Raw genomic sequence first — 288358 nt, forward strand, 5'->3', positions numbered from 1 at the left:
ATTCTGATCAAGTCCACAATTTAGATGATGACTGAAGAGCCACTCCCCACTGGTGGTATTTTTATTGGAAGGTACAAAATATATAAATGGAAAAATATATTTCCTAATTTGACCTGGAAAGTGAAAAGAAAGAATATTGTGAAAAATTTCCCTGGGCCTCACGTGTTGCCAGAGATGTCACAAGTGAGACAGAGTCTTTATTGACAATACTTAGCTTGGAAATGATTGATGAAATTGTAAAATACATGAACATACACTTTCAATCTAAGAAAGAATGTGTACAATATTCCAGAGAAAGGAACACTAAGGAAACTACAAACTACAAACTACAGGGTGTGAAATAATGGCATTGTTGGGACTGCTGTATCTGATTGGGACTAAGAAAGCAAACCACACAAATGTCATTGAACTGTGGACAGCAGATGGTACTGGTATGGAGATTACGAGAGCTGTGATGAGCTACCGAAGATCTCTGTTCCTTTTCAATGTATCAGTTATGATGACAAGAATACAAGGCAAGAAAGAAGAGTAACTGATAAACTTGCTGCAATAAGGCAAATATTGCACACCTTTGTGGTGAGCTGCAAGAACGCTTTTAGTGTAGGACAATTTGTGACAGTAGACAAAACGCTGCAAGCTTTCCGGGGTCGCTGTTCTTTTGTTCAATATATCCCAAACAAACCAGCGAAGTACGGGATAAACATTTTTGGTATAGCAGATGCTAAAACATTCTTCACTATTAATATTGGAGTATATTGTGGAAAATAACCTAAAGGACCATACGATGTTTCTAATTCTCCCTGTGATATTATAGGAATGCTAGTTACTCACACTGAAGGCTCAGGAAGAAACATTACAATGGATAATTGGTACACCAGCTATTCCTTAGCCAACTCTCTTTTGAAAAAGTGACTAACGTGCATCAGCACATTGAGAAAAAACAAATGTGAGATCCCACAAGAATTTTTACCTGAGAAATGTAGGGCTATCCACTCCTCTTTATTTGGTTTTCAGAATGATATGACACTAGTTTCGTATGTGCCAAAACTATACAAGGCAGTTACATTACTTTCAACTAAGCACGATTTTGGAACCATTAATGAAATTACAGGTAAAACAGAGATAGTTTTAGATTATAATGTATAACAAAGGGAGGAGTCGACACAGTTGATCAACTGGGAGGTAGTACGTATTCCGTCTCTCGGGTGACAAGAAAATGGCCATCGGTTGTATTCTGTGCTCTAATGGATATAGCTGGAATCAATGGTCACATAATTTTTCATGCAAATGTGACAAATCCAAAAAAGAAGAGAAGAATTTTCCTGAAAGATTTAGCACCGTCTCTTATGAAGCCTCAACACTTCCTGCTGACATTACAACTTTCCTTGTGAAATACAAAGATCGACGTGTTGAAAGAACTGAGGAGCCTGCTGTAAGGTGTAACTCATGCAATAGCTTTGTTTACAAAGGACATGTAAAAGAAGTGCACATGTGTGAGAAGTGTAAAGCATTTCCCGAAAATTTGCAGTACAGTTAACTGTGTAGATGGAAGGAACTTCGTGAAGACTGATACATCTTCAATATATAAAGCATTTGTCATTTTATATTGCAATGAATGGGTGTTTTTGTTCAGTATGTGCTTAAAAAAGTGTTGGATTAGATTGATATGTCAGCTGTGGCAATAGAAATATATGAAAGTTTCTTATTTGTTTAATCAAATAGTAAATTAGCAGTGTAATATAAGTTTCTTGTATTGTTGTTTAAATAAACTAAAATTAAACTGTGATTTAGCTCATACACCTTTCCCTTGGTTGCATAATGAGAGTTTTTAACTACATATGTACTAAGTGTGCCGCGTGCCTGCTCGTGTTACGAAAATTGGCGCGCCTGCTCGAGGGATAATCTCTGCAACAACTGCGTGTTCGTGGCAATATAAATGAAAAATTTAAGGATTTATAATTCGTCTTGTCCACATGTTGAAGAGAGGGCTTCTTCACTGAGTAAGTGTCACCACTGACGTTGTTTTGCCCCAATAAAAAGAATTGTGTATAAGGACGAAGACCGCATTGCTTCTGCAGTTAGACAAACTATTCAGAAAGTATGACTGAAATGTGAAATTAATATATAGTAGAATATTTTCTACCAGGTGCATAACATATCCGTGGAATGGTGAAACTCTCATGAATAACAACACTGCTTGGTGCGCCCCCGATTATCATCCCACTCATTGTCAGCTGATGTGTGAGAGTGCAGTGCTGACTGCACTGAAAGGGCAAACTGGCGATGTCACAAACATTGCCCCTCTCTCTCTGCGCAGAATGCATTGCTCAGCCACTGTCTGAAAACCCGCGCCCCACTTGTAGTGCAAGAGAAACTATGAACTAGCCACTACAGCACTATATTTCTCTCATTAAAATTTGACAGTTTTGTGAAACACAGCAGACACTAGCATTAAATTCTATCTCGTTACAAACTATTGTTGTATTTGAAAACATTTGGGTTACACATTCTCAAACAAATATGGAGCGAATACAAACATCAATGCCACTGTTTAAGTAAATGTAACATTAAAAAACAAAAATGTTTTCCTTCAAAAAATATTGATCTAGAACCCAGACCAATATTTTATTTGGGTATGAGAGACACTAATGATTTACTAAGTGGAATGCCAATGAGAAATTCGGTTCCTTTTCCTTGTGTTAGAATACCGGGAAAAACATTACCAGCTTTTAATTGGCTTTAGAACATGGTGAGATTCTGTTGAACGAAGAGTGAAAATTAATCTGGAATGAAACATCTAACAAAGGAAATAATCATTTTAAATTGACTGTAATTGTTATCAACTGACAGCAGTTGTTATCATGAGAATAATTATAGCAACAAGCTCATCATGGAGATAGTACTAGCAGATGTCACTAGATCGCAGGACAAACAAAACTTTGAGAATAGGACTGAATTGTAATTGTGATTATTTATTTATGTATTAGTTGGTGTTGTTACAGAAGAAACAATAAGATCAAAACAGGAAATTCAGTTCAATCATACTATCTCTTCCACTTATCCAAAAAGTAATAAATTAAATTGTATCTTAGTATTTCTTTATTAACTGAAAAATAATTTAATCTTAATCTTCCTTGAACCAGTAAAACTCTTTTGGTGAAGACTTTACCAAAACACAAGTCACAGAATACCAAGGAATATCTGAAGGCTTGTATTCATGTGATGTTCACATTCAGTTGCAAACAGTCTTAACACAGTCCATGAAACAAAGTTGTTACAAATCACATAGTGGCGATGTCACAAACATTTCCCCTCTCTCTCTGTGCAGAACACATTGCTCAGCCACTGTCTGAAAACCCGAGACCCACTTATAGTGCATCTGTCAAATAAATACCTCCAGCAACTATTCACACTTAGAAAATTGTAATATGGAAGTACCCTCATCCTCACACCACTCTCGCATACAGCAGTAAGCATTAAAGGGGCGGTGTGGTACTTTCAGGCAGAGAATATCTGGTACCTAATTTTGACGTTTGACTCCCATAACACTATTACAGCTTCTGTATCCAAAGTGTAGAGGCATTTACAGTCATCCCCCAAATTAAGGGTGCAGACACAATAGAGTATCTTATTTCTCACTGCATCAAACACTCCACATCAACCACATCACTTTAACAATAGCAATTATCCGTCCTCACACTCAGCTTTGCTCCCAGCATACACCCAGTATGGCAAAAAGACTCCATCAACCATACCACTGCCTATACTGTTAGTTTAGCAGTATTCCTCTTCTCCACACCAACAGCATTTCTCCATGTTCCATGCACTGCCAGGACAGGTTGACTGCCCACGATCCTGTTTCTCTCTGCTCTCTACATGGCTCTTGTGAGCCGTTCCCCTCTGGTCACTGTGGCGGTTCAGTCTGGAACCGTGCGGTTGCTACGGTTGCAGGTTCGAATCCTGCCTCAGGCATGGATGAGTGTGATGCCCTTAGGTTAGTTAGGTTTAAGTAGGTCTCAGTTCTAGGGGACTGATGACCTCAGATATTAAGTTCCATAGTGCTCAGAGCCATTTGAGCTGGTGCCCAGAGGCTGGCCATTCCTGCCAGACGGTACAGAATTGGGTTTCCAATGGCTGTTTGGCTGGTGAACAGATGCTGACCACTAGCCACTGCATCCTGATAGCAACACTAGAGGATTTATATGTGTGTAGCTTTCATTTGATTCCTGAAAACAGGCGTGCCTCTTCTGCTAGTTCTGCTATACTAGTGATCTTCATCTCTGCCTTTATTGTCATTGGCATTTACACGGTAACCATGGGTGTGGACACTCACAAGTCTCTTCAGAAACAAAATGATTTTTAAAACAGAAATTTACATGCTCAGTCAATAGAGTGGTCCCAGATTAGTCTAGTGTAATATTCATTTTATTGACGTGTATTAACAGGAATAGTAAAACAGGATAAAGTAACCAGTATTTCAGTACTGGCTGAATAGTGTTGCTACACATGATGGTAGCAGACAGTACAGGGACACTTTACCCAATCACTATTGGAGTACAAGCTATTCTTCATATCTTACTCTGCCTATTAACAATATTATGAAAAGGAAAGTTGCTCACCATACAGCAGAGACGCAGAGTTGCAGACAGATACAACAAAAAGCTGTAACAAATAAGCTTTCAGCAAACAAGGCCTTTGTCAAAAACAGATGACAGAAAACACACACACACAGACGTACAAACACAACTGACACACACATGACTGCAGTCTCTGGGAGCGGAAGCCACACTGCAGTCATGTGTGTGTGAGCTGCATTTGTGTGAGTGCATGTGTGTGTTCTATCGTCTATTTTTGACAAAGGCCTTGTTGGCTGAAAATTTATTTGTGACAGTCTTTTTGCCGTGCCTCTCTGCGACTCAGCATCTTTACTACATTGGGAGTAGCAACTTTGCTTTTCATAAGATTGTTACATTCCACCCTGGATTTTCCATAGTTTGATTTCTCCCTCTTAACAGATGTCGATAAAACAAATGTCACACTAGACTAATCTCAGACCGTTTTATAGAATATGCTGGTAAAATTACATTTAAAAATAATTTTGTTTGTATTGGGGAACATGACACTGGACATGCGCACACAAACACACACACACACACACACACAGACAGATATATATATATATATATATATATATATATATATATATATATATATATATATATATATATATATATATATATATAATAGAGGGAAACATTCCACGTGGGAAAAATATATCTAAAAACAAAGATGATGTGACTTACCAAACGAAAGCGCTGGCACGTTGATAGACACACAAACAAACACAAATATACACACAAAATTCTAGCTTTCGCAACCAATGGTTGCTTCATCAGGAAAGAGGGAAGGAGAGGGAAAGACAAAAGGATGTGGGTTTTAAAGGAGAGGGTAAGGAGTCATTCCAATCCCGGGAGCGGAAAGACTTACCTTAGGGGGAAAAAAGGACAGGTATACACTCGCACACACACACATATCCATCCACACATATACAGACACAAGCAGACATATTAAAAGGCAAAGAGTTTGGGCAGAGATGTCAGTCAAGGCGGAAGTGCAGAGGCAAAGATGTTGTTGAATGACAGGTGAGGTATGAGTGGCAGCAACTTGAAATTAGCGGAGATTGAGGCCTGGTGGATAACGGGAAGAGAGGATATATTGAAGAGCAAGTTGCCATCTCCGGAGTTCAGAAGGGTTGGTGTTAGTGGTAAGTATCCAGATAACCCGGACGGTGTAACACTGTCCCAAGATGTGATGGCCGTGCACCAAGGCATGTTTAGCCACAGGGTGATCCTCATTACCAACAAACACTGTCTGCCTGTGTCCATTCATGCGAATGGACAGTTTGTTGCTGGTCACTCCCACATAGAATGCGTCACAGTGTAGGCAGGTCAGTTGGTAAATCACGTGGGTGCTTTCACACATGGCTCTGCCTTTGATCGTGTACACCTTCCAGGTTACAGGACTGGAGTAGGTGGTGGTGGGAGGGTGCATGGGACAGGTTTTACACCGGGGGCAGTTACAAGGGTAGGAGCCAGAGGGTAGGGAAGAAGGTTTGGGGATTTCATAGGGATGAACTAAGAGGTTACGAACGTTAGGTGGACGGTGGAAAGACACTCTTGGTGGAGTGGGGAGGAATTCATGAAGGATGGATCTCATTTCAGGGCAGGATTTGAGGAAGTCGTATCCCTGCTGGAGAGCCACATTCAGAGTCTGATCCAGTCCCAGAAAGTATCCTGTCACAAGTGGGGCACTTTTGTGGTTCTTCTGTGGGAGTTTCTGGGTTTGAGAGGATGAGGAAGTGGCTCTGGTTATTTGCTTCTGTACCAGGTCGGGAGGGTAGTTGCGGGATGCGAAAGCTGTTGTCAGGTTGTTGGTGTAATGGTTCAGGGATTCCGGACTGGAGCATGAATGGACATAGGCAGACAGTGTTTGTTGGTAATGAGGATCACCCTGTGGCTAAACATGCCTTGGTGCACGGCCAGCACATCTTGGGACAGTGTTACACCGTCCGGGTTATCTGGATACTTACCACTAACACCAACCCTTCTGAACTCCGGAGATGGCAACTTGCTCTTCAATATATCCTCTCTTCCCGTTATCCACCAGGCCTCAATCTCCGCTAATTTCAAGTTGCCGCCACTCATACCTCACCTGTCATTCAACAACATCTTTGCCTCTGCACTTCCGCCTTGACTGACATCTCTGCCCAAACTCTTTGCCTTTTAATATGTCTGCTTGTGTCTGTATATGTGTGGATGGATATGTGTGTGTGTGCGAGTGTATACCTGTCCTTTTTTCCCCCTAAGGTAAGTCTTTCCGCTCCCGGGATTGGAATGACTCCTTACCCTCTCCTTTAAAACCCACATCCTTTTGTCTTTCCCTCTCCTTCCCTCTTTCCTGATGAAGCAACCGTTGGTTGCGAAAGCTAGAATTTTGTGTGTATATTTGTGTTTGTTTGTGTGTCTATCGACGTGCCAGCGCTTTCGTTTGGTAAGTCACATCATCTTTGTTTTTAGATATATTTTTCCCACGTCGAATATTTCCCTCTATTATATTCATATCATTCATTTGAACCCAACAATTACGTTTGTTATTGTCACTGTTGGATTTCGAAATCTTTTCTGACGTCTTATTTTCCCTTTCTGTTTTTGCCAGTGTTTCACTTTGTATTCACCTTCTCCTTTTTACCGTAATCTACAATACAATTTTATCCCGCCTATATATACTCAATAATACGTCACCCACTTCCAAACCATAGCCAAAAAAAATTTTTTTTCCGCTTTCAACACTACCACTGCTATAATATCCACCGTTTCTGGTTTCACCTATTTAACAACCATTTCGGCTAGTTCTGATATCTTTCGCTTTATTTCCATTTCCGTTTTTCCCACATCACTGATAATTTTTAACCGCTTCCCACGGGTTTTAACGTCATTATTTCTGCGCCAGACAATTGTTAGCCTCATTTTCATAATCTGCCACCACAAAACCACTCCTTTTAATACATTTACACGCAGTTTTTTCGCAGTTTTTCCGAATTTCTCCATCCTTTAACGTGTTTTGGCGGCAACACAACCACCTAACCTTTGTGCACATCGTTGTCTACCAACCCAAGTTCACCACAGGATCAACATAGCCCAGATTTAACCAACACTTTTTCGCCTTTTCTCACAACAGATCTCCAGTTACTTTCTAGTTCACCTTTATCTCTCCCCATATATTTTATTTTCATTTTCATTTCAGCCTCATGTTACACTTTCCACCTTCTAATACCATGTCACCCTCACAACACCCCCACAATGACCCCATTAAGTTTTATTTACATTCCCTCCGCAAACATGCCTTCACCCTAGCCAGATTACGCTTGCATATTTTATTTTCTCAGGCTTGTCTGACATTTGGCATTACCCCCAAAGGCCTCACACTTAAAGTTCCCATCTCTGGCAGCAACCCTTCTTTCCATCAGTCCCTATACTAGTTCCAAACTGAACAATCCATTGCCCTCACCCACCTAATCCTTCTCCTACACATCAACTCGGCCAATGAACACACCCGTCAACTCCCATCCTTAATAAAAGTCCTCAATCTTTCCTCTCCCACATCCAAACTGGCTGTTCAGAGCATCCACCTACAGGCCAACCGCAAATTAGAACAGCATGCCACCCTTCACCTCAAAAAACTATCCAATCTCCTGGTTTCCCACCTCTGGAAAGGCAACTCACTCACCCTTCACAACCTTTCCAGCAAACCTCAACCTCCTCTCATTGTACACAAACCCAGTCTCTCCCATCTACTCAGTCTCCCACTTCCAGCTCCACTCCCTCCAAAACCTCAAAATTCCAATCAACACAATCTGAAACCACAGCACCCTAATTCAGTAGTTAACCTTTCCTCCAAACCTCTCTCCCAATCCGAAACCTCTGTCCTATCCAAAGGCCTTACCTTCAGCCCCACTCCCAGATTCAACCAAACAGCCCTCGTCAAAGATTTACTGTCCTACACTCGTACTCTCTGCTGGAAATATCACTTTGCCACGAAGAAAAATGATCCTAATCCTACCCCTAATGATCCAACTCCCCAAGACACTATCCAAATTGAACCCTGCCTGGAACAGTTCCGTCCTCCGTCACAGCGGGACCCACCTCCTCTTCCTCAAAATCACCCTCTCCAAACCTTCCAGGAATTTCTGACTTCCAGCCTTGCCTCTCAATCCTTCTTAAAAAACCTTAATCCTACTCCCAACGTCACCACTGCTGAAGCCCAGGCTATCGGTGATCTGAAGGCTGAATGATCCATTGTCATTCTTCCGGTGGACAAGGGTTCCACGACCGTGGTACTTGATCGTCGGGAGTATGTGGCTGAGGGACTGCGTCAGCTTTCAGACAACACCACATACAAAGTTTGCCAAGGTAATCCCATTCCTGATGTCCAGGCGAAGCTTCAAGGAATCCTCAGAACCTTAGGCCCCCTACAAAACCTTTCACCTGACTCCATCAACCTCCTGACCCCACCGGCATCCCGCACCCCTACCTTCTACCTTCTTCCTAAAATTCACAAACCCAATCATCCCGGCTGCCCCATTGTAGCTGGTTACCAAGCCCCCACAGAACGTATCTCTGCCTATGTAGATCAAAACCTTCAACCCATTACGTGCAGTCTCCCATCCTTCATCAAAGACACCAACCATTTTCTCGAACGCCTGGAATCCTTACCCAATCTGTTACCCCCAGAAACCATCCTTGTAACCATTGATGCCACTTCCTTATACACAAATATCCTGCACGTCCAGGGCCTTGCTGCGATGGAGCACTTCCTTTCACGCCGATCACCTGCCACCCTACCTAAAACCTCTTTCCTCATTACCTTAGCCAGTTTCATCCTGATCCACAACTTCTTTACTTTTGAAGGCCAGACATACCAACAATTAAAGGGAACAGCCATGGGTACCAGGATGGCCCCCTCGTACGCCAACCTACTCATGGGTCGCTTAGAGGAAGCCTTCTTGGTTACCCAGGCCTGCCAACCTAAAGTTTGGCACAGATTTATTGATGACATCTTCATGATCTGGACTCACAGTGAAGAAGAACTCCAGAATTTCCTCTCCAACCTCAACTCCTTTGGTTCCATCAGATTCACCTGGTCCTACTCCAAATCCCATGCCACTTTCCTTGACATTGACCTCCACTTGTCCAATGGCCAGCTTCACACATCCGTCCACATCAAACCCACCAACAAGCAACAGTACCTCCATTATGACAGCTGCCACCCATTCCACATCAAACCGTCCCTTCCCTACAGCCTAGGTCTTCGTGGCAAATGAATCTGCTCCAGCCCGGAATGCCTGAACCATTACACCAACAACCTGACAACAGCTTTCGCATCCCGCAACTACCCTCCCGACCCGGTACAGAAGCAAATAACCAGAGCCACTTCCTCATCCTCTCAAACCCAGAAACTCCCACAGAAGAACCACAAAAGTGCCCCACTTGTGACATGTTACTATCCGGGACTGGATCAGACTCTGAATGTGGCTCTCTAGCAGGGATACGACTTCCTCAAATCCTGCCCTGAAATGAGATCCATCCTTCATGAATTCCTTCCCACTCCACCAAGAGTGTCTTTCCGCCATCCACCTAACCTTTGTAACCTCTTAGTACATCCCTATGAATTCCCCAAACCACCTTCCCTACCCTCTGGCTCCTACCCTTGTAACTGCCCCCGGTGTAAAACCTGTCCCATGCACCCTCCCACCACCACCTACTCCAGTCCTGCAACTCGGAAGGTGTACATGATCAAAGGCAGAGCCACGTGTGAGAGCACCCATGTGATCTACCAACTGACCTGCCTACACTGTGACACATTCTATGTGGGAATGACCAGCAACAAACTGTCCATTTGCATGAATTGACTCAGGCAGACAGTGTTTGTTGGTAATGAGGATCACCCTGTGGTTAACATGCCTTGGTGCACGGCCATCCGCACCTTATTTCCACTTCCGTTTTTCGCACATCACTGATCATTTTTAGCCGCTCCCCACGGGTTTTAACGTCATTACTTCTTCGTCACACAATTGTTAGCCCCATTTTCGTAATCTTTCACCACAATACCACTCCTTTTAATACATTTACACGTTTTTCAAAATTTTCCTGAATTTATCCGTCCTTTAATGTGTTTTAGCGGCAACAGAACCACCTAACCTTCATGCACATCGCTGTCTACCAACCCAAGTTCACCACAGGATCAACTTAACCGACACTTTTTCGCCTTTTTTCATACCAGATCTCCAGTTACTTTCCAGTTCACCCTTATCTCCCCCCATATATTTTTTTTTATCTTTCATTTTCATTTCAACCTCATGTTACACTTTCCACCTTCTAATACCATGTCACCCTCACAACACCCCCACAACGACCCCATTAAGTTTTATTTACATTCCCTCCACAAACATGCCTTCATCCTAGCCAGATTACGCTCGCATATTTTATTTTCTCAGGCTTGTCTGACATTTGGCATAACCCCCAAAGGCCTCACACTTAAAGTTCCCATCTCTGGCTGCAACCCTTCTTTCCATCAGTCCTTATACCAGTTCCAAACTGAACAATCCATTGCCCTCACCCACCTAATCCTTCACCTACACATCAACTCAGGCAATGAACACACCCGTCAACTCCCATCCTTAATAAAAGTCCTCAATCTTTCCTCTCCCACATCCACACCGGCTATTCAGAGCATCCTCCTACAGGCCAACCGCAAATTAGAACAGCATGCCACCCTTCACCTCAAAAAACTATCCAATCTCCTGGTTTCCCACCTCTGGAAAGGCAACTCCCTCACCCTTCACAACCTTTCCAGCAAACCTCAACCTCCTCTCATTGCACACAAACCCAGTCTCTCCCATCTACTCAGTCTCCCACTTCCAGCTCCACTCCCTCCAAAACCTCAAAATTCCAATCAACACAATCTGGAACCACAACACCCTAACTCAGTAGTTAACCTTTCCTCCAAACCTCTCTCCCAATCCGAAACCTCTGTCCTATCCAAAGGCCTTACCTTCAGCCCCACTCCCAGATCCAACCAAACAGCCCTCGTCAAAGATTTACTGTCCTACACTCGTACTCTCTGCTGGAAGTATCACTTTGCCACGAAGAAAAATGATCCTAATCCTACCCCTAATGATCCAACTCCCCAAGACACTATCCAAATTGAACCCTGCCTGGAACAGTTCTGTCCTCCGTCACAGCGGGACCCACCTCCTCTTCCTCAAAATCACCCTCTCCAAACCTTCCAGGAATTTCTGACTTCCAGCCTTGCCTCTCAATCCTTCTTAAAAAACCTTAATCCTACTCCCAACGTCACCACTGCTGAAGCCCAGGCTATCCGTGATCTGAAGGCTGACCAGTCCATCGTCATTCTTCCGGTGGACAAGGGTTCCACGATCGTGGTACTTGATCGTTGGGAGTATGTGGCTGAGTGACTGCGTCAGCTTTCAGACAACACCACATACAGAGTTTGCCAAGGTAATCCCATTCCTGATGTCCAGGCGAAGCTTCAAGGAATCCTCAGAACCTTAGGCCCCCTACAAAACCTTTCAGCTGACTCCATCAACCTCCTGACCCCATTGGCACCCCGCACCCCTACCTTCTACCTTCTTTCTAAAATTCACAAACCCAATCATCCCGGCCGCCCCATTGTAGCTGGTTACCAAGCCCCCACAGAACGTATCTCTGCCTACGTAGATCAACACCTTCAACCCATTACGTGCAGTCTCCCATCCTTCATCAAAGACACCAACCACTTTCTCGAACGCCTGGAATCCTTACCCAATCTGTTACCCCCAGAAACCATCCTTGTAACCATTGATGACACTTCCTTATACACAAATATCCCGCACGTCCAGGGCCTTGCTGCGATGGAGTACTTCCTTTCACGCCGATCACCTGCCACCCTACCTAAAACCTCTTTCCTCATTACCTTAGCCAGCTTCATCCTGACCCACAACTTCTTTACTTTTGAAGGCCAGACATACCAACAATTAAAGGGAACAGCCATGGGTACCAGGATGGCCCCCTCGTACGCCAACCTACTCATGGGTCGCTTAGAGGAAGCCTTCTTGGTTACCCAGGCCTGCCAACCCAAAGTTTGGTACAGATTTATTGATGACATCTTCATGATCTGGACTCACAGTGAAGAAGAACTCCAGAATTTCTTCTCCAACCTCAACTCCTTTGGTTCCATCAGATTCACCTGGTCCTACTCCAAATCCCATGCCACTTCCCTTGATGTTGACCTCCACCTGTCCAATGGCCAGCTTCACACGTCCGTCCACATCAAACCCACCAACAAGCAACAGTACCTCCATTACGACAGCTGCCACCCATTCCACATCAAACCGTCCCTTCCCTATAGCCTAGGTCTTCGTGGGAAACGAATCTGTTCCAGTCCGGAATCCCTGAAGCATTACACCAACAACCTGACAACAGCTTTCACATCCCGCAACTACCCTCCCGACCCGGTACAGAAGCAAATAACCAGAGCCACTTCCTCATCCTCTCAAACCCAGAACCTCCCACAGAAGAACCACAAAAGTGCCCCACTTGTGACAGGATACTTTCCGGGACTGGATCAGACTCTGAATGTGGCTCTCCAGCAGGGATACGACTTCCTCAAATCCTGCCCTGAAATGAGATCCATCCTTCATGAAATCCTCCCCACTCCACCAAGAATGTCTTTCCGTCGTCAACCTAACCTTCGTAACCTCTTAGTTCATCCCTATCAAATCCCCAAACCACCTTCCCTACCCTCTGGCTCCTACCCTTGTAACCGCCCCCCGGTGTAAAACCTGTCCCATGCACCCTCCCACCACCACCTACTCCAGTCCTGTAACCTGGAAGGTGTACACGATCAAAGGCAGAGCCATGTGTGAAATCACCCACGTGATCTACCAACTGACCTGCCTACACTGTGACGCATTCTATGTGGGAATGACCAGCAACAAACTGTCCATTCGCATGAATGGACACAGGCAGCAGTGTTTGTTGGTAATGAGGATCACCCTGTGGCTAAACATGCCTTGGTGCACGGCCAGCACATCTTGGCACAGTGTTACACCGTCCGGGTTATCTGGATACTTCCCACTAACACCAACCTATCCGAACTCCGGAGATGGGAATTTGCTCTTCAATATATCCTCTCTTCCCATTATCCACCAGGCCTCAATCTCTGCTAATTTCAAGTTGCCGCCACTCATACCTCACCTGTCATTCAACAACATCTTTGCCTCTGCACTTCTGCCTCGACTGACATCTCTGCCCAAACTCTTTGTCTTTAAATATGTCTGCTTGTGTCTGTATATGTGTGGATGGATATGTGTGTGTGTGCGAGTGTATACTTGTCCTTTTTTCCCCCTAAGGTAAGTCTTTCCGCTCCCGGGATTGGAATGACTCATTACCCTCTCCCTTAAAACCCACATCCTTTCGTCTTTCCCTCTCCTTCCCTCTTTCCTGATGAGGCAACAGTTTGTTGCGAAAGCTTGAATTTTGTGTGTATGTTTGTGTTTGTTTGTGTGTCTGTCGACCTGCCAGCACTTTCATTTGGTAATCACATCATCTTTGTTTTTAGATATATATATATAGATATATATATATATATATTTTTAGATATATATATATATATATATATATATATATATATATAAAATAGAGGGAAACATTCCACATAGGAAAAATATATCTAAAAACAAAGATGATGTGACTTACCAAATGAAAGTGCTGGCAGGTCGACAGACACACAAACAAACACAAACATACACACAAAATTCAAGCTTTCGCAACAAACTGTTGCCTCATCAGGAAAGAGGGAAGGAGAGGGAAAGACGAAAGGATGTGGGTTTTAAGGGAGAGGGTAAGGAGTCATTCCAATCCCGGGAGCGGAAAGACTTACCTTAGGGGGAAAAATGGACGGGTATACACTCGCGCACACACACACACATATCCATCCACACATATACAGACACAAGCAGACATATTTAAAGACCCAGGTCTTATATGTGTGTGTGTGTGTGTGTTTGTGTGTGTGTGTGTGTGTGTGTGTGTGTGTAATAATAAGTGAGATGTATGTTTTGTTTACTTGCTACATTTTGAAAATTACACCATAATTTTCCATGTAATAATAATCAACAGTGATTTTAAATTATTGTGTAAGTTCTATAACATTACTTAAGGTACTCTACTATAGAGCAGTTCATAACAAATATGTGCATGAATAAACATTATTTTTACAGATGTGATATCAATATTAGCTATAGTTCGTGCTGGCTTCCCCAGGATGGGACTTGCTGCTTGTTTTGGTGGACCTGTGTTCAGTATCCTTTCAGTCAATTTGTTATGAGTAATATAGTTTTTTGTTGTACAGCATTTGTTTATCTGATGAGTTATAAATTGTGCACATGAACAGTATGAAATGGGACATATCAGAATTATGATATTATAGAACATGTGAGATAGTGTGATCAGGAATGTAGTATGAAAATGTGGTATACTAAGGACACGATACAATAAGTAAATTAAACTACATGTAGGTAATCCAATAAATGTGAATTTTCAGTGCTTTTGCAAGTGTCAGAGATTTTTACAAATATTCTACCTTCAAATTTACTTGATCTACACATCAAAAATTGTTACTTTTACTTGTTTTAGGTTTAAAAAGAATCTGTCTACTTCACTCCAAAGACTGTAGAGCAGAAGTGCTGCCAACTTTTGTCTGCCACTTAATTAAATACAAACACATATAACTGTAACAAAAACAACAATTTTATTTATTTTTGCTCTTTCTTAATTTACCAAATGGTATGGGACATACCAAATACACTACAGAAATATTTTGTGTTTGTTGCAAGTATTTATGTAACATCTCCACCCTCCTCCCAATTACAAACTGTTATGTACACACACTCATAAACAACTGAAATACTGTAAATGTAGTTGTTGTGCTGAAGAGAGCAGAGTCCTGGTGCCATAACAAATAGAATATTTTGATGTTGTATCCATGAATGTAGAGACAATAAACAATAGAAGTCATGAATGAGCAACACAGTTTACTTCTTCACAAGGGAAGATAGTAGAAGAAATTTTCGTAACTTTGGTGGCTGGGCTGAGTGCTGCAATTGGGATGGCGAGTAGCAAAGCCCATGGATGAATCTGGAGGGTGGGTTGTTGTATAGTAGAAATCCCAAGAAATTTTAGGCAACAGGAGTAGCATAATCCAGCCCAAGACTGCCAGTGTGTGGTGCCACATGCACTAACGGAGTCCCAGCAGCATATGAATAGGCCCACTGACAGTGGGTCTGCTTTACTTGGCACAGCTTGAATGGAATAAAGTGAGCATGTAGCTATTACATGAGGGTACACTGCTGTTGTTGCTATGATACTTCAGAGGCAACTAAGGTGCAGGGCCCATGCCTGTAGTGTCCAGGTGGGTGGCACTGTGCATGAGCCAGAGACTCCTGGCCATAGCCTGTGATGTATGGTGGCAGGCACTGTGGTGCAGACACTGATGCTACTACATTTGGCATGTCATATGGCTGGTGAGTCATTGGAACTCCATCACTTTTTGGTGACAATTGTGGAGTCACAGATAAGGATGGCTCCACCAACACTTCTGTTGTCTTGTGGAACTCATGCCACAACTGGAGGCTGACATTAGTCGGTAGATGTCACTAAATAAATTGATCATGACTCTATTTACACTGTCTCTGTTTAAACTACGACACTACAAAATTTCTTCTGTTTCTTTGAGGCATCCACTTCTCTGAGTTGGGGGGTGCACAAATGAATATGGAAAAATAACTGAAAGACAACTCCAGAAAAATTCATATGTAGAAACACAATAAGACCTACTATCTGTTTATTAGACTCAAGAAAAGCCGTAAGGAATTAGTAACATTACATGGTATCAAATTCACTTGAAGTGGAAGAACATTTGTCATTGTTTTAACATTATTTTAGGTATCATTGCTTCCTTCAGATTCTTAGTCCAAGTTAATACCAGAGTCTTTAATGTGGCCTAATTTTACTCGGTCTCCAGGGTGAGACCTACAGGTACAAGAATTTACAAAACTCTGGTTGACTTGGTTCAAATCTCTGTCCTTTTAGGGCTATCTATGGAAGCAGTCATGTGATCTACAAACCAGGCTGCAACCACTGCACTGATTTATATGTGGGTATGACAACTAACAAGCTGTCTGTCCACATGAAAGACCACTGACAAAGAGGGGTCAAGAGTTAGTTGGATCACCCTGTTGCTGATATGCTGCCCAACACAATGTGTTTCACTTCAATGGATGCTTCACAGCATTTGGATCATTTCTCCCACCACCAGCTTTTGTGAAACATAGACTTGGGGCTCTCCCTGAAATATATCCTACATTCCCCCTAACCCCCCTGGTCTGAGCCTCCATTAGTCCCTGCCCTTCACCTACTTATCCCCTTCCCTGCTCCCACTCCAGTGTTACACAACCTCCTATTCTGCCAGTGCACCCATTAGTCTTTTTCTTCTTTGCAACTTCTCTCTTTTTTCTGTTATCCCCCCCCCCCCCCATACCTCCTCAAACCTCCTGACTGGAGCAAGTAGTCCTACACCTCTCCCAACATGTCAATGCATTCTCCCACAAGCAGCAGTGCACCCTCCTCCACGACCACCCTGCTATCCTTCCCCTCCCCTTTCCAGCCTCCTCCTTACCCTCACCATCTAAGTCAGATTGTTCCTCCAATCAAGCTCAGTTGCAGTCCACTGTCGAACCTCAGTAGCCAGAGACAGTAGTTATGTATTTGTGGGTTGTGCTTGTGTGAATGTGTGTGTGTTTTCTACTTAGGAGAAGATCTTTTGGACAAAATTTAAATGTGCCGCAGTCTTCTTATTGTGCGTGTCTGTGACTCAATGTCTCCTCTATATGGTGAGCAGCAGTCTATTCTTTTATAGTATTGTTGTTATTCCATTCTGGTCTTTCTATTGATTAATTTATAAATGTCTTGTGAATATTGTTTATAAACTGCTTTGTTTCAGGCTGTGTGATATGTTTCAAATAGTTCTCTACAGCTTATAGAAATCTTTTTAACAACACTTACTACTATCCTAAAATGCTACCTCATAATCTAGAACCCATTCATCATAAGAATAAACCTGATGTAAGCATTGCACTACATACTCTTCTGCGCTTGCTCGAACCTCATTGGATTTATGTTTCACATGGGACTGCAGCCAAGCAGTCTTAAGTACTGTCAAGTACGATAATAAGGGTACGTTTTGTGTTGTGCTTTAAGTGCACATCGACTTACCGATAATAAGGGACAACAGCTTTACTGGCGCAATTAACTTGGACACCACTGGCCACTCAGCTGGTACAGCTAGCCTGCAGTGACTTAGCCATCCGCAGTTCACACGTAAAAAGAGACAAGCAGAGGAGCACTACAGCTTCAAATATCATTTAAATTTTAAGCAGAATGAAATAATGCACTGCAGATCTCCCACAATATACTCCTTAGACAACTAGACGAAAACCACAACACATTATCATTTTTAGCTAATATCATAATTAGCTAACATTGTAATTCAAAAAAAGAATGATGAAAATTCGTGATTTAACCACAGGATAAATTTTCTGCATGAACTGTGTGTAACATAAGAGAGTATTGAAGTATTTCACAGTATAGTTAAATTTTGAGGCCACTGAAGGTATTACTTTGTCGGTCGTCTGGTAATCTCTTAGCTGCTTGCTTATCTGAATCCGAGAAATACATTTCAGTTCTGGAAGTGTCACCTGCTACATTGATAATGAGCCTATCAACAACAGAATCCATTAAGCCAACCAGTACACAGAATTTTCTCTTCTTCTTTTTTAACGAGCCGTTCTATAGCCCACCAACATTCGGCAGTGACGTGTAAAAAAGCTGCGTGCGTTATTATCTTTATTACCAACTCTATGTCATTCACTAGCCACAGCTGGACAGACAGCATCAAGATACAACATTATCAAAATACATAAATACAACTCTACTAAGATAGTAATTTAATACCGCAAGAGATATTTAAGTTATAAATTAGATTACAATAATATCACAACAATAAAATAGATACAAGTATAATAATGAAATTAAATATAATGGTTGCTGTTGGAGTCATGGAATTGAGCTGCAGCTCAAGTAAACACTATGCTATTACTAGAGAAGAATTCTTCAATATTGTAGAAGGGTTGCTCTTTTAGCTTACACAAAATAGTAGTTTTAAACTGCTCCCATGGTAAAGACTGAATGTCATCAGGTAGAGCATTAAACAATTTTAGGCCACCATTGGGAAGCTTTGTGTCTTTGCTAATCGACATCTTGGCTTGTCGATACTGTCTTTGTTGTGAGTGCTGTATTTGTGAACTTTACTTCTCTTTCTGTAGATATCATGGTTTCTCTTTATGTGGAAGAGGCAGTACCCAGCGAGGGGCAGGGGGGAGGCAGATCCGAGAGTAATTTTTTCGTCTTCGGCACGTTACTGTTGGCAAATCCTAGAAGTTTATTACCGAATTAAAAAGTTGTATTTTTAATCAAGTGAATTCTTATATTTAAAATGTTTATTAAAAGCAGTTTTTCACTAGTTTACAGTTTTATGTTGTCTAAAGTCCTTGTTTCCTGAGACTAATATGACCTGCCCCCACCCCCCCCCCCCCCCTCCAGTTCAGATCCTGGGTACACCCTTGGGCAGTTCAATATATACTGGCTGTAAACTGTCAGAACTCCTAACCTGGTGAAAACTGATTTACAGTGGTCTGTTTTTCTGCTTGAAGTAATGGTCCTCGTTGCTTTCTTTTGCAGTAAAAGCACTTTCTTGCAGCCTGCAGAATGGCCTCGTTGCTTTCTTTTGCAGTAAAAGCACTTTCTTGCAGCCTGCAGAATGGCCCCAAACCAACAGCCCATAACTGATGTGGCTGTGGAACATTGCATAGTACACAGTTAGAAGGTACTGTTCTGGTACTGTACTTTTCAGTTTCCTCAAGAGGTACAGGACCTGTGAAAGTCTGGAACATACATGTTTGGTGTGCTGTTGCCAGGTTAATTTGGTATCAATGAGAAAGCCCGGAAGTTTAACATCTGCTGCATTATCCAGTGCTCCAGTATTCCTGAGGCTGCATATCATCCTCCGAGTTTTTTCTTCATTAATTTTCATTTTGTTCATGATAAACCAGGCCTTAGCTTCACTGAACGAGACTTCTGCTTGTTGGACTGCCTGTTCAACATTCTCTCCTTTTGAGAACAAGACTGTATCATCTGCAAACTGCAAGGTGTGCCCATTGGAGCCTATGTTATTTACGAAGATGATGAACAGCAGGGGCCCTGTTACTGATCCCTGTGGCACACCACGCTGTAGCTTCTTTTCACCTGCAACAGCTCCTTGCATGGAGACAATCTGTCATCTGTTTCTCAGGTAGAATTCAAGAGTTTGCAGGATGTATCCCCCTATACTATATGTTTTTAGCTTTCTGAGCAGGGCCTTATGGGGATGCAGTCAAATGCCTTACTAAGGTCATGGAGTACTAGTGCTATAGACTCTTTGTTTTCAAAACCCTGACTTATGTTTGTAACTAAGTCAAGTACAGTTGTTGTTGACCTACCCTTCCGAAAGCCATGTTGTGCATCATAAAAGAGACTATTTCCTTCAAAGTAACTTAATAGTTGTTCTTTCATTATCGATTCCATCACCTTTGCTAATACTGGTATTATAGATATGGGCCTGTAGCTTGACATTTCATGTGGACTGCCTTTTATGTAAACAGGCACTGTGTGTGCTACTTTCAGGAAGTCTTGAAATTCCCCTGCACAGAGGCTTTTATTACTACTGTTAATGGCCGTGCAATTTCACTGATTATAGTTTTTAACATAGTACAAGACATGCCATAAATATCAGGGCTCCCTGACGATTTGTAGCTTTTTACAATTTTTATTATTTCTTTCGGATATACTCTCTTCCACATTGCCATGCTGCATTTATTCTCAAATTTCACAGCAGCTGCAGGATCTATTCCAAAGTCAGAAATTTCATCTACTGTGTTTCCCACAGTTTTTATAAAATAGTCATTAAACTCATCTGGACTGCAAGAATTAGAGCAAGTGGTGGTTTTTTTCCTGTGCTCATTAACCAGGTTCCATGCTGTTTTACAAGGATTGTGAGCTTCTTCAATAAATCTGGCATTGCTTTTGTTCTTTGTTTTTTCTACTTCCTTTCTGTAGATCCTTTTGGTCTGTAAATAACTAGAGTACAGTCTATCCTCGATATCTATATCTTTAGCAGCTTTGACCTTGTAATTTAGTATTTCAACAATACATTTTATTGTGGCTAGTCTAGGAGCATACCACCTCTTTACTTCATTAGTTTTTTGTCTACGTTTTGATTTAGCATTTGAATATCTCTTGGGTTTTAATGGGAAATGTTCATCAAATTTCACTTTAAGTGTCTGGAACATGTGATTGAAGGCAGAATTTTGTGGCAATTCATCAATTATTTGGTGCCAATCTATAAAAGACACTGTAGTTTTGAAATCATCTAAGCTTTTCTTTGTAATAACTCTATTTTTGAATACATAATTTGAATGCCAGCTGGAAATTTGTTGTGTACTTACTGAGTTTGTCCATAACTTACTTTGTTGTCCCAACTATTTAGGTTTGTCACAATTGTGTCAAGACAAATAGCTCCTCTTGTTGGTAGAGAGTTTCTTATGAATAGCCCATAGCTGCTTACTAAGTTCACGAAAGCTCTTTCTTTATCATTACCTTCTCCAATATGAATGTTGAAGTCTCCAAATAAAGCAGTTTTTGTCCCTAAGTGCACTAGGTGACACAGACAGCATTCCAACTGGTTGAGTAGACAGAAACAACAATTAAGTTGGCATCTGACAGTCCCAAAGCAGCTAATTCTAGGTCTAGGTCTACACAAAATTTACTTATGTCAATTTTATTGGCACTGAGTTTACTATTTACATACACAGCCACACCACCATGGATAGTAGTTTCTCTACACCATGCATACACCATTTCTAAATATTCAATGTTTCTGTAGTATTCTGTTTGTGGTTGGGCTAGCCAGTGTTCACATATACATAATACATCAGGTCTCACTTCGTCAACAAACAGTGAAAATGTATCAAGTTTTGTTCTGAAGCACTGCACATTTACACTTGCTATAACTTAGTTCCAGTACATCTCTCACCTTAACAGTCTTGTTACTTCTCGAGCCAAATCCCATAGCTTGGCTCCAGATCAATTCTGTTAGGTTTGTATTGTAATGCTACAGTAGCAAATGTAAAAATGCAGCATTTGTATGTTGTGTGATTCTACGATACTTATCTACCTCTGTAATATAAAACGATGGACATAGTCCCAATAAAGAGGATTTGGTTTTTCATTTTTGCCTTAAAAATTAAATTGTTAGGTTTTCTTAATTTAAACAACTTTTATGAACAGTCTTTCATAAAACATAGTCAATTAAGAATTTGTATTTGAAATGGAAACAGAAATTTCGCATCCAGTATGTAATTAGAAACAAGAAGACTTGCATTATTCATAAAAAATGATGATGAGTTTTATAATTTCAAGATATACGTATTTCAAATTGAATGAGGGGGGGGGGGGGGGGGAAATGATATTGGCGAGATTTGAATGAACGCACGCACAGTTGCATTTGGTTCACATTCCATTGCCCTACTGACTACGTTACTCAGTAGATGAGTGTTTAATGTCAACTGCAGTGTATACACAATGGGAAAACTTCAAAGCCAATTATCTCCGTAAACTTGTGAGAAACGTTAAGAATAGCCTCTTTCTTGGCACTTTTTAACTGTGTTACACGCGCGTGTTTCACTATGAAATAGAAAACAGCCTCAGCTGTGCATTAATAGCTCGACAACCAGAGCATAATGCTGCAGAGGCTGTGACTGTACACGATTTTTGAAATAAGACAATGTCAATAAAGTGTGATTAAGAAAATAAAACATTTGAATATCTTAAAGTTTCATTTAACATAACTTAGTAATAAGCTATCTAATACATAAGGAGGACCTACCTCCAAGAATGTAACAACACCAGTATAAGTATGCTACGATTTCTGACCAATCATTGTATTTGTGTTTGTTTCCATCAGGTTTATTCTTATGGTGAATGGATTATACAAGTGACTGCAATATGCAAAGTATGCTATTTTGACATTTTCTGTGTTGCAGACTTGTAACACAATTCTCCAAGCCAAACACTCTGAAATGAATCTCTGTGAAACTTTCATTACTTGCTCTTTCCAGTTAAACTCTTGGTAAATCAGCTTTTCTAACAATTTTGCAGTCTGTACTATTTCTCTGTTATCACCAGCCAACTTCAGATTTAGATCCTCCTTTCAGTTCATTTTTCCAAACTGCACATAATTTGTTTCATTCACATGATGTATTAATCACTGTAAACTGATCATCATAAAAAGATCTGCACGTAGATGGACCTGACTGATCCACAGCAAACTGGATGAGTACGTTGCACATCATCAGCTATGTCAATGATTAAGTTTGCACAGTTCACCCCATTCTCAGAGAGCATGATGTCATGCCCATTGGTTTATATAAGAGGGCTCCAAATGGCCATGGCAGCTAATATGATAGTGGTTGGCATCCCTGGATCATCACTAGAATGTGCCCTATGCCCATGTGATAGGTTCCTCAACAGACTGCCCAGTTAGATAAGTTTGAAGGAAGCTGCATCATGGGGCTGCTGGAGGCTGGGTGGCCCTGTCATCATAATGCTCTTTGTAGTGGTTGTACGTATACTGTTATTGCCCATTGTTGGTGACAATAGATACTGAAAGGCAAATATGCATGTCACGTAGGATCTTGAAGTTCAACATGCACCACAAGGAGGGAGGGCCAATGGATTATCCACCATGCACATACAGATGCAATGGTAATGATAGGGACTATGTGGCAGGGTGCCCTGCCATCTAGGCAACATCTGTTAAGTGCTAGTACCATTGGCGTGTGACTGTATGACACAGGATTTGCCGCACACCAACCATTATGACTCCTGCTATCCACACGTGCATAGTGTCACCTGGTGCCAGAAGCGATGCACATGGAGCCCTCCAGACTGGTAGTGGGTCTTCTTTAGTGATGAGTCCCATATTATTCTTGGGAGCAACAACCATCAGTTCTGTGTCTAGAGGCACATTGGGGGGAACCACAAGGAACTCTCATTCTAAATCCTGCCAGCCTAGTGTGATGGTACGGGGAGTAGTATCCTATGATGCTCATTCACAGTTAATGTTCCTAATGGGCTCTGGGGCAGGCACATGGTATATGGAAGAGTCTTGTAACTGTTAGTTCTCCCAGTCATGAATGCTCATGCCCTATTTCAATAGGACAATACTCATCCTCATGTTGATTCCACCTTCTGAGAGTGCCTTGCAACTGTGGATACTCTCCCAAGGATGGATGCATTGCCTTACCTCTCCCTGGCAAAGGGTGTGCGAGATGCCATGGAGTGCAGCATCAGTCTCCACCTCAACCCGCCATTGTGCAGGAAGTGTACATTGAGGTGCAAGCAGCATGGGGTGGAGTATCACAGGCCTACATCTGAGACCTGTATAACTCCATGTGCCAGGATGATTGTATTCACAACCATGGGGGGTCTGACACCTTACTGACATACATGTTTTGTGACCATGAAGCGCAATAAATTCTGGTCCTTCAAAGTTGAAAGTATATTCATTTTTCATGCCTGGTACTATCTACCTGTCTGCCAACAATGATCACAATGTGCCTTGTCCTTCTGCATGCAGCTATTTTTATGATGATCATTGTATAAAAGAAGTTAATAAATAACAATAGCAAAAATTCCAGTTCTAAACTGATTTGTGTTACACTTTTGTTAATTTCAACATTAAATAGTTTTTCAGAGTAATCTATTATTGCTGTTGTTGTGCTTGATCTCATTTGGAAACCATGCTGTTAGCTATTCAATGACTTCTGATCAATTAATTGTTAATGAAAAACAGAGTGCAACTTCAAACAGCCAAGATTGCTATTGAACAGCATTTATGTGATGACCAGCTTCAGCAAACTATGTTGCCATCATTAGATCTGTAACATATAAATCAACGTATTCAAGCATGCTGGGATCAAATGTAAAGGGGCATAATACAATTTTACATTAACATGGACTATACTACAGAATATAACACACCTTCTGCAATAAATCTCACTGAATATTGATCATATGCATATTATACCACATCATATCACAGAACGACACTTCATGAACATGAGAACAATAAAGTATCAGCAAGTCAAGCGTAGCATAACTGTTACATAAAACAACATATATATTGCACTGATTATACAAGTCATGTTTGTATATTAGCAGAATGAAGACCGAGATTGTCAAATAAACATCATTCATGTTACAACCAGCCACCAGATGACATTGTGCTAGTAGTTACAAACAAAAATGTGTCGTGTCATATAAAGTATAAAAGCAAACCAATGATTCAAGAATGTTGTACTGCAGGCATACAAGAAATAATCCAAATCACAGTACATTACACTTATTTTCTCAAAATAATTTCAAATTAATTTATATAAAATTTAAAACCTCCTTTTAAAAACATAACAGGAAGCACTGTACCTTCAATATATTGTTTAATACATATGTAGTGAAGCCAGCCATATGACATGTTCATATTACAAAAACAAATACAATAAAAATGTACATGTCATAATATACAATCACTATAAAGCCTTGACAGCCATACACTGTTGTTCAGTACCTCAGTGTAGTTAAACAAACATGAAGGAACAACAAAGGGAACATCTGGTGTCCAGCTTGTAATGGTCGCCTAGTCGTAGATATTGCTAATTGCTATAATTGCACTATTTCACTCCCATTTACGGAGCTTGTTAGCACTTGATGTTAGGTTGGCACCATTAAAATGCATTGAGTTGTGGTAATTGCTGCTACTTGCTAGATCGCTGCTGTGTCTCGATGCTGATGCTGGCTCTAAATCTGCTTGCCTAGGGTTAAAAACATGAGGTCCCGTGTTTTTTATGTGCTTTTGATGATAAAGAATGAACGAAACCAACAAATATGTAAACTTCAAATATTTATTACTCTGGTAGCCATCTTAATTCCACTGTCCACCAAAGACCATGACACAACACAAAGTAGTACTTCCTTTACATGTTCTTTGCCTTGTTTATCCACCTCAAACAATAACACACAAACACACTTTACCAAAGTGACATTCCGACTGCGCGCCCGACCCTTCTTGCTGCTCGTATTTATAACCTTGTCAAAGAACTACTAAAAAGAGATATAGTTTAAAAGTCACATGTACATCTGTTATCATAATTTGTGCAGAAAAGTTATTAATTTGCATCGAGTGACATAATTTAGCATGTTATTAAAATGACAGACAGATTTGTTGACTTGACAGAATAATTCTTTGTTACAAAAAGGCCGTTTTTTAGAAGTTTGTCAATTGACTTCTCTAATTTGCATAAATAAGTAAATAACATGAATTATTAATAATTACATTGGTTTTCGTCTAAAATAGGATTGATTACGTGAATACTGAGTGAAAACGCTCCTAGTGAACAAATAGGTTTCACTGGGTGATTTTTATTTAAGGAGATCCAAAATACCTAAGTTGGCCACTATTTTTTGTACTTCATATTAATGATTTAAGATGAACTTAGTGTTTTTACATGATGACATTTGCTGTATCAGTGATCAAGTGATATTAACTTTTGTGTGGGTCAGTTATTCAGTATAATTTAATGGGTTGACTGTTTATGGAGACATGTTATGCAATCATTGTTAACATACACAGTAACTTTTCTATAATCATAAATACTCGTTAAACTGGTTGAATATGGAGGGTATCGCATACTTCGGTAAAGTAAAGCCTTTAATATGTTTCGTTACAAGCTCACAACTACTGCAACCATCTTTTTAATTGTGCCTGTCTGTGACTCAATGCCTCCTCTATGTGGTGAGTAGCAGTCTCATCATTTTCATATTGTAGTTTGTTCCCATTCCATTCAAGTATAGGAATAATTATTGATAATATGTCTGCGGATGCTGTTTTTAATGTAATTTTGCTCCTACTCTGTATGTTGTGATACATAGTTGGCCCAACTATCTAGAATCTGCCACAAACGTGAGTAGTAATGAATTGTAGTTTTGTGAATAATTTTAGCTGCCTTTTTTGTATATGGGTATGAACGATACTCTTTTCCAGTTGCTGAGAACAGATCAGAGTTATTTCAATTGCAAAATTCATTTGGCACAAGGCACTTTTTACCTTACAATATATTACAGTTCCTTCCCATTGCAGTCACAGATGAAGTGTAGGAAGAATGATTGATTTTATATATTTGTGGATGCTGTTATTAGGCTATTTTTTTCACAATTTCACAGTGTGTGAGATACATAGTTCACCCAAGAATATCTACAATCCATCACGGATGCATGTGGGTACATTTACATCTACATGTCTAATAAATCTACATTGTAGTAATGAACTGTAGTTTTCTGGATCAGTTCTGCAGTTTTTCTTGCACATTAAGTAGATGGTAAGACCTTGTGGTCTTGTTGAGTTTTAGCACTCACAGCTGTGTTTCAATCTCACTAGGAGTTTTTACAGCACAGGACAACACGCATATGAAAAAAGGTCTTACTTATACTAGCTTTCAGATCGAGTGGCTCCTTCTTCTGGCAGAAGAGCTGAAGGGGAAGGAAGACGGGTGAAAGGAAAGGAACTGGAGAGATTTAGGGAAAAAGGTAGAGTTTGGAAAGGTCACCCAAAACCCCAGGTCAGGGTAACTCTACTCCCTGTATCTCTGCAAATGCTATAAACATAAGTTTGCCTTTCCTCAAGCTAAATTCTAAGATTAGTTGGAGGGCCAGTTTTGCCTTGTGTGTTCCTACATTTCTCCAGAATCCAAACTTATCTTCCCGAGATAGCTTTACCAGTTTTTCCATTCTTCTGCGAAGAATTCACATTAGTATTTTGCAACCATGGCTTATTAAACTGATAGTTAAATAATATTCACACATGTGAGCACCTGCTTCCTTTGGAATTGCAGTTATGACATTCTTCTTGAAGTCTGAGGGTGTTCGCCTGTTTCATACATTTTGCACACCAGATAGAAGAGTTTCATCAGGGCAAGGTCTCCCAAGGCTATGAGTAGTGTGATGGGATGTTGTCTGGTCCTGACACCTTGTTTCAACTTAGATCTTACAGTGCTCTGTCAAATGGTTCTTATAGTATCAAATCTTCACTCTCATCTTCATCTATGTCCTCTTCCATTTGTATAACATGGCCTTCAACCACATCTTCCTAGTATAAACACTCTATATACTTCTTCCAACTTTTAGCTTTCCCTTCTTTGCTTAGGACTGGTTTTCCATGCGAGCTCTTGATATTCGTGCAGTTGCTTCTCTTTTTCTAAAAGCCTCTTTAATTTTCCTATGGGTGGCATCTATCTTACCCCTAGAGACATATGCTTCTAAATCCATGCATCTGCTCTCTAGATCTCCCTGCGTAGCCATTTCCTGTCAGTTTCATTTTTTACACTTTTGTTTTCCCTGTTGCCTGCTTCACTGAGGTACATAAGCCTTCCCAACAATGGCAAGGCCTAAGATTCATGGGTGGGAGTGCTATAAACATAGGTTTGCCTTTATTTAGTTTATCTTCTAAGATAAGTAATAAGGTCAGTATCGTCTTGAGTTTTCCTACATTTTTCTTCAACAAAGCTTCCACAAGATCAGCTTCTACCAGTTCTTCCATTGTTATGTGAATAATTCATGTCAGTATTTTGCAACTTTGACTTGCCAACTACATGGTTTGGAAATATTAATGCCCGTCAGCACCTTCCTTCATTGTAATATCTTACATACCTGGTGGCAAAAATTCTGTCATGGTATATTCTCACAATGATCTCAATAATTTTGAGGAAATGTTGTCTGCTCCAAGTGCCCTGTTTTGCTTTAGGTGTTCCAATGCTGTGTAAAATTCTTCATGCAATATTGTATCCCTCATTCTCATCTCCTTCCTCATCCTATTTTATAACACTGATTTTAAATTCATTTCCCTTCTATAAAATTTCTCTGTTTTTTCTACTCATCAGTCTTCTTTTCCAGATGATTTTATTACATGTCTTACAGACAGCAAATATGTTACAGAGGCTGAATGGGGAATTCAACATTCTTTGCAGGTGATTTGTTCAGTGAACTATTCTTTGCTGTTTCTCAGGTCATTCTATACCTTTCATTCAAAATTTTGCAAAGAAATTCCTGTAAAAGATGTTAGTATGCTTTTTCAGCAATTTTATTGTGCTGCAGTGGACAGAAAAGGTAACATTTAATGTTTATTGAATTAACGTGCATTATTACTTTTTTTCCTGGTTCATCCAATTCAGTGTCGCATATGAAAAAGTTTACACTGATAGTGTATCTCATTTTTCACATTTTGGACCAGAAATACTTATCTTTATGTCTTGCTTAGCATATACACTGACCAGCCGAAACATTATGGCCATCAGATTAATAGCTTGTTTTTTCATCTTTGGAATGAAATACATAATTGATTCTGCGTGTCAGGGGCCCAATAGTTTGTTGGTAGGTTTGTGAAAGTATGTGGCATTAGATGTCTATGCACAGGTCATGTAATTCAAGTAAATAATGGGCTACTGATTTGTGTACACGGTGATTGTGCCCGACTGCAAGCCAAATGGGTTCCATAGGATTTACACTCCTGGAAATTGAAATAAGAACACCGTGAATTCATTGTCCCAGGAAGGGGAAACTTTATTGACACATTCCTGGGGTCAGATACATCACATGATCACACTGACAGAACCACAGGCACATAGACACAGGCAACAGAGCATGCACAATGTCGGTACTAGTACAGTGTATATCCACCTTTCGCAGCAATGCAGAATCCTATTCTCCCATGGAGACGATCGTAGAGATGCTGGATGTAGTACTGTGGAACGGCTTGCCATGCCATTTCCACCTGGCGCCTCAGTTGGACCAGCCTTCGTGCTGGACGTGCAGACCGCGTGAGACGACGCTTCATCCAGTCCCAAACATGCTCAATGGGGGACAGATCCGAAGATCTTGCTGGCCAGGGTAGTTGACTTACACCTTCTAGAGCACGTTGGGTGGCACGGGATACATGCGGACGTGCATTGTCCTGTTGGAACAGCAAGTTCCCTTGCCGGTCTAGGAATGGTAGAACGATGGGTTCGATGACGGTTTGGATGTACCGTGCACTATTCAGTGTCCCCTCGACGATCACCAGTGGTGTACGGCCAGTGTAGGAGATCGCTCCCCACACCATGATGCAGGGTGTTGGCCCTGTGTGCCTCGGTCGTATGCAGTCCTGATTGTGGCGCTCACCTGCACGGCGCCAAACACGCATACGACCATCATTGGCACCAAGGCCGAAGCGACTCTCATCGCTGAAGACGACACGTCTCCATTCGTCCCTCCATTCACGCCTGTCGCGACACCACTGGAGGCGGGCTGCACGATGTTGGGGCGTGAGCGGAAGACGGCCTAACGGTGTGCGGGACCGTAGCCCAGCTTCATGGAGACGGTTGCAAATGGTCCTCCCCGATACCCCAGGAGCAACAGTGTCCCTAATTTGCTGGGAAGTGGCGGTGCGGTCCCCTACGGCACTGCGTAGGATCCTACGGTCTTGGCGTGCATCCATGCGTCGCTGCGGTCCGGTCCCAGGTTGACGGGCACGTGCACCTTCCGCCGACCACTGGTGACAACATCGATGTACTGTGGAGACCTCACGCCCCACGTGTTGAGCAATTCGGCGGGACGTCCACCCGGCCTCCCGCATGCCCACTATACGCCCTCGCTGAAAGTCCGTCAACTGCACATACGGTTCACGTCCACACTGTCGCGGCATGCTACCAGTGTTAAAGACTGCGATGGAGCTCCGTAAGCCACGGCAAACTGGCTGACACTGACGGCGGCGGTGCACAAATGCTGCGCAGCTAGCGCCATTCGACGGCCAACACCGCGGTTCCTGGTGTGTCCGCTGTGCCGTGCGTGTGATCATTGCTTGTACAGCCCTCTCGCAGTGTCCGGAGCAAGTATGGTGGGTCTGACGCACCAGTGTCAATGTGTTCTTTTTTCCATTTCCAGGAGTGTACATCAGGCAAATTTGGTCACTGAGACATCAACATGAGTTCACTTTAATGCTTCTCAAACCACTGTAGCACAGTTCTCAATCCGGGACATGGGCAATTACATTGCTGAAAGATAATATTGCCATCATGGAAGACATTAAGCATAAAGGAATGCAAGTGATTTGCAGCTGTCAGTGTGTCTTTGATTGCTACCACAGGTCCCATGCAAATCCAAGAGAATGTCTCTCATAGCATAATACTGCTCCCACCAGCATGCATCCATTGTGAGCTGTATGTTTCAAGCCACCATTCAACTCAATGATGGCCTTTGTGGAGACGACCATCAACAAGTGTGATTTGCTTGAAGAGCCAGCACATTTATATTGATAGGTGGTTGAATCCCAATGGTTCTGTGCCTACTGCAACCATAATTCATTATGTTGTAGGGTCAACATTTGGACATGTAAAGGTAGTCTGCTGCAGAGATCTATGTTCAACAATGTATGATGGACAGTGTGAACCAGCTTTGTGCTCTTTCAGTAGAGATGCCACAGGTCACCACCTATTCTATTTTACAGAGCAAACAAGCCTCTGAACCACATATTCTGTGAAGAGACTGCCAGATACTGATCTGTCAGATGTAATCTCACCCTCCCACAAATCACCATTAAATTTCTCCATCTCTGCAAAAGTTTCAAAAGCTTTGAGAGGCGTTTAGATATACAAAATAATTATTTTTTACTTATCTCCATTTTCTTGTTGTTGGCTACAGTACATCTAGGGTAAATTCTTGAGGCTGAAATTTTGATTTTGTGGGTTCCAATTAATATGAAAATTGAGGAAGTACTTTCTGTTGCTATTACTTTTTTTTATTTTACCCCATTCTTCTGTGTAACACTGACTTTACAATTTCCACTGCAGAACATAAATTCACATTGTTATTGCATAACATAAAAACACGACCAGTTCCATCAGAGGCATGCCCACTACTACTAACTCATTTTGTGGTACTAACAATTTTTCAAGAGAGTTTACAGAGCAAAACAGTTTACAAACTCTCTTGACAAAAGAAGAATCATCATAAAGTTATATCATTATTTTATAAATGAGTTTAGAAATAAATTTAACAAATATTGTCAGATTGTGCTAATTAACAATATGAATTTTAAGTATACCAGGTCTTTCAGAATTTCAGATATTTCTAAAAGAAGAAGAATTTTAGCCATACATATTGGTTATAACAAAATAATTTCTTTGTATACATTTTAGCCTGAAATATAATACATAATAAACAAAATCATATGAAACTCTTTTAGTGAAACAGATGAAATAACTTTAATTTATACAAGATCCAAAATTCTTTTTGATATCCGCTATTTCTATAAGGAAAGTTTATGTCAGAGGAGGGTGGCTCATTACAATATCTCCCCCACAAAATTTGGAAACAGTGTATTTACAATATTTTGTTACAGACTATAACGTTTGCCAAACGGTTTACAAAATGACGCCAAGAGATAGTTTACAGATGTATAGAAGTATCTGATTCAGAACATATTACAGGAAACATAATAAAAGTGTCTACTATACAAGTCATAATCTATACACATACCAGGATACGGCATTCAGTTTTTCAGATCTGTGGAACGCACTGTGACTACAAATAATACAAGGTCAAAACTACAACATTGCAACACTAAAGTATAGAAATAAATACAGAGATAATGTAAATCATTAGAATTACAATTTGTAAGTTTACATCCATAGAATAACTCGTTCAAAATCTTCAGAAGAGAAGAGAAAAATTTCAGAGCCTAAGTGTACGATGAATGAGCTGACTTGAAAAACTCACAATGACGGTACAGACCAGAAGAATGTCCTCACAATCATGAGTAGGAATATAGTACAAAATTAATCAGCCACATAAATAATAGTATTTAAGGATAATAGTATTATGAGAAGGAAAGTTGCTACTCACCATACAGCAGATATGCTGAGTCGCAGATAGGCACTACAAAAAGATTTTCACACTTAAAGCTTTCGGCCAATGGCCTTTGTCAACAACAGACAACCATATGCGCGTGCGCACACACACAAACACACACGCACACACACACACACACACACACACACACATACACACACACACACACACACACATACACACAGATGCAGCTCACACTCATGACTGCTGCAGTTCCAGGCAACTGAAACCACACTGCGAGCAGCAGCACCAGTGTGTGATGGGAATGGCGACTGGGTAGGGGAAAGGAGGAGGCTGGGGTGGGGAGAGTGAGGGATAGTATGGTGGGGATGGTGGACAGCAGTGAAGTGCTGCAGGTTGAGCACTGGGCAGGGGAGAGGTGGGGAGGGGGGAGGGGAGTAGTGGGAAAGGAGAGACATATAGAGAAGTAGAGAAAAATAAATAAAAAGTTTCCCACTTTTTTATTTAGTTTTTTCTATTTCTCTCTATGTCTCTCCTTTTACACCACTCCCCCTCCCCCCCATCCTCCCCACCTCTCTCCTGCTCGCTGCCCAACCTGTAGCACTTTGCTGTCTGCCATTCCCTCCATACTATCCCTCCCCCTCCCCGCCCCAGCCTCCTCCTTTCCCCCAACCAGTCACCACTCCCATCATGCACTGGTGCTGTTGCTTGCATTGTGCTTTCAGTTGCCTGGGACTGCAGCCATGTGTATAGTTGCATTTGCACATGTGTGTGTGTGTGTGTGTGTGTGTGTGTGTGTGTGTCTATTGTTGACAAAGGCCATTGGCCAAAAGCTTTAAGTGTGAAAATCTTTTTGTTGTGCCTATCTGTGACTTGCATCTCCACTATATGGTGAGTAGAAACTTTCTTTCTCATAATATTGTTACATTCCATCCTGGATTTTCCATTGTTTGATTCTAGTATTTAAGGATATGTTGATTCTTGAAGGAACAAAATAGTGGAAAACTATTAGGGCCTAAGTTTACGATGTGGGGACTGATCCATGAATCCAAACCACACCGGGTACAAATCAGCAAAAAAATGTTTTCATGCATCGAAATCAATAAATCTCATAATCATATTAATGAGTTCAGTTATATGCAAATAGTAATTGTAAGAAGCATCTAGCCTCAGTCAATGGTTGTACACTCTCCTAGAGTACACAAACACAGTCCTGATGCCAAGGAGTACCCAAACAGAGTTAAGCATGAATCTGCCCACAACTCAAGTTCTAATCAGATATAATATCACAATACTCAGGATAAATACAGGTAAACAGAGTCATAGTTAGCTTTGAATGATGAAATAATTGAGTGGCTTGAGGACCTAAATCGATATGTGAAAGCGGACATTTTGACATCTTGTTATATTTTCTGTGCTAGTAAATTTCTTCCACACTATTTGCTAATTGTCCATACAAACTAACCTATGTACATAAAAACCTAGAAGATTCATTTACAATTGATAAAAAAACACATACTGATTTAAAGTTACATAATGTACCAGAATGTCAATCCTCATACCTGAAAGAACATGCATTTAAGGAGAATAACACTGTCTTTAGCAGTCCTTTCTAACAATTCACAAATATCAGTCACAACGGTGATGTAGTTGACAGATGCTTGAGTATGTTACCCAGATCCTGTGATCTCTTGTGAGTTGACTGGTCCAGCAGGTTACAGCCAGACAGCAGTGTGGGGAGTGGATCCACCCACATCTTTCAGTTTCCTCCTTGGAATTCTCATCACACACTTCAAGAGATAGGTAACTTCATGTCTAGGATTCACATCAAATCCTGAAACATTGTTTTGTGTACTAAATATGCTGTTCAATACCTTTTTCACATCACATGAGATATGCTCTCCCTACTCATTTTTCAAAGTCAGTTATATGGGACTTATGTCAAGTGCGATTAAAAAGTGTTCACATATGAAACATTAGTAAACAATGTTAAATGCAATGAAAAAATGAACTAACAAGGTGATACACACAGATATTATAAGATCCTTTTCCTAATTTTTGCAGTACAAATTATGAACATTGTCCCATTTCAAAATTGCTAAAGAATCTACTCATTTCATCTCATGGCACATTGTTGTTGTTGTTGTGGTCTTCAGTCCTGAGACTGGTTTGATGGAGCTCTCCATTCTAATCTATCCTGTGAAAGCTTCTTCATCTCCCAGTACGTACTGAAACCTACATCCTTCTGAATCTGCTTAGTATATTCATTTCTTGGTCTCCCTCTACGATTTTTACCATCCATGCTGCCCTCCAATACTAAATTGGTGATACTTTGATGCCTCAACACATGTCCTACCAACTGATCCCTTCTTCTAGTCAAGTTGTGCCACAAACTTCTCTTCTCCCCAATTCTGTTCAATACTTCCTCATTAGTTATGTGGTCTACCAGTCTAATCTTCAGCATTCTTCTGTAGCACCACATTTCAAAAGCTTCTATTCTCTTCTTGTCCAAACTATTTATCGTCCATGTTTCACTTCCATACATGGCTACACTCCATACAAATACTTTCGGAAATGACTTCCTGACACTTAAATCTATAATCGATGTTAACAAATTTCTCTTCTTCAGAAACGCTTTCCTTGCCATTGCCAGTCTACATTTTATATCCTCTCTACTTCGACCATCATCAGTTATTTCGCTCCACAAATAGCAATATTCCTTCACTAATTTAAGTGTCTCATTTCCTAATCTAGTTCCCTCAGCATCACCCAAATTAATTTGACTACATTTCATTATCCTCGTTTTGCTTTTGTTGATGTTCATCTTATACCCTCCTTTCAAGACACTATCCATTTCATTCAACTGCTCTTCCAAGTCCTTTGCTGTCTCTGACAGAATTACAATGTCATCGGCAAACCTCAAAGTTTTTATTTCTTCTCCATGAATTTTAATACCTACTCTGAATTTTTCTTTTGTTTCCTTCACTGCTTGCTCAATATACAGATTGAATAACATCGGGGAGAGACTACAACCCTGTCTCACTCCCTTCCCAACCACTGCTTCCCTTTAATGTCCCTCGACTCTTATAACTGCCATCTGGTTTCTGTACAAATTGTAAATAGCCTTTTGCTCCCTGTATTTTACCCCTGCCACCTTCAGAATTTGAAAGAGAGTATTCTAGTCAACATTGTCAAAAGCTTTCTCTAAGTCTGCAAATGCTAGAAACGTAGGTTTGCCTTTCCTTAATCTAGCTTCTAGGATAAGTCATAGGGTCAGTATTGCCTCACGTGTTCCAACATTTCTACGGAATCCAAACTGATCCTCCCCGAGGTTGGCTTCTTCTAGTTTTCCATTCGTCTGTAAAGAATCCGCGTTAGTATTTTGCAGCCGTGACTTATTAAACTGATAGTTCGGTAATTTTCACATTTGTCAACACCTGCTTTCTTTGGGATTGGAATTATTATATTCTTCTTGAAGTCTGAGGGTATTTCGCCTGTTTCATACATCTTGCTCATCAGATGGTAGAGTTTCGTCAGGACTGGCTGTCCCAAGGCTGTCAGTAGTTCTAATGGAATGTTGTCTACTCCCGGGGCCTTGTTTCGACTCAGGTCTTTCAGTGCTCTGTCAAACTCTTCACACAGTATTATATCTCCCATTTCATTTTCATCTACATCCTCTTCCATTTCCATAATATTGTCCTCAAGTACATCCCCCTTCTATAGGCCCTCTATATACTCCTTCCACCTTTCTGCTTTTCCTTCTTTGCTAAGAACTGGGTTTCCATCTGAGCTTTTGATATTCATACAAGTGGTTCTCTTTTCTCTGAAGGTCTCTTTAATTTTCCTGTAGGCTGTATCTATCTTACCCCTAGTGAGATAAGCCTCTACATCCTTACATTTGTCCTCTAGCCATGCCTGCTTAGCCATTTTGAACTTCCTGTCGATCTCATTTTTGAGACGTTTATATTCGTTTTTGCCTGCTTCATTTACTGCATTTTTATATTTTCTCCTTTCATCAATTAAATTCAGTATTTCTTCTGTCACCCAAGGATTTCTACTAGCCCTCGTCTTTTTACCTACTTGATCCTCTGCTGCCTTCACTACTTCATCCCTCAAAGCTACCCATTCTTCTTCTACTGTATTTCTTTCCCCCATTATCGTCAATTGTTCTCTTATGCTCTCCCTAAAACTCTCTACAACCTCTGGTTCTTTCAGTTTATCCAGGTCCCATCTCCTTAAATTCCCACCTTTTTTCAGTTTCTTCAGTTTTAATCTACAGGTCATAACCAATAGATTGTGGTCAGAATCCACATCTGCCCCTGGAAATGTCTTACAATTTAAAACCTCGTTCCTAAATCTCTGTCTTACCATTACATAATCTATCTGAAACCTGTCAGTATCTCCTGGCTTCTTCCATGTATACAACTTTCTTTCATGATTCTTGAACCAAGTGTTAGCTATGATTATGTTGTGCTCTGTGCAAAATTCTACCAGGCGGCTTCCTCTTTCATTTCTTACCCCCAATCCATATTAACCTACTACGTTTCCTTCTCTCCCTTTTCCTACTGCCAAATTCCAGTCACCCATGACTATTAAATTTTCATCTCCCTACACAATCTCAATAATTTCTTTTATTTCGTCATACATTTCTTCAATTTATTCGTCATCTGCAGAGCTAGTTGGCATATAAACTTGTACTACTGTAGTAGGCGTGGGCTTCATATCTATCTTGGCCACAATAATGCATTCACTATGCTGTTTGTAGTGGCTTACCCGCATTCCTATTTTCCTATTCATTATTAAACCTACTCCTGCATTACACCTATTTGATTTTGTGTTTATAACCCTGTAGTCACCTGACCAAAAGTCTTGTTCCTCCTGCCACCGAACTTCACTAATTCCCACTATATCTAACTTTAACCTAGCCATTTCCCTTTTTAAATTTTCTAACCTACCTACCTGATTAAGGGATCTGACATTCCACACTCCGATCCGTAGAATGCCAGTTTTCTTTCTCCTGATAACGACGTGCTCTTGAGTAGTCCCCGCCCAGAGATCCAAATGGGGGACTATTTTACCTCTGGAATATTTTACCCAAGAGGACGCCATCATCATTTAACCATACAGTAAAGCTGCATGCCCTCGGGAAAAATTACGGCTGTAGTTTCCCCTTGCTTTCAGCCGTTCGCAGTACCAGCACAGCAAGGCTGTTTTGGTTAGTGTTACAAGGCCAGATCAGTCAATCACCCAGATTGTTGCCCTTGCAACTACTGAAAAGGCTGCTGCCCCTCTTCACCTCTTCAGGAACCAAACGTTTGTCTGGCCTCTCAACAGATACCCCTCTGTTGTGGTTGCACCTATGGTACAGCTATCTGTATCGCTGAGGCACGCAAGCCTCCCCACCAACGGCAAGGTCCATGGTTCGGAGGGGGGGGGGGGGGGGGGAATTTAAGGCATATATGTAACAAATTCTAAAGCACAAATCTATTACAGAACATAATTATATAGTGTATCACAGATTTTAACTTAGTCAGTAGATAAGACAGAACTTTAGGAATCAAATCATCTTACATACTAAATTCATGACAAACAAAATACAGTTATATAGTATTATAAATCTACAAATTGATTTAAACTCAGTCAATGGATAAGATAGAGCTCTAGAAATCCGTGTTTATAAGTCTTGTCCTGTATACTAAAAATTAACAGTATTTGACATTTGACATTTTACATACTTGCTTTGCTTACCAGTAACTCCTCTTATCTTTACACCTACAATGGGTACTGCCACAAAATCCTTACTATATTTAATCTTGTCTCTAATTTGTTCAGATATACCACAAATTGGGCTACCTGTATCAGTCAAACATTTCCTTTCCCACTGATCACTCTTAATCTTAATCCAAAATCTGAATCATCATCTCTGTTATTAGACACTTCATGTTAAAGAACCCTTTCTACTTCATCAAATGCTACATCCACCCTGTTTTTGCAGGGTTTTATCAACTTAACTGGTATCATAGCATTACTTTGGTTACTCATGTAGTCAGGTAATGTTTGAACACACTGAATGAATTCCATAGCACGACTAACACCAATTATTACAGAAGGAACACAAAATATATAACTGTCAGAATTACACTTCCTGCTTAGATCTTCTTTCACTTCATTCCATCAATTTGGATACAAATTTTGACTCACCACAGCTAACTTATTCCAGAATGCACATATATCTATGTTATCATCAATCTAGTCCCAAACAAATTTCAAGAAGTTTTCATCTTTATTCTCTAGGCTTACAGACAACTCACCTTCATTGTTTGGATCATTACTCTGCATGACATTAGTGAAAAACTGCTTTGACTGGACTGGTATTCCATGACTCTCACTTACGTCATCACAAACATCACTTACCTTACCTGTATTCACAATTAACTCTGAAAATCATTATTCTTAAACTTCACAAATACATGATACTCATCATCATCATCATCATCATCACCATCATATTCTTCCAAAATTACTTCATCAACAATATCATTAACCCTAACAGTCCTCAGTTATTTCACAGCTCTCATTCACATTTACATAAAAAATACCGCCTAATTCAGATCCATTACAGTCATCACCTGTTTTACATATGTCAATAACACTGTTTTCTGATCAAGAGAAGAACTCATTAGTACACAGTACGTCAAAATTCTCATTACTCTCTGCTGTGATTAGTACCTACATCACTATAATTAAACATAGTATTCCAAAACTTTGATCAAAATATTCTTACAAAACTCTTTCAGTGTACTGTCACTATTCCTACAATTTGGACTGTTCAAAAAGTCACTTTTAATTCTCCCTTGTTCAGATTCTGTCCAAACCACTGACTTAAATTTAGATTTACCCAAGACAGAGCTTTTCCTTCAAGACATATTTTAACAATTTTAATTTTTGTGATCGTTACTCATGCCTGACTAAACTGTCTTTACAATGGTGCAGAAAATTCACTGGATGTAAATTGTCTGATGGAAGACTTTTGACTGGAATGTTCGACCACACAATACCACTATATGAATACAGATTTTTGTGAATACAATTTTCCCAAATTGCTGAAATTTTTTGATCTCAACTACTAAAGTTCTGTTCCATTTTTTCCTCTATGGTCTTCGGTTGAACTCTGTCATCATTAACATTCTTAATCTGTCATGCAGATTCATTTACTAGCTCATCTTCCAAAACAACGAATTTATTTTCTAAGACATCAACTTTTCCATTCACACTTTTTGAAGTAACACGGTTCTCGTTTTCCATCACACTTCACATAGCGCAGACCGGAAACTGTCTCGTAGGCATGCCCGATGTGAACTCACTGGGCATGGTCCGTGCTGCCTGAGTTGTTGTTATAGTTCCGCCAGCAGAGGTCGCGGCCAAATTCTCGCGTGACCTCTGGTGGACGGGACTCTACTTGCGGCAACTACCATCCGTGACGCGCCGTGCCGATGTGCGCCTCCCACGATCTTTCTGGTGGATACTGCACTCCTCCTTCTTCGGGGGGTGAAGTCACTGTGATCCACTGTGTCAGAAGGTGGAGCGTTGTGCAGGAGCGACGACCTCCATGTCCATCGGAAGGCTGGAGTTGAGGGGATCTGCCAACCCTCGAGCCGGAACCTTCGAATACGGCTGAAAGTGACCCACACGAAGAGGCCCCCATCATCCCACCACCAGAGCCCGGGACAGAATGGGAGACAAGCTGTCGAACTCCGGATCCCGGCCCACCTCGGGAGAGGCAAGACCCAGTGGCGGGGACGATGGGGAAGGGACGACCACAGGTGAACCAGCCTCCTGAGAAACCGGGCCTGTGAGGGGGGCCGGCTCTTGCTGGGGCATCTCTACCAATGGCAATGCTGGTGCTGGAGCTACTGGAGGCTGCCAAGGCTGAGAACCATCACAGTGTGGAGGAGTCACAGGGGGGAGGGGCGGTAATGTCACCTGAGAAACCAACACGGGTGCCAGCATTTGGAAAGCCGGTGGCCAAGGGGTCGGAGGGTGGGTGCCCAAACGTGGACGTAGCTGATTTTGGTGATGACGTACCTCCTGGTCCCCAGCCTGCAAAGTATAGAGCCGGTGGCCATTTCGGTGCAGGACTACCGCTGGTATCCAACGTGGATTGCGACCAAACACACGTGCCCAGACTGACATACCTGGTGGAAAGCCAGGTACTCCGTTTTGTGAAGACTGGTGAGGACCAAGCCGGAGGAGCTGCAGCAGAGTGCTAGGTTGGCGCCCGTGGAGGAGCTCTGCGGGGCTGCGTTCTCGTATTGGTGTGGTCCGGTATGCCGTCAGGAAAAACGTCAACGCCTCCTCCGCAGGACATTGTGCACATACTTTTCCATTTGCATCTTAAATGTGCGCACCATGCGCTCGGCTTCCCCATTCGATTGTGGATGAAAGGGGGGAGAGCAAATGTACCGAATACCAAAGCGCCTACAAAAATCCTGGAAGGTCTGCGAAATAAACTGAGGTCCATTGTCTGAGACCAGGGTGACTGGCAGATCTTCCACAGAAAAGATTTTTGTTATTGCCTGGATCACAACTTCTGAAGTGGTTGACGAGCAGCGAACCACATATGGGAATCGGGAATAAGCATCAATGACAATGAGCCAAAAGCCATTGAGAAACGGGCCCGCAAAATCGATGTGAACACGTTCCCATGCCTGGGCTGCAGGCGGCCATGAAGAGAACGCTGACCTGGGAGATGCCTGTTGGCTCGCACACTGGGAACAGGCGGCTACCAAATGCTCACTTTCTCTATCAATACCGGGCCAGTACACATGTCTGCGAGCCAAGGTTTTAGTACAGGAAACACCCCAGTGGCCCTCATGTAATAACGTGATGACTTCCCTTCGCAAACTTGTAGGAACAACCATGCGAGGAGCTGTGTCATCAGTAGCCAGAAGGAGACCTCCTTCCAAGACGGAGAGGCGGTCTCGTAGAACAAAATAATTATGAAGAGGGTCCGAGGCCTAGCCTGGAGGTCGGGATGACCACCCCTGCTGAATGAGGCGAACTACTTGCCGGAGAACTGGGTCAACTGCCGTTTCCCTGACGACTCCAGAACTAGTGATTGGGAAGCCATCAACTGCTTGGCGGGACGCCACATCCAAATGAAAACACATAATCTCCTCTCAATCGAACTTAGGATCTGGGCCCACCGGAAGACGGGAAAGAGCGTCTGCATTGGCATGCTGTCCGGTATGGTGAAAATGAATGTCATAATGGTACTTAGAGAGGAACAAGGCCCAGCACTGTAGTCTGTGGGCCGCCCTATCCGGAATCTGAGAGGTGGGGCCAAATAACGATATTAACGGCTTATGGTCAGTGATTAACTGGAACTTCATGCCATACAAGAAAGGGTGAAACTTGGTAATAGCGTAGACAATGGCCAAAGCCTCTTTTTCCACCTGGGAGTAATGGGCCTGAGCGGGACTAAGAGTTTTAGACGCAAACGCCAGTGGCTGCTTGGAACTATCGGCGTTGCGATGGGCCAGGACCGCCCCCACCCCATACTGCGAAGCATCTGTAGCCAGGGCCAACGGCTTATGGGGGTCAAAAGTAGCCAAATAAGGCACTGACTTGAGGAGGCCATTCAACGAGGTGAACACTCACTCGCATGCAGGCGACCAATCAAAAGGAACACCCTTGCACAGAAGGCAGTACAGGGGGTGGGCTATGGTGGAAGCCCTGGGAATGAACCAGTGGTAATAGGCAATCTTGCCTAAAAAAGCTTGTAACTCCTTCAGCGAAGCGGGCCGCAGAAGGTCGACGATACCTTGGACCAAACTTCCTAGCAGCTGGACGCTGTGCCGAGAGATGGTGTAGCCCACATACTCAATGGACGGTTGGGAGAAGTTTGACTTACGCAGGTTGCAACACAAGCCCACAGACCTGAATTTGAGAAAGTGTGTGCGAAGTTTGTGCAAGTGTTCCTTCATGCTGCGGCCTGTGACAATTATGTTGTCCAGGTAATTAATACAATGAGGGATTGTCAACATGACATGCTCAAGATAACGCTGGAATATCACCGGGGAACTGGATATTCCGAAGGCCAACTGCTGGTATTGGTAAAGGCCAAATGGGGTGTTGATGACCGCCAGCTGTTTGGAGTCCTCATCAAGTGGTATCTGATGATAAGCCTCCAAAAGATCCATTTTCGAAAAATATTGGCCTCCTGCCACGGCGGAGAACAATTCATCAGCACGAGGCAAAGGATAGGTGTCCACCACCAATTGGGAATTAATGGTGGCCTTGAAATCGCCACAAAGACGTAATTTGCCCAAGGGTTTCCTGACAATAATGAGGGGCGAAGCCCACTCACTAGAAGAAATGGGAAGAATGACTCCTAGGACTGTCAGCTGGTCTAGTAAGTCATGTCGGTGGTGAATTGACCCAGTAGGGGAATTAACTGTTTACCATAACCGTGTAGACGCCGGTAAACTGGCGCCAACGGGGGTGGCGCAAGGTCGGAGTAAGTTTGTGCATTCAACAAAGAAACTGCCGCGCCCATATCTACTTACAGTTCTAATCGGTGCGACCGAACCGACACCTCGATAAAGAGTTTGTGTGCCGATGCATCGGGAGCCTGGCCTGATGAAACTTCCTGAATGTCAACGTCCATGTCCTCTGTACCTGCTTCCTTCGATTATTTTGAGGCTGAGTGGCAGACTTTAGCAATGTGTCCTTTTTTATTACATTTGCGACAAACGGCCCAATGCTGGGGGCACTCTAACCGATCATGATGTATATAGCACGATGCACAGGACGGTAACAGGGGCCGGCGGCCAGAACTCTGTTTACGCATCGTGCGGGAGCAGCCATAACGGCCGGATTGTACCGCTCGCACATCGTCCACCCCGGACACAGTGGACGCGGCCGCGCTGCCCTGAACCGCCGCGACGTCGCACCACGCTTCCAACTGTTGACCTGCGGTGTGAGAGACTGAGAGACTTCATACGATTGAGCAATGGACAGGACTTCCTCAAGGGAAGGGTCTTCCAACTGCAGGGCCCATTGCCGGACCTCCCGATAAGGGGCCGAACGAACGACGACGTCGCACAGCATGACGTGAGCATATGACTCTCGCGACTGCTCCGTGACAAACTGACACTTGCAACTAAGACCATGCAGGGTAGCGGCCCACGCCCGGTAGGACTGATGGGGCTGCTTCTTGCATTGATAGAACTCGACCCTAGCCGCCACAACATGCATACGGCGGCGATAATATGAAGACAGCAATGAACACAATGCGTCAAAAGACAAGGACGAGGGTTCCTGCAACGGTGCTAGCTGCTGCAAAACTTGATACAGCGAGGGAGATATCCAAGACAATAAAAGAGCACAACATACCTCCACATTGGCAACATGAAATGCCTGGATATGCTGCCGAAGGCGATGTTCATATGCGTCCCAATCCTCCGCCATCTCGTCATACGGGGGAAAGGGAGGAGGAAACGACGCTGGAGCAGACGGCGTGGAGAGCAACGCCGCAAGCACTTGTTTCATGGTGGCCATGAGCTCCGTATGCTGCTCAACTAAAACCCACACTAAATCCTCCATGCCGTGGATGAGCTGCGAAACCGAAACAACGACGCAACACGCGAAAGAATGGCCCTACTCATTGCCAATTGTGAAGTAACACGGTTCACATTTTCCGTCGCACTTCACATAGCGCAGACCTGGAACTGTCTCATAGGCATGCCTGATGTGAACTCACTGGGCACGGCCCGTGCTGCCTGAGTTGTTGTTTTAGTTCCGCCGGCAGAGGTCGCGGCCGAATTCTCGCGTGCCCTCTGGTGGACGGGACTCTACTTGCGGCAACTACCGTCCGTGACGCGCCGTGCCGATGGGCGCCTCCCGTGATCTTTCTGGTGGCTACTGCACTTTTTAATCCTTCTGACAACCTACTTGTTAGCTCTGAAGCCTGATTACTAAGTTGGTCTATTTGGTATTGTACCCTGTCCATTTTACTATTGTTTTCAGGTTTAGGTCATTTGATTGTCCTTGTAGTGACGTAAATTTGCTATCATTGTCTGTCTTTATTTCAGTTAATTGATCATTAACTGCACTAAATTTGCTATTGTTATCTGTCTTCATTTCCTCTAATTTTGCTAAAATCAACTGCAAAATATCAGTTTCCATTGTTTCTTTGCTAACTACACTTTCACTTGGTTCAAACATATCTTGACTGAGTTCTATAGCTTTCACTTCATCACCACTACCCTCGTCTCTATTCATTTTCCCTGCAGTCACACAAGTCCACAAAAAATATTAATTTCACAAATAGTTTGTACTTATATTTTTTTAACTAATGTCTCTCATTGTGTTTAGAAATTCCTCTTTCAATTCATCTGGTCCAAAATTGTTGATAGTTTCTTGTCACAGTTGATACAACTTTGTTGGGCAGCTCTTGGCCTTCTTTCTTCATGTGATCGGGACTTCATTAATATATGAACTGCAGATGACACAAATCACTGTCCTTTCATCTTCTGCAACAGGCAAGACTTCATTATCAGGTAACTGTTCCTGGGTGATGCCTTCACAATTGCAATCTTACCCTCCCACACATCACCATTAAATTTCTCCATTTCTGCAAAAGTTTTGAAAGCTTCGAGAGGTGTAAGATATACAAAAAAATTATTTTTTACTTATCTTCATTTTCTTGTTGTTGGCTGCAGTATGTCTAGGTGTAGATTCTTGAGTCTGAAATTTTAATTTTGTGGGTTCCAGTTGATATGAAAATTGATGGAGTACTTTCTACTGCTATGACTTTTTTTTTTATTTTATCCCATTCTTCTAAATCACACTGACTTTACAATTTTCACTTCAGAACGCAAATTCACATTGTTATTGCGTAACGTAAAAATACAACAATTCCATCAGAGGCATGCCCACTGCTGCTAACTCATTCTGTGGTACTAACAATCTTCCAAAGAGTTTACAGAACAAAAGAGTTTACAAACTTTCTTGACAAAAGAAGAATCATCACCAAGTTATATCATTATTTTATAAATGAGTCTAGAAATAAATATTGTCACATTGTGCAAATTAATAATGGGAATTTTTCATAATTTCAAATATTTCTAAAAGAAGAAGAATTTTAGCTGTACATATCGATTAAAACAAAATAATTTCTTTTTATACATTTTAGCCTGAAATATAATATGTCATATACAAGATCATATGAAATTCTTTTAGTGAAACAGCTGAAATAATTTTAACCTTTACAAGATTCAAAAGACTTTTTTGTATCAGCTATTTCTGTAACAAAAGGTAATGTCAGAGGAGGGTGTCCCATTACACAGACTTCAGGAATGACTCCATAAGTAGGTCTGTAATTTGGAGCAGTACAGGTGTGTCAGGGTAGTTTAATGAAATATTTTGAGGACTACATTAGAAAGACCAGGTACTGGGATAATCCCATGTCTCAGCATGATGTATTGTTGATACTGAAGGCAAAATTGCCTTTATACATCAGAGCAATCTAACAAACATTTATTAGATTGCTCTGATGTATAAAGGCAGACTCAAATCTTCAGGAATTAATTTCTGCCTGCATTCCATAAACCCAATTCATGAAGATGTGAAATTCACAACAAATAATACAAAGTTAATAACAAGAATACTAATATTACCATTCTGAACTGAATCATCATGCAAATCATGTTGGACAACATAATGTGCCAGGAGAGCCACATTGTGCCAATAGTAACCCCAACACAATCATAATAATCACTTGAATCAATGCAAACAAAAATGTCTTGATAGTAGGTACATCCCAGGCTATGCAAATCACAACAACCATAGTCAGTTGTCCAACCAATCAAACTAACCCCAGAATTGACATAATCGAGCATCTGAAAGAGATGTGATGGTTGATGGTATCACCCACCTATGTGTATCCAGGAAAACTAACTACAACCACATTAAGCACCAAAATAACAGTCTTCCGGACAAGTCTGAAAGAACAGACAGCACATTTATAATTAATTGTAACTGTAATACATCAGTAATGTGTGGCATAAGTTAAGAATATGGGTCTGACAGGAGGCATGTCAGGGTAGTTCATGTGGTTATGATGACCACTGTGCCCAGAAGGCATAGTGTCAGAGCATCTGCATGGTAAGCAGGAGACCCAGCTTCGAGTCCCAGTCCAGCACAAATTTTCAATTTGCCCCATTGATATAAATCTGTACCCACTGGCAGCTAATGTCTTAAATTTCTTAGTGTCTTGATTCACAATTAAGTGCCTGGCTGAGGGTTCATGGCACAACCTTCAAGCTATTCTTCTACTGTTCCTCACTCAATCAGCACACAGGAGAAATGAACACTTAAATCTTTCTGTGCAAGTTCTGATTTTTCTTATTTTATTACAATGATATTTTCTCCCTGCATATGGGGGCACCAACAAAATATTTTTGCATTCAGAGGAGAAAGCTCATGACTAAAATTTAACGAGTAGATCCTATCACAACAAAAAACACCTTTGTTTTAATGATTGCCATCCCAAATCATGTATCATATCCATGACACTCCCTCCTGTGTTTCACAATAATACAAAACTACATGTTGTTCTCTGAACATTTTTGATGGCCTCTATCCCTTCCATGCAGAGAAAAAGTCACTTTTTAAAGTGGTGTACTTTGGCTTCTGTGTGCACTTCATACTTTTTCACCATGTTGGTGGTCAGTTACCTGTTATAAATCTTGCTGATGAATGGTCACCTTCATAAATTATTCTGATGGTTCAGCTGCTCAATCCTACTGCCATGGATGAAGTTCCTTTTCTTCTGAATGTTGATCCTTGCTGAATGATTCTGAAATGTTAGATCATGGTGACTACTTCAAGTTACTAAATAAACTCTGAACTCTCATTTGCAGTCCTCAGTATTTAAAGTCTTCAAGTCTCACACTGGAAGATCTCAACAATTACAACTCAAAGTAGTTTAACTGAAATAAAAACATTCTGATATGTAACATCTGATCCTTAGGCCATAAATCAAAGTTCTTTTTAACATGAATGTGATTCATTTGCTTTGACTCCCATTGTCAGTGTTGGTGGCTCTCTTACTCTGAGCCATTCATGACACTGCAAACTTGGAGTGCCAATCTGAGCTCTGTTTCACAGAGGAAGACTGCACTGTATTTCCTTCTCTAGATTGTTGCACTGATGACAAAATGGTAGGTATCGAAATAGATGACAGAGGGATAGAAAAACAATTAAAATCGCTCAAAACAGGAAAGGCCACTGGACCTGATGGGATACCAGTTCAATTTTACACAGAGTATGTGAAGGAACTTGCCCCCCTTCTTGCAGCAGTGTACCGTAGGTCTCTAGAAGAGCGTAGCGTTCCAAAAGATTGGAAAAGGGCTCAGGTCATCCCTGTTTTCAAGAAGGGATGTCAAACAGATGTGCAGAACTATAGACCTATATCTCTAATGTCAATCAGTTGTAGAATTTTAGATCACATATATTTTCGAGTATAATGACTTTTCTGGAGACTAGAAATCTACTCTGTAGGAATCAGCATGGGTTTCGAAAAAGACGATCGTGTGAAACCCAGCTTGTGCTATTCATCCACGAGACTCAGAGGGCCATAGACATGGGTTCCCAGGTAGATGCCATGTTTCTTAACTTCCACAAGGCATTTGGTACAGTTCCCCACAGCCATTTAATGAACAAAGTAAGAGCATATGGACTATCAGACCAATTGTGTAATTGGATTGAAGAGTTCCTAGATAACAGAACACAGCATGTCATTCTCAATGGAGAGAAGTCTTCTGAAGTAAGAGTGATTTCAGGTGTGCTGCAGGGGAGTGTTGTAGGACCGTTGCTATCCACAATACATATAAATGACTTTGTGGATAACATTGGATGTTCACTGAGGCTTTTTGTGGATGGTGCTGTAGTATATCAAGAGGTTGTAACAATGGAAAATTGTACTGAAATGTAGGAGGATCTGCAACGAATTGACACATGGTGCAGGGAATGGCAATTGAATCTCGATGTAGACTAGTGTAATGTGCTGCAAATACATAGAAAGAAAGATCCTTTATCATTTAGCTACAATATAGCAGGTCAGCAACTGGAAGCAGTTAATTCCATAAATTATCTGTGAGTAGGCATTAGGAGTGGTTTAAAAAGGAATGACCATATAAAATTAATCATCACTAAAGCAGATGCCAGACTGGGATTCATTGGAAGAATCCTAAGGAAATGCAATCCAAAAACAAAGGAAGTAGGTTACAGTACATTTGTTCGCCCACTGCTTGAATACTGCTCACCGGTGTGGATTCCGTGCCAGATAGGGTTGATAGAAGAGATAGAGAAGATCCAATGGAGAGCAGCGCACTTCATTACAGAATCATTTAGTAATCATGAAAGTATTACGGAAATGATAGATAAACTCCAGTGGAAGACTCTGCAAGAGAGATAATCTATAGCTCGGTACGGGCTTTTGTTGAAGTTTCAAGACCATACCTTCACTGAGGAGAAAAACAGTATATTGCTCCCTCCTATGTATATCTCACAAAGAGACCATGAGCATAAAATCAGAGAGATTAGAGCCCACACAGAGGCTTTCCATGAACAATATGAGACTGGAATAGAAGGAGAACCGATAGAGGTACTCAAAGTACATTCCGCTACACACCGTCAGGCGGCTTGTGGAGTATTGATGTAGATGTAGATGTAGATAGCCTCAAACAGAAAGTGAATGCTGTGCATCATATGACTGCTTGCTGCTGCCCTTGTTGTTACAGCATATGCACCCTCTGTACGAACATGGACTAATGTGCACATTATCTGCTCATTTCTCATATACTACTTAACAAATATCCACTATCACAGTCACCTTTAGCTTGTTGGATATACATAGTGGACCAGAGTATTTGATAAAACATGCTATTACACTACACGCATTTGATGCTGACACCACATTGCACAGCAATATTTCAGAAGAGGCTGGAGAAATATAGTGTGGGCAGTCTCTCTAATAGATCTGTTGCATCTTCTAAGGTTCTGTCAATAAATCACTGTCTTTGGTTCACTTTCAGCACAACATTATCTAGATGATCATTCCAATTTAAGTTATTTGTAATTGTAGTCCCTAAGTATTTTGTTGAATTCACAACTATTACATTCACATGCTTTATAGTGGAAGTGAAATTTACTTGATTCCTAGTAGTACTCACATTGATTTCACACTTTTTCATTCTTGGCTAAATCATTTAGCAATTGATCTTATTCATCTGATGACTTTGTGAGACAATGAATAGCAGCATGATCTGCAAACAATGTAAGTCATTTATGTAGATCAGGAACAACAGACGGTCTATAACATTTCCTTGGGGAACACCGGATATTACTACTGTTTTACTTGATAACTTTCCATTAAGTGCAATGAACTGTGACCTTTCTGACAGGAAATCACAAATCCACTCACACATTATTCCTCACAAGATTGTAATATGAGCCCAAACATAATATATATTTTTATTGTTTTCTTTCTTTTCCCTTGTTTAGTTTAAAAATACTCTGCCCAGATATTTGTTTGTTATATTATATGTTTGGTCAAAATCAAAACTCTGTGTAAACATCATCGGTGAAAAGAAAAATGCTATGGCCCAGTAGGATAATGCTATATCTCTATAAGTCAAAAACTGATAGGTGAACAGCAGAATGCCGTAATTCAGAGTGAGATGCACATGTCAGTTGGTGTCTCATTTGTGGAACATCTTGTTCAGAAATTTTGGGGCAAAAAATCTTATTTCCAGCCTGATTTGGACATCAGCCAGCAGAGTGAGGTTAGTCAGATAAACAGTTTTAAGAAGCAAGTAGACTGAAACAGAATTCTGAAGATTGTGGTAAGAACAAAGAAAAATCTTCCAGAGACTCACCATGACATCATAGTCACAATGAGTCATTAATTTTAAGAATGACATTCGACTTTGAAGTGTTTTGATAGAGAAAAGATAATATGGAAAAAATGAAGGTTGAAGATCAAAAGAATGGAGATTTATTAAGAAGAGCTATGCAGGAAATGACAGAAGAGCAAAGATTTCAAGATGTCAGAATAGAATAAGAATTTTGGGTAGTTTTTATGACAGGAATGTGAGAGTATGGTGCACTAACAGTGATCCTGTGTGCAGTAAATAGAAGTTTTTATTTTGACTAAGAGAAGAGGAAAACAGTGAGTTACGGAAGAGAAGAAGGCAATACAATAGAGAGTGACTGTTATGTTATCATTATGTTACAGAAGACAGAACAGTGTCCCATTTGTTAAAATTATTTATTGTGAAGGACGTACCATACACCCACTAGAAAGTGCAAGTTTTAAAATAAACTAATCCTATTCTACTCAAATACATTACCTCATGTGTCCATTGTTGAACTACAAAAATTTATTTCTGTAAGCCAATCTGACAAATCCCCTCTAAAAATTGCTTCTGGGATATATTAAAGTGTTCCAGACATTGGACACAGCGAAGAAGTGACAAAGTGACAGTTTGAATATTTGAACTTTTTTTGAAAATATCAACTGCCCACCCATGCAATCCATTGACAGAGGTGGGGACCAAAGACCACCCTGACAATGAGCAAAGACAGTGGAGCATTGGCAGCACAATGTGTGAAACTATGTTGATTCTCACAAAAATAATATAACAGCTGATTTACATTCACATGACACTACAGTTCTGCAAAGACTATATTTCAACTCATTTTATTTAAACAGGTTTTGAGGATAAACATTTGCAGTAGAAATCATTTACCAGGAGGAATCATATTTAATAGCTATAGTAAAATCCAGACATTTACTTGCAGTGTTTATGATTATATCGCAGTTTGTAGAACAACAATTTAAATTTTTGCAGTGAGGTCAGAAAATACCCCAGGTATACAATACATGATTTTCAGTGTTGTATATAAGTTTGGCTATGAAAATAAATCTTGGCAATAATTCACCTATAAACTGACATTCATTTGTGCTTTGTTGTAAACAATGAATAGAAAATACATTCACATGCATCACTACGACAAATCCACAGTTTGGAATTGAGTTTTGTGGAAGGAAGAGGTGGTGTAATAGTTTATTCCTGATGGATGTTGAAATATGTTTTACAAGGGGGTACAGTCTCGAGCAGGCTTTGGCAGATTTACAGAAAAATGATAGTGATAATGAATCAGTTTTTGGGAATGAGGATGGCAGTGATGCTGATGGAAATATGATAGAGGAAGATATACAGGTCAGAGATGAAGTGGATATTAGTGCCTGTGAAGAAGATGATAATGGTATTCAGGTAATAAGTGCATTTACTTTTGTGTCTAGAAGTGGACAGATAACATATAATACAGTAACACCTGATATGCGCAAGCAGGTTTCAAGGAATATAATGCATGAAACTGCACATATTCCACGTCACCTTAAACCACAGTTACAGACAAGGGCAGATTGTTTTAGACATTTTGTCATCAATCACATGCAGAATGTAATAATAATGCGTACCAGTAATTATGCAAAAGATAATAAAATTCTGTACGCAACTCTTGAAAACTTGATTGAACTTGATTCTACAGAACTGGAGGCTAATGGCTTGCATAAATTATGTGGGAAGCCTTTGAGTGCATTTTGGTCAGAAGAGTATGGCTTACCTAGTTTTTGAGCCACAATCAACTTTTCAAGATTTCATGATATTTTGACTTGCCTCTGGTTCAATGATAAACTTACAAGGGAAGAAAGAAAATCTGTTTCTGGATCAAAAGCTAAACCTAGAATGGATGTGTTTGTAATGTTCATTGATGCATCCATTTTGTCTTATGTCCCTGGACCTTATATTACAGTTGATGAGCATCTGTGTGCTTTCAGGGGACAGTGTCCATTCAAGGTGTACATTCCTTCAAAACCTGGAAAGTATGGGATTAAAGTGTGGGCAGCTGTAGATTGTGAGACCAATTATGTCATAAATGCACAAGTGTATATGGGGAAATCTGCTGAAGGATGGGAAATAAATCAAGGGAAATGAGTAATACATGATTTAGCTGATCACCTGAAGGGACGTGGTAGGAATATTACCACTGATAACATTTTTACAAGTTTTGATTTGGGACAAGAACTTCTTGCTAATAAATTGACAATTGTGGGAAGCCTTCAGGCCAACCAAAAAGAGATACCAAAAGAAATGTTACCATCAAAACAGAGACATCCGTTGTTGACCACTTTTGGGTATGCACAGACTGCTGTTTTAACTTCATATGTTCCTACACAAAACAAGTCAGTCATTTTGTTGTCTATTCTACACCAAACATTTAATATAAGTGAGCATGTGCACAAAAAACCTGAAATAATAATCCTCTACAACTGAACAAAGTTGGGAGTTGATACAATTGATAAGATGGTTATAATTTATCCAGTGAAACATGGAACAAGAAGGAGGCCACTAGCTGTATTTTTTGATATGCTAGATTTAGCTTGCCTCGATGCTTATGTTCTGTATTGTAAACTTTTACATGATATGAGAAGTAAAAAAGGGAAGAAGAGAATTCCTCTCAGAACTAGGAAAAGAACTAGTCAAACCTCACATTGAGCGATGAATCCTCTTGCCACAGTGCAGAATACAACACATTCATTCAGCAATAGTATCTTCAGGCTTCAAGGATCTTCTAAAGGAGAAACGTTCCAAATGTGTAAAGAAAATGGTGTGATTCATGCCCAAGGTCAAAGGACAAGAAAGTGAATCAACAATGTGATGGGTTTCACAAGATCTTTAAAGAACATGCTAGGATACGTGTGTTGTGTAATGACTGTTCGTCATATGACATGGAGAGTGAGTAGGAGTGTATTTCAAATAAAATTCCATGTAAGTGACATTACACATAATATTAATAAATTGCAGTATTGTTACATAGCGTGTGGGTTCTAAATATTTTCTGTTAAAATAATTTTTGGAACTGAACAAACTAAACAAAATATGTTTTTGTATTTCAAACAAATGTAGTAATACAACTTATATGTAACTTAATTACATTAAGAAACTATGGTGTTGTAATATCTGTTTCTCAACAAATTATAATTACTTTTGTGGACATACTTCAAATTTTATCATCATAAAGTTGCTTGAATCACTTTCAATATGTTAATCCAAAGCTGATGCCATGTGAGGGTTGTATTAACGTTATCTCCTAATGGATATAATGCTAGTCATTTATATAATATTGCACTAAAAATAAAGTTGGTGAATGAATGTATTCAGTTTTGGTGTTTCATAGGAATCAGGAAATATATTTTTCACATGATTGTTTCTGAGATTTTCCAAACTTTTTTAAATTCTTAATTAATTTGTTTGTGGCACAATAAAAGTGAGAAATTAAGTAATGAGCTAATTAACTAGTTAATAGTTTAGTCATAGAAAAATCTTATGAGCAATCTCTTGATTACTGTAAAATACAGAAATCCTCTACATTCAGCAATTTCATTTTTGGTATAATATAATACAGATTTCTTAACATTATATTCATTAGTTAATTACATTAATAAGTATTTGTTGAAACACAATGAGGAACAAAACCAGATCATGCACTTAATGATCTCTGAAACAGAAACTATTAAACAGATCAAATATGTGCAAACTGAAAAGAATCAAATGTTGAATCTCATACTTTTTTGAGTTGATGTATAAAAGCTCCTCTTATATCAAAAATGTGTCTACATTAATTTTTGGCTTAATTTAGTTTCATAACTTCAATATTATCAAAATTACCTCCAGTAAATAGGACTTGGTTGTATACTTGATTTCCTTCTCATCTTGAGATGCTGACGAAGATTTTTTCAGATGAAGAAAATTCAGTTATAAAATTTAATATTTCTGTAACTTTTTGCTTGTGTGAGCAAAACTAAGTAGCGATTTCATTGGTGAGAACTGCCTGTCTTTAATATAGAGACAAATTTTGTATTTATATGTTAACTAGCATAATGTATGACAGACATTTACTATTTTTGCCTAAACGCTTCCAAAGACACCTTGATTGGTATTGGTATTGGATTTACAGCTCAAAGTGAAAGGAGTGGTTTTCATAAAACTCAGGTATGAACAACTGTTGTGTAGATTTTTCATATGGAATAAGTATTATTATTGCAACTCAAGTATTGATTATGAATATATGATGCTATTCTCTTTGATCTATAAGAAACCAAAATCAAATTGAATTATTAGTTTTACATCTGTTAAGAATTGTTGATATAATATCAGATGCTGCAGACTGAAGACATCTATAGTTGGTGATGTAGAGTTTTTAATGCTAAACTTTGCAAAGGGCCTTCCACATGCTGCACTCGTTGGAGTATGGAATACATGTTGACAATGTGTCTTTTGTCAAGCTGTCTATGAACAGCTGTTAACTAGATACATATTTATGCTACTAACATGTGAATTAATTGGTTTTACGAGTGGCCTTCCTTTCGCATTCTACTTCTGCAACAAATTATTGTTCTTATTATTGATATATGTACACTTGCTCCTTTCATGCTGAAATGTTATTTATGATTTTTCCTGTGGCGAAAAAATAATATTGTTCATTTCCATTGTGTTGATGGCCTTTTCTTCATTTCCTGCTTTTGCCACTTTTTTACAGTTATACTAGCTGACAAACCCACTATTGCCCAGGTGCATATTCATTTTGCCAATTTTATATTAGAAATAAAAAAATTAATAATAAATAAAATAGAATTAAAATGAACTGTTTACATAGTTAACATTTAAAATATTTCCATTTCCATATACTTGTGAAAACTTCTTTGAAACTGTGAAACAGTAGTAAAAAGAAATATGCATACTGCACAGGTGCGTAAGTACAGAATCCTGGACAGTTTCTGTATGCTGGCCACAGTTGCTTCGCATATCTACAATGCAATTTTGTAAACATATCTGTGGCAACACATCTCCATAGCTGCAGTCAGCTGTTACTTTCACCTACAGCTGTTTGTGCTTTGTAGATGAAGTCATCAAAAGTGCTGCCAGGTGTCAGGGATTTCCTTACATTGACTTGACTGTAGGAGTGTCCCAGAAGTAAAGGATAAATATGTTAAAACTTCATGCATGATGCGACATTTTTCCACATATCTCAGTGTTGATGAAGTCATATCCCCTGATCTATGTGTCATACAATGATATTCAGAAGCATATGTAGATATAATCAGCCAAATGTGTTGTGAATAGTGTTTGTAGCGAAGAAGTAATGAATTTAAACCTTATGCACAATGTAGCAGTTTTTCACACATCACAATGTTAGTAACATCATATATCCTGACCTATGTATGTTGTCATGATATAATTTTGTAGGTGCATTTAGTGGCATATGTGTATACTGCCTGCAAAATTTATTATGAATGGGGTTAGTATCACCGAAGTAGGAAATTTAAACATCATGCAGTTTTTCACACATCTGATTGTCTGATGTTATACCTCCAGAAGTATGGTTGATATGTGGTTTTTACTGCCACAATGGTTATTGTCTGATAGTAAAGGATACATGTACCAAGCTTGGTTGCAATCATTCCAGTGGTTCAGGAGGAGATGTGGAATGTATGCACATAAATACATGCATTTTATAATGTGTATGGATACAGCATTTTCCTGCTATCTGTGTTAAAATATTATTAATAATTTTGTCACAATGGTGGAGTCTATATTATGGTGGCAGACTGATCTGCAGTGTAGCTTGAGGTCTGTGTTAGGTTGGCAGGTGACAATTTGTTATGAGTGTGAGAATCCAATGAATATGAAAGTGCAATCTTGTATATAGGGCCAAACTGATCAGTGGTGTTTATCTTTGCTTGGACCTTGACAGTTTCATTTTTTGTCCCCTCCCCGCTAATTTATTACATGTTTATGTGGATTTTCCTTTGAAAATAAAGTACTTTTTTTATTTTTTTATTTTTTTGCAAACACCTTATGTTTTAAGGTTGTTATTATATTAAATATTTGACATTTTGCTCACAATCAAAACATCATTACACCGTTGGCTCTAAAATCAGCTGTTCTGCCATCACAACTTCTCACGATGTCCCATGACAGACATTACCAACTACCAACATACACTTTGGCATTAGAGCATGGACAACCCATCTTAACATTTTACAGCTTTTGAATATTTTCAACAGTTAAGTTCTCAATATCGACTAGCTTTAAACATAACTACTTTCAGTGAGATAGATATAAAAGTAAAAGTAAAAGTAAATACTGACAATGGGGAAAAAACATGCCACATATTTAGATTATGAGAAAAAATATTTTGGAACAGAATTATACTAAGTGGTTTAGTCACAGTTATTCAGGAGAACTTATAGGAAAAACACTAGGAAAGAATTTGTAGCACAGAAAGGCTAGATGAAAGCTTTAGCTTTTCTGTACCCTTTGACTGTAACGGACTGCCATAACAGTGAATGGAGCATGCAGCTGCTAAACCAATGTGTGGTGCATTCAGTTGCAGTAGGAGCTATGAGGGACTGAAAAAAAATTAGACCAATTTTGTTGTGCAAAGAGTGATCTAAACAATCATTATTCCTACACTCCACACATAAATGGAATGTCCGCAGCTCGTGGTCGTGCGGTAGCGTTCTCGCTTCCCGCGCCCGGGTTCCCGGGTTCAATTCCCGGCGGGGTCAGGGATTTTCTCTGCCTCGTGATGACTGGGTGTTGTGTGATGTCCTTAGGTTAGTTAGGTTTAAGTAGTTCTAAGTTCTAGGGGAGTGATGACCATAGATGTTAAGTCCCATAGTGCTCAGAACCATTTGAACCATAAATAGAACATGAAGAAGGCCTAATAACTAGTACAACACCCTCTGCTGTGCTCTTCACAATAGCTTGCAGACTATGAATGAAACTGCAGATGTAAAAGTTTATTTTTGTTTATCACTTTGCTTTAGCAAATTTGTGTGTCAATGCAATAGTCATTGTACTGATGGTCTTATACCATAATCTGTCACTTGTAAAAACAGCAGATGGAATATCAGTTTAAGAATTTGTTATCACTTCCTTGTCACCACTGTCGCTAGACTTTGACCACATTCAGTCCTTTTCTGTAAGCCCAATAGATAGTGTTTCTAACAAAGCTGTGTTATAAAGAATCAAATACTTTAAAGGATACCATTCAAAAAATGGATCAAGAATAACATTGAGGTTTTCATTGTGTGCATGAATGTGAATAGTGCAAATGTTTTAATGTTGCAGATAAACACTCCTTTCTTTGCTTCATTCAGATGGGTGGAAATAGAAAAGAAGATGAGAAATACTGAATGTCTTAGATATATTCAACAGTTGAGGCATGGTTAGTAGTTTGACAGTGTAGTGCTCAAGGATGGCTACTATGTATTGCTCACTTCAGTCCAATGGTCAAACATTTTCTTCGCTCTTGGTGAATCATGTTTTCTCCTGAAAAAATGAGGGTAAAATTAAACTGAAACATAATCAATCGTTAGGTATGAGGTACAAGTATGTTGTGCCAAGAGAGGTGAACTCTGTTCATTGTCAGAACAAATTGAAATAAAAAGCTGAAACTGTGTTACCTCCAATCTCTAACATCAAATCAAAAAAGTGAAATTCATGTACTATACACACAAACTAGGGTACTCCAAGAAAAAAGTGAAACACGTTTAGGTATTTATTTATTAAGAAATAAACATTGAGGCAAATGATGATGTATTTCTAAACAATCACTGCTGAATAAGTGATGGCACAATGTAATAACTGGAAATGAAATTCAGTGATTATTTCACCAAAGTGGCAGTAAAGATAACTTTAAAATATTTTGTAATGGTCTTTAATAGCTTGTAAACCATTTACCACAAAACAGCTGCAGTATGATGTAGCATAACTCCGCATAATGATATTGGGAATTATAAGAGGAGATGTGTGATGACAAATGTGGCATCAAGCGACCATATGAAAACATAATTACAAACAACTTGTAAAATACTGTGTTTAACAACATTAACTAAATTATTTCTTTATTTAATAACAATGTTTTATGTACAAGCAGCATAAAGAAATTTCATTTTTAAGATACATATCCACATGTGGGCCTGTTATGAGTCTTTGTTTTGATTTTGTTTCGTAGTGCCTTTTTATAACTTACCAGAACTCACATTTCTATCTTTGTGATGTAAGGTATTCCATTACACAATAAAAACATGTTGGTAGCTGGTAGTTTTTGAGAACTACTTTAAATTTTACTAAGCCTTTTTTAAGTTGGTACTCTACAGTAATTAACCAAATGAGACAGCTTTTAGCCTTCAGTAATTAAAACTTCCGGGCTAAGAGGCCGTGGTCCAATAGTAGAAATACTTCTCCCTGACGTTTCGTTGCCAGCTGCGGGCAACATCATCTGAGGTGAGTCTACGACTGGCTGCTAGGCCGTGGAGGTCCTGTTTATATAGAGCGTGTAGAGGGCACCACCACTCGTCACGTGTTGTCAACAGTAAAACTATCTCTGGCTGGCATCATTACTCTCGATCGAAGGTAATCGATTGTCACATCTTTGGTACAAAGCCGATCGCCATATCTTATCTAACTTCAAGCCTTCTTCTTTCCGGTTAAAATTACTGTGGTGTTTAAAAATCTCTACAGCCTCTCTATACATACGTGCATAATAATGCAATGTCTTAGCTAGCATGCTCGTCACACTAAACTTTATTTCATGGTCACCTGTTTCAAAAACATGTTTCGCTACAGGTTTACATTGGAATCACAAAAAGAAGTATCAATAATCACCTAACTGAACACAAAAGGAACTGTTGACTGGGACACATGGACAAATCGGCTGTAGCGGAACATATTTGTGCCATTCTTTTGTTCAAGATGTAGATCATTTTTTACCCTAGTGTCATAGTTATGACACATGATGTCCATTTCAAAAAGGGAATGGTTTTTACACAAGAAACACATGAGAGAGAAAATGTACTGAGATACTCTTGTTAGTATTCTCAGCTCTTATTTCAGGATCATTTGTATTTCTGAGAGAAACATAAAGCAGTCTTTTAGTCCTACATGATGTTTTTATTCCTTTTGTGAGCCGCTGTTTGCTGGTATGACTCTAGTACTTGTTCTTTGCAGTTCTTAGAGAGAAGACAGCTTCAAAGTGGCACATAAATTCATTTATAAATAGGTTAAATTTGTCATTGACTCCAGTCAATGAGTTGCAGATAACTGTTGAAGATCATGATATTTTCATTATTAATTACCCTAAATGACATTTTACAGACTTTGTCCTTCTTGTGTGGGCATATATCATTGATAGTTAGCAATTGGCTGTCATGATCTGAAAGACCATTTAGGACTTGTTTTACTGTTGCATTGGTGTTTCTATTCTAATCAATGAAAATATTATCTATAAGACTTGAACAGTAGTTCTTAACCCTTATGGGGAAGTCTACCATGGGTGTGAGGTTGTATGTTTTCATTATATGTAGCAGGTCAGCTCTACTACTATCATAATCTAGAAAGTTAATGTTAAAGTCTCCTAAGACTACAGTATTTTTATTTTTTGAATATATATGGGATAGAAGAGGTTCTAGTTGCTTAAAGAACATACATTGCTTCCCTGATGGGGCCCTATACACTGTTACTGGGGCATGATGGTATGTAGCAGGTGATCTGAGGTGCAATAAATCCAAAAGACCCATGGCTGGTGTAGAAGCAAACATTCCACTAGACTACAACCTTTAACTAGCATTGCATGGTACACAGCCAGAAAACTTGACAGTGCATCATCTCAGGACAAGACAGGTACAGAGTTCTTAATTTGGGCCTTGACTGTATACATGAATTGCTTCACCTCTTAGTTCAATGCCAGGTGAAGTGTTAAACAGGCTGTCAAAGCTGGAGTATGTGAGGATGCAATGCCGAAGCGAGAAACACTTGATGGTTTTGCATGCATGAGGACACTCTGGACAACGGTGAGTCAACCACATGGGAGAAAAAATGTATGCTGCGTTGAATCCACTTCCAAAAGACCACGTTCTGGCCATACCACCTGATTTTCCAGAAAAATGGGTTGGAAAACTTGGCAACCATCAAAGGAAAATCCATCAAGACAGTATCCAAAACAAAAATGAGAGCCATCCAGTTGAGCTGGATATCGAGATAGTGCATCTGTATTTGCATGCTGGACAGTGGAGCTGTATCGGATTTCATAATGGTAATTACTGAAGAAGAGCGCCCACCTCTGCAGTCTGTAGGCCATCCTATCCAGCAGCAAGGCATGAGGGCTGAATAAGAAACACAATGGCTTATGGACAGTGATGAGTAGGAATTTTTGCCCATATCAGAAAATGTGAAACTTTTTCATTCCAAAAAGATAAGCCAGTGACTCCTTTTCCACCTGTGAATAATTATGTCATACTGCGGAAAGTGTCTTTGATGCATGAGCTATGGACTGTTCAGTGCTAACCAAGTCCCAGTGGATCAGGACCGCACCAGAGCCATACTAGTATGCCTCATAGGCCAGGGTCAAATGTTTACCTGGCATAAAAGAAGTCAAACAGGGAGCAGAGCATGAACACTATACCTGGGCCACTGAAACATGTCACTTGACAGCTACACTGTGATTGCAAGGTTGCAGTAGCTGCCACCACACATGCCCACAACTCCGAAGTACATTTTATAAATGTAAGCTACAGTCAATGTTTATGCGTAAGTGCAACAAAGTATGTTTTTCTAACAGTGCAGAGAACGGTGATGGAGACTAAGCATTTGATAGTATATTAAACCAGGAAATAGAAACACCCAAAGTTAATGACAATGTCTACGAAAAGTCATTCCAAATTATTACAGTAATAGCTGCATTTAAAACGTCATATAATAATGTAATCTAAGCATACCAAATAACATGCAATCCACACTCATAGAAAGAAATAAAGGAAAACATGTGCAGGGTACCTGATTGCAGAGAGAAAAAGAATTAATTCTGTATACATTTACACTCACCAATTTACGATGTCAATGGCGCAATTCCATCCAGTTCTCTTTCACTGTCATCGGAATCGGTGCCAAAACTGTTGTCTTCATCATCATCATCATCAATAAGAGAAATCATTAATTGTTCATTTTCATTTATAATGTGCTTATCTTATTAGTTTAGCAACATGGTCTACCTTTTTCCTCCAAGAGATAACGTCTACAGTAGCAAGACCTTCACGTAGCCGTCTTTCCACTTCTGTTATAGTAAAAGTCTTGTTGTTACTTCTAATGTATGCCTTGACTTCACTCCAAACCAATTCAATTGGATTAAAATGCCAGTGATAAGGTGGTAGCCTAATTACCAAGTGACCCTGTTTGCTTGCAATTTCATCTACAACGTATTTAGGCGTCACAGGCTTATTTTGTTTCATGAGCGAATATAACAGTAGCTTTGTCATGCTCATGTCTGCAGCAATGTCTCTTGCCTGCAACCACTGCACCATAGTTTCTTTACGGTTACTAGTGGTGGGAGTTTTATCTAAAATCACAGAATGGTACGGTGCATTGTCCATCACAAAAACTGTCAGAACACTAAACTGGTGCAACAAATTTTTAAACGACTGTAGAAACCGTGGGTGGTCCATATCCTCATGATAGTCACCAGTTTTTTTCAATCAAAAAACTAAAAGTCCTTCGGGCACAAAGCTGTTTGAAGATCCTGCATGGGCCACAATTAGTTGGGATCCTCTTCCTGTTGGCTGATGACCGCTGCTATTCAGAGTATCATCTGTCCAGCTTTTCTCAACTGATCGTCCAGCGTTGACTCAGCTTTTGTTGAACCATATGACTGAGTGTATGTCCTTTCCTACAATTTTGTGTAAGAAAATGGTACAAGCTGCAACGACATGGGCTTTTTCTGGTAACAGTTTTTGTCCATCTAACTTTTTAAAATGAAGCCCATACTTTTTAATATCATCATAAGTGACACTCCCCCCTGTGAAAAGTTTACTTTCTTTTAAAGAAATTAGAAATTTTGCTATTGTGGGGTATTCTTTCCTTTTATAGTATCCGTATATGTGCCTACGAATTGTATCAGACTGGAAAGAATAAATATCTGTAACAAGATGAGGCTGCTTTTTTTTGCCCTTAGTACTTAAAAACACACTGTTTCTTCCACAGGGGCTTTCTTCCACACTGTTTACTTCGCTGTCTTATAAGTCTTGAAGTAGCACCCCTTTCCTTATAACTGTTCTTTCACTGAGTCCTACAGTTTTCGAGGTACGCTCTAAAACTTTATTGGCAGGAATCGATACATGCCCATGAATATAAACAAATTCTTTTACTTTCTCGTCAAACTCATGCATCCTCCATAGCAATTCCAAAGTCTGACTGTTTAATGGTGCTCCATGGTGCAACAGATTGTCGCTTGGTGAACGACATCGTTTTGGTGACATTGTTTAACAAACAAAAACTGTAGTCGAGGCAGTAACACAACACAACAGCAGGCGTTCGTGCACTAACATACAATCTTTACATGGAAGCTGGTAATGTGGTAGCATCAACGCCGGAACCATCTTTTGTTTGATGCTGTTATTGGTTCAGAAGATGTGGCACCTCCCGTTCCTCACTTGTTTGTTAGTTATACTACCAACTGTATGGCACTTGGGGAGTGACCTTGAAGTGACATGTTTCAGCAGCCCAGGTATAACTGATGTACTAAAAGCCCATCGACAGTCCACACACCAGGCAAGTTTGATGACCTTTTGGTGAAGCCAATTAGGAGGACAGAGGTGTGCACAATCTAGGGAATGAACTTAGTGTAATATGAAATCTTGCCGAAAAAGGACTGGAGTTGTCTCAGATTCTTGAGCAACAACAAGTTGACAATGGCTTTGATTTGCTTATCCATATGAATGAGGCCATTTCTGGAAAACTATATTTTTCCATTTTTCTCCAGAAGGTGTTGAAAAACTGCCCGCAGATTTCATAAATGGTCCCTTCACATGGAGCTCATGACCCAGATGTCACTGACATAATTTACATAACAAGGACTGTCCTGAATCAGTTGCTACAAATATCATTCATAAATTTCTGGCAAGTGATTAAAGTGATAAAGGTCAAAAGGGTAATGAGCACCAACAGACATTGAGAAGCAGCTTTGGGAAAAGAAGGGTCGGACAAGGCAAATGCCCTAGTTTGGATATCCAGGTCAGATGTTAACTGAATGATAACATCCCTAATTAGCAAGTCCACACACAATGTAGCACACTGGAGACACATAATTTGACTCCTGCATGAGAGACCTTGCAGGTCACCAGTCCACACTGCACAAAATTGCCTGAAGTGCTTCTGGTTGTGGGCAGTGGCATTGTATTCTTACTAGAGCCTGAAAACTATTTTTGTGGTCAGCCAGAAAGCAAAGGAGAACATACTGACCATAGTTTCCAGTCTGCAAGTCCACATTCTTCTTTTGTTCACTGAAAGAAATGTTTCTACAGAATACTTACTCATCAGGAACTATGATTATAAATGAAAGTTTTTGAGTTCTAACTGATTGATGTATTTTATAAACTTTCACATGCACAACATAGTAATATTCCTGATAATAATAATCATAATAATAATAATCATAATAATGTCTCTATCTTAAACAGCACTATGAGCAGTTCAGAGGCAACCTCTATGGTAAGTTCCCCTTAATTGGTCTTTTGCCCCAAATTCTGATAATCAAAGTTAATTGCTCACCACAAAAGTGGAAAATAATGTCACCACTTGCCACACTGTTGTTAAAATTTTGGGCAGCACACAAACAGTTACTTCCATGAAATCTAAGTGATCCGGGATGGTGTACAGTCCTCGTGAGTTCACATCATTATTGTCTTGTTTATGTCATTTTTCCCTATCCGTAGGAACAAATATTTCTTGCACTTATGTGGATAGGCCTCCATTGTCAGGTGCTCCCTCCAAAAGGGAAATTTTGGAAGAGAATGATGAGTGTACTTGAAGTACATCATCTGACCAAAACGTTCTGGGGCTGATTTTATTTCTGGTGTATAAGCAACATCAGTGCAGTAATGGCAGTTGCAGTTTGAACTAACAAGTGTAAACAACAGATGCATGTTTAACTAGTCAGGCATGATCGTGCAGTGTTATTTAGTGAATGTGCAACCACAGAGTGTCAACATCTTTGTCTCACAAAAGTGCAATGGAGCAGTATCTCTAAATGAAAGTTCTGAACAAAAGAAAAGTGTTTGCTAAGTTTGTGCCACACACTCTGACTCCAATACTACAACATGTCAATATGTGCCACAACTTGATTTGAAAAGCAAAACAGCGACAATTCTTTCCTGGAAAAACCATCATTGCTGACAAGACTTCATTTATCAATATGACCTTACCACAAAATTCACTTGAAGGGTCAATGCTTTGATGACATATTCAAGCCATTGTGGTGCATGAGTTGAACATCATTCTAAAGAAGGACTTTTCTGACAGTTTCACATGGTATTATAAACATCCTGCACATTGCAACCAAGTGGGAGGGGAGTATGTAGATCACCTGAAGCAGCAAAATCACCATCTTAACTTTTGCCCATTTTTTTTAATGTTCTAGTCTCAAAACTTTTTGGACTGTTGGGGTATAATACTCCCTCTCAGGAGACACTGCCTTAATGCAGCACTGTCTGTGTGTGCAAGACAGTTTGTGTGCCCCCAAGGTGCAGAGAACCACACAAACAGTAGTGTAGCTACTGGCAGGACCACCCAAGCTGGAGGGGATTCCTACCCCTTCACTTCAGAGATATGGAATTTGTCAATATTGATATAAAATTCATATAGGGGAATGACAATGAGTATGTTGCAACTGGAAATGAGTGGCAAATGCCTGCAGTCAACCTGACTCCACACATCATGCATTTTGGTTCTTGTGGAACCAATCAGCATAGCCAAGAGGGTGGCATGAGCAATGGACAAGCTCACGTGCACCTATAAAGCACCCCATGTGCAGTAGAATCCATAGAGAGCACACTCCATCCACTTGCAGTCATATGGAATTAACACAGGTAGTGGCAATTTACCAGTTATAAGACTACACAAATGGATATAAGTGCAGGTGCTAGGGGCAGCTACCAACAGCAGGAGGGCCCATCGTAGGTCCACTGACCAGCCACCACCTGTTTCAAGTTGGGAAGTCCCCAGTCAATTATGTATTGGCCCATCCTGGTGCTAATTGTTCTGCTTGCATGTATAGAACACTAGCCTCACTAGTAGTCATTGCCATCATGTTGATATGTGCTGAAAAAAAAAAAAAAAAGTATAAACCCATATCACTACATTTTGGAACAATTGATACCTGTCCTATAATGCAAGTTTTCCCAGACTTCTGTGGAAGCTCTTAAGACCTATGCAAAACAGCTACCACTGGCCTGGAATTAGCCACACTTAATGTTGCTGATGAGGGTTCAGTTCAGTAGGCATATTACACATTTTTCTGGAAGGCAAAGGACATTGTCAGTCTCAGACAACATAGTGTTAGCTTTGTCATTCACAATAATCTTTTACACATGACTTAAAGTCTGATCAGGATCTCAGAATGCATTATGACTTTGCATTTGTCAACTAGCAGCAGACCAGTGGCACAGTGACACTGATGGCCATATATTCATCAACACTGACCTTGACTGTGGACTTAAAGGATCAGTTTTATGAATATTTCAGTGAAGTGAAGCATGGAGCACACCCTGCAGACCAGCTATGCATTTTAGGTGACTTCAGTGCCCATATCAGATGTGATTCTGCTCCTTAGCTAGACTGCATAGGCACACATGGAGTGGGCAAAATGAATGAGAGCTATTTAAGGCTACTTGAATTTTGTGACAAGTACCAACTGTGCATCTCTAACACATACTTCAAAGGCAATACTAGGCACAAAGTATCCTGGATGTATCCTCACTTCAAACAGTGCCAGCAACTAGACCTTATTTTAATTAAGAGGAGAGATCCACATCATTTTCTCCTCATCCATTTCTTCCATAGTGCTGATTGTCACACTTATCATATACAAATAGAGGCAAAAGTTAGTTTTATGTCTAAAGGATTCACTCTGCTAAAACACCTATCAAAATCAAGATCAATCTTCGCAAAATTAAGGACCCTGCAACAGTAGAAATATTTGGTGATAGAGTTTGGAAAGAAGCTGACACCTGGGACCCAAGCTCACCCATCACTTAAGATTGGTCAAAAATCAAATTGCTACTTACTGTTATGGCTGGCACTTCATTTGGCATTATGAAAGCAAACTTCCAGGATTGGTTTCTCAAGAATATTGATTTCTTGAAACCCTTCCTTGATTTTAAGCATCAGGTAACTATTAGGCAAAAATGCCATGAGCAGAAGGCCCCACAGCTCATGGCATTTTATTGGCCTAAATAAGACACTCGACACAGTCAACAGGTAGGAACTGTATTATTTCATAGTGAAGATAGGGTGTCCCCAAAACTCCTGACGATATCAACACTTTTCACAATGAGATGAAGGGTACTGTGGTATTTGGAGGAAGCACATTAGATCCTTTTCTTGTGGAAAGAGGAGTTTGTCAAGGCTGCATACTGTTTGATATAATATTCTTGTTGCTCCTTAAAGTTGCTTTAAATGAAACAAACCTGGACATCCATCTGTATGCCAGGGCTGATAGAAAACTTTACATCTCGTTACTCAGACCAAAACACTATAATGAGGAGTTATTTGTAAGTAACCTTCTATTTGCTGATGATGTAGCATTCATAGCATATACTCAAGATGATCTTCAATGGTTTGATGACAAATCTGCTGCTGCATACAAGCTCTTCTCCATGTCTGTAAATGTAAAGTAGAGTATGATTATGGCACAAGAATATGCAGATATGCTTGCTTTAAGATTAGATGGCTCCTTGTTGAATGCAGCTGATGAATTCTGCTACCTTGGTTCATTCACTTGTGTCAGAAGATCTTTCTCTAGACAACAAAGTAAATGCAAGAATTGGCAAAGTGGCAAACACTGTCACGTAACTCTGCACAAAATCATGAGACCAAAAACACCTTACAGTGAGCACAAAAATGCTCATCTATCCAACATGTGGGCCTGAGTATCCTCTCATATGGTGCTGAGAGCTGGACATCATATGTCAAAAAAGAATGTAAACTCAACATCTTCCATCTGTGGTGTTCACAAAACATTGTAGGCAAAACATGGACAGATCATGTTGTAAATCAGATGGTCCTGAATTCTGCAAATCTACCAAGCATAACTGTCTCTCTCAAGTAACGTCACCTATTGTGAGTCAGACACTTACATTGTATGGACCAGTCCCATCTTCTCCAGCGTACACTGCTTAGTGAGATAGCACACGCTGAGACACCTCCTGGATGACCTGCTTTGTGCTTGAAAGATTGCATCAAGTGTGATACGAATTTATTTAATACTGACTGCAACAAACGGCAGGAGCTTGCTGAAGACCACAACAGATGGAGGAAAAACATCAAGGATGGCAGCTAGTTCCACAACGGTGCCTGGATCAACAGCTTAGCTGCAAAACAAGCACGTAGGCAAGTGCTTCTGATGAACCACTCTTTTGGTGTGGTATACACTTGCCCCACCTGTGGGTGCCAAGTGGGCTCGCACATTGGACTCTTGAGTCACTAAAGAAAGTGCTTGCCTGATGCTACCTGAATCTTCCATTAGGAAGTATAGACAATTGATGATGGTATTAATAAATCACAGAAAATGAAAAACATAGAGTTGATAGAAAAAATAAATAAGATACCAAGTTTGTGGAAAAAAGTTGATAACTTATATCAAAAAGCATTTAGAAAAAATTAGTTGGATAACAGGAATATCATTGCAATAAAGGGAAATAACTCTGAGTTAAGACCATGACTGTAATTTTTAATGCAGATTTTCAATCTGCTGTCACAAGTAACTCTGCAGGAATAAAGGGCCTGGTCCAATGGAGGACAGCATAAAGTTTGGTTTTCATAGGCAAAGCCCATTTCGTAATATTATTCGTATTCAGAGTCTGTGACTTCATTGTGATACAATATGATTTTTAATCAGACAATGATGTACTCACACACTCAGAAGAATTTTATTGAATCTAGTGAAATAAGCTGATGCCTAAATATGTATTACTGATCCTTTTGTATATTCTCCAACTTAATTTTCCAGCCATTACTTTTATTGTTTATTTGTGTACTCACTGTGCTTTGATGTTACTTCTCCTTGTCTGCTAGTGACCACAATTCATTCAGTCTGATCAACTGAACACCTTATCTTTTGTAGTTCATTATCAATGAGCTGTGGTGTGAGCTTCGTTATGCCATTATTTGCTGCAGTTTCTTTAAAGGTCCTTAAGTCCATAGGAGATGAGCAGAAAGTGACGTATATTAATGAAAAAGTAACACCTTTGTTTCCATAAAGAAGTAGACTTTAAAAACTCTTAGAACAAAAAAAAAAAAAAAAATGTAATGCACTCAGAAGCAAACAGTTTTGATTCCAAAAAGGACTGTCATCAAATGATCAGCCTATATGTACACAGATTATAATGAGAAATTAAGAACACTGGGAATATTTTGTGGCTTGGTTAAGAGTTCTAATTGTGTGAACCAGACATCCTCATGCAAAAGATAAAATACCATGGAATACTAGGAACAGCAGGTACATGGTTTTTATATTATCTGCCTGACAGAAAGCATAGTGATCAGCATCATGTTAGTTAGTGACAATAGGTACACATAATTTGAGGCCAGTACTTACCTCCAAGTACATCAAAATATAGTGCACCTGAAAATGACACCACCCTAACTTTCAGAAGTATTAATTTTCTCCTTGCTGTGGAGGCAGAGATGGGTTGGGAAAAGTTTGAAAAGTAAGAGTAGGTCACTCTGACCTCACTATCAGAGAAACCACCCAGGATAAGAGAAAGCAAAGATCCACTGGCATTGCCAGAAGATACAAATTTTGTCCACTTTGCATAAGATACAGGTGTAGGAATAAGAAGACTTACCAGTTCCCTTACAGAAAATACAGCTAAAAGAATGTCTGAAAATATCAGACTGTGGGTCAAGGTATGTTGATTATCATTAAATGTTGACAAGATTCAGAAGATACAATTTAGCTACAAAAATAGTCATCTCAGATGATGAATTACAAAAAGTACAAAATGCTAAATTTCTGAGACTACAAATAGTTCACAAATTTATTTGGTAAACCTTCTGTCTACAATCGATGAAATTCCATGTTCAACTATATTTATAGTATGCAAGTTTTTACAAGAAGTGATTTGAAACTGAAGTTACCATTTTGTTCTACTAATTTATATTTTCTAATGAGTTAGGGAAAGCTTTTGGGGACATTCTAATTACAGGAATATACTTCCAAAGCACAGAAGAATGTTGTAAGAAGTGTGTATGGTGTTAGTTCTTGAACATTTTGCAGAGCTTGTTAAAGTACGTTTTTATTAGCAATCTTTCTCTTTTCTCTAAAAATAGTGAAAAGTATGAATATAACACTAGGAACAAAAGAAACCTCTAAAAAGAGTTCAAGAGTTTAACACCAGTACAGAAAAGAGTCTGATATAGACTGTCCAGTCACATTTTGCAGCATGAAACACTGCAAGACCTGCAGGAAGAGAGTCAGTGAGGTTCGGGAAGGTATTGACAAGGATGTGGAGCCATGGCAGCTGTGCTAGGGTTTTTGATTCATGGTCCATGGTGAAACAGTTCAGTCGAGGTCGTACCACAGAGTTTTGATTGGGTTTAAACCCAGAGAGTATGGTGTCCGGGAGAGTATGGTAAACTCATCCTGGTGATCTTCAAACTATGCACATACACTGCAAGTTGTGTGAAATGTTGCTTTGTTCTGCTGGTAGATGCTATTATGCTGAGAAAAAACAAACTGTATGTAGGGGTGGACATGGATAGATGCACACTTATGTTGATCCATTGTTCCTTCCCAAAATGATAAGATCACCCAGGGAATGCCACAAAACATGCCTCAGATCATAACACTCCTTTCTGGTTGCAGGGTGTTCACTTTCAGATGTTTCACATTGTACACACCATCTCTGCAGCAGTCATTCCCCACTGACACCTATGGCCCTTGGTGCATTAAGTTGCCTTGGTACCAGTTTTGGACAGCGCCATTTTGCCATGCACGATATACTTTAACCATGGCAGCACATGAACAGTTTACAAACTTAGCCATTTTGGAAACACTTCCACTTTTGGCCTGAAAGCCAATATTCACCATGCCCTTTTAGATGTCAGGTAAATCATATCATTTCTGCATTATGACAATGACTGCTGTTTTACATACACCCCCCCCCTCCCCCCCCCCCCCTACTTCCAAACATGCTTTATATACCCTGGGATGCTAGTGCTGTCATCTGCCTTTGTCAGTGGTTATTGTATGTTGATGTTGAACATTGGTAGTAGTCACATTAATGTGACTGGACTGTGTGTAATGGACATGTATTCATCAACTTTCAGGAGTCTATTAAATGTATTATAAGTAATGCAATGGAGATCATGACTGAATTAAGTAACTTTCTATTGGGCAGCTCATTCTGGTCCATGAAAGAGCACCAGAACAGAAACTAAGTGAATGATTTAGGTTAATTCATAATTAACATTTGCACCATAGTACAATAATATTTCATAGTGTTAAGTCACTTCATTGTTTTTCACTTAGACAAAATGTACATCTTTGAGTTCTTTCCACATCCCAGTGACCAATGTCATAACTACTGTAATGTAACGTAGCAAAAAAATCTTTTCTGTGTGCTGAGAAAGAAGTTTACAAGCAGCCACATGAAGTGTAAATGAAATTAAGACCCTTGCTTAGTGACTGTCATCAACAATATTTGTCAAATGTGTCTTTTGCAGTGCATGATACATTAAAGTCCTTGGCTGTCTTTTTATATTTATGACCATAAAAAATAGTAGTTACTAGTGCGATTTAATTCTCAAAGAAGTACGGGCTTCTCTAAGTTTCATTCATATGTACATACACTCCTGGCCATTATAGTTGAAACACCATAAAGGTGGCATGCAACACACATCAAATTAGCATGGATTGAACTACCTGCTTATATATGCAAATTACTATCATTTCAGGACAACTGCACAAATTATATAGGAGTAATGCCATCTATGTTCTGTATTAAAGGAACTATTATTCTATGGGTTATTCACTCAGCAATCACAGTTTAGTGTTGGTTATTTGTGACACAGTCATATGAAGGCCTTAATTCAAAAGTGGTACACCTCCAGTTAGGTACTCTTTGAGATACTGAAGCTTGAACATAATTAAGTAATGACAATAGAAAGAAATGATAAACCCTTGCAACAACTGATGGATTACAATATTTTAGGTATCTCAGATAGAGAATTTTCATCACTTAGTTATGTTTAAGCATCAGTATCTTGAAATGAGCAAAATTAAGGGTGTACCACTAGGAAATAAGGCTTTCTATAATGCCTTATGTAAGGGCAAGAAATCTATGGCAGCATGTGTTTGAATTTATGACCTAGTGAGACTGCAGTTATTTGTGCCTTGATATTGTTCTTTGCATGGCTTGAGATCACATGACTGTCACAGAAATATGGAATCCATGGGATCAGAAGAGCCATACTCAGTGCAGGATGGTGTGGCCACATCACAACTTTGAGTCAGAAATTGGGTTGTTTACAGAAAGACAGGTATCCACAGTACAATGATGTCTGCAGTTCAATAGACCGTAAGCATGCCAAGCATTGTTGCAGCATCCCTTGGCATGGCAGCAGAGAAAGTGTGCCGATGATGATGTGTTCAGTGACAACACTGGACACAGAAGAGGCATCAATTCATCTTCATGACATTATGTTTCAACAACATTACATAAGATCACATGTTCCCTTGTGGTTTTTACCTTTCTCTGTACACAGGGTATTGGATTATAACTCAGGGCAGCATGTTCACTAGATCTCTCAGCTATTGGAAACATCTTGTCATGCGTTTGCCAAGATACTGGCATGCCACCACTCATTGGCCACTATCATTGATGGACTGTTGCATAGCTCTGAAGCAACATGGAATGGTGTACCCTTATGTATTAATCAATTCAGCTTGATGCCCAACAGTGCTACAGCCATTGTTTCTGCCAGAGGGGGCAGTTCTATGTGCTAAACTGTGCGCTCTGTGTACTATAAAATCACCTACAAATTTAATCATGTATTTTTGTATTGTAATGTACATGCACAATAAGTGAAATTCTATTGTTTGCTATCCTTTCTGGTGTTGCATGGGTAGCAGTATATCAATTTTTGTAAGTAGCTGGTCCATGTACCTGTAGCTTTCATTTATTTTTTAGTCAAATGTATCTCACTTATTCAGGCAGAAATGACATTACAATTACAGTTTCTGAGTAACAATATTTTTCTCTTGCAGGCATCATTTGACGAAAAAGGTATTTTATGCATGTGTTTTCTTCTGGTAAGCCTTGTTTCATCACTTATATGTTTTCCTTTGATGCACTTTCGAGCTACACGTGAATATGGTATTTATTTGCTGTTCTTGTACGGACTATTTTTTGTAACTAGCATTTTAAATGAAGTGCGTGTATTTCATATCCCTGGTACAGATGAAACCTGAAAAATAGAAGACTCAAACTGTATTATACATGACTGCTTTATTGCAATCAGGGTGTTTTTAAAATGAGGAAAAGTTTTCTTTTTTCTTTTCTTACATTTATGGCTATATGTTCTTGCATGTATCTGAGAAGCATATATTAGTGTATACAGAAACTGTATAAATGTATATGTCATGTATATATTAAAGAAGTGGTTTTTCCTCCTTTCTGTTTATCACTTAGTTATGCCTTCATAAATTTGAATTTAGAAAATAAATCAGCATATATATTGCTCAAAATAATTGTTAAATAAATTGCATGAACACACACATTGTACATTTTGATAAAACATCACCGTAAAATGTTGAGAAACAAACTCTTTTATTTCAAAGAATGGAAAAATCCAAGATGGAATGTAACAATGTTTTGAGAAGGAAAGTTGCTACTCACTGTATAGCGGAGATGCTGAGTCGCAGATAGGCACAACAAAAAGACTTTCACAATTAAAGCTTTCAGCCATTGGCCATCATCAACAGTAGACACACATACGCGTGCGCCAACCCACCCACCCACCCACCCACACACACACACACACACACACACACACACACACACACACTCATGCAAACACAACTCACACACATGACTGCAGTCTCAGGTAACTGAAACCACACTGTGAGCAGCAGCACCAGTGCATGGTGGGAGTGGTGACTGGGTGGGGGTGAGGAGGAGGCTGGGGCAGAGAGGGGGAGGGATAGTATGGTGGGAGTGGCAGACAGTGAAGTGCTGCAGGTTAGACAGAGGACAGGGGAAAGTTGTGAAAGTCGGGGGGGGGGGGGGGAGGGGTGGGAGGGAAGTAGCAGAAAAGGAGAGAAATAGAAGGACTGGGTGAGGTGGTGGAATGACAGCTGTGTAGTGCTGGAATGGGAACAGAGAAGAGGCGGGATGGGTGAGAACAGTGACTAACGAAGGTTGAGGCCAGGAGGGTTACAGGAGCGTAGAATTTACTGCAGGGAATGTTCCCACCTGTGCAGTTCAGAAAAGCTGGTGTTGGTGGGTAGGACCCATATGGCACAGACTGTGAAGCAGTCACTGAAATGAAGGATATCATGTTCGGCAGCATGTTCAGTAACAAGGTGGTCCACTTGTTTCTTGGCCCCAGTTTATCGGTGGCCATTCATGTGGACAGACAGCTTGTTGGTTGTCATGCCTACATAGAATGCAGTACAGTGGTTGCAGCTATGTTTGTAGACCACATGACTGCTTTCACAGGTAGCCCTGCCTTTGATGGGATAGGTGATGTTAGTGACAGGTCTGGAGTAGGTGGTGGTGGGAGGATGTTTGGGACAGGTCTTGCATCTGGGTCTGTTACAGAGGACTGAATCATGATGTAATGGAGTGGGAGCAGGTGTTGTGTAAGGATGGGCGAGTATATTGTGTACGTTCAGTGGACAACGGAATACCACTGTGAAAGAGGTGGGAAGGATAGTGGGCAGGAGATTTATCATTTCAGGGCGTGATAAGAAGTAATCAAAACTCTGGCACAGAATGTAATTCGGTTGCTCCAGTCCTGAGTGGTACTGAGTTACGAGGGGAGTGCTCCTCTGTGGCTGGACAGGGAGACTTTGGGGGGTGGTGGGAGACTGGAAAGATAATGCACAGGAGATTTGTTTTTGTACAAGGTTGGGAGGAAAATCAAGATCAGTGAAGGCTTCAGTGAGACCATCAGTATATTTTGAGAGGGACTGCTTGTCCCTACAGATGCGACAACCATGTCAAAATAACTGTATAGTTACAGTTGTGAAATGACATCCTAATTGCATTTTGAAAACAATGCAGACCATGAGATCAACGTCAAGGTTAACAGGAAAAGACTTATTGAAGAGGTGAGAAGCAGACTTCAACAATGGAAAATCTAGAGTTGATAAATTAAGTGCTATTGATAAATGGACATTCGACAGATTTGCTGAAGCCAGAGAATGAGCAGAGCATGTAACAACAACTCTTCAACAATGGGCAACAGCAGAAAGATTGCAGTACAAATCAGAAGAGAGCGATTTTCAGTTCACGACATCATCCTCTTGGGTAAAGAGGGTTCAAGCGAGACACAGAACATGCCAATGTCATTTCACCAAACATGTTGAGGCAAGAAGAAAACATTTATTGCAACCGATAGTGTGAATAAAGTTGCATACCCATTACCCTGTGCAATATTCCTTTACTGCATCCAGAAAACTGCTGGCAACAGTGTTCTTGTGTTTGCAAGAGGTATGAAAATATTAGCTACAGGAAGGTGATTAAAACCTATAGAGGGAATCTGGAAATGTTTTCGTCACATGCTCAAAATTGGAAAAGTTGATCACCCAAATGTAAATTGTATTTGGATCACATTACGAAACCTTATGTGCAGCAAAATCTGACATGATGTGCTATGATAGGACTTTCGTAGATGATGTCACTCAACTGATCTCCGACGTGAAAGTGACACCGTCGTAATGTATCTCTCTTTGTCAACTGTGTGACATTTACTTTCTCTGACAGGTATAAAACTTCATTGCATTACTTCAAAAGCTATGGAAAACAGACTATGCTTTTTATAATAGCATAAGCATAGATGTACATAAAATTGTATTACTATGTATTGTATGACCCTGCATTGTTTCATTTGTACTTCAGTATACGCACAAATTTTCATACTTCCCTGCTGTTAGCTATAGGTTTTAATCACCTTTCTGTATTTAGTATTATGTGAGCTTGACTGCTTTTTAGAGGCACTTCAAACTCTGCGTTTTGTTGTGAATGCTTTGGCAGTTAATTACTAGAATTTTAATACTCTCGTCCATGGGGGAAATTTATTTGGATGTTACAATGATACCCCTGGATCCCAACAACTGTCATTATCTTAACTGGATGGAGAGTTGTCTAATCTAAACATCCTTGCTTGTTGTATGCATTCCACATGCAGTCAGCTACAAGGCTAGCAGCCTCTGGACATATAGTGCACATCTGGTCCTTTTATGGAGGTGAGGGGGTCGTACAGTTCTCAGTCCTATGGCATACATCCAAAGAATCACAGCCTAGCTTTGCAGTCACTGATTCAAGACTAATAATCAACTCATTAACTGGGGGTCATGATCTACTCTGAGGAAAATGCTGTAAATTGTGAGCTTCCCTGGAACGCTGTGAGCAAGCCTGATATTCTCAGGCATCTCCACCAGTCACTGGAATGATCCAAGTATGACCTTGGAGCCTAGATAAAAGGCATCATTTGTCATAAAGGGTGCCACATTCTGCGTTTGTTTATATTCCATTCCTTCAGTGGCTGCCAGAATAACCTCTTCGAATGAGGCTTTCAAGCATACACATTGAGTGCACTTGATGTTCCCTCCCATCTCTTACTGCCATTTCTCTAAGGGCATTTATTCACTACATATTTGAACTGATGATGATTAATATACCTACTCTTTTGTGGTTGCCTCTTGACACAGGACTCAGCACATTTCTCAACAGGTGGGGTGAGTAGGTCTCACGGTCTCTGTTTCGATTTCAGTCCAAGACAGTAACATGAAATTATTGGTTATGAAAATGGTTGCAGCATCCTAAGTTCTCCCTGGCCCCCATCTCCCCTATACAGGATGCCTAGACCTACCATTGACACATCACCCACAGTCAATGGACAAGTAATGATAGATCCTATATTGCCTGCGGAAGAGACAGTACCCATAGGAGAGAACAGTGCTTTAGATGCCTTTGGTATCCCTGGTACATGCTTCTCGGTAGCCTTTCCAACATACCCATTCACAACTGCTTCCAATCACTTGCCAATAGTAAGAGAATTTCCAGCCATTATCTCACCTTGGGGCTAAGAAATGAAAGAGGAAGCCGCCTGATAGAATTTTGCACAGAGCACAACTTAACCATAGCTAACACTTGGTTTAAGAATCATGATAGAAGGTTGTATACATGGAAGAACCCTGGAGATACTAAAAGGTATCAGATAGATTATATAATGGTAAGACAGAGATTTAGGAACCAGGTCTTAAATCGTAAGACATTTCCAGGGGCAGATGTGGACTCTGACCACAATCTATTGGTTATGACCTGTAGATTAAAACTGAAGAAACTGCAAAAAGGTGGGAATTAAAGAAGATGGGACCTGGATAAACTGAAAGAACCAGAGGTTGTACAGAGTTTCAGGGAGAGCATAAGGGAACAATTGAAAGGAATGGGGGAAAGAAATACAGTAGAAGAAGAATGGGTAGCTCTGAGGGATGAAGTAGTGAAGGCAGCAGACGATCAAGTAGGTAAAAAGAAGAGGATTAGTAGAAATCCTTGGGTAACAGAAGAAATATTGAATTTAATTGATGAAAGGAGAAAATATAAAAATGCAGTAAATGAAGCAGGCAAAAAGGAATACAAACGTCTCAAAAATGAGATCGACAGGAAGTGCAAAATGGCTAAGCAGGGATGGCTAGAGGACAAATGTAAGGATGTAGAGGCTTATCTCACTAGGGGTAAGATAGATACTGCCTACAGGAAAATTAAAGAGACCTTTGGAGATAAGAGAACCACATGTATGAACATCAAGAGCTCAGATGGAAACCCAGTTCTAAGCAAAGAAGGGAAAGCAGAAAGGTGGAAGGAGTATATAGAGGGTCTATACAAGGGCGATGCACTTGAGGACAATATTATGGAAATGGAAGAGGATGTAGATGAAGATGAAATGGGAGATACGATACTGCGTGAAGAGTTTGACAGAGCACTGAAGGACCTGAGTCGAAACAAGGCCCCGGAGTAGACAACATTCCATTGGAACTACTGACGGCCTTGGGAGAGCCAGTCCTGACAAAACTCTACCATCTGGTGAGCAAGATGTATGAAACAGGCGAAATACCCTCAGACTTCTAGAAGAATATAATAATTCCAATCCCAAAGAAAGCAGGTGTTGACAGATGTGAAAATTACCGAACAATCAGTTTAATAAGCCACAGCTGCAAAGTACTAACACGAATTCTTTACAGACGAATGGAAAAACTAGTAGAAGCCGACCTCGGGGAAGATCAGTTTGGATTCCGTAGAAATACTGGAACACGTGAGGCAATACTGACCTTACGACTTATCTTAGAAGAAAGATTAAGGAAAGGCAAACCTACATTTCTAGCATTTGTAGACTTAGAGAAAGCTTTTGACAATGTTGACTGGAATACTCTCTTTCAAATTCTAAAGGTGGCAGGGGTAAAATACAGGGAGCGAAAGGCTATTTACAACTTGTACAGAAACCAGATGGCATTTATAAGAGTTGAGGGACATGAAAGGGAAGCAGTGGTTGGGAAGGGAGTAAGACAGGGTTGTAGCCTCTCCCTGATGTTATTCAATCTCTATATTGAGCAAGCAGTAAAGGAAACAAAAGAAAAATTTGGAATAGGTATTAAAATCCATGGAGAAGAAATAAAAACTTTGAGGTTCGCCGATGACATTGTAATTCTGTCAGAGACAGCAAAGGACTTGGAAGAGCAGTTGAACGGAATGGGTGGTGTCTTGAAGGGAGGATATAAGATGAACATCAACAAAAGCAAAACGAGGATAATGGAATGTAGTCGAATTAAGTCGGGTGATGCTGAGGGTATTTGATTAGGAAATGAGACACTTAAAGCAGTAAAGGAGTTTTGCTATTTGGGGAGCAAAATAACTGATGATGGACGAAGTAGAGAGGATTTAAAATGTAGACTGGCAATGGCAAGGAAAGCGTTTCTGAAGAAGAGAAATTTGTTAACATCGAGTATAGATTTAAGGGTCAGGAAGTTATTTCTGAAAGTATTTGTATGGAGTGTAGCCATGTATGGAAGTGAAACATGGACGGTAAATAGTTTGGACAAGAAGAGAATAGAAGCTTTTGAAATGTGGTGCTACAGAAGAATGCTGAAGATTAGATGGGTAGATCACATAACTAATGAGGTAGTATTGAATAGGATTGGGGAGAAGAGAAGTTTGTGGCACAACTTGACCAGAAGAAGGGATCAGTTGGTAGGACATGTTCTGAGGCATCAAGGGATCACCAATTTAGTATTGGAGGGCAGCGTGGAGGGTAAAAATCATGGGAGGAGACCAAGAGATGAATACACTAAGCAGATTCAGAAGGATGTAGGTTGCAGTAGGTACTGGGAGATGAAGAAGCTTGCACAGGATAGAGTAGCATGGAGAGCTGCATCAAACCAGTCTCAGGACTGAAGACCACAACAACAACAACAACAACAACATCTCACCTCATGCTTGAGGACAGTAAATGCAATGGCAATGCAATGTGCTTAGTGCAAACAAATATCACCAGTGGTCCTTTCGACCTGAAGTGATTAAATATATATTTTTATGCAGGCTCCTTCTGGAATATTACATAATGTTTTGGAAATATGGAAAATATCTGCTTTTGTGAAGTGCCAAGGTATGTGTTGAATATTTGTCCATAAATACATAATTTCTCAGATAAACATTTCTTTTTATAGAATGAAATTTCCACTCTGCAGCAGAGTCTGTATTGGTATGAAACTTCCTGGCAGAAACTGTGTGAGAGACTGAGACTCAAACTGGGGTCCTTTGCCTTTTGTGGACAAGTGTTTTATTGACTGAACTACCCAAGCATGACTTTCGACATGTACTTACAGCTTTGCTTATGCCAATACATCATCTCCTATCTTCCAGACTTCACAGAAGCTCTCCTGCGATATTTACAAGACTAGCACTGCTGGAAGCATCCCCCACAGCTTGGAGGATGTTTACAGAATGAAACTTCCTGGCAGATTATATCCTTCCTTCCACGGGTGCTAGTTTTGAAAGTTTCATAGGAGAGTTTCTGTGAAGTTTGGATGGTAGGAGATGAGGTATTGGCAGAAGTAAAGCTGTGAGGAGGTTTTGTCAATCTTGCTTGGGTAGCTCAGGCAGTAGAGCCCTTGCTATGAAAGACAAAAGTACCAAATTCGAGTCTCAGTCTGTCAAACAGTTTTAATCTGTCAGGATATCTAATTTCTTTTTATGTTTTTGCTTGATGACTACTTAAATTGATGATCATTCAATAAAAATTGTTTTAATAATCAGTCTCCAATCACTCATATTTTTGTTCCAGGAGTCCATGACTCTCTGCATTGAAGGAATAGCATTGGTATAGAAATTTAAGACTGTTCATGGTAGTTTTGGGTGGACTGCAAAATTATGTGAGGTTATGAGACTTGCTCGGCTCTATTGATGGGACCCTGCCCAATCTATAACAGTTTTAATGTCAGAAAGTTTCATTCCAGTGAATACTCTGCTTCAGGGTGAAAGTTTGTTTGATGGGGTGTCTTTTTGCAATTTATGAAAACTGCATGGATTAAAGTATTTGGTGTGTGGAAAAACTTGAGTATAATGAAGCAGCACAGTACACAACAGGTGACACAAGAATTGCACATCATTCATTGATTCATCATTTTGTACTAACTCTGTCAAGAAGAAGATCCAACATTTGTATATGACTAGTCAATATATGTATTAACAAAAGAGAAACAGTTCTGAGAAACTCAATATATACATGGCATTAACCCATTAATGCCTAGACCTATCATATGACTGAACAGTGAAAGCATGCCCTCGTGCCCTCATTATGAGGCCAGTCGTATAATGGACCAATAAAAGCTGAAAAAAATTTTAAGCTTTCAACATAGACTTCTAGAAGGAAACACATCCAAAAGATTCAGTTCGTTCCTTCTTATGATTATTCATTTTCTGGAAAGCTTGTACGGGTGTTGCAGGGTAGGTTGCATGGAGAAATAATTGCTAAGAAAAAAAAATTAATATGTTGTGCTGTTTCTGAGTTAATTAACATTGAAGTTAGCCAATCAGGCTGTTGCATGTGCAAATTCAAGTGGCCTGCCAGATACAATTAGTGTCAGTTGTTCTCATAGCATAGATGATCGTGCACAAGACTGCTCAGGCTTTGGCTGGGTTCGATACTTACTGCCTTCCCTTTTTGTGTCGCTCTCATTTTCGGTTTTAGGAATGCACTTGGTTAAGCTGCCTCTAGCCAGCCACTCCAATTTGCACATGCAACAGACCAACGGAGCTGAATTTACTTGAGAAAAATTGCAACATATCGAATTTTTTCCTCACAATTATTTCTCAGTACAAGCTAACCTGAAAAATCTTAGAAGCTTTTCAGACTGTTCCTGGCCACTCTGTAGAAACATAGCTTTGCTGAAATGATCAGTTCTGGTCAGATATGTGCTAAATTTTCTTTGTTCCTAGACTGCTAATCGGAAATGAAATTTAATAATAAAATTGTAGGTACAGTAGTTTAATGATATATATAAAATAAAACTGAATACCAACAATAAAGCAGAAAAAATAATAACTCAACCATCCATCACATAATTTGGATAAGCATTTTCTATTTTTGTGCACAGTTGGCTGTTCCTTTTCAGAATGGAGACCCAGTAACATACACTCACCTTTGTTGTGTAGAAATAATTTATGTATTTCACATGAAAAGTAATAACCCACAATAATTTATAAATTAAAACAGTCACCAGAAATACATACTTGAAACACAATCAGAGCTCATCCAAAGTTTGAATTAAAAGAATGAGTGGGAAGAAAATACTTTACTTCAGTATGTCTGTCCTTGTGCCAGGCATCCATTCACTGACTAATCATTTCCATGTACAGCAGAGCTCGTTTACATGGATGATTCAGTACCTCATGAGAGCACACTGTGTGGCTATTGTTGCTGTCAAAAAATTAACAACAAATTATCAGCATGCTGCATAATACTATGTGGGTTCCATAGCACATTTCTGCTAATAAACTAGCAGAAAAGTCTCTACATGGACAAAAACTGCTGCTTCCTCACTTATGTTAAATAGCTCATCAGTCAAGTTGTGAAACAACAAAGCCTGCGATACCACTGACCACTGTTTCCATGGTTCTGTGGAGAATCTGCGAGCAAGGCAGTTTGGTTTAAAACCTAGAATAATGTGGTAGTGCTACAGGGCTCTCTGTATCAATGAAGGTGTATCATGGTATATTGTGTCAACTATATTACAGGTACATCTCCTTTACCAGATAGGGAAATATACCAACTGATGACCCATGACTATTGTGATAATTGTGCCAATAGAATGTTTCATTCTGTTCCGAATAGCTATGCACTGACAATGCAGCCATCTTGCCTATTGCACCAACCCGCACCTCATGGGGTCCATCAAGTGACATGCATCTCCAGTGTTCCCAGAGCCTTAAACAACGGACAGTGTACCATTATGCATACCTCCTCACACAGTGTCTTGCGCCCTAGCACACACCACAGCAATGGCGGCCATCAACTGACCTACTATCGGACTTCGTACAAGATTTAGATCCACATACTTTGGTTAGAGATTCAAGTGCTTGGGTCGCATTAATTATGACTGATTCTGTGGCAACTGCATCATGTGATTCAGTTGCATTGAAACTGCTGTTTAACAATGTGACTGCCATGTATGAAATAAGGTATCAGCCTCTGCATTGCCCAGACACCAGAATGGGATCTACAACTGTGCTGCATGTGCTTTGTGACACATCCTCTGTTGTATCATTTTTCATGACTTCCATAGTACCACCACATTTAGCCAATACATCACTTTGCAGAACCCCTCCTCAACCCAAGCTAACATCAATTTGACCTAAACAATCAGCCCTGTCGTTGTGATAGTGTAAGGTCTATTTCCTTCCCTAGGAATTTGGGATGACAACTGTAAGTTTGTGGCATTGATCTGCTACCCGACCAAGCATGCTAACACCATCAGTGATGTCATACTCATGACCCCCCCATGCACAATAAATATGAATTGGCCAAATCAGCCTTCATTCAACACTTATCTTGCACCCTGGAAGAATAACTTTGGCAAGCAACCTACACCTAATAACTCGCCGAAAAGACACCATCTCAGGTGTGGTACTGGCTACAAATGTTACTGGACACGAATCTGATGTCAGACTCCACATTATGGACGCTTTGGATTGCCGAACTACCCCTCAGCTGCAGCTTGCTGTGGATGCATGAGTAACAGAACTGCTCGACAAGAAGCTCAGCCTTCTGGATATGATGTTCTCTGTACTGCAACATAATCAGAGTGTAATTACTAGGGCATCACCTCCCTGCAGAAATTATATCTCAGTCATCTGCCTCAAGCACTGAGCCTTCCTGACTCAAGCTGATGACAGTTGAAGGTGACATCTCCACACACCTCCAACATGGTCACTGCCCTGCACGTGGTACCACTCCCTCAGACGATAACACTGCACCAGTCACCACTGTTGCCTCAAGGTCAGAGTTTTGTTGGTATCACGCCTAGTTTGGCAACACTGCACATAACTGCTGGTCTCCCCATGGGTTCCCAAACTCCGAACCCAGACTTCAAACACACACCGCCATAAGTGCACTGACTCAAGCTGTCACATCAGGTTGCCTCTGTTCATGCTGCATGGGACAAACCTTCTCCACACCGCCCAATCTGATGTACAGAAGACTTTATATTTTCGACCACAACTCATCTGCATACTTCCTCATCAATACAAGGTGGGACATCAGCGCAGTACCAAAGGACATGTTTGTACTTCTCCCTGAAACAACCAGATTACAGCTCCATGCCACCAACAATTCTCGAACCTCTGTACACAGATTAGTACATAGTGTTTTACAACTTAACAAAGAATTTGCAGTGCTCATGCACATTCTTCGACACTGGCATCAGTGGGGATTGTCTTCCTCTAACATTTTCATCTCTCACCAGATCTGGAACAATTCTGTCACAAAACTCTTTGTCTCATCCAAAGATTCTTTGCTCCTATACCGCCTCATCCTGCATGCACCACTTTGTGCTATCTCTGTACCTACTAACCATGATGATGGCGTGCACTCTATCATCATAAAAGAGCGTGATTTGGCCATGGATGCTATTACATCGAGACACAAGCTTTACCTGGAAACATATTAAGCATCCGCTCCAATATACCCACAGCATATCTGCTGCATTCATGCCTGTGCATAAACTATGTGAGAGGCTCTCACTTATAATTGACATTGCCTTTATGCCTACCATTCCCAACCATGACAGCCACATCTCACTCCTACATTGCTGGTGCTTTTGACTGCACCATATGACACACAGGTTAGTATGGCGCCTTCTGCCTTGGTAACCAGTGCATTGCCGGTGTGCACCACCCTCTCCACATAACGAGAGTGAATGCTTGTCAATGCGCAGTTGACAAAAGCATAATGCACCGCATTCTCAGGACCTCTGGTGGTCAATGAACTGCTACAATCTGGAACAGCTCACCTCTCAGATAACTCCTCGGCCTCACCCATCGACCCAGTGCCAAACAACGATGGTTCTGTTAGATTCTGTAGTGATTATAGAGTTCTGAATGCCCAAACAATGTATGACAGTTACTCCATCCCTAACTTTCAAGACTTACACATTCCCTCGAAGGTGCGACTCTCTTTAGAGTCATTGACTGCACAAAGGCCGACTTTCAAATGCCTATGCACCTGGACGAAGTCCGTAAGACTGCTTTCATTATGTATTTCGGCCTCTTCGACCTTTTCTTAATGCCCTATAGATTGAAAAATGCAACCCAAACCCGGCAGCGATTTATTGGTGCTGTTCTCTTCAAATTGGACTGTTGCTACGTGTACCTTGATGATACCATAATCTTTTCTGCCAAAGCCCAGAATAATGAGCAGAATCTTCCAATAATTCTACGCGTCCTTCTAGATACAGTTCTGGTCATTCACGAAGATAAATCGCAGTTGCAGAGATCCGAAGTGGCTTTCTCAGATATGTCCTCAACGCTGATGGTGTCAAAGAGCAGTGCTTGTCCAGCAGTTATAATACCACCTCCGCTGGTTTACCACAACTTACGACGTTTTTAGGCGTCCTCAACCTGTACCTACCTCACCTGTTGCAGGCGGTTTTCCTTTCTTGTTGCGAATTTTTCCCCAGACAATTACTAGGTTACAGTTATGATCAGTCCATAGCCCAATTCATTGATACAAATTACAGCATACCACTGAATGGTTGTTATCTTAAATATCATATTGCATATCTATGCACTAGCGAGAAACGTAGCCTAGTGTGTTCCCGTTGTAATGTCCGAATAGACAACGGAATAATTGGCAGTATCCATACACAAAATACTGCTAGGTTTCGTTTTCATGCACAGGATATATCTTTCGAGAGGTTTCCAGAAGAAAACCTTAACAAGGAAAAGGAGTCGAAAAGGGGTTAATATGAAAGTGTTTATCCTTACTACCTTTCTGGAGGCTAACAAGGGGAGGATCTGCCACTTGGGTCACCGATTTTGATGGGCTTTTGCTAGTACGTTCTATGCTGAAAAGAAGGAGACACGTGTTTCGGCTCTTTGCTAGACATTCCTACTTTCTGAAAGCTCAATGTCAAAGTTGATGGCGGAAAATCGTATTTTCAATTATATACATCGAAAGAACGTCTAAAAACAAACGTCAATATAACATGGTGTCCAAAGTTAATACTGTGAGAGTTAATGGTTTTGTGTTTTCAGGCTGTAGCTTGGGTACCGATTATTCTACGTGTCGAGCAGAGCGAGGTCGGCAGTCATGCCATCAGACTACCGAACCACTGGTCCACGTTCGAGAAATGGTCGTGCCTTCTTTTATTCATTCGATTTTTTTCGGTGTGTATGATAACATTCTGGTATTTGGAATACTTTTCTTTGCCTCTTTTGTAAATGAAACATCGGGAGATGTCATTAATATTCAAATAAGTGTATTGTATTTACAGCTATTTTCTTCGTGATACATAGTACAAAACTACACCTGCATTATATTATTGTATAATCCTAGCTGTTCGGCTATTTGTGAGCGTCTCACAATCATTGAGGTGAAGTTTATGTAGAAACAGGCAAAACATGAATATTTCGCGTACCATGCGCAACACACGAACGAAATGTCGCCGTATTGTTCGTGGAAAAATATCTTATTCACGTTGCTAAACACAGAGCCATCAGATATCAATTTGGATGTGTACCAAGCGTATAAAAACATATCTTGAAAGACAGGAACGGTCAATTGGTTAGCTAGTTAGTTGGTTAAGAACCAGTTAGTTGGTTAAGAACCAGTGCATGAATTTTGATAGCATCCTCCCTGTCTTGTAATTCTCTGCTCTGCTGTGATGTTGCATGATTTTGAAGTAGTGTGATGACGTTCTATACCTCTCAGAAAAAGTAAACGTCACATAGTTGACAAAGAGAGATACATTTCGACGGTGTCACTTTCACGTCGGAGGTCGGCTGAGCGACATCATTTACTGAAGTCCGATCACAGCGCATCACGTCAGATTTTGTTGCACATAAGGTTTCACAATTTGATCCAAATATAATTGTTACATTTGGGTGATCAACTTTTCCGATTTTGAGCATGTGACGAAAACGTTTCGAGATTCCCTCTCGAGAGTTTCAACTTCTTGAGAGACTGAATTTTCTATTGGGTTCTCCATAAACACCAAGTCCTTATGTACACTACAATAATTCAGTACAGATTTTACTTCACATACCTGTCCATCGTGTGCGTATATATATATATATATATATATATATATATATATATATATATATATGGTGTCTCACCTAACTCTGCCACCTCAAATGTCTCTGGAACAACAATAGATATTCAAAAACGGTTTTCACCAGCATGAACATATGCCAGGAGCTTAGGAAACCAAGTACTATGCGAAATTTTAAAACGTAAACAAATTCTATTTTTAACACAAACGTGTGTATTTTTAAATGGACACCCCTTATTATTTCGTATGCAATCAGTAGCATGAAAAATCACAAAAATAATGGCAATACGTCAATTACATCCAGAGAAAATGCGAAGCAAAGTTGACACTTGAAATAAATGAAGCACACAGCTAGCGCACGTCCTGAGACTCAAGTGTGCACCTCACGCTGCCGGTAATCGCGATGTGATTGACGTAGTACGTCAGTGGAGTGTTAATGTATGATGTGTTATTGTATGACAACACTTCATTGGCCCATATTTCATTGATGGCACTCCTAAAGGGTGATAATTTAGCCCCTTCTTGAGCTGTACCTTACTTGAACAAGTTTGTGTTGAAAATAGTAATTGTTTACGTTTTAAAATTTCGCTTAGTATTTGGTTTCCTAAGCCCTTAGTGTACGTTCATGCTGATGAAAACCGTTTTTGAATATCTATTGTTGTTCAGAGACATTTGACATGGCAGAGTTACAGGGTGTTACAAAAAGTTACGGCCAAACTTTCAGGAAACATTCCTCACACACAAAGAAAGAAAATATGTTATGTGGACATGTGTCCGGAAACGCTTACTTTCCATGTTAGATCTCATTTTATTACTTATCTTCAAATCACATTAATCATGGAATGGAAACACACAGCAACAGAACGTACCAGCGTGACTTCAAACACTTTGTTACAGGAAATGTTCAAAATGTCCTCCGTTAGCGAGGATACATGCATCCACCCTCCGTCGCATGGAATCCCTGATGCGCTGATGCAGCCCTTGAGAATGGCGAATTGTATCACAGCCGTCCACAATACGAGCACGAAGAGTCTCTACATTTGGTACCGGAGTTGCGTAGACAAGAGCTTTCAAATGCCCCCGTAAATGAAAGTCAAGAGGGTTGAGGTCAGGAGAGCGTGGAGGCCATGGAATTGTTCAGCCTCTACCCATCCATCGGTCACCGAATCTGTTGTTGAGAAGCGTGCGAACAGATCGACTGAAATGTGCAGGAGCTCCATCGTGCATGAACCACATGTTGTGTCGTACTTGTAAAGGCACATGTTCTAGCAGCACAGGTAGAGTATCCCGTATGAAACCATGATAACGTGCTCCATTGAGCGTAGGAAGTACAGTACATACTGACGAAACTAAAATGAGCTCTAACATGGAAATTAAGTGTTTCCGGACACATGTCCACATAACATCTTTTCTTTATTTGTGTGTGAGGAATGTTTCCTGAAAGTTTGGCCGTACCTTTTTGTAGCACCCTGTATACAGTCGCCGACTCACAGGGGTCACGACATCTCTGCCTCTATACAGTAAAATGTAGTCTGAGAGATCTGCAGTGTTCTCGTGTCATCTATCGATAAGCCTCAGGAAAAATTTCGAACAATGCGCTGAATGTCTTTCTGCAGCAGTTGTCGACACCATCGCCGCAGCGGTGGACCACAGCGGCCGACTCAGCCAACCTAAAGACATACTGCTCGTAATAGTTACAATTATTAATTTGCAGATGAAGTAAATACTGGTGTAATGCTGTCCCGTACTCTGTCTTCAGAATAGTGCTACCGACGGCATCCAGACAGATGTGGATTATTAAAACCTCTGTTCAAATGGAGACACCAAGATTCATCATACTTGCATTTCAGACTGATAGAAGGGGTAAAATAGCAGTCGATTCCACTGTGTTCGATAACTGCAAGTTAACTAATGCCAGAGTCTAACTGAATTCAGAATTCTACCCATATGACAAGTTACTTCTGCAATCAGGTAAAAATGTATACAGTCTAGCATTTGACCATCCCCTGCAGCTGCACTAAAATGAACTGGGTGGAACTCACACTAAAACTAGTATAACTCTGACAGATATCGACAGATGAAACTTAAAAACTGTTCTATTTACACATACACTCACACAATCACAATTTCACATGAAACGCAAAAGAGAGAAATACTGTAAAACTATATTTTTTTCTCTATTTGCATTTTTTAACTTTTTTCATGATTTTTCTACAATTTTTAAACTTTTTATAATTTTTATGATATTTGAAAACTTATACTGGCTGCCGTCGGTAGCACTATTCAAAAAGCTCCCAAGAGCGGAATGTTAGTGACAGATATGTACCGGCATACATAACTTTTAAAAGCTTCAAGCGCTCCTCGTCTGATACACTGGTTGAGACATTTCCCATATTATCTTGCTGACTGCGATCATACTCTCCTCTTGAGCTCCTTGAATGTGTGAGTTATTATCCGTTGCACTCCATACCAGAATGAGTTCCTGTTTAGTATTCATAATAAACCTGCTTTATGTTCTCAAAGTAGCCCGTAAACATTTTTAGTGGTATGTATGCAGTAAATCATTTGTACTCTGCAACTCTATGAACCATCCTGCATTATCTAAACCATTCAAATCTATGGGTGATGCGGGAATGTATGTTCTAATGGTTGATGCTATGACGACATTGCATGTACGGTCACTATCACACCTATTGGGTTCATAGCTTGTCTCTTGAAACAGGAATACTAAAGTGTCACGTGTAAGCTTGGATCCCACTGTAGTGCTGCCGTCGGTTTTCTTGAATGATCACTCCAAAAATATGAAGCTTTTGCATGGAAGCTTCAGCACATCTTGGTGCTGGATGACAATCCTAATTTCATCATCCTTGTTAAATGTGATTGAAGCATAAGGTTTATGCGAGAAGTATTCCTAACATATAATTCGCTCCTCATACTGTTGAACTGGTTATACTGCGTGAGGACGTAATTGCGAGGTTTCAAGCCAACTGATTTAAGAAACTCGTAGTTCGCAAGTGTTATCACTTTGGTTCGATAGCGAAGTAGCGTGCTACGGATTGTGTGCACTGGTTTTGTACCATATGCCCATACTGCCTTAGATGTAATCGTACAGTGATTTCCTCACCACTAAAGTCAACAAGTTGATTATTCTGGTCCACAATACGCAGCTCCAAATAGTCCAATGTCTAAGCTGTCATTGGAAGGTATATTGCACTGGCAGGGGTCTCAACAATCTTATACCCCATTGCAACTGAGGGGAAGAATCCGTAAATAGTATGAATCAGACTGTCGTTGAGATAGGAGTTCGTTGCAATGTTGCACTTGACATGAATTGTACTGACAGGCGGTATGTCCACAGTCTGGTCTGACTCGTAAAAATTACTAGGATCCTTCTGCAAAACCTGTCCTTTTGTGAAACCCAGTATGAGCCCCATTGAACACCTCTGGTTAAAGCCAATTGTTGCATTCACAGTCCTTATTTCGGATTTAAGTGTATTTATGTTTGCACATAGCTCAATACCTTCTCCAGACTGTTTTAAGATTTCGTTTAAATCGTCGATATCGTATGCTCCAGGGTCTATTTCCACAATGTCTTTTTCACCACTGCTATCCGGATGCAGTTTGTTGTTAGCCTCAGTGATATTTGGGATACTGGTTTTCGCCCCAGTTCAATCAATGCAAGACTCCATTCACCAATGCTCAAATCAGTTGGCGGGAAGTAATTTGAACGTAATACAGATGACTGTTCTTTTAAAGTGAAAGTGTGCAATATTGCGTCAGAGCCTCAACTGAAGAAGGACTGCGTAAAGCTCTTTCTTACATATTCTTCTTCTTTGTAAACGTCAAGAGAAACATGTTGCATAGATGTCCGCAGAGGTGTGTATTAAAGTTCTGATAACGTTGAAAATTGTAGAACACACGTCGTCTGCGAGTGAAGTATCGTTGTAATTCTTCTGGCCGTTGCAGGTCACCAAATGAGTCAAAGTAGTAGTCGGTATTTGTATTTTTCACAACATATGACACCCAGTGGGTGCAGGGACCTCCAGCATCTACGCGGCATGTTTTTTCAGTAAGTACCATTTTGAAATTAAATAAAGACGTGCTAATATATCTCAATAATTTTATTTTTACATCAAAGCCTGTACCTTAATCTACGCACCGACGCTATTACAGTCTTATTCTTCCTTGTTTACGTTGCGTACTGAGTGTTTAAGATGCCCCCGATAATCGTGAGCCCGCCGACTGTGAGGCTGTTATAAGATTTTTTAGTGCTAAAGGCCTAAAAGCGATCGATATTCATCGTGAGATCTGTGCAGTTTACGGAGAAAACATTATGAGTGATGGAATGGTAAGAAAGTGGGTGAGAGCGTTCAAAGATGGCCGCACAAATGTGCATGATGAACAACGGAGTAGGCATCCTTCGGTCGTTAATGAAAGTTTAGTGCAGGAAGTGGACAATAAGGTGAGAGAAAACAGACGCTTCACGATTTCCTCCTTGCGGGATGACTTTCCTAATGTTTCTCGTAGTGTTTTGTATGGCATTGTGACCGAGCACTTGAATTACCGAAAATTGTGCACTCGTTGGGTACCGAAAATGTTGACGGATGTGCACAAAACCAAACTTTTAGACAGTGCATTGACTTTCCTTGAGCGTACCACAACGACGGTGATGATTTCTTAAGCCAAATTGTTACTAGCGATGAAACATGGTTGGCCAACGTCACACCAGAATCAAAGCAACAGTCCATGGAAGTTGAGCAAGGGCATCGTTTTGCTGCAAGACAATGTGCGTCCGCATGTGGCGAATTAGACCAAAGATCTCATCATATCTTTTCGATGGGAAACTCTAGATCATCCTCCGTACATCCCCGATCTTGCGCCCAGTGACTACCATCTGTTCCTGCACTTGAAGAAACACCTGGGCGGTCAGCGTCTTCAAGACGATGACGAAGTCAAAAAGTGGTGATACGCCGGTTAACAAGTCAGGCGGCAGACTTCTATGAGGAGGGTATTCAAAAACTGGTACAACGTTATGACAAGTGCCTCAATGTTGACGGAAATTATGTAGAAAAGTCGCTTAAGGTACAGGCTTTCATCTAAAAATAAAATTATTGAGATACCTTAGCACGTCTTTTTTTAATTTCAAAACGGTACTTCCTTAAAAAAAACATCCCTCGTAAAATCAAAATACCACATTCGCCAGTTTTCCACATAGTCTTCGGTAATGTATGCCGCATGTTGAATTTTTTTCTAACAAACTTAAAGTAGATCAATACTTGGGCGTGTTCGATTTTGTAGGACTGCTAACGGGCTTTTTTCTTATTTATACGTTTTCAAGTACTGTCCTTTTCCGATGGCTGCGACTTCCATCATGGGTTACGTCTTCTTGCTTCTTCTAACTGTGATTGGGAGTTTAGCGCGTTCGTGACTGTTCGAGCAATAGTTGCAGAACCACCAGCGTGGGATACCACGACTGAGAGAGCGGAGAGAGCTGGGATGAGGAATGGAATCAGGCACCTTGAATATTGGTAGAACTCGAGGTGCTTTAACAGATCCTCTTCTTCTTCCCGCTCCCTTCTGCTTCAGAGCGTTTTAAGCTGCATACATCGCGGTGAGGTTGCAGTTCTTAAAATGCCTTTTGCTTCCCATTCTTCTTTGTTGCACAATGTGCAGCGTTCATAACTCGCTTGAAATTCATCACTCCCAAAACCAACTAAATTTCTCCATGTATGGTTTTATCAACTGCAATGCGCTAACCTATACCAATATCCTTTCACCTGCCTATCGCTTTAGCCTTATCAGCTACAATCCGGTCTGCAATGTGACGACTTTGGAGATCTTTATTTGTAGCGATGCAATATCGTGTTCCATATCCGCTTCATCGAGCAGATTAACCCCCTTATCACCTCGTTCCAAGTGTTTTTGAAGCTCTGTTCCGGGTCCACAGTAGTTATATCCTGGAATGGGTAATTCCATTGGTAGTTTGTTTAGAATACCACCACCTCCTCTAATGCGTCTTCTAGCACGCATGTTACGCTACTGCAGTGCTTGTGGACTGCGCACCCCATTAAATAGAAAATCGTCAGCATCAATCCAACTGTTTTGTGCTGCAGGAAAACCAAGCCTTTTGACTAGCGCTCTATTTCCTCGACGTTGTATGATTCTCTCCACGAGAAACACATCCGGTTCTGAACTTTTCTGCAACTCCTAGGTATAGAAGCAACCTGCAATTTCTTCGCCTTTATTTCCCTTCAAGATATAAATTCTAGGAATCGTTCTTCGCACTTTGGAAACTGTAAATATCTCTGTTGACCAGTTTGGCAGATATGATTTCTCAAATGCAGGCTTGCGTTTTGAGATACATACCAAATCACCTACATTAAACTTCCGTTTACGTGGATCTAGCATTTTAATACCATAGCGAACATCGATTGGTCTTATTTTTGTTGTACTATTTTTCGTGTGGCTATACTGAGCAATTATTTCTGGGAGGATATCTGTCCATTTGTATGAGCCGCGAATATAAAACACATCCATATTTGACCTTCCACGATATTCGCCTTCAGGTGGGTGAATGTTGATTGTGATGTACGAGGGCTGGAACTTAAATAGTGGCAACTATCAGAACCGATATAAAAGAGTTACATGTTTGCACCTGTTACTTTCCTTCAAAGTAGTCACCAGCGTTGTGTAGAACCCGTTGCCAGCGATGTGGAAGGTCTAGTATACTGTTAACGGAGCCTGTTCTGTTGATCTTTGCTGATCCATTGTGGACTGTGGGACAACGGCTGACATATATTTCTTGATACAATAATTTACCAACAGCCGTATGTATAGTAGACATTTATTTTATGAACTTCTTACATGCAACCAGTTTCGGCATTATATTGATGCCATCTTCAGGCCCCTGTACAATAAGTAGAACAAATGTACTATAGTAAAAATATAGAATATACGTAAACAATTGACAGGTATCTATGTTAACTATGTAAGAGGCTCCATTCGCACCATCAACAGAACAGGCTCTGCTAACGGTGTACTACGCCTTCCACATCGCTGGCAACGCTTCTATGCAATGCTGATGATTACTTTGAAGGACAATAACAGGTGCAAACTTTTGTATCGGTTGCGAGTAAGTAGTTGCCACTATTTAAGTTCCAGCCCTCGTATTCCATACCGCTGCATCACAGTCTTGAAATAACTATTGTAAAACTCTTTACCGTGATGGGTTTGGAGATCGTCCGGGTATCGATTCGTCCCCGTCTGCAACAAATGCTCAAACACATACGCGACATTTCTCCCCGTCTTTAACAGTTTATGCCCAGGCAAATTTGAAGCATGTATCAATAATCATTAAAATATATTTTAATCCATTTTTCTCGTGTGAATATTCCCTCATATCTATAATACCAACCTGCCATAAGTCATAGAAATCCTTAATCACAACATACCTATGAGGACATGTTTTGCATGCTGGTTTGTGCAGTTCTCGAACTACTGTCTCCATACTTTTCCGATTATACCTCTCTCTCTAGGCTTGGGGTTATTGAAACAATCTCATTCGAATGAGCTATATTGCCTGTAGCTGCTGACGCTATGAGCAGACGTAGTCGATCTATTAGCTCGTTAGAATCGTCTGCGGGATTCGATTGTTCACTGCTTTATACTCAATGTCAATAACATCACCACTGCTGCTGTCGTTGTTTTCACCATAGAATTTTGGTTTTATAATGGTTTTATACTTCTTGTTGCTCTGGCTTTTTGCGATCTCATGTACATCGGTCAAATGCAGTATTTCACGGTACACTTCCCTACCATTAACTGAATAGTTTATGTTTTTTTTTTCGTGGGTCTTAGGAAAATATGGTTCACTAAGCCACGCGTTCTCTCAAAATCCTACACCAATTTTGCCATAAATTACATTTTCAGGCTGCATGCCCGATATGTACGGTTTTCCCCTGCTGACGCCGAATGTTTTATCTGATCAGCAGCGTGGCGAATATTAAATTCGTCAGTGGCAACACCATAGTTATCGTGTGGTTTTGTTTTTTCTGAGAGCTGCCTGAGAGATTTAGTGACTGGCTTAAAGGTCTCTATTAGTGTTGGCTGTCGATCCATATGCTCTAATCTTAGCAACCGTAATTTCTCTCGAACGGTTTTCCGCGCCTGAATGACTTTCTTCTTCTTCGACATTTCGATGTATACTATCTCAACAGCCTCATTCTTTTCACTTAAGTCGGTTACTTTCTTTGCGATTTCATTGCCTAACTCATTTAGTGCATTGATCATTCTCAGAAGAATCTGGTAATACATCTCTAGCTCCATTCGCATACCTCCAATTTAATGCACGATACTCTGAATTTTAGTATTCATGTACAAGCAGATGCTCTGTCTACACACACCCATTCTCTCGGGTTGAGAGCCAAGACATGCGCGTCAATTTGTCCGTGGTGCAGTGCATACTGATGTACTCACCTCTTTTAAGAGGTAATTTGTACAGAAACTCTTTGAAGTTTCGCCTATACCTACAACCATTCGGTTTTCTTTTTTTATCAATAACGAGAAACCAACACTGTGAATGATTCCAGCAATCAGCACGTGTATTTACAAAATCATTTAACGACATGTCAGTTCCTACATGTGCTTGGTAAATGGGTTTTAAATTCATATTGTCTTGTCTGAAGGCTCTAATGAGGTTTTGCATTGTCCCTAACCAACCGTTTCTGGATTATGGAATATGTTTGGCTTAGATAAAATACATAAGCACCAATATGACGACCGAAACACAGAATGTTTGTGTTTGGTCTTGATTTTCCACAGCAACATCGTCAGATATGAACACAGTGTTTGCCTTCACTTTTTCAAATGGGGGCGATCACTGTTTTCACTTAACGTCGTGTATGTGACCCCTTTTACACCGGGCAAGCCGAGCGAGGTGGCGCAGTGGTTAGACACTGGACTCGCATTCGGGAGGACGACGGTTCAATCCCGCGTCCGGCCATCCTGATTTAGTTTTTCCGTGATTTCCCTAAATCACTCCACGCAAATGCCAGGATGGTTCCTCTGAAAGGGCACGGCCGACTTCCTTCCCTAATCCGATGAGACCGATGACCACGCTGTCTGGTCTCCTTCCCCAAAACAACCAACCAACCAACACCGGGCAATATCTCCTGTAATAGCTGATACTTGGGTTGAAACAGAGTTTTTGAAAATACACAAATATGTCCAGATCAGACATCATCTACGTGTGTTAGCAGCGTCATGAGAATATCAGTCTTGTCACAATTGGATGAACTTACAATAATTGCTCGTATATGATCAGGAAGGAGTATTCCATTCACCTTCTTCGGGTCTTGTTTTGGATCTTCACAGGACCAGTCACCTACAACGAAGTCCTTGGGACAAAGATTTTTCACCCACTATGCCGTGATACTGACTACATCAGGTACCGACGAGTAGTGGCCATATATATAGAAAGACACACACACACACACACACACACACACACACACACACACTTATAAGGATGGTAATAATATATGAAGCCACTGTAGCTCCGTCACTTAAGCAACTGAACTACAATGGCGACGCAGAGAATTTATAACACTATTTGTTCATGGTTCATCTACAATTTTTTTAAATTCTTTGCTTTAAAATATTCACATATTGGTACTATATTTTCTGTTATGTATAGCAGGGTGTACTATATTGGAGGATGAAGTTCTTTGTATTGTATGTGAGTAATGTATGTAGAATACTATGTAAATTGTTTATTACATTAAATAATTTTCTGATGACATTTTGTATTTAAAAATATGTGTGTTTATAAACTGTACATCTTGATGTAAATTTTGACAAATTATAAGAAACGGTCAAGCTTAGGAACAATTGTAAGAAATAGGTGTTACGTAAAAGCCAGTGTACTTTTGTTTGAAACGGAAGTGGCTCTGAGGGGTGGAAAAGGTGGCAAGGGCGAATTGGCGTGTTACCTAAAGCAAGTGCGGGAAGTATGTCATACAGTCTGTAGGCGACAGTGATTGGGGCAACACCTTTGTGGAGCAGGAGAAGCTTTTCTGCAGATTTGCACAAAAATGCCTCGGATGAAGACTGAAAACGGCTTACGGCATACCTGCGAGTTGTTGGGCTACTGAACGACGCCAAGAAGAGAAATGGAGCCCATACAGCAAGATAAGCAGGCCGTACTGTGGGTAGTGTAGCTGTCATAATTGTTTGCCACACCCACGCCTACATCTACCAGATAAGATTTTTTTGTATTTTTATTTTTGTACAGCGTGAACCAATAATTTAAACTGTTTTTTAGTAATCATTCTTGAACTTTAAAGAAACTGATTCATCCTGTTATTTCATCCTAATCATAACCGATATAGGGTTCCTTTGTGGTGTTTGTAGCAAGAAAGTAGGCAAAATTCATACTTCTGCTTTTCCAATACTTCACTGTTTCATTGCCTGGATAGGCTGGCGACCACTAGTACATGTTTAACCCCCTAAATGAACTTGGAACTGAATTGTCCGAGCTTCAGTATAATGTCATTCATACTGCGTTTCTAACTAACCACTGCGTAAGATCTTAGAAAAAGGAGTGAGTAGTCTGATTTACTTATCCGTTAGACACAACACACGGTCAAATCCTGTAAAAAGGGTACGGTAACACTATTAATTAGCTTTTCCTATAAGCAAGACTATCCTCCCATACTGCACTTCATTTGGAAACTAAACTAAATTTTATTAAGAAGGTTATACATGGCTCTTCCCGTGACAGAACTATTTGCTCTGTTGGGGTATAATATACGTGGCAACATAGAGACAGGGTTTTCTGTTATTTAGGTAAAAGCATACTAAATTTTAATAGTAGTGGTAGGGTTATAAATTCAGAAACGTTAACTTCATCATTCAGTCTGACAAATGGTGAGGTGTTTGAGGTGATTGTCTGCTGCTGCATGATTATAGTTTCAGTACTGCAAATAATAATATTAATAAGTGTAATACCTGGACTATAATGAGAGAGATATGAAATAAAACGCAAACACGGTTTGTGTTTTACATAGCTACTAAATTTTTTGAGGTATGTGCGTGAACAACGTACTGTTGGAAAAAGTAAACACTCGAATTTTACACGGTTCCCGCTAGGTAGCAGCAGTGTCCACCACTTCATATCTAGTAAAAATGGTGTCGGGACCAGTGTTGCCAACTTTAAAAAAACCCGAGTCGCTAGATTCAATATCAAAAGTCGCTAGAAAGTCGCTAAAACTGATTTTACTAGGGGTGTACTGAAAATTTCGTGCTGTGAATGGTGCAATAAGCCAGTGGGGGGTAATAAAATATTAATAAAAATTGTCTCATGTGTAATTGCTATATTGTCTTAATTAAATGACGCATCGCTTGCAACAACATACATATAAAATACGCAAAAGTTTAATTAAACATGTTATCATAATTGACACAATACATAAATTGTTGTTTCAATCACAGTAGTCCAATATACTAGAAATATACAACTATATTTGTAACAAAAGAAAGCAAGAACTCAAATTAGGCTACAAAATATATACATATGAGCTATTCATCGTCGTCACTCAGAAGATCGAATAAGTCTTCTGTTTCATGCTCTGACAGATCTATAGTTAATGTAGAGGGTTGAACGTCGCTCAAAAGATGATGTTGCAGTTCGACTGGTTTTGTCGCAAAAGAGTAACTTTTGTTCATTCCAATAAGCTCCAATACGTCTGACAGTATGTCAAAAGATGCACAATCTTTATTTTGTTTCTTCAGCTGGTCTCTCAATATGACCAAAGCATTAATTGTCTTTAACGATAATCTGTTACGTTGTTTAGTTTTTATAATGTTCGTAGAACTGAATATTCTTTCCACTTCTGCATTTGAATGCAGTAGGCATAGAACAGTCATTGGTAGCTGTGAAATCAAAGAAAAAGGATTCACCCCTGCGGCATTTTTATACTGTAAAACCTCACTCCAAAATCGAACAGTGTTAGTAGTGTTATTCCACCTAATGAAGTTGATATTATGCCATTCTTGCAGCATATCGTCTATGAAATCGACACTAAAACCCAATTCTTTAGCTACATCCGCTACAGCATTATTTTTATTCACTTTAAGTGTTCTTTCAACATTCAGCATTGACATTTTTTTCAGGATCGTAACGTTACTTGGCAGCCTTTGTTGAATTTCTTTTATGAGTTTCAGATTAAACTGAATGCATCTCTTCTTCAGATAAACTTTAATTTCTTCAGACAAACTTGACTAAGACAATTTCTGTTCAAACATAAAGCCAAGGTTCGGATTTGCGTACATACATTCGCTTGGAACTGGTGTTGTCAACAAATCAACAGTTGGAAAACCTATGTTTTGTCCCAGTGACTGCATGAGAAATACAAGTGTATCTAGTAATCTAGTGGGGTCATTGTCTTCTCCTTCAAAAGCTTTTACTGCTATTTGTACGTCTTTTATAGCATGTTTAAAGTAAAAAAATGTAAAGATGATTTGAGTCGTCACAATACATCTTGTACAAAAGATCGGCAGTGTAACAATTGTCTTGAACCATGGCAAGTGAAAAATGTAGATTTAGTTCTTCCCACTGCTCCAGAATTGCTGGTTCAATTGAAAGCCAACGTGTTGCACAGACCTTCAAAATTTTTAGTGGCTGTTTTCCACAATTTGTCTCATAAACCTTTTTGTATCCCCCTTGTCTTTTGGGTGAAATGGAGAACCAATTGTAGGTTTCACGTACAAGAAACTCTATGTTTCTAGGTATCGTATTCACTGAGGTGTGCGAAACTGCAAGCTGAAGAGAGTGACAAATGCAACGGATCAATACCAAATGCTTCAAACCATATTCTATCTTGAGTTGTTCGAAAAGTCCATTGTTTATTCCAACCATTGCAGAAGCATTATCTGTGCAAATTCCTACCATATTAGCGAATGGAAGTTTGAGATCTTTCAAAGAATTCACAAGAACTGCAGCCACATTTCTTGCATCTGTAGTTTCTACTACAGCGAGTTTGAGAAATGCTGATCTAATGGTTTGGTTGTCTACACTATAGTACCGTATAACGATACCTAGCATTTTAGATATTGATATTGATTTAGATATTGATCTGTGGATTCATCTATTAGTACACTGTATTTTTGGTTACCTATATCTTCAACCAATGATTGTGTAAAATGTGGAGCCAAAACTTCAGTCATAATGTTAGTGCAGTTCCTACGATGTAATTGCATGTTTTTAGCGCCCTCATCACCTGAAAACACCTTCTTGCGCAGTATTCCTAAATGATCTGCAGCTAAAATAGAACAATGTTCAGCAATAAATAAAGAAAGGGCACCTTCAGCTCTGCTTGCTATTCTAACTGTAGTTTTCGGAACAATTTTCACAGGTAAGGTGGTTTGTGTTTTTTTTAATCAATTTTTTGTTTATGCTTAATAGTTTACGAATACTTTCTAATATCACACAACTTAGCATAAAATTCTGTTGCACATACTTGACATCTTGCCTTGGATGAGTCTCCAACGACTGGTTTCAGCCACCCATTGAATTCAAGTTCTGCTTCCTACGCATCCCGATATTTTTGAGCGTACTGCTTCTTCTTCTACGGTAAATCGATTATGTACGCCACCACAACATAAGTTTCACCAATTTATAATCACTGAAAATACATTAAAACTCAGGTGAACTAGAGGTCATGAAACAATCTACTCACTCGGTAACTCGATATCAGTCCTATCGTTCATTGTTTAAAACGTAATAATGTCTGAGATACCCCCACCGAACTGTTCTTGCGTTACCACTGTGCATGTGGTAATAATTTGACTGCAAGTTAACATTTCAAGAAATTAGAGGTTGCTGGACAGAAATGTATTTTATTATACTTAATATTACGTATGTTTTTTGTCAATTCGAAAAATAAAGGAAGTTCAAAAGTTGAAGAATTATAGATCGATACGCTGTCGACGATAACAGGCTAGTGGGTAATAAATAATGAATTGTTCTATAGTCAAGGTTTTCTTACTCTGTAGGCAATTCCCACATTCAGGTTTACTAAATGCTGAACAATGCTACATGATCTGCTAAGAACTTAATTTAACTTAGTAAATCTAGAACAAAGTAAGTGTAGTACCCATTCTATAGTTAAAATCTTAGTTTTGTTAATGAAAATACTGGCCCAAAATAGTTTTGATTTGTACTTCAAAAGTCGTCAGTACTCCAAAAGTCGCCAGATAAGTCGCTAAATAATTTTTGTCGCTAAAAAGTTTTTTTTTGTCGCTAAGACGAAAGCAAAAGTCGCCATTTCTAGCGACAAAGTCGCTAAATTGGCAACACTGGTCGGGACAACAGAAAGCGTATTGTGTTCTACGTTTTGCGTAGTGCGGGTCAGTAATAACCCTTCAGCATGATTTTCGTAATGGGCTTGGTGTGGATCGTCCTACAGCACAGAGCACTAGACGATAGCATGAACAATTTTGAGAAACAGGTTGTTTGTGTAAGGCAAATCGCCGGGCGATCCCCGAGTGTCTGACACAGACACTGAACACATCCCCCATAGCTTCACAAGGACTCCACAGGAGTCCGTTCGCCGTGCAGTTCGACAGCTCAACATGCCCCCGATGTCGGGCTGGCGTGTGCTGCGTCGACGTTTACACATGAAACCATACAGAATTCAGCTACTGCAAGTTCTTTGTGAAGGTGACAAACAATAATGTGTGGTGTTCTGTAATTTCATTCTTGGCAAGGTGGGGGATGACAGTTTTCTTCCACGCTTAGTGTTCAGTGATGAGGCAACATTCCATTTAAAAGGAAAGACGAACCGTTATAATGAGAGAGTACGGGGTACAGAACGACCACATGAAATTGTACAACATGAGACGGACTCTTCAAAATTTAATGTGTTTTGTGCAGTTTCACGGGAAAAGGTGTATGGTCCATTTTTCTTTGCCGAGAACACTGTTACAGGAAGCACATATCTCGATATGCTTGAGAACTTTTTTTCCCAAGGTTGGAGGCTGATTCAAACGACTTCATTTACCAACAGGATGGGGCACCGCCTCACTGGCATCAGGAAGTGCGGGAATGTTTAAATCAAAGGATTACTGGACCAAATGATTCAGCTTACATTCCTGGCCTCAAGGTCACTTGACCTGACTGTATGTGAATATTTCTTGTGGGGGCTTATAAAAGACTCTGTTACCAACAACAATGAATGAACAGAGACATCGCACAACAGCAGCTGTGGAAGCTGTAACTAATGACATGCTCGCTGCAGTGTGGGAACCATTTGAATATCGCACTCACATATACCATGCATCTCAAGGGAGGCATATTGAACACCTATGAAAAGGTGTGAAAAAACTTTTTGAGTTTCCTGTTTGTGAAAAATCAAAATTAATTGTATATATTTATATGTTTCAGAAATATAGATATGCCAAATCGGATTATTCATTTTTATACACCCTGTATACACATTATTTTTTTAAATATCATACATTGGATGCTGTATTTAAAAAAAATCATCAGACTCTTTCTTCATCTTCTTTGCACCTCTACAATATTTCCCAAATAAAACTTTTTGATATGCAATAAATTCCCCATGTATCTCCTTTAAACCAATGGACGCCTCAAAATACTCTGATTTTTCAGAAGAACATTAATCTGTTTCTCTTTCGGCTCTGTATTGACACAGAAACGAAGGTACTGTCCCAAATCATTAACATGTACACTGTGCACAAAATCATTGTATGCAGATTCCGTTCTTGGCAACCATCAGCCCAATCCCTCCAGTGTAAGGCATAGTGAAATATCCACATTGTATTAATTCATAACTGTGGTGTGCTATAGGTAGACATACTTGTCACTCGATTTCACACATAGTGCAGAGTCACCATGCGCTGTTGTAATAGTGTCATACCAGTAAGGCAAATGTCCGGTGGGTACAAGTTGGATGATACTCTGTGGTCATCTGCCGGTTAATGTAGTGCTCTGCATGACATATTTCATTACAGTCGAACTTAGAAATAGACACTTCACCTTCTGATGCAAGCCCCAGTCATAATGTGCTTCTATTCCCATATTTACATGTTTTGTTCCACTAACAGTTAGACTGTTCACAGGACTGAAAAATATGAGCACATCTGATATCTTCTTATCCAGAGCATCTGCCCCCGAACTATCACAGGGATGTTCTGGTGGGATGCGTCATATGTCAGTGACCAATACTGTCTTCCATCTTGTTGTTTAGAACCACCAGCAGCCCTCGAGGCGTTAGGCGTTAGGAACAGACCAGGAGTCCTCATCACACAAACCGATGAGCCGGACAGACAATAACAGCTCCTTGTCGTGCTCCAGCATGGGCGCTACAGAATCCTACGTGGACGCTACTGTTTCGGACATGCGAGAGGTTGCTGTTATTGCAGGTTGAGAGGTCGGTGTAGGTCTCGACAAGATAGCGGCTGAGGTTGCTGTGGGCACGGATAAAGTGGAGGTCGTCACGTTGGTGGTCACCCCTGAATGCCTTGACAGGTCAAAGGCTATTGCGGAACATGAAAGAGGAAGCATCACATACAGACCAAGACACGAAACAACCAATAATAATGCTATCCACAAAGATGTAATATGCTATACTTACTTTTCCGCTTCTTCCTGTTCTGCACGGCTGTACTAGATCTCAACTGCTGCTGCTGCTGTTGACGCTTCATGGTTCTTCAGCTGGTGCTGACACTGAGGCTGCGAAGCTGCTGAGCCCACCTTATATCTCTTCCAATGATATCACCAGATACTGCAATCCTATTGGCTGAAGCCTATCATATGGCTGGATTCGGTATTTCTACAGGTTACAGCCCTTTTTTCTGAACCTCTATCTTGGATTACATCACAGGAGAGGAGAGGGAGAGGAAGGGGAGGGGGGAAGGGGGAAGAGGGTTAGCAGTTCCCTGAGGGGGACCCACATGTCAGCTGAGGAAAACCCACGACGTCATCAGGGGATGGAGGGAATTAATTGATCAATTGATTAATTTGCATTATTGATTTGATAACAGTTTGATATTGAAATTGGGGTAGAACGATGTGCTACTGTGAAATGTCTTACATGTAATTCGTTGTAACAGCAACTCCAACTGTTACAGCGCAAACGTATTTGTAAATAAGCGTCATATAAACGACAATGTATGTTTTGGCATCAAAGACTGTATAAACATATTGTCAGGGATAAATATAACCTCATTTATGAGGTCTCATGCATTAGAAGTCTAATTGAAATTAACATGTGAATCATAAACTCCCAAAACTGTAGCTCATAGTAGGTGTGTTTCCATTTTGTTTTATAAACAAATTTAGTTCTATAGTCTCAAGTTGACTGTTGAAATAAAAATTTATAAAGAAGTCCTTAATCACTTATGGAAATTGAAGAATTTTAATGAAGTGAAAGATATTTTAGTAAAATTTGAGCATGAATTGAGGAACTTGAGATGCTTTGATGTGCTAAAGATATTCTGACTTGGTTAGGGGTAAGTCATAAATTTAAATACAAGATTGTAGTAGGAGAAAGATGGCTATTGTAAAAAGAGGTCTGAATCCATTTAACTTCATAAGCTATTCAACCGAACGTTAAGATTTTTCTACTCTGCCATAGTGAAACATATATTATATAACTAAACCATGTATGTTAGCAAAGAATTTCAGTTCGTTTGGCAATAGAGCAGAGTAATCACATATCCAAATACAGAAATATTTAATGATTCAAGGGTGTACGTCGAGAATATATGGTATATTTTTTAAAGAAAACCTTTTCTTGTTTAATTCTACCGACCAAATACTATTTGTACAAGTGCTTCCCAAAATTAAATTATGTACATAGAATTAAAAATAAATCAGAATAAAATGAAATATATGAATCTATTTAAGGTCCTATAACAAATCGAACCCCACTTCCCCCTTTGACAAAAGCCTGGGGTGGTTCCATTTACAGGTCGACTCCAGGTCGACTCTTATCTCTAGTGTATATTTTGTGGTACTGTGCTGCATGAATACAATATCTATGGTTAGAGGCATCAGAATTTTACTATGACGTCGCAAAATGTAGTAGTATAGTATGGTATTTCTTATACATGAGTATCTTTGGTTATAGTTCGTTAGTGCTTATAGCATTTTCTACGACGTCATAATTTCTGCCAATATGGTAGTTTCTAACACTGTTACGTCACACTCATTAATAATGAAACATAAATCGGGACCATGCTGCTTTGTCATTGGCTGAGAGCAACACGACGTTGACGCTATGAGATGCGACATTGACGCATCGCGACACGATGTTGGCGTTGGCACATAATTCGTGTAATTGGGTAAAATGGGCAAAATTGTGCAAAATATGGAAAAATAAGAGTAATTACGCATCTGTCCGGATGTGGTGTCTGCTGCTGCTACTAATGACGGAATGTTGGTTTGTTATTAACAAATAGACCTCAAGTGATGTAATTTATTATAAACGTGACATCGATATGATGTTGGGAACGAGGGGGAGGATCTTGATTGATTGGACAAAATGCATACAATGCTGCAAGATCCAGTGAAAATAAGAAAAAGCTGAAAATACGTAAAATTGGGGAAAATACAAATATGTTGAAAAAAACATAAAAATGCCAGGGTGTGGTCTCTGCTGGTGCCTCGAATGACGTAATACAGAATTGGCATTAACAAACAGTACGCAAGTGGCATGACTTAACGTAATTTGTTGTTAATAAGCAGACAGTGCCTGATCCTCTCCCTATGATGCTCGGCTACAGAGTGAATCCCTCGCATTGATCCGGTCCAGAGGGGAGGGGGAGAGGCAGTTGCCGCCATTTTTAAACCACGTGACACAGTTGCCTGGGTGATTTCCCTGGATGACCTTGCTCAATTCCCACTGGTTCCCCAAGGGAGAGCCGACCGGAGTGACCGAGCGGTTCTAGGCGCTACAGTCTGGAACCGCTCGACCGCAACGGTCGCAGGTTCGAATCCTGCCTCGGGCATGGATGTGTGTGATGTCCTTAGGTTAGTTAGGTTTAAGTAGTTCTACGTTCTAGGGGACTGATGGCCTCAGCAGTTGAGTCCCATAATGCTCAGAGCCATTTGAACCATTTTGAACCCAAGGGAGAGGGTGTGGGGGCACAAAGGAGCCCAAGTGGCTAGCCTGATACTAGATATCCTTATCAGTGTAACCTGATACACAAGGTCAAGGTTGTCCCGTAAATACACCGCTATCCTGCTTCCTAGTTTATTTCCATATATTTTAGCTATGTACTTGTTCCACTTGGTATCCTCCCCCATTCGTCGGCACTGGGACCGTTGTACACAAAGCACTTGCGTTACTGAACTGGGAGTGAGGAGAAATCGAGTGGAACCATTATCCTAAATTGATTTAGGGTATCTACTGGAAACTTAATTGACGATGACCTGTTGAAGATTTGTACAGAGCTCCTTACAAATACGAGTCCTGTGTTTTAAACTCTGGGTCATACACCCTGGCCAAAACGCTGGAGATTTCAATCTTCCTCGTTTACTAAATTAGTTATCTTTTAATTCAGTGGGGAAGAAATATCGAGAGCGGTATTTGGTAAAGTATGTTCAACGAAAGAAACAACAAACGAGGAATGATTTTAAATTGAATAGTTAACGTTACATAGCGCTTGGACAACTATATTCCTAGCACCTCAAATCCTCTTTTAGTAATTCTCCTTGTACTTTACTTGCCTGTTCAAGACAATTCTGTAATTACTGAGCGCTTGTCAGCGACGGTGAGTAGACATTATCTGCGATCATTTAGCACAGCGTGTTTCCCTGAGGCATTATTTTTACGGCTTGCGACGAGATGATTCTGAGACAGTGTAGAAGCTTGGGGGCGACTAAAGACTCGTCTGGCCTCACTTAGCGGAAGCAAGTGCTTTGCCCGCCTGGTCGATATGACAGCTTTTAAGTTTAAGATATATCTAATTAGCTGTTGTTTCCAGCCATGGAAGCTGAGGGACACTTCTCCGGCAAATGGTGCCGGGCGAGGGGATCCTACAAAGTATGAGTGACACGATTGTTCATTAGGCATAGAGCTCAGCAGCGTCTTCTCTGAGGAGAGAAAATAACAGTCCTGTTTTGGAACATCACACCCTTGGTGTAGGAGGTATCGTTAAATTGCGCAAATTGACATAAAAATTATGTTACGTTTCTATACTTAGATAGTTGAATAGTAGACGACCCACTACGAATTTCGACGTCAAGACGCTGTTATGAACTCTTATTAACTCCACTGATAGTCTACATTTACATCTACATTTGTACTCCGCAAGCCACTCAACGGTGTGTGGCGGAGGGAATCTTTTCATTAACATTTTTCAGAAACGTGTACAAAAAGGTTTGCAGTTGAAAGAAATGTTACAGTAGCTGTCTTTGCCGCACAGGATTAGCCAAGCAGTCTAAGGCGCTGCAGTCATGGGTTAAGTAGTGTGTAAGCTTAGAGACTGATGACCTTAGCAGTTAAGTCCCATAAGATTTCACACACATGTGGCTGTTATGTTCCTCTCTGAATACGACCAGTTTCTTTCCGGAATATGGGCATTTATGATCACCAGGAATCCATAACACAGTGGCTTCTTTCACATTTTTTAAAGTTATGTAAATCATAATCCACATATCTCAGAGGGAGGGGTTTGTCGGATGTGGAATAAAGCCATAGGTATCAGTAGTGCTACAAGGCTGGCATCAGTGCATTTTGCTAATGCAGGTGATCTACATCACGGGCAAGAATATGTACTGGGGCAAATCTATTGTTCTCTTTTGATTGAGAGGTCCTTAACCTATTATTATGCTTAGTGGATTACGACTCCCTGGGGATAAACTGTGCTTCCACCTCCGGTAAAACCCCCAGCCTTCACACTCTCCTCCCCCACCTGGAAATCGGTGGGGAAAAGACTCATTTGTTTGGCCATTTACGGGAAATCAATTGCAGTGTGTGAAATACTGTTTAAACAATTCCAGGTAGACATGCCAATGTGCAGAATTTTGTTTATTTAAACAGTCTGTGGAATTCAAGGCAGTGTTTGAAATACAATTTATTTATTTAGTTAAAGAATTTGTCGAGAAATTGACTGCAGTGTATGGAATACTGTTTGTTTAAACAATTTGTGCGTGAGAAGGCAGCATGGAATATTTAAACAATTGTTGCGCTTTCTTATTCTGATAGCAAAAGGAAACACTGAGTGGGCTTAGTATATACTTGCTGCTGGAGGGATGTTAAGGCTGTTATTTTTTATCGTCCTTACTTTTTGAAGCACTGATGGGAAAACCAGATCAATTACACGTTTAAACGTTCATGCATATTTCGAAAGCCACAACAGATTAAGAAAAAGACACAGTATCACAGCAGATCAGATGTTTAAGAAATGCGCCTAGAATTTGCAGCACTGTCATACAGATGAGAAAAATGGCAGGAATTTTCGATGTTCTAAAAATGCTAGTCTGGAGATGTTCCAAATCGACAATCGCAGGCAAGAGGCAGCATCCCGCCTGTCCTAACCAGAAAATCCTGGATTGCCTGGACTTGTCTCTGAACACTCAAACACGTGACTCTCTGAAGTCGCAGAACTTTTCGTAGATACCTTACACTGCCCCCGTCTTGTTCAAACCAGTCTGTAGAGACTCCTACGCCACACCATCCTCCAAAGAAGATGTCTTGTTAATCTGTGACATGATGGAACGTCCTGTGAATGGAGCATTCTGCTAGGGTCTTACAGAATTTACCCACCAAATTGCTGCTGCTAGTGTAGGAGCACTGGCCACCACTTTCTCCTGATTCACAAACTATGAGGATTTCAACGCAAACTATTTTGTACTGATCGAGGAACATACAGCAGTCATATTGCACTGACAGTTGAACACTGCAAAAGTGGTCTGCAGATCACGGATGGAATGAAGTGCGGTATAGTAGCCACCCACCATTTGGGGTCTCCCATGTGTGTGTCTATCGTCAGGGCACCGCCACAAAAGTCAAAACCACCTAGTGTCCTCATTATACATCACATTACTAAATGTCACAGACCATGGACTGGATATTAGTCTCCTTTCACCTCATGGCATCCACACGCCCACCAAACCAAACACCCAGAGGTTGGAGAGAGACTGTCACCAGGCAGTCAACTGATCAATTTACATGGATGGAATAATCGTCCAGCGCAGACACCATCATTTTGAATCTTCTCAAGCAACACACATGTCTGCTTCTGCCGCCACTCACTCAGCACACTAATCACTTTGCCAATCCCTACAGCCACAGGCAAGAGTAGACTGGTCGGCGCATTCTTTGAATCTAAGTGCCTACCAGAGGCTGAGCTGATCCATAACTTCCGGTCGCTGACACTTCGTGACCACTCCTGCTGCAGCACACTTTGAGTCAAAAAGCAGTGATTTGGATGTATACTGTTGTTCTAACCAGTCCCAACCTGATACAGACCCCCAATTTTAAAAATTCACTTTACCCAATCTGAAACAGCAATGTTGTTGACCATACACCTCGAATTTCTCACGCAAAATGTAGATTTCACCCTTCTATATATTTTCGAAGATATAAAAAATTGGGAGATTCACGCTGTTTCACATGACTGAAGTATCGTTGCTTGTTGTGAAAATCCTGTGACAGTACAGCATAAGCTATAGTTCCTCATTATTCTCTCAAAGAGTTAAAAAATCAGTTCTAATCAGCTGGATATCTGTTACATCCTGAATCACAGGACTAGAGTATTAAATTCATTTGTAGCTCGTGATGGAGTGCTAAAATCTACCTGTGTAATGGGACACCTCCACACTTCCGAATTCCTTTAAAGTAACTAAATGCTTCGCCATATATGAAGTGTCTTAAGGTGGCAGCCAGAGAAGTTGTAAATATCAGTTTTATACCACGTATCATTTTATAAATCCAGTAATACAGATGATTGTGATACGATGGTAATCTTTTCCTGCATTGGTAGGAAGTTGAAGTTTCGTTAAAAAATATCGCTGCAACGAAAAAACGCCGAATCACCGCTCCCACTCCTGAATCATATCCGTGGTACCCTAGCCATTGCTTTCACCCGCCAGGTGGCACATCACTGATATTAAATTGATAGACTAATTAATTAAATTGATCATGAGAGTCACTTAGCATGACGAGTAACTTTTTTTTCAGCACTTGGATTGCACTCGCCAGGTAGGTGAAATAGGAATCCCTGGAGGTAAGACGATATTCTTTTCAAGGAACACTAACGAGAACCAACATTTGAAGCTGACCGCTGAAGTATTCTATCGCTCGCAACATACATTTTGCGTAAGGACCGGGGCTCTCCACTTAAGTAGTTTGGATCTTCTAGTGAGTTTTGATGTAGTTTCCCTTTTCACAAAAGTACCTCTTGCGGATTCCTTGATTCTAATTGGTCAACAGTTTGAATCGGACATTACTGCTTTGTTTCGACATACTCTTTCGTCAACTTATTTTATGTTTAACCAGGAATATTTTGAACAATCTGACGGTGTCGCCATGGGCAGCCCTCTGTCTCCTCTGGTGGCTAACCTCTTTATGGAGGATTTTGAGGAGAGAGCACTTGAATCAGCGGTCTGTAAACCAACTGTTTTTTGGAGATACGTCGATGACACTTTCATAGTGTGGCCCCACGGAGAAGAAAAGTTAATGGAGTTTTTTCATCATCTTAACTCCATCCATGAGAAAATTGGATTTACTATGGAACTAGAGAAGGATGGCTGCCTTCCATTCCTGGATGTTTTGGTTAAACGGGAGAGTGACGGCACTGTGGGACATTCTGTCTATCGCAAGCCTACGCACACCGATTTGTATTTACATTCCTCAAGTTGCCATCACCCATCCCAGACCATGAGTGTACTTAAAACCCCTGTACACAGGGCACACACAGTGTCGGATGCAGAGAATTTGCCTAAGGAACTGGCACATTTGGGGGCGGTGTTCAGAGACAATGGGTACTCGACCCGGAAAATTAACAGGGCCTTCTCAACTACAGCCAGGAACCGAGAAGTGGATAAAGAGGAGGACGCGCCAGCCAAGTCCCTAGCTTTTCTTCCCTTTGTCGGAAATATCTCCTTCAAGATAGCAAGGATTCTTAATCATTTCAATGTGAAATTCTGTAAGAACCAAGTAGACCACTCCATTCACAGGACGTTCCATCATGTCACAGAGTCAAAAGACATCTTTTTTGGGGAGTGTTGTGGTGTAGGAGTCTCTACAGACTGATTTGAACAAGATGGGGGCAGTGTAAGGTGTCTACGAAAGGTCTGTGATTTCAGAGAGTCACGTGATATCTTCTTCGTTTTAGTGTTCAGAGACAAGTCCAGGCAATCCAGAATTTTCTGGTTAGGACAGGCGGGATGCTGCATCTTGCCTGCGATTGTCGGTCTAGAACATCTCCAGACCAGCATTGGTAGAACATCGAAAATTCACCGAAAATTCATGCTATTTTTCTCACCTGTATGACAGTGCTTCAAATTGTAGGGGTATCTCTTAGACATTTGATATGCTGTGTGTCTGTGTTTTTTTCATGATCTGTTGTGGGTTTCGAAATATGCATGAACGTTTAGACATGTAATTGCTCTGATTTTCCCATCTGTGCTTAGACACAAGTGTGCTTCGAAAAGTAGGGGAAATAAAAAAAAAATAACTTCCTTAACATCCCTGACTCCAGCAGGAAGTATAAACTAAGCCCACTCAGTGTTTCCTTGCACTATCAGAATAACAAAGCCCAACAACTGTTTAAAATTCCATACTGCCCTGTCACCCACAAGTTTTCAAACAAACAGTATTCCATGTGCTGCAGTCAATTCCTGCCAAATTCTTTAGCCCAGTAAATAAATAGACTGTATTCCAAACAACGCCTTGTATCCCATAAATAAATACAGGGTGTTTCAAAAATGACCGGTATATTTGAAACGGCAATAAAAACTAAACGAGCAGCGATAGAAATACACCGTTTGTTGCAATATGCTTGGGACAACAGTACATTTTCAGGCGGACAAACTTTCGAAATTACAGTAGTTACAATTTTCAACAACAGATGGCGCTGCAAGTGATGTGAAAGATATAGAAGACAACGCAGTCTGTGGGTGCGCCATTCTGTACGTCGTCTTTCTGCTGTAAGCGTGTGCTGTTCACAACGTGCAAGTGTGCTGTAGACAACATGGTTTATTCTTTAGAACAGAGGATTTTTCTGGTGTTGGAATTCCACCGCCTAGAACACAGTGTTGTTGCAACAAGACGAAGTTTTCAACGGAGGTTTAATGTAACCAAAGGACCAAAAAGCGATACAATAAAGGATCTGTTTGAAAAATTTCAACAGACTGGGAACGTGACGGATGAACGTGCTGGAAAGGTAGGGCGACCGTGTACGGCAACCACAGAGGGCAACGCGCAGCTAGTGCAGCAGGTGATCCAACAGCGGCCTCGGGTTTCCGTTCGCCGTGTTGCAGCTGCGGTCCAAATGACGCCAACGTCCACGTATCGTCTCATGCGCCAGAGTTTACACATCTATCCATACAAAATTCAGACACGGCAACCCCTCAGCACCACTACCATTGCTGCACGAGAGACATTCGCTAACGATATAGTGCACAGGATTGATGACGGCGATATGCATGTGGGCAGCATTTGGTTTACTGACGAAGCTTATTTTTACCTGGACGGCTTCGTCAATAAACAGAACTGGCGCATATGGGTGGTGGTGGTTGTTGGGATGTTTAAGGGGGACTAAACAGCTAAGGTCATCAGTCCCCCACGCATACGGGGAACCGAAAAGCCCCATGTTGCAGTCCCATCGTCCCTGCATCCTCAAAAAGTACTGGTCTGGGCCGCCATTTCTTCCAAAGGAATCATTGGCCCATTTTTCAGATCCGAAACGATTACTGCATCACGCTATCTGGACATTCTTCGTGAATTTGTGGCGGTACAAACTGCCTTAGACGACACTGCGAACACCTCGTGGTTTATGCAAGATGGTGCCCGGCCATATCGCACGGCCGACGTCTTTAATTTCCTGAATGAATATTTCGATGATCTTGTGATTGCTTTGGGCTATCCGAAACATACAGGAGGCGGCGTGGATTGGCCTCCCTATTCGCCAGACATGAACCCCTGCGACTTCTTTTTGTGGGGACACTTGAAAGACCAGGTGTACCGCCAGAATCCAGAAACAATTGAACAGCTGAAGCAGTACATCTCATCTGCATGTGAAGCCATTCCGCCAGACACGTTGTCAAAGGTTTTGGGTAATTTAATTCAGAGACTACGCCATATTATTGCTACGCATGGTGGATACATGGAAAATATCGTACTATAGAGTTTCCCAGACCGCAGCGCCATCTGTTGTTGAAAATTGTAACTACTGTAATTTCGAAAGTTTGTCTGCCTGAAAATGTACTGTTGTCCCAAGCATATTGCAACAAATGGTGTATTTCTATCACTGCTCGTTTAGTTTTTATTGCCGTTTCAAATATACCGGTCATTTTTGAAACACCCTGTATATTCCACACAATCCCATGTTTGCCAGAAATTGTTTTAACAATATTTCATACAGTGCAATCGGTTTCCTGCAAATGGCCAGTCAATTGAATCTTTTTCCTGCCGATTCCAGGTGGGGGAGGGGAGAGGGAGGGCTGGGGGATTTTCCTGAGGGTGAGGGATTAATTAATTGGTCGATTTAATTAATTAGTCAATTAAATTGAAAGAGTTGGATGGAGCTGTTCGAATAACACAGGCCTGAAAGTGTAGTTGCATCGGTGAGTGGAGTTTGCAGAGGGCTTAGGGAGGAGCAGGTTTAGGGGAGGAGGAGCACAAGGGGAAGGGACATGGGTTTGTCAGAAGGATGGATTATCCTCAGGGGTTCATCATCTACTAAGCAGAAAAATAGGTTAAGGACCTGTCAATTAAAGGAGAACAGTATGTTTGCTCTTGTATGCATGCTTGCCCGTGATGTAGACAACCAGCACTAACAAAGTGCACTGATGCTGGCCTTGCATTACTACTGGTATCTATTTCATTTAACTGAAATTAAACCAAATTACTTAGAGCTACAGGTTAATGTACAATTTAAATGATGATTATTAATTATATCTGAATTAAAATATTAATTTTAATAACCAAACATAACCTTAGTTGTAATAGAAGGAGCTGATCTATTTACAGGCACATTAGCAATAAAGACTTCATATGCTGTGGCAGATTGTGGAATTCCTGTACCAAATCCTTGATAATTATGCTTCATACTGTGTTTTGGGAAAAAGAAATTTTGTTAACAAAGAAGACCATGTTACTTTACATTGTGGTTGACGAAAGTCATGGGCTACCTCCTAATATTCTGTCAGACCTCCTTTTACCTGGCATTGTGCAGCAACTCGACGTGGTATGGACTTAGCAAGTCGTTGGAACTCCCCTGCAGAAATGATGAGCCATAATTGCAAAAGTGTTGCTGGTGCAGGATTTTGTGCACGAACTGACCTCTCGATTATGGCCCATAAATGTTCGATGGGATTCATGTCTTGCGATCTGAGTGGCCAGATCATGAGCTCAAACTCTCCAATTGCGAACAATTGTGGCCTGGTGACATGGCGCATTGTCATCCATAAGAATTCCATCGTTGTTTGGGACCATAAAGGCCCAACATAAGCATTTCCAGTCAATGATCTGTTCGATGGAACCAGAGGACCCTTTCCATTCCACGTAATCACAGCCAACACCATTATGGAACTACCACCAGCTTGCTCAGTGCCTTGTTGACAACTTGGATCCATGGCTTCGTGGGGTCTGCGCCACACTCGAAACCTACCATTATCTCTTACCAACCAAAAACAGGACTCTTCCGACCAGGCCACTGTTTTCCAATCGCCTAGGATCCAACTGATTTGGTTGTGAGTCCACGAGAGGCGCTGCTGGCGATGTCGTGCTGTTTGCCAAGGCACTTGCGTCGATCGGCCCATTAAAACTAAACATTGCTGCACTGTTATAATGTCATACATCCTACTTTCATTTATATGGTTATTTCACATAGTGTTGCTTATCTCTTAGCAATGAAAACTCCATGCAAATGCAGCTGCTCTCGGTCGTTAAGTGAAGTCCGTCGGCCACTACATTGTACATGGTGAGAGGTAATACCTGACATTATATTATTGGCACACTCTTGACACTGTAGGTCTTGGAATATTGAATTTCCTAACTATTACCAAAATGGAATTCCCCATGCGTCTAGCCTCAACTACCATTCAGTGTTCAAGTTCTGTTCCAGTTCCTGTCGTGGGACAATAATCAAGTCGGAAACCTTTTCGCATGAATCACCTGAGAACAAATGAAGCGCTGCCAATGCACTGCTCTTTTATACCTTCTGTATGCAATACTACCGCCATCTGTATATGTGCATATCGCCGTCCAGTGACTTTTGTCACCTCAGTATATGTGTCGTGAATCAGCTGTCTGAACAATAATTTTAGCGTTTTGGAATGTTCCTTCGTCTCATGGTATGGTAGTGACGTGACAGTGATAAAATGAAGTTAAATGATAGTATTGCGTTATCGGATAGGAGTCACGTCTGAGGTTGTTTGGCTGTCTGGTGCAAGTATTTTTATTTGATGCCACTTCAGCGACTTGCATTTCTTTGTTATAAAGATGAGATGGGATTTATATGTCTCGCACTGGTGGAGGAGCAGTGTGAACACAGCCCAGGTAAACGACTGCAGAACAAGTTTGTTTAAGAACATACAAACAAAAACTCCTTCTTGGAGCAGGCTTTCACAAGAATCGTTAGTGATAAAGTTCTGTTGCTACTTTATAGAGACAAGCTTGTGACTGGGCAGAAGGCCCCAAAAAATCACAATGTTAAAGTCTGCATTCACTTTGAAACTGAAAAGTTACAACACAGAGCTGTGGCGACAGTCAGTAGCAAAGTCCACTGCAGTCTCCGGTGTAGAAGCCACTTCCTTCTGATGGCTGAGGTAGTCACTGGCAGTTACACGTTGCGGCAGTGACTGTTTGTGACGATTTTCTTGGCGAAAGCTCTGACTAATGGACCACTACTGTGGCTGGTGCCTGCCCCAGGGTTTCTCAAAGTAAACTAGTCTGGCACAGCTTGGCGCCAGACTTAATACCCTGGCACTGCCTGGATACACAGATCCATTTACAACCATGTAACCCCATGGAAAGAAATAGATTGCAGGCCCAGCGACCGTTTGTTGTGATCGCACTGCCGCCTGTCGGCCCAGTGCACGCATGATGTCTTCTGACTGCCATCTCCAGGTGTGACCCCTGTGACTTCGCCAGGTAGGCCACTTGCATGACACTGGTATACAAAAGGTTGCTAGTAAATAGCACGAATAGTCCATACACTACATCCCACATCTAGAAGTCCCAGCAGGTTCTTGACTCTCAGTCGGTGGCTCACAGAACCAGCAAATCCAGAGGGCTATTGTCAATGTCCACAAGAGTGGGTACATGGATCAGAGGAGCGCTGATCACACTCAAATCCAGAGGCTCCGCAACCTGTTGAGACAGTGATTGAATTGTGTTGTTGATGGTCCTAGGAGGAGAGTTGTCCAACTGTGGAACAAAACATTGTAAAAGACTGCTGACTGGAGGGGCCAGCACACTATATGGAGACACCTTGTTGATATGATTGTGGCCTGTGGAGATGTCTTGAAGCTGCAGTTCTAACAGGGCCTGACCAAACAGACGTGTGATCACAGCTGGCACTCAGTGCTGTCGGCTTTTGGAGAAGACCAGCGCCCAGACTTCATCCTGTATGCACCAAGCTGATGTCGTTATTGGAACAGAAAGGGGAAAATTTCAGGAATGTTAACGTGGGGGGCCGTTAGCAGTGACTGTGGTTTCCGGGAGCCCCTCTTAAATGGAATAGTGATTGATTCATTTGAATGGAGGATGCCAATGACATACATCACACATATGGTTACCACTGCCATTTTGACAACAATTAACCAGGATTATCTCAAAAAAGGGCATACAAAATCTAAATAGAGATATGACCAAGGTGACGCCATACCTGACCATGGGAAATATCGTCAAACTGGCACTACCCGTTTACTCTGACAGGCATTGGATGCTGCAGTCATTTTGGTAATGTTGGAGTCAATCCCACATCAATAAACATGTTGCCTAACCAGCTGCTTGGTAAAAAAAAAAACACCCAATGTCCCTTGTGGAAGAGTCGCATTATTTGTCACCTGAGGGCATGTTGGACTAGTACTTGATTGTAACTGTTGGTTCCCTGTAGAAATAGGGTGCCTTTAAAAGTGGATAATTTGTTGCAATGATACAAGAAGACTTGTACTTCCTGGCGGTCCAGTTGTTTGCCATCTGTCCATTAGATGGAGTATTTCTTGGGTGACTGGGCCATCAAAGGGTCAGTGGTTCAAATGGCTCTGAGCACTATGGGACTTAACATCTGAGGTCATCAGTCCCCGAGAAATTAGAACTACTTAAACCTAACTAACCTAAGAACATCACACACATCCATGCCTGAGGCAGGATTCGAACCCGCGACCATAGCGGTCACGCGGTTCCGGACTGAAGTGGCTAGAACTGCTTGGCCAGTGTCAGTGGGCGATGACTACCACATCTAAGGGGAAGATGGCCCTGCTTCTTCTGCTTTAGTGTCTATAAGGAATCAGACCTCTTGTGCTAAAAAAAAGTTTCTGGGTCTTGTCGCAGCAGTAGTCAGGAAAAGATATTGACGTTTGCATTTTGAACTGTGGAACTATACTTGATGTTGTAGGAGTAGTTGGACGAAAACAATGTCCACCCCTGTAGACGACACACCATCCTGGAAAAAATATTGGAATCAGCCTTGAACAATAACAAAGTACGTTTATGGTCAGTTAGGAGTGTAATCTGCCTGCCATACATACACTCCTGGAAACTGAAATAAGAACACCGTGAATTCATTGTCCCAGGAAGGGGAAACTTTATTGACACATTCCTGGGGTCAGATACACCACATGATCACACTGACAGAACCACAGGCACATAGACACAGGCAACAGAGCATGCACAATGTCGGCACTAGTACAGTGTGTATCCACCTTTCGCAGCAATGCAGGCTGCTATTCTCCCATGGAGACGATAGTAGAGATGCTGGATGTAGTCCTGTGGAACGGCTTGCCATGCCATTTCCGCCTGGCGCCTCAGTTGGACCAGCGTTCGTGCTGGACGTGCAGACCGCGTGAGACGACGCTTCATCCAGTCCCAAACATGCTCAATGGGGGACAGATCCGGAGATCTTGCTGGCCAGGGTAGTTGACTTACACCTTCTAGAGCACGTTGGGTGGCACGGGATACATGCGGACGTGCATTGTCCTGTTGGAACAGCAAGTTCCCTTGCCGGTCTAGGAATGGTAGAACGATGGGTTCGATGACGGTTTGGATGTACCGTGCACTATTCAGTGTCCCCTCGACGATCACCAGTGGTGTACGGCCAGTGTAGGAGATCGCTCCCCACACCATGATGCCGGGTGTTGGCCCTGTGTGCCTCGGTCGTATGCAGTCCTGATTGTGGCGCTCACCTGCACGGCGCCAAACACGCATACGACCATCATTGGCACCAAGGCAGAAGCGACTCTCATCGCTGAAGACGACACGTCTCCATTCGTCCCTCCATTCACGCCTGTCGCGACACCACTGGAGGCGGGCTGCACGATGTTGGGGCGTGAGCGGAAGACGGCCTAACGGTGTGCGGGACCGTAGCCCAGCTTCATGGAGACGGTTGCGAATGGTCCTCGCCGATACCCCAGGAGCAACAGTGTCCCTAATTTGCTGGGAAGTGGCGGTGCGGTCCCCTACGGCACTGCGTAGGATCCTACGGTCTTGGCGTGCATCCGTGCGTCGCTGCGGTCCGGTCCCAGGTCGACGGGCACGTGCACCTTCCGCCGACCACTGGCGACAACATCGATGTACTGTGGAGACCTCACGCCCCACGTGTTGAGCAATTCGGCGGTACGTCCACCCGGCCTCCCGCATGCCCACTATACGCCCTCGCTCAAAGTCCGTCAACTGCACATACGGTTCACGTCCACGCTGTCGCGGCATGCTACCAGTGTTAAAGACTGCAATGGAGCTCCGTATGCCACGGCAAACTGGCTGACACTGACGGCGGCGGTGCACAAATGCTGCGCAGCTAGCGCCATTCGACGGCCAACACCGCGGTTCCTGGTGTGTCCGCTGTGCCGTGCGTGTGATCATTGCTTGTACAGCCCTCTCGCAGTGTCCGGAGCAAGTATGGTGGGTCTGACACACCGGTGTCAATGTGTTCTTTTTTCCATTTCCAGGAGTGTATAATCACGGAACTTCCTCTAAAGGGATTCCTTTCATATCTGGCTGTAGTTGCACTGTGCCTACGTTAATGTTTTGGAAATGATCACAGTAGGGCATTCTACCCTGTTGACTTCATGATAGAGGACTGCACCCAATCTGCAGTCTGATGCATCGGACACCACAATAAATGAATTGGATGGGTTTTAGGCTGTAAATCAACGACTGGGATGTGTCATAGACTGTAAAGTTTGTCCAACAAAGAAGAGCTTGTTGTAGATCCCAAAGGCTTTGTCACATTCAGGAGTCCAGTTCCATTTGACATTGTACTGCAGTAACTGATGGAGGGATTCTGCTATAGCTGCTGCACGGGGGATGAAATTCCTACAGTAACTGAGTTTTTCCAACACAGATTAGAATAGTTTAGCGTTCTTAGGGTTCAGAAGTTTCCAGATGGCTTGGACATAGTGCAGTGTGGGCTGTACCTTTGAACGCTTAGGGCATATACCAAATATTCGATATGTGGCACAAGAAAAACAGTATGTATCCTTGTTGTACTTGAGTTAGTCTGCTGGCACACAGCAGATCGGGTGTCTAGGTTGTTCACTAAGTTTTGAGCATTTTTACCTGTAACAATAATGTCACCTAGGGAATTGGCCTTTCTGTTAAAATCACATGTCAGATTTTCTAAGTAATGTTGAGAAACAGCTGGGACGATAGCAACGCCAAAAGAAAGCTTATTGTAGCAGAAAAGAACCAAAAGGGATTATCATGTGAATCAATATTTGCAAAGATTTTGCCTCCGGTAAGGTGTCCCATGATGTCTTCAGCTTTTGGGATGGGGTAGGCATTGACGACGGACTGAGCGTTGATCATGACCTCAAAGTCTCCAGAAATCCTGAGTGACCAATTTGGTTTTTCCACAACGATGATTGGGTTGATCCCTTGACTGTTAGAGACTGCAGTCAAGATGCCATCATCTTCCAGGCATGGGAGCTCTTTCTAGATATTATCCCTAGTGCCTCTCCGGGGGACTCCACCTTGACAAAGCATTCTCCATGCGGGTGGAGAGGCTTGTGTATCCGCGTGATGCTGAGGGCTATGCCAAAGGTAGAAGACCTACTGCCGGAAAAGTCTCAGCTGATGGATCAGACTAAGAGTGTCCCACAACGTCCCATCTTCCCTATCCACTCCTAGTTCTTACCCAATTCCCTTTCCCAAAACAAGGTGTGATGCAATGCATGCTGAGGGGTGCATGGTACGTGGGAAGATGTGCCGCAAATCGAGCCTCAGGGATACTGGGCGACCTCCCTGAGTAAGTAGCCTTACACCGCCCTGGGTATTCGTGGGGTGGACCCTGTAGATCGCCAAATCTCGTGGGACCACATGGACACGACTAAAGAAAATAAATTAAAACAAACTGTCTCAGACACCCAAACATCAGGGTCAGGCTCGATGGAACACATTCCCACTACTGAATCAGGCTGTAGACCTGAGCCAGATGTGACAACTGTAACCAAGAAGTTGGACCAGGTCAAGGTTAAAGCCTTGTCTGGGGCCCAGAGGAGGAAATTACTCAGGAAACAGAGAAAAAAGGAAGTGAAAGAATGGCATCCTAAAGAGAAGTGGAAGGAATTAAAAGGGCCTGAACCTAAGACCCCCAAGAAAAAACTGTCTCAGGTTGAAGGGGATATGCAGACCCCCACAATATCGAAGACAGGCAGCAAGAAGATAAGAGAGGAATCTAAGACTCCCTCCTTCCTGGATAAGCCAGCCCAGAAAAAGCTGAGGCAAGAAATAGGGAAACAGACCTAAAGTACTGCAGTCTCGGTTTTTAAGATGACAGTTATCCAGGAAGGCTATCCACTTCACAGCAGGAGTAAATCGTACAGATGGCCCTCTTTGAAAAGATTGGAGAGGACGCTGGTTCAGGACCCAACTTCAGGAGGGTCTATCTAGATCGTGGTGCCCTCATTTTTGTCTGTGATAGGGTGCACATGGTGGAATGGTTTAAGCACAAGATGCCCATGGTATCCCCATGGCAACACGCGAAGCTGTTGGTCAAGATGGCAGCAGAGCTACTTAAGACCGCAAAGCTACCAATATGGGTACCAAAGATCCTTAAGGATGTCTCCTCTAAGACTTTGTTCGAGAAAATAGAGGCCCAGAACTCAAAAGGCTCGACAGAAGACTGGAGAGTGATCAACCAGAAGGTTGTATCAGAAGGATGAACCCTGGTGGTGGAGGTCTGAGAGAAGTCCCTGAAGGCGATGCGAGAGCAAGACCTGAAATTGTTTTTATGGTTCTCACAGGTCGCCGTCAGGGTTATCAAAGACCTCAAAGGCAATGATGGCAGGAAGACAGACACTGGAGTTGCTGCAGATTAATCTGCAGCGCAGTAAAGGAACCTCTGCTGCCCTAAGCGGCTGCCTGGGGAGGCAGGAAGTGGATATGGCCCTGATACAAGAACTCTACTTGTATAAAGGGGGAGTATCAGGCCTTGGTGGCACTGGAGGTAAGCTGATTTATGCTAGAAACCTAAGAAACTCCAGAACATGAATCTGTGTAAGAAATGGAGTTTCTTTGATGCCAATGATGTATTTCTGCTCCAGGGACCTAGTGACCATTAGAATGCGGCAATGTGAGGAAGGTATCACAAGGGAAATTGTTTTGGCCTCAGCATACCTTCCTTACGAAGACAGCTGTCCTTCTCCTATGGAGGTGGGGAGACTGGTAGAAGCTTGCTATTGGAAAGCTGACCAACTGTTGGTGGGATGTGACGCCAGTGCCCACAACCTAGTGTGGGGCAACAAGGACACTAACAGTAGAGGTGACTACCTTCTTGAATTTCTTTTAGCTAACAGCTTGGAGGTCCTGAATAGGGCCAATGAACCTACATTCAGGAATAGCAGAAGGGAGGAAGTAATTGACATAATCTTTGGTTCCATGATAATAGGCAGCTATGTCAAACAATGGCATGTGGCGTTAGAGCCATTCTCATTGGACCACATGTACATTAAATTCAAGGTTGAAATGGGAATCAGACAGACCATGACCTATAGGAATCCAAGGAAAACAGACTGGGAGACATATAGGAGGGACCTTGACTTAAGCTTATTGGAAATTGAAACCTCAATAAGGAATCCAGTAGAGTTTGAGGAAGTAATGACCACATATCGGGAAAACTGCACAATCACCAAGAAATGCACAAACAGGAGTGTGCCTTGGTGGAATAATAATTTGGAAATGCAAAGAAAACCGGTATGAAGACTGTTTAACCTTGTGACACATAAAGGACAATGGGCAAAATATTGTGAGGTCCTTGTCAACTAAAACCTTGCAATCAGACAAGCAAAGGAGGCATCCTAGGAGGCATTCTGTCAGGAAGTGGAGAGCACGGCTGCTCAAGCCAGACCTCACCAAATCCTCACTAGAGTACCAACCAGTCCAGGAGGTACGTTGAGGAAGGAGGATGGGGAATATACAAAGACAGCACATGAGACGCTGGAACTACTCCTCAGAACTCACTTTCCTCAATATGCTCTGCCAGACAACACAGACCAGAATGTGATCCTGAAGAGACAATGGTTCTCAGGCACTTGAAGAGAGAACTGGGAATCGGCCAAGGAGTGTGTGGATTTCAATAAAATCCAATGGATGGTGGGAAATTTCCAACCATTCAAGTCATCTGGCCCAGATGGAATCTTTCCAGTTCTCCTGCAACAGGCAGGAGAGAATCTAAGAGTCCTATGCAAGGTATTCAGGGTTAGCCTAGCAGTAGGAATCATTCCCAATGCTTGGAGGGCGGTGAAGGTAGTCTTCATTTCAAAGCCAGGGAGAATTGATCATACCAAGGCCAAGGATATGAGACCAATCAGTCTGTCTTCCTTCATTCTCAAAACATTGGAAAAACTGGTTAATGTATATGATGGGGAGAGGAGGTTAATTAGGGCCCCTCTACATTCAAACCAACACACATATCAACCAGGTAAATTATGTGAGACAGCTCTCAATCAACACATTGGGAGGGTGGAGAAAGCACTTCACTGGCAAGAAATAGCCCTCTTCATCTTCCTGGATATCAAGGGGGCCTACAGTAACATGATCTTCGATTCCATGGTAAGGGCAGCAGAGATGCATGACCTAAGGAGCACAATATGTAGGTGGACCAAGGCCATGCTTAGTGAAAGTAGGGTAGAGGCTACCATGATGAATGAAAAGATGATAATTGACATCACTAGAGGCTGCCCACATGGAAGAGTTCTGTCCCCTTTATTGTGGAATCTAGTGGTGAACTAACTCATTGAGGAACTAAATTCCAGACAATGCTTCTGCCAAGGATATGCAGATGACCTTGTCATAGAAGTACTTGACAAATTTACTGACACAATTACCAATATGGCAGAAGGAGGATTGGACATTGTGCAAGACTGGTGCATTAAACAGGATCTAAGGGTTAATCCTAAGAAGACTGTTGTGATGCCATTCACGAAGAGGCATATCCAATACTCAAGTTGGAATCTAAAGCTCTTTGATGAAACTCTACCTGTGAAGGGGGTAACCTTAGATGAGAAACTAACATGGACCCCTCACATTAAGAGCATCTGCTCCAAAGCGAAAAGTACTTTAGTAAGTACCAGATGGGCTTGTGGTAAAAACTGGGGCCTAAGCCTCAGGGGTAAGCACTGGATATACACCACAGTGGTTAGACCTAGGATTTCCTATGGGGCCATAGTGCGGTGGAAGAAGATAGAGCAGCGAGTTGCAGCTAAGGAGCTTGCTAAGGTGGAGAGACTGGCCTGCTTAGCCATAACAGGCGGAAATAGCAGCACACCAACGGCTGGAATGGAAGCCATGCTGGACATGCCTCCATTACACCTTTGGGTCAAGATGGAGGCAGCAGCTGGGGCATACAGACTTACAACTGGTTAAAAGTGGATCTTATCAGGATATACAGAATCACACAATAAGATGGTGACTGATGTAAATATAGGAATGGGTAGGAAAATGCCGGCTGACTATATAATAACCCCCAAATGCTTCAACAAGCCTTACAATATAATAATTTGAAGTAGGGAGCATTGGAAAAAACAGTCCGACACCGTAAAGAGGACATTGTTTGGTTCACCGATGGGTCAAAATCAGAACAAGGAGTTGGGGCAGGGGTGTATGAGGTTCAGCCAAGACTGGAGGGCATCATCTCTCTAGGAAAACTGACCTTGGTGTTCCAAGCTGAAATTACTGCAATCAGGGCATGTGTGGAGGAGAATATGTGTAGGTACTAAATCTATCGAGACAGCCAGGCAGCCCTGAAATCACTGGCAGCTCCTGCAATGAGATCTAAGATTGTAAAATGAAATTTTCACTCTACAGCGGAGTGTGTGGTGATATGAAACTTCCTGACAGATTAAAACTGTGTGCCGGGCTGGGACTCGAACTCGGGACCTTTGCCTTTCGCGGGCAAGTGCTCTACCAACTGAGCTACCCAAGCACGACTCACGTCCCGTCCTCACAGCTTTAATTCCGCCAGTACCTCGTCTTCTACCTTCTGAACTTCACAGAAGCTCTCCTGCGAAACCTGCGAAACTAGCACTCCTGGAAGAAAGTATATTGCGGAGTCATGGCTTAGCCACAGCCTGGGGGATGTTTCTAGGTCCCGAGTTTGAGTCTCGGTCCGGCACACAGTTTTAATCTGCTAGGAAGTTTCAGATCTAAGATTGTTGCAGAATGCCATAGGGCTTTGGTGGATCAAGGGGGAAGCAATAGAGTAAACCTGGTTTGGGTCCCTGGCCACTCAGGGCTCTGTGGCAATGAACAAGCCGACAGATTCGCCAGGATGGGGTAACGACTCCACTTATTGGACCGATGCCTGTCCTGACAATCACCAAGGCTATGATCAAACTAGAACTACGAAATTGACTTAGGAAACAGCACGTAGAATATTGGACCAAGGTCCATAACAAAACCATGGTAAGGTAATGATGCTCAAGCCATGCTTTAAAAGAAGCTCTGTAATCCTGAGATTGAACAGGAAAGAGATCAAACTCATGACTGGACTGATGACCGGCCATGACAATTTCAAAAAACACCTACATACAATGAGTATAACGGAAGAAGGCCCTAAATGTAGGATCTGTCATAAGGGTGAATAAACTGCATCACATCTAATCTTCGAATGCATGGCATTGGAGAGCAGAAAATACAGAAATAGACCTGAAGAAATTGTGTCTAACAAAAAACCGGTAAAGGAAATCCTTGAACTATTTAAGGGCATTGGTTGGCTTTACTAGACATACAAGGAGTGATACCGCACAATAAACTCGATTGCCGTGCAGGCAGTGGTCGATTAGACCTAAGCTGTTTTAGCTTCCCTCTCAAAATCAAATCAGTCCCTAGTGCAAAAGGGATGGAGGAGGAGGAGATTAGTGTTTAACGTCCCGTCGACAATGGGGTCATTAGAGATGGAACACAAACTCGGATTAGGGAAAGATAGGGAAGGAAATCGGCCGTGCTCTTTCGAAGGAACCATCCCGCCATTTGCGTGAAGCGATATAGGGAAATCATGGCAAACTTAAATCAGGATGGCCAGACACAGGTGTGAACCATCGTCCTCCCAAATATGTGCAAAAGCGATGTTACATGCCTTAAAGAAGCGGGATGTACCTGACGGGAGGAGGGCGATATGAGTCTCAAATTCTGTGGTATACGTAGAGGTGACATAAAGAAGTGGATTCGCATTCGTCGCGTAAGTCCCATATATTGCTGGCAGAGTCATGGAGTTCCAAACCTATGCCACTGAAAGGTGGCCGGCCGTTGTGGCAGAGCGGTTCTAGGCGCTTGAGTCCGGAACCACGCTGCTGCTGCGGTCGCAGGTTCGAGTCCTGCCTCAGGCATGGATGTGTATGATATCCTTAGGTTAGTTAGGTTTAAGTGGTTCTAAGTCTAGGGGCCTGATGACCTCGATTGTTATGTCCCATAGTGCTTAGAGCCATTTCAACCATTGAAAAAGTCTAAATCGAAAATGTTTTTGACCTTCGTTGTAGCAATGTGAAATGGCTGCCTAATTAAAGTGGCCACAATGTCATTGTGGTATCTTCGGAGTTGTTTGGGGAATGCCTGAACGATGACCATTAAAGAACCTGTATTAGTTTGAAGACCCACAGCAATGGCACTGATCCCCACTGTAAGTGTTAAAGAGCCTGTGGGACATGGAGAGCAAAACATCCAGAGAGTACGTATCAGTCACTTCATCTAATCCAGGCTCAGAGAGGTCTACATAGACGCAATCCACATTCATCTTGATGAACGACTGACAGACCTCTTTTAGTCATCCTGTTTTGTCACAGGTGGAACATTTGGCTTGGTGGTAATAATACTGTTGATATTGATGGGTTTCTTGTCACAGGTGGAACATTTGGCTTGGTGGTAATAATACTGTTGACATTGATGCGTTATAAAACACAAGAGAGCAGCTGTTGTGGGAGTCACACACCTGCTGGTGTTTTGACTGTGACTTGCGACTTGGGTCGATGTGAGGGCCAAGACTGGTGTTGGGACCGGCGAGTCGGACAAGCAGAAAACGCGGGGGAGGTCCTGCAATGTTGTCGAGGATCAAAGAGACTGTCTCCAGGCCATAGTGAGGGAGGTATGTATCCAACGTTGGATCCTTGAACTAGAGGAGGTCATTGCGGAGTCCTTCATCTGGTATGTGGATGATGATTATGTCCTGGACGAAGGATGCTGAACATGATTGTTTAAATTCAGGGTTTCACACTGGAGCCTGCAGTCTCTGGACTGATCCTGCAACCTGACTACCCACTCCCTGAGTATACGACAGCTGAAAGACTTGTGATGGGCAATTGGAATGCACAACTGAGAACCGAAATATTCCAGGAGGCATGACTTCATGATATCAGCGTTCATACTGAAGGGAGGGTGGGGGGGAGGTTCGATCGCTAGGTTTAGCTGCTGCAGTAAGTGGTATATTTCAGAGCCTGCAAATAAAAAAATAAAACGTGTGCTGCTGACCATCACCTGATACCGTGGACCAGAAACTGTTGCTGCACCTGGGTCACATAGTTTGCTCATGACTGACCCTTTGTCCAACAGCTGGAATGGCGGAGGTGCCGTCTGGAATCCTTTCACTAGGGAATCAATGAACAACAGGTGATTGAAGAGTTCAGGAGGCATCATGGCGATGGCAGCCATCTTCTCAACCACCACATCCGTGGATAGTTGCATATTCTGGAGCAGCAGTGTTAGTTGGGCAGTAACGTCCGATGGGTAAGACATGCTGGAATGGAAAGCCAATATCAGCAGACTTGCACCGTAGATGTCACATGAAAGAAAACCTGTCTACCTGAAGTGTATGGGCATGAAAAACTAAATTCAGAAACAAACACCTCATCACCAACTGACATGTCCAACTCCAGTGGAGGCGCAGTGAGAACACAGCCCAGGTAAACAATGGGGAACAAGTTTATTGAAGGACACACAAAGGAAAGCTCCTTCTTGGAGTGAATTTTTACAGGAACCGCTCGTCATAAGATTTGGTTATCACTCTCGCTAGACACAAGTTCTTAATTGAGCAGATGGCCAAAATAAATGCCATAATTAATTTCTAAGTTCACTTTCGAGTTGATAAGTTACAACACAGGATAACGACGACGACCAGTGCAAAAGACCACTGCAATCTCAAGTGAAGAGGCCATTTTACAGTAATGAGTGAGGCAGTAAGTGGTGGTTCCACGTTGGAGTAGTGACTGGCTGTAACATGGTGCTGAAGCTTCTGAAGATTTCCTCAGCGAGAGCTTTCATTGATGGACTACTATTGTGGCCGGCGTCTGGCCCAAAGGATTCGAAGGAATCCCAGCTCAGCTCCGGATTAAATACCCTGGTGGTGCGAGGATACAGCTGGATCTATTTTCTGCAGACAAACTTGTAGATGGGGCAACCAAAGCCTTAAGTATTCATCTTGGGTATTAATAATCGCTTCAGCTGCATTTTCGTCCTTTATTACTGTACCACTACTGGTTTCGTGGCGTTAATGCCACATCTTCAGGTGACGTGTGATAAAACATTAGAATGGTAAAGCTCGAAATCTTTTATCCCAAGTTTTTCCGCTCAAATGTTTTAATCATATGCCGCCTGAAGAAGTGACCCTGAAGAAGCAAGCAAGGGTGCAGGGTCAGCAACCTCTGTTGGTGGTCTCGCTGCCGCCTGTCAGTTGGGTGGCCACGTGAAGTCTTCTGGTTGTCATATGCAAGCGTGATCGCTTTGGCTTCGCCACGTCGGCCACTAACATAATGCTGGTGCCGGAGGGGTTTGCCGGCCGGGTTGGCCGAGCGGTTCTAAGCGCTACAGTCTGATGAAATGAAAACATGATTTCTGATGAAATGAAAACATGGAATACGGACGAGTCTATTGATTCAAAGGATATTAAGTTGTGGATAGAAGCTCTGCTTTTCTAGAAAAAAAAATGTTGTTTACTGTTTGCTTTCCAAACGCATTACACAATAACTGCAGCTGCTGCATATTCTGAACTTCTGATGTAACCTCCCTGCTCCACTGGTCTTACTGCTCGGCTGTCAATTGTTCACCAGTGAAAAATGATTGAAAAGCAGATTGAAAAAGCGTTGATATTCGGTACACAGAGAAACAATCGATTACAGAATGAAGTATTTACTTTCCGAATGGTACAGCTGCTCTTGAAGAGAGGCGGGAGAGATACAGTACTGCATTATGTCCTATGTGGATCAATTAAGGCGCAGGTGTGAGCGAGAACAGTTCGTGAACGGGCTAGCGCCGGTGTTCTCCCACGCTCCCTACAGGTATCGGCGGGTGTCGCAACCGCGTGTGAACCGCGCCGGGTAGTTGTCTGCGTCACGCGCGCTGCGCATGCGCGAGCCCCTACGCTGTTCATCATTGGTTCGCGCGCCCCAGTCGTGCCCGCACATTACCGAGCCTCTCACGTTCTCTAGCAACAATGGTGCTAATCCGCAGCGCCAAGGATGTCGTTAGCAGGCGCCGATACTCACGCGCTGCCTCCACAGACGAGCTTCGCGCGTTAATCACCCATAAAGTGGGGCAAAGCGCCCGGTGCGAATTCACCAATGAGAGAACGACTTCTCCTTTTCCAACAGCCACAAAGGAAGTCCTGGCCTTAGTTCTTGGATATCTCCTCCGCGCTAAAAGCTTCTAGAATCCGTCCATCTTTAGCAGCTCCAATGAAAATGCTCTTTAAGGCTTGTGTGGCCCATCCCCAGAATAATGGTAGCAACCGTTAAAATGGTAACTCACTGTATAGAGATAATTATGAAGTTGTACTTTACTATGACGTTAGAGTTTGGACGCGAATTATGATGTCCAGCAGTTTCTAAGAAACATTTCTTCAAGCATCTTGAGGCAGATTCTGTGTCGTGGGTGATATTTGTGACAGACATCAGTTTGGGAGGAGGTGAGAGGGGAAATTCGTATTATTTTCGGGGAAGAGGAAGGCGTGAAGGAAACGAAAACCATTTTTTTTTAAAACCACAGCTGCTGAAAAACTACGTTTACTAATTACTAGAGCCCAAACTGCCATGCACTATTGAATCTACACTGCTTATGAAACTTCCTGGCAAATTAAAACTGTGTGCCGGAGCGAGACTCGAACTCGGCACACAGTTTTAACCTGCCAGGAAGTTTCATATCAGCGCACACTCCGCTGCAGAGTGAAAATCTCATTCTGGATGCACTGCTTATGTTCCACAGGATTTATTTACTGAGTTAATCGATTTCCGGCTTATTTAGCCATCGTCAGACTTTAACTGACTATTGACGCCAAGGCGATACAATATTTCCAAACAACATTGGAAAAGATGTCACACATCCAGATTGAGACACAGACACAAAGAAAATGATATTTTTGACAGTGTGGTGGTAAAGCGGTTGAACAGTAAATAAGTACAAATGGGGAAATCGGGGAAAACATTAACACCATATTCGAAAACTGTGCCGTATAACAGTTAACATTAATAAACGAACCAAACTAAATAAAAGCAGTATTCGACGATACTACTTCAAGAGGTATTAAATGTGGAAAGTGATACAGAAACGAACTAATAGAAAGAATTAACAATTGTGATAACAGGATATATGGAGTACATATGCAATCACAATTAAATAAAATAAATCTACAAACACAGGAAAATGAAGGAATATGAAGGAATAGATAGTGTGGAATGTAATGGAAAACAGAGAGCATTACTTGAACTTTAGAAGCTGTGTTTGATCATTTAGGATTAAATGAGGACCGTGGGCTCCTGCAGATTGAGTTTTTGGCCTTTGTTTGCTAAGTGAAGGGCGCGGGAGCAGTTCGTTCATAAGGCCACTTGAACAGCAAACGGTTGTGAAAACACACTTGACCTATTAGCAACAAATAATCCTGCGCTAATAACGAGCATCAAAACGGATACAGAGATTAGTGGACACAGGGGTTGTCGTAGCGAGACTGAATACCGTAACTCCCAAATCCTCCAAAAATAAGCAAAAAAAATCTATTCAAAAAAGCAGATAAAAGTTTGCTTGACGCCTACCTGAGAGACCATCTGCACGCCTTCCAATTTAACAAAATACGTGTGAACCAGATGTAGGTTGAACTCAGAGAAATAATATCGACAGCAATCGAGAGATTTATACCAAATAAATTAACAAACGACGGAGCAATTCTTCCTGGTGCACAAAACGGGTCAGAAAACTGATGCAGAAACAACGAAAAACGCATACCAAATTTAAAGAAAAACAAAATTCTTAAGGTTTCCGATCTTTTGCAGAAGCTCGAAATTTAGCGCGAACTTCAATGCGAGACGCTTATAATAATTTCCACAACAAAACTTTGTCTCAAAACCTCGCAGAAAATCGAAAAGATTATGGTCGTATGTAAAGTATGCTAACGGCAAGACACAATAATTGCCTCTTCTGCGCAGTAGGAGTGGAAACACTATCGACGAGTGTGCAGCGAAAGCAGTTACTGAACACAGCCTTCAGAAATTCATTCACCAGAGAAGAAGTAAATATTCCAGCATTCGAACAGCTACCAACATGGCTAACTTAGAAGTAGATGTCCACTGAGTAATGAAGTAACTCAGCGGTGTGGCCCCGCGGTTAGAGGCGCCATGTCGCGGATTGCGCGGCCCCTCCCGCCGGAAGTCCGAGTCCTTCCTCGGGCGTGGATGTGTGTGTTGTTCTTAGCTTAAGCTAGTTTAAGTAGTGTGTAAGTCTAGGGACCGATGATCTAAGCAGTTTGGTCCCTTAGGAATTCACACACATTTGAACATTTGAACATGAAGCAACTTAAATCACTTAATAAAAGCAAGTCTTCCAGTCCAGATTGTGTATCAATTAGATTCCTTTAAGAGTATGCTAATGAACAGCTCCATACTTAACAATCATATGAAATCGCTCGCTCAACGAAAGATCCGTACCCAAGGTCTGAAAAGTTGCACAGATCACACCAGTATTCAAGAAAGGCAATAGGAATAACTACAAGCCCATATCATTAACATCGATATGCAGCAGTATTTTGGAACATATATTGCGTTCGAACATTATGAATTACCTCGAAGAGAACGGTCTATTGACCCAGAGTCAACATGGATTTAGAAAACATCGTTCTTGCGAAACACAACTAGCTCTTTACTCACACGAAGTGTTGAGTGCTATCGACTAAGGATTTCAAATTGATTCCATATTTCTAGATTTCCAGAAGGCTTTTCACACTGTACCTCACAAGCAACAAATTGCGCGCTTATGGAATATCGTCCCAGTTATGTGACTGGATTCGTGGGTTCCTGTCAGAGAGGTCACAGTTCTTAGTAATTGACGAAAAGTCATGGAGTCAAACAGAAGTGATTTCTGGCATTCCCCAAGGTAGAGTTATAGGCCTTCGGCTGTTCCTTGTCTATATAAACAACGATTTAGAAGACAATCTGAGCAGCCGCCTTAGGTTGTTTGCAATTAATACTGTCGTTTATTGTCTAGTAATATAATTAGACGTTCAAAATCAATTGCAAATGAATTTAGATAAGATTCTGTATGGTGTGAAGATTGGCAATGAACCCTAAATAGTGAGATGTGTGAGGTCATCCAAAGGAGTGCTAAAAGGAATCCATTAAACTTCGGTTACACGATAAATCAAACAAATCTAAAGGCCGTAAATTCCATTAAATATCTAGGAATTACAATCACGAACAACCTCAATTGGAAAGAACTCAGAAAATCTTGAAAGGAAGGCGAACCAAAGACTGTGTTTTATTAGAGAGACTGCCTACACTACACTTGTCCGTCGTCTTTTGGAGTACAGCTACGCGGTGTGGGATCGTTACCAGATAGGATTAACGGAGTACACCAAGAAAGTTCAAAGAAGAGGAGCACATTTTGTACTATCGAGAAGTAGGGGAGAGGGTGTAGCGGAATGAAACAGGATTTCTGGTGAACATAATTAAAACAGAGGGGTTTCTCGTATGGGAGCTTCTCATGAAATTTCAGTCAAAACTTTCTTACCTAAGTGTGATTTGCAGAGTGTCCATGTAGATGTAGATGGGACTCACTCGGTACATGCTCAGAATTCTGCAACGTCCAGCTGCGTTCGTGTTCAACCATCCTGGCTGCTATGTCTCTGCCTGATTGACCAACATAAAACTTATCACAATCAGAACAAGTAATTTTGTACACCCCACTGTTAGCTAGTAATTGGGTCTTTTCTTTGCTATTGAAAATACTCTGAGCTGTCGTGTGCTTCACATAATAGGAAATCCTGTAGCTGTAGGATATGAGCGTTTTTGCTCCAGTCTGTAATACCTCTCCTAGATATGGTACTGTACGCCACGTCGTGCAGACAGTGGAAGGGGGCGGCAGATGGGGTGTATAGGAGAGGTATAATTTTCAGTTTTTGTTTCCAAGCAAGATGTGGTCAGTCAGAACAGGGTAACAGCCATTAGTTGAGGCAATAAATTTTATTGTATCTAACTCTGCTTTGAACAATCTTTGGAGAAGGGAACAAGTGTGAGACGGTCTATCATTGAGTGGAAACTGCATGTTTGTGTGTTACTGGGTGTTGTGAGCAGGAAGATATTACTGCATCTGTTTTTTTTAATTTTTGTACAAATTTTGAAACAATCTGTCAGTGTACTGATGTCAGTAGTTGGATCAGGGAAGTTTACGGATTTTTCGCCAGTATCAATGTGAACTGATGAATTCAGTATTTTAATGTTGAGCTTTCTTGCAGTGCCAGTCCATGTCCATAGCACATCACTTACATATGTACTGTGTGTTTGCCTCTCAATCTAGATGAGTACCATCTTTTCGAATGTTGTTAACACACATTGTAACTTCTTTGGCGATGATAGTCAAAGTCTGATGATGGCTCTGTATACCGAAAACCGGTTAACTCAATAAATTAAACCTGTAGAACATAAGCAATACAATGTTTTTCATTTATTATACTGTTCTTCTGCGAAAGCCAGACGGAAGAATCGATTAACACCATCGAATTGTAAGTTATGCATGCATTCTTCCAGTGTGATGTCGCTAACATGCACAATGACGGAGTAAAATAATTAAAAATATGCGGTATCAAAATTCAGTTGCCGGCCGAAGTGGCCGCGCGGTTCTGGCGCTGCAGTCTGGAACCGCGAGACCGCTACGGTCGCAGGTTCGAATCCTGCCTCGGGCATGGATGTGTGTGATGTCCTTAGGTTAGTTAGGTTTAACTAGTTCTAAGTTCTAGGGGACTAATGACCTCAGCCGTTGAGTCCCATAGTGCTCAAAGCCATTTGAACCATTTTTTGAAAATTCAGTTCTATTTATTTCTGTCTTTTCTAAACAGTAAAGACCAACCAGTTTCGCCAAATTTTCTTCACTCATGCTCATGTGTTTATCTGGCAGAATATTTAACTACATGGAGAATGATCTTTCTGCGTCACAGATGCATACTTAAGTGAAGAAATTTCGGATAATGTCGGATCAAGTTGAAACGTTTTTGCATTTTCGTCACATAATATTTTTTGACAACTGCAGAAACTCAGAATCAGGATTTGATCCAATAACTTCGTTCAGCTTATCTCTTGCTGCAACACCCACTTCTCCATAGGATGATTGCAAAATTTCCTCTACATCTACAATAAGACTCCATCAGTGGTAGACATGGAGCTCCAACTTGGTCACTTCGGCGGTCAAATGTTTAAAATTTGGTTTCATGTAGATTAGGTCTTGCTTAAAATATGTTGCTATTTTGTAATGGATATCTACTATCTACAATGTTCTGAACTGAGACTTTTCTGTCTGCCAGGTAATGTTCAGGTACATGCGAATATTTCCTGGTTTTCTTATATTGCTTAGTAGCACCAGAAAAATCGTCGTGAATTGAAGGTACAACGCTGCTGAAAAGTTTTAAAACTCAGAGCCATCTGAAATTTTCAGTTGCAAAGAGAACAGCACCAAATGGCGACTTAGTTTTAAAATTTCTCAGCAAATGGTTCTGGGTTCATTTATTATAATTCAGTACATATTACGTGTGCTGGCTTCCTTCAAAATGGTACTGAAGTAGTACGTCTGTCTGTGTGGCGGGGTAATACACGTCTTCGGTTTGCAAAGATTGTAGTTTTCTTTTCAAAACTAGGAATGGGGATGGGGAGTGGGCAACCTGCCCTTCCCTTTCCGCCCATTGGATTCGCGTTGCAATCTTCTTACAAACACTTGGATCTGTTTTCAAATCCTATACTACACCGTATTACACCTGTTCCGTGGGTCATCGTTACGTTGTAGTTATGTATTGCTCTGTCTTGCATGTACATGTTAAGTCCGATGGCTTCTAGTAGGTTCTGTACCATCAGTGCCACACAATACCGTCCTGTCGTAGAAGTACGAGGCCACTGAGGCAAAAAATGTTTCATTTACTGAAAGCTTCTGCTACAGAGCAAGTAGACCGTCTCCACAGTTACGGAAAGAAAATGGCAGCCACAGATGAACTGAAACGTCCCCTTTGGAAAATTAATCAATTACTGTGCTGATAAACCTCTTACGTTATTTGATTTTCAAACACCTGAGCAGAACTAAACGTACTCAGACATTTCTCTCTTTACTTATTCTGATCATCACTAAACTGACAGACAATATTTTTAGCACAACGCAATCTGACTTTCAATCATCCCTACAAAAGAATGGCCCTGACTAGCAATAACCTATACCTTTAATGAATCACTTACCTCACAAAAATCTTCATTACTCGAACTACTGAAAAAGAATGGCCCTGACTAGCAATAACCTATACCTTTAATAAATCACTTACCTCACAAAAATCTTCATTACTCGAACTACTGAAATACAGCGAGCGCCAATACTGCCAGCTGAATAAAAGGCACTAACTACTGATAGACATAGCAAATGAAAGATTTTGGTAGAGAACAAACAATGTATTTAATTTAAATGAGAACATTTTTAGGTTAGGCTTTAGCGTGACTGTTACTGACATTAAATGAAACAAGTTTACTGTTACCAGTCACCGTTTTATTTATTTCCACGACGCGTTTGATGGAGGTTTGATGGAGGTTTAAACCGTCGAAACGCGTCGTGGAAATAAATAAAACGGTGACTGGTAAAGTAGTGGAACAACCTTGGCGCCAGGCCACGCTGCATTGTTGCCAAATTTATTCAAGATGGCGGCGATGACGTCATCCAAGATGGTGGCATGTACACTTGGCAACATCGCATGACGTTATCCAAAATGGTGGCTTTTGGCGGGAAAATAGGCCAATTGTGCTACGTCCACTAACCTAACCTCAAGAAAAAATGGCGGGAATTTTGAATTTTGGCGGGAAAAGAGCTCAATTGTGGTATGTACACTAACCTAAGCCACCAGAAGAAATGATGACGGGAAGTTTGAATTCCAACAGGATAATGCATGCAAAAACCGTACTTGTCTTTATTATTATTGATTATCATTTATTATCATTCATTATCATTCATTGTTATTTATTATCATTCATTATCATTTATTATTATAGGTTACCTCCACTAGAAAATTGCGCCAAATTCAAATTCCAACACGATATTGTCTCGAAAACTGTACTTCTATTTATTATTATCATTTATTATTTATTCAAGATGTCCGATTTTCTCGGTGAGAAAGCCATTTTCCTTACATCCATAACAAAAATCTATCACAAGTTCAAATCCCAACACCATAATTGATCACACATACGAGCTTTCTCCGTCACTTATCTTTTTTCACTGGTAGCCTATCATAATCACATCAAATAATAAACTGCACTTACAGTAACGTAAGTCACGTCCTTTGACTTTGCAGGGGGGAAGGGACTGAAGACTTTATTTCAAGCAGTACGGTCATCACTTGTTCTCCAACACAGTAAGCACACACATCTTTGATATTGCAGTGCAGTCACCACAACGTCCGCGCTCCAACTGAATTAGTTCAAATCCTCGCCACCCCCTGGCCAGCACGCGGAGACACTGCTGACGCCTGTCACGTGAGGCGGCCAGCCACTCGCATTGGACTGGCGGTAAGCTGGGGGTGAGCCAAACGATCGCTCCCACGCCATAAACGTGTTTCCGCTAGACACGTTGGAACTTGCCGAGTTTCACGTCACAGCGGTCCCCTGTCCCCTCACCACGTGTATTTGTCGCCTCTGCATGTTTCCCGCCGACTGCTCATTGTCCACCACGTGTCCTTGTGCAAGCGAGAACGCTGTGCTACACTTTTGGCGGCAAAGTTTACTCGACGGTGGAATCCGCCATGACTATATAACAGCACGTTTGGTCTGCACTAGAATGCTCGCTAATTGACTCTCTCTCGCGCGTGTGTAATAACTGTACAATCGTTGCGCCGCCGCCCCGCTTGCGTCACATATCCTCCATACACACGACAGACATAGTCTTCTGTAAATACCTTAAGTACTTAATCCCATTTCGATTTTAATCATATTAAATAATTCAATTTACAATTTCATACGTGTATGCAAGGGTGTTCAACTACCTAATTTCAACTACTTTTCGAGGACCAGACAGCCACCTCTTCCTAGGAACCAGCGCCGAGTTTGAATTCTGGCAGTAAAGAAAGGTCACTTCTGCTTTCTCTACCAACCTAACAAAATTGTTGGAAAGAAATGGTACTTCTACGAAGCTCAGCCGCCCGACCGCCACTCCCTCCTACGAACCAGCACCAAGTTTGAAATCTGCCAGTAAACAAAGCTCACTTGCGCTCCCGCCACCAACGTAAGAAAATTGTTGCAAACGAAGCTCATCACCACTAAACTAAGCCACCAGCACTCAACCTCTTCCTACACGTTTCTGCTAAAACGACTCACCCCGCACTAGGCCAATGGATGGAGGAACCAATTTACTTAATTTAGGAATGGAGTGTATGTATCACACCAACATGTTCCACACCATACAGACCTGCAAAACACTCCTACATAACTCATTTATAATGCTCTAGACACACGCTTGCTAATTGTAAACAGTTAAAAATAACTCATAGCACAGCCTACAGACATGCGAACCTCTCGTAAATAATGCAAAACATTTACGTCCAAATAGCCAAACACCTGCTAATTTTCCGCAATAATTTCAGTGCATAGGCTGATGGAAGGAGGAACGAGTGTACTTTATTTATTTGGGACATATCTTTTTGAAGCTTTTGCATCTCATAGGTTTCGATATGTAAGGCTGACATAAGGCAATTTCTGAACTCCAGTAGTGCACTACACCCTAACTTGCAGAAAAAATGGCGGGAACTTTGAATTTTGGCGAGAAAATAGACCAATTGGGCTACATCAATAATTTAAGCCTCCAGAAAAAATAGGCAGGAAGTTTGAATTCCAACAGGATAACGCATGCAAAATCGTACATGTCTTTATTATTATTCATTATTATTGATTTTCATTTATTATCATTTATTATCATTCATTATCATTTATTATTCTTGGCCTACCTCCACGAGAAAATTCACCCTACTATTATTCATTATCATTATTTACTATCATTTATTATTTATTATTAATGTTGCTTATAATCCGTCTCGATTGCAATTTTTTTTTTATTCAAATGACCGGTTTCGGTTCATTCAGAACCATCTTCAGAGAGCATTGGGGCATATAGTCGATATTGTAAAGTTACTGTGGCTTACATTGTGTAGGGTTTGTATATAAAACCTCCAAGTTGAAAAAATAATAACCAACTCAAACTCTCTCATATTCTATATCATCCCACAAATACTTAATGTACATTTTATTTAGGCATCGAGTATATCTATCACTCTCAAACAAACACTCGCCCTGACGGACCTGGTGTCATGTTGCACAGTCGGCAGACACGCAAACAGCTCCTAATTTCAGTGCACAATATTAAACTGCTCCTAAATAATGCAGTACACGTAACTCTAAACATCATCAGTACTCGTAATCTGTCCAAATAGCGCACAGCAAAATAACTCAACAGACGCGCGCAATCAACCTGTCCCACACTAAGTCACACGTCCGACAGCTCTCAATTCACTCAAAGGTCTCTGTTCAACCCCTCAAACATGACTTGATGACAGCCGCATTCACACCTAACACCTGAGAAATTCATATCACCTAGATGCCGAACATGACTATCAAGCCAGGCCGCGCGCATCGTCTGTTGTCAGAAGAGCCGAGAGCGAGTTCACACACATCCCAGTGCTGCTCTCCCCTTACAATCTAAAACGATCATCATACTATGTAAAAACCTCTCCGAAATTGTATAGTACCCCCTCCCCCCCCCCCCCCCAGAAATAGTTAACGCTCGCTTTCGTGTTTTCTCAGATTATTTGTAATTCAAATTCTTACCCTAACAGAACTTGTTCACGAAAATAGTACTGAATGCGCTCCTAACCTCATACCCTTCCAGCTCTCAACATATGCAAAAATTCTCAACCCTCCTATATCCCAGAACAACCGATTATTCCTTTTTATCGAATTTACAGGCCTAATTTCCTAAGGACCCGTTATCGAAGTACCATCCTGCTTTTCTTTCTGAGGCTTTCTGTGCTTGCTTTTAGAGAGATCGCTAAATTACCTCCACAGCCCTCTCAATTTATACACACATACACACACACACACACACACACACACACACACACACACACACACACAGACACACACACACACACACACACGGTCATTTTGGATAACGTCATGCGATGTTGCCAAGTGTACATGCCGCCATCATGGATGACATAATCGCGCCATCTTGATAATTTGGCAATAATGCAGCGTGGCCTGGCGCGAATGTTGTCCCACTACTCTGGTAACAGTAAACTTGTTGTTTCATTTAATGTCAGTAACAGTCATGGTAAAGCCTAACCTAAAAATGTTCTCATTTAAAGTTAATCTGCCCAGACAGGCAAATCAAAGCTATTTTCGTTATAAAAACACTGCAGAAAAAGTCGGAATGACGACACAGCACATACACTTTAATAGGAATTGTCTCAAGAATAACGTCTTCCCAAATCATGTCAAGATTGATATCAAAACAAACTCGACAACTGTGAAGAGAAAACCCTGGGTGATAAATGAACTGAAAGAACTTTATATTAAAAAACAAATGTCCAACACACAGCTTTATAATGCAGAATTACAGTTGGGAAAGTTACTTCATAGATTAGAATATGATTCCATAACCAAAAAAGTCAAAGATTACACCGAGTTCATAGTACAGAAAATGAAAGCTACACAGAAGAAAAAACTGGCCAATCTTATAAAGCAACAATTTCCTCCCAAACCGAACCGAAACAGCCAAAAGAAACACACATCCTACACACCTTTCCTCAACAACACGAATATAATATTCACTGCAGAAGAAGAGGCACTACTCTGCAAAGGCTTAAAACACAACGTTCAAGCTCTGCTGGACCAAAAGAAACGAGAAAAGCTCATCACTTGTGTCACACAGATCTAGACCATCGCCTTTAAGAAGCAAACTGACAGAATATCGGCCTGCCACAAAATTAACGAAATCGTTGAAAAGGAAATTGCAAAACCATTCCCAGCATACAAGAAAAGAGAAGAAGCCCTTACACGTACCATTAAGACTAAATTAAACATGAATAATGCAATAACTGTAAAAGCTGACAAGGGCAACACAACTGTTGTAATAAATAGAACAACATACATAGAAAAACTTTAGACTTCTTCCAAATCAGCAACATAACTGAAATACATAAAGATCCACCAGCCAGAATACAAAAGGAGATTAAACACATTTCAAACAACATTAACTTTCTACTCACCATCCAAGAAGCAAGAAACATTGTGACAATGACCCCACAAGCACCTTGCCTTAGGTCACAACCTAAGATACACAAAAATGGGACCCCCATCAGGCCCACAGTGAACTGTAGGAACAGCCCAACATTCGAACTCAGCAAATTGCTCTTCAATATTCTCAAACAAGCATACACATTCAATAATGAGAGAACACTTAAAAACACAACAGAATTCAACAAAGAAGTACCTGATGGAGTCACGTTTGCCTCATTTGACATACAAAACCTTTATTCCTCTGTGCCAATAGATCCCACACTACAAATAATCAATGCCAACCTACATAAACACAAAAACAATCCCTTCAACTCACATTAACGAACTAATGGACCTGCTTGAATTCACACTTTCACACAACTATTTTAAATTTAACAATAAAATCTACAAACAAACAGATGGTCTGGCCATGGCTGGCCATGGGCTCAAATCTTTCCGGATTGCTAGCAGAAATATTTATAAGTAACCTAGAAGACAAAATCCTAAATTCCGATCACCACCTCCTCAAAAATATCATCTACTACTACAGATATGTAGATGATACCATCATTTTAATCGAAGGCACTAAAGATGACATCAGTGAGTTGAATCAGTTTTTCAACAACTCCCATGATAACATAAAATTCACAGTTGAACACCAAAAAGACGACAGTATAAATTTCCTAGACCTTACCATTACAATAAAGAATAACAGACATCAGTTTGAAATTTATCGGAAGCCTACCACAACACATACCATAATCCACAACTCCTCTTGCCACCCCACAGCACACAAAATGGCAGCATTCCGGTACATGATTAATAGAGCTATCCAACTACCACTCTCAGAAGATAAATTTGATCAAGGAAATTGAAATAATAAAACAAACAGCTATTGAAAATGGTTAAAACAGCTCCATAGCAGACTCCCTAAAACACTCAATAATGGCAAAGCAATCACAACAGAAAAAAGAAAATAACATCTTCCATACAATCCCCTTTCTGGGTAACATTTCATACCAGATTGCCAATATCTTCAAACGGAAAGGCATAAGCATATCCTTTACAACAGACAACAAGATTGGACAGAAGTTACCCCACAACATCGGCACACGAAACCCACCTCATCACACAGGTGTGTGTACAAAATTGAATGTTTGGACTGTGACTGCTTCTACATAGGGCAGACAGGCAGATCATTTGAGATTAGGTTCAAGGAACACATGGCAGCACTAAAAAACAAAAAATACCACACATCAGCAATAGCTACCCACCTGCATGAAACAAAACACCATGTTAACAACACAAGTATTAGCATCCTACACATCCAACCAAAAGGCAGAAAACCAGACATCCTTGAACCACTCCAAATATACAAACACCAAATGAAACAACCAGAATCCATCTTAAATGACAAAAATGACAATATTTACAATAGCATCATCTCTGTTTTCAGCAACTGCCCACACTCTTAAAAACACACACACACACACACACACACACACACACGCACACACACACACACACGCACACACACACACACATCCTAATATTTACCATAAATATTGACAGCCGCCAAGAGAACAAGAGATTGACCTCATTCACAGATAATTCATCACACCAACAGCTTGTACCCCTTGTCAGCTTAAAACTGTATGTACATCAACTACTGGCACAAATGTATATCTATCTGCATATTTTATAGCATAACCAATGTATTACCCCAACCCTTAGGCAGCTATTATATGCAACATGTAATCTTAAGACTCCTTGCCATGTAAATTTTTGCTCTCATATAATCACTCTTTCCTCTCTCTCTCTCTCTCTCTCTCTCTCTCTCTCTTCAAAGAGTGTCATCTATGTATGATTTTACTGCTGTAGCCAATATGATCATTGTAATTCAAGTCTGTAACATTTCACCTAATTGTTATAAACAAGTATGAAGTTTAAGCCATTTTAACATTCCACCTGATTGTATAAACGAGAACGAATGTTTAGCTGTTTTAACTTGTCAAAATTGGATTTATATACCACCTGAAGTACACACACATATATTCGACACCTCAAAACAAACACCTCCAAATGCTTTAAACAATTATTCTGTAATAATGTTGTTGCGATGTATATTCTTTGCACTTTGCGATTATGTCTTCTCTTCTGCTATACGAACCTTGCACCCAGCTGATTCCAGACGCCATATTTGTTTACAAATGTGGCAGTATACATGTGATGTGTTACGACTGCAAAAGGAACCTGTGACCACTGGAGGTACTCTAGTTTTCTTATTTAAGGTTTACCATAAGATATCAGTTTAATTTTTCGTAAAAAATAATCCTAAACCATATTCTGAAATATTGTATTGATTCTCCACTAGGCAGTGCCACAAGTTCGTCCAAAAATCGTAACACAAAACACACAAATGCAGTACTAACTAATGTAAATCCACCCGATGATGGAGGATTAAACCTTCGAAACGCGTCGTGAAAATAAATAAAACGGTGACTGGTAACAGTAAACTTGTTGTTTCATTTAATGTATTTACCTTAATAATGTTCAAAAGTCATCATATATATATATATATATATATATATATATATATATATATATATATCAGTTCATGATATCCAATATTACAAATTTACTGTTTCTGATGGACACACGTCCAGATCGTCCGCTCTCAAAATTCTGCCAACTCTCTCCCCACATCCACCACTGCTGGCAGCTCACCTCAAACTGCGCAACGCTACGCGCTGTTCCCATCCAACTGCCCAACACTACAATAGCAAATAGTCAAACAATGCAAACCAGCCACAGACTTCACACAGCACAGTCAGTGATTTTCATATAGAGCGCTACGTGGCGTTACCAACATAAAAACCTAAAGAGTCTACTTACAGAACCTCATTTGTTAGATGTCATTGCCATTTCCGTTGCCTAACCAATCGACAACCTAGTAAAATACACTCCTTTGGTTTATCTTAAAGTTTCCTACAAAAATTGAGAAACCACTGGTGATAAGAAAACGGTAGGACAAGGTGATAAAGAAGGCAGACACTTTCAATAACACTGTGAAGTTGGAACATTGATATGCAACAGTTTTTAGATATCTGTGTCATTCATCTCCTGTTTGTCATCTCCATATATTCGAAAACCCGTTTCACTTATATTTTGTCCAATTCGCCAGTGCATCAATTTAGAAAAAGTTGGAGGAGGAATTATTATACCAACACCTTTTTCTCGTTTTGTTTTTGAGAAGTACTTTTGTCTGTTAACTTATTTTAGGATCTCTAGATTTCAGTGTGAATTAATCAGCTGCTTTTGGTGACTGTCCTTCCACATATACATATTATCCTTGCCTCTGACTTTTTCTGTCTTCTATCTCTATTGTCTGGCTCTGATCTGCATACTGAAGCGCACTACAGAGAACAGATTTAACGAACGCTTGCTTGGGCAGACTTTCATTGACTCGCTCATTGTAAAATGGCTCTGAGCACTATGGGACTCAACTTCTGAGGTCATCAGTCCCTCAGAACTTAGAACTACTTAAACCTAACTAACCTAAGGACATCACACACATCCATGCCCGAGGCAGGATTCGAACCTACGACCGTAGCGGTCGCGCGGTTCCAGACTGTAGCGCCTAGAACCGCTCGGCCACTCCGGCCGGCGCTCATTGTAAGATTTCCCTTATTCTGGGAGGGAGTTTTGGGAATACTTCCCTGCTTTTAAGCCAAAATGCAATTGTTGTTTTCCGAAGATGCCTTCTCAGTAGCAAAACGTAGTTGGATGCACGTCTGTACTTCATCATCCTGACTTGGTAGTGGAGGAATGTTTGATTACTCACCCTCACGGTTACTACGGAAACATTTACTGTGTCCATTCTACGTGTTTTCGAAAGTGTAAAACAAGTGCACTGATATCACTCAGATATTTATCGTAATTACTGAAAAGACTGATCATAATTTGTGCTCTGATAGTTGAGTCACAACATTCCATTGGAACTACTGACGGCCGTGGGAGAGCCAGTCCTGACAAAACTCTACCATCTGGTGAGCAAGATGTATGAAACAGGCGAAATACCCTCAGACTTCAAGAAGAATATAATAATTCCAATCCCAAAGAAAGCAGGTGTTGACAGATGTGAAAATTACCGAACTATCAGCTTAATAAATCACAGCTGCAAAATACTAACACGAATTCTTTACAGACGAATGGAAAAACTAGTAGAAGCCAACCTCGAGGAAGATCAGTTTGGATTCCGTAGAAACACTGGAACACGTGAGGCAATACTGACCTTACGACTTATCTTAGAAGAAAGATTAAGGAAAGGCAAACCTACGTTTCTAGCATTTGTAGACTTAGAGAAAGCTTTTGACAATGTTGACTGGAATACTCTCTTTCAAATTCTAAAGGTGGCAGGGGTAAAATACAGGGAGCGAAAGGCTATTTACAATTTGTACAGAAACCAGATGGCAGTTATAAGAGTCGAGGGACATGAAAGGGAAGCAGTGGTTGGGAAGGGAGTAAGACAGGGTTGTAGCCTCTCCCTGATGTTGTTCAATCTGTATATTGAGCAAGCAGTAAAGGAAACAAAAGAAAAATTCGGAGTAGGTATTAAAATTCATGGAGAAGAAATAAAAACTTTGAGGTTCGCCGATGACATTGTAATTCTGTCAGAGACAGCAAAGGACTTGGAAGAGCAGTTGAATGGAATGGACAGTGTCTTGAAAGGAGGATATAAGATGAACATCAACAAAAGCAAAACAAGGATAGTGGAATGTAGTCTAATTAAGTCGGGTGATGCTGAGGGAATTAGATTAGGAAATGAGGCACTTAAAGTAGTAAAGGAGTTTTGCTATTTGGGGAGCAAAATAACTGATGATGGTCGAAGTAGAGAGGATATAAAATGTAGGCTGGCAATGGCAAGGAAAGCGTTTCTGAAGAAGAGAAATTTGTTAACATCGAGTATAGATTTAAGTGTCAGGAAGTCATTTCTGAAAGTATTCGTATGGAGTGTAGCCATGTATGGAAGTGAAACATGGACGATAAATAGTTTGGACAAGAAGAGAATAGAAGCTTTCGAAATGTGGTGCTACAGAAGAATGCTGAAGATTAGATGGGTAGATCACATAACTAATGAGGAAGTATTGAATAGGATTGGGGAGAAGAGAAGTTTGTGGCACAACTTGACCAGAAGAAGGGATCGGTTGGTAGGACATGTTCTGAGCCATCAAGGGATCACCAATTTAGTATTGGAGGGCAGCGTGGAGGGTAAAAATCGTAGAGGGAGACCAAGAGATGAATACACTAAGCAGATTCAGAAGGATGTAGATTGCAGTAGGTACTGGGAGATGAAAAAGCTTGCACAGGATAGAGTAGCATGGAGAGCTGCATCAAACCAGTCTCAGGACTGAAGACCACAACAACAACAACAAGAAGTTACTTTTGACCAAAGAGCCATTTAGAGCATATTACTAGGCACTTTATCAGTATGTCGCACGGTGCTGTTTGTTTTATCGACTTAAATATGAGAGCAGTCAAGTGGAAACGCGACAGATGGAAAAAGTAAACAAACGGTTTATTATTTCGAAAGTAATCGTCATTATTGTTAATACATTCATGCCACTGCGAGACACGACGGTAGCGACTGCGGTTGCCTTCGGAATCATGATTATGTCCAGCCGTGCACCTCTTCGTCCGAAGCAAATCGACAGCCACGAAAGTCTTTCTTCAGGGCTCCAAAAACATGGAAATCGTATGGGGAGAGATCAGGACTATATCGAGAATGTGTCAGGGGCTCCCAGCGAAACTTCTGCAGTGTAGTCGAAACAACCTTGGTTACATGCGGGCTGGCATCATCCTGCAACAAAATGATGCCGCCCGTCAGCATTCCTGGGCGTTTCATCTTGATGGCGCACTTCAGTTCTTTCAAAGTGTCCACGTACCGCTGTGCCTTAATTAATGTGCAGTTTTCCAGAATGTCAATGGGCAGGGGACCCTTGCAATCAAACAGGCCATCATGACTTTTCCGGAGCTTGCGTGCACGACTTTGAGTTTCTTCGGTCGAGGTGAATCCACATGCTTCCATTGTTGGCTCTGACGCTTGCTCTCAGGCTCAAAATGATGACACTTTTCGCTTTCCCGCGTCAATACGGGACAGGAAACGATACTCTTCGTCGTGATATTGTTCCAGGTGCTGCAGTAGCGTCGACATTATGTTCAGCTTCTGCTTCTCTGCCTTGTGGGCAACCCACTGCGCACGGATTTTCCAGAACTGAAGAGGTGGATGATGATGGAGTGAGCAGTACCATAGTTGACGCCCAACATGAGCCGAATGTCTTCTACCGTCCCATCGGCCATTCCTGACGTCAGCGTTCACCTCAGCAATGACAGAAGGGGTAACGGCAGGATGAGCCTATCTGCTGTTTTTCAATGACACCCGACTTTCTCGAAGTCGTTTATTCCGAGCAAACACATGCGCACTTGACACAACTTTGTGCGCCATACATGCGAGACATTCGGACATGAATTTCAGTTCCTGACAATTCTGGAAGTCAAAAATCGCACTACCTCTCCCCGCCTCCATAGTGAAGTCGGACGCACTCAGGACTCGCTGACCACACGTCGACCACAACTAACAGACAAATGGCTCAGCGGTGAACGTTCGCGCTGTTCGCTCCTGTTTTCCAATAGAGGGCTCTTCTTTACACACACATACCTGCGTTACCAACGTCCGCGCTATGCCCATTATATAGTGTGTCTCGTTTTGTTTAACAGCCCCTTATGTAGTAGAATGAAGAATGTAATACAATTTATTCTCTTTTCCTTTCCTCTTACCTTTTCTGATTTCTAGCTTAAATTTTTGTTACACAGTTCGCAATACATGTTTTTCGGCAGTTATTATTTCAATTGGCAGCAGATTTATCTACCTATCTTGTCCGCATTACAGCTTTCTGTGAGGCCTACGACAGATGTTTAAATCGAGTGTTCTACTGAAAACAAATTTAACTTGCGGATATATTAGTTGATATAGATTTTTAGACTGTTAATACTCTGTGATGTATCATATTACGAAGCAATCTTCCCAGTTATGTGAAGAAAGGGTGCTGCTTGCACGGGGTTGTTCAAAGTGTGTGTGAATAGTTTGGTGAATTGAGCGACATCTAAATGGTATTAGATGCTAAGAATTTGTGCAGACATATGTGCATGGAAACACGTGTAAAAAAGCTATACCTGATGAATTCTTCTCGGATTATCAGCCGAGTGGTGGCGTCGTCTTGTCGCAACGTTTCAATGAGTTTCGTACCCATCATCTTCGTACGAAACTCATTGAAACGTTGCGACAAGACGACGCCACCACTCGGCTGATAATCCGAGAAGAATTCATCAGTGGAATACGCCGAGAAAGACTGAAATCGCAAAACTATACCTTCCACTGACACTGCTATGTTGAAGCAGATTTACCTGCTGCGGTCAACCGCTGCAATGAGTGCGAAAACTCCTGTTATGATGTTAATGAGCAAACATCAGGTTTAATTATAAACTGTAAAAATGATGACAGAGACGCATGCGATGTTGATGCAACTATACGGAACAAAAACTGGGAAGAGCCAAAGTGTTTTCTCTTGTCTAGATGTTACTGAGGGAAAGGAATCTGTTGACGATGCGCCACATGCACACCGGCCTTTAAAAAGCACGACATGAAATGTCGGACAAGTGAGACAGATATCGGAAGAATTGGAGATTAGGAAAGCCAGTAATAGCGTTATCATTACCTATTATATGTTCCCAATCTGTGCAGCATACATTTGCTGACGACCAGAACGCAAAACAATCGGAAACTGTTTTCATTGACACATGCTACCGCCGGCCGGGGTGGCCGAGCGGTTCTAGGCGCTACAGTCTGGAACCGCGTACCGAAACGGCCTCGGGCATCGATGTATGTGATGTCCTTAGGTTAGTTAGGTTTAAGTAGTTCTAAGCTCTAGGGGACTGATGACCTCAAAAGTTAAGTCCCATAGTGCTCAGAGCCATTTGAACCATTTGAACATGCTACCGAGCTCTATTTTTTATGTAAACCGTCATTATAGATGGTGAGACTTCATGTTTCTAGTTGGATTCAGAATAGGAAAGGCAGTCATCATGGTCACATTACACAGGTATCTGCGTCTGGACATTCGAAGAGGCTGTGGTGTCACAGCCGTATTTAAAGATTTTTCCTTGTTATCCAAATGAATGACAGCGTCAAGAATGCGTAGTAAAAATAATATTTAATTTTCTGAAAATTCGTCGTCCTTGAATGAACCTCTTGTAAAAAGAAAGATGTCAATGGCTATGAAACCATTATAAATATAACATACCAATGCAAAAAAGCTCTACTTCGATTAAGTTGCGTAGATGGTCAGGTCTTGTTGGGAATTAGTTCTTTCTTGATTGTTGTCGCTGAGCCGTATTATTAAATGTGAGTCTGATTTGAGTGTGTACGCTGAATGTCCGTTAAAAGTACAAAAAATATTTTGTTGCATTAAGACCAAGTCATTTGAAGAGCCTCTTTCATTTTAGACAAAAAGGAAAGATAAATTTCGTTAGGTACATGTGAGACAATCAAATATAGAAGCTTCTCATTTCGTTCACTATTGTTTCAAAAGCTCGTTTGTGTGAAGTTACTATTTTCATATTACATTCATTAGAACCTGCAGTAATTTAGTCCGTAGCTCGTGGTCTCGCGGTCGCGTTCTCGCTTCCCGGTCAATGGGTTCCGGGTTCGATTCCCAGTGGGGTCAGGGAAATTCACCTGCCTGGAGATGACTGGGTGTTCGTGTTGTCCTCATCATTTCACCTTCATTCATGAAAGTGGCGAGTATGCACTGAGTAAAGGTTGGGGATTTGTACGGGCTGTTATAACCGCGCAGTTGAGCGCCCCACAAACCAAACATCATCACCATCATGCAGTCATTTATTTTTATCGAAGTCCGATAACTTTTCCGCGTGCAGTAATTCCGAAAGGAAATTTCATTTCTTTTCAAGCTTAGTAAAATACCAAACGAATTGTTGCCATGCTAACTATTGGCCGTAGCTACTTTGCAGTTTTAAAGAAAATGAAAGTTAACGGTAGCGACTTTTGCGAAATTAAATGAGAGTACACCAAAGACATAATTTGGCCCCAATTTTCTTATAACGTTACCACCAAAGACAGAGGTCCAATAAATAATTTTACTTAACATTTCATGCTCTTGATAACAGATTCAGAATATAAAGTCAATTTTTCGTAATCAGAGGCGGTAATGTTATAGGGTTCATTGAACCTTTCCTGTAGCTTTGTAAACATTACCGAAGGGTTGCTGTGGCCAATTACTTTGTAGAAATAAATTTTGTTTGTATCTTTGGTTTTCTTTGATTTGTGAAGCCATTCAATGAACTTTCCACGTCAGCTCTGTATAATGCTTGCTATTGCCAAATGTCGGAGCTGCATGATGTTTGCAGATTATTTCAAAAATAACTTCTTGAAATTTCATGATAGCATTTTCGGGAGATATTCGAACGTCTTTTGTCGAGTTTTTCTGTTAGTTCACTCAATATCTTTCAAACGTTTTACATGGCTGAACAAGCATAACGTATATCCCTCAGCGGCTTGGTCAGTCTAGCCTGACACAGATTTTACACGCAAACGATGTAGAGTACAAGTGTTTTACAAGCAGCTGGCGTCGCACGAAGAACTGTAGTTTGTATTCGCGGAAGACTAAACCTCTTACTCGTAAAATTATGTGATAGCTTCATTAATTGGAGGAGTTTCCTGACGATATTTCTAAGACGTACGCAGTGTACAGAGTAGCCAAGTTAGGTAGCAGGCAACAGAATAGGAGGCGCGTTTCAGGTTAATAACAACGCACACTTGACACACAAGTGGTTTATTTCGAGAGAGATACATAAGGGGTGGCATAGTGAAAGATCTGAGTCTCTTGGAATGATTTAGGATAGGTCTGTTGCGAGCAGAGAGAGCCAGAAGCCTTACAGAGTCGCTACACTTACATCTCTAACGATTCGAATGGAGGAATATGTAAAGGTTTTTTTAAATTACCACTACCAGTCACAAACTTTGTCAACTTTGCATTACTTATTTATTTAGCGACATGTTTCGAGGTGTTACCTAATCTTCAGGCTAAATTGCATTACAAAAACAAGTTTACAATAAGGCCATTTAGCCTGAAGATGAGGTATTACCTCGAAACATGTCGCTAAATAAACAAGTAATACAATAATTGACAAAGTTTGTGACTGGTAGCGGTAATTTGAGACAGTCGCGATCGAAAAATAGTCAAAATCTCTTCAAATTCGAATGGAGGAAGCTAATTGGCGGTTTGTTAGAGTCGCATCGTGAGCACTGGCGGAACGACACGTGGGCTCTCTTCCTCTGCCGTGGGCTGGGCGGATGGATCGGAAGGTATCTGTTCAGAAAATAGAAGTGGGACTGTTACAGTTTTGTTATTAATAATAACACAATGTGCACGTGTCGTAATCACGCCCAATGATACCCTTCGATACTGGTGGGTATCGACCACTACACTTTTTAAAAAATTATAACTTGGTGTAAATCGACTTAAATGTAAACAATACCTTATATGTATACAATAACTTTTGTGAACTTTTCCACTCATTCGATGTGACTAGAATAATTTGGAAGTTAAGTAACAAGAAGCATAATTATGTAAATATTCAAAGTTATTTCCAACAATATTTTAACTAAATTTTGTTATAATTACGTAAAAATATGTGCAAAGTGAAATTTAAATACTGTCGTCGCCGAAAATATAAATGAGGAGACTCTCTGAGTGCAATTGTAATGTCCCTGATCTATCTCGCTTGGCGGAAAGAGACATGTTTGTGCAAGAGCAGTGATTAGTTGGAATTTTGGTAGCTCATGTGAGCAGATCGAAATTATATTATTGTGGAAGTTGTATGATTATCATGAAGTTTTTGAACGTTTAAAAATACGGAAGTTAAATAACGAAATTTTTATTACTGAACAGTTAAAGTCAACTGTAGAACTACTATGATCTTGAAAAGTTCAAGATTTCTTTGTACAGGAGAATCTCGAGACATACCCCCAAGAAGACAACGATGCCAACATACAACCAGCTAAGTACCAGATTTATAATTTATCAATGTGGGCATGATTACTTTCAATTTTAAGCAAAATTTCGTTTTTGGAAATGTTATTATCGAAATAGCCAAAGTCTGGAGATGAATTCGAGAGGACGACGGTTCAAATACCCATACAGCGTTCCATCTTTAGGTTTCCCTTCATTTCTCTGAATGTTTCTCCCTTTACTAAGAAGCGTGACTCAGATGCTAGTCTTTGTATCAGGTTAAAGTTTTGTCAGTACTAGATTTTCCTGTTTCCCTCACACCACGCCACAGATGGTTCTATCACGTGAGCAAGGTTGGAGGCCTAAAGTAATAGGATGTAGCTAACAATTAATATGTATCGTGTAAGGCTCTCCTGGGACACTCTGGTACAGCGAGATGCGGCAGCTGCAGCACCTGCGGCCGAGCTCCGCAGTCGCCGCTGCGCTGTCTTTTGCGGGCTGATTAATTACAGCGAAAGCCAGGGCCCCAGCTGTGACGTCACGACTGTTGGCGCTCCGCCGTGCGCGACCCGCGTGTAATCACTTTGCCTGCGCTTTCACGAAAAGTGAAAGCACGCCATGGCGCCGTCAGCAAAAGAGATTTTGCGAGTCTAAAGACTGTCGCGGTGCAAATATTACCGACGCTTGTTGTTGCGAAGGAGCGATGTAACAGAAGATGTAGGGTTACTGTATAAGACGAGGACGCCTGACATACGAGGAGTGTTCAATAAGTAATGCAACACAATTTTTTATCACAGCAGGATGCTTTTAGTCTGGGTTCCAGTACATCATATTATTCTCCATTCCTTTGACTAAAAAACGCTGTTTTTCAGCATAACCTCCTTTCAATGCGACGACCTTACGCCACTTTACTGGGACGGCCTGTATGCCCGCATGCTACCACTCTGCTGGTTGATGTCGGAGGCATCGTCTTGCAGCATCAATAACCTCCCCATAGCCTACGTACTGTTTCCTGCGGAGTGCATCCTTTATTGCGCCAAACAGAGAGAAGTCGGAAGGTGTTAGATCCGGGCACCAGGTTGGATGAGGAAGAACAGTCCAATGAAGTTCTGCGAGCTCCTCTGGGATGCGCAGACTTGTGTGAGGCCTCACGTTGTCATGGAGAACGAGAAGTTGGTTTGCTCTTTTGTGGCAACGAACACTCTGAAGTCGTTTCTTCAGCTTCCTTAGGGAAGCGCAGTATACTTCAGAGTAGATCGTTGCACCATGAGGGAGAACATGAAACAGAATAACCCCTTCACAGTCCTAGAAGATCGTTGCCGTGACTTTATGGACTGAGGATGCAGGTTTTTCTTCGGAGGAGAGGTGGTGTGCCGCCACTCCATGGATTGGCCTTTTGTTTCCGGTTCGAAGTGATGAACATATATTTCATCGCTTGTGACGATGTTCGACAAAAAATTGTCACAATTAGCCTCGTAATGCGTAAGCAATTCCGTACAGATGGTCCTTCATTGCCCAGCGGGCACACAGCTTTGAGTACCCCAACTGGTGGGCGAGTGTGTCATCACTACCAACAGAGATGTGCAGTTGTGGAGGGAGGTATTTGGTTCTGATCCGTCTGTCACCTCGGATGAGAGTGTCCGCACGTTCCACCATTGCACAGCGGTGTGCGGCAAGCCGACACGCGGGAGACGGGACGTGTTTGCGGCGCCCTGTGATGTTGACAGACGTCTCGCACGACGACTCACGGTGTTTTGTTCACTGCCAGGTCTCCGTAGGCATTCTGCAAGCCCTATGAATATGTGCGATGCTGTGGTTTTCGGACAGAAGAAACTGAATGACAGTTCTCTCCTTGGACCGCACCTCCGTTACAGACTGCATTTGAAGGGCACTTATAGCGCCATTACATATCACGACTTCATGAAACTGTGAGGGCTGAAGCGGGGGTATTCGACGATGGCCCCCAACAAATTCCGCATTTTTCGAACGAAACGGACGGAGAAAAAAATGTGTTGCATTACTTATTGAGCGCCCCTTATGATTAGTCCTTAATGCTAAATTCGGTTACTGCTAAAATGTACAATTTCAAGCGATCAAATTTACTGTCAGCTCAGTCTGTCTAGTAGTAGAGATCTGTAACCTGTCTACATGTACGATGGCCGCATGTGCGGAGGTAGCAGCTTCACATCCTCAAGGCGAATGAAATGATAGATGGAAGAAGAGACGATAGTATATATATCTTGAACATCAGACCGTACGTCATTCTTCTGAGCAGCTGCTTATTGCCTATTTCAACGTATCGGCCGGCCGCTGTGGCAGAGCGGTTCTAGGCGCTTCAGTCCGGAACCGCGCTGCTGCTACGGTCGCAGGTTCGAATCCTGCCTGGGGCATGGATGTGTGTGATGTCCTTAGGTTAGTTAGGTTTAAGTAGCTCTAAGTCTAGGGGACTGATGACCTCAGATGTTAAGTCCCATAGTGCTTAGAGCCATTTGAACCATCAACGTATCGGAGCACATCGCTGAACTAAAAACGAGGCATATAACGCGCGGACAGCGGGGTGGGAAGGAACAGTACGCCACACAGGCTGCCTTCACTATGATCTACAGTGCGGTCTCTCCAGACGATTGCAGGCTACGGACTGCACATCTGGTAGACAGCTCCTAACGTCGATCATGAGAATGAACTTCCATCAACAGATACTACCTCAGTGTCTTCCACAGGCCAAGTATCACAGACTGACCAACTTACCCGTGAGTCTCTAAATAGATAGGTTATTCAAATCATTTATTATTTTCGTGCGACCGGTATCACGCTTTGCAAGTCACTTTGTGCAGAAGACTATGCAAGGTGAAACAAAAGTGTTCCACTGTTATTATCAGTAGCTTGACATAAAAAATGCAGCAACTTACAAATTGAAGAGTGTAACATGTATGTGTACTGAATGTATATTGGGGGTATATCCCCGAAGAGCTTCTGTACCATCCACAGCCGGTGCTTTGGTTAATACACTGGTCTGACATTCGGAAAGGTAGCAGTTCAAGTTCCCTTCAGGCCATCCGGGATTGGATTTTCTGATGTTTCTCTAAATACATGAAGGCAAACGCCATGATGAACCCTTTGAAAGAGCACAGCCCAATTCCCTCCTCATCCATCCCCTTGTCAGACCTCGTGTTCCGTCTCTAGTGACCTCGTGATCGGCGCTGCGTTAGACCCTGATCTTCCTTCCTTCCTTCTGTGTCATCCCATGGAGTGTCAGGCGGCTGTGCTATATTTACGTATTGCTTAATATTTTTTTACCTGAAGATTATGTCAAAGTATAAATTCAGCACAAATTACTGTAATTCTACAATTCTTTGCCTTTTATCTCTCAATAATCCGAAAGAATGGCATTTGCTCGGCCAGTCATCATTATTGTTATTATGAAGTACTTGCAGATGTATTGCTAATCATCAGATTTGCGGCTAACAGGACAAGGTGCGTAGTAGACCAAAACCCAGCTGAGATAAGTAAACAAATCATTCTCAACAGTGAGCAGTAGCTCCATGCTCCTAACGAAGAAGACTGACCTTGATCATTCACGCAAATGAAACTTATCTTACATCTGAGATTCATACAATGCGTATTACAATTTTCAGTACTCTTCCGAACACGTTGTATATCTGTCATACAAATATTTACCAATTATAATTCCAAGTATGTTGGTTTACATCTTGATGCATTCAATATCTCTTGCATTAGATGGCATGTTCTATTCTGTACATTGGTATTAAACTACTCAGAAAGTTAAGTTAATGGCATTTGTGAGATACTGTTTTTTCACAAATGATGTAGAGCTGAAACACGTGGCGTCTATGGACTCTGAATAAAACATAAAATCTGGCCAAGCAAGGAAGAGTAATCAAGTAATAAAAACAAAACATCAATAAAAAGCAAAAGTGCTGGAAAGCATTTATAACATGCTGCTAGTCTCCGTACATATGTTTGTAACGTAAAAGATATGTGGACGAGAGTGAAAGATAATTCATAATACTTGGCTCGTATACAATATCTACATCTACATCTACATACATACTCCGCAATCCTCCATACGGTGCGTGGCGGAGGGTACCTCGTACCACAACTAGCATCTTCTCTCCCTGTTCCACTCCCAAACAGAACGAGGGAAAAATGACTGCCTATATGCCTCTGTAAGAGCCCTAATCTCTCTTATCTTATCTTTGTGGTCTTTCCGCGAAATGTAAGTTGGCGGCAGTAAAATTGTACTGCAGTCAACCTCAAATGCTGGTTCTCTAAATTTCCTCAGAAGCGATTCACGAAAAGAACGCCTCCTTTTCTCTAGAGACTCCCACCCGAGTTCCTGAAGCATTTCCGTAACACTCGGGCGATGATCAAACCTACCAGTAACAAATCTAGCAGCCCGCCTCTGAATTGCTTCTATGTCCTCCCTCAATCCGACCTGATAGGGATCCCATATGTTCGAGCAGTACTCAAGAATAGGTCGCATTAGTGTTTTTATAAGCGGTCTCCTTTACAGATGAACCACATCTTCCCAAAATTCCACCAATGAACCGAAGACGATTATCCGCCTTCCCCACAACTGCCATTACATGCGTGTCCCACTTCATATCGCTCTGCAATGTTACACCCAAATATTTAATCGACGTGACTGTGTCAAGCGCTACACTACTAATGGAGTATTCAAACATTACAGGATTCTTTTTCCTACTCATCTGCATTAATTTACACTTATCTATATTTAGAGTTAGCTGCCATTCTTTACACCAATCACAAATCCTGTCCAAGTCATCTTGTATCCTCTTACAGTCACTCAACGACGACACCTTCCCGTAAACCACAGCATCATCAGTAAACAGCCGCACATTGCCATCCGCCATATCCAAAAGATCATTTATGTAGATAGAAAACAACAGCGGACCTACCACACTTCCCTGGGGCACTCCAGATGATACCCTCACCTCCGATGAACACTCACCATCGAGGACAACGTACTGGGTTCTATTACTTAAGAAGTCTTCGAGCCACTCACATACTTGGGAACCAATCCCATATGCTCGTAGCTTAGTTAGGCGTCTGCAGTGGGGCACCGAGTCAAAAACTTTCCGGAAGTCAAGGAATATGGCCTCTGACTGATACCCTTCATCCATGGCTCACAAGATATCTTGTGAAAAAGGGCGAGTTACGTTTCGTAGGAGCGATGCTTTCTAAAGCCGTGCTGATGCATGGACAGCAACTTCTCTGTCTCAAGGAAATTCATTATATTCGAAATGAGAATATGTTCGAGAATCCTGCAACAAACCGATGTTAAGGATATTGGTCTGTAATTTTGAGGATCCGTCCTTCTACCCTTCTTATATACAGGCGTCACCTGCGCTTTTTTCCGGTCGCTCGGGACTATACGTTGGGCAAGAGATTCGCGATAAATGCAAGCTAAGTAAGGAGCCAATGCAGTAGAGTACCCTCTGTAAAACCGAAATTGAATCCCATCAGGACCTGGAGATTTATTTATTTTCAACCCATTCAGCTGCTTCACAACCCCAGGGATGTCTATCACTATGTCCTCCATACGAGAATTTGTACGAGACTCAAACGGCGATATGTTTGTACGATCCTCCTGCGTGAAAGATTTCTCCAATGCTAAATTTAAAATTTGAGCTTTCGTTTTGCTGTCTTCTGTTGCAGGCCAGACTGATCAGTGAGTGACTGGATGGAAGCCTTCGACCCGCTTACCGATTTTACGTAAGACCAGAATTTCCTTGGGTTTTCAGCAAGATCTTTTGCTAAGGTATGACGGTTGTAGATGTTGAATGCTTCGCGCATCGCTCTTTTTACAGCAGCACGAATCTCTACTAACTTTTGCCTGTCCTCATTCTCCAGATCTTTCTTGTACCGCGAGTGCAACTTCCTATGCTTACTGAGCATTCTCCGAATTGCGCTGTTAAACCACGGTGGGTCTTTTCCGTTCGTAACCCACTTTTTCGGCACATACTTGTCCAGTGCGTGATTTACAATGTGTTTAAAATTGGCCCATGATTCTTCCACGTCCATCGTACCGGAAGTAAATGAAGTCGATTCATTTACTAAGTGGGATGCTAACAATTACTTATCTGCTCTTTCTAGTAAGAATACTCTCCTAGCCTTCTTGACCGACTTTTTAACTTTCGTAACCATAGTCGTAATGACAACATCATGATCACTAATCCCTGTCTCAACACTGACACCGTCGATGAGGTCTGGTCTGTTCGTGGCTACCAGATCTAAAATATTTCCATTACGCGTTGGCTGTCGATTTAGCTGCTCAAGACAGTTTTCGGATAATGTGTTCAAAAGTAATTCACATGACGGCTTGTCTGTACCACCTGAAATGAATCCATAGACATCCCAGTCTATACTAGGTAGGTTGATGTCGCCTCCAACTAATATAGCATGATCTGGGTACTTCTGCGATACAGAATGTAGACTCCCTTTGAATGATTCTAGAACTGCCACGGTGGAACCTGGTGGCCGGTAATAACACCACGCAATTAACTTTATTTCCCCTAGCCCTGTTAAACGTGTCCAGATAACTTCACAATCACACTCTACTTCGACCTCAGTAGACACTATATTTTTGTCAACTGAAATGAAGACACCACCTCCTACGGTGTCTAATCTGTCTTTCCGATACACGTTTCAACCCTCACTAAATATTTCAGAACTTCCTATCTCAGGGTTGAGCCAGGTCTCAGTCCCGAGAATAATTTGCGCGCCACACGCTTCCTGGAAGGCACTAAATTCAGGAACTTTATTCCGAACACTCTGAAAATTTACTGCTAATATCTTCATAGCTGAAGTATCTTTACACTGAGTGCTTCCTGATTTCCCTGCCTGCACGTCGACTGGTGAGTGTTCATCAGGACACCTCGCACTATTGCCTAGCCTAAAAAAACCCCTTGTGCACGCCACAAGTACTCTATACCCGAGTAGGCGCTTCCTTTGTGTAGTGCACCCCTGACCTATCTAGGGGCGTCCTACAATTCCCCACTCAATAGCGCAAGTGTAGAAATTTGCAGCCACAATACACTGCAGATAGAAGAAAGAGTGGAGTTCACTGACATTTAAACCCTGTTTTGCAAAGGAACTGTGCACATCAGGTAAAACCAGTATATGAACACTCCTCATTGTAGCTCCTATCGTTTACCATAGATATCTTGTGGAACAAAAGAACAGCAGCGATATATAACAAGCTGCAGACACAGACAGGGACGAAAATCAGACCCCGCCGTTATTTTTGTTCGAGGAGTTGGAATACAACTTTTATTGTCGCCTCACTTGGTGCCTCGACTCTCGGGTACTTAAAGGTATGGCACACCTTGGTATTCGATCTACGCACAATAATGTTGCAGAATCTGAAAGGATAAAAACAAAACCGCGTTACAAATGGACCAAACTTATGCCCAAGTTCTTGGACATGTACCTAAAAAGCAGCATTTCGTAAGTACAGAAATCCACGATCAAGAAAATATCTAGAATGCAATAGCTAAACATTATCGAAAACGGAAGAAAAATTTGTGAAATTCTGCAACTCTTAATATAGCTTTACAGGCGTCTTAAACAGCATGTGTACGAGAGGAAAATATAAATGACACAACTCGTGGACAACTCACTACAGATTGTTGATGCAAGAAACATTCTAAACAAATATGTAATCTTTACTATGAATTGATATTGTATTGATATAGGTCAGTGACCCTACTGGCCACCCACATGTCATTACACTATACCAACTAAATGTGTGCTTAGATCCCAGAAAGATGTTTCCTCTCCTTGTGCTGCAGCTTTCACCACAATATAACTCGAGATGTTGCAAGCACTGATGGCTGACCCTATGATCTCCAGTAAGGAAGAAACGACTGTGTCCTGGATAGCAAAGAGCAACGAGAGATATGTGAATGTATTGTCTGTTGCAAGTTGTCTTCAGAAAATGGAATTTACAGTTTGTTGCAGAAGTTTTCCAGGGACGAAATAGGAAACATTTCTAAACGACTAAGAGACACCACCAGTTGTGGCTGTGGTGCCTTGTAAATATCCTATAGTCTAACAACTGAAATGTGGGTACGATTGTGAAGCAACATCTACAAGACATGCATTATACAAATAACTTTCTCGTAGGGGTGTCAATCAGGCCTGTACAGACTGCTGTTAGATGCCAACCTTAGCAACAACTGCTCAAAATATGCAGTACAGGAAATAAATGTGAGCAACTTTGGGTTTGAAATTATTGATTTTACAGTAAAGGAAACAGCTTTTCAGTAATTCGAACTCGTTTCAAACTGCCAAAAATAATATTAACCATTCTTTTAGAACTCCTAGCTATTTTTCCAACTAAACTGTCAGGCGTTTGACCAGGCGTCACTGGGAAATTGACGAGTGGAAGGTCGGGATTTGAAAGCTGAATGCTGACATAATTCTTATCAGATGACAACTGAAAAATTCACGTGAATAAACCCCATAAAATAATTACGCCTAAGTCTTTTATGCTTGTAAGGAGGCCACTGCAACACTGTTAGAACAAAGATATTTTATAGAAAAGGATACCGAGCGGAAACCGGAGATTTTTATGAAATTCCCATAGTATTTTATCGGTGCAGCTGACAGACAACTTCAGGTGCAACAAACACACGTCTGAGCTGTGACTAAAGCCACCTGTTTTGCCACTGTACTTGGGGAATGCACAGTCTTGAAGGCGATAAATTTGGTGGCCAATAGCAATTATTTCCTGGTTGGTAAACGGAAGGACTGCTTTTCCCTCTATGGAACGATGAACCAAGGACATCAACGAACGCGCAAACGCTGTTGTTCGTATTGTGCTCTATCACGGCCGCCCCAACACACTCTGGAAGCGGCATGCTGAAAAATGCGCCCGTGCTGCCGTGTGGCCATCCTCACCATTGTTGTCTGAATATTTAAGTCGCCATCAAAGTGGCACCCGCTGAATGACGATTAATTGTCGTCGCTGTGACTTTAGTCCTCTCAGTACTGAACCCCAAGCAGTTCTAAGATGCAAAACTATATCTTTGTACACCGCTTCTTGAATTATACTGTTCCCATGCAGAACTGTATCTTTGCACACCGCTTCTTGAGTTATACTGTTCCCAGTACGAAGACGTCGACGACAGAATTTTGGTATCCGTACTGAGACAATGCTCAACCTTGCAGATTTCTCTGGTTGTTCTAGACGTGCGTGCAGTCGATCATCGACGGATCTGTCTTCCACTGTGCGACTAGTTTGTCCCACGTGTGACTTCCTGCAGCTACAAGGAAAAATACGGCGTCGACTGGCGTGCCGTTTGGCGATCGGTGAGCGCTCCTTATCCTGTCGCCATGTCTGCACGGTACCTTACTGTCAATGGGGAGCAAGTATGCCGGTCACGCCTTCACAGGATTCACCTCGCATACACCACGTTGTGTGTCGTCTGTGATGTCATAGCCGGTCGGTGTGGCCGTGCGGTTTTAGGCGCTTCTGTCTGGAACCGCGTGACCGCTACGGTCGCAGGTTCGAATCCTGCCTCGGGCATGGATGTGTGTGTTGTCCGTAGGTTAGTTAGGTTTAAGTAGTTCTAAGTTCTAGGGAACTGATGACTACAGATGTTAAGTCCCATAGTGCTCAGAGCCATTTGAACCATTTTGATGTCATGGATACAGACGAGCACCGCCTGGTGTGCAAATCGGCGAAAGGTGTCTGGTTCTTGGTGCAACAAATGTTGTCGCTATTTACACATACGACTCCTCATCAGATACCTATTCAACTGCTCATCTTTCCGGACGCGGGATACTTCTCGGAAGCGAAGACCAACTCTGTGAGGAGGATTTGTAGACACGCAGCACACTACTTGTTTGCTGATGGGGAGAAAAGTATACTTGACTTTTGAAAGTTTCTTAATGAACGCCATTGTGCATTTGTCCGCAATCCAAATTACAGACAATGTTTCTCCTGTTTCCTCTGCAGTTTCTTCCTTAATCCACCCCAGAGCTGGATTGTTCCTGTCATGAAGAGTTGATCCCCGCCTCTTCCACACTTAGAATCGATATAATCACTGTTAATCGGTATGTTCTTTCGAAAAAAAAAAATACGTTGTTAGTCTCAATTAGCCTGACGTCTTGCTGCGCCCTCCTCCTCGCGTGACGTCAGCTTCCTGATGATCTCTGTGGTATTAACGACAAAAATAAAAATAACTAAAAGAAAAATAATTAAATAAAAGGTGTTCATTGTACCTCTACTCCACGTTCCCTACGCTTTCCTTTGGTTCTTGGAGGGTGGGAACGGGACATAACGGGACATGATGGCGAGACATCGGGTTGCGACACCAGTCAAAATAAAAAAAAAATAAAAGAAAAAGTGGTGCAGTGTTAGACCGCCAGACCGCCACGCAGGCGAGCTGTGTTCAAACCTTTCTCATGCCAATTTTTTTTTTTTTTGTTCGCTGTATTCAAATTTGTGTCTGAGTCGTGGAGTAATAGTAAGGTGTAAGGAAGAGATCTACAATGACAGCTGATTCTGCACAACTACTCTATTAGCAGCCGAAAGAAAGTAGCTTTCGAATGCGAACCGCAAACTTTTGATGACAATGCGACAAGTCAGCTGAATCCTCCACTGGAAAACACGTTTGGTGTGTCATACATGGCATTAGTGGCAGTACGTGTGTCATATGATAGGAATATCTTTCCATCGCACTTAATTTGTACACCTGGTAAGTGAGCGAGATATGAACTTTCCAATTTAGTTGATCGTATGAATGTGAATGTGTCACTCCTAAGGAAAATCATGAAAACATAACAGTCACATAAGCTGCAACAAATGGAAGTAACAGTTTCACAACCATACAGTTTGTCTGTGCTTTGTAAAAACATACGTTTTTAACGTTTTAGAAGTTACATTTCGTTTTGGAAGTTTTGACTCTAAAATTCCTTTCTTGCAACATAGTTCACACTCGTTTATGTGTTGTTTTCATTTCTGTGAGACGTCTATTTGGTATTTCGCCTGTTGTCACTATTCATCACGTTTACTTGCGACGGTAACGTATGCCTACCGCATGACTCATATTCTGTAACCAATATATGGTATGAAAACTGCCAAAGACTACAGAATGAGAACAAACATTTCAGTGACCGAAAGGACAGTTCATAATGCTGTGAAAAAAAAAAGTGGCACTACGGAATTCCGAAACCGACTCCTCCACTTCACAGTCCAACAGCGTGGCCACTCAGCCACGACCCCGCGGCTGTAGTTGCCCACAAAATACACCTTCTTCAGCATTAAAGAAGCGTCCGATTCCACCCATCTGCTTTGACCCTAGACGACATCAGTACGGCCGAAACGGCTACTTCCAGCGTATACATTATGCCAATGACGTCACTACACACACACACACACACACACACACACACACACACACCAATAAACGCGAACAAAAATAAAAATGGCACAATGACGTCTCACTCCAAAAATAAAATATAATTAACGGGACAACCGCAGAAAACTGGCAGGTGAAGCTAAATATGTAACAAGAAAAAACACCGCACCATCCCAAAATAAATAATACCAAAAAAATTTAAATTATAACATTTCGCTACACCAACAAAACCACAGGAATCGGACATTTCCCTTGACCTATATAGCTCAGCCGCAGCTATCGATACCAAAAAACCAGGGCCTACAACTCCGAAAATTGGAACCAAAACCCAACTCAAAAACTCAAATACCCCATATTCACTACATCGATATATACGCAACCGACCTACCATATATGTCAGACATCACATCATCACTCATCTCAGAACGTAATGATACATTCGTGAACTTCACTGTCATGCCCACACCTAACAAAAAAGCAATAAAAAATTAAGCTTCTTTCCGCACAACGAACACCAAACTAATCAGACCTAAAAAACGCCAAACACATAAACAATTAAAAAAAGGCCTTAATAACTTACTAAAAACACTTCCACAACCCACGTTACCGCACCAACTACCTAAACTCAAAACCATGACAACCAAAGCTCAGATGAACCCAATACCACACGTTAAACTCAGCACATCTACACCCACCACCAGTGGGAACGATCAAACACAACAACACGACATCTACAAACACAACCAACTCAAAATTCCGCGCCGTAATGACGTCACATACCACAACACCATTACGTCATGCGCCAAAGCAAACGGGTGAAATCGGACGCTTCCTTTGACCCCTTTCTTCCTGTTTCCATGCTTGACCTGCGTTCAGTTTTTGACTGGCTATCTACTGGGCCATCTTACCACTAAATCTGAGGGGGTTGCAATTAGGAGTTTCCCTTGTAAGCATTCCAATTCATTCCGATGGATGATGTCAGCTGGTGATCGGTAAGTACGCGGTCGTTTAAGGTACACAGTGGAAATTTCACCGAGAAAATTTTCTACAACTAGTCGGTCTGGAAAACCTCGGGCATGACAGAGACATTTTAGGGGGTTTGGGGGAATGGAATATTGCATAACAAAAAGAGAGTTGGGGTCCTCCACCGACAAATTGGTAATATTTGGTGTTGCTTAAAGTAGTTTTTGGTAACTCTTTTGGAATTCAGGGCAAATAAAACTTATTTTAACATGGCAGATTTTTTAAATAACATAAAACATAAAAAGGCCAACTTACAACGAATAAGTTTTCGTTAATTTTCTGAATACAGAAGATGACATAAAAGTAAAAACTTGAACTCGGAATGAATATGAAAAAAATTCTGTAACAAAATTCATTGGATATTTCCGCCTTCTGCCCAATTTGTCGTGCTCATTCGTCTCAGTCTCTTTTTACTGAATATGTCAATATTTTCAATGTCCATATATCTTTCTTTATGGATATTTGCTAGAGTCAATCCATTTAGTCTCACCTGCCCCATTGTATTACGCAAATAAGTAGAGGAGCTTTGTTCAGGAGTGCTCGTGGTGACGGGATTAGTCCCAGATATTTGAAGTGAAACATATACAATTGGGAGAAACTGCTTGTCACAGTTCTTTAAACCTTGTTTGAAATACATTGCAACCTATTTTGCCATGTAATTATAAAAAGAACGATTGAATCTGTTGAAGTAATATATTCGCTGATTTCTGAAGTCATTTTATCCAGTGTAATATGGTACTCTGGTACTCCATTGGGGGCGGGGGGAGGGCGCCCCCACCCCGAGGAGCGGGGGCCTTCGCCACCGCCTCTAGTCCCCCTTGCCACCGCCCCTGGTAGTCTTGTGTGTAAATGCTACCTCAGGTGATGGTATTTAGTTTTGTTTCCAGCGTTGTATTTATGAAGAATGCTGTTTGAAGGTGCAACAGTCCCTGAGTCTAAAGCTGCTCGTTCTCCAAAAACAAGTTGTATAGCCCTAGTAACAAGTGACAGCAATTCAGCTGAACCTAACAGACCACCCGTGCGCTGCTGCCATCTGACGACGTTTCTGCAAACCGCTCTGGCTGGAGGGCCTCACCTGCTGCCCGTTACTTTCGCGTAAGCGAGGGGAAGTAATTTGAATTTGGTCACACCGACAGCGCTTGCATCTGATATTAGTAGGTGAATGCCGCAAGGTGTTCGTAATTCTCAGGAAAATTGGTGTAAGCTATAGGGAAAGACGAGTAATATACAATAAGCACAGTAAGTAACGTATTATTTTTAGTTCAGTAAGTAACGTATTATGTTTAGTTTTCCTTTACAACAGGAGAGCATACCATGTATTTGTCATACATTAACGCTACTTTCGAGTTTTTTGCGACTATAACCTCAAAAATGTTTCAGGAAATTAATAACTGACAAGGAACCAGCAGTACACTCGTAGTGGCAATTTCACTTTTCATTCAACTTTGTTCTGTAGTCACTAAAATAAAACCTCTTAACCACCCACAGCATGAAGTATCGTCCTGTTCTTGTAACTGCTTGACTATTTTAATCACTGAGTTCGTGTATATATGGGGTCTAGCAGCAGCCAAAGCTACAGAACACGTTCCTTACCCAAAGACGAAAAAAAAAGTTATATGGACATTATTCCCATAACGCTTTATGTCAATGCTACGAATTATTTTCTGCCAGTCAGTTCGTTATTCACAATTTCCGTTGATTATTTGTACGACCTTCTTTTTATCGAAACTCTATGGGACAAGTTAGTTTACAGGCTGTGTATATACACTTTGTTACGAGTATGGTTACTTGCTTCTCATTTACAAGTTAGTAAATAGCACGCTGGCTTCGTGTTTTATTAAATACACGATGCATCGCGGACCCTGTGGGTCCATCATCAGGTGTAATTTGTGTTAGTACATGTTTTATTTCTTCTCTCGAATGAGGTGAAATGCATATTCCTGTCACGAAAAGGTTTAACGTTAGGTTATGAATTTCATAAGTCGAACGCGGAAAATATGTGCAAAGTAGTGGTAAGTTTGTACTGTTCATTTGTAAATTTAACACACTGTTCATCTATTCCACTATTTTGCACATATTTTCCGCGTTCGACTTACGAACTTCATAACCTAACATTAAACCTAATCGTGACAGGAATATGCATTTCACCTCATTCGAGAGAAGAAATAAAACATGTACTAACACAAATTACACCTGATGATGGACCCACAGGGTCCGCGATGCATCGTGTATTTAATAAAACACGAAAAGTTGTGGCTGAAGGCGTTTTTTAATTCATACGTCCAGTGTACTGAATACAGTCACGTTTGAAGCTGCAAAATATGGATTAAATTAAATTAAATATTATTCTCGCTGTTCCCTTGTGGGACATCAAAAATTCTACGTTATGAATTATCCAGAAAATAGAAAATTTGCCAGGTATAGAACATATTAGTTTACCACGCAAAACTCTTATCTGTAATATTCAAAGTTTCATCCGTTAGCGCTGATACATGCAGCAATCCACTGTCATATTATACCCTGGATGCTTTGATGTATCCCTGGAGTGATGCGTGTCTTCTCAGTCTTCCACAGTATGACCACATTCACTCTATGCATCTAATAACGTGGTTCGAAACACAAGAGCTTTGAAATACTCCCACAAATACAAATCTAACTGGTCTACATCCGAAGAATGTAGATCTCACAGAATATTCGTCCTTGTCTTTAAATCCATCAGTCACCGTATGTTATTTAGAGCGAGGAAGAACATTATCATGCACGAACTAGGTGTTTCATGGCACTATAAAGTCACATCTTATAGCACATCAGACAGAATATTGCCTAAAAAATCATTCTAGTGCAACTGTTGTGGCCGAGCGGTTCTAGGCGCTTCAGTCTGGAACCGAGCGACCGCTACGGTCGCAAGTTAGAATCCTGCCTCGGGCATGGATGTGTGTGATGTCCTTAGGTTAGTTAGGTTTAAGTAGTTCTAAGTTCTAGGGGACTGATCACCACAGATGTTAAGTCCCATAGTGCTCAGAGCCATTTGAACCATTTTTTTTGCAACTGTTGAACTTGGATGGCACAGTCGCGAACGATGGCGGCTCATCCGTGTTGATTATGAACATTTATAATGTGGTAGCCAAACAGTCATGTATCCAGTATTACTTATTGGAGCTACAGTACTTGTCCTACGCTGCCATTGCAGTTGTCGTCAACCGCATGGAAAACTGATTCCTCCAGGTACGGCGTTCTAGATCTTCCGCAGCCGCAGGTAGCTGATTCAGACGTTTCAGTTTTCATACACGCCGATCAAATGCTTCGTTTTTCTACTGTCGGTGCACGTTCGCTTTAGACATATCTCTCGATACAAACGGCGAGCGGCACGGCCATTGCTACATGCAAATACGTGATTCAAACGAGCAGCCATCTACTCCGAATTTGTGTTTTTCTTTTTTTTTCTTAATTTGTGGTAAGGTCTTTTGGGACCAAACTTCTGAAGACATCGGTCCCTAAGCTTACACACTACTTAATCTACACTACTGGCCATTAAAATTGCAACACCACGAAGATGTCGTGCTACAGACGCGAAACTTAACCGACAGGAAGAAGATGCTGTGATATGCAAATGATTAGCTTTTCAGAGCATTCACACAAGGTTGGCGCCGGTGGCGACACCTACAATGTGCTGACATGAGGAAAGTTTCCAACCGATTTCTCATACACAAACAGCAGTTGACCGGCGTTGCCTGGTGAAACGTTGTTGTGATCAGTGTGCGATTTGTGCTTTTACCAGAGGGGGGGATGTCCTAGAGGGTTAGTATAACTATATATGTTACTAGCTTGGACCCTGGCGTTACCCATGGTTAAACAGTTATTTATAAATAGATGTTAATGCCGAAAGTCACTATTCACGCGTATGCACTATCAGAAAAGCCATTCCTTGTTATATCTTTAAAAGTACATTATAGATAAAGCTTGTTTACAAAATCATCTACATACAGGTATACGAGGGCAGTTCAAATAGCAAAGGTACATTTGTGAAAAGCTGTACTTATTCTGATGATAGAAAACTGAAACATGCGTTATTTTTCTACGCAACATCCCTCGACTTCAATGCAGTTTTCCCGACGTTTTACGAGTTTTTTTTTATTTCATCAGAAAAATACGTTTATCGGTTGCATCTGTAACCAATATTGCACCGCAGCAATGGCGTCTTCATCACTTTGAAATCTTCTTCCCTGTAGTGCTTCCGTTAAGGGTCCAAACATGTGAAAATCGCTTGGAGCCAGGTCTGGACTGTATGGTGGATGTTCCAGCACCTCGAATCTCAACTCCTTTATTGCGTCGGCTGTCCCTTTGGCAGAATGTGGGCGAGCGTTATTTTGTTGCAGGATGACACCTCTTCACAGTTTTCCACGTCGTTTGGATCTGATTGCAGGTTTTAGTTTCGTACGCAACACATCACATCCACCATACAATACAGACCTGGCTCTAAAGCCTCGTTTACTCTGGGGCGACGTCTTGCAACATTGTGGCATGCTACGGAAATGTGGCGTGCGTCATCTTGTCATTTAGTTCTAAATGTTTTGAAATGCTTACCTACTACATAACACTTTTTCAAAATTAATAAGCAAACATATTAATAGTATTAATATTAAGACTGTATTAAAAACTTTCAGTCTTCGGCTCCACAAATTTTAATTATATGTAAAGTTTTACTCCAGTGCGTGGGAAATAAACATCCCAGGTTGGGATGCATAAACTAAAACCAGAGGAGGGGATGGTCTGATGCAGAGGGGAGGGGGGAAATCCCCCCCATCCCCCCCTGCAAATCGCACACTAGTTGTGATGCCTCGTGTAAGGAGGAGAAATGCGTACCATCACGTTTCCGACTTTGATAAAGGTCGGATTGTAGCCTATCGCGATTGCGGTTTATCGTATCGCGACACTGCTGCGCGCGTTGGTCGAGATCCAATGACTGTTAGCAGAATATGGAATCGGTGGGTTCAGGAGAGTAATGCGGAACGCCGTGCTGGATCCCAACTGCCTCGTATCACTAGCAGTCGAGATGACAGGCACCTTATCCGCATGGCTGTAACGGATCGTGCAGCCACGTCTCTATCCCTGAGTCAACAGATGGGGACGTTTGCAAGACAACAACCATCTGTACGAATAGTTCGACGACGTTTGCAGCAGCATAGACTATCAGCTCGGAGACCATGGCTGCGGTTACCCTTGACGCTGCATCACAGACAGGAGCGCCTGCGATGGTGTACTCAACGACGAACCTGGGTGCACGAATGGCAAAATGTCATTTTTTCGGATGAATCCAGGTTCTGTTTACAGCATCATGATGGTCCCATGCGTGTTTGGCGACATCGCGTTGAACGCACATTGTAAGCGTGTTTCCGTCATCGCCTTACTGGCGTATCACCCGGCATGATGGTATGGGGTGCCATTGGTTACACGTCTCGGTCACCTCTTGTTGCATTGACGGCACTTTGAACAGTGGACGTTACATTTTAGATGTGTTACGACCCGTGGCTCTACCCTTCATTCGATCCCTGCGAAACCTTACATTTCAGCTGGATAATGCACGACCACATGTTGCAGGTCCTGTATGGGCCTTTCTGGATAAAGAAAATGTTCGACTGCTGCCCTGGTCAGCACATTCTCCAGATCTCTTACCAACTGAAAACGCCTGGTTAATGGTGGCCGAGCAACTGGCTCGTCACAATACGCCAGTCACTACTCTTGATGAACTGTGGTATAGCGTTGAAGCTACATGGGCAGCTGTACCTGTACACGCCATCCAAGCTCTGTTTGACTCAATGCCCAGGCGTATCAAGGCCGTTATTACGGCTAGAGGTGGTTGTTCTGGGTACTGATTTCTCAGGATCTAAGCACCCAAACTGCGTGAAAGTGTAATCACTTGTCAGTTCTAGTATAAAATAGTTGTCCAATGAATCACCGTTTATCACATGCATTTCTTCTTGGTGTAGCAATTTTAATGGCCAGAAGTGTAACTTAAACTAACTTACGCTAAGGACGGCACAGTCACACATGCCCGAGGGAGGACTCGAACCTCCGACGGGCGGAGCCGCACAGACCGTGAGAAGACGACTTTATATTTTTCTGACAGATACAACTGCTCAACTGCGAAAAAATGTAAGAGAAGTGTTTGGATATCATCCTAACGTACAAATACGGTAGTCGCACCTTATACTATTTCCCTTTTGCCAAGGCTCTAGAAGGTTGTACAATACGAGTACGGGTATGATAGACACTGAGTGCCATATAGCGATCACGTGAACAAGCACGGACTCTCTGATTACGATTCTGATGTTGACCAGGTGTCATCAAAGTAGAATGCAACAGAGTATTTGTAATTGTGGTTTCTACCAGCACCTCCGCCACAGCACCTATGAACAGACCATATCTCAAGATTCCGGTAACGTTGGAAATGTAGATTCCTTACGATCTTCCATACACCAGAGGGCGCCCCCGTTGTCTACCTAAGTAGTTCTAAAATTAATGTCAGAGATCGTGTCTGTAGCCACGAAAAGTCTAGCTGATGAAGTTCCCACAAATCAACAGTCTGGAATACCTCCACCTTTTCTGTGTCACTCACAAAATGGAAACCCTACTCGTCACAGTCTCTCCCACCCTTCAGAACCGTAGCCAGCTGCCGCACTTCTACCGCCGCATCCCACGTTCCTCATGTCTCCATGTCCCTGTTGTTGTTGTTGTGGTCTTCAGTCCTGAGACTGGTTTGATGCAGCTCTCCATGCTACTCTATCCTGTGCAAGCTTTTTCATCTCCCAGTACCTACTGCAACCTACATCCTTCTGAATCTGCTTAGTGTATTCATCTCTTGGTCTCCCTCTACGATTTTTACCCTCCACGCTGCCCTCCAATACTAAATTGGTGATCCCTTGATGCCTCAGAACATGTCCTACCAACCGATCCCTTCTTCTGGTCAAGTTGTGCCACAAACTTCTCTTCTCCCCAATCCTATTCAATACTTCCTCATTAGTTATGTGATCTACCCATCTAATCTTCAGCATTCTTCTGTAGCACCACATTTCGAAAGCTTCTATTCTCTTCTTGTCCAAACTATTTATCGTCCATGTTTCACTTCCATACATGGCTACACTCCATACGAATACTTTCAGAAATGACTTCCTGACACTTAAATCAATACTGGATGTTAACAAATTCCTCTTCTTCAGAAACGCTTTCCTTGCCATTGCCAGCCTACATTTTATATCCTCTCTACTTCGACCATCATCAGTTATTTTGCTCCCCAAATAGCAAAACTCCTTTACTACTTTAAGTGTCTCATTTCCTAATATAATACCCTCAACATCACCCGATTTAATTCTACTACATTCCATTATCCTTGTTTTGCTTTTGTTGATGTTCATCTTATATCCTCCTTTCAAGACACTGTCCATTCCATTCAACTGCTCTTCCAAGTCCTTTGCTGTCTCTGACAGAATTACAATGTCATCGGCGAACCTCAAAGTTTTTATTTCTTCTCCATGAATTTTAATACCTACTCCGAATTTTTCTTTTGTTTCCTTTACTGCTTGCTCAATATACAGATTGAACAACATCGGGGAGAGGCTACAACCCTGTCTTACTCCCTTCCCAACCACTGCTTCCCTTTCATGTCCCTCGACTCTTATAACTGCCATCTGGTTTCTGTTCCATGTCCCTACCAAGAGTAATTTACGTTGCCTTCCACTTACATATTCTGAAATCATTCCTAATGTACAATGCGAAAAAAATCGCAACAGCTAAAGATAACTCATGATTAGTAATGAAATTTCGGGAATACAATCGTTTCGGTAACATATTTAAGTGATTAACATTGCAAGATCACCGGTTAATGTAAGCGCGAGGTAAGCCATTGCAAATGTGAAATGTTGGTACGTTAGTAACCGACGTAACCGCCAGAATGTTGCATGCAAACATGTAAACAGTGTCGGATGTCAGTTTGTGGGATGGAGTTCCAGTTCTGTTGCACTTGGTAGGTAAATAAATGGACCGTTAATGCTGGTTTTGGGTGGCGCTGGAGTTGTCCGATGACGTCCCATAAGTGCTCGACTGGAGACTGATCTGGTGATCGAGCACCCCGAAGCGACATGTTGACACTGTATATATCATGTAGAGTTACAACAGCAGTATGTGAGCGAGCGTTATCTGGTGGAAACCCCCCCCCCCCCCTCCCTCCAGAATGCTTTTCACGCATAGCAGCTCAACAGGTCAAATCACGAGACTGATGTACAAATATGTATTCAGGGTTGAAAATGGTTCAAATGACTCTGAGCGCTATAGGACTTACCTTCTGAGGTCATCAGTCCCTTAGAACTTAGAACTACTTAAACCTAACTAACCTAAGGACATCACACACATCCATGCCCGGGGCAGGATTCGAACCTGCGACCGTGACGGTCGCGCGGTTCCAGACTGTAGCGCCTAGAACCGCTCGGCCACTCCTGCATTCATGGCACATGGGATCATCACGAGAGTGCTCCTGCTGTCATACGAGATCGCACTCCAGAGCATAACTCCAGGTGTAGGTCCAGTGTATCTAGCCCATAGACAGGTTGGTTACAAGCCCTCAACTGGCCTCCTCCTGACCAACACACGGCCATCACTGGTACCGACGCAAAACCAGCTTTCATCAGAAAACACAACAGACGTCTATCCTATCCTCCAGTGAGCTCTTGCTAGACAGCACTAGAGTCGCAAATGACGGTGGTTTGCGGTCAGCGGAATGCACGATACACGTCGTCTGGTTCGGACCTGTCTTTGAAGTAACCAATTTGTAACAATCGTTGTGTCAGTCTGATGACAACTGCTGCTCAGATTGCTGCTGCAAATGCAGTTACGATGCGCAAGAGCCATACGCCAAACACGAATGAGAAGTTGCAGCATTAGAAAATTGTACCGAAATGCAAGAAGATCTGCAGCGGATAGGCACTAGGTGCAGGGAGTGGCAACTGACCCTTAACATAGACAAATGTAATGTATTGCGAATACATAGAAAGAAGGGTCCTTTATTGTACGATTGTATGATAGCGGAACAAACACTGGTAGCAGTTACTTCTGTAAAATATCTGGGAGTATGCGTGCGGAACGATTTGAAGTGGAATGATCATATAAAATTAATTGTTGGTAAGGCGGGTACCAGGTTGAGATTCATTGGGAGAGTCCTTAGAAAATGTAGTCCATCAACAAAGGAGGTGGCTTACAAAACACTCGTTCGACCTATACTTGAGTATTGCTCATCAGTGTGGGATCCGTACCAGATCGGGTTGACGGAGGAGATAGAGAAGATCCAAAGAAGAGCGGCGCGTTTCGTCACAGGGTTATTTGGTAAGCGTGATAGCGTTACGGAGATGTTTAGCAAACTCAAGTGGCAGACCCTGCAAGAGAGGGCTCTGCATCGCGGTGTAGCTTGCTGTCCAGGTTTCGAGAGGGTGCGTTTATGGATGAGGTATCGAATATATTGCTTCCTCCTACTTATACCTCGCGAGGAGATCACGAATGTAAAATTAGAGAGATTCGAGCGCGCACGGAGGCTTTCAGACAGTCGTTCTTCCCGCGAACCATACGCGACTGGAACAGAAAAGGGAGGTAATGACAGAGGCACGTAAAGTGCTCTCCGCCACACACCGTTGGGTGGCTTGCGGAGTATAAATGCAGATGTAGATGTAGATGGTCTGTCATCTCGGTGGTGCCACGTGGCCGTCCACATCCCGGTCTTCCTGCGACCGCTGGCAGCAGTCATGTACAGTGGCTACATTCCTGCCAAGTCTTTCTGAAATATCGCAGAAGGAGCATCCAGCTTCTCGTATCTCTATTACACGACGTCGTTCGAACTTAGTGGGGTATTGATAATGGCGGTTGTAACCTCCCAACAGATAAATTCTGTAACCTCCCAATAAAAAAGGTGACAAACCTCCCATTAAAAATGTGACTCATATATAACCTATCATAAGAAATCTCGTAATGTAACTTTTCAATAATAACTAGCTGTGAATATAAACTGGTAAATCTGATGGTCAGCAGTGCTGCGTCATAGCCCTGAAAAATCATTCTGAATAAACTGAAAATTCTTACCTCAATGATCTCGCCGGATAATGCGTATATATCTGCTCCTGTAAGAAATTTTTCTGGCACAGCCCAGTGCAATGCTGGTCACTAGATTCTGTTATGTACGAAAAACAACTGATTTTCTTTACGATAATCGGCATGACTATAGACAGGAGAAATTAGTAAAAAAAAAAAAAACTTTAAATTCAGATGAATGACTGTCAAAAGTTATCTTTATAAGAAAGATTATTATTGAAAGATTTTTTGAAAACATTTACATGGGACTTTGATATAACAATAGCACAAAAATCAGTTGTAGTAATTAACATATGCGCGCGGCAATAAAGAACAATAATATTTTGCTTTTACGTTATACTACATCGCTCAGACACCGCCATTGTTCTCCACGACCGGCCTTGGTAATTCCATAACTCTACTGCTCTTATGGAGCTACAAAACACCACTACTGGACTCCATTGTCCGAAGTCCAGGACGCAAGTGCTCTCTGTGAGCTGTGCAACTACTCAGCTGCTCTCTACGAGCGACCTGACCCATTCGCCCGACTGCGAGCTACAACTACTACAGCTGCCGACACTGCTCTGGTCTGCGATTCTATTGTGCCTTACATATCGCAGGCAGCGCGTGAGCAATCCATCGAAGTTACATCTACTCCAGTGCGCTAGCAACAAATTCCTTAGTCATGGACCTCTTGTCGTTCGAACTTATTGGGGCATTGATAATGGCGGTGTTTGTCGTCATACAAGCATTTTTGAGTAACATCAACTTGCCACGTCCAATCTGAAAGGGAACTGACGCTCACGACCATTACAGCGTGTACTTAAGGCAAACCTGGCTTACATCTTCATAGCGCCACCTTTATGTGACTGGCACGAAATTTGAGTACACATCATGTTTCACATGTAGAAACACGCCTAACAACTGTCGTTTATGTTGCACAACTCCTTGGTGTTGTGATTTTTTTTTCTACCAGTGTATATCAAAATGCTATAACCCACCCCCCCACTTAACCCTTTCATGCAAATTAAACGCTAAACCTACAATTACCTTGCACGACTGCAGTCCTACACGTCTCCTACCACTTACATATCGTTTGTTGACCCTGCCCAATATTTATCCCACATACTTTCTTGTATGATTTCCTCTCCAGGTTCATCAGCCCCCGCAAAGCCCTCACCTTGGAAATGTTGCTGGGAGACCCCTGCATCTTCAAACTTACAGTTTCGACACTACATATCCATTACTATCTAATGAAGCTTATGATAATCGTTTTTGCTCTTGTGAATAGATTCTTAGTTATTTTATTCCACTCCTCCTCTCCCCCTCCTCCTTCCCTCTTGGGGACAATGTAAACAGTAGGTAAACAAAGATATGCGGATAATACTGTACGCTAAACTTGGCAGGTGACCGTAAACACTGGCTGGTACATCCCAGGGCACCGCTCCTCGTCGTTCCCGTAGCGAGGCCAATTGTGTTGCCGATTACAGATGGTCGCATTACTATTCGCAGGGCGTAGCGTGCATTAGCGGGAGGCCACGTACTTGATAGAGTTAAACGACGGCGCTATTAGCTGTGGCGGGGAGCAGCTCTGTCGCGGTGCGATGCTATGCGCTGCGATGCGATCTGGCGGAGCAGCGGCCGCCGACTCAAGCGGCTTGCAGCCGCGGTGGTCCAGCCGAGAGGCACCGCCGAGAGGGGTACCTACGGCTGCACCGACTCTGCCTCCGTCACCGCACATCCGCGACAGTTATGGGAACTGTTCATCTTAACATAAGAGAAACGAGGACACGGATGTAGTGTTTGCTTCCTATTGTTCTTTCGCCCCTCCCCTTAGCCTTTTCTGTACTCATAACGCCGTCCTTTTCAGCGTAGAAGACGCCTATTAGTGCCGTGTTTTGTGCCGGAAAAGATAATGGATTCGATTACAATGTACTCTCACGTGTATAAAAAGTGCGACAGCGAGGTAGATAGAAGTGAATAAAATGTACTTTATGGATCATGAGAATTCATTTAGGTTTAAGAATTTCTACACGATTTCTTACTTACAGCAGTCAGTGTGCTGTGAAGACCCCATTCTCACAATGTGTATACTATCTGCTGGCTTTCACAACAGAAAATGTGAGATGATGAGGTGTGGTGGCCCTCAACTACGTACACTCCGACTCAACGTTGCAATACTAAAAGTTTTGGCTGGTTTCGTTGTTTAGGGGCTGGGATACGTAGTTGCCGCATTACACGCCAGATACTGCTGAGTCTGCAGTATCTGATAAGAATACACACATGAATCGAATGATCGAAGGTTTCTATCACTCGAAAATTGCGAATTATGAATGTAACATATACATTTATAAATGAAAGATTGCAATTAAATAAAATCTGGAGGCACTATGGTTCAAATGGTTCTGAGCACTATGGGACTTAACTTCTGAGGTCATCAGTCCCCTAGAACTTAGAACTAATTAAACCTAACTAACCTAAGGACATCACACACATTCCCGGGCGTGGGAAGCGAGAACGCTACCGCACGACCACGAGATGCGGGCTTCTACTATCATACTCATCATTTAAAGCCGTTAAGATAGTACCCCCAGCCGGCCTGGGTGGCCGAGCGGTTCTAGGCGCTTCAGTCTGGAACCGCGCGACCCCTACGGTCGCAGGTTCGAATCCTGCCTCGGGCATGGATGTGTGTGATGTCCTTAGGTTAGTTAGGTTTAAGTAGTTCTAAGTTCTAGGGGACTGATGACCTGAGATGTTAAGTCCCATAGTGCTCAGAGCCATTTGAACCATCTGAACAAAAGGTAGGCCAGTAGCCTAATGTCTCTGTGCTTTCTAAAACACAGTAAATATTTAACAAGTTTCTTCATGAATAGTATATATTGGATATAAACAAAGACATAGATGAATAAATATATTATAAGCATGCTGCTACTATTTTTTTCGTGTAACTGTGGAGTACTTATGGTCTGACGCGATCGATAGTAATTGGCCACTTTGACCTCCAATAACTGATATACTATTCAAGTTACATGCCTGTAATTTACACCAATTTAAGTTTACACTAATAGCTTTCTAAATACACGTAGATCGACAAAATCGGATGAACCGTTCAGATTTTGGAAATTCGTTGCTGGGTGTCACTTGTATAATTTATTGTCAGATACTAAACTTTAAACTAATAAAGATATTGGAAATCTGATTACACCATCAGAATCGTCGTGCAAATAATGGTAATGTACATGTTTCTTGTTGAGGTATCATGATTCATCTGGCTACTATTAATATCTATACGAACTGTGAAATGTCTGCCATTAAGGCTTCACAAAGTCCGCCATCTTTGGCACTCCCGGCATACACATCTCCTTCATCGACACAGAGCACCGGCCTCGTCGTCACAGCGGAACTCCCAGCCACGCGGCTGGACCATGCGCTGGGGCTACCCCTCTCGTCCGGCTAACGTTCGGCACCACGTGTTTGCTGCCGGGTCCCGGCTGGCCGAGAGGCCCGTGCGGCCACCCCAAATCCGAACATATAATATTTCCAGGGCGCCACAACTCGCCCTTTACCTCACACATGTTGCACAAAACCTTCATAGTTTGATATTTCGCTCAAAAATCCAGAGTGCATTTCTGAGATTCCTACAGTAAAGTCAGAAAAATCATTAGATGAACGCCGGCCGAAGAACCCGAGACAGAAGCCAATAGGCAGTTTGTCAACAACTGGCCACGAAAGCCTTAACAATTTTGTAGTAAAGTCTAACCCGAACTGTAGTGGTACAGTTATCGAGAGTGCGGTAATTATACGGATATGAAAAGATATGCTACCCTAAAGAGCTGCATGGCACCAGTCTTAGCTGTACGTGCAGCAACTCATTTCCAGAGCTGAAGTGTCGCTGTCATTCTAGGACATTCCCGACGTCAACGTTTACGCGCCTCTGTTGTGACTGCCGGGTGTCACTGGCAATGGATTGGTGTTAACATGTTCGGGCCCGGCTGGAGAGCATTGGGAAGTCGTATTGGAGTGTTAAGCTCTTTCTGACGTAAAGCGGTTTACAGCCAAGAACAGGTTTCATTAAATTATTTATTGTGGTGGTTTCTCGTGAAAGTAATTTGTTTTATTTAAGCTTTACTAGGATTCAGGTTTTCGACTACTGAAATCAAGTTCCGCCTGAATGTGGAAGTCAGAAATTAAGAAAATCAGTCTTCAGTTGCAAGGTAAAATTTTATTAGTTTACCTAGGTTTCCATGCCAATAATGGTATCTTCTTCAGAACAAACATTAAATTATTTTGAGGGCCAAACGTTGGCCATGTCACAGAACAAAATAATTTAATTTTTGTTCTGAAGAAGATACCATTATTGGCATCGAAACCTAGGTAAACTTATAAAATTTTACCTTGCAACTGGAGGATGATTTTCTTAATTTCTGAACAATTCACAGTTGCTGAAGAGCTGCATTGTGTTAAAGATTTGTTAATGTGGAAGTTATTGTGTTAATGGCAGGAAAATTTTATTTATTTGCCGAACGTTGATTTGGGCAAGAAGAACTTAAATTTTACTGTGTGAAACTGTGGTTCATGAAAATCTATGAATGGTGGATTTTAATCAGGCGGATAGATCTGTGTCGCCTATCAGGCATGAGTTGTTGTTATACTTTATGGCCAAATCTTCAGTAAACGTGTAGGTCATTTGTTGTCCTTTCATAAAAACCACATTAATACATGGTGGACAAAATAAAACGGACCAAGAAAATATTTAACATACCTTAAAATAGGCAACCCAACGTACGTAATTTGTGCTAGCTGCGGATGATTAAGTTGGGTTGCCGTTTGTAAAGTACGTGAAACGTCTTCCGGCCAAATTTTATTTTGCCCAACCTGTATGATATTTTTATCCACCAAACGGATAGCAAGTTGGTAATCGAGCCATGCAATAAGATTTTAATGTCACTTACGTTCCATCCTGCTCAGTTAACCCATCGCTACATTCTGTTGGCGGACCTTCCTTTTTACTCCTAATTAACCTTGAAAAAAAAAAAAAAACATGGAAATGTGTGAAAGAAAAATAAATGTGCAAGGAGAATAGCTTCCAATGATAACGTTTGCAAACGACGTGACCATCCGGACGGAAGTAAAGAGCGTGTGGCGGCGCCGTGTTCCAGGCCTCCCCCGCACATATTTTTCTCCATATTTGTATACGGAACTCTCATTCATTTGAAATCTGATTCAGTTTTATTTACAGAACTTCCATGTGATTTTGCACTAGTTACAAGAGTGGTTAGAGTGTAGCTCACGTTTTCTTGTTATATTTTCTTCTGCTCGCAAATAAATTTACTTCTCGCTCTTAGGAATTTCTCTTCATCGCGTCAGTCTCTAGGACAGCGGTTGTTAGGTTTGTGTGGGGAGAGAGAGCAGGTAATACCGTTGTCCTTGCTGAAGCGAAACACTGGTTACTTGAGCATTCGGCTGTCCCCTAACATCAGACACTCAGGCAGCTGGCTTGGTTCAAATGGCTCTAAGCACTATGGGACTTAACATATGAGGTCATCAGTCCCCTAGACGTAGAACTACTTAAACCTAACTAACCTAAGGACATCACACACATCCATGCCCGAAGCAGGATTCGAACCTGCGACCGTAGCAGCAGCCCGGTTCCGGACTGAAGCGCCTAGAACCGCTCGACCACATCGGCCGGCTTAGGCAGCTGGATGAGCTTCGCGTTAATACCTACCGTCCTGCAACAACGGAACTGGATGGCAAACTTTAGAATGCAGCCGGCACGGTGAACAGAGAAAAGGGACACAGATAGTGCAAGCCCTGAGAATCCGCCCATTACGAGCATTTTTTGTCGTGATTGTTCACAGGGGCCTAACTTTAGGACATTAGGACGTCTGGAATTTGTCTTTTCTGCAAGCTGTAGAGAGAGTGCCATGTTAACCTCGTTGAATTCCGAGAGCTTGCCAACAAATAAGCCTTCGAGTAAGGAGATATTTGCCTTGTGTCTGCTCTCTGAATTATTAATTGTTAATTGGCTGCTGGTGGGAGCTGATGATTGTGCTTGTAGGTCCAGAAATGCGCACGTGGGATTTATCACGCCAGATCTTGAAACTTCGACCTGTGTTTCATATGCACTTTGCTCCTCAGGCACTCTCCAGCTGACTCACACTGGTTCTTGTTTTGATATCGCGCGCGTCTTAGTGCCCATAAATCACTCATATCTACAAATCGCCGTTTAGATTAAATTACCAGAAATTCAGAGTCCATCACAGTCAGTTCATAAATGCTGTTCGTTATCTGATAGAGGCTTCATATGTACCCATAACTCTTAAGCAATGGACTATGTACTGGTTTAGATTGTCACCTGTATGCTGAGGAACGCTCGCTGGCAATGCCAGCTGGCACACAGCTTTTCCTCGTCAGGAGAATACTCTTGACCTTTATGTAGTGGTTTGCAACAGAAGGCCCTTTGGATACTTACACAGTACTGCTTCTCCTTTTATTCTTGTTTAGTTCTTCTCCCTTTGCCTCTGTCATGAACTAACTTGACCACAACGAGATTCTTTATGAATCTGAATAAAGCTACGTTCTTAAATTTAAAAGCTTTTCCCCTTTCCCTGTACATCTTGGGGTGCTTCTCACATATCTGAGTAACATTTACATTTCACTGAGCAATTTCTTCAGACATTATTTGTATGACTATTGCCATCTAGATGAACAAAGGCAGTAGAATGGTCTAATAGGATACAGTTCATATGCACAAAAAACACACTGACGTGACAAAAGTCACGGGATATGTCCTAACATCATGTCGGACCTCATTTTACATGCCTCAGTGCAGCAGCTCGACGTGGTACTGACTCAACAAGTCGTTGGAAGTCCTTGCAGAAACATTGAGGCATGCTGCATTTATAGCCATCCATAAGTGCGAGAATATTGCCGGTGCAGGATTGTCGGCACGAACTGATCTCTCGATTACGTCCCTTAAACGTTCGATGGGATTCGTGTCTGGCAATCTGAGTGGACAAATCATTCGCTCGAACCGTCCAGAACGTTCTTCAAACCAGTTGCGAACAACTGTAGTCCGGTAACATGGCGCATTATCATCCACAAAAATTCCATCGTTTTTTGTTAACGTGAAGTCCATGAATGGCTGCAACTTCCAGTCAGTGATCAGCTGAGTTGGTCCAGAGGACCCAGTCTGCTCCATGTAAAAACAACTCACACCATTACAGAGCCACCATCAGCTTGCGAAATGGTTCAGATGGCTCTGAGAACTATGGGACTTAACATCTTAGGTCATCGGTCCCCTAGAACTTAGAACTACTTAAACCTAACTATCCTAAGGACATCACACACATCCATACCCGAGGCAGGATTCGAACCTGCGACCGTAGCAGTCGCGCGGTTCCAGACTGAAGCACCTAGAACCGCTCGGCCACCACGGCCGGCATCAGCTTGCATAAAGTCTTGTTGACAACTTGGGTACATGGCTTATGGGGTTTGCATCACGTCCTACCATCAACACTTACCAACAGAAAACGGGTATCATTTGATCCTGCCACAGTTTTCCAGTCGTGAAGGGTAAAAAAAAAAAAAAAAAAAAAAAAAAGATGTGTGTGAAATCTTATGGGACTTAACTGCTAAGGTCATCAGTCCCTAAGCTTACACACTACTTAACCTAAATTATCCTAAGGACAAACACACACACCCATGACCGAGGGAGGACTCGAACCTCCGCCGGGACCAGTGTCTGTTAGCACTGACAACTCTATGCAAACACCGCTGCTCTAGGTCGTTGAGTGAAGGCCGTCGGCCACTGTATTTTTCGTAGTGAGAGGTAATGTCTGAAATTTGGTATTCTCGGCACACTCTTAATACTGTGGATCTCGGAATATTGAGTTCTCTAACGATTTCCGAAGAGAAATGTCCCATTTGTCTAGCTCCAGCTACCATTCAAAATCTGTTCATTCCCACCGTGCGGTCACAATCACGTCACGAACGTCTGCACATGGATCACTTGAGTACAAACGACAGCTCCACTTCCCGTTATACCCTCTGTACGCGATACTACCGTCAAGTGTACACTTGCTTATCTCTATCCAATGACTTTTATCACCTCAGTTAATTTTGTCCTGGATGCAGATGACTAAGTTGGTGCAGAAATATCTTCCGCCCCAGTTCTGTTTTGCCCAACCTGTAGAAGACTTTTATTCAGCAAACGGATAGCGAGTTGGTCAGCAAGGCGCACAATAAGATTTTTGTGCCACTTATAAATCTTATATGACAGCCCGCTCAGTTGATCCATCAGGACATTTTGCTGAGTGACCCTTTTTCTTGCTCTTAATTGCTTGAACCTCGAAAAAAACGAGGAAGGGCGTGAAGAAAATTTCGGAAAAGGAATAAATATGCAAGGGGAACAGCTCCCAGTGCTAAGAATTTCAGACGACGTGACCGCCTGGTCAGAAATAATTAGTACGTAGACGATCTGTTGAACAGAATGAACAGCATACTTCGATCAGATATGGGTTAGGCGTAACTAAAGCGAATACAGAGGTGATGAAGCGTAGTAGAAGGGGGATTGACGGATTGACGAACTGCTTGATGTAAAAATTGTGAACGACATAGTAGTGGAAGGAATGAGAGAACCCCTTACCTAGGAATGAGGATTACGCAGGACAGTCGGAAAAAAAATCAGCAGCAGATTGGCGCAGAGAAATAAACCTATTGTCAGTAAAAGAGTTGTACTGATATCAGAAGTTGATATGAACCGAGGAAGAAGATCCTGCACCTCTGGAGCACAGTTTTGTGGAATTGGGACGTGAACATTAGAAATCTGGAAAAGTAACTGAGGCATTTTGAGGCGTCGTGTTATCGAATAAAGAAGTACTAAAAAGAATCGGCGAAGGAAGGAATCTGTGGAACATCATTACCAGGGGAAGGAACATACAAACGAATGCGGCTCGGGTATGAAGAGCGTTAGTGCATCTGCTTATATATTCTTAATGCCACATCCATAAATGTTACTTGGGTTGTTCATGACGAATAACATCCGCTGCAGTGGTGTTTTCAAAGCTCCTTTATTTGGCTAAAGACATGTACACTGCCTGGGTTTCAGGACACTAATCCCATCCCCAGTAGCTTAATTGCGAGCGACAAAACCGTACAAGTCACGTGGAAACATTAATAAATTTATCCGGTAGTATTAGAGAGCCTTTGCGGGTGAGGCATGGAAAATGTGGGGTCAGTCCATATTTTTCATGCCTCGCCCACACAGGTCTCTGTCCTGCTACAGGATAAGTATGTTAATGTTTCCAAGTGACTTGCGCGGTTTTGACGTATTGGAGCTAACACCTGAGGATGAGATTAGTGTCCTGAAACCCATGTAGTGTAATTGCCTTTATCCAAAAAAGACAAACAATCCTGTTGGAGGAACATCCGCAACTGAGCATTATACCAGAGGTTGTAAATACCACTACAGATGTAAAGTAGCAATACACATGTGTATTGCTACGTGTAAAAACTACCTCTCGTCTCTTGCTATTGTCAGTACGACACCTGACGATAGGCGTATAAGTGCCCGAAACCGGTTGTGTGATAATAAAAGAACTTTACAACTGTAGCGGTATTTTCAACCTCTGGTCAAATAAAGGAACTTTGAAAATGCAACTTAAGCGGATTTTATTCACCTCGTTAAGCAGCGACTGACATGTAACGAGATAAAGTTGACTGAAAATGTGACAATTACGCTAAAAACTCATATTATGGCCACCCCAATATATGTGATTACATACATAAAAGTTTATTACATCCTCATTCCTAACGCCGTTAGAAATGCATCACCAAAGCATTGCAAGTGCCAGCACGTCGAATGCGCTGCTGGTTTTAAGACGTAGTTTATAGCAATTATATCCACAAAATTTCACAATTGTAACAAAAAAAAATTCTGTTACGTTTTGCGAATGGAAACGTTTCACCATTGCTGCTAACTACCAAGATGGCATACCACTCCGTCTTCTGCAGTTCACCAAGCCTCCGCCAGAAGTGACCGTTACTATGTCTCCTTGGACGGTGAGTGATAAAACAGGACCGATGGTACCTTCAGCTACGTCAGCATAGCAGCCAATCACAACGTGGTCATCCCGCCACTCTGTCTAATTTAGCTATTATCCCTTTACATAATCTTATATTAAAGTTTGGTTTTCTGGTATCGTAAGCTACTATTTCTTTCTTCTAAACGCTACTTTCAGTTACTACAAAACAGTACACTGTTTGAATAAATGAACATCGACACTGAGACGCAAATTGTCTCAAAAAGGAGCTTGTTAAGTTATATCTAGTCTGTAATTTGCTGAGACAGTTCATGCACTCAGCTTTTCCTAGTCACCCATTGGGAGGAGCGCTATGTGTTCTTCCTACTTCGAGAAACCCACCTGTGTCTGCGTTCTCACGTGTCTTTAATATGCAACTAGCACCGCTAAGCCGTTCACGGCACCCAAGATGATCAGCATAGAAAATCCAACGCACAGAGTCCACTGGTTAGCTTCTTTAATGTATTTTGATAGCTGTATGGGATGATAGTATCATTACAAACAATAGACACCAAAAATAGCAGGACGGCCAAAGACTAGAATATGTAATGCATGTTATAGAGGACGCTGTGCGTGGTAGCTACGTATGGATCAAATAGTACCATAGCATAGGAGACGATGGGCAGCAGCCTAAAACCAGTTGAAAGACTGACTCTTTAAACACACACACATATATATATATATATATATATATATATATATATATATATATATATATATATATATATATATATTCTAAAGGCTAATGTCTTCTCGGTGCAGCCACTCTCTTCTGTCACTGGCTGTTCGTTTCAGTTCCAAATACTTTTCCCCAGTCCGTTCTCTTCCTTTCTTTCCCAAGAATCTTAATGACGAAAGCGTTTTGTCTGATGACATGTCCAATAAATTTTCTTTTTCTTTTTTGCATTTCCTTTGCATTTCTCTTCGTTGATTACGCTTAAAGACTTCCAGCTGATTTTTTCTTTCCATCGAGGTCGTCTTGTTATTTTCCGCCATATCCACGGTCCAGCAGCTTCAACTTGATTCCTTCTAAATTTATCTAGTGTTATGTCCTAGCCAGTAATGCCAACCGAGCCCGCTGCCAAAAGGTTGGCAGCATCAAAGTCCGGACGCCGTCCGCATAAGCAGCGCCAGCGAGAGAGGAAATCGCCGCAAGTCTGCGCGCGCCACCGCTGGCTTCTGGCTTCTTAAGCGCTGGAGTCGCGAGCGCTAGGACAGTTCTGCATTCGCCGCTCAGTTGTGTACTCGCCACCGAATTGTGTACTTGCTAGTCAGTTGTGTGTTCATCGCAGCAGAGTTGTTGTTTGTCGTCAGCCGACGCTGACCCAGCCGCTCCGACTTGAACTAGACAGATTTCCGTAGACACGAAGTTCACGACCTTGTTTCTGTATCTTAGTGAATAAAGATAAGTACCGACTTTTATTTAATCTGAGTGTTTGGGCTTTCATCTTTCTGTTCACTGTTCCAGCGGACCGGTCGGCCCGCTATTAAAAGTGTGGCGGTGACTTCGTAAGCCATTTCTACAGCCAAGTGTTTGTCGCTACGAACACCGCCACAAAATCTAGAATCCAACTTTCACTTTCATAGTGCAGTGTACTCCACACAAATGATTTTGCAAAGGATTTTCGGACATCTGTATTAACACGTTTACCGGACAATTTTTTTGACATAAAAGCCTGTTTTGCTCAAACGTTCTATTCGCTTCTTAGTAGACCTATGAGCACGGTGACTAACCTGATCTTATGTGTGGTAGTGAAAACTGGATCCTAAGAAAAGAAGACGAACGAAGGATTGAAGCAGCTAAGATGAGGTTTCTGGAGATCACTTCTTGGACAGAGTGCCGAGTGAAGATATAAGAGAACAACTAGACTTATGAAAACCAACGATAGAAGAGATCGGACACTACAAAAAAAGTGCTATGGCCACATCAAAAGGACGCCATCTGAGCTCCTGTCACAGCAAACATTATATTTCAATCAAACTGGAAAACGGATTGAAGGTCGACAACTGAAGAGATGGAGACAATAGTTTTGTTAAACTCCCTTGGTTCTGGAATGAATTAACATCCTTGCTCTGAAATGGAAGAAGAAAAAGAAAGAGAAAATAACGAAATTGCTTCACTTAATCAATTCTAAAGTCATCAGTTTTGATACTGATTCTAATTTCTACCACATTTTTCTGTACTCGCACTGCTTTCGTTTACCGTTTGTTCACATTCAGTTTTCACAGCTTACGAGTGTCTGATAGGACTTGCACAATTTTATTTATATCTTTTTCGTATTCTACAACTATTACGATGTCATCAGCAAACATGATATAATGTATCTTTTCACTATTGGATTTTCTTCTCTTTATCTTCGTACGCATGTTCTGAATAGCTCTGTCTGTGTACACATTAAATCAATACAGAGATAGGAGACATCTTTATCTGACTCCTTTTTAAATACTGTCCTCTTCCCCTACCTCATTGATATTGTTTTGTGCTTTGCTTCTGATACAGTTGATCAATTATTCTTCTATGCTTCCAATCCAGTACTATTTTCTTCGTTGTTCTAAACAGTAGCTCCCACTTTGCATTTAACATTATCAAAAGCTTTTTCTAAGTCAATGAAGGTAAGATAAGTCCGTCTATTCAAATCCATTCTTCTCTCCAATAACATGCAGAAGACCAAAATTGCTTCATTTGTTTTTCTGTCTTCTCTAAATACGTGTTCGCATCGTCCTTTATACTTACCTACGTTCCCTTTCATTCAGCTCGAGCCGGCCGGGTGGCCGAGCGGTTCTAGGCGCTTCAGTCTGGAACCGCGCGACCGCTACGGTCGCAGGTTCGAATCCTGCCTCGGGCGTGGATGTGTGTGGTGTCCTTAGGTTAGTTAGGTTTAAGTAGTCCTATGTTCTAGGCGACTGATGACCTCAGATTTTAAATCCCATAGTGCTCAGAGCGGTTTGAACCATTCAGCTCGTAACTGTGTTAATGAGTGCTTTGGAGACATGTGATAACACTGGTATCTTTATATACTTGGTGCAGTCATTTACCATTCCTTAATTTAAAAAATATACACACATTATTGAAGGGTAGGTTTACAACGGGCAGTCGTCGTTTTAGGACAGGACTCGTGTTGAAACGCTACAGTTCGCCATTGAGCAAGCCAGCGACGGAACTGAACAGCTCCTATTTCTGCTGGATGGGACCTGGCGCAATGGCATGCATGTCGCTATTCGCGCCCGCATCGAGAACAGACAAAGAGTCGACACTGATAGCTGCAGGGCTCCAGCACTCAGTCAACACCGTGGACGTTTCTCTGAAGTTCGGTGTGGGGATACCGGGTGGGTATTATTGAAGTGCAGCTAGTCGCGGAGGTCCAGCGTGGACTGTAATTATCGTATGTAAGCGAAACTTGGTGGACATGCTAATTCATTTATGTGGGGCCGATTAACGTTGAAAAAAAAATAGAGTTTGGCCACCAGGCGCAAATCTGGTGCTGCACACTGTATGACGGTCTGAAGTCCACAATGTAATTTGGCAAGGTATAACGTGATTGAACAGTATATCTATCGAGAACAGAGACCGCACGCTGTTAGTGAAAATGTTTTATATCAACGGGAGCAATTTCAGTGCTGTATTGAGAGAATATCTCCGACTGAAAGATCTGATGGGAGGCCCGATGCCATTAAATGGTTTATAAAAGATGACAATGAAATTCGAAAACATGGGGGAGCTTGGTGTGGCACCTGGAAGGGGGAGGTGTTCTGTCCCGGTGGAAGTTATTGGCGACGTTGCTGTTGCTGTAACTGACCAAGCGGCACGTGCCCCGGATAGTTCTAGCGCTAATACTCTGCGGTGTACAATGCTACAATGACTTAATAATGATCTAACAATTTTTAGCATTGAACTTGATAACCGAAGTCTGGATAGTACAAAAGATAAATGTAATAATACACAGTCGAATGGCGGTTTGCCCTTTTAGAAACTTGTTTGGACGTCTGCATTTCGTCACAAGGCTCTTCACAACCGAGTTTGGCGTAAAACTATGCTCTTTGATTTCGCAAAATGAGGAGCTGTTGGGACTATGTCTGTGTACTACCTTTGTAACGCATCGCTGCCTGGCTATTCTTCACTTTATCTGAGTCTGGAGTCTCTCAAGCCATACTTCATGGGTCTTGCTGTGTTCACAAATAGTATGTATAGAGAAAACAGTAAGAAATTCAAAGTTAAAGGTAGAAAAAGAAAATCTACATTGTCACCTTGTGTTGGTACACATCCCCTGGCATCCACACAACAGTAACCCAACTAAGATGATGCCATACCAATATCTGACTCTGTTGTACTTCCAGGTATGAATTAAGCAGTAAGCTGAACATCTATTAATCAATTACAACAATGGGAGGAACACAAATTCGACTCATTGAAACGTGTTCTGCATTAAAGATTTACAAACAGGAAAAGGAATATGAAATACTGTCGTTGGGAGGAAAGAGTCCATAATATTCAGTATCAGGTTTTACATATCATCAAACATCAAATAGAAACGAAAGTTCTGAGATGATATCAAGGAAGTTACTGTAGGGTTGAGAAGAGCTAGAGAGAGAAATACCAGCAATGAAAAGTAACAATGGAGCATGACGACTTGTTATCCAGCATGTAGGTAGCAGTATCTGTTACGCACGACGTGTTGTCACGTGAGTCACGTACATCATTTATGTCCCTCCAACAGAAAATGTCATACTCGGTTTTCAAATACTCTTATTACTCCTGTATGTACACACATCAAATAAAGTTTTGCATCAACTCGGTTCCGAGAGTTTCGTAACCTGTACAGAAAATCGGAAGAGAGGTCAACATAAACATCACTTCCACCATTTTTATTGCTCATGAAAACCGCACATTGCCGGTTTTACCACCATACAGCGAGACCTTCAGAGGTGGTGGTCCAGACTGCTGTACACACCGGTACCTTTAATACCCAGTAGCACCTCCTCTTGCACTGATGCATCCCTGTATTCGTCGTGGCATACTATTCACAAGTTAATCAAGGCACTTTTGGTCCAGATTGTCCCACTCCTCAGCGGTGATTCGGCAGAAATCCCTCAGAGTGGTTGGTGGGTCACGTTGTTCATAAATAGCCCTTTCCAGTCTATCTCAGGCATGTTCAATAGGGTTCACGTCTGGAGAACATGCTGGCTACTCTAGTCAAGCGATATCGCTATCCTGCAGGATGTGCACAATGGGGCGGCGAATTGTCGTCCATGAAGAAGAATGCCTCACCAATGTGCTGCCGATATAGTTGCATTGTTGGTCGGAGGATGGCATTCACGTATAGTAAAGGCGACTTCCATGGCCAGCAGCGGCGTACGTCGGCCCCACACAATGCCACCTCAAAACAGCAAGGAACCTCCACCTTTCTCCACTCGCTGGACTGTGTGTCTAACACGTTCAGCCTGACCAGACGATTGTCTGTTTGAAGGCAAATGCGACACTCATCGGTGAAGACAACGTGATGCCAATTTGAGCGGTCCATTCGGCATGTTGTTGGGCCCATCTGTACCTCGCTGCATGGTGTCGTGGTTGCAAAGATGGACCTCGCCAACGACGTCGGGAGTGAAGTTGCGCATCATGCAGCATATTGCGCACAGTTTGAGTCGTAACACGACGTCCTGTGGTTGCTCGAAAAGCATTATTCAACATGGTGGCGTTGCTGTCAGGGTTCCTCCGAACCATAATCCGTAGGTAGCGGTCATGCCTGAGCGAGGCATGTCATCGACATTTCCTGTCTCTCTGTATCTCCTCCATGTCAGAACAACATCGCTTTGGTTCACTCCGAGACGCCTGGACACTTCCCTTGTTGAGAGCCCTTCTTGGTACAAAGTAACAATGCGGACGCGATCGAACCGCAGTATTGACCGTCTAGGCATGGTTGAACGGCAGACAACAAGAGCCGTTTATCTCCTTCCTGGTGGAATGACTGGAACTGGTCGGCTGTCGGATCCCCTCCATCTAATAGGCGCTGCTCATACATGGTTGTTTACATCTTTGGGGGGGGGGGGGGGGGGGGTTTAGAGACATCTCTGAACAGTCAAAGGGACGGTGTCTGTGATACAATATCCACAGTCAACGACTTCTTCAGGAGTTCTGGAAACCGGGGTGATGCAAAACGTTTTTTGATGTGTGTATATGAGGTCTTACATGCAGACTATCACCAACACTCCGCCCACCACGACATCCTCTGTGACGGACACCAAGTATGCGGACGTTACTTGTTTGCTCCACGACACTGACAAAAGTCAGACTGATTGACCCTAGCCGGCCGAAGTGACCGTGCGGTGAAAGGCGCTGCAGTCTGGAACCGCAAGACCGCTATGGTCGCAGGTTCGAATCCTGCCTGGGGCATGGATGTGTGTCATGTCGTTAGGTTTAAGTAGTTCTAAGTTCTAGGGGACTAATGACCTCAGCAGTTGAGTCCCATAGTGCTCAGAGCCATTTGAACCATTTTTTTTGATTGACCCTAATGAGGTCTGTTTAAAAACTCAGTCCCACCAGGAAAGCAGAAGATTATTAGGGCACTCACTGTTTCCTATAGCTGCCTTTCTACAAAAGGCTACGTCCATCTGACAAGGGAATTTTGAAGAACTGTGCAGATGATGTATACATTACCTGGCAGGTTTTAACAGCCAACCGCCTCCCAGGAAGGCATCTCTGCACTCCTGGAGTCATTTCTCAAAGCAAGCAGCCTAGCTGTTACCTCCATTTTGGTGATCACCAGTAATTACAGTTGCAGTAAAATTAACTTGACGCAAAATTACTCCTGCACAGAGGGAATATTAAGTAATTTCCGTCTGACTCTCTTCTTGGGCACACACGAAAGTTGGGAGGGAGGTAATCGTTTAATTGTAACAAGATGAATGTAGTAACACAGCCTATCCCAAATAGCTGCTACAGTCCCACTCCTTTATTGCCGTTTGTAGCGTGTACCACTTCCAGTCCACCTAAAGAAGTTGTCTAACAACAATCAACACTGTTGTGTGTACCATATATAAGTTCAGATATTGTCATATGTGGTACACACTACAGTGTTGATTGTTTTCTCTCTATGTCAAACAGTCTTCCCACAAATACATTACAATTACATAATTTACTACCTGGTGTTTTCTGCACTGTCGTACTGCAACACTAAGTAGTGTGCACCTGTCAGTATACGCTAACCGTTTTGCGTTCACGTGTCCGCACTTCACACCTGACCAGCTGTCTAGGGAAAAATAAGCATTCATGGCTTGCTGTTGCCACATTTACTTGGAGGTACTAACCGACCTAAGAACATATGACTTGTAGTGGCTAATTATTTCTTTGGAACTTATGAAAGTACTGATTTAATGTTACACAACACATCGTCCTCAGTCATCTATAGAAATACCTGTACTTATCCTTGCTACACCTTATATATACACATACTGGTCATGTAAACGTACAAATCTCGTGAACAAGCCTTTCGGCATGACAACATTGAGGCGATTTACGTCTCAGTGTCGATGGTCTTTTATTCAGACAGTGTACTATTTTGCCTCACAAGGGTGAGGGGACTAAACAGGCTGATGTTCTAATCCTAGAATCGCTTTACATGGATACCAGGAATTGAATCCTGAACCTCAGTGTCAGTAAGCAACGGCGCTAACCGCTAACAGATCTGCTCATGGAACTTGAATGGGAACCTACGGAAGAATCGCGACGTTGTTCTCAAGAAACTTTGTTACGTAAATTTAGAGACCCAATATTCGAGGAGGATCTTGCGATCATTCAGCTGCTCCCACCGTATCTCGTGTAGGGATTATGAAGCTATTAGATTTCATCCATTTGCCTTCTTTAGTATTTTTTGCCATACATTCTCTTGATCATAATCTTCGTAATCCAATCGCCAATAGAGATTATCTTGTGATCCACATAATGGCTATTTTTCTAAATTCTTATTCTTTGACGAGTTAATTTACGTGTATTTTCTTTCTTTTTCTGCGCTTAGGAACATAAGTTCTTGTTTCTCGTATTTGGAATCTTTGGTAGTAAAGATACTACATGGAACTTCCTTGTTATTCCTTGTTTCGTCATTCCAGCACTGCTAGTTGTAGATGCCGAACGAATCATTTGTCCCTTTCATAAACTTATGTGCTGAGCTAATTAACTAGATATTCTGCAAAAGTATTGTGTTGACCGCAGAGACAGTAATATCTGAAACTATCCTGATATCTTTTGAGCAGTTTCTAATTCGTTCCCATGCCGGTACCCAGCTTTAAACATGACTTTCAGCTCTTACATATGCGAAGAGAAGATGATAATATTACTATAGATTATTAAATTAGAAATGACAAAAAAATATTTAAATGAAAATGTAAGGCCGAATTTACGTAGTCCAGTGGACGAGAGTGAACCTAAAACACAGCTATGTATTGCACTGTACCCTGAGACGAGTAACAATACATCCTATGAAGTTCGCATACAAATCACAGCACTGACGCAGTACTCACGCTGTCTCACTAATTACATCTTTACCAGCGGTTTTGACATTCATCTTCAGATGTCGTAAGATGGCACTGGGATGAAATACTTATATCTTGTACTATATGTGCCGTAAATTTCAAAGCGAGTTCTCCCATAATAAGGTATCTGTGCCGCCCAGTAAAAATTCGAAGGAAGGAAAGCAAGGATGTTATAATGACATCAAGTTGATTTTACATGTGTGTTCTGTCGTCGTCAATACGTTAAACAGTAATTTTCGTCTCTTTTTCTAGGTAATTAAAGACAGTACAAGACGTGGACCGAGAAATCGCCACGATGATTTTTTAAAATTCTGTTTTATTTTGTAGGTATCATCCTGGGATTGGCAGGAAGTGAATTAATGAATCTGTAGGACGCTTAAATTAGACTTATCATACGGGGAACTGGAGTATTTATGTTATCGAGTACGAGTCCAGTACTAAAGCTATATATAACATAGCTCGCAAGCTTAATTTGAGTTACAAGGGTATCCATACGATTTCATGTCGCTACCATCCCCAACTTCTGACTCCATTCTGTGTGATTTACATTCACCCACTAGTGTAGACTCTAGTTCTATCATTTGCACTTATAGATTGATGAGAAAATGGCCCCAAATATGGTAGACAGCGGGGAAAATCTTGTGCATAAAGTGACTATCATGTCCAATGTAAATAAATATGTGTCACTAAGCGCAAAAAATCACTTACTGGAACGTTGACTTTACTTGTGGTGATGCTGCCTATGCGTAGTCGTTAAGAGTCTCACTGACGCTCTGTGAGGCATCCGACGCGTCTGGAAACTGAGAGGCAGTGATGAGGTAATCGACTACTTCGCAAACCTCATTGTATTTTCATTGTTCTATGTTCCAAGATGGTGCTGTAAACTGCAATATTCTTCGACGTGGCCGACAACCGACATGGCATCCGCAGCAGAAAAAGAAGCAGTGGAGCCGGTGCCGACCTGCGTCGACTGTGATTCATCCACGTCAGCAGATAGCATCTGGCGTGCGGTGTGATACGCTTCTTAGGGCCGGGTTAATTACGCGAGCAGAAAGAGAAACGACACCTGCGGCGTTAGTAACCGGTACGGAGACTATTAAACTTGAAAATTAAATAACTGGTTTGCTTTTGAGGAGCATTTGTCTCAGTCAGAGACCGCCGGCAATGGACGCTCATGTGTCCACACGTGGCCAACCGCGGTATGATATATGAAGCTCCCAAATTTACCAACAACAAAAAGAAAAACAAAATGGTAATCAGCGTTGGACACGTGAAGAATATTGCAAGCAAAGACGAAACTGAATCAAACCAGTGCCGACTGTGTTACGCCATCTCGGTTAAACCTATCGTCGAAAGTTCTTAGACTGTCAATACCTTTCACGCTGCCCGAAATGTCATTAGGTAATTCTTTGTGATTGCACTTATGGTTTCACGGCCGGAGGTGTGACTAAAATTACATCTTTATAATTACGTTTTATTAAACGTGAACCCTGCTCGCTTTTACAGACACTTTCTCTAATGTCCAAAAGGAAAAGCGAAGCCATACTGCCAACTCATTTGAATCTCAAATTAACAATAAGACAACAATTAAAACATGAAAACATTCATGGATAGGTAGGTATAAGACTCCCTCTACGATATCACACCTCTGGCCATTCTAAGACGCAGCTGACAGTGTGGCTTCAGAGACAGTGACCTGAAACAGAAATAAGGTCCATGTCAACAATGAGAGAACCTTGTTGTACATCTTCTACAAAAAAGAGACATGAAACAAAAGCCAGACGGTGAGACAAAAATACATAAAAAGAGAGAGAGAGACAGCTTGTGTTGGTCTTATCTTTTCCTGTTCCCGAGTGCGTCGCGGTTTCTGAGTTAATGTACACTGGTGTGCAGAATTAAAACTCAAACGGAAATTTTGAGAGGTTGCGTTTATTTTGCTACAAAACAGTATAAACAGGTGACAATAAAGTAGGAAACATGTAATCAATGCAACATGCAAAACGGTAGACAAAACTATCTTTCGTTTTCTTCAAACTAAACGGATTTGCACACACATTCTGACTACTGGTTGATATACTCATTATGGGGTATGACCACCTCTGGCACCAATACAGGCCTGACAACGACGGGATATGCTGTGAATGATGTCATCAATCTCATGTTGAGGCAATAACGCCCATTCTTCCTGCAGAGCTGCTCACAAGTCTTGGGAGTGTGGTTGGTGGATGCTGACGGGATGCAACCCGTCTCCCTAGTGCATCCCAGATATGCTCTATGGAATTCAGATCGGGAGAGTGGGCAGGCCACGCCATGTGTGCAGTATCTTCCGTTTCAAAAAATAAATAAATGCCAACCGTGCTCTATGAGGTCGAGCATTATCGTTCATCAATACAAAGACTGGGCCCCACAGCACCTCGCAACAACCGAGCATGAAATCCCAAGATCTCCTCACGGTACCTGACAGCTGTTATATCTTACTGGTTCACCCGTACAACTTCATGAAGAGGTGATCAAGTGGTCAACAGAATCACCTCTGGCACCATTAGGGATCCTCATCGATATAGGTCTTTTTCCACAATGTTTGAGTCCCGAAATTGCGTTCCACGTGCCCTCCGGATGCGAATCCGTGGAGAATCACACCCTCGGCCAAACTGGGACTCATCTGCGAAAAAAAAAGAAAAAAACATTGCCCCCCCCCCCCACTCGACCGTCCAGGTGCCATGTTGTCGGCTCCATTCTAGACATTCCCTTCTGTGAAGACACTCCAGAGGTAAACAGACAGCAGGTCTTCAACAATAAAGGCTACTCTGCTGAAACCTTCTGTACACTGTACACCGTTTGCCTCGATACAACACGTCCAGGGGATGCTGCGAGGTCAGATGCCAGTTACAGTGCAGTACTAAGGCGGTACCGTTGAGCCCTTACAGCCAAATGACTGTCGGCTCTTTCTGACGTCACACGTGGTCGGCCCTGTTCTGGTCTCTGGGATACAGTTTCGGTCTCTATAAACTGTCGCCTCATCCGAGAAACAACAGAACGATTCATATAAAGCCATCGGGCCACATCAGTTTGCAAGTTTCCTGCTTCCATTACTTCCGGTCCTCCAGAGCAGAGAATTTGTAGGCGTCTTCTCTGCGCCATACTGCACCGTCTGCGACTGTGTACACAGCGACTGTGGACGGGGGGCTACCCTGGAAACATTACCCCTCTACATAGGTGCCCTGAAGTAATTGCTGGCGTGGTTGTCCGTTGACCAGAATGCTATCTTCCGTGCATCTGTTGACAGTATGTATGATTATGTAATGATTTAGACACAGGACGAGGAAATAGCTGATTGTTGCTTTAATTTTGGACACCAGTGTAGATTTTGGCGCGGTAACTGTTTTGACCGTGAGGATGCATTACACACTTACAGCCGAGGGTGCGCACCTATCGGAAGTACTTTTGGCAGCCCGGGTTACGCTGGGACAAACACATAGCGTAAGTCGTACGTCCGCAATTAACAGTTCCTGCGGCAACGTGTAATTCCTCTGTCATTTGGTCACATGCTTCGCTTTAGAGTGGTCGAAAATGACAGTCTGTGCACAAATTATATGTACTGTGTGCTAGATATAAGAAGCAGAAACTTTTTTATCTAGATCAACGAATTGTTGAAAGTGTATTATGCAATTCTAATCAAAGGCACTACGTAGAAGAGAAGAAGCGTAGCATTTGTGAAGACTAATTGTATAAAACATTGGTACTCAAAACACGGCTGGTTCTACGGCGTCGGTCAATTAGAGATACATGTTTGGGATGCAGATACAGTCTGCAGTTAGCTCGAGTGTAGGCCCGAAAATCTTGTAATGCGCCTTAAAGATTTCGCTGCCCGTATGTATTTACGGTGAGAAGACAATTTCTATCCCCATCCCAGTGCAGTGTCTCAAAACCTTTCAACGTCAGATAGAGCGTGACGTGAAATCCCTCACTGCCACCTGGGCAGATAAAATTCAGCAGACCTCTCGAAGCGGCGATGAGTGGCATGGTGATGTCCCAAGAAAGTTGTCTCTTGTCGCTGGAGTTTTATGACCATCCTGAGTGCTCAAGTACTCGTCTCCAAGTTGACATCCGTACGCTATGACAGTTACTTGTATTTCAATTGTATTCTTGATAATGAAAATTTGGAGTAGATAGAAAGCCCATATTTCGCCTCCTCTTCAATAAATTTAACAACGATTCAACAATGTCTTAAGAGTACGATGTGGTGGGTAGCCGATATACGTAAGTTAATCGAATATATGAGTGTGGCTATAAAATAACGGAACTATTGCTGTAAAACATTTTGTTTCAAAAACATGTTTATTTAGTTATTGTCAGCTTCAATATTATCCCGTCCTCTGTGTCCACTGATGGAAACAGCGCTGGAAACTTTCCTCTGTGAGATCCTTGATGACGCGTGCCGCTTTTCCTTCACTGCTTCAGTGGACAAAATCTTTTTCCTTTTAAAACGCATTTGACTTTAGAGAATAGGCCAGACTAATAAGGTGGACAGTCTACCACCAGGATGCTGAACTTTGCAACAAATCTCTTAACAGACAATGCGATGAGAAACTGCATTGTCCTGATTCAAAACCCATGATTCATTCTTCCTCAATTCGGGCCTTTTTTCCTATTCATCTCGGAGTTGGGCATTAACCTCAAGTCAATAACACTGATTATTAGTTTCACCTTCAGAAGCTCAGTGAGGATGCACAATTACATAAAAATCGAAAAAAACGATCATTATCGCTTGAATCTGGATTATCTCATTGGAGCTTTCTTCGCTGTCGTTGAAGTTGGCGCCTTCCACAGCACGGACTGACGTTTGTTTATGGACCGTAAGTGAAAAACCAAATTTCTTCACATGTCGTCACATGTTGTCACTATTTCCAAGAAATTAGGATCGTTTTCAATGGTTGTCTATTCAAAGTATCAGTATAAAAATTTTCACGAGCTTGGTTTTGTTCGATGGTGAGAATTTTCAGCACCAGTTTAGCCCACACTTTTCTCGTGTTAAACTGTTTATGTAAAATTTGCCTTACACGTTCTTTGTCAATTCCTACAGTCTCAGCAATCGATCGAATACTCAACTAAAGGTCAGAGCGATACTTTCATCCGTTTTTGATGCTGTAGGGCGCCCAGGGCGTGAGCCATCGTCATCATCTTCGCAGCTCTCTTAGGAACGCTTTAATAATTTAGATACTTACATACGAGATAAACGGTCTTCGCCATACACTTCTTTTAGTAAACAATGCGTTTCAGTAGCAGTTTTTCCAAGTTTAATGTGAAACTTCTCAACAGTTCGTTGTTCTATTATTAAATTTATCATTTTTCCTGCAAAACAAAATAACAGCTCTTACACAGACGAAGGCCAACGGCATTGGCGCAGTGATAACAGCAGTCCCCGTCAGATCATCGAAATCAAGGGCTGTCGGGCTTCGCTAGCGTTTGGATGGGTCACTGTCCAGGTCTGCCGAGTGCTGTTGGCAAGTGGAATGCACTCAGCCCTTGTGAGACCAATTGAGGAGCTACTCGATTGAGAAGTAGCGGTACCGGTCACGGAAACTGACAACAGCCGGGAGAGCAGAGTGCTGACAACATGCCCTTTCTTTCGTATCCGCATCTGGTGACGTCTGCGGGTCGCGCGGGATTAGCCGAGCGGTCTAGTGCACTGCAGACATGAACTGTGCGACTGATCCCGGCGGAGGTTCGAGTCCTCCCTCGGGCATGGCTGTGTGTGTTTGTCCTTAGGATAAATTAGGTTAAGTAGTGTGTAAGCTTAGGGGCTGATGACCTTAGCAGTTAAGTCCCGTAAGATTTCACACACATTTGAACATTTTTTTTTTTACGTCTGCGGGGTGAGGATGATACGGCGGCCGGTCGGTACCGTTGGGCCTACAAGACCTCTTCGGACGGTGTTTGTTTGTACAGAAACGAAGGCCACGGCGACACATTTGTCTACAGACACCAGAGATGTTGCGTTTAACTCAGGAGGATTCACGGTTTACAGCCATTGCTCGTTCACCTTTGACGCGTACGTACATTGTAACTGCATGAGTTCCGTTATTTTACAGCCACACCTCGTATTGAATGACGAGGTGCTATACTTGATTGAGCTGTATATTAACTGTTCCGATGTAGACGCTATTCGACGACGTCAAACAACGAAGTATGGGCAGACTAAATCTGAGGACAGAAGCAATAGCTCCCAGAAAGGTAACTGTTAATTTTTCGTTTAAATACGCTTCGGAATTAAAGAGATTTCTTTCATGAACGAAATAATAGATTACAATAAAGAAGAATTTATTTTCGCTTTTGAGAGTGTACCTACAGGAAATCATTTGGAAAATAATCTAATCTTACGCCAAAAGAAAAGAAAACAAAACAAAACAAATAAAAGAAAGAAAAGAAAAGAAAAGTAAAGTAATGTCATGTGGCAACAACGCTTGGTGCAAGTCTTTCAATTGGACGCCACTTCGCCGAATTGCATGTCCTTAAAACCAACGGCAACCTGGTTTCGCTGGACGATCACCCATCCAAGGAACAGCTGGGCCCAAAATTGCTCAACTTCGGTAATCGGGAGAACCGGTGTCAGCAATGTGACAAGGCCGTTGGCTATTACTCTATTTAGACCATTGTAAGTCTGTTACTAGTTTCACATTTTTAAAGTCAACAGTAATTGGTTGTCTTTGACTGTACCTCGAAAGAAACTTCTGTGTTTTCTCCTATTCGCATTGACACTGAACAGGAGAGAATCGAATTCAGTATGCTTAATATGTCCTAATTTTTTCTGTTGAATGTAACTTTCTGTCTGTAAGGAAAAGAGTTAACTTCTCGATCATTTATTTTAAAAGTGATGAAAGCATAGATTCTGGCCTTGTTACGACGACTATTCCCGGATTCGTCGGAAGTAATTTACGGTAATCATGAAAATGCTAGTGTGGTAGCTTAATAAGAGTTTCACCTCGTCATCACGTTTCACAGCTGTTGGTCTTATATGAAAATGCAGACGACTATGAGGCATCTGCTTGGTGTGTGCAGCAAATTTCTGCTCTCGAAATTCTGTCAGAATCGTTTTATAGAATGAGTATTTCTGTTAGAAATGATCGGCATAGAATTATAGCGTCGAAAGTGTAATATAAATACAGGAAAAAGATTTGCAATATAGACGACTGTAACACATGTACGGCAGTACAGTTAATAAATTAATACTACCAAAGTTAATGGTTACTCGATAAACAGTTTTTACTTCCTCCAGCTTATTTGAGGTATAATTGGTGATTTTTTAGAGAAATGTGTAATCACACTCAAAATGCAGCCCACCCTATTCGTACACGAGACCCAGAAAGTACGAAGGCCGTTCAATAAGTAAAGCAACACATTTTTCTGATAACAGGCTGGTTTTATTCAGAATTCCAGTATACTATATTAATCTCCACTCTTTTGCCCACAAGAGCCCACTTTTCAACTTAATCTCACTTTACTAGGAGGCCTGTATGCCCGCATGGTACCACTCTATTGGTCGACTTCGGAGCCAACGTCTCTCCATCATCCACGTACCGCTTCCCGCGGAGAGCATTCTTCGTTGGATTAACAGACGGAAATCGGAATGTGCTTAGTTTGGGTGCAGTGTGGATGAGGAAGAACAGTCCAGTGATGTTTTGTGAGGTCCTCTCGGGTGCGCAGACTTGTGTGAGGCCTTTGCGTTGTCATGGAGAAAGAGAAGTTTGTTTGCAGGTTTGTGGCGGCGAACACGCTGAAGTCGTTGCTTCAGTCTTCTGAGGGTAGCACAATACACTTCAGAGTTGATCGTTGCACCATGAGGGAGGACATCAAACGGAGTAACCCCTTCAGAGTCCCAGAAGATCGTCGCCATGGCTTTACCGGCTGAGGGCGCAGCTTTGAACCTTTTCTTCGGAGGAGGGTTGGTGTGGCGCCACCCCACGGATTGCCGTTTTCTTTTCGGTTCGAAGTGATGAACCCATGTTGTATAGCTTGTGACGATGTTCGACAAAAAATTGTCACGATTAGTTCGTAACGCGCAAGCAGTTCCGTACAGATGGTTCCGTACAGATGGTCCAACGGGCACACACCTTTGAGTACCCCAACTGGTGAACGAGTGTGTCAGCACTAGTAACAGAGATGCCCAGTTGTGCAGTGAAGTGTTTGTCATCCTTCGAGCACCTCGAATGAGAGTGGCCGCACGTTCCAACACCGCAGGAGTCAGAGCCCATCTGCGGCTGGCCGGCACGCGGGAGATGAGAAGATTTGCGCGACCTTGTTGCGATGATGACAGACACTAATCAGCGTGCTTTTGTCCACTGCCTGGTCTCCGTGGACATTCTGTAAGCGCCTATGAATCTCTACGATACTCTGATTTTCCGCCAAAAGAAAGTCAGTGGAAGCTCTCTCATTGGAACACACCTCCGTGACAGACACCATTTTGAAGGATCGTATACTGCCGCCATCTATCGGGACGCCGGCCGAAGTGGCCGTGCGGTTCTAGGCGCTTCAGTCTGGAACCGCGCGTCCGCTACGGTCGCAGGTTCAAATCGTGCCTCGGGCATGGATGTGTGTGATGTCCTTAAGTTAGTTAGGTTTAACTAGTTGTAAGTTCTAGGGGACTAATGACCTCAGAAGTTGAGTCCCGTAGTGCTCAGAGCCATTTGAACAATCTATCGGGACTTCCTGAAACTACAGGTTTTGAAGAAGAGATATTCCACGATGTCCCACAAGAAATTCCTCATTTTTGCAACCGAAACTGGCCGAGAAAAAAATGTGTTGCTATACTTATTGATCGCCCCTCGTAGTGTCTTCCGATGCTCAGGTTGATGTCGTATCCCTTTGACTTGCGGGAAGCCTTTCGACTCATCTCCACACTATCGTCTAATGGATATTAGACCAGTTTTGTGAATGGACTGAAGAGTTCTAGTAAACAGAACAAGTCATTCTTAACGGTGAGTTATCTTCAGATGCAAATGTAACTCCAGGCTTACTCCCAGGAGTGTATATAAAGAACCCACTGGATAACTCTGGAAGATGCATTGCGTACAGAGAAGTCGCAACGTTGGAAAACTGTAGCGACATGCAGGAATACCGGTAAAATATCGATGTTTGGTGTGGGTATTGGTAGTTGACCTTCAACATAAACAAATGTAACATACTACCCATAAATAGGCAGAAAGACCCACTGCTGTATGATTACTCAACTGCGAACAGTAACTGGAAGCACACACATCCATTAAGCATCTGCGAAATTTTGTGCAGTCTGAAATGGAGCGACTATATAAAACTAGTCGTAGTAAAGACAGATGCCAGACTGAGACTGACTGGAAGAATCCTCATGAAGAATAGTTCACTCACAAAGGAAGTATCTTACAGAACCCATCTTCAGTCAACAGTTAAATGTTTTCACTAGTCTGGGATTAGTACCAGATAGGATTAGTAGAGGAAATGGAAAGGACCTGATAGGAGGCTGTGGGCAATTTCGTGGGCATTTCTCTAGTATTTTGATGCCATGAACGCAGCAGCGCCTTCGTATTGTTTTAAATTATGAGCGTACAGTGTCATCAGAGATTTTGTGTTGCCTGCAGGCTTGCTTGGATCATCTCTGCTTTGCAAGACGCGCGGTAAATGATGTGCACTGTTAATCGAGACGTGGGGAGACACTGTACACGGCAGTGGTGTGTCATAAGTAACGGTACGGCATAGCCTGAGTAGTACGGTTGCAGTTATATTTTTAGGAAGTGGAACATGCTGATATACTGATCAATTACTTGAGTGAGGAAAGAGACTGAAGCTTTTGGAGAAGACTATTATATTATGATTATTTTGTTGAGTTATAGAAGGTAAAGGTTGAGCAATAGAAGGTAAATAATGATTTTAGATTTTGTACTTTATGTGTGAAAGTGAAAGATGGACGATAAATAGTTTCAACAAGAAGAGAGTAGAAGCTTTCGAAATGTGGTGGTACAGAAGAATGCTGCAGATTAAATGAGAAGACCACATAACAATGAGGAGGTATTGAACAGAATTGGGGAGAAGAGAAATTTGTGGCGCAACATGACTAGAAGAAGAGATCGGTTGGTAGGACATGTTCTGAGGCATCAAGGGATCACCAATTTAGTATTGGAGGGCAGCGTGGAGGGTAAAAATCGTAAAGAGAGACCAGGAGATGGATACACTAAGCGGATTCAGAAGGATGTAGGTTGCAGTAGGTAGTGGGAGATGAAGAAGCTTGCAAAGGATAGAGTAGCTTGGAGAGTTGCACCAAACCAGTCTCTGGACTGAAGACAACAACAACAGCAACTTCATTGCGGCAGCTTGTAGTTACGCATTCTTGATTCAGACGTCCAGAGACTTGAATATATGGAAAAATAAGCAGCCATGCATAATTTTCAATTTGATTTTGGGGTAGGAATGACTGTTGAATATTTAATGTCATTTTTACGAATTGCATTTTTGAAAAGATTCCATTTGCTGTTAATGACTACTTCTGTTTGTCCACTCAAGAAATGTAATTTTTTGTATATTAATCAAAAAAGGGAACCTTGAGTTTTTCCAGGGCCAGTTTATCAATTTAAAAGTTTAATGATTCACAGTGTTGAATTCAGACAGTGTTCTTGCCATTACGAAAGTTTAAACAGACAGAGAACCAGATAGGCACTTTCAAATTGCTCTCTCGTAGCCAGACTTTGCAACACATTCTCGCAGTCGAATTCTTAATTTCAGAGTGTACGATTTACTATGTTGAAAGTTTACGTATCTTCATGCAGCTCTAGTGAACATACGGCACAATAGCGACGTTGATACGTTCATTGTCAAAATTCCGAGACTTACGTTCCGAGAAGAGAGAGCTGGAGTATACTACCTTTTCGCAACAAGACCGTGAAAGTAAAATTATAGAGATTCGAACTCACTCAGTCTTGCCAACATCGTTATTTTCGCGGTCTATTGGTAAATGGAATAGTAATACAGAGAGTACCCTCCACCTTCCTTTAAGGTGGCTTGCCGAGTATAGATCTAGATGAGCCCAAAAATAGCTTGAAATGCTATAATAGATCAATCGTTATTCGGACCAATCGAGCGGATTGTAAACGTGCAAATAAAACATTGATAATGATACTTCATATATATATATATAACATCGAAATAGGACCACAAGTTATTTCTAGACGACAGGACCAAATCCCACTGCATGTGACTCGGAGTTGCCTAAAGTCAAAATATAGCGAATTTTATATTCATAGAAGGTTTGGATTCCAACATGTACCCCAAAGATACGAACTATCTCGTCAAATACAAATTAACGAAAATTGAACAAAACGTTATTCCCAGCGCCCTGAGGTAATAGGAGAATACTTTCAAAGAAGCTTTCTAGGAGAATACTAACTGTGAGGCGGCTAGACTAAAGCATTAATGACTCACTTTTATGGGTTAAGAACACGATTTAACAGTATTTCAAAAATAAGAAATACCATATCACACAACAGACTGGCAGCAACAAATTTGTCTCACTAAAGGCATTTCCGTACATTGCCGTATTACCTCATAAGACAGATGGCACACAACGCGTAACTAACTACAGATGAAGCACGGTGCAGTGTAACACAGCTCGAACCGAGATCTACAGCTGTACAAGCAAAATGTATCACGTAAGCTGGTCGCAAACTGGATCCAATTGAATAACACGGCAAATGTAACTAAATCTGCTCTTAGTCACACTTTTACCTTCTATTTGCAGCCATAATGATTTATATATCAAGATGTGCACATATCCCTGTAAAGTGCGTGGCAGGGGCTATGTATGAACCACTTCCTGTTCTCTTCTGTTGGCGAAGGAAAAATGTCTGCATACCTCTGCGCTCCACCATTATCTCTCTTTTTCTCGAGAGACTTACGGTAGAGGTTAAGCAATAATTACTTTTATTTTATAACAAATATAGTGATCAGATTCTCTGATTGGGAACAATTTCTCCAAACATACTTTGCCTTGGGTTTTATTTCGAAAAACGTTTTGCATAGTTTCAAAACTCGTCACTCTCTGATGCATTTGAAAAATATACCTGTGCTGTTGATCTCAATCAGTCAATTTTAAATAGTAAACGAGTACATCTAATTATGAAAATTAGTCACAATCTGATGCCTACTAAAGAATTCAGTCTTGTGACATGTTTGCATCTACATTTGTATTTCTACGCCGCAAGTCACTTCGTACCACTGTCACTTCCCCATCTCTCCATTCCAGTTTCGAACAGCCCGCGGAAGAACGACTGTCGCTAATCATCTCTGGAAGCCCGGACCTCTCCAGTCTTAAGCTCCTGGTCTTTTCGCTAGGTGAGCGTAAAAAGGAAATATGTGTCTTTTGATTGCCCTAGGACCGTTCACTTTTTGTCCTGCAGAGAGACGAAAACGTGAGCCCTATATGGTATGGCTCACTAGTTTTACACTATAGATTCTTAAGTAACAGGCTCATTTACGAGAATACCAACAATTTGGAAATTTCTATCTGTCAGTGCTGCAATATTCATACTAACGATGCGAAGAAGAAGGCCCATCTTATTATCGGCCACCTGATTCCGACGTAACAGTTGTAGAATCATTCAGGGAAAGCCTATGCTTGGGAGTGTTGAAATACCCGGATAATGCAGTGTTGGTTGGAGGCGACTTTGGTCCATCGAGTGTAGACTCGGACGTCTGTGGTACGAATAGACAGTCTTGTAAAGTATTTTGCAATACGTTTTCCGAAAACTGCCTTGAGTTAGACAAGCAACACACACTGGAAATATTTTAGACCTGATCGTATCAACAGTGTCAGTATTGACGCTACGATTGATAATCACGCTGCAATGGCGACGATGGTTACTTAACTTAATAAACCCGCCGAGAAGGTTGGTTGGTTGTTTTTGGGGAAGGAGACCATACAGCGTGGTCATCGGTCTCATCGGATTAGGGAAGGATGGGGAAGGAAGTCGGCCGTGCCCTTTCAGAGGAACCATCCCGGCATTTGCCTGGAGTGATTTAGGGAAATCGCGGAAAACCTAAATCAGGATGGCCGGACGCGGGATTGAACCGTCGTCCTCCCGAATGCGAGTCCAGTGTCTAACCACTGCGCCACCTCGCTCGGTCCGTCGAGAAGGCTAGGAGAGTATGTACGCCAGAAAAGGGTGATAAGCTATTGTTAGCATCCCACTCAGACAATGAATAGACATCATTTAGCTCCATTGTGACGGACGTAGAGGAATCAAGGGCAAAGTTTAAAGTGATTCGAAATCGCCTCTGGAGAATGTACCAAGTAGGTGGATTAAAGATGGAAAGGACTCTGTGTGGTTTTACAATCAGATTCTGGAAATACTGAGGAAACAGAGATCGTTGCTCTCTCGGTTCAAAAAGGAATGCGCAAATGTTAATAGGCAAAAGTTACTAGAAATTCGTGCGTCCGTAAGAAAATCAATCCGCGAAGCATGCAGGAACTTCCGTCGTTACACCTTAGTGAAAGATCTTGCCGAGAACTGGAGAAAATTCTGGTCATATGTAAAATCACTAAGCGAGTCTAAGGCTTCTATCCAGTCACTCTCGACCTGTGTGGGTTAGGAATAAAAGACAGAAAAAGAAAAGCTGAAGTTTTAATTTTCATGTTTAAGAAATCATTTACGCAGGAGAATGGTAGATACATACCGTTGTTCGACTGTCTTGCAGACTACCACATGGAGGACCTAGAAATAGACATCTCTGGTCTAGAGAAGCAACTCAAAGAGTTGAAAACAAATAAGTTGCCGTCTTCCAGATGGAATCCCATTTCGGTTCGGCATTGGCCACTTACTTAGACTGTATTTATCCCGAATCTCTCGCCCAGCGCGAAGTTCCGAGAGACTGGAAAGAAAAACCACCGGTGACTGCAGTATATAAGGAAGGTAAAAGAATGGGCTCGGAAAATTACAGACCAGTACTCTGCACATCGGCTTGTTGCAGAATTCTTGAACACATTCTGAGTTCAAATATAATAAATGTTCTCCAGACAGAAAAGCTTCTACCCACAAATCAGCTCGAATATAGAAAGCACCGCTGGTGCGAAACTCAGCTTGCCCTTTTCTCACATGATATCCTACGGAACATGGATGGAGAGAAACAGGCAGATCTCATACTTCTAGATTTACGGAAAGCGTTTGACACGGTGCCCCATTGCAGGCTGTTAATAAAGGTACAAGCATACGTAATATGTTCCCAGGGATGTGAGTGACTCGAAGACTTTTTAAGTAATAGAACCCAGTAAGTTGTTCTCAGAGTCAAGGGTATCGTCAGGCTTGTCCCACGGAAATGTGACACGTCGGCTCTTATTCTCCATATACATAAATGATATAACGGACAGGGTGAGCAACAATTTTTTGCCGTTTACTGATGGCGCTATAGTGTGCGGGAAGGTGTCAAATTTTAGTGACTGTAGGAGTCACCCAGAATTTCTAATTGGTGTGGTGAATGACAACTTGCTCTTAATGTAGGAAAATGTAAATTAATGCAGATTAGTACGAAAAAACAACCCTGTAACGTTCGAATACAGCATAAGTAGGGTGCTGCTTGACACAGCCACATCGAGTAAATATCTAGGCGTAACGTTGTAAGGCGATATGAGACGGAGTGAGCACGCCCAGTTGGTAGCAGGGAAGGAGAATGCTCGACGTCGTTTTATTGGATGAATTTTGGAAAACTGTAGCTCATCGATAAAAGTAACGGTGAGTAGAAGGCTAGTGCGACCCATTCTTGAACAGTTGAGTGTTTGGGACCCCCACCAGTTTGGATTATAGGAACACTTCGAAGCAGTTGAGAGTCGGGCTGCTAGATTTTTTACCGGTAGGTCCGATCAGCGCGCAAGTATTACGTAGTACACAGATGCCTCGTCAACTCAGATGGCAATCCCTGCGGGGAAGACGGTGCCGTTTTCGCGAGGCACTATCGTGAAAATTTAGAGAACCGCCATTTGAGGCCGACTACCCCCAACGTAGATTTCGCGGAAGGACCACGAAGATAAGAAGTGAGAAATTAGGGCTCATACGGAGGCTGTTAAACAGTCGTTAAAACAGTGGTACGTGGTACATCGCCACGCACCGTAGGATGGCTTGCGGAGTATGTATGTAGATGTAGGTATTTTCTTTTTATTATCCCTTTTTCTTTCCGTCAACATTTTCGTACACAGTTGGACACTACCACACGGATAATGGCTAACTGAATAGCCATCTTGTTCATGCTTTCGGGAAATGTACACGCACACGACAGGTAAAAAAGCAACCGCCTGTTTCCGTCGGCGCGTAAAGGCGACATTCGGTCCGCTCCCTTTACGTGGGAGACGCAAATTTAAATTTCGTGTTCACCTGCTAGAGTGTCACAAGGCGTTAGTGTTGTTTTTGGCTTAAGGCCTTACGGTCCCCTGAACACCCCTTAAGTAAACAAGGACAACTTAAGACAGACGAAGCAAAAAAGGTCCGTCAGGTAATTAACTGCGTACACGTCAGGCCTTCCACGAGAGAGCTCCGTGCACCCAGGTATCGCCTTGCACGTGTCGTTAATCTTGCAGGCTTTTGCCTGTCAGGCCAAGTCAAACATCAATTACCACTTACCTGCTGTTTAAGAGGCCGTAAGCTGCCCTTCGTCAGGTTTTTTCCGTAGCATCCGAGCAAACAGGAGGCCACTCCGTTGCGTGTTTCAAGACACTGTTACTAGCGGAATCCGTCAGCACTCCAGGTGTTCGTAATGCAAATACGAGTGCACGCTGAAAAGTAGTACCTCAGGTTTTTTTTCGAGAAAACTCTTAAATCTTTTTAAATAAAACAAACGTTGATAATATTCTACATCTTTACTCTTCATGTCTACAAATTTATTTCACAACATGGTCACCCAGACGACGAACACGTATTTCCCAACGAGATACCACTTTGTTGAGACCGTCACTGTAGAATGTTTAAGGGGCTCCGGAAAGGCTCAAAATCACGAAAAGTTCAATTTTTACTTTTTTGCGTTTTCTGAATCTGCAGACTATTACCTTTTAATAGATATATAATTTATTCAATTCCGAAGACTACAACTATTTTTAAATGTTTTTTGAAATGTGTTCTACATGGCCGTGACCCACTGTGGCGCTGTTAAACTGCTGTCAAATGGTGTTATTATTAACGTCCGTGTTCATCAGGTACATTTTAGTCTGCCTCATGCAATAATGGAGGTGATAAAACCTATTTTCAGAGACTTAGCAGCACCTGAACTGTTGAAAAAGTGTATTCACGGAAAAACTCAAAACCCCAATGAAAGTGTAAATAGTGTTATATGGTCGAGAATCCCCAAGATTGTATTTGTTGGAATAGAAACACTTCACTTTGGTGTGTATGATGCAGTTGCGACTTTCAATGATGGCAACATTGTAAGGTGCAAGGTATTTAGAAATATGGGAATGAAGATAGGTTCTAACATGGTACGAGCGATGCTTGCTTTAGACAAGGAACGCCTTCGGGCTGCAGACAGGGCTGTAAAGAGTCTAGAAATACAAGCAAGAGTAAACAGGAGGAGGAACAAGAGCAAGCTGGAGGAGGAGTTTGCAGAGGATGAAGATCCTATGGACCTGGAATGCACTAAAAAGTTAATCCAATCTTTGTCGCTCGATTCCCAAAACTTTTATTTTCTCATACTAATTACATGTTTTCTAAGGATCTTCCAAACATATTTGTTTCAAACTTTCAGTAAATGTTACACAGTACCTTCTGCATAATTTAACACAGCCTTTTTCCAAAAAACTGTATATTTTTGAATATATAAATAAAAAATTGCAAAAAAATGTTGTGAATTTTCATTACAATTGAAAAAAAAACATCTTTAATAACTGAACTAAAATTTTGTAAAATCCCTGTGTTAAGTTGTAGCCCATATTCCAATAAATAATCTGTAAAAAGTTCAACTTCCTACCTCAAATACTTTGTGAGGAAAGATGTAATTTATAAGCGTTATTTTAACATTGCAAGTATAGGGCGTTCGGGAGCCCCTTAATACCATTGAGGAAGGTACAACCTCATCTCTACTTGTACCGCTTCGTTACTGTCAAGCTGAAGTCCTCGAAGGTGTCCTTAAGTTTTGGAAACAAATGAAAGTCGCATGGGGCCAAATCGGGCATGTATGGAGGATGGTCGAAAACGGTGAACCCAAGGCGTAGATCTGCTGCAGATGTGGCAAGCTCGTGTGTGGTCTGGCGTTGTCATGCAAAAGGAGACGGTGGACGAACTCTCCGGATTCGAAATTCGATTAGAGCACACTGTTTCTCATGCACCAACATAGTTATGTTACACACCGCCTGATTACACGCTACGATTGGGAACCCTCTATCTGCAAGTATGTAGACATGAAAAATAAACATTTTGAATGTTAATAACGTTTGTTTTATTTAAAAAGCGTTAGGAGTTTTCACATTAAAAAACTCGGAGTTACTATTTTTCAGAACGCCCTCGTAAATGGCACTTGTGGGGATCCTTAAGGGAACTGCGAACTGGTACAGCCTCATAATTGAAAATTACCAGATGATCGATTTCCAAGCGATACGACTGCATGGACTTCTCTCTATGGATTTCTCACTATGTCGTGCATACAACTAATCTCAATGATCCGTAATGGATACCGCTAGCAATGGTTCCAATCTTCTCGCAGATGCAGTAGACGTGTGTAGCATACTGTCCAGCAGCAGCCGGATTGCGGGGATGGATGGAAAGAAAAAATGCGGATTGGGCAGCTTTTTTTATTATTTTTTTTTTACCGGAGGACATTTCAATGAAGAAACAGTTCTCCAGCCTACACATATTCGCAACACGCTTTCTTTCTTTTTAACTTGTCAATTCAACACTGGTCCAGCTACGAAATCACTTACGCTCCCCACTCTAAGGTAGACGCAATATCTTTGAACGTTACACCTCAAAGATGCTGACAAAAACAGCGTGCCTGCACGATTTTTGACTGTGTATTCTTTGCTTGTGTCTTACTTGAAAATTACAACTTCTCTGTCGCAGCAGCTATGTGATATATGTGATTTATGTAAAGGAAGCAAAAACCAATTTCTGCCAAACTTTGTAACACATTTCTTTAGTTAATTGGATATAAAATGATTACTTTGTCACATTCACGACGACCAAATCTTTTACGAAAAAACGAAATTGAGTTAAAATCGATGTAGTGTAAAAGTTCCTTCCTAGCAATAGTCGTTCAGAGCACACCAGCGTCATAGTTTACGTTATTCTGAAAAATTTCGTGGTAAATTGCTGTTGTCAAAGTATAATCATTGTTGTTCGCCTTAAAGTGGTTTCAGGAAATTGTCAAAATAACCTGAATTAATTCTTCACGAGTAAATAATTCCATTTGCATCGCAGTATTTAATACGGAATGCATTACCGACTACAGTTAATAGGAATTCAGATTACTTCACTCAACTTTTGCAATATCCTTCCGAATTGAGTATTATGTACCGCTCACAACAAAAATTTAAGACACCGAGGAGAGGCGTTGATTGAGACTGTCTCATGCCACAGACCAGACTTCTTCTCTAGCGACTACTGCGTATCTTCATTGAAAATTTCATATTCCCTTTTCTGTCACGAAGCTTAAAACTTGTGAATTTTTCTCCGTTTCTTCCTGCGTTTTTTCTTGCTATTCGTCTCTTTTGGTTTGTCTTCTTGAATATCTAGCCTGCTATAGCACACACACACACACACACACACACACACACACACACACACACAGACATTTCTGAAGGTGTCTGGATCTTGTTTTGCGTAGTTTGAGCATTCATGACGCCTAGCGTACATACATTCTGGGGTTGAGAAATTTAAGACCTCACGTTCGTTGTTTATCTGCTCTTGTTGTCATCCAATATATCTACAACTGCTCTTGCTGCTTGCTACAGAATTACTGCTCAAGTAGCAGGTCCGGCCAATTAGTGGTCGGTCGCCACTGGACCTCGTTGCCCGGGTTGGCGATGTACCTGTTTTCCGACTGCTGGGCCAGTGCGTAAATTTGGCGAGCAGTCTGTTTAAATCTGTCGCGTAGGAATGGTACGCCTGCCATCTCATGCACTTCTCTGGTGCTTGGTTGAGAGATGTAGTGCAAGGTGTAAAGCATTGTTTTGTACCCGCAGTAGTGTGTCAATATGTTTATTGGCTGCACTGCCCCACATCACAGCAGTGTATCTTAGAGCAGGCCGTAAAAGAACAAGGCCACGATGTTACTCCACAGTTTGTAGGTAGAGTGGAGCTAGGTTTTAGAAGGGGGTAAAGCTTTTTCATACGCCCCAGTGCTTTCCCCTGACCTCTCGGACGTGCGCTCTACACGTTAGATGTCTATCGAGGATCACTGTTGGGTACTTCCCGGTACGCGACCAAGGGATGGGGCCTCCCATGCTGCGAATTGGTACTAAGTCTGTTGGTAGCTCTTTTCTCGTTATAATTAAAGTATGGCTCTTCGCCGCGTACATTTTGAGCCGCCACCTGGTGGCCCAATCTCCAAGCGTGTCGCAAGCTTCCTGCATGTGACGTCTTAATATATGAATACCTAAACTGCGAATGAACAGCGCTGTGTCATCGGCGTATAACACCAGATCGGCTGTCAGTGTTTTCGAAGTATCGGCGGTGGATATAGCGTATAGTAGGGTCACGAGCACAGATCCCTCTTGCACTCCTGCCCTGGTTTGTCGCGCTGTCGAGACGCCTCCATCGGCAAGTACTGAGGTACTATTTGAGCGGGGACACGTGTGACACTGGTACCCCCTGGTCAAGAAGCTTGAACAGGAGGTCGTTATGCCACACACTGTCGAAGACCTTCAGTTCGTCCAATAGTACTGGTCCAAGCTACTTACGATGGTCCAGTGTCCCCATGCCTGCTCAACTAGCCTGAATAATTCTCCTTTTGTAGAGTGCCCCCTCCAGATACCGAACTGCTGGTCTGCTAAGTGGCGCTCCTCCGCGACATGTCTTCGCAGCCGTTTGCATATAAACTTTCGAACACTTTCGAAAGTGACAGCAGAAGACTTACTGGCCTATAATTACTAGCAAGTCTGCGGTCCTTGCCGGGTTTTGATATGGCTATCACCTTCGCATGTTTTCACACGAAGGGGAATGTGCCAATCCTCAAGATCTTGTTAGAAACCACGATTAAGGTCCCGACTGTTTCTGATGGCAAATGTTTGACGATATTATTTCCTATCTTATCTACCCCTGGTACCTTACGAGGGCTAAGGTGTGATAGGTGATTTGTGACCTTATCTTCTGAAATTTCGTCGGTGAAATCGTTTGCGTCTCTATTTGCTAGAAAGACGGGAAGCCTCTCCTCCATGAGCTGAATGTGGCTTTCGTCCACTATGTCGTCAATGGGCGTGAAATTCTTCGCTAACGCATCTGTCGCAGTGGTCTACAGGGCAGATTTCGTTCACGGAGGCGATCGCCGTTGGGAGCATCTGGTGCTCCCTTGAGTGACCACACCCGTTCTAACTATTAAAACTGATTATTCCCTTCTCGTTTGAGATTTTGCTGTGACCTAATAATTTTCTACCGAAAGGTGGTATTTTCCTGACTAAAGGCTAGTGAAAAGTATAATCATATCGTGTTTAGTAAAACGTATACATTTTTTAATGATGTGAAGCTAATGTCTTTGTGCCCTGAAAGGATCCATCAAACGTAGACTGTAGCTGAATTATTTATGACACAACAGTCGAAAGTCACACCACCTCATTATTTTCTAGATTCTACAAAGTATCAGAATTCCAAAAAATAGTTGAAACACGAGGTAGATAATCCACAAAGACTCCACTACGTTTTCCATAGTACTACTTCTTACAAAACTTATTCGTTCAATGTTGAAAATAGAGAAAAATCAACCAAATGAAAGAATACTGTACGTCAGATTACATCTTTCTGCCAAATTAGGATTCAGTTTTCTGCCGCTCGTAAAAACCATCAAAAATGTGTAATAACACAAAAATTACGTTACCATTCTGAAAATTGTCTGTTATTATCTCTTTTCACTTACCACAACATCTTGATAGTTGTTATAAAACAATTATTATTGCTTTAGAATGGTTGCTTAATGAGAGTGACCTCAAGTGAGTCCACAAGGCGCAGACAATACGAGCAAGCGCTTGCTCTCGCAGTCAAAACCGTTTAGCAGTGCGGGCCCAATACGGAACGCCTTATTATTATGCACGCAAACTCTTAAGCGACCCGCCTAGTCCATCCAGGGAGAAGAACGAAAACCAAAAAGAAACAAAAAAGAAAATGGAAGGAAGGCCACGTTGGCTACGCAAAAAGGTCTTCGCAAATTATGATGTAGAGATTGGTGACTACTTTTAAGGTTCAGAACTGTTAAGCTATACACTTCACAAAACTTCATACCTTACCAGCCTTTGCTGTGACAATTTAAATATTAATAATGGGGGACGGGTACGAGGGAGCAATAATGCTGTTAAATGCAGAGGACGCAAAGGCACCGTTGTTGGTAAAGCAAATTATTTTGGCAGGATTCTGGGAAACGGTGCAAACCACTTGGACAAACTGTACAGAACGAGTAGTATTACGTCGGAGCACACGAACCATGAGACTTTAAATCCTTACGACGAAGGGTAAAGATATCAGTTGTAGACTTGTTAGCCCCGCCTTAGACCTAGAGGCTAGTAACAGTTATGAAGAATTTCAAATGGTGACGTATTATCAGAAATGTCTAATATATTGTAATAAAATAATATTCTAAGGAATTGTTTGCAGAGCGAATTTCATGAATATTCTGCAGTACCCCAAGCATCACCACCGCATATGCACTAGAACTAAAATTTAATTAGCGAACTGAGACGGAGGCACATAAACAGTCGTTCACTGCACATTCCACCTGTGACTGGAAAGAGGAGAAATCTTAATACGTATATGACAACAGAAGTGCCTTTTATGACATGCATTTAATAATAGGCTGCACAGTACACTTGGACGTGTAGACTGTGGGTAAAAGAGTAATCTGACTCCTAGGGGACTTGATACTGAAACCTCTGCGATGATGGCCAGAGCCATCTGTAGACATCTTGGTTGGTAAATGTGAGGAGTGTGAAACGACTGAGGAGTCTAGGAGCACGGATCGTGTAAGTAGGATTGAAAACACCCCAGTCACTGGCAGATTCACTATACTTAATCATAGTTTTTTGCGAAAGTAATGTTTTTGCTGTAGGAAACAGTCGCACGTGTGTATCCACTCGTGGTAAAGAAAACATTCGTACATATGCGCCTGCAACCAGTATTTATTTAAGCTGACTTGCTTTGCGACTAAGTATCGCTAAGTTTCTCAACATTCTGGCCCTCCTACCGTGGATGATCTTGGAAATTACATCTACGTTAGCCTCCTCCAGACTGCATTATAAGCCGCATCCTTTGGGACTTACTATCTTTTTCCGTAGATGATGCTATTGCTAGGTGAAACGCCCAGATGAATTAATGCGGAAAGAAGCAGGATACTGAAGCGCTCAGGAATGCTGAGGTACTTTTGAAGTTCTCTAAGGCTTAGATGCAGCGATAATGAATACCACAGTAGGCTTTTCAGTTGAAAAGGAATGGGCATCTATAAAAAAGATACTTACAGATGTAGAACAGACAAATACAGGGACAAGGAAGTAAATACGAAGAAACTTTGAATAACAGAAAAAATACGTCAACTGATCGACGAAAGATGGGACTGCAAAAATGTTCACAAAATGCAGAGAATATAATACAAATCACTTAGAAATAAAATGTGGAGGTCATGCAGGGAAGACGAAATGTGTGCAGGAAACATGCGAAAAATTCTGCATGTAGGGAAGTCACAGTAACTTTTGGTAAAATTAAAGGCGAAGGTGTCAACACGAAGAGTAGGAGAGGAATTCTGCTGTTAAACGCAGAGCAGAGAGGGGATTGGAGGAAAGAGTGCTTTAAAGATCTCTGCGAGAGGAACGAACTGTTTGATGTGATAGAAAAAGAAATTGTAGCCGATATGGAAGACTGGGAATCAAATATTAGGGTCAGAATTTGAGTTTTGGAAGACGCGATCAAATAAGGCAGAAGATGTAGTAACGCTTCTTCATAATTTCTAAAATCATCAAGTGACAACCAAAAGCCTATTCAAGCTTGCGCGCAGAATCTCTGAATCTGGAGACAGCATCATACTTTTAGAAAAATATCATCAGTATTGTCTTGAAGATAGAAAGAGCAGATAAGAGGGAGAACTACCGCACGATCAGCTTAACAACTCATGCACACAAGCTCATGACAAGAAGAAGACATAGAACAATGGGAAAGAAAATAAAGATCCGATTAGATTATGACCACTCTGGCTTTAGGGAAGATAAAGGCATCAGATTCAAACTCGTTAGGGTGAATTATTTTTTAAGATGTACGGAAATATGTGTCACACTGATCGAGAACAAGAAACAGAAACAGAAATTTTATCACTCCTCCCACGAATTATGAAGAAATCAATTCTCAACCATGCGAGTTTTAATATATCCTCTAACTTCTCCTAACAACTACTCTCCAATGCTCCTGTATGCCACAGACAACTTATCTCGTCTTGGCGCCGCAACTGTGTGAGCAGCCACATGCTAAATTATTTCAAAAAGCAGTACTGCGATCCATGAAGGGTGCAATTCATGAAATACTTGCAAAAATTACTACCACACTTTTGTACATATAAATTGAATGATCAGGGAGGGGGGGGGGGGGGGTTTGGTCAACTAACCTTAAACGATGTAAAGAAAAATGAAAGAAACCAATAAAAACTTTTAATTTACTATATTCGGAAAATTGATGATTTAAATGCTGACAAACTTTACACAGACGTTTAATTATTCCACAATGTCTATACTCAATAAACACATTTCTGACCACAACAAAGATACGAATATTACTCTGAGTGTATGCGTACCTAAATCTGACAAAATCCCTCCTGTCCGCGAGCAACCACAAACTACGTGCAGCAAAAAAGGGCAAATTACCAAAAAACCTCGGTTAATACCAAAGTCTCCTCCGGCGTTACTAGCACGATCACGGCAGTCTGCGCCCTCCCATGTCGCGCGGCTTCTTTCTACCATGCGTCCGGCCACTCTCGACCCCCATCGTGACCGAGAGGTTCTAGGCGCTTCAGTCTGGAACCGCACGACCGCTACGGTCGCAGGTTCGAATCCTGCCTCGGGCATGGATGTGTGTGATGTCCTTAGGTCAGTTAGGTTTAAGTAGTTCTAAGTTCTAGGGGACTGATGACCTCAGATGTTAAGTCCCATAGTGCTCAGAGCCATTTTGACTCCCCTCGACAACTGCTCGCTCGCTACTACTTCCGATAATAATATCACAGACTCAAGAGTTTGTGTATACACGCAGCACAATCATAGACGTTCACCTTTCAAGATAGTACGCATTGACGTTGCTTTTGATAATTGAAGCAAGACCTGAGAAACATCAAGACACGTTCATAGGATTTGTCGACCTAGAAAAAATGAATGACATTGTAAAGTGGAGCAAAATGTCAGAAATGGGAGTAAGGTATAAGAAAAGTTCCGTAATGTATAATATTTACAAGAACGGAGCAGGTGGTATAAGAATGGGAGGCAAAAACGAAGAGCTCCGATTAAAAAAGATATGGGACGGTCTCCCCCCCCCCCTCTCCCCATGAACCATGGTGGACCTCGCCGTTGGTGGGGACCCTTGCGTATCTCAGCGATACAGGTAGCCGTTCCGTAGGAGCAATCACAACGAAGGGGTATCTGTCGAGAAGCCAGACAAAAGTGTGATTCCTACAGAGGGGGTAGCAGCCTTTCCAGTAGTTGTAGGGGCAACAGTTTGGATGATTGACTGATCTGGCCTTGTAACGTCAACCAAAATAGTATTGCTGTGCTGGTACAGATGACAGCTGAAACCAAAGGGAACTGCAGCCGTAATGTTTCCCGAGGGCACGTAGCATGTCATAAAAGGCACTTCTGTTGTCATATACGTATTAAGATTTCTCCTCTTTCCAGTCGCAGGTGGAATGTGCAGTGAACGACTGTTTATGTGCCTCCGTCTCAGTTCGCTAATTAAATTTTAGTTCTAGTGCATATGCGGTGGTGATGCTTGGGGTACTGCAGAATATTCATGAAATTCGCTCTGCAAACAATTCCTTAGAATATTATTTTATTACAATATATTAGACATTTCTGATAATACGTCACCATTTGAAATTCTTCATAACTGTTACTAGCCTCTAGGTCTAAGGCGGGGCTAACAAGTCTACAACTGATATCTTTACCCTTCGTCGTAAGGATTTAAAGTCTCATGGTTCGTGTGCTCCGACGTAATACTACTCGTTCTGTACAGTTTGTCCAAGTGGTTTGCACCGTTTCCCAGAATCCTGCCAAAATAATTTGCTTTACCAACAACGGTGCCTTTGCGTCCTCTGCATTTAACAGCATTATTGCTCCCTCGTACCCATCCCCCATTATTAATATTTAAATTGTCACAGCAAAGGCTGGTAAGGTATGAAGTTTTGTGAAGTGTATAGCTTAACAGTTCTGAACCTTAAAAGTAGTCACCAATCTCTACATCATAATTTGCGAAGACCTTTTTGCGTAGCCAACGTGGCCTTCCTTCCATTTTCTTTTTTGTTTCTTTTTGGTTTTCGTTCTTCTCCCTGGATGGACTAGGCGGGTCGCTTAAGAGTTTGCGTGCATAATAATAAGGCGTTCCGTAATGGGCCCGCACTGCTAAACGGTTTTGACTGCGAGAGCAAGCGCTTGCTCGTATTGTCTGCGCCTTGTGGACTCACTTGAGGTTAAATGATGATGGCATCCTCTTGGATAAAATATTACGGAGGTAAAAAAAGTCTCCCATTCGGATCACCGGGCGGGGAATACTTAGGAGGATGTCGTTATTATGAGAAACAAAACTGGTGTTCTACGGATCGGAGCGTGGAATGTCGGATCCCTTAATCGGTCAGGTAGGTTAGAAAATTTAAAAAGGAATATGGGTAGGTTAAAGCTCGATATATATTGGGAATTAGTGAAGTTCGGTGGCAAGAGGGACAGGACTTATGGTCAGCTGAATACAGGTTTATAAATACAAAATCAAATAGGGACAATGAAGGAGTAAGTTTAACTGTGAGTAACAAAATAGGAACACGGGTAAGCTAGTATGAACAGCATAGTGAACGCATTATTGTAGCCAAGTTAGACACGAAGCCCACACCCGCCACAGTAGTTTATATGCCAATTAGCTCCGCAGATGAGGAGGAGACTGAGGAAATGTACAATGACTTAAAAGAAATTATTCAGATAGTTAAGGGAGACGAAAACTTAATAGTCATGGCGGACTGGAATTCGATAGTAGGAAAAGGAAGAGAGGGAAAAGTAGTAGGTGAATATGGACTTGGGGAAAGGAACGAAAGAAGAAGTCGTCTTGTAGAATTTTGAACAGAGCATAATTTAATTATAGCTAACACTTGGTTTAAGGATCATGAAAGAAGGTTGTATACTTGGAAGAGACCTGATGACACCGGAAGATTTCAGATTGATTATATAATGAATGGTAAGACAGAAATTTTGGAATTTGGTTTCAATAAGTAAGAAATTTTCAGGCGCAAAGGACTTGGAAGAGCAGCTGAACGGAATGGACAGTGTCTTGAAGTTAGGATATAAGATGAACATAAAGAAAACGAGGTTAATGGAATGTAGTCGAATTAAATCAGGTGATGCTGAGGGAAACAAGATACTTAAAGAAGCAGATAGGTTTTGCTATTTGGGAAGCAAAGTAACTGATGATGGTCGAAGTAGCGAGGATATAAAATGTCGACTGGCAATGGCAAGAAAAGCATTTCTGAAGAAGAGAAATTTGTTAACATCGGGTACAGATTGAAGTGTCAGGAAATCCTTTCCGAAAGTATTTGTATGGAGTGTAGCTACGTATGGAAGTGAAACATGGACGATAAACAATTTAGACAAAGAAAGAATAGAAGCTTTTGAGACGTGATGCTACAAAAGAATGCTGAAGATTAGATGAGTAGATCATGTAACTATCGAGAAGCTACTGATTAGAATTGGGAAAAGAGGAATTTGTGGTAAAACCTGACTAAAAGAAGGGATCGGTTGGTAGGACACATTCTGAGGCATGAAGTAATCTCCAATTTAGTACTGGGGGGAAGCGTGGGGTTTAAAAATCGTAGAGGGAGACCAAGAGATGAATACAGTAAGCAAATTCAGAAGGATGTAGATTGCAGTAGTTACTCGGAGATGAAGAGGCTTGCACAGGATAGAGTAGCAAGGAGAGCTGCATCAAACTAGTCTTTGCACTGAAGATCACAACAGCAATAACAACAACAACAACTACAAGACAGGGATATAATCTTTCTCCTCTATTGTTGAATCTGTATATCGAAGAAGTAATGACGGAAGGGAAAGAAAGGTTCACAAGTGGGACTGAAATTCACTGTAAAAAGAGGTGACGGTCAGCATGCATTTTATACATTACTTGACGACTGTTGATAGTCACCTTCCAAAGATGTTTAAAAGGATATCAGTGATAATATTCGCTATGACATTGTTATACTCAAGGAAAGTGAAGACGAATTATAGGATCTGTTGAATGGAACGAACTCTCTAATGAGTACACACTTGAGCCTCAGAGTAAACCGAGGAAAGACGAAAGTAACGACAAGTGGCATAAACGAGATTAGCGATAAACTTAACATCAAAATCGGGACCTTGACGTGACCGAAGTTAAGGAATTTTGCTACCTTGATGATGAACGAGGCAAGGAGGACATAAAAAGCAGAGGGGGTATTCCTGGCCAAAAGAAGTCTGACAGTATCAAATATAGGCCTCAATTTCAGGATGAAATATAGCAGAACACAGTGTGTTTGAAGTTAAGGATTTTATGGGAGTGAATCATGTACTCCTTGAAAAGCGGAAAAGAACAGAATTGAAACGTCCGAGATGTGGCGCTATGGAAGCACTGTGGCACTGCGAATATCAGCTCGTGGAGTGTTCACTGTGTCATCGACTGAGTAGGACAGGATAGGCAAAAGAGCCGATGGACGCGCAGTTTGCCCTGGAGGATCCTTGTGAGTTCGGTTGGGGCGGTTGGGGCAATGAGCTGGATAGTAGAAGTTCTTAACAATTAAACCACTGGAACAATCACGGAGCAATCACATATTATGAAGTATAAAGTTGACGACGTCAACAAATATCACAATAGGCTACATTTCATATTCTAAGCATCTTCCAAAATTTATATAGATACGCAAGTGTTCCACAGTTACATGTAGTATGAAGACGGGAGTTAGGATTAGGTAACCTAATCATACCGGATAATATCTACTGTTAACTACTGGATACATAGTTTTTGAAAGAGAAGATGATACACCAGGTGTCATATGATCCATACCCGTTGCTGGTTCAACGACGGAAGGCGCATCAGCATAGGAATAACGTACGTGCAGAGTGCCGACGGAGCGACGGTAGTAGCAATCCGGTGTACCCATCAATTCGGCACGCTACTGCGACATCCTCACCAAACTCAGATCCGTCATTAGACGAAAGAAACCAGGGCTCTTGAGTAACGGTATTGTGCTCTTGGACTACTATGCAAAACCACATATAGTAAGGCTCACTCAGGGTCAGATTCTTCGCTCTGAGAGACTGGATCAGTCGGCCCACAGCCCCGATCTCGCCCCATCTGACTTTCACTTGTTCCCTGCATTTAAGGCCCCACTCTCGAGACGTCACTTCCAAAGCAAACCACAGTTCCTTGCATCGCAGTCAAACTTATTGCTCGTTACGATGAATGTCTCAATTTCGGTGGCGACTACGTCTAAAAAGCGTGCAAGGTGTATTGTTCATGAAGCCATGGCGTTTTATTTTTTATTTTTTTTTGTTTTTTTTTGCCATTAAGTTTCCGTGTGAAAAACAATGAGAACGTACTTTCGGCCACTAATAAAAGTTGTGTTACGTTGGTACGGAAGTGCGAATTATAAAAAGTAAAGCATATGTATAAAAGAACGTGTAATCAGAGGGCAGAATTCTGTAAATTTTAACCTAATCCCTCACAATGTAAAACCGCATGTAAGCATTTTCTTGATTTTGCTATTATCTCATGTAATACTATATTGTTTTCGTAATGAAGGGTGACAAAATTACCGTAATAAATGTGGTATTAGCCTAATGTTATGTCTATATGTGCAGATAGCCTTAGTTCCGAATGGTGGTCATTGTTTCAATATCTAAAATGGATTCAGTAGTCTGTAGCATCACGGAAATTATTTAAGGACAGACATAGCGCAATAGTTATCAGTGTAGTCGAATTTTCGTCAGCGTCGCAATGTGCAGGGCATCTTTTTTCTCGTAATCTTCTGCTGTAATTTTTATATGAAGCATGTATCGCATGTAGCTTCATTGGATTTTCCTCCTGGAAGGCTAACACAATAGATTGTTCGCTGGGTCTGCCTTTGGCGCCTCTTCACTGGTAGAAAAGGCGTTCACCAATTGGAAGAAGGGCTAAAACTTTGACTTCCTCAGGCCTAATAGCTTCCTTCTTTCTTTGACTGAATTTTATACTTTTCGTAGTAATAAACAGTCTCAAGTTAAGGAGGGGCTCAGACTATACGGATACAATTTGTTATATATTCTGGATTATAGAACAACAATGTCATTGTGCAATTCCCATTCTTATTAAACTTTTACAGAATCACTAAATGCACACGTCAGATCTTGACAACACACTGCCTGCATCGAAATTAACACTGTTCCGCTATCGGTTGACTGCTCTGCACTTATACTAGAATCGATAAAAAAAAAGATCCGATTTCTGTGACTCGGTATCTTCCCATCTTGGAATGTACATGAGAATTTCCATTTCTTGAAGGTATCTAGAACCCTGGACTCGGATTTGTTTCTACTCAACAAGCTTCGTTTACAATCATAGAAACGTTGACGATTGCAGTTTACGCCGCCGACTTGGGAAACGGGAACAGCCGAGCAGAGCAGCAAGTGATTTACAATTGTCCGTTGTAAATATTCGAAATATGAAACGGGCAAAATTTAGGTTCTGTGCGCATGTGTAAATAATTCCGTGTCCATTCTGTATTACTGTGAAGTCGAACAAGTTTGAATTCCCAATAAATTAGTAACGAACAGTTGAATCCCTTTCGTTATCCGCCTGTTGAAAAGTGAACACATTGATTGACAAGAAAAGCGTTGCACCATGAAGCACCAATTCGATATTAATGAAGCTTTGTGAAGATTTTCGTCACATAACTGGTATTAAATTTTTAAACATACATTCCGTTTGGTGATTATGTCTGTCATCAACATCTGTGAGAGTATCACACCTTTGGCAGGAATACACTCTTGTACAATGGTTAATCAATAAAAAAATCGGATTTTTTAAAGGAATCTATAACGGGAATGGCCGGCCGGAGTGGCCGAGCGGTTCTAGGCGCTACAGTCTGGAACCGCGCGACCGCTACGGTCGCAGGTTCGAATCCTGCCTCGGGCATGGATGTGTGTGATGTCCTTAGGTTAGTTAGGTTTAAGTAGTTCTAAGTTCTAGGGGACTGATGACCTCAGAAGTTAAGTCACATAGTGCTCAGAGCCATTTGAACCATTTATAACGGGAATGGAATATAACACTTATTTATTTTTCAGCATACTCCCCCTCATGTTCTATGTACTTATGCCAACGCTGGACAAGCTTTTCAATTCCTCGTTGCAACGAATTCTTGGAGGCGTGTATGTAACCAGTTATGCTCTGCCACCTGGACTTCCTCATCATCAGTGAACCTTAAGCCACTAAGAGATTCTGTCAGTGGATTAAAAACGTGATAATCTGAAGGTGTGAGATCCGGGGAATACGGGGGTAGGGCAAGCAGGCGAACTTCAGGCCTCCCTACACACATCCACGCACCTTTCTTTCATTTCAGACGTCACACGTTTGGGAACGCGCCTCGCACGCACTTTCTTGAACATGATTACGTCACGAACAGCATGGTGGGCTGATCCGATCTTAATGTTCATCGTTGCTGCAATACCACTCCGCGTAATACGCCTGTTTTCCCGTATCAACTCATTTACTTTCGCATTGTTGTTCTTCGTGACTGTACAGACTGGGAGTCCTGGGCGTGGCGAATCTTCAACACTTTGTTTCATCCCATCTGAGCTTACCTGCCCATTTATACACTTATGACTAACTCAAACAACTTTCACCATATTGTACTGCCATCCGACGGTGAATTTCAGTTGGTTTCAACACTCAGCTAACAAAAAATAACGACACTCCGTTGTTTCACGCTGATGTAAAACTGCAAGGGTGCCGTCTTCTTGCTTCACTGATTCGCAACATTCAGTTCATGAGACAGACGTGTCAGGCCCACCTGATAATAGTTCTAGAACACCATAAAAAAAACAAAGAATCACAAACTTTGTCGAAATATTTTATTTTGTACACAACTTTTCAGGTTATTTATTGAAAGGACTTTCTGTTCTTTAAAGCTTGAAACATCCCCCTAGAAAAATTAAAAATGACAGTGCTGGTAAACCTCTTAGTTATTTGATTTTCAAACAACTGAGCACAACTGAGCAAAACTGAACGTACCAGACAGTCCTCTCTTTACTTATTCTGATCAACAGTAAACTGTCACAATCTTTTTTTTTTTTTTTTTTAGCGCGCAACGCAATCTGACTTTCAATAATCACTACCAAAGAATGGCCCTGACTAACAATAAGCTATACCTTTCATGAATCACTTACCTCACAAAAATCTTCGTTACTCAAACTACTGCAATACAGCGAGCGCCAAAACTGCCAGCTAAATAAAATTTAACTACTGAAGGCACTAACTACTGATAGACATAGTTAGCAAATGAAAGATTTCGATGGAAAACAAACAATGTATTTACCTTAATAGTGTTTAAAAGTCATAATATATATATTAGTTCATGACATCCATCTTTACAAATTTCCTTTTTCTGACGTACACACGTCCAGATCGTCCGCTCTCAAAACTCTGCCATCTCTCTCCCCACATCCACCACTGCTGGCGGCTCACCTCCAACTGCGCAACGCTATGGGCTGTTCACATCCAACTGCCCAACGCTACAATAGAGAATATTCCAACAATGCCAACCAGCCAGGCTGCACATAGTAAAGTCAGTGATTTTCATACAGAGCGGTACGTGGCGTTACCAACATAAAAACCTAAACAGACTACTTACAAGCTCTATGAAAGCGTAGATATCGTAGGCACACAGCTGAAAGTTTTTAGCGGCGTTGCAAAAAGTATAGAAAATACGGGGTTGTAATTGACTAGAGACGGAGTGCCAGTCATGTTGGGGGAAAAAATCAGGATCCGTAGTGCAAACGAGTAGGAAAATGAAACAGTTTAAGTATCCACTTCGTGCAAATATGCAGCTTGAAGCAATTGAATATAAGGACATTCTAGATTTATGTAAGGATTTCGCTCAGGATCGATTTCCTCGTTTATACAAGCCTCCACGCGGCTCGCAATGCTATTCACTATGGCAAAGGATGTGGAAAGGGTCTAGTACTCGCATTTCGCGAGACTGCGTTAGCCGTCTCCTCGTGGCGCTCGTTAGCTGTGAAGTCCTGCATACGCCATGCCAGTGTCTGTCGCCTATAGCACGGTGTCAGCGGTAAACGCCGCACGGTATCTGGAGATCTCAACCAGGTCCCGGTAATGTGTTCTTTGCATTTAACCTGTGCTCAGATTCAGCTACTGTCACTCGTCTGTTTTTGGTAGCCAGTCGAACAATTCTGCGACATTCTCGTGGTGTAGTACTACTGGAAGGACACATGCCTACTGTTCCTGGCACGATGTCGTCCTAAAGCCGTCGGCACACGGACCGTGCTGTCGAACGTTAACGTTGAGCGTGCCAAGTTCATCGTGCTGTTGAACGCTCAGGAACGATGTGCCCTTTGCATAAGGTACGTGGGCCCCAACGTGGTATACGCGATCGCAACGCACTCCAGCGGCAGTTTGAGGGACGTTTCTAGTTCGTAAATTACACTGTTTACGAATGGGGCGCGCGTAAAATTCCGACGTTAGCTCTATTAAAACGCACATTTCCTCCATCGTCCACGAAAAGGAAAGTACCATGTCCAATCAATAAGGACACAGGCTTATAAAAGTTCCATTACAAACAGTGCGGTACAAATTTGGAATACTTCTCCGCATAAGATAAACATTATTTCATCATTCCCACATTTTAGTAAAACCTCAACGTCAGTCTTATTTGATCACTGTTCCTACCCAGTAGCAGAATCTTTGGAACATGTGTATTACGAAGCGTAAAAGAAAAAGGAGCAAAATATCTTTATACAAGCGGCGCAAGTTGTCCTGTAATTAAACCAGTCGAACAAAGTTACGCCTCAAAAAAAGGTGAACTTATATTTACATAATATCAAATATCGTAGCATATACTTATATTAAACTAATAACAAAGTATCAGAACTAAATAAAAACGCGAATGATAGGAAAAAAATTTTTCGAATGTTAAAACGCGAACCACCGCCCGGTCAAAGACTCATCAGTGGACAGAGACGCTACTCATTACGCTGTTTCTCTTTTTTTTTTTTTTTTAACCTCACTTTGTTCGCTTTCGTTCGTTGCATTGGCTCGGGGCGGACGCCGTAAGACATCAGTTTCAGTCCGTTGTTGATCGGTGAACTCAGTATTTTTATTACAGAGGGCAGCTAACCCCCTGACCGAACACGCTGAGTTACCGTGCCGGCCGCTAAACCAACACCAGGCCGCTACTTCTTAATAATATCGTATTACCTGTTGCTAAAAAGGTTAATCGTAGATAATTATGTTATTAATTGAAATTTAATTATAACAAATTGTACGAAGAACAATGCGTTTTGCGTGGTTTCCTCAGTGTGTCGCTGCCTTCAAATAGCCTACTCTCATAATGCGATAATTCTTTTGCCATGAATATGATGTTTCTCATTGTTTAATTGGAACGAATCACACAACTAACAACGGGTTTTCCAGTGATTCTCAATTTGCTGGTGCTCAGAAACAGTATATATACATAGAGGCTTGAAATGAAAGCCAATATGGCGCCTCACAACTCTGTATTGAAGGGAGACGGCGTGCGTGTGACGTAGGTGGCGTTGTGCCATCTCATTGGTCAACACTCAGACGCACACTCAAAATATCTGACATGCCAGATATTGCTCTGCACGTTCGGCAAGACTCCCGAACGTGCTATTCCTCGCTATGACGTCAGAAACTGGGCACGCTCAACGCTCAACGTTCGGGTGCACGGTCCGTGTGCCGACGGCTTAAAGTCATCTTGTAACCACTCGTTCCGCAGTCCTCCCACTAAACCCAACTGTCCGTGCCACGTGGCAGTGTGATGCTCCCAAGACTCCCATGCCATGCACATGCCCGTCCTTCGGGCAAGTTATGTTGCGGTCTGCACCTGAAAAGATACGGCGACGTTAGACGCAACGAAAATGCATTTTTTTTTTCTATACTAGAAATACTGTTAATAAGCTCGTGTAAGGACGACATTTTAATCAGCATATTTCACAGGCGTGGACATACTGGAATATCAGCCTGATAGCTTTCGATCAAGGTGACCATGGTATAACACTTCCCGTCTACATCGGTTAATAAGAACGCGAATTACCAGTAGCTCATCTCAAATTTATTTGCACCCACTGTCGCAGAATGTGTGTATCAAGCACCGGTTACCAAAAAACTCGGCATTAGAAAGATATAATGTTTGTTTTCGCTCGCAAACGACCGCCTAGTGCAGTACCGTCCACTTTTACGTATCTCTCGACGAGCACGCTCGCTGCTCAGATGCTGCTGTGCAGGTAATTGGCCAGAGCGGAGCGGCCGCCGGCGTGGGATTAGCCGGTGGGCGCCGGGCGACGCCTTCCCCGCGGCACGCGAGCCGAGCCCAGACTCGGTGCCTCTCCTTGACATTTCGCGCCGGCGAATCCGCTGCTCCGGCGCCGCGGGGAGGAGCGGACAAGGCGATTGCCTCGCGGAAATTGCAGCTCCCCGTTTAATTAAAGGCTAATGACGCGACCCGCGAGCGCAGTTCACGCCGGGTTCGCTCGCGCCTCCTCCCATTTGCGTCACTCTCCCTCTTTAGAACAGAGCTCCTCAAACTGTCTTAATTTACGTTCCCTACTGCTAAACCGCTGAGTCTTCCTTTACTTAATGTTACTCCCGACTTGCTTGATTATGAAAAGGCAAACCTAAGTTTCTAGCATTTGTAGACCTAGAGAAAGCTTTTGACAATGTTGACTGGAATACTCTCTTTCAAATTCTGAAGGTGGCAGGGGTAAAATACAGGGAGTGAAAGGCTATTTACAATTTGTACAGAAACCAGTTAGAAGAGTCGAGGGACATGAAAGGGAAGCAGTGGTTGGAAAGGGAGTGACACAGGGTTGTAGCCTCCCCCCATGTTATTCAATCTGTATATTGAGCAAGCAGTAAAGGAAACAAAAGAAAAATTGGAATAGGTATTAAAATCCATGGAGAAGAAATGAAAACTTTAAGGTTCGCCGATGACGTTGTAATTGTGTCAGAGACAGCAAAGGACTTGGAAGAGCAGTTGAACGGAATGGACAGTGTCTTGAAAGGAGCATATAAGATGTAAATCAACAAAAGCAAAACGAGGATAATGGAATGCAGTCGAATTAAGTCGGGTGATGCTGAGGGAATTAGATTAGGAAATGAGACGCTTAAAGGAGTTTTGCTATTTGGGGAGCAAAATAACTGATGATGGTCGAAGTAGAGAGGATATAAAATGTAGACTGGATATGGCGTTTCTGAAGAAGAGAAATTTGTTACCAGCGAGTATAGATATAAGTGTCAGGAAGTCGTTTCTGAAAGTATTTGTATGGGGTGTAGCCATGTATGGAAGTGAAACATGGACGATAAATAGTTTGGACAAGAAGAGAATAGAAGCTTTCGAAATGTGGTGCTACAGAAGAATGCTGAAGATTATATGGGTAGATCACATAACTAATGTGGAGGTATTGAAAAGAATTGGGTAGAAGAGGAGTTTGTGGCACAACTTGACAAGAAGAAGGTACCGGTTGGTAGGACATGTTCTGAGGCATCAAGGGATCACCAGTTTAGCATTGGAGGGCAGCGGGGAGGGTAAAAATCATAGAGGGAGACCAAGAGATGGATACACTAAGCAGATTCAGAAGGATGTAGGCTGCAGTACGTACTGGGGGATGAAGCAGCTTGCAGAGCATAGAGTAGCATGGAGAGCTGCATCAAACCAGTCTCATGACTCAAGACCACAACAACAACAACTCCCGACTTAAAAAAACATCCCACAAATTATCTGTTAGATTTTCAATAGGAAAGATACTGGTATTTTGTTTCTCTACTTCACTCTTTAACTTCTTTTACAATTTTAAAACGATAACTTCATACTCAGGCAAGGATGCAGCGGTGTGGAGGTGGAAGAGGGGATGAGGGTGAGGGTTGAAACGCGTACGTATTCATTACCAGCGATGGCGAGGCATGACAGAATCTCTGACCAGAGAGTTATTTATCGTTGCTAGTCTGCGCTTGACCGCGCGAGTGTTGAGTTGCGAGCAGTCAGTTGCGAGTGGCACTCAGTCAGCAGTAGTTGTAGCGAGTGGACGGTTGTACTGAGCGGCCGTCGGCATGCGTCGGCGGCGTGCTCTCCTTGCATCTCTGGTCACGATTCAGGACGAGGTATATTGTTATCGAAGGTAATGAAGCAGCATTGCGCTCAGCTAATAACATATGTTAATTGTAATTAATTTGTTCAAGAATTGCCCCAATAATAATTTTCTTATAAAGTAACTGTTTTAAAGAAAAAGATTCATTTCAACTTAAATAATACTTCCTATGCATTCCCTCCAAGAATAAAAATTAATTATGGGCCAGCATTGCACGGAGTTGTGCCGAAAAATAAGAGCAGATATAGATGCAAGTTTTACTGAGGTAAGAATTTTTGGTTTAATTATTTCACAGGGCCGAAGGTCAGCGCAGCTGCCCTTATAAAATTTATCAGGTTTAATTATTTGTGTTGAGATGTTACATTCAGTTCATAGATCATTATTCAATTAATATTATTGTGGGTTTTATGAGCAATCATCTTAACATTAATTTTGTGGCGACTTTACATTTGGGCCATTATTATTCTTTAATTTTGCAAGCAGGTTACGCTTGGCTCATTTTCATTTTTATTGACATATTTTCATGGGGAGGTTACACTTGGCGACATCCGGTCCGGGATCGTATTTCTTTGAGAATCTTCTGAGAAGTAGTTAGATATCTGCTCTTATTTACTAAAATATAATTAGCATTTGGCGCAACGCTTTTCGTAATTTTGTGACTTTCTCTCACAGATCATCGGCAATTCGTTGCTCTCTGTTGTATTTGTATTTGTTGGATTTTGCATTGTCTTTGGCTCATTTGTGAATAATTGTGACTAGTGTAAAAATGCCGCGAAAGACTGTTAATAGTGCATCGCGAGGTATAATGAGTGAAATAACCGACTTAAATAACTTCACCGATAGTACTTGTGACACACAGTGTATTGATGACAATCCTCCGTTTACTGACAATCAGTACGTACCGACCACTAATAATGATTTTGATCTTAGTGATGAACAGACGAATTCAATTGTGTCCTCTGTTAATTTAACGACAATAGATGACGCGGGGCGTTCTGTTGCAATGAGCGCTGTCCAGCTTAATACAACCGGTTTGCAAAATTCACGTGACGAACAGATAAATGTTTCTAATGAAAATGAACAGGAATCTCAAAGTAGGACAGATTTACTTGATTCCGAGGTTGTGACTAACAATGCACGTCCGATTAGCAAACATTTTCAAGAATCACAAAATATCCAAATGGATACACAAAACGTGAAAATTGCAGATACACCAACACACAGCACAGAGAATAGAGTTGCTAATTTTGGCTCGGATCAAATTATTGCACTATTGCTACAACAGAGTGAGGATAACAAACAAGTTAAGGAAAGTTTGAAACAACTTAATGAAATTAATGAAAAACTAGACAACAATTCCAAACAACTTAGTGAACAGATCAAACAACTAAATGAAAAATATGACAACCTTGATAAAAAATTAGACAACAATTCCAGACAGCTTAGTGAACAGATTACAGCCGTTGCCGCACAGTGTCATGACACTAAAGAACAATTACGTGAGGAAATTGAGGCTTGTGCTAGGAAAAGTAGCGAAGAAATTAGATTTGTTCCGCAAGAATTAAGAGATATGCAAACAGCTACAACAGAGTCACTCAGAGACGAAATTAGTGCAGTCGGTAAACAGTGCTCTGAAAAAGCAACACAGTTACGCGACGAGTTTAAATTGATGACAGCAGAACTTTCGCGCACACTGGATGCAAAGATAGACGCGAAATTCGACCAACAGAACACTCAAATTGACGAACGTTTTAATTTTCACCTACAAAACAGTGATACGCGTTTCCGCAAATTTATACAGGATCAAAATAAAGTAAAACGTCAAGTCATGGAAACAATTACTGCACAGAGACAGGAAGATAAACGCAAATTGTTTGCTAAAGCAAAAACATACGTAGACGAAATTAATACCATCAAGCAGTTGAACACAGAATTACGTGATGAAATTTCTGATCTTAAATCAAAAACAGATACACACAGCAGATATTCAGACAGTGACAGACAGATTCGAACAATTAGAACTAACACAGGATTCCGATGTCATCAAAGTCGACGTTAAAAAATTGAGCGACACCACATGTAAAATACAAAAACAAATTAATGCATCTGACACTAAAAACGATGATCAGGTAAAAATACTGACTGAAAAATATGATGAATTGGCCAGTCGTATTGACGTTATTGAAAATAATAATGAGAGCAAATCAGACGATACTTCACCAGTTTCGTTTAACCAAACACCTGAATTCCAAAATCTACGGAGCTAGAAAATGTTTTCTTATACTGAGACAGAACTGTTATTTTGCCAACTTGGAGAAACGTATACAACGAGTTTTAGCGTCATGTAAAATCTGCCAGAAAGCTAAGTCAGACACGACTTCACATATTCCTCCATTATATCCCATTGTACCTGTTAAATTAAGACACATGGCCGCTGTAGACATTTTCGGTCCGATTCCCAGAACTAATAATACATTACGTAGAAAATTGTCAAGTTTACAGCAAAAGGTAACAGAAATAAAAAATATTTCAGTTAATGACACGTCACAGCATACGCCACGTTGCGAGTATTTGTCACACTCACACAGCCAGTGTAATTTAAACAATTTACAGAGACTACGCGACTTAAAATCCGAAAAGATACGTGACTTAAAATCCGAAAAGCTACGCGAATTAAAATCCGAAAAGATACAGACAAACAGATTCTTATGTAAACCTGAACGTGTTTTCAAATTCAGTGACAAGAACGTTGATTATAAGCAATTTGTATGTGTAAGAAAATCTAAGAAATTTAATAATGACAGAACACAGGTACACGCATTGAACTGGATACCACAATTTGTTTTTGTATTTTCAATAGCATTGCGTGTAATGCAGAAATTTGAATTAGCATGGATACAGCAATTTGCTTCTGAATTTTTACCGCCATTGCCTGTAACGCAAAAGCTGAAATGTATTTGCAGCGCGCAATAGACCTCAGGGGATTCATTACGCTTTAATGAATATGTGCCGTAGCGTGCATAGGGCCCTGAGCTGTAGTAGTGCTGTTTCATCTTTAGTTTTCTGCACTGCTGCCTTCTCTTCTACTATCCTTTATATCTATCAAAACAGCTCTTCAACTATTGCTCTACCTAGAATTAAGAAATATGACTAATGAAAACCCGATAAGACAAATTTTACCGAAAGTGACAGTTCTCTTTAGACACTCCCGTAATGACAACTATCGCCATAATTATAATAACAGATAAAATTGTAATCATCAGTATGTGTAAAATTATCATCAACAGCAGACGCATTTTAATGACAATACAGCTGTTTCACCGCAATAGCAACAAAACCAGCCGGTTAGCATTCCTAACCAACAATGTAATGTACAAGGTCAACCAAACTTTAGAAACTTTAATGTTTCGCCGCGTGCACGTATAGTCTCAGCTACAACAAATAGTAACGCACGGCAGCAAAGAAATCAGTACGTACAGAAGACACACTATTTTAATTCCTATCGCAATGCACCGTATAGGAATGACTATCACGACAGACGTAAAAACAATGAGCACAATTATCAACATACGTTTAATAACAGTCGGTCTTACCAGCAGCAAAATGATCAGCAACAACATATTCTCATGAATGAACCCGACAGTAGGTATCATCCAGAGCGTAATACGTCTGGAAGAAATAACAGAACAGTTCAAATAGTCGAAATGCGACAGAATCCTCCCGAAAATAATAACACGTCAGATAGAATTTGATTAAATACAGTACAGGTTGTATATTCCAGTAACGCAAGCAATAATTTTGACACGCAGAATCTTGTTCACGAGAATGTTATTTGAAACATGCCTTGTTAATGCACCACTTTTATCGCACCCAGACCTTACCAGAAATTTTTCTATTGCCACCGACAGTTCTAACACCGCTTTAGGCGTACATATTTTACAGCAAATTGAAGAAGATGGTTCTACAGTAATTAAAAACATCGCATTTGCAAGTCGCATTCTGTCACCTGCTGAACGAAATTATTCTGTTACAGAACTTGAAACATTTTGTGTTGTATGGGCTTTTACCAGATTTAGGCATTTTCTTTATGGAAGACATACCACCGTCTACACAGACCACAGAGCGATACAATTTTTACTTTCGGCTAAATTTACACACGACAGATTAAGCAGATGGAAACTTTATCTACAGGAATTTAATTTTACAATAGTTCACATTCCCGGCACACAAAATGTTGTAGCAGACGCACTATCCCGTTCTCTCAGCAACAATCAGCAAGACATAGCAACCAACTTCTGCAAAGCAAATTTCAGCGTCATGTACATTCAACAAGTTGCATTTGAAAATTTTATTTCGTCGTCATTACAAGACATAGCACAAGAGCAGAGTAAAGACAACGTATGGAAAGAGATTAAACACCTTTGGCAAGATAGGAATAATGTCACCATTAGAAACCATTACACTGTACGCAATGACATTCTGTTTCGCCGCTCTCATCCTGACAACAACAATTGGTTATTATGCATTCCTGATGAACTTGTTAACAAATTAATCTGGTATACTCATTTAAGTTATGCACATTACGGAGCTAGAAAATGTTTTCTTATACTGAGACAGAACTGTTATTTTGCCAACTTGGAGAAACGTATACAACGAGTTTTAGCGTCATGTAAAATCTGCCAGAAAGCTAAGTCAGACACGACTTCACATATTCCTCCATTATATCCCATTGTACCTGTTAAATTAAGACACATGGCCGCTGTAGACATTTTCGGTCCGATTCCCAGAACTAATAGAGGTTTTTGCTATATCTTTGTCGCTGTTGAACTCACTTCAAAATTTGTTACCTTCACTCCGTTACGCAAAGCTACCGCTAAAACTGTTTCAAAAGCATTTGTAAAACATTTTCTATTTCATGTAGGGCATGTGATGAAAGTAATTTCCGACAATGGATCACAATTTCGATCTGCTATATGGACACGTATGTTACGAGCTAGAAACATTTCTCCGATCTATATATCCAGGTACCATGCTTGTTCGAACCCTTGTGAACGATTAATGAAAGAAATTGGTAAACTGTGTAGAATATACTGCCACAAAAGACATATTGATTGGGACACACACATACTCTCATTCCAAGATGTAATTAATTCCATACCGAATGAATCTACTATGCTATCTCCGTCTGTTATACTAAAAAATGTTGAACCAAACAAAATTAAAGAATTAGTAACATTTCCTATATCTCGTCGACTACGACACCATGAAATAATTGACATTGCGCTGAACAACATCAAACGTGCCCCAGAGCGCCAGAGAAGACAGCAAAAACAGGTTTGTATACGCCGTGACTTTCACGTTGGACAGAAGATATTAGTACGAACACACTATTAATCCAACAAAGTAAAAGGTAGGTGCAGTAAATTTGAACTTCTATACGCAGGTCCATATCGGATTCGCAGCATTCCTCACCCCAATGTTGTACACGTCGAAACTTTGAGAACCACAAAATCGAAAGGAAATCATCACGTGTCGAACGTCAAACCTTTTATTGATTGAAGATACTTTATGATTTATCACACTGTAATGCCATTTCCTAATTTTTTATGACCACTTATGCAATTATATTCACATGAACACTTACTGATGATTGTCGTATTTTTTCTTGGCAAGTGCCCGGCAAGGTAAGGTTAGCAGGTCGCTTTTCTTGTCGTTACACATTTTTGCAGATGAACTTACACATTTTATGACCACTTATGCAATTATATTTATGTGACTACTTACTGATGATTATCGCATTTATTTTTGGCAAGTGCCCGGCAAGGTAAGGTTAGCAGGTCGTTTTTCTTGTCGTTACACGTCAGACCACGCACATTTTGAATTTTTTATGTATGTATGATTGTTTTTCTGTTTTGTTTGTATGCACTATGAAGTAGTTAAAATATAGCAAACACCAGTTGACTTTGACATTTTGCCTTATGATATCTCAACATCGTGACTACTTTACTACTACATTGTGATACACTGGGTACATTTTTGCCTCTGAACACTATCTATGTTTTTTCACATATTATGTTCTCTGTCATGTTATGCTGTATGGTTAATTATGTTACCATAAACCAGTCATTATTTAGTGAGTATATGATGTAAATGCAAGACATTAATCTTTGTTCATCATTTTCAGAAATAAATAACGTGTAAACGAAATAAATTAAACAGAAATGGGAATTTCACCTACGGAATAAACGAAAGAAGATGCAGTACCTCATGAGGAAGAGTAAATGGATCAGAATTAACAAGCATTAACAAGAATATACTATACACATCGTAGAATAGCAGTCTTAACTAATTTTTTCTTTCAGAATACGAGGCGATTGATGCAGGCTGTCAGACAGAACTACACATCTTAGTTTTAGTGATGAAATATGCTAGAGATAAGGAATAGTTGTATATTGAGTAATGAAGTGATATTTTGCAGATGATAATGAATGCTGATGAATAGTGATGAAGAATATGCTATTATGCTAAATGAAGTTTTTCTTTACAGGTGATGATAATAATGGAGTTATGATAATATAGATAATGAAGTGATGGATAATGAAGTTTTTTCTTTACAGATGAGGATAATGTTGAAGTTTATGTACTTATGCTATGTAGTTATTTAAGTATTTGTTGCAATTCGTTTTGACAGTATGTTTTATGTCGTATGGTATGATGACTGAAGGTTTCGGAAAGGACAGCTAGAGAACACATATTTTTATACACATTTCACTACCTGTTAATTCGAAGTTCACTACTTTTCAGCACAAAATGCGTTTCTTCTTTCAGCTCAATAATACATTTGGTATTTTTTCCAGGAGAAGCTTTTCATGATACTTACTAAACCTGTTACTTATTAAACCTGTACTAGTACTTGCATTTTTTTTACCCAGTTGTGTCTATCATTTATAAATGTGATCACATATACTGCCTTGTTTCATAACCTTGCTACAGCTGACTCATGACGAATGACGTTGCACATCTTCATTTGCAGCAATAACTCAAAAGCAAACAAAGTAATTACCAGTCCCAAATAATGCTACTAGTTTAAGAGAATTCTGGATAATACTGATCAGCTCTGAATAGTATGTCACTTCAGTAATGACTTCTGAATAATACAAAAAGAAAAATGCTTTGTAACTGGCCAATGAATGCCACTGTTTATTGTAATAAGATTACCCATGATGCCAATAATTACTATATTCAGTTAATTTTATGAACATTATTCTGTAATACTACATACATGGTACAAAAATGTTCAGTAACTGGGCGATGAGTGCCACCCATTACTAGTGTAATTCTCAATGAAGACTACTATGTGACTTAATGTCCTTCATCTTCTGACCTAATTACCAGAAATTACTGCAATATCCATTTGTCCTGTCTATCCTCATGATCATGGAGCACTGTATTTGGTTTTTGCACTAATTCTACGTTGTTGTAACAGACAAGAACGTGGTGTTGACACGACATGCTGTCCACCACCATGAGCGATGAAGATGCTATTATGGTCCCACTGTTTGGTGTACCTAATGTACCACCAAAAAGATAACATGGAATATTACTACGGCATTTCAGTGTCTTGGCTACGCTGATTAATACTTCTGGGAAAAGAGCTTCAGATTGTCTCACTTGGTGTTGTGCTTCTGTAGAAAGATATGGACTTCCAATGCAGCTGCGTGCAACATAAAGTGCTACAACCATGATGCAATCCTTCCCTTTCCTATCCTAATTCTTGTGACATAGTAAAAAAAATCATTTTGTTATCATGATTTGTATTTATGGCCTATACATTTTTGTGATTTGCAAGTATGTTCTGAACTACAGTACATGTGCACTTTTGTCATTTCTCAATATGATTTGTACTCGTTGCCTATACATTTGTGATTTCCTGATATGTTCACTACTTCAGTGAGTGTGCACTTTTGTCATTTCTCAATATGATTTGTATATACATTTTTTGTGATTTGCTGATATGTTCTGTACTCATTGTATATATATTTATTGTCATTGATATGTTGTGTACTCGGTGCATGTGCACTATATTTACTTCATGTTCTACATCTGTATATTCTCTGTTTGTAAAGTCAATTAGTTAAGAAAAATTTGTTGCTCATGGCAAGTCCAAATGACTCACCATCGCTGCCAAATTTTTTGCCCCCCAGTGGAGGGTTATGAAATGCGTACGTATTCATTACCAGCGATGGCGAGGCATGACAGAATCTCTGACCAGAGAGTTATTTATCGTTGCTAGTCTGCGCTTGACCGCGCGAGTGTTGAGTTGCGAGCAGTCAGTTGCGAGTGGCACTCAGTCGGCAGTAGTTGTAGCGAGTGGACGGTTGTACTGAGCGGCCGTCGGCATGCGTCGGCGGCGTGCTCTCCTTGGATCTCTGGTCACGATTCAGGACGAGGTAAATTGTTATCAAAGGTAATGAAGCAGCATTGCGCTCAGCTAATAACATATGTTAATTGTAATTAATTTGTTCAAGAATTGCCCCAATAATAATTTTCTTATAAAGTAACTGTTTTAAAGAAAAAGATTCATTTCAACTTAAATAATGCTTCCTATGCATTCCGTCCAAGAATCAAAATTAATTATGGGCCAGCATTGCACGGAGCTGTGCCGAAAAATAAGAGCAGATATAGATGCAAGTTTTACTGAGGTAAGAATTTTTGGTTTAATTATTTCACAGGGCCGAAGGTCAGCGCAGCTGCCCTTATAAAATTTATCAGGTTTAATTATTTGTGTTGAGATGTTACATTCAGTTCATAGATCATTATTTAATTAATATTATTGTGGGTTTTATGAGCAATCATCGTAACATTAATTTTGTGGCGACTTTACATTTGGGCCATTATTATTCTTTAATTTTGCAAGCAGGTTACGCTTGGCTCATTTTCATTTTTATTGACATATTTTCATGGGGAGGTTACAGGGTGAAGGCGTCATAAGGTCATTACCGCCCGCCTCCTCCATGGCGAACCCCCCTCCCCCGACCTCCCTCATAACACGTTTGAGTCGAGACCTTTACCTTTGTGCATATATCAATTTCCAAATTCCACAGGCTAACCTTCGAAGAGTAAAGTAGCATAACAACTAATAATTTCTCAGTTAGCAAACAGGTGTGTAAACTACTATCTACATTGAACGTAGGATACTTTTCAGTTGCTTATGTGAGGGTGTGCTCTCATTAGTGGGCTTTTGGCTGAAACAAGCAACAAACAGACTATTCAAGTTCAAAAATGGTTCAAATGGCTCTGAGCACTATGGGACTTAACGTCTGAGGTCATCAGTCCCCTAGAACTTAGAACTATGTAAACCTAACTAACCTGAGGACATCACACACATCCATGCCCGAGGCAGGATTTGAACCTGCGACTGTAGCGGTCACGCGGTTCCAGACAGCAGCGCCTAGAGCCGCTCGGCCACTCCGGCCGGCTATTCAAGTTGGTGTGTAGAATGTATGAATCTGGCGACATACCATCCAACTTTCGAAAATATATCAATCACACAATTTCGAAGACTGCAAGAGCTGAAAAGAGCGAAAATTATCACACAGTTAGCTCATGCATCCGAGTTGCTGACAAGAATAATATACAGAAGAATGGAAAAGAAAATTCAGTTTGGCTTTAGGAAAGGTAAAGGCACCAGAGAGGGAATTCTGACATTGCGGTTGATAATGGAAGCAATACTAAAGAAAAATCAAGGATCGTTCACAGGATTTGAGGATTTGGAAAAAGCATTAGACAATGTAAAATGGCCCAATATGTTCGAAATTTTAAGGAAAATAGGGGTAAGCTACAGGTAGAGACAGGTAAAATACAATAAGTATATAGAGGGAATAGTAAGAGTGAACGACCAAGAACAGAGTGCTCGGATTTAAAAGCATGTAAGACAGGGATGTAGCCTTTCACCCCTATTGTTCAGTCTGTACATCCAAGAAGCAATGATGGAAATAAAAGAAAGGCTCAGGGGTGGAATCAAAATTCAAGGCGAAAGGATATTAATGGTACGATTCGCCGATGGCATTGCTATCCTGAGTGCAAGTGAAGAAGAATTACATGATCTGCTGAATGGAATGAACAGTCTAATCAATACAGAATATGGATCGAGAGTAAGTCAAAGAAAATGAAAGTAATGAGAAGTAGCAGAAATGAGAACAGCGAGAAATTAACATCAGGATTGATAATCAAAATATCCACGGGTGTACTGCCGGTCTACAGTGTCCAACGGGCACAATATTTCGGCGATCATACACGTCGCCATCATCAGGTGAACTGACGGACTAAGCTCCTGTGAACGTGCCGGCACGGAGATCCGTACGCTATGGCTGCTCAGAAGGAACTGGGTTCGGTCGAGGCGGTGGCCGGTTTAAATACCCTCAGCCCGCGGGCGGATCTCCGTGCCGGCACGTTCACAGGAGCTCAGTCTGTCAGTTCACCTGATGATGTCGACATGTATGATCGCCGAAATATTGTGCCCGTTGGACACTGTAGACCGCAGTACACCCGTGGATATTTTGATTATCAAATACGCCGGGAGAAACTCAAGAATCACATCAGGATTGATGGTCACGAAGTAGATGCAGTTGAGGAATTCTGCTACCTAGGCAAAAAAATAACCAATGACAGACGGAGCAAGAAGGACATCAAAAGCAGACTTGCACTGGCAAAAAGGGCGTTCCTGGCCAAGGGAAGTCTATTAGTACCAAAAATAGGTTTTAATTTGAGGAAGAATGTACGTTTGGAACACAGCATTCTACGGCAGTGAAACATGCTCTGTGGGAAAACCGGAATAGAAGAGAATCGAAGCATTTGAGATGTGGTGCAATGGACGAATGTTGAAAATTATATGGACTGATAAGGTAAGAAATGAGAAGGTTCTGCGCGGAGTCGGAGAGGAAAGGAATTTGTGGAAAACACTGACAAGGAGAAGGGACCGATGATAGGACATCTGTTAAGACATGAGGGAATGACTTCCATGCCACTAGATGGAGTTGTACAGGGCAAAAACTGTAGAGGGAGACAGAGATTGGAATACCTCCAGCAAATAATTGAGGGCGTAGGTTGCAAGTTCTACTCTGAGATGAAGAGGTTGGCACTAGTGAGGAATTCGTGGCAGGCTGCATCAAAACCGTCAGAAGACTGATGACTAAAAAAAAGGGGTGAGGGGCTTAGACTTGATCGGTAACATTGGAGCCAGGCAGAGGCGCGCATTCCAGGGCAGGTTGTACCTTCCATCATGAAACAAATATATCACAACTCGTAAGCCCACAGATAGAACTGGCAAATCACAGGAAACTGAAAAAAAAGTCTGTATTTCCAGAAAAACGACTGAACGAAATAATATCCCCCGTAGATATACAATTACATAGTTATGGTCTTCGGACCTGTTTTTACAATCGTAGTGCTACGTCAAACACTGATAATACTGAATGCAAACTTCGATTTAATATTGTCTAAATTAGGACGTTGTCGCAATTGTGAAAGTTTGTTACTATAATACACTATTGACGTAATGTATCTGGAAACTCCTACGTAATGCCGAATTGACCACTACATGTCACGAGAGACGGTCTAGCCAATACCGTAGGAGGTGGGGAGTATTGTGTTGTTGGCAGAGGAGTAATAGCGGAATGTCTCGGTCAGCAGAGCTCAGTCACCTTGAACGTGGACTAATCATTGTACGTCACATCAGTAAAAAAGTCCATCGGGGACATTCCAACCCATCTAAAGCTGCTTAAGTCGACTGTTGGTGACATGATTGTGAAGTGGAAGCGTGTTGGATGAACCAGAGCTAAACCAAGTTCAGGCAGATCTTGGGAACTGAAGAACAAGGACCGTCGACTATTGGGGAGATTGGTAGTAGAATATTGCATGAAATCAGAGGAAGGAGTCACTCGTGAGTTCCAAAGCGCTACCAACACTCCAGCTAGCACCATGACAGTGCGTAGTTACAAAGAATGGGGTTTAGTGGTCGAGCAGCTCCTCATAAGCCACAAGTCTGAATGACGAAGAAGGAAGTAGCAGACCATCCCTCTGGGAAGAATTGGAGATCGCAAAAGACGTTCAATATGATGCTCGAAGACCGCTGTATCCCAATCCAAAAGATAGCGAAAAAAGTGAAAATCTGTTATGTAACAGTTTCTCGAAGTAATAATTGAAACTTTATTACAGTGTCTCATCCAGAGTCTCCAGAGAAAATGTATCGATTTTGTAGAAAACGGTGGTGAAGGAGTAAGATGTATATCCTAATACACTGCCGGTGCATTGTAGATGTAAAATTTTCAGTTGTGGCTGAAAACGAAGGATTCGGCTTATGGCACAGCTAAAAATGTGTTCTGTCGTTACGAGAACCTGAACAAGCTTGATATTAACTATGCAGAAGAGGACAGCCATTGTGACTTGGAGGTTGTAGAGGTTGTTATACGGTGAATTGAGGACGAGATTTGACTGCCAACTCACAAACCTGGATCTCCTGATAAGGCAGTTCAACAATTAGTGAACAAGTTTTAGCGCAATGGTACTGTTAAGAACGATCCCGGACAGAGCTGTCCATCAATCTCTGCTAACCGCACTGAAGTCATTAGAACATCCATTCAACGCAGTCCAAAATCGGTGCAGTGACTGTCTGTGGAACTGGACATTTCACGCTTGACGTTACATAAAGTGTTGCGATACTCGCTGAAAAAACCGCCGTCCCATCTTCAGGTTCTCCACCAATTACATGACGTGGATATGGGATACATGCCAGGATTTCCTAGCGGTATATACAAATCGCAGCATCTTCAACCAGACAAGGCAACCTTTGACACCTGTGAAAGAGTTAACAGACATAGCTGCATCGTCTCGACTGACTCACCACCAGTGGAGCACCTGGAATTCCAGCGAGACTCCCCAACAGTTAATGTGTGGTTAGGAATAGACATTAACAAGCTCTAGGGCCCGTTCTTCTTCGCCGAAAACTTCAAAAATGTGGTAATGTACCTGTACACACTTCAACATTTTCTTCTACCGCTTGTTTAGGATGAAAGTGTGCCTAATGTTTAATTTCAACAGGACGGGGCACCATGCCATTATGCCATATATGTGCGTACGTTTTTCAATGACGTGTTTACTGGAAGATGGACTGGGCGTGCGGGACCAATCTGGCTGGTGGGCTCTTAAGACTTCGTACCCATCGGCTTTTCGTTTGCGAATTTATGAAGGGACTTGCGTTTCACCGACACCGTGTCAACTCATTGGCGGAGTCCGATACCAAATTAGACAAGATGCTGCAGGTATAGCACCACAAACATTCCGAAACGCCTTTCATACCACGGCCGACAGAAGGGGTTTGTGTCGGGATGCGAATGTTCCTGATGTTGACTGTAACATGTGATAAACATATGTCATTATAAATTATATGAATAGAATAATTACACTGACGGAAAAAAACCACAACGCAAACAAAAGTTGGTAGGCGTGTTTCTATATTTGAAAGATGTTGTTGTTGTTGTTGTGGTCTTCAGTCCTGAGTCTGGTTTGATGCAGCTCTCCATGCTACTCTATCCTGCACAAGCCTCTTCATCTCCCAGTACCTACCGCAACCTACATCCTTCTGAATCTGCTTAGTGTAATCATTTCTTGGTCTCCCTCTACGATTTTTACCCTCCACGCTGCCCTCCAATGCTAAATTTCTGATCCCTTGATGCCTCAGAACATGTCCTACCAACCGAGCCCTTCTTCTAGTCAAGTTGTGCCACAAACTTCTCTTCTCCCGAATCCTATTCAATACTTCCTCACTAGTTATGTGATCTACCCATCTAATCTTCAGCATTCTTCTGTAGCACCACATTTCAAAAGCTTCTATTCTCTTCTTGTCCAAACTATTTATCGTTCATGTTTCACTTCCATACATGGCTACGCTCCATACAAATACATTCAGAAATGACTTCCTGACACTTAAATCTATACTCGATGTTAACAAATTTCTCTTCTGCAGAAACGCGTTCCTTGCCATTGCCAGTCTACATTTTATATCCACTCTACTTCGACCATCATCAGTTATTTTGCTCCCCAAATAGGAAAACTCCTTTACTACTTTAAGTATCTCATTTCCTAATCTAATTCCCTCAGCATCACCCGACTTAATTCGACTACATTCCATTATCCTCGTTTTGCTTTTATTGATGTTCATCTTATATCCTCCTTTCAAGACATTATCCATTCCGTTCAACTGCTCTTCCATGTCCTTTGCTGCCTCTGACAGAATTACAACGTCATCGGCGAATCTTAAAGTTTTTATTTCTTCGCCATGGATTTTAATACCTACTCCGAATTTTTCTTTTGTTTCCTTCACTGCTTGCTCAATATACAGATTGAATAACATCGGGGATAGGCTACAACCCTGTCTCACTCCCTTCCCAACCGCTGCTTCCCCCCTTTCATGCCCCTCGACTCCTATAACTGCCATCTGGTTTCTGTACAAATTGTAAATAGCCTTTCGCTCCCTGTATTTTACCCCTGACACCTTCAGAATTTGAAAGAGAGTATTCCAGTCAACATTGTCAAAAGCTTTCTCTAAGTCTACAAATGCTAGAAACGTAGGTTTGCCTTTCCTTAATCTAGCTTCTAGGATAAGTCATAGGGTCAGTATTGCCTCACGTGTTCCAACATTTCTACGGAATCCAAATTGATCTTCCCCGAGGTCGGCTTCTACTAGTTTTTCCATTCTTCTGTAAAGATTTCGCGTTAGTATTTTGCAGCTGTGACTTATTAAACTGATAGTTCGGTAATTTTCACATCTGTCAACACCTGCTTTCTTTGGGATTGGAATTATTATATTCTTCTTGAAGTCTGAGGGTATTTAGCCTGTTTCATACATCTTGCTCACCAGATGGTAGAGTTTTGTCAGGACTCGCTCTCCCACGGCCGTCAGTAGTTCCAATGGAATGTTGTCTACTCCGGGGGCCTTGTTTCGACTCAGGTCTTTCAGTGCTCTGTCAAACTCTTCACGCAGTATCGTATCTCCCACTTCATCTTCATCTACATCCTCTTCCATTTCCATAATATTGTCCTCAAGTACATTGCCCTTGTATAGACCTTCTATATACTCCTTCCACCTTTCTGCGTTCCCTTCTTTGCTTAGAACTGGGTTTCCATCTGAGCTCTTGATGTTCATGCAAGTGGTTCTCTTATCTCCAAAGGTCTCTTTAATTTTCCTGTAGGCAGTATCTATCTTACCCCTAGTGAGATAAGCCTCCACATCCTTACATTTGTCCTCTAGCCATCCCTGCTTTGCCATTTTGCACTTCCTGTCGATCTCATTTTTGAGACGTTTGTATTCCTTTTTGCCTGCTTCATTGACTGCATTTTTATATTTTCTCCTTTCATCAATTAAATGCAATATATCCTCTGTTACCCAAAGATTTCTACTAGCCCTCGTCTTTTTACCTACGTGATCCTCTGCTGCCTTCACTACTTCATCCCTCAAAGCTACCCATTCTACTTCTACTGTATTTTTTTCCCCCATTCCTGTTAATTGTTCCCTTATGCTCTCCCTGAAACTCTGTACAACCTCTGGTTCTTTCAGTTTATCCAGGTCTCATCTCCTTAAATTCCCACCTTTTTGCAGTTTCTTCAGTTTTGATCTACAGGTCATAACCAATAGATTGTGGTCAGAGTCCACATCTGCCCCTGGAAATGTCTTACAATTTAAAACCCGGTTTCTAAAACTCTGTCTTACCATTATATAATCTATCTGATACCTTTTAGTATCTCCAGGGTTCTTCCACGCATACAACCTTCTTTCATGAAAGATGATGTCTATTCAAATTTTACTCCAATCACATAAGAGTGCCGCCAGTAGCGCGACTACGAGGATGCAAATCAGGAAATCAGGATTACTTTAAAAACACACTGGAACGTTCCTGAGCATTACTTGCCTTTAAGATTGGAACTGGTGAGTTGATGTTAGTCAAGAGAGCCTTTCGGGTGACAAAGACACACATCACTCAGTTTGAACGAGGTCGTGTAATAGGGCTACGAGAAGCAGGGTGTTTCTTCTGCGATACTGCAATAAGGCTTGGCAGGAACGTAGCCCTGGAATCTGAGGCAATGCAGTTTATTACAAAATTCTGTATCATGACTTTCTGAGATCCTATTAGAATGCTGATTTACCACTACCGGGCGCAATGGGAAGTTTGCACTTTTCAACAGATTGTTTCTGCATCTCCACATTTTTTGTAAGTAATAATTTTCCACTTTCGTCTCATATTTTGTTGTTGTCGTCCTACGAATCATTCACAGTCCCCCTGATTTTGTTTTCTATTTCTGATTTTGAATTTTCAGTGAAAAGCTAACTTTATTGGTATGCGAACAAAAATATTTCGTCTAACTCGTGGAACACCCAGTTATTCATGAGAGCGATATAGTTTCAAATCGTTGACTCAAAATGATGGCATGTGTATTCATATTTGTAGGCCTGATTGCCATGTGCTAATGAAATATGCTTTCCATCTCGATATTAAAGTTATTGAGTGGCGCTTATTCTTAGTTTAAGCTACCTATAAGTTTTGTGTAGCTCCTGTAAAATTTTATTACTTGGACTGAGTTCTGCAGATTTTGTTTTCTACTGCATAGTTTTAATTCTCAATGAAAAACTGTCCTTTTTGGCATGCTAATAAAAATATCCCGTCTGAATAACTCGCTGAATATCCTGGTAATCATGAGAAGGATGTAGTTACAGAAGGTTGAATAAAAATGATGACATGCAAATTCATACACAGGGTGTTACAAAAAGGTACGGCCAAACTTTCGGGAAACATTCCTCACACACAAATAAAGAAAAGATGTTATGTGGACATGTGTCCGGAAACGCTTAATTTCCATGTTAGAGCTCATTTTAGTTTCGTCAGTATGTACTGTACTTCCTCGATTCACCGCCAGTTGGCCCAATTGAAGGAAGGTAATGTTGACTTCGGTGCTTGTATTGACATGCGACTCATTGCTCTACAGTACTAGCATCAAGTACATCAGTACGTAGCATCATGAGCGTGGTTTTGCAGACAGTGCAATGTTTACAAATGCGGAGTTGGCATATGCCCATTTGATGTATGGATTAGCACGGGGCAATAGCCGTGGCGCGGTACGTTTGTATCGAGACAGATTTCCGAACGAAGGTGTCACGACAAGAAGACGTTCGAAGCAATTGATTGGCGTCCTAGGGAGCACGGAACATTCCAGCCTATGACTCGCGACTGGGGAAGACCTAGAACGACGAGGACACCTGCAATGGACGAGGCAATTCTTCGTGCAGTTGACGATAACCCTAATGTCAGCGTCAGAGAAGTTGCTGCTGTACAAGGTAACGTTGACCACGTCACTGTATGGAGAGTGCTACGGGAGAACCAGTTGTTTGCGTACTGTGTACAGCGTGTGCAGGCACTATCAGCAGCTGATTGGCCTCCACGGGTACACTTCTGCGAATGGTTCATCCAACAATGTGTCAATCCTCATTTCCGTGCAAATGTTCTCTTTACGGATGAGGCTTCATTCCAACGTTATCAAATTGTAAATTTTCGCGATCAACATGTGTGGCTGACGAGAATCCGCACGCAATTGTGCAATCACGTCATCAACACAGATTTTCTGTGAACGTTTGGGCAGGCATTGTTGGTGATGTCTTGATTGGGCCCCATGTTCTTCCACCTACGCTCAATGAAGCACGTTATCATGATTTCATACGGGATACTCTACCTGTGCTGCTAGAACATGTGCCTTTACAAGTACGACACAACATGTGGTTCATGCACGATGGAGTTCATGCACATTTCAGTCGAAGTGTTCGTACGCTTCTCAGCAACAGATTCGGTGACCGATGGATTGGTAGAGGCGGACCAATTCCATGGCCTCCACGCTCTCCTGACCTCAACCCTCTTGACTTTCATTTATGGGGGCATTTGAAAGCTCTTGTCTACGCAACCCAGGTACCAAATATAGAGACTCTTCGTGCTCGTATTGTGGACAGCTGTGATACAATACGCCATTCTCCAGGGCTGCATCAGCGCATCGGGGATTCCATGCGACGGAGGGTGGGTGCATGTATCCTCGCTAACGGAAGACATTTTGAACATTTCCTGCAACAAAATGTTTGAAGTCACGCTGGTACGTTCTGTTGCTGTGTGTTTCCATTCCATGATTAATGTGATTTGAAGAGAAGTAATAAAATGAGCTCTAACATGGAAAGTAAGCGTTTCCGGACACATGTCCACATAACATATTTTCTTTCTTTGTGTGTGAGGAATATTTCCTGAAAGTTTGGCCGTACCTTTTTGTAGCACCCTGTATGTAGGCCTACTCACCATATGCTAATGAAATATGCTTTCAATTTCGATCTTGAAGTTATTGAGTGGACATCTATTCATAGTTTAAATTACCTATAATTTTTGTGTAGTGCCTTTAAAATTTAATTAATTGGACTCCATACGTTCTCAGACTGATCAAATCAATTACACCAAAACTGGAAATTTTAGAGTCTGCCCTCCTCTTGGATAAATCATTGGTCTGTGCCATTTGGTTTAGGTTCCCCCCCTGCCCCCACCCCCACCCCCAAGGGACGTGCTAGAATATTGTGGCACCAGGATATCAACACGTGTACGTGGTTTGGCAGAAATCTGGACGTTGACATGCTATTCCGTCCCGTCTCGTCCGTTATGGCCGCGCGGAGTGGCCCGCATGGTTTGAGGCGTCATGTCACGGACTACGCGGCCCCTCCCGCTGGAGGTTCGAGTCCTTCCTCGGGCATTGGTGTGTGCGTTGTTTTTAGTATAAGTTAGTTTAAGTAGTGTGTAAGTCTAAGGACCGATGATCTAAGCAGTTTGGTCCCTTAGGAATTCACACACATTTGAACAATTTTTTGTTCCGTTACGTACGTCAACGTTCTCTGTGAACGCCGCCATTTCAAGTCGACTGTGGAATATTTTGACGTAGGGTTCCATCCCTTTCCCATTAAGTGTGAACTGACATTTATTTGTAATTAAAAGGCAAGATTGTAGCCACTATTTGGTGCATGTACAGCGTGTGTCAAAAAAGGCCGGTTTGGAAAAAGCGAAACAGCCGAGGATTATGTTGTTAAATATTTTCAGTCACAACAAAGAAACCTTGCGTATTGCCATGTCAAGCGATGTTCGTGTTTTGAAAATAATGTCTGGCAGATGCTCACCATTGTTATATTGACACTGAGGTAACCTGTGTTGTAAATCGTTCACGCCACGCGCAAGCATCTGTATATGCATGTTTCTGATGTTTGCACGAATGGTGTCTTTCAGTTCCGCAACTGTCTTTTAAAGTCTAGCATACGCCGTATGTTTCAGAAACCGCCAAAGGAAGTAATCACAGACAGATAATACGGGAGATCTGGGTGACTCCAAAATGTCCCCAGTCTTTGAAATGATGAGGTTCCTAAACGCTCTGCGCACTGCTGCCATTGAAATTTGGGCACAGTGAGACATAACACCATCTTGCTGAAACCAGTACAGATTTGCAGGAAACTGTTCAAGTTGAGGTGCGAAGAGTGTTTCAACCAGGGTGGCATACCGCTGAAATATGACTGTGATTGCTCGTCCATGTTCATCCTCCAAAAAAAGAAAGGGCCGATTATGCCCACTGAGGAGACACCGCATCACACTGTGACTTTCTGGCTGCGTAACGGGCGTTGATGGAGATCGTGAGGATTATCCTCGCACCAGTAACGACAGTTTTGTTTGTTGACATAACCACAGGACGAAAACGTGCCTCATCAACCACCCATAGCAAATTTAAGAAGCCTTCATTGGCTCTAATTTTAGTCAACAGTTCAACTGACAGAGTAATTTGCTATCCGTAATCACATTCATTTAACTTTTGCACAACCTGCATCTTGTCGGGCTACAACTTTAAATTATTCTGTAAAATTCAGTGCACACTACGATTGGACGTTCCCACTCCTGCCGAAAAGTGTCTCAGAGAATGATGCTTTGGATTGTTGGTTACAACATTTTGCATCTCCCCTATCCGTTCCTGTAAGCGACAACTATTGGGCCTTCCTGGAGATTTCACTTTAAGTGCGCTTCCTGCAGCTTCAAAGTTTTTCACCCATAACCTGACTGCACGTGACGATGGTATAGGATCATTCCGCCTGGGTTGAAATGACGACGGCTGGTCCCGGCGGAGGTTCGAGTCCTCCCTCGGGCATGGATGTATGTGTTTGTCCTTAGGATGATTTAGGTTAAGTAGTGTGTAAGCTTAGGGACTGATGACCTTAGCAGTCAAGTCTCATACGATTTCACACACATTGAACATTTTTTGAAATAACGACGCTATTTCCGTCTATCAGCAGCAATACAGTCACCGTTTCTGTAAAAAAAACCTTCTTGGCCACAGCACGCTGGGGCTCACTCCAGCGCTCCATCTCAGCAACTGGTTTACCAACCTGAAACATATTACAAGCCTTCAGTGATGCCAATAATACCATTCGACATTTGGAGACTAATTAAAGCAGCCCGTTTTTCTGCCACATTCTGCACCTGCAAACAAAGAAAAAATTAATTGCATGGCTTTAGGTTTTCGTCCGCCACTGCAGCTGAAGGGCGCCGGCACGGTAGCTCTGCGTGTTTGGGTTGGGGGCTGGTCATCCCCAGTAACAAGAAAACTGCGTGAAGTTCTCAACGATGTAATTTGAAGTGTCATGCGACAGAACAGCTGACGATAAACGACAAAGATACAGATTGGAAGAAAGACGAAGAAAAAAATTGTTAGCTTGGCTGACTACCATGTGGGGGACCCGGGTTCGATTCCCGGCAACGCATGAGATTTTTTTTACGCGTAATGATGTGTCTATTAGTAAAGTTACCATAACGTACTCGGGTCTTGGATTGCAGAATAATATGGATGATACTGAAATCTTGGATTGCAGAATAATATGTATGATACTGAAATGACTTGTATTATTCATCAAGTGGATGTAAGTGTGGGTAATGGACTGTTTCAAAATTGTATCACTGATTTTAAGAAGCCCTGTTGTGCTTGGGTGGGAGTTAACTTTGTCCTGTTGTTTCTAACTGCTTAACACGACAATTTTTCTCAGTTCTTAAGAGTCTGTATCATCCTAAAAGAGTTAGTAACAATTCCAAAGGCCTACTTTTCATAGTAGCGTACAACCTACTGCATCTGAGGAAACCTTTTGTAATTGAGTGGACGAACAATTTATTGTGTCGTTTCTGAGTACTAAACCCGTCTTTCTTTCTTTTTTTGTGTACTCGTGTACAAGCTACGGATGCCTCATTTTTTACATTTAACGTACGGATAATGGCATGAACATTTAAAGTATTGACATATGCCATTATGTTCACTAGCTCAATGACCAAACGTATATTTAGTGTGGGGCCCAAACGTTTTATTATAGACATTGTGGCAGACGTTTTGTGGTCCTCTTAATAGGGCATGCATTTGGCTCTATGGTTTTCTTATGTCTCTAAATGTTTTATGTACTAATAGCTCTGTCTACATCCTAATATGTAAGTAAATGTTTTTAATACTGAAAAAGTAGAAACTTGTCGGGAAAGACTGGTCACTCTCTGTAATAAAAAAAATTGAGTGAAGTTATCACCGATGGAATTTGAGGTGTCATGTGACATGCAGAACAACTGACGATAACCGACGAAGATACAGATCGGAAGAAAGGCGACAAAAAAAAGTAGTCTGCTTGGCTGACGAATATGCGGCTGACAAGGGTTCGATTCTCGGTAGTGGCTAGGATTTTTCTTTGGTGGGAGGGCTGCAACGGGGAACATTCTGCCTCATGATGTCAGATGAGGAGCTACTTGAGGGACAAGCAGAGGCGCCAGATCTGCTAAAGCAACAGCGGCTTGGAGTGCGATGTGCTAACCACCACGGCATCTAAATGACCCCAATAGCAGAGGATGACACGGCGATCGGTCGTTCGCGATTGGTCCGTCTGAAGTCAGAAAGGCGGTGCTCGTAAGTTAAGGATGCTTTTTTAGGAGAAAATTAAAATGTTATGGCTAACCATCGAAATGTAAACTTATTCACTTCAGAAACGTAACAAGGTGGAGATGCTGGGAGCAAGACATACGCGCCTCCACACAAATGCAGTGATACAAACCTGAGGGGGAAACAGGCTATTTTAGAAGACAGATCCAGCAAAGTTTTGAAAAGCGTAAGATCATTCGAATAAAAAATTAATAGTACTTGGAGAAAAAACATGTGTTCACTGTCACATTTGTCGAAGTGAACTAAGAAAACCTCTAAAGCAGACTGAAGAAGTAAATGATGCCGTTTGCAGTCAGGAGCGAAACTCCAATAAAGAGGTGATAAAATTTATAACACACTGTAGTACGATTCTGGGACGGCGGTATCACTGCATGCGAAGTGGCGTAAACATACAAGACAGTAGTTGTGCAGCTGCCAGGGGAAGGATATTCCACGAGTCTCGCAGTTGCGTGCGAACGCCGCACCGTCGAGACCGCCGGTGGCTCTCTGGAGAAGCGCCAGAGATGCGCGGCCTGAGATAGCGGCAGCTGCTCCCCTGCCCTCGACTGCAGCAGCCCGCGGCCGTCCGCTTAACTAATGGCCGGCCGCCGGCGCAATTAAAAGCCCGTGTAGCGTGCGGGGCGTGCGGCGGAGGGCAGTGCAGCGCAGCGCAGCGCGGGACGAAACTCTGCGCAGCGCGGGCGGCCTGTCCGCGTAACAAGACAAGGCGGTTGTCTGCCGCTCCAGATTCTACACGCCGCGCCGGCTCCAGCTAGCTCTAGCTCCCTGGTCCAGGCAGCGTGCGCTTTGGACTGCAAGGGGAGAATCACGAACATAAACCACCCAAAACAACGAATAGGACATAACTTTAAAAGCGGATTAGTTATGTGATCTACCCATCTTCAGCATTCTCCTGTAGCACCACATTTCGAAAGCTTCTATTCTCTTCTTGTCTAAACTAGTTATCGTCCATGTTTCACTTCCATACATGGCTACACTCCATACAAATACTTTCAGAAACGACTTCATGACACTTAAATCAATACTCGATGTTAACAAATTTCTCTTCTTCAGAAACGCTTTCCTTGCCATTGACAGTCTTCATTTTATATCCTCTCTACTTCGACCATCATTAGTCACTTTGCTCCCCAAATAGCAAAACTCCTTTACAAGTATCTCATTTCCTAATCTAATTGTAGTGTTGGCAGAAGAGCCAACACTGTGTTTCTAGAGGAGGCCGAAATGCACGCGTTTAATTACACGCTGACTGGCGTGAGGTCTGGAACAGGACAATATTTTGAGAATTGCAAATAAAGTACGTAGATGATGTAATACTTAACTTTAATCCACAATTGTAGAACATCTCTCGTTACGGTACATGCTTTATAATATTAATTATCAATTGAATACGGCGCCTTGCTAGGTCGTAGCAAATGTAGCTGAAGGCTATGCTAACTGTCGTCTCGGCAAATGAGAGCGTATTTGTCAGTGTAGCTTCGCTAGCAAAGTCGGCTGTACAACTGGGGCGAGTGCTAGTACGTCTCTCTAGACCTGCCGTGTGGTGGCGCTCGGTCTGCTATCACTGACAGTGGCGACACGCGGGTCCGACGTATACTAATGGACCGCGGCCGATTTAAAGGCTACCACCTAGCAAGTGTGGTGTCTGGCGGTGACACCACACTAATTCCCTCAGCATCACCCGACTTAATTCGATTACATTCCATTATCCTCGTTTTGCTTTTGTTGATGTTCATCTTATATTCTCCTTTCAAGACACTGTCCATTCCGTTCAACTGCTCTTCCAAGTCCTTTGCTGTCTCTGACAGAATTACAATGTCATCGGCGAACCTCAAAGTTTTTATTTCTTCTCCATGGATTTTAATACCTACTCCGAACTTTTCTTTCGTTTACTTTGAAAGGGTACAGTACCGCCCGACATTGAAAATAGGTACAACATACTTCATTATTTTTGTCAGAACAACACATTTTTTTTGTAAAATAACTCAATTTCAATTAATACAGCGAAGCCGGATACCAGTGTGGGAAAGAATGACAATTTATTTATTTAATTGATCACATGTGCACTCCCACAAAGCAAATCCCTACATCCAGTTTGGTGAGATCTGTGAAATGAATGAATGTATGGTCGTCTGCTAACTGCAGATAGTGAATGTGAATATATGATCATCTTTGAGACGATCCTTTGGCCACGTTTGGTGGGACCAAAGAGATGAAATTTACCTGAGCTTTGAGCGCCTGAAATGTGGCTGACCAATGCGGTAGCATGGTCCTCCCCCACCTCGACAGAGGTGCGAGATGACCTAAAGAACGGCCATGTTTCAGCACTCTGCCGCTGGATCTTGTGCTGTTAAGACCTGTTTTAGTTGTGCTCCATAAACACAAAAGAGTGGAGACATGGTATGCATGTGGAATATTTAAGAGTAGTTTGAAATAATAATTTCTCTATTGCAGGAACTTTTGTGGGGAGAATTAAATGTCAGGCAGGTAATGTTAATGGGATCGTAGTCATCTTCGGAAGTGACCAACGGTCACAATGAAACCACGTGTAGCAATAAGTTGAAATACTTCCGTGTGCTTAAGTTAAGCTGAATTACCAGCGTGTGTACAATAAGTTGAAATATTTAAGAAATAGCGTGTGTACCATAAGTTGAAATATTTAAGAACTGGCGTGTGCAGGACTTGAAATTAGAGACGAGTACTTCCACGTGGTGAGTACTGTGTGAGTCTCAAACTGTGTATGAGACAAAAGATAAAGAGAAGTACTCGTCCATGGTATCAGTTGAGGACTCTCGTGTGTGATGAATACGTTCTTCATATTACTTTGCGTGATATGATTCCGTGTGACGCTAGATTCAAACTCTGAGAGAGAAGCAAGGTGAGTCGGCCGTCTTCCAGCAACGCCACTTGGCTTGCATTGCACAGGAAGACGTGCAAATATCTCCAGAGTTCATAGTAGGAAAGTAGAATTACAAAGTGGGGCAGTGTCGTGTGAAACTGGGATAAATACTAATTGAAGTGGGAAAGCTGAAAGTGATAATGTTGTGACTATTACCTGTGTAGTATTTCATATTGTAGTGTGGTGTATGTCATGTAATTTGGGTATGTGTGGTTTGCATGGGAGAGTAGCGAGGTAGTTTCAAAAGATTAGTGGGTTATGCTTGTTCCTTCTGTACCGCTCGGTCTGGAGGAAAGTTTCGTGATGATGATTGTGAGAGTCGAAGTGTGAGGAATAATAAAAGATCCACCATCCTATCCAGAAAGTGCACTGTAGCGTTAAATAATTACGAGACCATAATATAGAGATTCACCAATGTAAAGCCATGCCTACTGGGCGGAATTTCTCATGTGTTATTGTTGTAGGTTATAGAATTTGTGTGTTTAGGTTACAGAATTTATCGGAATAAATAAGATAGTGAAAAGAAAAAGATTGGTGGACTTTTCCTTCGAATTGTATGTTGTCATGATGTCCCGAATTTATAATGTGTGCGCCACTCATATTCAGTGCGGTGGCCACGCGTTGGTAAAAGCCGTTAAATAAAAAGAAAAGAAAATGTGGTATTGCCAGTGCGTAGTGAACAGTAAATTACTGATAGTCAGATGCGTGTTTCCGTTGCGTATTATTCATACAGGAGGATAATTTGTAACTAAATTGTGAGTACGAGAGTTCATGTTACTCGATAAATAAGAATGAATCCACTCGCTTGGCAGACCACTCATCTTGCAGGCCTGACTGCTTGAAGCCACAGTATGAGCAAGGCATGTGGGTGCCTCTCAACTTTACTGCTTGCTCAATATACAAATTGAATAGCATTGAGGAGAGGCTACAACACTGTCTCACTCCCTTCCCAACCACTGCTGCCCTTTCATGTCCCTCGACTCTTATAACTGCCATCTGGTTTCTGTACAAATTGTAAATAGCCTTTCGCTCCCTGTATTTTACCCCTGCCACCTCCAGAATTTGAAAGAGAGTATTCCAGTCAACATTGTCAAAAGCTTTCTCTAAGTCTACAAATGCTAGAAACGTAGGTTTGCCTTTCCTTAATCTTTCTTCTAAGATAAGTCGTAAGCGGATTGGAAAACAAAAATGCTAAACAAATGAAAAACGAGTGTAAGACAATTTAATTGTTACAAAAAGCAAATGAAAAACAAGCGTTGGTTTTCGCATATTATCCTACCATTATGCCCAGAAGTATGGCGACTTAGTGGAATTATAAAACTGAATTCCCAAGTCACAAGGGGCGATTAATAAGTAATGCAACACTTTTTTTCCTGAAAGCAGATTGGTTTCATTCAAGATTCCATAACACAATATTATTCACCACACTTCTGACTACAAACCCTATTTCTTCACGTAAACTCCGCTCAGTGCGACAGCCTTACAGCATCTTACTGGGAGGGCCTGTATGATCGCACTTTACGACTCTACTGGTTGATGTCAGGGCCAACGTCGAGCTGCAGCGTCAATAATTTCGCCAACATCCGCATACAGCAGAAGAAATTCCGCACAGATGGCCATTCGTTGCTCTTTGTGGTGTTCTATTAGGTAGCACACGTCTTTGAGTACCCCAACTGGTGGACGAGTATGTCAGCACTACCAACTGAGACGTCCAGTTGTGCAGTGAGGTATTCGATTTTGATCCGTCGATAACCTCGAATGAGAGTGCCCGCACATTCCAACATTGCAGGAGTCCCAGCCATATGCGGCCAGCCGGAACACGGGAGATCAGACAGGTTGAGCGACCTGTTTGCGATGATGTCAGACGCCTCGCCCAACGACTGACCGTGCTTTTGTTCACTGCTAGGTCTCCTTAAGACATTCTGCAAGCACCTATGAATATCTATGATGCTCTGGTTTTCAGCCAAAAGAAACACATTTGCATCTCCCTTCCTGGAACTCACCTCCATTACAGGCTCCATTTTAAAGGCTATGTATAGCGCCACCAGCCATCGGAACTTCATGAAACTTTAGGAGCTGAAGCGGGAATATTCCACGAAGTTGCACAACAAATTCTGCATTTTTTCAACCGAAATTGCCCGAGAAAAAATGTTTTGTGTTACTTATTGAACGCCCCGCGATCATTCCCCAGAATCCACATGCAGTACATCCAAAAGAAACCGCGGTGTTACTGTCACGACGACCCGTCACAGTCACATATCGCTATGCGATGTAAACTCACGCTGCCTCGTTTTCGCTGTTACTTCAATCATATTGGAGCGGTGTTCTTACATGGGCAGCCTTGTGCTCGCCGCGCTGGGGGAGTGCGTCTCTATAGCCTGTTTTGTAGGTAGAAGGCAATCTGTCAATCTCATTAGCTCAAGGAGCCCTCCTCCACGGATGCAGGCGGTTTCACTGAAGTCGGGTACCGATCGGCTTCGCTGCTTTTGAGAGCTATGCAGGGTGCCTATTCTGTATCTTTCCGCCATTGTGCCGATCGTTTCGGTACTCCAGAGCACCGAACGGTCTAGTACTCGAATCAGAGCCCCTGCATTATTGAGTATGCATTTCGGAAGCGGTACCGTTCGGGTCTAGAGAACCGAAGCGCTGTTGTCGGTTCGAGTCGCGCAAGCCAATCAAAAGCAAGCGGCTGCAGATCCGCGCATGCGCACTGCAAAGCGCACAGCGCCACGAACACAAAGCGCCTAGCAAACGACACAGGCTCGCTATTCTTCGAAGTACCGAAAATTGCGTTTACGTTGCCATAACGCATGAAGCCGCATTTCATCGAGCTGATGTGCCGGCCTTCATCGCTCTTGCCTCCTCCTTAGCAGTATCAGGCGCAGCATATCCATTTCCGTGATTCTCAGCTGAAATGCATAGAAATTTTTAGTTTCCCTGACCGCATCATTCCACGCATGCATAATAACGATAGCGTATTTGACTGTATTCTGCACATTGTCGTAAATGATGCATTATGTCATCTTATTCTCATTCACACTAACATCGTGTTTTGCATTTTAAGTTTCGGAAAATGAGTTAGGAACAGTGTTTAGTACCACATTGTACTAATACATCTATAAAAACACCCGAATAATTGATTCTGAGAGTTTCAAAGAATAAGAAGATAAACGGAATGTGGTTATAACTCGCTCCTAGAGATCCAAATGATTTAGCAGCCCACTTCCCTGTATGATACGTCAACGATTTGGGTCTTCAAAATGAAATTGAAAAAACGCATTTTCGATAGCTCCTACAGTTCGTCGAAGTTTATAACATGCATCTCATTAACGAAAATGTTTCATATATGGTACCACAGTCTAAAAATATTACGGAAAAGATGTTTCATCTCTGTCTGCTGTTGTTGAGGATTCGATCGCAGATAAATACTTGTGACAAGCAAGATTATGAAGATGACTGCGGCTAGTTGCACTACTGGCCATTAAAATTGCTACACCAAAAAGAAATGCAGATGATAAACGGGTATTCATTGGACAAGTATATTATACTAGAACCGACATTTGATTACATTTTCACGCAATTTGGGTGCATAGATCCTGAGAAATCAGTACCCAGAACAACCACCTCTGGCTGTAATAACGGCCTTGATACGCCTGAGCATTGAGTCAAAAAGAGCTTGGATGGCGTGTACAGGTACAGCTGCCCATGCAGCTTCAACATGATACCACAGTTCATCAAGAGTAGTGACTGGCGAATTGTGACGAGCCAGTTGCTCGGCCACCATTGACCCACATCTGAAACGTAACGTCCACTGTTCAAAGTGCCGTCAGTGCGAACAAGAGATGACCGAGACGTGTAACCAATGGCACCCCATATCATCACGCCAGGTGATACGCCAGTATGACGATGACGAATACACTCTTCCAATGTGCGTTCACCGCGATGTCGCCAAACACTGATGCGACCATCATGATGCTGTAAGCAGAACCTGGATTCATCCGAAAAAATGACGTTTTACAATTCGTGCACCCAGGTTCGTCGTTGAGTACACCATCGCAGGCGCTCCTGCCTGTGATGCTGCGTCAAGGGTAACCGCAGCCATGGTCTCCGAGCTGATAGTCCATGCTACTTGTAACCTCCCCCTCACTTAGCGACCTTAATGACAGTGAAAAATTAAACCGCATGTATCTAATGGAAATTTGGGAAAAGCAATCGTCACCGAAGTTAATTTGTCGGAAAGGGCTGCATTTAAATGAAAGGAAAAATGCAAATGAAACTGGTGGAAATTAATTTTGAAAAGGGGTAAAGTTAATAAAGAAAGTAAATATGCGGCCGTTACGTTAACAATTAACTAGCGGTAATTAGATATTTGAGATTTGGGGGAAATTATGGTCGCCAGTCCTAAGGACAATTACTATAGTAACTGAAAAAGAAAGGTTATTACACATATAATTAGCACTAGAAGCGTGGCAACTAAAGGTTGACACGTGTAGTGTGAAAACTGAAAGTTTGTCAGAAGTAATAAATTTCGCTACACTCTGACTTAATTTAGCAAAAGAATTAATAAAACCGGAAAATCGAAAGTTGATTTAGTGACTGAAGTTAATAGTGAGCTTTCTTTCTGAAGCACATCGAAATTCAGTAAAATACGGTTAGTCTTGGACTACCCCAACAATCATTTCAAAAGCTACTTGAATCTACGCAATTTAGAAATAAGAGATTTAACTTTGATCTTTGATCTGATCAATTAACAATAGTAAAATTTAGTACGTACCAAGCTGAGCTGCAGTCACAGGTAAGCTAAAATACGGTAACAAAACTCGCACTCTTAATTTGTGCTTGTGTAATCTAAATATTGTAACCAGCTATGAATACCTTAACTGAACTTTGAAATTAAAGCAGTGAAATCGAATGATGCTGGCGTTTGAATTTCAACGACACTCGGGTTCATTCCGGAAAAGGAAGGGACCCTGCTTGATAATGCAATTGGGACAATGAGCAACAAAGGTTCATGCTACGTTGCTGTAATTTTGTGATTTGAACAGTTTGAAAAGCTGAGGTCTGCCATACAGTTCTAAAACTTTACGTGCTTCCAGTCTTCCTTGTTGGTTGACTGAAGGTTTGAAGCCGTCGATCGAGGAGGTGGCGACAGTCACTCATTGTCGGCCGTCGCTGTTGCAGAAGCTGGATGTTGGCGCGCCTTCTTCTCGACACGGTCACCAGGCGAAACGGGCTCTTGATGTGCGCCAGCTAATGCTTCCCGTCCGCGACACCGTGTCAGAAACTATCATAGCAAGGCGAGTGCAATTACATGCTGCCCAACCCCGAAAGCGCGGCAACTCGCGGGAGCGTCACACAACACACCTGCTCCACTGCACTACCCCAGCCAGACTCTCCCTCTGCCCGCGCTCCAAGCGACAGAGTTAACACTACCAAAGATCCTAAACACTTCGTTTCTCCACACGACCTATCGATGTATTCGTTCGATAGCATAGTTTTCCCTAGGCCAGACCCAGCGTAAAAATACAAATAATATTTACAAAACAAACCAATTATACATCCACATAAATGCATAAATATATGCAAATAGTAAAACAATTACAATATACAAAGATACAGAAATTTTATATCTTCAGGTAACAAAATAATGAAAAAAATTTGCAGTGCAATAGATGGAAATAGGAGGATATGCATTTCCGGCGTTACACGTGCCCCACATTGTCTGAGGATGTTCGTGTAACCTAAACAGACTCAGAAAATGTCCCAAAAAAGAAACAGCGGAAATGCATATGCTCAAAACATCAAGTAAATTTATCATTCCTTTAATTAACCATAAATCAATTTTTAGACCATAACAATTGAGTGGAGACACTCCTAATCTTAATCCACTCTGTCATCTTACACAAAAGATAACAGGTTGACAACATATTAAAATTCATAGAAAACATAGAAAATGGTTTAGCTATTCTAAAATCATCAAAATTCCTAACAGTATCAAGAAATGGAATTCTATTTACAAAATTAACCAGAGTACATGGTCATAAAAACAGGTATATTAAAATACGCAAATTAATAATTAATTACATAGAATACACATTTTATATAACCTTTTCATAATTAATATTCTCGTCATGAGAGTCCACTTAACGCTAAACAAGAAAATAATATACCACAGATCGACAAAAAACATAAATATTGACAACAGAATTCTTTCACATAGGCTGTCCGGGAAGAAAAACAACTCCGCCTTCCGTACCCGCAAGTACAAAGAATGCCGACGGCGGCACAAGAGCCGACAGCGGCACAAGAGCCGACAGCGGCTCCGCCTCGCCACTATTGTTGCGCCCGCCTGTGCGGCACGCTTGATCTCACTCGCCCTTGTAACGGCATTTCCAGAACGTCCGTTTCACTCAATTCTTTCGGAAAAACTCACTCCCGAGTAATCTCAAGGAGTCCATTAATACTATCACAGTGGATAACTCAACACTGTCCATCATCACACATGTACAAGCCTGAAACTTAAAACATCGTCTAAGTACCTCGGCAATGACTAGTAAAACACATATTCATGAAATCTTACAGCTTGTTACAAAATCATATTTCCATTCCTTAATCTACTGTGACTCAGCTGAAAACTTAAACTAGCAGCTTGGATTTTTCAATTGATTAATTACTCTTAAATCATTTAGTCAAAATTAATTACTTATTAATTACAACTTCTTTAATGTCCTCTTTGTCAGGCAAAAACATGGCAATCTAGCAAATCGTTAAATCTTACACTCTATATTTACAGACTTTACAAATTACCCATTCTGTAGTTTTAATCGATCCTAGGTTGGTACAATTTTAAGTCTACAATGTTCCGTATACCTAATAGTTTTCCAGAGCTTGGATACACTAAGCAATAAGCATTTGTGTGAGGTATACCAATGACTTTATATGGTCCATTATAAACAAACTTAAATTTAGAGATTTCATTGTCTATCTCGCTCGATTTCTCATGAGCTTTTACAAGTACTAAGTCTCCGATTGCAAACTTAGCAAAACGCGCTTTAGCGTCATGACGACGTATGCGAGCATCGGCTTTTAGCTTCATTACTTCTCGCAAACGATCTTTTTTCACACCAATACTAATGTCAATCCGTGGAGGGAATTTGATTATTTCTTCCAATTCACTTTCTACACTTTTGTCAATGCCGAGATTCCTCACGTTACGGCGGATCAAATTCATTCCTACGTCAATGTCATCCGGCCAGTTAACAATGTGTATAGGCTGGTATTGCCTATGCACGCCGTCTCCTGCCTCGTCAAAACTAACTACTATTGCTTTATCTTGTGACGTACATGTCAAAGTTTTGCTTTCGCAATTAATCACTGCACGGTACTTTAATAGCCAATCTAACCCGATAATTACTTCCGTAGTTAAGTCTGGCACGACGACAAACTCTTGTTCAAATCGTGCCCCACATATCTCGAAGTTGACAAAAATCTGTTTTGTGACCGGTTTACTGGCCTTCCCAGTAGCACCGATAATTTTCACTCCTGTTACTGGCATAACTACGATGCCAGGTCTGTCTTTCAGTAACTCAAATATTTTCCCAGATACAGCACTCAATTCTGCACCGGTGTCAATCAACATGTTTAGTTGTAGGCCGTGCATATTAACAGACACTACTATCTGTCTACACTTTTCCTCGACTGTTTCTTTATTTTCCCACAGTAAATCCTCGTCTATATCCAGGTCATTCCAGAAAAAACCATCTGGCTTTGATCCTAAATCCGGCTTATCTGGCGGCTTTTTCAGCCTCTGTTCACATACAGTTTTAATTTCAACACGTTTGTCTTGAGGCTTAGTCTGCAGCTTCGCCTCCAATACCGAAACCTTTTCCTGTAACTCATCAACTAGTGAGTGTTGTTTTACTATCAATTCACTGATTGTCACCTTCGTTGATTCCTCTCTGGTCAGATTGATTTCATCTGCCAATCTACCTGGAGGAATGTACTCAGTAGTATCTGCAATTACTTCCTCTAGATTTGCCCAACCCACACTGCTATCGTCTGACCGTATAATGTCAGCTCTAACCTCATACACGCTGTAATCTATGTGCTTTTCTACCAATCGTGTCCGGCTATCACTAAAATTTTCGTAATCTTTCTCCTTAATACTCTCACAATGTTTAAACTGGAGGTTTGCGTCGGATGGGTCGGCTACTTCTACCACTATAACTTTCGGTAAAGTCTGCCGGTTAGGGCCAGAACTTTCCGTTACTACTTCAACATCCAACTCCTGCGGGACGAAACATGACGCATCTTGCTCGTGCTCCCCATTAACATCAACTATTTCTAGTAAAGTCTGCCGGTTAGGGCCAGAACTTTCTATCACTTCACAAATACTATCTTTCTGTGGGACGAGACGCGGCAAATCCTGCCCGCGCTCCACATAAATACTTCTCCCGTACAGGCCCCTATAATCTTAGTTCGTCGTATAAGCGACCGAACTGCCTTAACAAGGCCTCATCCCTCTCTGCATCCCCTCACTCGATGACGAACGTGTTATCCGACATCTGATCTTCTCTCAACAATTGCGAATCATTCTTAAACCCAATCTCCATTTCCGCTGTGGGTGTTACAGCTGCCACTTTGTAATCGTTTTCCGGAACACTACTTAAATTGTTCTCACTGACAGTGAATGTATTTTCTACTGCCGTGTCTACAGCTGATCTACTACTTGTGGGCGCACTCCTTTCTCTTAACACTGGCACACTCTCCCACCGTTGAATATTCCATACGGAATTTTCGTAACGATGACACCTGGGTTTTCTCCTGTTATTGGGCCTCCAAAATTTCTCCACGCCCGCTCTGCCCACCACCGGCGCGGCTAATGGTTTCCCTGTCTCGTCCCAGCAGATACGCTCCCCGGATGCTGCTGAGGCGGCTGATCACACCCTCTGGCGTTATTACTATTCTGCGAAGCCCGTATCATGCTAGTATGATGCTGGTTTCCGTCATTCCTGTTATTATTTGCATTGTACCGATTGTCATTACGGCCCGAACCACTAATGTTATCGCTGCCAAGATTGCGGTATGCATTATTCCCATAGTTATCATTGTTGTGGTTGCTGTGGTACCCATTGTTGTTGCCACGGCCTCTACCAGTATCGCGATTATTGCGCCAATTATCCTCGTCCTCAACTCTTTCCAGGAAATCATTGATTGTCCTGTAATTGCTTCCTACATAGCGTTTTGTATCATCTGGAAGCTTTTTGTAGAGTTCCCAGACTATTTCGGATTCCGTGCGGCGATCACGCAAATATTCCAAATTGCGGATCCAGTCCTCACAAAACTCCTTCATCGAGCCGCGCGAATTCACATCGAAAGTCCTCGATACGACAAATTCGCGCCAGACACTTTACTGTTTTTGCTCTGACCAGTATTCAGCCAGAAACAAATTTTTAAACTCGTCAAAAGTCAAGTTGGTAATGTTGAGGTTTAAGCCCCAACGCTTGGCATCACCAGCCAACACATCAATAACCGCATTAATTTTTCTCTCATTAGTCCATGATCTGGGTAAAACTCTTTCACAATTTTTAATGAAATCCGTCGGGTGTATACCGCCTTTTTTCAAGGGGTCGAACCGCTCCTCTTTCGTCAACAATTCCGAACTATGTGCACAGATTGGCACGTAGCTCTGTTTTTCGTCAAGTTTCTTTTCTAATTCCGACACTCTCGTAATTACTTGGCAAGTGGTTGTCGCAAGCGTTTCCACTTCCCTCTTTTTCTCTTCGCGGGTATTAGCCTGCTTCCTCACTTTGGTATCTACTTCGGATACTAAAGCCTTTAAAGTTTCCACCTTCTTTTGATCCTCTTTTTTCACTAATTGAATTTGTTCCGTCACCTTATTCTCGATGATCGGAGCAACTGCTTCTCCTACACTTTTCTCGATTCTGCTAATTTCGGAATAAAAACGAGTATTTATGCTCGCAATTTCCGCCTGAACGTCTATCATTTCCTGTTTAAGATTACCGATTTCGGTATTAATCACAACAATATCTTCTTTGATTTTATCAACTTTTGTGTTAACAACTCCAACATTAATAGCTTTGTTCTGATTGTCTAGCTTCCGTTCAGTTTTTTCAGACTGACTCGTGATTTCGTTAATCAAAACATTCAATAAATCAGTTAAATTCCCGGAAACTACCGGTTTTACTTTCGTAGCGGCTTCCTCTTTAATTGTCCCCCCATATTCGTCATCAAGGGATTCACATTTGATTTTCACTTCCGATTCCGAAACATTTTCTAAAGTTCGGAATTCCATTTCTGCTCTTTGTTGCGTTTCGGCGGTCGCGTCTTTCATGCTAGCCGCCTGCCCCTGAACAATGGGTACCGCGGTGCGCGTTTCCCACTGTTCGACCGATTGTTCCGTATCCAAGTCTACCAAATTTTGGTAATTGTTGCCTTCACTCATTTTAATAATTTTCAATATAAATGACAAATCTCAAATCTAATTAGGATTCCTCCCACTACTTAATCTCGCTGACGTTACGACCTGTTCGTAACCAATACATTGTTACGAGATTTGAACCATACAAAATTCGTGTCCAGAACAACCTCAAATCTAAACAACGTCCTGTCACCAGGTCGCCACGTGTAACCTCCCCCTCACTTATCGACCTTAATGACAGTGAAAAATTAAACCGCGTGTACCTAATGGAAATTTGGGAAAAGAAATCGTCACTGGAGTTAATTTGTCGGTAAAGAGGGAGGAAAGGGTTACATCTAAATGAACGGAAAAATGCAAATGAAACTGGTGGAAATTAATTTTGAAAAGGGGTAAAGTTAATAAAGAAAGTAAATGTGCGGCCGTTACGTTAACAATTAACTAGCGGTAATTAGATATTTGAGATTTGGGGGAAATTACGGTCGCCAGTCCTAAGGACAATTACTATAGTAACTGAAAAAGAAAGGTTATTACACATATAATTAGCACTAGAAGCGTGGCAACTAAAGGTTGACACGTGTAGTGTGAAAACTGAAAGTTTGTCAGAAGTAATAAATTTCGCTACACTCTGACTTAATTTAGCAAAAGAATTAATAAAACCGGAAAATCGAAAGTTAATTTAGTGACTGAAGTTAATAGTGAGCTTTCTTTCTGAAGCACATCGAAATTCAGTAAAATACGGTTAGTCTTGGACTACCCCAACAATCATTTCAAAAGCTACTTGAATCTACGCAATTTAGAAATAAGAGATTTAACTTTGATCTTTGATCTGAACAATTAACAATAGTAAAATTTAGTACGTACCAAGCTGAGCTGCAGTCACAGGTAAGCTAAAATACGGTAACAAAACTCGCACTCTTAATTTGTGCTTGTGTAATCTAAATATTGTAACCAGCTATGAATACCTTAACTGAACTTTGAAATTAAAGCAGTGAAATCGAATGATGCTGGCGTTTGAATTTCAACGACACTCGGGTTCATCCCGGAAAAGGAAGGGACCCTGCTTGGTAATGCAATTGGGACAATGAGCAACAAAGGTTCATGCTACGTTGCTGTAATTTTGTGATTTGAACAGTTTGAAAAGCTGAGGTCTGCCATACAGTTCTAAAACTTTACGTGCTTCCAGTCTTCCTTGTTGGTTGACTGAAGGTTTGAAGCCGTCGATCGAGGAGGTGGCGACAGTCACTCATTGTCGGCCGTCGCTGTTGCAGAAGCTGGATGTTGGCGCGCCTTCTTCTCGACACGGTCACCAGGCGAAACGGGCTCTTGTTGTGCGCCAGCTAATGCTTCCCGTCCGCGACACCGTGTCAGAAACTATCATAGCAAGGCGAGTGCAATTACATGCTGCCCAACCCCGAAAGCGCGGCAACTCGCGGGAGCGTCACGCAACACACCTGCTCCACTGCACTACCCCAGCCAGACTCTCCCTCTGCCCGAGCTCCACGCGACAGAGTTAACACTACCAAAGATCCTAAACACTTTGGTTCTCCACACGACCTATCGATGTAATCGTTCTATAGCATAGTTTTCCCTAGGCCAGACCCAGCGTAAAAATACAAATAATATTTACAAAACAAACCAATTATACATCGACATAAATGCATAAATATATACAAATAGTAAAACAATTACAATATACAAAGACACAGAAATGTTATATCTTCAGGTAACAAAATAATGAAAAAAAATTTGCAGTGCAATAGATGGAAATAGGAGGATATGCATTTCCGGAGTTACATACTGCAGACGTGGCCGAAATGTTCGTGCAGATGGTTGTTGTCTTGCAAACGTCCCCATCTGTTGACTCAGGGATCGAGACGTGGCTGCACGATCCGCTACAGACATGCGGATAAGATGCCTGTCATCTCGACTGCTAGTGATACGAAGCCGTTGGGATCCTGCACGGCGTTCCGTATTACCCTTCTGAACCCACCGATTCCATATTCTGCTAACAGTCATTGGATCTCGACCAACGCGAGCAGAAATGTCGCGATACGATAAACAGCAATCGCGATAGGTTACCGCATTTCTCCTCCTTACTCGAGGCATCACAACAACGTTTCATCAGGCAACGCCGGTCAACTGCTGTTTGAGTATGAGAAATCGGTTGGAAACTTTCCTCATGTCAGCACATTGTAGGTGTCGCCACCGGGGCCAACCTTGTGTGAATGCTCTGAAAAGCTAATCATTTGCATATCACAGCATCGTCTTCCTGTCGGTTAAATTTCGCGTCTGTAGCACATCTTCGTGGTGTAGCAATTTTAATGGCCAGTAGTGTACATCCCAGTAATTTAAGTTGTGCTCTTAGATTCCTGTCCAACCGCATACCCGGAAATCGCTACATGTTCGGAAAAATTGCTACCCAAGCACGACTCACGCCCCGCCCTCACAGCTTTACTTCTGCCAGTACCTCGTCTCCTACCTTCCAAACTTTACAGAAGCTCTCCTGCGAACTTTGCAGAACTAGCACTCCTGAAAGAAAGGATATTGCGGAGACATGGCTTAGCCACAGCCTGGGGGATATTTCCAGAATGAGATTTTCACTCTGCAGCGGAGTGTGCGCTGATATGAAACTACCTGGCAGATTAAAACTGTCTGCCGGACAGAGACTCGAACTCGGGACCTTTGCCTTTCGCGGGCAAGTGCTCCACCAACTGAGGTACTCAAGCACGACTCACACCCCGCCCTCACAGCTTTACTTCTGCCAGTCTCCACAATATCCTTTCTTTCAGGAGTGCTAGTTCTGCAAGGTTCGCAGGAGAGCTTCTGTAAAGTTTGGAAGGTAGGAGACGAGGTACTGCCAGAAGTAAAGCTGTGAGGGCGGGGCGTGAGTCGTGCTTGGGTAGCTCAGTTGGTAGAGCACCTGCCCGCGAAAGGCCAAGGTCCCGAGTTCGAGTCTCTGTCCGGCACACAGTTTTAATCTGCCAGGTAGTTTCAAGTATTGTCATTTTTCATTTCGTAATAAAACTCATTAATACGATTTCTTGCCAAGTTATTTGTAACATTTCCTTTGTTATTGTTGCAATCGTATGAGTGATAGGATGTCGCAAGGTAGGAATATCGTCCACGATGGTCGCAAACACGCGGTCCTTCACGAATCCCCACATGAAGAAATCAAGAGGCGTAATGTCGAGTGGACGTGGTGGCAATGGGTCCTCCGCGACCGATCCAACGATGGGGAAATTTCCTATCCAGGAACTTGCGAACAGCCGTTGACCAATACGGAGGAGCTCCATCTTGTTGAAAAATGATGTTGGGTTGCACGTCTTATACCTGAGGGTACACAAACTGCTCCAACATGTCCAGATGTACTGACCCATTCACTGTCTGTTCCGCAAAGAAGAAAGGCCCAACAATCCTGTCGTACATTGGCCCGCAACAGACGTTTAGTTTAGGGATATCACGAACATGTTCAATGACAATGTGCTGATTTTGTGAACCCCAAATCCGAACATTATGTCTATTACCTCTTCCTGATAGACGAAAGGTTGCCTCATCTGAGAATAAAAATCTTTCCAGGGAAGGTGGCATCCGTATCAATACGCTGCAGCATATCTACAGCAAGTTGTTTCGGCGTGGTTTGTCGTTTGGCGTCAGGTGTTGCAGAATTTGCACTTTGTAAGCACACATATGAAGACGCTGGTGAACTATACGATGCAATGTTGATCGAGATTCATCAGTTTGCCTAGATGCTTGACGAATTGATTTACGTGGCCTTCTGAGAAACGTTTGTCTGATTTCCTCCACTGTGTCTTCTGAAACTCCGTAACGTGCACCGCCAGAATGTTTCAGAACACTTCCTGTTATCAGAAACTTCCTATACCATTCCTTATTTGTTTTCACATCAGGTGGATGACATTCATACACACGACAATTATTTCTTTGCACAGTAATCGGCGATTTTGTTTCTGCAAACCACACTACTACTTGCAGGCGCTACTGTGGGGTCGCCATTTTCACTTCATGCGACCATGCTGCACTCTGGCGACTATACTTTGCTCATCTGACGCGGGAGTGTAAATTCTTGGAGGTGCTCCACAACGTGGTGAATTTTTCACTGTCATATCTACTATGGTTTTTCTCTCCTGGGTCCTCGAAATCAGGGAGGTTTGAGTGAGACACCCCGTATTTTCGCATGCAAATGATGATAAGGGTGGTGAATGTCATCGTTCGAAGGACTGATCCAAGCACCTCGTTCCTTTTGTTACAATTTGGGACTGGTTATTGTAGGCCTTGGAGAACGAGTAAGTTCCCTCTTCAACATGTCCCATGCGTATTCAGTTGGCGAGAGATCTTAGTATCTTGCTAGTAAAGACATTTGTACACCGCGAAAAGGACGTTGTTTCTCAGCAGCCGTATGTGGTCGTGCGTTGCCTGCTGCAAAGGTACAACACCGTCCTGTCGAAGGAATAATAGTTGCACGAGAATAACAGCCTGTGGAACGTAGCTGGTAATGGTTACTTTACCCTGCTGAAACATCAAATGTGACCGCGAGTTGTAACTGATTCCCACCCCCCCACACACACCACACGAGGCCTGTGATGGTACCTGTGCGTAGTGGACGAACGCACTCTGGAATAGGCAGCCCACCAGGTCTACGCTATGCACGTGTACGTCCATCACTCGCATACAGACAGAAATTACTCTCGTCAATGAAGACAACAGAAAGAGCGATGTGGCACAATCGAAGGGCATACTAGAGACACTGTGCAACACATCTGCGCAAAGCTTCACCAGATTTTCACTGTGGTCTCCATTCACGACCGGCCGGAGCCTGAAAAAAAAAATCCCTTGTAGTACAGTGTATATTTACACTTCCGGGTTACAGAAGCCTAGTCGTACTGTTCACACTTTCTACATACTGACACAACAAAAGTCTCACCCTACGGCCGTACACTGTACAGTGGTTGACTGGTTGATTTGGGGGGAGGCGACCAAACAGCGAGGTCACCGGTCCTATCGGATTATGGAAAGATTGGGAACGAAGTCGGCCGTTTCCTTTCAAAGTTAGTATCCCGGGATTTGCTGGAAGCTATTTAGGGAAATCACGGAAAACCTAAATCAGAATGACCGGAAGAGGGTTTGAACCATCGTCCTCCCGAATGCAAGGTCAACCTGGCTCGGTGTGTACAGTGGATTTCGGCAAATGTATGTAGATTCTTGTAATGTAGGAAAGAGCAAGGCTACCATTTTGTTGTCTGATTGAGTCTGCATGTCATCCATATTTATTTTCATGGCGCACTAGTCCAAAATATCACTGATAGTCCGACTTATAATCTTAGCAACAAAAGACTCGTAAATTCTACGCGTTCGGCAACGACCGTTAGTTTACTTTTTCTTATCATTTGTCTCCAGTGGACTCTTAGTTCCAGTACTGCCGACTCCAGCAAACGCCTGCATCAGTCCTAACAAAAAGAAAAGTGAGACTCGCGGCAATAAGTAACGATACTTACAGGCACCGGAAATATAGTGTATTTGCTGAAATAGTACGTTCAAAAATTGCTGGTCCTATCCTCATAGCGCAGTTTTATAACACGACCCTTCCTAAGTTTATGAGTGTTCTTTTTTTTTCATTTTCGTCACTCTTTGCTGATTTCCCATCAATATCAAACAGATCTCGGTTAGATTCAACTGGTTTACACCATTTTTGTACTGTGAAAACGAATCACTGTCCATAAAGTAGCAGGATTGACTTTTTATTATCACATTAGTCATTTTAATTCTCTGTCACATAAAGAAAAAAGCAGTAACTGTATTAGGCATTATAGTAATTTCCTATAAAAAATATGGGCACGCTATTCTACGCGCGTATTTTGTTGTGAACGAGGTCTTACCGTGTTATACGTGTATCGTGCGTTAATGATTACACAATTAGTTACATGATACTCTGATGAGCCAAAATATTATGACAACTGCACACATTGAGAGCGAATATCGCCTAGTGCGGGCACGTGACATGGTAAGGAAAGTATGTAAGTAGAGCAGAGACGAATGGGAATCATTCCAGGGGCGATGAGGGCCGAAAACGAGATAAATATACTAACATAACCAAAACTGACCAAGCACAGATGTTTGCGGGCCTGTGCTTGGTAATGTGCTTCTACGAAATGGCGAAGTTGGTCGGCTGTTCGCGTGATACTATCGTGAGCAGTTGTGGAAAGTGGCTGAAACAAGGAGTAGGGGAAAAGGTGTTGGACGTGCTCACCCTCGCCACATCACAGAACGTGGAGACAGGAAACTTTCCCGCGGTGTTTCAAAGCAAGCCGTTCCGCAACTGACGACCCCAACCTGTTCCACTGTTGGCCGGCCGGAGTGGCCGAACGGTTCTAGGCGCTACAGTCTGGAACCGCGCGACAGCTACGGTCGCAGGTTCGAATCCTGCCTCGGGCATGAATGTGTGTGATGTCCTTAGGTTAGTTAGGTTTAAGTAGTTCTAAGTTCTAGGGGACTGATGACCTCAGAAGTTAAGTCCCATAGTGCTCAGAGCCATTTGAACCATTTTTGTTCCACTGTTGACCGAACGACATCGCCCGTTACGATTGTAGTGGGCACAGGATCATCTAGACTGGACCGCGGATCGATGGAAACGTGTAGCGTGGTCGGACTGCACACGTTGTCAAACCAGATCGATGGTACTCTCAAGATATGCTGTCATCCAGGCGAATGGACGTTCGAAACATACACCACGCCACAGACGCAGTACGACAAGGGTTCGGCGACGGGGACGAGGGGGAATGGGGGATAGAAACAATATTATGCTATGGGGACATGTGGTAATAACTGAAGGCACCATACTCGTGGATCGTTACGGACCTTCTGAAACACTTTATGCATGACGTCTTTCCTGACAGCGATGTCATCTTCCATCAGGATAACTTTCCGTGTCAAAAGGCCTGAATCGTGCTGCAGTGGTCTTAGGAGCATGACAGTGAATTCACGTTGATGTCTTGGCAGCCAGATTCGCCTGATCTGAACCGGATGGAACTCATCTGTGACGCTATCGAGTGCCCACAAACTACTGGAACTGCGTGGCCTGTGTGTGGACATCTGGTGCTACACACCTCCGGAATTCTGCCAAGGACTTGTCGAATCCATGCTACGAAAAATTGCTGCTGTATTGTGTTCCCAAACTGGACCAGCACGCTATTTAGCAGGTGCTCAGTGTCTTGTCTCGCCAGTGTAATTGCTAGTATATGTGGTGTTAATTTTAACTGAAGACATTGAAAGATCTCGAAAACTACACATCGGATCAAAAAAAGTTGTGATTGTAATTTGTCTTGGAAGGGGACATCCAACGAGACCACACTTGACCCGCAACCCCACCCCGCGAGTGGTTGACGGGGGCAGCTTCGAAATCTTCTATGGGAACCCCTTTTTTTATACCAGATTACGATTCTACGGCAAAATCTACATAAGTTTTGTCTGCATCATTTTCTTCGTTTCGCCACAGATGGCGCTGTAATCGAAGGAACAGAAACAGGTACACAGTCGCAATTTATGACATGCTACTCAATGGCCCTTGAATATCAAATGGGACGTGTGATCTCGCCTCCATGCTGCAAGAGTAGGATAGGCCAGTATATCAAACTTGGAAACCCCATTCGCAACGTTGTATTCCTCCGACATATCGAACAGGCGACTACTCGACGCGCCGCTGTGGTCATGGCTCAAGGCGAACGCTACTCTACTTTTCCAGTTAGAGTAACTGTTCAAACGTGGTACCGCCAACTCCAATACATTAGTGATCCTCTCTTAAAATGACCGCACACAGGACAGAAGTATATATATCTGCGGGAATGTCAGCACAGGTATTTCTGATACGGTCGACCATGTTTTCAACGGCCTGTTGGCACCTACTGATACCCTTTATCTTTTACATATTCCACAGAAAGAAATCCGGCGACGTCTGATCCAGTGTCCTAGCTGGCCAATTAATACAGTCATCTCTGAAAGACCCACATGTCAGTGCAAACACGGTCTAATACCTCCCGCACGCCAATTGCGTAAACCGGCCGGTGTGTCCGAGAGGTTCTAGGTACTTCAGTCTGGAACCGCGTGACCACTCCTGTCGCAGGTTCGAATCCTGCCTCGGGAATGGATGTGTGTTGAAACGTCCCCTTAAAAAAAGTTATGAATTACTGTGCTGGTAAACCCCTTACGTTATTTGATTTTCAAACAGCTGAGCAAAACTGAACGTACTCAGACATTTTGCTCTTTACTTATTCTGATCAACACTAAACTGACACACAATATTTTTTAGCGCAACGCAGTCTGACTTTCAATAATCCCTACAAAAGAATGGCCCTGACTAACATTAACCTATACGTTTCACAAATCACTTACCTCACAAAAATCTTCATTGCATGAACTACTGCAATACAGCTGAATAAAAGATTCTAACTACTGAAGGCACTAACTACTGATAGGCATAGTTAGTAAATGAAAGATTTTGATAGAGAACAAACAATGTATTTACCTGAATAGTGTTCAAAAGTCATAATATATATAGCCGTTCATGGCATCCAGTCTTACAAATTTACTGTCTCTGATGGACACACGTCCAGATCGTCCGCTCTCAAAATTCCGTCATCTCTCTCCCCACATCCACCACTGCTGGCGGCTCACCTCCAACTGTGCAGCGCTACGCGCTGTTAACAGCCAACTGCCCAACACTACAATAGGCAACAACAATGCAAACCAGCCACAGACTGCACACAGCACAGCCAGTGATTTTCATACAGAGCGCTACGTGGCGTTACCAATATAAAAACCTAAACAGCCTACTTACAGTGTGATGTCTTTAGGTTAGCTAGGTTTAAGTAGCTCTAAGTTCTAGGGGACTGATGACCTCAGATGTTAAGTCCCATAGTGCTCAGAGCCATTTGAACCATTTGAACTGGACATGTAGTTAGGATGAGTATGGACAGAATGACGAATAGAGTGTGGGAAACAACAGGGAGCACAAGGGGAAAGTCAGGAACCAAGTGGGTTGATGAACTTCAGAAGGACTGGTTGGAATTGGGGATCAAGGTCGAAGGAAAGGTAAATTGGAGGAACAAATATACACCGACCAATATGCCGGAAATCAACGACAGAGAAGAATACAGGAAAATATTATAGTGTCGCCAGTGCGGCCAACAGGAGAGAAGGACACTGAGGATCACGGAAGAAGAGCGAGAGAGAAGAAGAGAAACAATGAAGAGTTTCTGGGAGAAGAAGAGGGAAGTGCAGTCCACGAATGGGCTACCCGTAGTCCTACAGAGGCCATAACGCAAGAAGAAGAAGAAGAAGAAGTAGAAGAAGGCATTCTGTTGTTAAAAATTAAAAACAGATTTTATGATCTTAAAATGCAGAAGTTTTTTTTGCATTCTCGTTAGCTTATATTACTGTGTAAAACCAAATTAATTAAACGAATAGCCAAATTTGAGGTGCTTTTACTGGCTTAACTGCTTCATAAATTCAGACGAGTAGTCTAAGTTCAAGAGTAGCCTTGAAACCGGTATGTTCTCGATTATAAAGTTTGGAAGGTGTCCAGAATATACAACACAGTTTTGGACATCGCATCTTTTTGCTTTCTGTCTCCCTTCGTTATTCATATTAGTGAAAAGCTTATTCGCCCGTTATCGCTCTCGTTTTTAAGTAGAAATGATGAAAGTTCCAGCAGTCGTCTTCAAAGAGCGGCGACATATTTTCTCGCACGCAGTGCTGCAAAAATAATTGTATTTTACAGGTGATAGACACCAAAATTACTATCATCGTCGCATCTACAATTGAGTCGCCACCGTTTGTTCACGAAGTGTGGTAGAGACTTGGTGGGCAGATTGCTTGACAGTTTGCTAGACAAACATTAATAAACGTTAGAATACTCCACCGTAATAACTGCAGTCATCAAGTGGGCCTTTCAACCCCGCCCCGTTTCAACGTTTAGACTCTTCCCCGAAATGGTGAGGCTATCCTTGTCAAAACAGTTAACTTTTCCGTCACAACGTGTAGGTAACTGCTGTTCACAATTCCGCCTGATTCCGCCTGACCTTGAATATCTGCAATGTCGGTACGCGTACGACACTCCTCGTAAATGACCCACTGAATAATATACATCTGAGTAATAATTGCGGGGCAAACGGGTTATTACAATATTGTTCTTAAGAAAACAAATTTACGGAAGTTCTCTGGTTACTGCAGCTCAAAAGAGCTTTGTTTCCTAAAAAGAAATTTACTCATCTTTATGATCTTCCTAGATATTAAGGAAAAATTTCTAAAACTTTACAACTGGTGCACTTGTGCTATTTGACACCACTATGCGGACGTTGCCTGTGCTGTCACACAATACATACCCGTATGTCATTATTATTAAGGTAACACTACAAGTTAGGATTTATTATGACACAGAATCACGTTACATTTCCAATAAATTCAACAAACACCGCACGTTGTGTGTGAAAAAGAGTCTGTATTGGGTATTAACCAGTGTAAAATTATTGTACAACACTGTAAGAAGGACAGTGACATTTGCTCTGCTGCCTGTAATCAGTTAAATATGAATCTTGCATCGTGGTTCAGTTACTAGAGGAACTGGAGCGCCTACTTGTGGTTGACATTAAGCTTCGGTAACCTGTTGTAGGGGTGACGCTCTCTGCGACTCATTTAATAAGACTGACCTCCTTGCAGAAAGTATTCACTTTCATCAGTTCGTATTGTACCACCTACGCGCGAAAGGCATCAGCGGGACTGAATGACATTATCGATCTCCGTCACGGTCTGATGAAGGCTGCATTAGGCGGCTTCGAATCACCGCGTGACGTACCGGTCCCAAGAGATTTATTGGCTGTGGGTGAAAAGGAAATGCGAACCGGCAGCGCTGACGGCAGACATAATACGCTGTAAATCGCTCAGCTACAAGTTCTGCCGGCTACTAGTAGGACCTGTCTTTTTCACGCCATATCAGAGTACTCTTTTGCGGAGAAGGAAACGTGCAAGTTGGGAGGGAGAATTAGGGATCTCACCCAAAGGAGCTAACTACGTAACGAAATTCAATTCCGAATCAGTACTGAAGAGGAGAACGTTTCTCATTTTCGTTAAATGACTTGATTCGTTATAATGTACTACTGGGCAAATATACTGCATTGCCACCAACAAATCCTACAAAAAAACTTTTTTAATTTTTTGATAAAGCTGTAACAAAGTGACCATATCCCATATAGTTTCAGTAAATGACATGTGTAACGAACAATCACGTCATGCGAGAACTGTGATCTCTCGTTGCATGAAAAGCGGCGTTAGACTGTTTGCCGATATAGGAAAGTAGTATTACACGAAAGTTGTGAACAAATCAATGAGGATTTGCAGAAAATAAATGCGTGATGTAATGACTGGCAGTTATCTCTCAATATTAGTAAGTGTAACCTACTGCGTGTAACAAGGCTAAAATCCCCGTTGATGTACGAGTACAGAATAAATGCCTAGTCTTTGGAAGCGGTAACTTCCATCAATTTCCATCAAATATCTGGGTGTGACTGTACGAAATGATCTCAAGTGGGATGATCAGATTACACAAGCAACGGGCAAGGCGGACTCTAGATTGCGGTTTATTGGTACAATCCTGAAGCGATGCAGTCCTTCAATAAAGGAAATTGCTTACAATGCGTTAGTTCGTCCAGTCTTAGAGTTTTGTTCGTCTGTATGACGAGATTGAGAAAGTCTAAAGAAGAGCGGTAAGATTCGTGACCGGTACATTTAGCCATCGTGAGAGCGTTACAAATCTCAATGAAAGTTTAAAGTGGGACACACTTGCAGATAGACGACGCGCTAAACGGAAGAGGCTGCTCACTAAATTCCGAAATCCGATCTTCGCCGAGGATATAGAGCATATATTATTACCACCAACTTTCAAATGCCGCAATGATCACCATTCAAAGATAAGGGAAATTAGAGCTCGTACTGAGGCGTTCAAACAGTCGTTGGGCGATGCGCGAGTGGAACAGAGGGGGGGGGGGAATATGACTTTGGTGCGAATTGTGCCCTCCGCCACACACCGCTTGGTGGCTGCCAGAGTACTATGTAGATGTAGAAAATGCTTCGACATCCAGACTTTCGACGTGCAATTTTTCTCGCGGGACTGTGTTACCAGTTGTGTTATCGAAATAAGCAACGACTTAACCACCTACAACTTGCCAGAGAGAGCTCTTTCTGTGGATATTACTCGCCATTGTTAGTAACCGAGTTCATTAACCCTGCTAATGGCTGCTCACACTAATATGGCTGTCGTTCGCCCATTACAAAGTTCCAAAGCGTATAAGCTTTTATAGCGGTTATATAATGAATAACTGGACACGTATCTGGTAATGTAATTGTGTGTACTATGTGTAAATGTACACAATACGTACGCATCATAAAGTAACACACGAATGACCTTGTAACGTACCCTCTCTCTGTTATTGTTTTTGTTATTGTAGTTGTAGAGATATGAAATTATTGTAGTGGTTTGCTTAGTCAGCCGTACTTCGGAATTTTTTGACATTAAATGGAGCCTGAAACTTGCGTAGTAAATACTTCGCGTGAAGTGCGATTTGCGGCATAAACAAAAATTAATAGTGGAGATGCAATCCACAGAATATTAACAGAAAAGCTTTAGAACAATGTGCACGACTGACTAGACACATTCAGAGGGTACGTACATTCGCATACGAGTGGTCACGATCTGATGCTAACTGATGAAAAATGTGTTTTATAATTTCTGTCAAGATCAAGCCTAAATCCCATACCAATGGAGTACAAATTATTCTGTTAATTCGAGAAAGCGAATTTTAGATGGAGGCGACGATCTTTACGACGGCGCTGCTCAACATTCGACTACGGAGTTTTTGTTAAGATTAACCCTAACGTTAAAGCGTTTTTACAGAAATTACTATTACTTTTTAGTGGAAAGTAATTCAGTTGAGCTTAGTCATTTAGTGAGTGTTCGAAAATAAATCACAGAACGTAATATTGTATTGTACATTAACCGCGGGCCTAGAAACGACAGAGGCTCCGTCCCCGCCTCAGCCGCAGTGGTCCACAACCCCACGACGACTACCGCAGTCCACTTCACCCCTCCACCCCTCCGCCTCCCCACACCGAACCCAGGGTTACTGTGCTGTTCGGCCCCCGGTGGACCCCCCCCCCCCCCCCCCCCCCAGGGAACGTCTCACACCAGACAAGTGTAACCCCTATGTTTGCGCGGTAGAGTAATAGTGGTGTACGCGTACGTGGAGAACTCGTTTGCGCAGCGATCACCAACATAGTGTAGCTGAGGCGGAACAAGGGGAACCAACCCGCATTCGCCGTGGCAGATGGAAAACGGCCTAAAAACCATCCCCAGACTAGCCAGCTCACTGGACTTCGACACAAGTCCGCCGGGCGGATTCGTGCCGGGGACCAGGCGCTTCTTCCCAATCTGGAAAGCCGTGTGTTAAATCGCACGGCTAACTGGGCGGCCAACGTAATATTATTCGTAGAATTTGGCTACCAGATTCTCATTTACATGGTTTAAAGAACCTGCAGGGTATAGATTGAGGTTCCATTCGGAGATCAAAATTAATAATTAACTGGTATTTGAATCCTAATTAACACGTTCAACATTATTTTGTATTTTTACATTAATTATTCAACCTTAGCCTCTCTTTCATCAAAGAAAAGAGTTACTTATGTAAGTAGGCTGTTTATGTTTTCTTATTGGCAACGTTACATAGCGCTCTGTATGAAAATCACTGGCTGTGCTGTGTGCAGTCTGTGGCTAGTTTGCATTGTTGTCTGCCATTGTAGTGTTGGGCAGCGGCCATTCCTTTTGGTAGGGATTTTTGAAAGTCAGATTGCGTTGCACTAAAAATATTGTGTGTCAGGTTAAGGACAGTCATGTATAATTGTTCAAAGGGGACGTTTCATATGGCGACCCTGCCAGGATACCTCACTGGAATCTTCTGATTTTTTCTTGTAGTTTGTGTAATTAGTGTAGCTATTGTTTATTGCTAGCGCGTAATTGTAAAGAGAATCTCCTTTGTAGTTGCAGTCTTTCATTATTGTACAGTAAAACAGTTGTGGCATGCATGTAGATTTGCAGCATGTATTTCGCAGCTGTGCTTGCAATTAACGAGATATTATTTTCAGTGCTATGTTAATGTGTTCTCTTATTGTTGCTCTTCAAATTGTGCTTTTCTGTGTTATCGTGTGAAATATTGTGACAATAATGGCGTGTGAAAAACGTAACACTAGGCTCCAAAGTAAACTGAGAAATAATAGTGACGACGAGTGTAGCTTACCACCACCACTGTGTAATGAACTAACAGACATTCAAAGTAGTAACTTGGTAACTGTGAATAGGGAAATGGAGCGGGCGTCAAATAATGGTGTAGACAGTGAAACAGGTAGTGAACAGGGAAGCATTATCGATCGATCGGTCGGCAACAACTCGCCTCAGGAATCGGGTATGACAGAACACAATATTGCAAATACTGTAGACTCAGGTTTTGGGTTCTCACCGTTTTCTCAAATGAGTCAAGAAACATTTTCTGCTTGTCAAAATGTGAATGTTGCCCGTGCAACTTCACTGCCGAAAAGCACTGAGGAACATGTTTCAGACACCAGTGCATTGTTATTACAGTTAATGCAACAAATGGGACAAAGGCTACAAAAATTAGACACAATGGAACAAAATCTTCAAAAATTAGACACAATGGAACAACACCAGAGACAAATACAGCAACAGTTAGACACAGTGGAACAAAATCTCAAAAAGTTAGACACAGTGGGACAAAATCTCAAAAAGTTAGACACAGTGGAACAAAATCTCAAAACGTTAGACACAGTGGAACAAAATCTTAAAAAGTTAGACACAATGGAACAAAATCTTCAAAAGTTAGACACCACACTTGAACAAACACATGAAGATTTAACTACTGAGTTACATAACATTGAATCGAAATGTCAAAAAGGCTGTAATGACGTAAAAACACAAATTTGTGAGCATTTTCAACCTATTTTTTCGCGGCATGAAAATGCATTACAGAATCACGAAGCAGCCATAAAAGAACTGCAAACCATTGTTCATGAAAATCATGAGACCTTGTGGGCTAAAATTGACTCAGTTGCATCTACCGATTCGGTTACGCAACTTGCAAAAACGCAGGAAATCTTGAAGGACACAGTAGATTCGATTTCAACACAAATGGACACTCTGAAACTTGGTTCAGAAAAACACACTGAGGAAATGTGTTCACGATCGGAGAAAGTAGCCGAACTTTCGGATCAGGTCACTAACTTATCTACGAAGATAGATGATGATCTGAATGACACAAGACATGTAGCCTTCACTGACACAGAAGAGTATGAACAAATTAGAAAATTCAAACAAAATCAAAATCAAATCAATACACAGTACAAAAGAGAAATCCGGGAAGTACAAATTCAGTTGACGCAGGTAATACAAGAATTACATATTTCAGAGGACACTCGCGCTCCAGTACGGGAAGAGGGACATAGAAATACGGAACAACCACAAAATAATAACACAGGACACTTCGAAAATTGTGAAAGAAATTGGCAAGGCGCATTGGATTTTGAGATGGAACCGCCGAAACGAAGTAACAATGAGCGATGTGCGACTCGCCGACACGATGATTTCGACTATAAGCTGTTCATTACTACACGTAAATTCAAAACATTTAAGAATTCTGACAAAGACATTCATCCACAAGCATGGCTTCATCAATTTTCTCATTGTTTTCCTCCCAACTGGTCATTGGAGCACAGGTTAGAATTTATGTGTGGCTACTTGGAGAATGAGCCAGCTGTAAGAATGCAATCGGTCATTCACGATTGTCACAGTGAAGGAGAATTTTATCATGCCTTCCTCTCAGCATATTGGTCTCAAGCTACACAAGACCGAGTAAAACATAGCATCATAATGATGAAACATTTCGAACAATCTGAATTTTCCAGTCTTGTGAAATATTTTGAAGACATGTTGCACAAGAATCAGTACCTGTCAAACCCATACAGCCCCTCAGAACTCATCCGCATTTGCTTAGTCAAATTACCTGAACATTTACGGCATATTATTTTAGCAGGACGTTGTAAAGACGACATTGAAGCTTTTCAGGGACTGTTACAAGAACTGGAAATTGACACTGACAATCGCGGAATGCGAAAAGAAGAGTACAACGATTACATGTCACATCTGTCACAATTCCGCGATGACAGAAATAATAAATGGACACGACAAGGCTATTCTTACAACGTAAATCGTGAACAAAACAGACACCACCCTTATGACAACCATTGGCAGAGTAGTAATAATTACAGGAAAAGATCACCTCTCCGCGGTAATGACTATCACAGAGACAATCAGAGAAACAGACAATATGGGAACCAAAATAAATATTATCAAGGGAGACAGAATAACTTTAGACGCAATGGTCCAGCGCGCAGTTACGACTCAGGGAGAAATTCTCCACCACGTGACCGACAAGAAAGAAACTATGGAATCTACCGACATGACGACAGACGATATGATCGTAACGACAGACCTGAACTGCATCAGAACTGGCGGGATTTAAACAGGGCAGGGCCCTCTCGTCACGGTGAATTTGTAGAAGTTAGGTCTCCAAATCCCAATAACGACGCGCGCCAACAAAGAGACAATAGGCAATGACTCACACCGCTGGCAGCCACAAAACGTACTTATGAAACTGACGACGCAGCTGCCGTAGCTAGTAATTACGTAAAAATGGAAGATATTAGGGACATCTTACTCCAGGAGCACGACGTAAAACATAACAACATTGCATATCCTGTGATTCACATTACAGTAAATGACGTAAAATTTACGGTATTACTTGACTCTGGCAGTCCCATTTCAGTAATTAGTGAAACAGATTTTAGCAAGTGCAACAAATCGAACGATTGCCCCACACTTCCGTTACGTAAGATTAAATTACAAGGTGCAATCATTGGAAAAAGTGTAGATGTACGGCAACAAACGAACTTAGAATTCTTTTGTCAAAGCCACAGCTTCTCTATGAACTTTCTTATTGTTCCATTATTGTCGACGGAAATTATACTGGGAGTAGACTTTTTGAATGAATACAAAGTAATCTTAAACTTTCACGATGCTGAAATAAGTTTAGAGAAAGAAGGTAGGTCAATAGCTTTGAAATTTGAAGATTGGCTCTCAAACCATGACGAGGAAATTAATCAGCTTTACCTTCTGTTAGACAACAGTTCGGAATTTTCTACGGAACTAGACACTAACAATCACTCTGCAAGTACTGACAGGGATGATATCGACGGCATATTTGAAACTAATGAGTTAATTCAGAGTAAAATTCAAACAATTGAGAATTGTAATGACACTGATGGGCAGGACCTTTTTGAGATTTTACAAGCACATTCCACAGTTTTTACTCACAAAACAGGAACAATCAAGGGATTTCAATACCAATTTCGTGTTCGTGAGCATACTAAATTTTGTGTTAGACCATGCGTAATTAAAGCACATTATAGGGACCGTGTTAGAACAGAAACACAATCTATGCTTGATGAGGGCATTATTGAGCCTGCAGTAAGCTCATACAACAATCCGTTACATGTTGTTGAGAAGAAAAATGGATCGATCAGGCTTGTCTTAGATTCGAGACAAATCAATACTATCATTATTCCTGAAACAGACAGGCCGCAGACGATGGAAGAACTTCTTCAAAATTTTAATGCTGTAAAAGTGTTGTCTTCCATTGATCTCAGATCCAGCTTTTATCAGATCGAACTTCATCCAGAATGTAGAAAATACACAGCTTTCCTTTGTTTCGGCGTTTGTTACAGTTTCGGAAACTTCCTTTTGGTTTGAACATTTCTTCGGCAGCATTCATTCGCGGGCTAAATTCCATATTATCTGAGTTCTTAAAACGTCACATCACCTTATATGTGGACGATATTCTGATAGCAGAAGCCTCATGGGAACAACACAATCGCATCCTCAACAGTTTGTTACGTATTTTTGCAGAATCTGGAATTACAGTTAACTTGGAAAAGTCTGAATTCGGTAGGTCAAAGGTGAGGTTTTTGGGACATATTATTTCTTCTGAAGGCATTCAGCCGGATCCTGAAAATGTTAGAAGCAATCAGAGCCATTCCAGTTCCATCCACAAAAAAACAAGTCCGCTGTTTTCTAGGTCTCGTAAATTTTTACCGTCGTTTTCTGAATATGCAAATTCTAGTTACACCAAAACTTTTTTCTCTCACTGGAAAAAATACTATTTGGAACTGGGACAAACAAGCACAGTTGGAATTCAATTCTTTGAAAGAAGCGCTACTTATCGCGCCAATACTAGCTCATCCAGATCTGTCACAAGATTTCTGCCTTAGCACGGATTCTTCTAAAGTCGGTCTTGGTGCCCATTTATTTCAAGAAGCCACAGAAAATGACACTACTGTTCAGAAAACCATTGCTTCTGCTAGCTGAGTGCTAACAAAATCTGAAAAAAATTATTCCGTTACTGAATTAGAAGCTTTAGCTATCGTTTTGGCATTTAACAAAATCCGTTTCTTTCTTTCTGGTAAGCACGTAAAAGTATGCAGTGATCATCGTGCATTACAATTTCTTATGTCTTCAAAATTAAATCATGACAGGTTAAAACGTTGGGCATTGTTTCTGCACGAATTCCGCTTTCACAATAGTCTACATTCCCGGCAAGGAGAACATTGTTGCGGACGCGCTGTCACGCGCACCGGCTGGGCTTGAGAAAAGTAACACAGAAGGCAACATTGAGAAAAATTTCAGTATTCTTTATATTCAGAAAGTCGCCTTTGAAAACTTCATCACCACATCTTTAAAGGACATTGCTCATGAACAAGATAAAGATTCGATTTGGAAAGACATCAAAAGTAAATTGCATGATAAGACACACACTCAGATTCGGCATTATTACCTGGTTAGAAACAACATACTCTTCAAACGCTGCACTGTTGATGACAAGCTATGGGTACTTTGCATTCCAGACGATTTTGTTAATAAGCTCATTTGGTACATTCATTTCAGCTACGCACATTTTGGCCCACGAAAATGTTATCATATTCTTCGAACCACTTGTTATTTTAACAATACCGAAAAGCGAATTCGAAGAGTCTTGTCTATTTGTAAACTTTGTCAAAAGGCGAAACCATCTACTATCTCACATCATGCTCCGTTGTTTCCTATTATTCCTTCTAAATTAAAAGAATTTGCTGCTGTTGATCTCTAGGGACCCCTTGTCAGAACATCGAATGGATTTTCGTACGTTCTAGTCGCTGTTGAACTTACTTCAAAATTTGTTTCTTTCACTCCGTTACGTAAAGCCACTGGACGGTCTGTATCCAGCGCCTTTGTTAAAAATTTCTTATGTGAAGTTGGCCACGTTGCTAAAGTCATTTCAGATAACGGACCGCAATTCAGATCTGCTGTTTGGTCACGCATGCTTCGGAATCATAAAATCAAACCTGTTTTTATTTCATTGTATTCACCACATTGTAACCCCTCCGAACGGATTATGAAAGAAATCAATAAGCTTGGCAGACTTTATTGTCACAGAAAGCATCAGCATTGGGACACATATTTACACTTATTTCAAAATGTGCTGAATGAAATGCCTCATGACTCCACTGCTTTACCACCTACTCTTGTACTGAAGAATGAAGAACCACCGAACAGAATCAGAGAGCTTGTACCTTTCCCGAATACACGTAAACTTCGACACAAAGACATAATTGATTTGGCTCTTAAAAATATAAAATCTGCAGCAGACAAAACGAGAAAACTACACGGTAAAGCAAATGCAAAGAAATTATATATTGCTCAGAAAGTTCTCATTAAAGTTCATTGATTGTCACATAAGAAGAAACACTTGAGTCACAAATTATTTCTAATTTACAATGGACCTTACAGAATCCGATGTATAGCACATGATTATTGCGTTGAAGTTGAAACTCTGTGTACTAGGAAGAGTAAAGGTTTACACCACATTTCACATGTAAAACCGTTTATTGAAAGATAATCTGCTTTTTAACTTTGTCTTTGCCATAAAACGTTTCACTTCACGTTACTAGTACGCTTTAGAAACTGTTACCATGCAACAATGTTTGAAGTTAAATATCCAGTCAAGAACCAAGAGAACTTATTTAAACAGAAATTACGAATGCATTGTTATTGCGAACAGACGACACAGTGTTATTGTGTGTGTACATTCTTGCTTGTTAGTTGCACGATTACGTAACGACTATAAGGCTCACATACTTAGAACGTATACTGGTACTGCTAATGACATTCTAATGCAACATTTTGGTTTACTTGAAAATACATTCTGGATTTAAAGTACTTTCTGTGAGATACCAGATGAGACAGTGGTTAGTTTATGTGACAGCTACACGATTTTATCACTACGCTACTAATGAGTGACAATTTACAATGTTGCTTTTGCAGTGTTTATGTTTCATATCTGCACAGTTTTTCTGTATTATTCTGGAAAGTAAAACATGTTTTAGTAGTAACTTTTGTGGTATAGCTACATTGACACAGCCTTTTCCGTAGCACAACAATATGTTACAGCACAGTACTTTCTTCATCACGGCAATAAGCGTAATAAGTAAGATATCTATATGCAATGCATTTCACTTTTGTTTATCATGAGGTAAGTACATTGACTTCTGCAGAACTTAGCTTTTGGAGGACGATAACTACGACACTTCCACAGAGATTATCTTACAACAAGACGCACAGTTTAGCGCTACAGTACACGTATTTGAGTGATTAATTTTGTACTTAAAACATTTATTTTTAAAGATATTTGAAGTACAATGATACAAAGGTTTTCCGTTATACAGTTCATTCCATTGCTGTAATCTGTAACACCTGAGGGTATAATTACATTAATCCTCATGGGGGTACACGCTTACTTTGTGTATCATGTGTTTGGCAAGCACAAGGAGCCCTAGCTAATATGGTATTTGCTTACACAACTTTACACATCGGTACCATATTTCTCTAACACATAATTACACAGCTATCTGATCATTTAACTGAGAGAGACAAACTTTTTTACTATGGCAGTGACAGATGTTTAAGTAATTACACCGTTGGATAACTTCACACTTACAAAATTGTATTTTGTCTGTACTTTGTGAACTGTTCATATTTTTTCGGACCAATTGTGATATTATGAGAGCTTTGAATGATATATTTGGTATGGGATCACGATTTTTAAAATACGTTTGAGGCAGATGACACTTTTGACATGAGCAGAGAATTTTTTTTTAGGTTTTGAAATTATTGGAGGAAGCTACGACGATTTTGAGATTTGGCTGAGGTTTTATGATGTTATGATGACGATGTGTATTACGCTGTTGCGGTATGTTTATGATCAATAAGCTGATGCTATATGAGGAATTTGATTATGCTATGTATTTATTACGATGAAATATTGAAGTGTCGTCGCAAGATTGACGTGTCGACGAATATGTATATGTGTAATAAGGTAAGGAGTAATGAATAGTGATTAGGGACTCTGACTTATGGAAAAGGATGTTGGAAACCAAGAATCGTACTTTAGAATTATGAAATGTGTGTACATGTGTGAAACATGTGTGAATGTATCACAATGCCACTGAAAATTTTTAGGACACTGTTATATTCATAGGATTTTGTTTCTACACATTTGCAATGCAAATTCTCGGCCTGTGAAATTTTTTATGTGAGACTGTCACTGTTATGCAAACTGGTGTCATAAATATTTCGGTAAGAAAGTTAACTGACCTTTACGTAATGCGTCGTGGGCACCCAGATGGGCGACAGTCGCCTGGAAAGAAGTCATTAGTGAGTGCCTTTCAGAGGCACAGCTGAAAAAAAAAAGGGAGGCCATTATCCTCGCTATTGACATTCCTTTGTAGAAAGCATCGCAAATATGACACGCTCGTACTTGAAAACATATGATTATACTGTGGAGCTCTTAATTTATGATATTTACTGAAATGCATAATGAAATGATGAGAAACATTTTACATCCATTGTCTTTCTAGTTGAGAGATTGCTCATTTTGTTTAATATTTAGTTTCTAGCGGCACTGCAGCATTGGTTAAAATAAAATTTTATAGATGTACTAATATAAATATTTTCTGTCTACAGATCGAGTAAATAATAATTTTTTTAAAAAAAAGAGGGAGCACAAAAAGACATTTACCTTCACAGGAACTGCATTCATAATTTTCTTTTCAAGTACATGGTAATTTATTTTGTAGAATAAGTTGTGGTGCACCACTTTAATTACATAGACATTAAGATCTGAATATACATTTCCCTTGTCTGCATTATTGTCTTTAGTGCAATATTTTTTCTGCTTGAGCTATGTCATGTTTAGATATAAGTTATTTCATTTGCTGCTGCTGTTTGCCAGACATAGTGTTACTGAATTTCACTTTGTATTACTCTGTTAAGCTAGTTTACTACTGATTTATTTTTTTTGTTTGCTGCACATTGCCTTATATTAGTTGTAATATTGCAATTGCTTTGCTAATTTCTATAATGCTGCTTGCTTTGCAAATTTGAATTTTTTGTCATTGCTGTTTGTGTTAATTGTTTTGTGCTGCTGCATTGCCTCGTCCCTTAGTTTAGCGTCTGAGCTCAGTAGATTTAAGTTAGCTTAAGAGGGGGTAGACTATATAAGAAATAAGTTGCAATGAATTGGAAGAAATGCATTGAGAAGTTATACGAAAAAAAGTACAGAAAGCAGGTATAGATAGGACTTTTGGGAATAATGATGAACCAAGGGAGATCTCCATGCAAAATACTGCAGTAAAACAAACCCTGTCCTTCCCTTTTGTGTTATCCCACTATGTGTTTGTGTACCCTTGTGTATTTGTTTTCTCCCTGTCTCTGTGTAGTTTCATAGAATTTTTTTTCCTTCTAATACTAAGCTACATTCACTATGATGAGGAATACTGTTATTCTCAAATATAATTGACATTAATAATATGTTATTTACCTTGTAAATATGCTTAGACATTATTTATTCTGTTTTGTTTTAATGCTCATGTGTAAAGTTGATGTTTCAAAAGTTATTCTGATCTTTTATGTATTTACTTATGTCATAATTTCTGTAACACTGATGTATATGTTAGTTTGATTCTTTTGTAAAGCCTGTACCACAAATGTTATCTGTATTGTTATGTTCTTTAATGATGTATTTTGTACCTTTGTTATTGTATT

The sequence above is a fragment of the Schistocerca piceifrons genome, chromosome 1 (assembly GCF_021461385.2).
Source record: "Schistocerca piceifrons isolate TAMUIC-IGC-003096 chromosome 1, iqSchPice1.1, whole genome shotgun sequence".
Taxonomy (NCBI): Eukaryota; Metazoa; Arthropoda; class Insecta; order Orthoptera; family Acrididae; genus Schistocerca; species Schistocerca piceifrons.